This window comes from Dryobates pubescens, chromosome 34, assembly GCF_014839835.1.
Source record: "Dryobates pubescens isolate bDryPub1 chromosome 34, bDryPub1.pri, whole genome shotgun sequence".
Taxonomy (NCBI): domain Eukaryota; kingdom Metazoa; phylum Chordata; class Aves; order Piciformes; family Picidae; genus Dryobates; species Dryobates pubescens.
Genome location: NC_071645.1, coordinates 758,173 through 978,274, shown reverse-complemented (window position 1 = coordinate 978,274; position 220,102 = coordinate 758,173). Strand labels below are relative to the sequence as shown.

The following is a 220,102-nucleotide window of genomic DNA, read 5'->3' as shown; positions in this document are numbered from 1 at the left end:
CTTGGGCTGCACCTCCACACTAGGCTGAGCTCCTCCACAGCACCTGCACCAGCAGCAGCGCCCCAGCTGCCAGCCCTGCCGCCTGGCAGAGCCCTTGGAGGGCAGCAGGGGAGCTGCCATGGCACAGCCACACCGCCCAGGGCAGCAGGGAGGAGGAGAGCAGCTCCCTGGGGCAGAGCTGCTCCTGCCCCAGCGCCTCTTGCTTCCACCCTGCCAGAGAGCAACGCTTCCTGCGGGCCAGGCTCTGCCCTGTGCCCCCTGCTGACACCCAGGCCAGAGGCCTTGGCCCACCTGCAGTGAAGCATGTGCTGGGCACCAGCCTGGGCTCGTTTCCTGACACAGTCTCAGCTGGATTCACCTCCTCCCCGCTGCCCAGCTCCTCCATGGCTCTGCTGGTGAGCCCTGGCATACCAATGAGAGCTCTGTTGATTTACTGGAGCTCTGCTATTCCACCTCTGGCTTAAGCACTCTGGAAAGTCTATTTGGACATGTTAGAGGATTAGGAGAATCCACCTGGGAAGTTGGCTGCCTCCTCCCCCCAGCCCTCTCCTGTAGAGAGACCACTTCAAGGGCACAGCACAAAGCCAGAGCGGGGCTGGCCTGGCACCACCAGCACCTGAGGTATCTCTGGGGGGGGACTGGGCCCAGCTGTCAGTAATGGAACACTTTAATTTGTCTGTTGTCATCCAGTCCCAGCTGAAGCAGGCTGGGGGTGCTGGCAGGGGGCTTCTGTGCTCCTGGGAAGGGAGGTCTGGCAGCAGGGTGAAGGAAAAGCCCAGGAGGAGTGAGCCAGGCAGCAGCCAGGATGGGCACCGAGGGGCAGCAGCCAGCCTGGCAGCCCTGCTGGCCTCAGCCTGCTGCATGCCAGGGGACTCAGAGCAGCAGGGTGCTGGGGACAGCAGCACTGCTGCCAGCCTGTGCTGGGCAGGCAGCCCCAGCCCCACAGCACAGGCTGGAGGCAGCCCTGGCATGGCACAGAGGCCTCGCTCAGAGCCAGCACCTCAGGGCTTCCCGGGCTGCCCACAGCCACGTGGGGCTGGACCAAGGGCCCCAAAAGCAGGGGGCTGGATGCCCTCCTCCATGCTGCTCCCCAGGGCCCTGCAGAGCCTCCCAGCACAGCAGGAGCCGGGGGAGAGGCTCCTGGTCAAGCAGAGCTCCCAGGAGGTCCCTGCCGAGCACAGCTCCTCTGCAGGCACCGACACAGAGGCTCCCGAGCCTGAGGCACTCACCTGCTGCAGTGCCCTACCTGCTGCAGCAAGCTGGAGGCAATCAGAGCCCAGAGCCAGGCAAAGGATACACTTTGGAACCCCTCTGGAAGTCTTCCAACCACTTCTTGCTGGTCTCAATCATCCCTTGGATGCTCCTCTGCTCCGGCTCCCGGGCGCGCTGCAGCCTGCGGATCTGCTCCCTGCTGGCACGCCAGGGGGTGAGCAGGGGTCTGGGCAGCCCCCCAGGGGCAGCCCCAGCTAGCAGAAAGCTGCCTCCTCGAGCTCCTGCTGCAGCAGCCACCTGCTACCAGGCTGCTGTCGTCCTCCTCCAGCTGCACAGCAGCAGGAAGGTTCAAGCTCCCTCCCCTGCAGCCAGCACTGCCCAGCAGGGCAGAGCTCAGCCCCCGGTGGTGCTGGCACCGCCCCACAGCAACACTGCAAGAGCCTCACATACCCTGCAGGGATGTAGCCCAGCCTGGGGTCCAGAGGCCTGGGACTGCCACTGAGCACTGGGGACCCACCTGGGAAAGAGACATTAGCACAGACCCCCCCCCCCCCCCAGCACCACTCAGAGCTGGGGGCACTTCCATGCCCTGCCAGGGACACCCTGCCCCTGAGCCCCCTGCCAGCACACAGTGCCAAGGGAACAGGCCTGGGGACCCCCAGCTGCAGCTCACAGGAGGCTTCTGGAGGAGCAGGGCTGCCCCCCACCCCCTCCCTCCCTCAGCTGCCTCCCTGGGTGGAGAGGAGAGGCAGAACCGAGGCAGGATGCCCAGATCCGCCCTGGGCTGCCCCTGCCCAGGCCTCAGCTCCTTCCCAGCAGCAGCACTGGGAGGGGAGGCAGCTGCACCTTGCAGGGCTGGGGAATGCTGAGCAGAGGCAGGCAAGCAGCTGGGCTGAGGGCAGGAGGCTTACCTGGGTGACCCTGCTGCCATCTCCCTGCCGGGATGCTGTCCCCAGGCTGCCCAGCTGCCAGAGCAGAGCTCAGCCCATGGCTCCAGGCCCACTGGTCCACCAGAGACCCCCCAGCAGGGGGCTGAAGTCCTGCCAGGGAGGCATAGGTGGGCAGGGGGCCAGCAGGGCAGGGTGTGGAGGTGATGAGGGGAGAGTGGTGTTGGCTCAGGGAGTCCAGGAGGCCAAGGACCCCACTCAGCTCACTGCTGATGTGCTGCAGGGAGCCCCTCAGGCTCTGCACCTTCTCCAGCTGTGGGGCAGGGCACAAACCAGCTCTGAGCTCCACTGCCAGAGAGAGGGGAGGGAAGGGTCACTGGGAAGGCAAGGGAGGGCTGCTGACACCCCCAGCTCAGTGGGATCAGCAGCAGGATAGAGGCAGAAACCCTCCTGGGCAGCCCCTGACAAGGTTGGTGCCTTGGAGGCTGCCTGGGCACAAAGTGGAGGAGAACCAGGACAGGAAGGACAAGCCCCCCCCCAGTGCTGCAGGAGTGGGGCCTGGGGGGCAGGCCTGGGTGTGTGGCATCCACTGCCTCCCTCCTGTCCTGCTGCACCATGCAGCCACCAGGGGCCCTGGCAAAGTGCTGATCCCCACAGCACTGCAGGAGCTCCATGGGGGAGACCCTGGCACAGGACACCATGCCCTGGCTTCACCTCTGTGCTCCCATCCCTCTGCCCTGCCCCCACTGGCAGCAGATCAGATGTTCAACCCTGTCACAGGCAGCAGAGCTGCCCAAGGCACCCAGGAGCACCAGGGAGGAGCCCAGAAGGTGCACCAGAGGTGAGGGAAGGCAGGGCTTGGTGCAGGGCAGGAGCAGCAGTCAGGCACTCACAGCTTGGCTGAGGTAGGTTGGTGCTGGAGGAGCTGCTGCTGTCCTCAGAGCTGCTCAGGCCAAAGGTTACCTTCCTGCACACAGCACTCCTCAGGCTGTCTTCATCTGAAAGCTGCTCAGGAGGAGGAAGACAACACAACCAAACCCTGCTGCCAGCCCCCCAGCACAGGACAGCCACAGCAGCACTGGCCAGGCACAGCCAGGCTCAGCCTCAGCCCCCAACAGCTACAGCTGGAGGCCAGGAGGCTGCTTGGCTCCCTGGGGAGCAGCTGTGTGCAGCAGAGCCAGCAGCCAGGTGAATGGCAGCAGAGTGCTTTGTGCCTGAAGCAGGCCTCACAGCTCCTGCCTGGCCTGTGCCCTCCCCTCCAAGCCCTCCCTTCCCCTCCAGCCCCAGGGCCAAGCCCTCCCCTCCCACCACCCCCGGACACCCCAGGGAAGTGTTCCCTCACTCCAGCCAGGGGCTGTGTGCAGGCTGAGGCAGCAGTGCTGCTGGTGCTCACCTCCTCCAGCAGGGAGGCCTCCAGCTGGTTCAGCTTCTCCTCCTTCCTCCTCAGCAGCACCTGGCCCTTGTGCATAGCTGACCTCATCTGGTCCAACTGCTTTGCTTCCTGCAGGGCAGCAGCAGCCCAGCCAGGGGGAGGATGAGGCAGGGATGGCAGGGAGCAACCCCCAGGGGTGGCTGTGGGGTTGCCCCCAGGGGGGCTGCTCAGCCCAGGAGATGTGGGCTGGAGGGAGCCTGCTGCTGAGCCTCAGAGCGTGGGGAGGGCAGGGCAGGGGGCTGAGGCTGTGCCTCAGAGAGGGGGCAGCCCAAGGAGAAGGTTTCCCTTCTACCCCCCACATGCAGCAGCCCTGGTGCTGCCAGCATGGAGACTCTGAGCAGTGCAGGCAGTCACCAGCCCCTGCCCCTGGCCAGGGCAGTGCAGGGCCGGGCAGCCACGCCAGGGCTGCCACCACGCCTCAACACAGGCAGGCTCCAGGGCTCACCTGCTCCAGGTTCCTGTGGATGCCCTCCAGCAGCTGGGAGGTGTCAGGGTCCTGCACCACCTCCTGGGCCCTCTGCAGGTCCTGCTGCCACTGCTGCCTGGCAGCTCTGAGGGCCGAGCGCCGCCGGCGCACCGAGCGGGCCTGGCGCCGCAGGAACGCCTTGGCCCCCCTCAGGGAGGTGCCCTCAGCACTGATGAGGCTCCTGAGGCTGCAGAGGGACAGGGGGGGCTGGCAGGCTGCTGTGCCACCAGCCCCTGCCCAGCTGGGGGCTCCCAGCAGGCTGTGCGGAGCGGGCAGGAAGCCCGGGGCCGAGGGCACTCACTGTGCCAGCCGGGGGGCGCTGTCCTCGTGGCTGGGGCAGGATGGGGCAGGGACCTCTCTGGGGGAGTGCTGAGGAGGGGAAATGCTTCAACCACCAAGAACTCAACCCCAGGAACCCCCCACCAAGACCCCAGCTGGCAGCATGGCATTGCCCAGGTCCCAGGGCAGTGCCAGGGAGCTTCCTGGGCAGCACTGAGGCTGCTTCCAGCCCTGGCTCAGGCCCAGGGGCACTGCAGCAGCCCTCACTCCTTCCCCCCAGTGACAGCCACCACCAGGCATGGTGATGTCCCTGGCAGGGCCAAAGGCATCTCCAGGGAGGTCACTCAGCAGGAACAGAAGCTGGGAAGCTGCAGCCTCGGCTCCCTCAGCCAGAGACCTCCCCCCTGCTCCACTCACAGCTTCAGGAGCTTCCTGGAGGTCTTCAACACGGAGCTCAGCTTTCCCCCCGGCAGGTTCCACACCTTCTCTGGCCTCCAGGTCCCTCAGAGCCTCCTGCCTGCCCCTGACAGCTGCCTCCAGCTCGCTGCCACAAGAGAAGGCAGCGGTGGTGGCACTCCCCAGGACCCCCTGCCCAGGCAGCTGGCCCCAGGGGGGTCCAGAGTGGTCTCCCAGGCAGTGCAGGGCTGCGGGGTGAGGTCCAACACGAGCCCTGGCTGGGCAGGGCCACGTCCCTCCACCCCTGCCCCAGCAGCTCGGCTGCCTCAGGGCAGTCTCACCCCTGCAGCCCAGTGCCCTGCTCACAGCTTCTCATTAACCTCCCAGGACAGAGGAGGAGACAAAGGACCCTGAGGAGCAGGGACAAAGGGATTCACACAGCCAGGTCTGCAGGGGAGCCCAGGACCTCCGTGCCCTCAGCGGGCAGTGGAACCACGCAGGGACTGGGGAGGGAATGCAGCCCCAGGGAGCCCAGAGGAGAGGCTGAGGTGCTCTGCCAGGGGGCAGAGGCCTCACACACACCTGAGGTACTTCTGCAGCCGCTGGCTCCGTGCCTGCAGCAGATCCACCTGAGCCTCCAGCTCAGCCTTCTGCTCCTGCAGCTCCTGCAGGCTGCCGCGCAGCTGCCGCATGGACTCCAGGAGGCTGCAGTGCTCCTTCCTGCCCTCCTCCAGCCGCAGCTGAGAGGCTGCAGCAGCGTCCTAGGAGCGAGCCCAGCAATGCCTCACCCCCATTTCCCCAACACCAGAGCCCAGGAGCTTGCTGCTGCTTCCCTGGGGGCGCACAGCAGAGCCCAGCCCCGGGCAGAGCAGGGCTCCCTGCCCCTCGGGAAGGGGCTGGGGCAGCTGCCAGCAGGATGCCTCTGCAGCCTGAGCCCAGAGGGCAGCTCAGACCCCAGGCTGCCCTTCCAGAGCCACAGTGCTGCCCCCAGCCCAGCAGCTGCCCAGGGCTGAGGCACACAGACCTCTCTTTCCAGCTCAGCCCTCCTCTCCTCCTCCAGCAGCTGCTGCCTCTTCTTCCTCAGAGCCTCCTCCTGTGCAGAGAGGAGAGCAGGTGAGCAGCCCCAGGCCTCAACCCCCCCGAGGCCTGGTGTCAGTTCTGCTTTGTCCCCACCCCACACACACTCAGGTGAGGGCTGGCAGCATGGCATCCCCCTGGGCAGAGCCCTTCCTGCTCAGCTGGGGCAGCTCCCCAGGCACAGGCCCAGCCCCTGCTGCAGCCCTGCAGCCTCAGGCTGCCTCCAGCATTTCTCCACCTCTTCACTTGCTGACTCCAGTGCTGCTCAGGAAGGGCTGACAGGAGCAAGGGCACCTGCAGCCCCTGGCACAGGCAGGGGCAGCAGCCAGGGACCTCTGCCAGCTCCCCAGGAGTGTTTGGAGTGCTTCCCTCTCCTGCTCTGCTGCCCAGGAGCCAGAGCCCTCCTTCCCTTTTCAGAGCAGCAGGGAGAAGAGGAAGGGACTGACTGAAATCATCACTCAGAGGGATGCTGAGCAGGACACACCACCCTGAAAGGCCTTTCTGACCCTCCTGTCACTCCTACAGCCACTCCCTGCCCCCCAGAGCACCACCCCCACTGCAGCCATCAGCCACAGGGCTGCAGCAGCAGGGATGCTGCAGCAAATCCCTGCCTGAGCACCTCTGAGAGTGGCAGAGGGAAGCATGCAGAGGAGCAGCCCAGGCAGGGGAAGCCCTGTGGGCCCCAGGGCTGCCTCACCTGGCTCTGCAGCTGAGCTGCTCTGGCCTGGACGTTCCTCCTGCGAGCCTCAAGCTCAGCTTCTGAATCCTGCAGCTTCCTTTCCTGCACAGAGAGGCTGAGTGAGAGCAGCCCAAGTTCCTCACTCACCTGGCACAGCTCTGGCACCAGCTCTGCAGGTCAGTGTCTGAAGGGAGCTGCAGGCAGGCTGGGCAGGGACTGCTCAGGAGGGCTTGGGGTGGCAGCAGCAGGAGCAATGGTTTGAGACTGGAGCAGGGCAGGGTTAGGTTGGGCACCAGGTTGGGCAGAGCCTTCTCCTCACCTTCTCCTGGTGCTGGAGCTGCAGTGCAGTGAGCCTCTGGTCCAGCTGTGCCTGCAGAGCCTTCAGCTCTGCCTGCTGCAGCTGCCGGACGCGGGCGGCCTCGCTCCTCAGCCCCTCCAGCAGCTGCGCTCGCTGCAGCCGCTCCTGCCCGGGGCCAGACAGCCTCTGAGGCAGCCAGGGCCAGCCACAGAGCCCCCAGGGCCAGCCACAGAGCCCCCAGGGCCACCCACAGAGCCCCCCAGGGCCAGCCACAGAGCCCCCAGGGCCAGCCACAGAGCCCCCAGGGCCAGCCACAGAGCCCCCCCCCGGGGCCAGCCACAGAGCCCCCCAGGGCCACCCACAGAGCCCCCCCCCAGGGCCACCCACAGAGCCCCCCCCCAGGGCCACCCTGGGGACCTGAGAGAAAGCTGGGAAGGGGCTTCCAGCACAGGGCTTGGAGGGAGGGGATGAGAGGGAAGGGACTGGAGCTGGGAGAGGGCAGATGGAGCCTGGAGCTGAGGAAGAGACTCTTGGCAGTGAGGCTGGGGAGAGCCTGGCACAGGCTGCCCAGGGAGGCTGTGGCTGCCTCCTCCCTGGAGGTGTTCAGGGCCAGGCTGGATGAGGCCCTGAGCAGCCTGGGCTGGTGGGAGGGGTCCCCCCCCAAAGCCACTGCTGCCCCCCAGTACCTCCTCCTCATACAGCTGCTGAGCCTGGGCCAGGGCTGCCTGGTGCTCCCCTTTCAGCCTCTCCATCCTCCTCTCGTGCTCCCTCTCCACTTGCTGCCGTCGCTCCCTCATGAGCTCACTGAGCTGTGGGGGTGACACTGAGATGTCCCTCTGCACCCCAGCTCCCAGGGGGGGCCCTCTGCACCCCCAGCACCCAGGGGGGGAGGGCCCCCCCTCTGCACCCCCAGCACCCCTCCACAGCAGCCCCCCAGGAGAGGAACCTCTCAGACCAACAGGAGGGCTGCAGCCCAGAGAGCCTTGCCCAGGACCAGGCTGTGGCCTGTGCAGCACAGAGCCAGCAGCTGGCTGAGGGGAGAAGCTGCAGGGGGGTGCTGGCAGCCCCAGGCAGGGGCTGTGGCCCCTCAGAGCTGCCCAGGCAGGCTGAGCAGCCCAGCTGGGTACTTGCCTCTCGCTGGTACTCGGAGAGCTGGAAGGCCTTCCTCTGCACCTTCTGCTCTGCCCCCTGCAAGGCTTCCTGCAGCTGAGCTTCCTCCCTGCTCTGTGCCTCTGCCAGCTGGCTCTGCAGGCTGGCAGTGACCTGCCATGAAAGCCACCCACAGGGCTGTGTCACCCTCCTGAGGGGATGCAGCCAGCGCCCTCCCACGGGGAGCAAGGGCGCAGGCAGGAGCGGCACCTGCAGGCTCACCACCCCCTCCTGCCTGGAGCATGGCCCAGCAGCACATGCAGCAAGGGCAGAAAGAGGAATGGCAGCCTCCAGGCCAGCCCTGGGGACAGCAGCTGGGGGGAAACCTATTTCCATCCTGAGGGCAGCATCTCTTACCTTGTGGTGCTTCTCCTCTGCTGCAGATCTCAGCTGCTGCAGTTCAGCTGCAAACTCTTTCTCCAGCTCTGCTGCAGCCTGCAGGAGCATGAGGAAGAGAGGCTGCAGGGGCAGCTCTGTGTGCAGGGGCAGTGCTGCACAGGAGGAGCCTGCAGTCAGCCTCTGCACAACAGGGCAGTGCCTCTCAAACCACCCAAGATGCCTTTCCCCCCTCCCAGGGCAGCTGAATGGATCTCAGCCACCCTGTGCTGGCAGGGCCAGGAGCTGCCTGCACTCAGGAGCTCCCAGGAGGAGCAGGGCAGCAGCCAAGGAGCTGCTGTGATGCAGTCAGGGCTGTGGTGGTTTGGCTTGGCAGGGAGCTGGGCTCTGGCTCTCCCTTCAGCTGCAGTGTGGCCATTTCAGTGGTGGTTGTTTCACCAGCACTGGAGTGGACACTGGGGTGGAGTTCTCCTCCTCCCCAGCTCAGTGCCACCCCTGGCAGCATGCCCAGCACCCTCCCCTTGTGCCAGTCAGGTGCCAGGGATCTCAACAGCCCAGGCTGGCACAGACAGCCTGGGGCTGGCCCCAGGTGCCAGTGGAGGCCTCACCTCCTTCTTCTCCCTGTCTAGTCTCTCCTTCAGCTCCCTCAGGAACTGTTCCTTCTCTTGCTCCAGCTCAGCCATCTCCTTCTGCTGAGCTTCCTCCAAGGCCAGCTTCATCTTCTCCAAGGCAAGCTGCTGCTTCCTCTCCAGGCTCTCCCTCTCCACCACCTGCTGGGATTCCCACTGCTGCCTCAGCCTCTGCAGCATGGCCTCCTGCTCTGCCCTGCCAGGATTGCAACAAGAGGAGGCAGAAGCAGGTCAGAACGGCAGAGCCAAGAGGAGACTGCCCCAGGGTGGGACACAAGCCAGAGGAGCCTGAGAGCCACAGCACAGGGACTTAGCAGAGCATCAGCTGAGGCCCTGGCAGCCAGCAGCAAGGCAGTCAGGTGGGGAGCAAGCTCCAGCTGAGAGAGGGAACAGCAAGTGCAAGTGTTGCAGTGCCTGCTGCTCTGCCTCCCCCAGCTGCTGTCACAAGCCTGAAGAGACACCCAGCAGAACTGCCTCAGCTCTGCCTCCTGCACAGCCAGGCCCCTCTGAGGGTCTCCTGCCTGCCACCAAGGCAGGGCAGCAGCTGTGGGCAGCTCAGGAAGGGCACAGCCCCTGGTGCCATGCAAGAGGCTTCCCTCCCAGCCCAGCAGCCTGTGGCCCCAGGGGTGGCAGCAGAGCTTCTCTCACCTCATCCTCTCCTGCTCCTCCTGGGCCTCTGCAGCCAGTGTGGCTCTCAGCTCTGAGAGCCTCTTGGCTTCCTCCCTCCTGACACAGAGCTCCTCCTCCTCAGCAGCCTTTGCCAGATCTGCCCTCAGAGGCCTGAGGGAAGAGCAGCCAGGAAAGAAAGAGTTAAAGCAGGGTGAAGGAGGCTTCCATGTCCTCTAATGGCCTCCCCAGGGCCTGGAGCCCACTGCTGCTCACACAAGCTCTGCCTGCCCAGGGGGGCTCCACACCACCAGCTCTCCTCTGCACCCTCAGAGCCTGGCTGCTGCCACAGCAGATGCAGCCCCTGGGCACCAGGCCCCTGGGGCACTGGTTGTTAACGTGCCCTGTGCCAGCAGAGCTGGCAGCCACCTCCTCTGGAGGGAGAGCAGGCACCCAGCCAAGCTACCTGGGGGCCTTTGTGCCCCCCTGGGCTTCCTGCCTGCATGTGCCCTCTCTTCCCTTTGCCCTCAGCTGTGGCTCCTGGGCACCCCTGCCATGCCAGGCCACCACTGCTGGCTGCCTCAGTGTGCCAACAACAGAAGCCCCTGGGGTGGCTCTCAGATCCCTGTGCACACAGCCACCCCACTGCCTGAAGTGCTGCCTGGGAGCCCCCCTGGGAGCCACACAGCCCCAGGGGGCTCCCCTGGGGTAACCTCACCTCCTCCAGCCCCCTCCCCACCCCCTGCTGCTGCCACTGGGGCCAGGATCTGAGCAGCTGCCAGGCAGTGAAGCACTGCTCTGCAGACTCCTCCCAGGTCACCCACAAGAGACAGGGCCAGGGCTTGGGAAGCTGCAGGGCTCCAAGGCAGAGCTGGAGGAGGCTCTCTGGGCTGCACTGGAGAGCCCATGGGGGCTACACACAGCACCCACAGCAGGCCAGGACCACACAGGATTGTCTGTGTCAGGTCTGAGCCCTTCCCTCCTGCCCCCCAGCCTTGTTCCTGCCCCCTGGGCAAGGACCCCTCCAGCAGCAGCACCTCCAGGGGCTGCTCTGTGACAGCTCCAGCCTGTGGCCTCTGGCAGTGGCAACCCAGCCAGGAGAGGCTGCTGGGAGAGACAGGGGAGATGGAGGGGAGAGGGGAATGCACCTGAGGGATTCTTCTTTCTGCTGCTGAAGCTTCTCAGCCTCCTCCTCCTCCTCCTGCAGCTTCATCTCCTGCTGGAACTGCTGAACCCTCTCCTCCTTTGCCTGCAGCCAAGGCATTTCCTCTTGCTCCAGCCCCTTGGCTGCAGCCTCCAGGGACTCACTGGGCTGGGTCAAGGACTGCTCCTGCTTGGCTTCCTCCTCAGGCTGCCTGCCAAGAAGGGGAAGCTCCTTTGCAAAGGGCTGGCAGAGAGCTGAGTACCAGCAAAGGAAGAGCCACAGCCCCCCAGGCAGCACCAGGCCCTGGACAGCCTGGGGCTTGCCCCCCAGAGCTTGCCTTGGTGCCAGCCCTGAAGGTTCTGGCAGCTGCAGGCACCAGGGCTGATGCCAGCAGGGGCTGGCAGTGCCACTTGTGCCAGCCCAGGCCGTGAGTGCAGCCTGAAGTCTGCTGCCACTTTGCCAGCTGTGGCCAGCAGGAAGCCCCAAGAGCTGCACAGCTCCAAGCCCAGCCTGCCTCTGGCCTCTGCAGGCAGCACACAGCACAGTGCTGAGGTGTGAGGGAGGCTGAGGGGGAAAGCAGAGAGTGAAGAGCCAGAGGAACATCTGCCTGGGTCTGCACAGAGAGAAGCTGAAGCTCTGCTGGGCCCCCAGCCCCCACCTCCTGCTGTGCCAACACCAGCTCCAACCCCCCAGAGGGCACCAGGAGGGCAGAAGCTGCCATGATCACACCACCAGGACTCAGCCAAGCCCTTACATGTTCTGGGGGCTCTCCAGGGAGCCCTCTGCTCCCTCCTCTGGCTCCTGGGCCACCACCTCCTCCAGGCTGGGCTCCTCCACAGCAAAATGCTTCTCTCCTGGGGCTTCACAAGCACTCTGACCCCCCTCACTTTGCAGCATGGAAGAGGTGACAGAAGAAGAGATCAGCAGAGAGCAGAGGCCAGAGGCTGGCAGCCCAGGCAGGGAGTGTGCCATACCTCCCAGCTGCTGTTCCTTGGCTCTGCTCTTCCTCTGCTCTGGCTCTGCTGTGCCCTTTCTCCTCTCCTCCCAGCTCCTGGGCCTGCAGGTAGAAGCAAGCAGTGTGAGCCCTGCTGCCCCTGCCCCACCACAGCCTCTCAGCACCTCTCAGGCTCTGCTGGAGGGCAGCAGAGCTCCAGCCCAGTGCCTCAGCACCAAGCCTGAGGACCAGAGAGCCTCCTCAGGCTGCTGCAGAAGGCCCAGCTGGATGTGGCAGCCTCCCCTGCTGCAGGGAACCAAGGCCTGCAAGGGGCACAGGAAGCCCTCCAGCAGCACTGGGAGGCCTGCAGGCTGTGCCAGGGCTGCTGGGGTTGCTCTGCCAGCACAGGAGAGGAGCTCCCTGCCAGCACCAAGCACTCTGGGCACAGGCTGGGCTCTGCTGGAGGTCACTTTCCATAGCCAAGGATCACCACACTCCCTCAAAGGGGAAGCTAAACACCTGGAGGAGCAATGCCAGAGCCAGGAAAGCACAACAGAGCCTGGAAGGGCACAGCCTGGGAGCCAGCCCAGGGCAGCACTCCCCCCTGCCTGGTGCCCAGGTTGAGATGGGCAGGGCACAGGGTCCCTGCCCAGGCACTTGCCACTGCTCTCCCCAGCACACAGCAGGGAGGGGATGCTGAGGAAGCCCTTCCCCCTGGAACACCTCCTGAGCAGCCTCAGCTGCCTGCTCTGTGGCCTGGCCAGGACTTGAAACAGCAAACATCTGCCCCTGGAGCAGCCAGCAGCTCCTCAGCCCTCTGTCCCCACACTGCTGCTCAGGCTGCCAGCCCCACTGGGGGCTCAGGCTCCCTGCTGAGGTGCTGGAGCCCAGCAGAGCAGCTCCTCCACAGGCTCCTGGGGAGCAGAGCCCCTGCCCCACACCCAATTAAGGCAGAGTAATTTATGCAAATGCTCAGCAGAGCAAAGAGCAGAAGGATTCCCTGCAAGTGCTGTCAGCCTCCATCACATCAGCCTGGGCAGAGCTCTCCCAGGCCCCCTCCTGCCCTGCTGTACCTAATGGCTTCGACTCCAGAGAGCTCAGCAGCTCAGCAAACCCTCCCTGGCTGCAGGCAGCTTCTGCCTGGCAGGGGGAAGGAGGCAGAGGAGGGTTGGAGAGCTCCCTGGCAGCAGGGGAGGAGCTGCAGCCCTGCCCTTACACCAGCAGCAGCCTCAGGCCCTGCCTGGGAGGGCAGATCCCTGCCCTTGACCTGGGGACTCCAGCTGTGGCCTCAGCAGGGCAGAGCAGAGGGGGAGGCCAGGCTGTGCCCCACACAGGGCCCCCTCACCCTCAGGCCAGAGCCAGCCCCATGGGCACAGGATGGCAGGCAGCAGGGCCCCTCCTGCCCCTGCCCAGCACAGCTCCCAGGGAGCTCAGGAGCATCCCTGTGGCCTCCAGCACACAGCAGCCTGGAGGGCTCCTGGCCAGCATCCCCTGGGAGCAGCAGCAGGGCCAGCAGAGCAGGGGGCCAGCACCTCCACCCCCTGCTAGGTGCAGGGTGACAGGAGAAGGGACACCAGCAGCTTCCCCACACCTCTGCAAGCCACCTGAGGCAGAAGGCAGTGCCCCAGGAGCCCCTGGCAGCCTCCTGGGCAGATGCAGGGATGCTGCTGGGCATCTCCCTCTCCTCAGGGCTCCCTCTGGGAGCTCCAGGAGCTGCCAAGCCCCCTGAAGCAGGATTTGCCATCCCTGCAGCCCCAGCTGCCTCTGACCTACTTTCCCAGGGCTGTTCCCTCACCCCCAGCCTGCCCAGTGCAGGATGCCCCTCTGGCCTGTGCCCCAGCTGGCAGGTCCCAGCCTGGCACAGCCCCAGCTGGCTGCTGCTGCCCAGGGGCAGGGGAAGCCCAGGGAGCTCTCTGTGACTCACCAGAGGCTGCAGCAGCTCAGGGTCCTGGCTGGAGGCTGGCAGCTCCTCCCCCCCATGGCTGGTCTCAGAGGCCTGGGAGAGCTGAGAGACACAAGTCACAGCCTGCCCTGCTCTGCCCCCCAGCCAGCTGGGAGCCAGGGAAGCAGCAGGGACTGAACAGCACTGCACAGGAGGGCAGGGGATGGGCCTGGGCAGGACAAAGAAGAGCTGCTCAGGCAGCCCTGGCACAGGGCACTTGCTTCCTGTGCTCCTGCCAGGCTCTCTGCAGCCCCCCCAGATGTGTGCAGAGCAGCAGCAGCCTGGAAGGGCTCTGAGAGCCCACCCTGGCCTGGCTGAGTGCCAGGGGCTGCAGCACCAGGCAGCTCCCTTCCCCTCCAGCCCCCCAGGCAGGGGAGTGGGGGGCAGGCAGCAGCGAGGGCTCCAGAGCCAGGCCCCCACCGTGCCAAGCCTGGCAGCTGGCAGCTGCCTGCTGCCTTTACACCTCCAGCCCAGCCCTGCCCAAGCTGAGAGAAACAGCAGAAGGAGCAGAACAAAGCAGCAGGGGCAGCTGGGCTGGCTGTGAGCCCCCAGAACCTGCTCACTGGGTACAGATGGCAGCAGAGGCAGCTGAGCCTCCCTCCTCCCAACCTGCCACGGCTCAGGGCTCTGCCTGGCACCACCCTGGCCAGCACTCTGGGTGTGCAGGGGAGAGTGAGCTCCAAAGTGGGCCCTGGGAGCAGCTGTGCCCACCCAGGACACTGCCCTGGCTGGGAAAGCACTAAGAGCAGCTCAGGGTGGTGAGAGCTGGGGCTGGGCAGCCTGGAGAGGGCTGCAGGGAGAGCTCAGAGCACTCTGCCAGGACCTGAAGGGCTCCAGGAGAGCTGGGGAGAGACTTGTGCCAAGGGCTGGGAGTGCCAGGATGAGAGGGGATGGATTGGAGCTGGAGGAGGACAGACTGAGGCTGGAGATGAGGGAGAAATCCTGGCCAGTGAGGCTGGGCAGACCCTGGCACAGGCTGCCCAGGGAGGCTGTGGCTGTGCCCTCCCTGCAGGTGTTCAGGGCCAGGCTGGATGAGGCCCTGAGCAGCCTGGGCTGGTGGGAGGGGTCCCTGCCCCTGGCAGGGGGTTGGCACTGGCTGATCTTGAAGGTCCCTCCCAGCCCAACCTGTTCCATGACTCCCTGCCCCCAGCACAGAGCCAGGAGCCGCCCCAGGAGCCCTCCAGCCCCGGGGCCCTGCAGAGCCCTGCAGCAGCCCCTGCAGGTCTCTTACTTGGCCAGAGTCCAGCCTGCTGCCTGGCTGCAGATCAGCTGCTGCTGCTTCTTCCCTGGCTCCTTCCTCTCCCTCTTCACCCCCAGGCTCAGAGCCCAGGCTGCCGGCCAGGCCGCTCAGCTCGGGGGCTGCCCCCGGCCCCTGCCCGCCGGGCGGCTCCAGCCCCTCAGCTGCAGAGCTGGCAGCTTCCACCTCCACCTCTGCCTCTTCTTCAGCCAGGGCTTGGCTCCCAGCCTGCTTCCCAGGGGCTTCCTCCTCCTGCAGGCCAGACAGGCTGCTGTCAGCATCCCCAGGGAGGCCTTGGGCTGGCGTCGGGGGGCAGGCGGCAGCGGAGTCCGGGCGAGACTCTCTCCCTTCTCCAGGCTCTCTCGACCTCAGAGACTCCTTCTAGGCAGCAACCAAACAATTATGGCCACCACATCCCTGCCCCTCTGCCAGGAGGACACAGAGCACACACAGCCTGGGCTCTCCTGCAGCAAGCAGCAGAGCTTTGGGTGCTTCCAGCCCGGGCCGGTGCCCTCCCGAGGCAGAGGACTCCCTGCAGAGGGACACTCACTGCCAGCCTCAGCCTTGGCCTGGCCCTGCTGCCTCTGGAGCTCCCAGGGGCTCAGCAGATGAGAGGCAGCAGTGGCTGCAAGGGGAGGACCCTCCACCCTCTGCAGCAGACCCCTGCATGCTTCCACCTTGGAGAGCTGCCTGTGGCCCTCTCTGTCCCTGAGCCCAGCAGGTTTGGTTTGCCAGGGCTCGGCGCGGCAGCCCTCGGCCTTGCCTGGGGAGTTTGCTGCTCTCTCTCTCCCCATGCAACACTTCCACCAGCCACAGAGACACTGCCAGCTGCACACCACAGCCCCAGGAGCTGCCTGCTGCATGCAGAGCTCCAGTGACATCATGCAAGCAGGACCTTGATGCCATGATGCTCATCACCTCTGCCAGGCTGCCAGCCTCCTCCTCAGGGCTCCCCTGCTGCTGCAGATCAGCTCCAGCACCATCAGCCACGGGGCTGCTGTGGCTTCCCTCCTCTGCTCTGCTCTTCTCCTGCTGAGTGGGCAACATGCAGCAGCAGAGGCCCTCACAGCAGCTTCCCCAGCTGGCAGAGCCACCTGCCTGTGGCAGGACCCCCAGCCCTGGGGCAGGAGGCTCTCCAGGAGCAGAGCTGTGCCCACAGCAGCCCTCCCTGCCCTGGGCAGCAGCAGCAGGGCTCCAGCCCAGCCCCACAGGAGCTGTGGTGTGCAGAGTTTATCCCCCACAGCTCCAGCTGCTGAGGAGGCCTGGCAGGGTAAGTGCCCAGCACACAGGACCCCAGCTCAGCTCCCAGTGCTTGCCCAGAGACTGCCCTGTGCAGCAGGCACAGCCTGCACCTCCCAAGCTGCAGGCACCGCAGCAGGGCTTCCCCTCTGCTGCCACAGCACCCAGGGGTGCTGCCAGGGCCTCTGCCCTCCTCCTCCAGCAGTATCCCAAAGCCCTTCTGGACCTCACATGTCTGCAGGGACTATTGCACCACAGGAGCTCATGAGGCAAGAAAGCTGAGGCCAGGGGAGAGCTGAGGCCATGAGCAACCCAAGCTGCCCAGCAGCAGCACACAGCTCACACCAAGTCCTCCAGCACCTCACCCGGGGGCTGGGTCCAGCCTCTCTCCCCAGATAGCTCCAGCAGAGCCCTCTGAGGCAGGAGCCTTTCCTTCCCTCTCTCCCAGAGGCTCCTTCCCCACAGCCTGCCCTCTCCCCCAGCAGGTCACTGCAGCCACATCCTCCTCCCTTGCTTGGCTGGGGGAGCTCAGCCCTGGCCACTGCAACCCCTGCCCCCCATTACTGCTCGGATCTGCTCCCCAAACCCTCTGCTGCTGGAAGCTGGAGAGCAGCTCAGGCTTGCTCCTCCTGATGCCCTTCTGCTGCCCTCTCATGGAAGCACAGCAGAATTCCCTTCCCCAGCAGCAGGGCAGCTGCTGCCCAGCAGCCAGGCCCTGCTGCCCATTTCCAGGGCAGCTCCTGCTTCTGGGGGGCAAATTTGGGCCCCCAGCAGGCTGCTGCCTGCCTGGAGATGAGGGCTGGGGGCGGGGGGGGGGGGGGAAGCTTCCTTTCAGAGCCTCAGCAAAGCCTTTGCAGCTCTGCCATTGTGCCCAGGGCTGGCAGCTAAGTGCTTTACAGCTTAAGGACTGTAAGCTGCAGAGAGGATCAGGGAGGGCTGTAAAACACTTTAGAAAGAAATTAATTTGCCTTTCAGATGCTGGAGCAGAGCTCTCAGAGCAGGGAGGAAGGATTAATGTCAGCCCAGACAGCAGGGCCAGCCTGCAGGGCTGCTCAGAGCACTCCCACTGTGCCCCTGGCACCCCGAGCCCCACAGGCACAGAGGGAGCACCACAGGGCAGCCCCCCACGGGGCACATGCCCCCCCACAGGGCACCCCCCTGCTCGGGGGCCAGGGGCAGGGCCAGCTCCCCAGCAGCAGTGTCCTGAGCCAGGGGGCTGAGCAGCAGGGCAGGAAGCCCCAGGAAGCTCCCAGCTTGCCCACCAGCTGCAGGGCTGCAAGCTTCTCTCTTCACCCAGAAGGAAGCCAAGCTCCACCCTGCTCCTCAGGGCCTCAGCCTCCATCACCCTCCTGCCAGCACAGCCCTGCCTTGGGCACCACAGCTCTGTGCCCTGGGGAGGGCATCTGCACTCCCCCCACACCCCCCAGGGGGGTCCTGCTCAGAAGCCCCACAGCCCCTGGGCACCTCTGCTGTGCCCCTGGCTGGGCAGTGCCACAGCTCCTCCTGCCCTGTGCTCCTTACCTCTGACTCAAAGCTGCCTCCCAGGGCACTGACATCCACGTGCAGGTTCCTCAGCCACCTGGATGTCCCACGGAGGCTCTGCAGGTGTGGAGGAGCAGATGGCCAGCACTGAGTCCTGCCCCACAGGAGGGGCTGGGGGGGACCTGAGCAGTGAACTAAGGCAGCAGAGCCACAGCAAGGTGGAAGTATGGGGATGGAGCAAGTCCCAGCCAGAGCCTTTCTGCCCCCCAGGAGCTCTCCCCAGGAGCAGCCCCTGGCTGTGCCAGCCTGAGCAGAGACTGAGCTGGGAAGTGCCAGCACTGCCCAGAACCCATCCTGCTCCAGCCCACAGCAGCCCAGGGGAGCTCCAGGCAGCACAAGGAGAGCACATTAGGTGCTCTTTGGTGACCAAACACCACACAGAGGCAGTGCAGCACAAATCCAGGCCCAGGGGGAAATGCAGCAGCCAGGGGCAGGCAGCTGGCACCTGCAGAGCATCACCTGAGGCTCCACAGCCCGAGGTTACCCACACACAGAGCCAGGCCCACACACTACCTCCTCACTCTCCTCCTCTTCACTCCTCCCTTCCTGCAGGGCTGCTGTGTGCAGGGAGCTCAGCTCTTCACAGACCAGGCCCAGCAGCTTTGTGCTCTGGAGGCTGAGCTTGCAGGGCTCTGCAGGCTGAAGGCAAAGCAGAAGGGAAGTGAGAGGACAGAGGCAGAGAGAAGGGAGACACAAACACAAACCCTGGGGCCTGTGGGAGCAGCAGGGAGCTGCTGAGCTCCCAGGGGGTGCCCAGGATGCTGCTGCAGCCACAGCCATATTCCTTGAGGCCACTCTTCCCCTGGCACCTAAGGGGTTCCTGTCCCATGGGAGCACATCTGCCACACCTGCCTGTGCCTCACAGCACAGCCTCAGGAGCAGGAGGAGCCCAAAGCCCCACAGCCAGCTGGGGGGAGGCTGAAGCCAGCAAGGAGCAACCCCTCAGGTGCTGCTCTGTGATGTTTGCTGCTCACTGGTGGGTTTCCCTTCAAACAGATCCATTCCTGACCACTTAACCTCCTGGGTTGGATGACCCAAAGGTGACACTCACTAAATCAGCCCTCTGGCAGGGCTGCAAAGGTTGCATTCCTCCAGGAAGGGCAAACAAAGCCTCTGCTGCCTTCCTTTGTTCCTGGCCAGCAAGCAGAGAGGGAATGCTGCTGCTGGGGGCCAGCAGCTGTGCTGTCTCTCACCTTTCCTTTGGACACAAAGCAAAGCCCTGCCACAAGTAACAGACTTCTCAGCCACCCCCAGCAGCCAGGGCACCAACTCCCTCTGTCAGCCTGCGGGACGCAGCAGAGCTCCCCAGCAGCAGCCAGCGACAAGGAGCAGCGGGAGGCAGCAGGGAAGCAGAGGGTTAAGAGCCAACAGCAGTCTCAAATGCTGTCCTTGAAGCTTCTAGGTGCCCCAGGTCCCTGCAGTGTGCCCCCAGGGCTCGTTCCCAGCGAGGACAGAGCCTTACCTGCGCTCCTGCCGTGCCCACGGGGCTGGAGTCCACGGAGCTGCCCCGCTCCGAGTCCGCTGCCCCAGGCCGGGTGGGGGCCGGCGCTGCCCCGGGGCCTCGCAGCGGCGCCAGGGGGCCCCGGGGGGCTGGGATGGGTGCCAGCAGGCTGCCTAAGGGCTGGAGCATGCAGCAGGGACTCAGAGAGGAGAGCAGGGCTGCACAGCCCACCCTCCTTACTGCACGCTCCCCTGCTGGCTGCTGAGCCCACCCCTGACCAGCAAGGAGAGGCTGGGAGCTGGGTTTGTCCCTCGGGGAGACCTTATCACCAGGGAGCAGGGCACAAAGGGAGGCTGCCAGGAGGATGGAGGCTCCCTTCTGACCAGGAGCCCCCTGGAGAAGGGGTGATGGGGACAGGGAGGAGAGCAGTTGGGACACTGGAATCCTCTCCAAGGGCAGCAGTGGAGCTCCCTGCCCTGGACAGTTCTAACTCAGCTGACAGGGTGCTGAAGACACTCAATCCACCCCCAGGCTGAGGGATGGGGAGAGGGAGATGAATATGCAGCAATCCTTCTTCCACCCAGTCACTGCCACAGCAATGCTAACAGAATAAATCAGCCTCTGGGCTTCACTAATTCCTCTCTCCAGACACCATTAACTCCAGGGCTGGAGCAGGGGGTGCTGCTCACTGTCCTTCAGCAAAGATAAACTCATTTCCATCAGGCTCATTCAAACTTTGGAGATGATTTGCAGTTTGTCTGATATTTATAGCCAGAGCCCTCAGCAGCTACCCCACAGCTCCCTCACACTGCTCAGGAGAAACCTGAGCTAGCAATTTGCTGGAGCCACAGCTGGGCAGCAGCAGCAGCACCAGCAGAGCAATTCATTAACATCACACACAGCAAGCTCCCAGCTCAGTTTGGTCTTCAGAGCAGGAGATTTGCTGAGTTCTTATTAAATTGAGGCATTTGCTTATGGGCAGAGACAACAGAGCTGGGATGTCCTTCCCAGTGAAGGGCAGGATGCAGCAATAGGGACTGGAAAGGTTTGGGCAAGCCAGAGAACCACTGCAGAATGGAGGTGCACAGCATTCCCTCCCTTGCATCTCCCCTCTGGAAGCAGAGCTGTGATCTCCTGGGGGTCTGTGGAGTAGCTCCAGCAAACCTTTGCTGCTCTCTGGCTCCTGCCTCCATCAGCTCCCTCTGCTCTAAAGCCCTTCCCTCAGGCCTGCTGATGCTCTCCCTGCTTTGTGTGGATTGATGGCAGCACAACCCCAAGCCTCAGCTCCAACTTCTCTTCTTACTTCTTCCCCCAGGTCCCTTGCTGTGGGATCCCAGCTCCTCCTGAGCACATTAAGTGGCTCCTGCAAGCTCCAGTTATCTGTGAGGCTAGGATCAAAGGGAGCAGTTCCCATTGTTCCTGGGATAAAAGCTCTTTTCCTCTGGCTTGCAGCACACCTGGACTCCCCTCCACTGGAGCCCTTCCAGTCCTGCAGCTGCCTGGCTGCGAAGCACTGATCAGGCTCACGGACACTCAGCCCTCATGGCTTTCATCTTCCACTTCCCTTTCAGCCCTTCATCCTCAAAGAGCCTGGCTTTGTCCTCAAGGGCCTCTAGCAGACTACTGACAGCCTCAAAGCCTTGGGAAGAGGATTTCTTTGACACACAAAGGCCTAACCTCTACACCACGACAGCGAGGCAGAGGAGTCGAGACAAAGCTTGGCTCACGTTTCTGGAGGTGTTTTAGGCCCTGCTGGACATCAAGATCAAAGCTGCTAAGAGAGAGGCCTCCTCCTACCATCCTCTCCACACCAAAGGAGGTCTGGCAGGGTCAGCTGAGCCCTGGCACCAGCAGGGGGGGGGGCAGTCTGTTTGGCCACAGGCCTGCAAACAGCCTCCTGATGTCTGCTGCTCTCTCTTTGCCTTCTCCTCTAACCCATCTGGGTCTGGCTCAGGACTCTCCTGCCAGGGGGAGCAGAACAGCCGAGGGCATCTGAGCAGAGGACACTGAAGGGAGGAGAATCCCTGGCTGCATCTCCTGAGCAGATAAATATGAGCAGAAAGCTGCCCCAGGCCAGGTGCAACTCTGCCAACCCTCCTCTGCAGCAGGGACTCAGCCTCATTCCCTACCCAAAGCGTTCAGCCTCTGCCCAGCCTGCCCCGGGGGCGCCACAAGCAGAGTCCTACTCACTGGGGATCGCTTCAGGGACTGCTTCTCCTTCTTTTCCTTCTTCTCTTTTTTCTCTGTCTTCTCTCTCTTGTCTTTCTTCTTCTTCTTCTCTTTCCTCCTGAGGGGGCCCTGTGCCAGCAGCTTCTCTCGCTCCCGCAGGACGAGCTCTCGGTACTGAATGTCGCAGGGGTGGTCCCACATGGACTGCCCAGTGGCAAAGTTGAAGTAATAGAGGTCACCATTGGTGTCCTGGCTGGAGGGCAAAGGCAGTGTGAGGAGATGGAAGAGCAGACACAAGAGCAGCTGCACCTCCCACAACATTCTGGCTGGATCATGCCAGCCCCTTACGCCCCACGAAGGGGAGAGTGAGTGGGTTGGAGCTGGGGGAGGGCAGATTGAGCCTGGAGGTGAGGAAGGAATCCTTGCCAGTGAGGCTGGGGAGAGCCTGGCACAGGCTGCCCAGGGAGGCTGTGGCTGTCTCCTCCCTGGAGGTGTTCAGGGCCAGGCTGGATGAGGCCCTGAGCAGCCTGGGCTGGTGGGAGGTGTCCCTGCCCCTGGCAGGGGGCTGGAGCTGGATGATCTTGAAGGTCCCTTCCAACCCAACCCATTCTGTCAGTCTGTGAAGCAGCTCTCACAGGGGTTGCTCATCTCCTCTGCCAGCTTCTCAACCACTCTTCCCACCCCTCCAAAGGAGAGCTGAGCTCCCCCACCCACAGGAGGCACATCTGTGCTGGCACCAACCCCCCACCACCAGCCAGTACCCAGCTCTGCTGCCAGGACAGCTGCTGCCAGAGCTCTCACCAGGGCTTCCACTGAGGTGGCAGCGGGGCCATGATGCCTTCCCTTGCCAGCCAGATCAGCTCTGGCTCCTTCTCAGGGTTGATCCCAATCTCCCAAGCATAATTCCGGACTTCTAGGAGAAGAGAAGAGGAATGTGTGGAGATGGCCTCCAGCAGGCTCTGTGCAGCAAAGCCAACCCCCCCAGCTGGAGCAGTGGGCACCTGGGAAGCCTCAGTCCCCAAATGAGGGTGCTCAGAGCTGCAGTGAGCAGCCTGGCATCCACCTTCACAACCCAAACCCTGACTCTGCAGCTCTGCCTCCTCTGAAATCCCACTCGTCCCACCCCTCCCCCCAGGCTCTCCCTACCCCTGGGGGTGACTTGCATGCCCCAGCCCCTTGCCCCAGCCCCTGGCAGCACAGGGAGGAGTTACCTTGCTCACTGGGGATGTAGCTCTCATCATAGTTTTCCTCCAGGATGATCTGGTCCCCAATGCATATCGTGGCTTCTGCCATGGCCCCCTGCACAAGGAAGCAGGACATGGTCACAGGGAGCAGCTGTGCCCAGGAGCAGACCCTCTCCACCAGAGCCTGGTGACAAGAAACAGCTGTGCTCAGGAGCAGACCCTCTCCACCAGAGCATGCTCACAGGGAGCAGCTGTGCTCAGGAGCAGACCCTCTCCACCAGAGCATGCTCACAAGGAGCAGCTGTGCCCAGGAGCAGCTGTGCCCAGCAGCAGACCCTCTGCACCAGAGCATGCTCACAAGGAGCAGCTGTGCCCAGGAGCAGTCCCTCTCCATCACTCAGAGTGAGGAAGAGCCCCATGGGAGGCTTGGCACCAGGGAACAAGGGGCATTGGGGCTGCCAGGCCTGCTGCAGATGGGAAGGGCCAAGAAGTAGCCCAGGAGGTCTCCTCAGACCCCCTCCAGGCTTTCAAGATACTACAGAGAAGAGGAGTTCCTGCTTCAGGCTGTTCTTACCTGGCAAAAGCTGAGCTGAAAGGAGAGCAGGGAAGGAAGAGAGAGCAGTAAGAGGTTTGTCCCAGAGCAGAGCACAGCTCTTGGGCAGCAGTCCCTGGGCTTCAGCAGCACTGCTCAAGGGCAGGGCAGCTCCTCCACATCCTGCTCACCTTGCCCTCCCCAGGGGACACTTCAGAAGCTCCAAAAGGATCCCAGCTCCACCTGTCCCACCCCGGGAGCATTGCTGCCCTGCCTACCTCACAGGCAAGGACTCAGCCCTGCTTCTGCTGGGCCCTTGGCATCCCTTCAGCACAGCTTCAGAGCTCATTCCCTCCCCCTGCAGACAGTCCCAGCCAGGGCTCTGCGGGGCCAGCACTGGGCTCCAAACACCAACCCCAGCTGGAGCAGGCTCACCCCGGGCCGCCTGCCGCTGAGCCCTCACCACCCTCTTCACCTTCCCCTGTCCTTAGCCTGCTCCCTGCTTAGAGCTCTTATGCAAAGCAGGTCCCAAGCAGCAGCTAAGCCTGGCAGATTCTCAGGACACACCGAACCACACCGGCACCGGCCGCGCCGTTCCCCCCCGGCAGAGGCGCTCCGGTTGGAGGCCCGCGGGGAAGGAAGGAGGGAAGGAGAGAAACAAACCCAGAAAGGCTGGAGGGAGGGAAACAGGAACAGGAGGGAGGGAAACAGGAACAGAAGCGAGGGGCCCCTCGCTCCAGCCCTTCTGTTCTGGTTTCCCTCCCTCCTTCCCCGCGGGATTCCAGGCCGGATTCCCTGCCCCAGCAGCCCCTGGACAGGCAGAGAGGACCCGGGGGGGTGGGATTGGAGCCTCGGTGCAGCCGCGAGTGTCGCAGCCCGGCCGGGCTGGCAGGGCAGCAGCTCCAGCCCCAAACAGTTCCGACCGGGATCCAAAAAGGCTTTTCCCGCCCGCTTCAGGGCTGCGCGGCCCCGAGCGCCTGGGCGGGCTGTTTGGAAGCCACGGAGCACACGCACAGCCCGGAAGCGGGCACGTCCCCGTCCCGCCGGCAGACCCTGCCCCGCTCCCGCCGCACCATCTGCCCCCGGCGGGAACGGCGCCGGGACCGCGCAGTCCCGGCCAAGCGGCACATGGGACAGCGCGGCACCGGGCACCTCTCGTCCGGCCCCGCATAGCTCACCCCGGCCTGGAGGTCCAAGCCTGGCCCCGCTCAGCGGGGCCGCGGCCGGGCGCTCGCCGCCTCCACGGCTGCCCGGGGCCGGCCGCGGCTTCCGGATCCCGTTGCCCTGGCAACGGCAGCGCCCGCCCTCGCTCAAATACCATTGGGCAGCGAGCGGCCGCCCTGCTCGCGATTGGTTCTGGCCGCCTGACGTCAGCGGCGCGGCGGCGCCTGCCGGGGGCTGTAGTCCGTGCGGGCTGGGCGCCGCCGTTCGTTGCCATGGCGACGCGTCCCCTGCTCCCGCGGCCCGGCCCGGCCCGGCCCGGCGGCGGGGACACGGCGAGACCGGGCACGGCGGCGGGCACGGCACCGGGCACGGCACCGGGCACGGGCACCGGGAACCGCGCCGGGCCGGACCTCGCCGGGCGTCGGCCAGCAGCGCTTCCTGCGGCGGCGCGGCGGGCGCGGGCGGGCTTTCCGGGGCGGGGAGCGGCGCGCCGCCATGCCCGCCGCCCCGCTCGGCCCCGGCGCGGCCGCCCGGGCTAGGCGCGGGGCGCTGCGGGCCCGCTGAAGCGGCGGCGGAGGAGGAGGAGGTGCGGAGTCTTTCCGGGGCGGTGCGGCGGCGGCGGAGGGCTGCGGCGATGGCTGCCGCCGGGCCGTGGCTGCTGCTGTGGCTGTGGCTGGCCGCGGCCCTGCCCGCCCGCTCGGCCCCGCCGCGCATCCGCCTGCCGCTGCGGGGCGGCGCGGCCCTGCCACCCCCGGGACCCCGCGCTCGCCGGTCGTCTGCCCAGCCCCAGCCGCCGGGGAGCTTCCTGGAGATGATCGACAACCTGCGCGGCAAGTCCGGGCAGGGCTACTACGTGGAGATGACGGTGGGCAGCCCCCCGCAGAAGGTGAGGGGGCGCCGGGGGGTGCGGAGGGAGGGCTCTGCGGATGCCACCATGGCCGAGCACGCTGCCGTGTGGCTCCCGCCGCGCAGCTCGGGCAGCCTTCCCGTTCCCCCACCCCCCGCACACCGTTCCTGCGAGGCTCCGGTTGGGGCGGGGGGGAGGCTTTTGTGATGGGTTTGGGTGGCAGCCGGGCGCAGGCTCCCCGCAAAGGTGACTCGCAGGTGACCTGGGTGACACTGGGGTGCTGTGGGGTGAGCTGGGCTCTGTGCTGTGCCTGCGGATCGGGCCAGGCCGTCCGTCCGTCCATCCATCCTTCAAAGGTGACTCCCGGCTCAGGCGGGTGCCGCTGGGGTGCCCTGGCTGCTCGGGGGTGAGCTGCGCTGTGCGTGCAGAGGGGGCCAGGCTGCCCGTGTCCCTCCGTGCCCAGCTGGAGGATGCCTCCACGCAGGGGCTGGCGCGGTGTGTGGGCAGCGAGGGGGTGGGGATGCGCTGTGCCCGCCCGCAAGCGCTGCGTGCTGGCCTGGAGCGGGCATGTGCGGGCACGAAGCAAGCAGAGGCCGGCCGCGCTTGGCACGGTGCTGCCAGCGCAGTGCTGGCTCCGTGTGCCGCTCCCGACCCGGGCAGACCCGAACTCCGTGCGGCTTTCGTGCAGGCTGTCGCTGCAGAGGAGTCGGGGGACAGCGTGGGGAGGCAGTGTGCAGGACTGAGGGATCACAGCACAGGGAGCCCGCGGGGACCATGAATCGTCTGCCTCTGCCCCTCCTCCGGCTTTCTGTCCCTGTCCCTTGTGTGCCGGGGGCTGTGCTGCCCAGCTCACATGCCTGGCACTTGTGCCCTGGGGACAGGATGGGTGCTGAGGGCCGGGTGCTGGTCGCACAGCCCAGGATGGACCGGTTCCTCCTCTGCTTTAAGGGTGAGGTTGAGAGGTTCCTGCTGCCAGACCCTTTGTCACCCCTGCACAGGTCGGGGGGCAGGGTGGAGGGGGCCAGCTCGCTGCTGGAGACTCCAACGTCCCTTCCAGCGCAGGGCCTGCCACCCAGTGCCCACCCAGGCTCTGGGGCAAAGCTGCTTATCCCCCAGGCTGGCCCCATCCAGGGTGCCCCCCACACTGCACAGGTGGCAGGAGGGGCACAAACCACAGCCAGGGGAGCGGCACCCAAAACCGGGGGGCTGTGGGTGCCAGTCCGTGGTGCCCCTCTGTGCCTGGGCTGCAGTCTCTGCTCCAGCAGGGTAGGGTTGGGGGAAACCAAAGCAAAGCAAGGCAAAAGGGAGGAGATGGTTTCCAAAAGGCAGTTTCCAGGCTGATTTCATCATCCCCTGCCTGGGACGTGCCACGTGTCGCAGCTGCCAGCTCCTTTCCCCACGAGCCACCTGTTTCCAGGCGCCCGCGCTGCCAAGCACCCTTCTGGGCACCAGCTCCCAGCCCTGGACTCCTGCCAGCTGTCAGCGTGGTGCCTGCCTGCCTGCCTGCTGGAGCGAAATCCCTCCAGGCCCTGTAATGGCATTAAAGGATTCACGTGGAAGAGCCTGGCTGGGCACAGGGCTCGGTGCCAGGGTCCTCACCTCTGCTCCTTGGCACAGCGCTGCTGGCGGGGGGCAGAAACCCTGCCCCGGGGCCTCTCCTGCAGCCTCAGCTCAGCTGCTCTGCCCCCAGGGAAAGCCTTCTCCCCTGGGCACCCCAGGGAGTGGTGAGGATGAGCAGGAGGCCCCCAGTGACTGATCCACTTGGGAACAGCCTGGGCCCAGCGGCAGAGGCTGCTGGTGCCAGGTTGCCAGGAGAGGCTGAGCTGGCACAGCAGCTCTGGGAGCTAGCCTGTGGGGGATGTTTTGGGGTGAATGTGCCACTGAGCCTTACCCACAGCCTGAAATGTTCCCCTGAGCGAGCAGCCAGGCTGGGGCTGGGGGCACCTCTCCCCTGGTGCAGCATGGGGCCATGGGCAGGGTCTGAAGGTGCCCAGGACACGGTGCCCATCAGAGGGCCACCAGGAAAAGTGACTCAGGCAGCTGTGTCCTGGAGCTCCAGCGATTAGCAGAGCTCACGAGCCTCTGCCCTCTGACTCCGGGGATTAAGGGCCAAAGCCTTGGGCTTGCTGCTGGCTGGGGTGGCCTGGGGATGCAGCCCCCCAGGGCTGGGGGTCAGAGCTCATCCCACAGAGCCCTGCAGAGCCCAGCTCCCACCCCAGGCACCCCCTCTCCGCTGCTGGCAGGGCAGGGGGGCCGCAGGCAGGGGTCAGCTGGGGGCAGGGCGCAGGCAGCCTGCTCCTGGTGGGACGTTTGCCAGAGCTAATCCAGAGGTCAATCCTGAGCGAGCTCAGCCTGTGGATTAGTGCACCCAGCCCTGGCTGCTGTGCCATCCCTCCTTCCTTCACCAGCACTTTGGGGTCCTGGCAGGGGCAGCCGGGCACCTCGCCCTGCTGCTGCTCCCCCCACAGGCCCCCTGCCAGCTCGGGCTCTGTTTGTGTGCTGCTGGGCACCGCTTGCTCTTGCTGCAGCACCCTGCTGTCACTGACTGCTGCTCCTCCGCTCTGGCCTCCCCCTGGGCGAGGCAAAAGAGAGTCCCCGCTCCACACAGGGCTCTGCCCCCTTCAGCAGCCCTGCTGGGGGCACCCCAGCCGCCGTGTGCCCGGCGTGGGGGCCGGGAAGCGTCGCTCCCCTGCGGCACCTGGCAGAGGGTGCAGCAGGGTCCTGCGGCGCTGAGCTGCTCTCTCCCCGCTCCAGCTGAACATCCTGGTGGACACAGGGAGCAGTAACTTCGCCGTGGGAGCTGCACCTCACCCCTTCCTCCGGAGATACTACCAGCGGCAGCTGTGAGTGCGCGGGGGGCACGCGGCGGTGCCAGGGGGCACCACAGAGCGTGCCAGGGGCTCGGTCAGACCATGCCAGCTGCCAGCGGCCTCCCTCCAGCCTGCTTGGCACGCCCAGGGAAGGAGGATGGCAAAGAGCAGCCGGGCTGGTCCCCTGCACGCCCCGTGGCAGCCCGGGCACAGGCTGCACCGTCGCCCAGCGCGTGGGCGCCTGCCCCTCCGCCCCACCTGCCTCACCCTGGCTCTGATGCCGTGGCAGGTCCAGCACCTACCGAGACCTGCGGAAGGGAGTCTACGTGCCCTACACCCAGGGCAAGTGGGAGGGGGAGCTGGGCACCGACCTGGTCACCATCCCCCACGGCCCCAACGTCACCGTCAGAGCCAACATCGCTGCCATCACCGAGTCCGACAAGTTCTTCATCAACGGCTCCAACTGGGAGGGCATCCTGGGGCTGGCCTACGCCGAGATCGCCAGGGTGAGTCCTGCCAGGCCCTGCCAGCGGCCGTGGGCACCACGAGAAGGGCTCGGGCGCCTCTCGCCCTGGCCCTGCTCCGTCCCCTAGGGCCCAGCTTGCGGCTGTGCCGGCAGCCTCGGGCCCTGCAGCACGCGGCGCCAGGATGCCTGGGGGCAGTCGCTGGGCACGGAGAGGCTCTGGGGAAGGGAGAGCCCTGACACACCCCTGCCCTGCCTGTGCTTTCTCCCCTCCCAGCCCGACGACAGCCTGGAGCCCTTCTTCGACTCGCTGGTGAAGCAGACTCGGGTGCCCAACATCTTCTCCCTGCAGCTCTGCGGCGCAGGCTTCTCGCCCAACGAGACGGAGGCCCTGGCGGCAGTGGGGGGCAGCATGGTGAGTGCCCGGCTCTGCAGGCAGCGGGCAGGCCCGGGGGGATGCCCGGGGGGGGGCCCTTTCCGCAGCTGGAGCTGGCAGCAGGTGGTGGCAGCGCCCCTCTGTGCCCGCTGCAGATCATCGGTGGCATCGACCACTCGCTGTACCTGGGGGACATCTGGTACACCCCCATCCGGAAGGAGTGGTACTATGAGGTCATCATTGTCAAGCTGGAGGTCAACGGCCAGGACCTCAACATGGACTGCAAGGAGGTGAGGGGGCAGCAGGGGGAGCCTCCCTACTGCTGCCTGGGAGCCGAGGGGGCGTGGGGCAGGGCCTTCAGCCTGGGTCGCTCCTCTCGTGCCCTCAGTACAACTACGACAAGAGCATCGTGGACAGTGGCACCACCAACCTCAGGCTGCCCAAGAAGGTGTTTGAGGCTGCAGTGAAGTCCATCAAAACAGCTTCTTCGGTCAGTGGAGCCCACCCCTCCGCCCTGGGCACCAGCCTGGGCACCAGCCTGGGCACCGCTGCCGCCTGCCCAGGGTGATGCCACTCCTCTCCTCTCCCCCGGCAGACGGAGAAGTTCCCAGATGGCTTCTGGCTGGGGGAGCAGCTGGTTTGCTGGCAGGTGGGCACCACCCCCTGGCACATCTTCCCCGTCCTGTCCCTCTACCTGATGGGGGAGGTCACCAACCAGTCCTTCCGCATCACCATCCTGCCCCAGGTGAGCCCCCGGCCGGCGCCGCCGGCAGGAGCGCGCGGGGCGGGCACGGCCGCCCCCGGCCCCGCGCCCACGGCCTCCCTCCCCGCAGCAATACCTGCGCCCCGTGGAGGACGTGGCCACCTCGCAGGACGACTGCTACAAGTTTGCCATCTCCCAGTCCTCCACGGGCACCGTCATGGGCGCCGTCATCATGGAGGGCTTCTACGTGGTGTTCGACCGCGCCCGCAAGCGCATCGGCTTCGCCGTCAGCGCCTGCCACGGTGAGGGCTGCGGCGGGGCCGGCTGCTCCCCTGTGCAGCCAGGCTGGGGGGGCTGGGGCTGCACAGCCTGGAGGGCAGAAGGCTGCGGGGAGGCCTCAGAGCTGCAGGTCAGTGTCCGCAGGCAGGCTGGGCAGGGACTGCTCAGGAGGGCTTGGGGTGGCAGCAGCAGGAGCAATGGTTTGAGACTGGAGCAGGGCAGGGTTAGGTTGGGCACCAGGAGGAAGCTCTGCACAGGGAGGCTGGGGAGACACTGGCACAGGCTGCCCAGGGAGGGGGCTGAGGCTCCATCCCTGCAGCCATTCAGGCTCAGCCTGGCTGTGTCCCTGTGCAGCCTGCCCTGGCTGGAGCTGTCCCTGCTGTGGGCAGGATGCCCTTGGAGGCTCCCTTCCCGCCCAGTGCACTCTGTGCCTGTGGGAGAGGTGGAGGGGGCCCGGAGAGGGTGAGCACAGCCCTGCCTCCTGCCCGCAGTGCACGACGAGTTCCGGATGGCGGCGGTGGAGGGGCCCTACCTGCACCCCAACATGGAGGACTGTGGCTACAACATCCCCCAGACAGATGAGTCCACGCTGATGACCATTGCCTACGTGATGGCTGCCATCTGTGCCCTCTTCATGCTGCCCCTCTGCCTCATGGTGTTCCAGTGGCGCTGCTTCCGCTGCCTGCGCCGCCACCACGACGACTTCGCCGACGACATCTCCCTGCTGAAGTGACAGCAGAGCCCCGGGGCAGGGGCAGGGGCAGGGATGGCCTTGGCCTTCCTGCAGGGGCTGGAGGGTGAGGGCAGGGCAGCAGCGTGGGGAGCTCGGAGCCTCCCAGCCCCAGGACGTTCGGTGCCCCCGGGAGCGGCCTCGGGAGCCCCAGGCCTGGGCTGTGCCTGGCTGGGCTCCGCAGGAAGGGCAGGGGGGCTGGGCAGGGGGGCAGGAGGGCTCTGCCACCATCCTGGGGGCAGCTGCTCTGCTCTGGCACCAGGCTGGGCTGTCCCAGGCTCTCCTGCCCAGCCCTGCTGGGGTCACGCTGCCTGTGCCCTGCCCTGGCTCGCCCTGGGGGAGCTGTGTGAGTGAGCACCGTGGCTGTGCCTTCCCTCTGCGGCTCCCTGCCTGGAGCCCGACCCACAGCTCCCATCTCAGAGCCTCCCACCCCCGGGCTTCTTGGAGCCAGCCTGGGGCTGCTGGGGTGGGGGCAGCCAGAGGCAGGAGCTTCCCTCCCCTCCTCCTGCTGCACCCTGCCCCGCTCGCTCTCACCCTTCCCATGGCCTTTCCAAACCTCTCCACCAGCTCCAGGCCTCCTGCACCCACCCTGCCCTCCTGGCACAGGCAGAAGCAGGCCCCCAGCTTCTCCTCACCTCCCTTCCAGCAGCATCAGCATGCCCAGGAGGAGCCAAGCGCCTGCCCCCTGCCCACCTGCCCGTTGGAAAGCCATAGGGGAGCCCTCACTGGGCTCAGCCAGCCCCTGCCCTGCCTCACCCCCTCTGGGGGGCACAGGGAGCAGCCTCTCCTCTCTTGCTCCACAAGCCTCCTGCTGCAGAGGCAGGGGGCCAGGCTGGGAGGGTGGGGGCAGGTCTGGGGGCCCTGGGGGTTGTTGTTTTTTATCCACGTGGTTGTATTTATTTCCTTTGGGGGTTTTGTTTGGTTGTTTTTTTACTCCTTGGGCCCCAGGTGTGTACAGAGCCAGACCCCAGAGCTGCCTCCCTGTACAGAGCCAGACCCCAGAGCTGCCTCCCTGTACAGAGCCAGACCCCAGAGCTGCCTCCCTGTACAGAGCCAGACCCCCAGAGCTGCCTCCCTGTACAGAGCCAGACCCCCAGAGCTCCCCCCCTGTACAGACCATTCCTAGAGCTCTATTTTTAATCCTAGTGCTGGAAGCCACTGTCCCAGCCCCCCCCCCGGGGGCCTTGGGCCTGGTTTGGGCTTTTTGGGGTTGTTTTGGGGTTTTTTTTAAAGAATTTTTAGTCCTCTGCTCAAGTCCTGAGGCCTTGGCCACCACCCCAGGCCCAGCAGCAGCACTGCACGGCTGGCTGCTGGCCCTGCCTGCTGGCCCTGGCTGCTGGCAGAGGTGAGAGCGAGGGTGGGGGTGGGAGGGCAGGGCTGGAGCAGTGGTTCACAGGGCAGAAGGACCTCGCAGGGGGCAGTGCTGTGCTCAGCCTGTGCCGCAGCCAAGGGAGGGTGCGGGGACAGCCCTGCCCCTTCCCCTGCCGGCCAGCAGGGCAGGCAGCAGCTGCTCGGCTGTGGTGTCCTCGCTTCCCTGCCTCTGCGCCTCAGCTGCAGCGCTGGGGCCGAGCTGGGCGCTGCCCAGCCCTGGAGCCAAGCCACCAGCTCAGGGGGGACAGAGACTGAGGGCTGGAGCACTGCAGGACCCTCGGGGCAGGACCCTTCCTGCACTTCAGTGTGTGCTGAAATGGCAGTGAGGAGGAGGAGGATGAAGCCCTGGCACTGGGCACCACCACCACAACGTGCCCCCAAACCCCCCTCCCTCACCTGTGCACAGTCCCCACACTGTGCTCCAGCCCTTCCCCCTGGCACCAGGTGCCCACACCACGCAGATCCCCCCCTCCCTGCACCCCAGTGCCTACCCAGCACCTCCCCAGCACCCCCAGCCTCCGTTGTGGACCACTGCCTTAAGCCCCGCTGGCGAGGGTGGGGAGGGTCAGCCCCAGCGTGCTGGCACCCCCCGAGGGCCTGGGTGCCTCTGGAGGGGCCAGGTTTGACCCACAGACTGCAAAGGGTGGGGAGAAGATGCCCCAGAGTCAGGGCAAGAGCATCAGTGGTGCCCAGCACCTCGACCCCCACCAGAACCCACAGAGGAAGGCTTGAGGAGACAGCAGAGGAAGGGGGAAAGGGAACTGTGCCAGGTGAGTGATCCTGAGCTGCTCCCCAGGGCCCAGAGGTGGGGCAGGGAGCATGGGGAAAGGGTGGGCACAGAGCTGGGCCCCGTGGGGGGCAGGGGACAGGTGGCTGCTGTAGACTCAGTACTCTGTAACCTATTGTCTGTGTAAGAACAATGAATGTTACCACGGTAAATTATTATGGCATTAAAGAGACCACAAACGAGAGAGAGCTGCCTCCTGCTGCCTGGGCAGCTCCTGGGCACGGCCAGAGGGGTGAGCCAGCTGGGAACCAGGAGCTGTGGCCCTGCTGAGGCCACAGCTGGAGTCCTGTGCCCAGTTCAAGGACAGGGACTTGCTGCAGAGGGGACAGCAAAGGGCTGCAGAGATGCTGCGGGGCCTGGAAGAGCTCTGAGGAAAGGCTGAGCCCTGGGGCTGCTTAGTCTGGAGAGCAGCAGCCTGAGGGGGGATCTGATCAGTGCTGATCAATACTTCAAGGGTGGGGGTGAGGATGGGACCAGGCTTGGTTGAGTGGTGCCCAGGGACAGGACAAGGGGCAATGGGCACAGCCTGGGGCAGGAGTTCAGCTGAGCATGAGGAGCTCAGGGGTGAGGGAGCAGGGGAGCAGGCTGCCCAGGGAGCTGGTGGAGTCTCCAGCTCTGGAGACACTCAAAACCCACCTGGATGTGTTCCTGAGGGACCCTCCCTAGGTGCCCCTGCCCTGGCAGAGGGCTGGGGCTGGATGAGCTCCAGGGGCCCCTTCCAGCCCCTTCCCTTCTGTGCGTGGAGAGGCTCAGGGCAGCAGCAGGGTCCCTGCCACTGGCTTAGAATGGGTTGGGGTGGAAGGGACCTTAGAGACCATCCAGCTCCAGCCCCCTGCCACAGGCAGGGACCCCTCCCACCAGCCCAGGCTGCTCAGGGCCTCATCCAGCCTGGCTCTGAACACCTCCAGGGAGGGCACAGCCTCCCTGGGCAGCCTGTGCCAGAGTCTCCCCAGCCTCACTGGCAAGGATTCCTTCCTCATCTCCAGCCTCAATCTCTCCTCTCCCAGCTCCAATCCATTCCCTCTCACCCTGTCACTCCCAGCCCTTGTCAGAAGCCCCCCCCTAGCTCTCCTGCAGCGCCCCCCTCAGGCTGTTAGCCTTCCAAAGAGGCTGCAGGGGAGGCCAGCAGAGCTGCCCCCAGGAGCAGCCCCAGATCACTGCATAATATACACACTTTATTCCTGCCCTGGGCCCTGGCCAGGCTGCCTCTATACACACATCCCCTGGAGATAAAAATGTACATGGTGTATACATGGCTGTATAAATATAGACCTGTAGAAATCTCAGCCCCCACCCTGCCCCTCCACACACAGCTCCTCCTGCTCCACTCTGCTCCAGCTGCTGTCATTTCAGGCTGGGACAGAAGGGGCAGGTGTCGGTCGTGTTGGTCTGTGCCCAGAATTTGATGCACTGCAAGAGAGAGAATTGGTCACAGAAGCCACCAGCAGCACCTGGGTGACCTTCCCAGGCGGGCACCTGAGGGTTCTCTGCTCCTTACACAGCCTCCCATCAGGAGGGCACCAGCTGGAGGGAGCCTGCTCCACCTGGCAGCACCACCAGCCCCTCCTCAACACATCAGCAGAGAATGGTTTGGGCTGGAAGGGACCCCCAGAGGTCATGGAGTCCAACCCCCCTGCAGGGAGCAGGGGCAGCCTCCACTAGAGCAGGCTGCCCTGAGCCCTCTTGAGCCTCACCTTGGGGGCTTTCCATCTCAGCAGCTGCTGGAGGCCCCACAGGCACTTTGGGTTTGCCCTGGCAGCACTGCAGGGTGAATCCCTTCTGCCTGGCAGCTCCTGTGCCCTGAGCCACAGTGCCCAGGCAGCTCCCCCTCACCCTGTGCTCTAGGTCCTTCCAGGCTGCCCTGCTTCCAGAAGAGGCCAAGATCTGACCCTGGCTCAGGGGCAGGAGTAAGGGCAGCCTGTTCCTGAGGCCAGCACCAAATGGCCAGCAAGGGTGACCCAGCTAAGAGTATGGAGAGGGGAGGGAGGTGCCAGGATGCAGAGCTCTACTGGTCACACTCTCCTGGCAGGAGCTCAGGACAACAGGGACCCTCCACACCTGCCCAGGGACCCCAGGAAGGGATTGGAAGCATTAGGAGGCACCCAGGAGCAGGGAGGAGCTCCACACACTCACCTCCTTGTGCAGCACATGTGAGCAGGCCATGGGGTGGAGGTCCCCAGGCTGCACAAGCTTCTGGCACATCAGACACAGCTTACAGGCAGCTGGGGTCTGGCACAGGTGGTGAGAGAACAGGGAGCAGACAGGGACAGGAGTCAGGCACCCAGCACAGGTCACCTATTCCACATTCCAGCTCCTCCCTGCACCACCTGCAGCCAGGGGCCACAGCCTGCCCAGTTCCTCCCTCTGCCCACAGCCACCGGAGCCTCCGACCCCTCTCCTGCAGCCATTCCCACTCTCCCCCCGCCTCCCTCCCACCTCCCCAGCCCCAGCAGCTGCCTGAGGAGAGAGGAAAAGCTCCAGTGGCCCATCCTTGAGGCCACCCCTCCCTGGGGCCAGCCCAGGAGCCTTACATGTGAGGCTGCTGCAGGGTAGGCCACCTGTGCAGGGGGCAGGAACATCGGGGTGCTGATCTGCGGCAGCGGCGCCGAGAACATGGGAGCCCGGATCCGGCCCAGGGGCTGCAGCCAGCAGGAGAGGACAGCCAGTTACCCCCAGGGCACACAGCCCTGGCAGCTCCCCCTCCCCAGCAGCTCCCCTTCCCTCCTTCCCCAGCAGCTCCCCTTCCTTCCCTCCTCCCCTCCCCAGCAGCCCCCTGCCGCTCGCCCACCTGCGCCCCGGCCGCTGCCCGCTCCTGCTGCTCTGCCAGCTTGGCTGCCACCAGCTGGTTCAGCTCCTCCATGGTCAGCCCTGCCATGGTCCTCCTGGCAGTCTTGATCTGCTGCAGGATGTTGGTGAGCTGGGCCCTGCAGGGACAGCAGCCTGCTAGGAGCCCCCAGCGACCCCCACAGCTGGGACCCTGGGCCCCAGCAGAAGCCAAGCAGCGCTCTCAGCCACCCAACCTCCCTGAGCCCCCACCCCAAAACGCTGGGGAAGGGTTGGGGAGACCCCAGCTGGAGCAGAAGACAGCACAGGATGTGCTGGGAGGCTGCAGGAGCTGCCCCAGGGGTGCTGTGGAATGACAGAACTGCCTGGGTTGGAAAAGGCCTCCAGGGTGACCCAGGCCAAGCTCGCACCCAGCACCCCCACGGCACCAAACCCTGGCCCCCAGTGCCAGCTGCTGAACACCCCCAGGGGTGGGGACTCCACCACCCCCCTGGGCAGCCTCAGGTCCCACTGCTGCCCCTCAGACACAGCTCCAAACCTTCCTCCCTCCCCAGCACCCCTGAGAGCCCCCAGCCGCTGCTGCTCACCCCCAGGCTGCCCTCACTGCCCCTGCAGCCCCCCCGGAGGCGCTGCCCTCGCCCCCTGCCCCCTCTCACTTGTTGCACTGCGGGAACCGAGCCAGCAGCTTCTCCAGCAGCTTCTCCAGCTTGTCGGCAGGCTGCGGCCGCTGGAACTCGGGGGCCAGGCCGCCCAGCCCCGGCGGCGGCGGCAGGGAGCCGCCAGGGGGCATGTGGGGGCCGGGCGCGGCCAGCAGCGAGGCCAGCACCGGGCTGCTCCGGCCCTGCGAGGCCGGCAGCGGCGGCGACGGCTGGGCGGGCCGCGAGAGCGCCGGGTTCAGCAGGGGGAAGGAGAGCGCCCGGGGGTCGGCGCTGGGCATCACCATGGGCACGGGCACGGGGCCGATGGGGAAGGGCAGCCGCGGCGTGAGGGAGGGGCTGGGCTGGAATGCTGTCAGCATGAAATCTGTCTGAGAGAGAGAAACGGGGGGGGGGCAGGAGGCTGGTCAGGATTGGCAGAGCGCCCCCCGGCGGCCGGCACCAGGCCGGGCCCTCCCCCGTGCCCCAGGGGCAGCCCAGGCAGAGCGTGGGGCCGCAGGCAAGCGCCCCCCGCCGCCGCCTCCCTCCTTGGCACACAGCTGGCAGGCTGCCCCAGGGCCTGGCACTGCCCCCCATCACCTCCCTCCTTGGCACGCAGCTGGCAGGCTGCCCCCCGGGCCTGGCACCACCCCCCGCCGCCTCCCTCCTTGGCACACAGCTGGCAGGCTGCCCCCCATCACCTCCCTCCTTGGCACACAGCTGGCAGGCTGCCCCCAGGGCCTGGCACCGCCCCCCACCACCTCCCTCCTTGGCACACAGCTGGCAGGCTGCCCCCAGGGCCTGGCACTGCCCCCCACCACCTCCCTCCTTGGCACACAGCTGGCAGGCTGCCCCAGGGCCTGGCACCGCCCCCCATCACCTCCCTCCTTGGCACACAGCTGGCAGGCTGCCCCAGGGCCTGGCACTGCCCCCCATCACCTCCCTCCTTGGCACACAGCTGGCAGGCTGCCCCCAGGGCCTGGCACCGCCCCCCACCACCTCCCTCCTTGGCACACAGCTGGCAGGCTGCCCCAGGGCCTGGCACCGCCCCCCACCACCTCCCTCCTTGGCACACAGCTGGCAGGCTGCCCCCAGGGCCTGGCACCGCCCCCCACCACCTCCCTCCTTGGCACACAGCTGGCAGGCTGCCCCAGGGCCTGGCACCGCCCCCCACCACCTCCCTCCTTGGCACACAGCTGGCAGGCTGCCCCCAGGGCCTGGCACCGCCCCCCACCACCTCCCTCCTTGGCACACAGCTGGCAGGCTGCCCCAGGGCCTGGCACCGCCCCCCACCACCTCCCTCTTTGGCACACAGCTGGCAGGCTGCCCCAGGGCCTGGCACCGCCCCCCACCACCTCCCTCTTTGGCACACAGCTGGCAGGCTGCCCCAGGGCCTGGCCCCCAGCCCCCTGCCAGGCTCACCTCCGAGGGCGGCGGCGGCAGCGTCGGGGTCGGGATCTGGGGCAGGCTGCTCAGCTTCGTTCCGTTCCTCACCATCTGGATGTGGTCATTGAACTGGTCCTGGCGGGGGGCAAAGGGAAGGCACACGCTGCTCACAGCCCGGGCACGGCACCCCCAGCCTGGCAGCAGGCACTGTCTGCCCCCCAGGAGCCAAGAGGGGGGAAGCAGAGCAGCTGCCCTGCACCACCCCCAGCAGCAACTCACTCTGACGCTCTCCTTGGTCATTCGTATCCTGTTCAGCCTCATCTCCCACTCCTGCTTTGGCCTCATGGTCTCCAGCGTGGGTGGTGCAGACCTGCAAGCACAGCTGAACTTTCCCACTTGCAAACCCTGCTCTCAGCACTGGCAGCAGGCACCCCAAGCTCTCTGAGGGCTCCTCACCCCCCACCCGGCTGAGGAACCCCAGGAGAGGAGGGCAGAAGGGGCTCAGGGCAGGGGCTGGCCCTGGGTGAGCAGCAGGCTCCCAGCTGGCTGGGTGTGCACTGGTCTGGTGCACAGGGACAGCAGAGGCACAGCAGCAGGACCTGAGCACAGCCCCAGCTGCCCCTGGCTCGCTGCACCCCTGAGCTCCACCATGTGAAGAAGGAAGGCACAGCAAAACCCTGAGCTGCTCAGCCACCCCTCCAGGGCAAGCAGGGGAGCAGGAGAGGGGCCTGGGGGACACTGGGGCCGCCCTGCCCTCCCTGAGGCCACAGGGACTCACTTGAGGTAGGTGAGGTGCAGCTCTGCTTCCTTCTCTGCCTCTTCCAGCTTCAGCACCAGCAGCTCCTTTCGGCTTTCCAGGGACAGGATCTGGCAGGGAGGAGCCCACATGAAGAGTGCTCCTGGGAGTGAGCCTTGCTGCCTGCTGCCAGCCTCTCAACCCCTGCTGAGCACCAGGGCACGCTCCCAGCTGAAGCTGGCTGCACTGCTCCTGCTCCATCCCTTCCCTTGGCCCCCAGGGGCTGGGAGTCAGGCCCAAGCTGCTCCTGACTTCACAGCACCATGCACTCCAGCCCAGAACCTCCACAGCAGCCCTGAGAGCTGCCCTGGAGGGCAGGAGTCCCCTGCTGACCTCTGCCTTCCAGGCTCGTTCTGTCTCCTCCAGAATGTTCCTGTTGATTTCGTTGTGCTGGTTCTTGAGCTTGTCCAGCTCCATCTCCCACAGCTGCCTGCAGACACAACACAACCAGCTGGGCACTGGGAGGGTGTGGAACAAGAGAGCAGGGCAAGGCCATCGATCCTGGCAGCCTCCAGAGCATGGCAGCAGCCCTGGTCCCCACGCCTGAGCTGTGCCAGTGTGCCAAACACTGGGCAAAACCAGAGCTCCCCTTGGCAGGGAAGGGTGCCCAGGGCTGCACCTGAGGCACCCACAGGACTGAGCAGCCCTAACCCTGCAGAAGTCTAAAGCTGGCCCCTTGCACCTGCCCTGTGCCAGCATCCAAGCCTGCAGCTGGAGCCCCTCTGCCCGGCTGCACAACCCCCAGGGCATGCCAGGGCAGAGTCACTGGGCAGAGAAAGGGTTTGTGCCAACCCTGGGCAGCTGAGAGCCAAGCAGAGGTAGCAGTTACAAGCTGAGTCAATCCCCTCAGCTGAACTCTGAGCTTCTGGGATCTTTATGTCACAAGTCCCCAGGAGCCTGCTTGTGACCAGGACCAAAGAGGATTTGATCTGAGACTGGGGCAGCAGCCTGCTGGGAGAGCAGACAAAGGCTTCAGAGGTGGCACTGGGCAGCCCTGCTGGAGCTCTGTGCCCTGGTGGAGCACTCTGTGCCCTCCCCCAGCAGCAGAGTGGCTCCAAGGCAGGAGGGCTGGAAGGGAAGGAGCAGCACAGGCAGGGCCAGGTGGGAGCCTTACTTTTCGTCGGACTGCTCTGCAATCAGAGAGGCAATCTTGTTCTCCTTCTCCTCCTGCTCCTTCAGCAACCTGCCCAGGAGGAAGAGCACAGCTGGAGCCAGCCCTGCAGAGGCACTGGCACCCTGGCACAGCACCGTGCCCGTGGCACAGCTCACCCAGAGCCCACCGGCGCTGCGCGGCCGCTGCCAACACCCCACAGGGCAAAGCTGCTGCTGTGCCATGGCACTGCACGGGGGCATGGGCACAGGGGCAGGGGCACAGGGGCAGGGGCACAGGGGCAGGCAGCTCTGCTGCCCCCACAGCACACACATGGTGCCACCCACAGGGACCAAGCACTGGGGGGGGTCTGATGCTGTCCTCTTCTGCTCAAGCAGCCACAGCTGGGGGGGAGCAGCAGCTCCTCCTCCTCCTCCTCCTCCCCCTCCCCCTGCCCAGCATTTTCCTGCCCATGCTCTCACCTCCTGCCTTTCTCACACAGCTTCTCAATTTCTGCTTTCAGGTCCTGCTCCTTCTGCAGGAACTCCTTCTTCTCCTTCTCCATCTTCTTCTTGGTCTCCTCCCGCTTGATGGTGACGTCCTGGATGGCCTTCAGGATCTCCTGGAGGGGAAGCAGCAGAATCCCCAGAGCTGAATCCCTTACTCCCCCAGATTCAAGGCAGGGAGAGTCCAGGGCCACACAGGCCAGCAGCAGCCTGGCTTGCATCACATCCTGCTGAGATCCACAGTGGCTGCTGTGAGGAGTCCCAGCAGCCAGGGCACCTGCACCAGAGGCTCTCCTGCCCCTGCAGAAGGACTCCAAGGGGCAGAGTCCTGCTCTGGTCTAGGTGTAGCCAAGAGGGCACTGAGGGCTCCTTCTGTCTTCATGTGAGCTACCACAGGGCCAGCTGTGATTCACTGAGCCCTTGAGCAGCAGCCAGCTCCCATCAGGAACACAAGCTGGGCTTGCTGGAGACACTGCAAGATCCTCCTCTTGCAGGACACACACCCAGGATGCTGAGTCAGGAGCTAGCTCTGAGCTGCCCAGCAGCTCCATTTGGGCAGGGGCCAGTCCTCAGTGCTGTGAAACTGGCACACAGGGCTGTGCCACACAGGGATGTGCCAATTGTCATGGCAAAGCAGCCACCCCAGCAGTGTGAGCAGCAGCTGAGCAGAGAAAGGACAGCACCAAGTACCTGGTGGTTCTTCATCTCCTCTTCCCTCCGCTGCTGGAGCTGCTTAAGCTGCACCTGCAGCTGGTTCTCCACTTGCCTCTGTTTGTCCAGCACCTCCTGGTACCTCTCCTTCAGCAAAGCCCTCTCAGACATCATTTTGTCCTGCAATGGAGAGCAGAAATTCAGGGAGAGCCATCCCCTCCCCTCACAGGCCAGGGGAGGATCTCAGCAGCGTCTCACAGCAGCCACTGCCAGCAGCTGCAGCTCAAGGGCCTCCCCTTTCAAAGCTCTGGCTCTGGAGGTGGGAAAGGAGGAAGGAAGGCACTGCCTGGGGCTGCTGGGGGAGTGGGAGCACAGCAGCACCAGCAGCAGGGTCTGGAGCCCTCTGATACCTACCAAGTTCTTCTCAATGTCCTGATCTGTGTTCACATCCATGTCAGCTGTCTTGAAGTCTGTCTGCAAAGGAAGATGATTGCTGTCAGACCCCCACCAAGCCTCACCCCCCACCCCTGCAGCCTCACCTGACCCCCCTCAGCCAGCAGGCAGAGGCAGCCTGACCTGCCCCAGGCTCAGCCTGGCCACCCAACACCAGCCCTACCCCATCCCCCTGCAGGAAGCCTGCCAAAGGTGTGCACAGAGCAGCAGCTGCAAAGCAGCAGGCAGGGACACACTCTGCTACCCACCCGCAGCTATTCACTGCACCCCCTGCCCACTCCTGCACCCCCCAGAGTGCAGAGGAAGCCACAAACGTGACCAAGGGGCAGACAGGCTGAGAGGGTTGGGGCTGTTCAGCCTGGAGGAGAGATGGCTGCAGGGAGAGTTTGCTGCAGCCTTTCAGTACTGCAAGGGAGTCTTACAGGAAAGATGGGGACAGGCTTCTGAGCGAGGAGTGCAGCGACAGCACAAGCGGCACCGCCTTGGAACGGGGAGAGGGGAGGGCTGGGGGAGGCACTCGGAGGAAATTCTGCCCCAGGAGGGTGGTGAGACGCTGGCCCAGCTTGCCCAGGGAAGTTGTGGAGTGTTCAGGGCCAGGTCGCAGCCTGCTCTAGGGGGAGGAGTCCCTGCCCACGGCAGCGGAGCTGCCAACAGACCTCCGAGCTCCCTCCCAACCCAAACCATCCCCCGGTGCCCCGCTGCCTGCTGCCGGGGCGGCGCTCCCAAGCCCCGCACGGGCTGCTCCTGCTCACCCACCTGCACCGCGATGTTCTGCGAGGGCTTCGTGGGGGCCGCCTCCGGGTCGGGCTCCTCCGCCTCCCCGCCGCTCGACCCCCCGGCGTCCACGCCGCCGGGCCCGGGCTCCGCCGGCGCCGGGGCCTGGCCGGGGGCGGGCTCCGCCTCTCCGCCGGGGCCGGGCGCCGCCTCGGTGGGGCTCTCCGGGGCGGAAAGCGCGCTCCCACTATGCGAAACAAACACGCCGGTCACTCCCCCCGGTTCGGGCCCGGCCCCCGGGGCAGGCCCCAGCCCGCCGGCTCTACCCTACCTGCCGGGCGGCGCGGCGGGGCCGGGCTCGCAGAGGCGCGGCGGGGCCGGCGCGGCGGCGGGGCCGTCGGCCTGGGCCTGCTCCAGCGCCATGGGGCAGGCTGCGGGCGCGGCGGGGGCAGGGCCCGGCGGGGCGCGGCCCGGAGCGGCCCGGAGCGGGAGCGGAGCGGCACGGCGCGCGCCCCCGCCGCCCCGCCCCTTCCGGCGCCAGCGGCGGCCGCGGCGCCAGAGCCGCGCTCCGGCCGCACGCCGCCCCCTGGCGGAGGGGAGGGCGCAGCGCCGCCGCCGGCGGGCTGGAAGTGACGCCGCTGTCAGCGGCCGCGGGCTTCCGGCATCGGCGCCGGCCCATGCCCGGTGAGCGCCCGGCGGGACGGGGCCGGGACGGGGAGGGGACGGGGCCCGGGAACGGGGCAGCGGGGGTCGGGCGGGCTCCTGGGCAGCGCCGGCGTCCTGCCTGCCCCCGGCTCGGGCAGGGGTCAGCGGCTCACCGTTACCGACTCCCCGCTCCGGGGACCCCGCCGGGGCTGGAGGCGGTTGCCCAGCCCGGGGAGCTTTTCCTCGCCTGCCCCCAGGAACCGGGGGAGCCGCCGTGGGGAGCGGCTGCCCCGCAGCCCTGGATATGTGGCGGCCGGAGCCCGTGCCTGAGCTTTGACCTCCGGGACTCGGGCTCCTGCCCCCAGCCGTGTCCCTGTGCCCCGGCTCCCCGGCGCCGTCTGCCCGCTGGAGCGGCAGCGCCGCCTCTGCCCCAGGGCGCTGTGGGGCTGCAGAGGGTGCAGACACCCACTGGAGCTGCTGCTCTGGGAGCTTAGCAGCCGAAGTCATAGCCCAGCTTTTAGGGAGAGAAACTTGGACCTCGGTGTCCAGCAGGACCCGCAGCCGGTGAGTGGTGCCAGCGGCGTGGGAGGTGAGCAGGAGAGGAGAGCCGCAGGGGCAGTCCCCAGCGGCAGCCTGCTGAGGGGACGTGGAGCCCCGGGCGGCCTGAAGGCACTTCCATGGACGTGGGAAACGTGGCAGGGTCTTGGGAGGTGTTTCCCACCCGCGTGGAGCCGTGCATCAAGGAGTGGGGCTTGATGCGGGGCTGATTTCTGCCCATGCTGGGGGCAAGCAGGTTCCTCCCACCGGGGAGCAGGTGAGAAAGGAGCTCCGTGGACGTCCCCAGGAAGAGGAACCAGCTCCTGGTGGAGCGTGGTGTGCTCTGGCCCAGGGCCACCAAACTCAATGGCAGCGTGGCCTGATCCTTGTCCTGCCTGGGTGTGACCTCCCGGTGCCATGCAGCTGGGAAAGAGCTGCCTTGCCCGGGGGCTTTACCTGGCAGGGGATCGCTGCCGTGCCAGGGGGGGTGGTGACAAGCCCGTATGATGCCTGCCGGGAGCTGCGGGGCTCTGTAGGACCCCCGGGGGACCCCCGGGGGACTCCCGGGGGAGGCTGTGGCCGCCCGGTTACCGGTCCGCAGAAGTTCTCACCCCCGGGTTTCCCCTCCCCGCCGTCCGCAGCCCTCCTGTCTGATGCCGCATCGGGCGCGGGGGGCGCCGCTATGGAGCGCAGGGATGGAGGCAACGCTCCGCATCCACACCTGGCTCTGGCTGAGCGCTGCCTGCCTGCCCCTCGCCTGCCCGCACAGCCCTGCCCGCGGCGGGCAGCGCCCTGACGGCCAGCACCAGCACCACCTGAGCTGGGCGGTCAGCCTGGAGGCGCCCGACGAGGAGCTGGAGCAGCGAGCGGAGGAGCTGGCTCGGGCCGCGGGGCTGCGGAACATGGGCCGCGTCGGGGAGCTCCGCGGCCACTACCTCTTCAGCTACCGGCCCGAGGGCAGGGCGGGCGGCGAGCCCGAGGCCGTGCGGCGCTCGGTGGACTCTGTGTTTGCACAGCACGACAGCGTGCGGTGGCACTCGGAGCAGAAGCTGCTGAAGCGTTCCAAGCGCAGCCTGCACTTTAACGACCCCAAATACCCCCAGCAGTGGCATCTGGTGAGTGGGGAGGGTGGCTCCTGGCGCGGGCTGGCAGGGCTGGGGCCGGAGGCACGGCCAGGAGCGAGCTGTCGCCCCCCGGGGCACAAGGGCTGCTGTGTGTGCTTGGGGTGAGCCTGCCGGGAGCAAGCTCTGCTCCCTGCCATGATAACAACGGCAGGAGGCAGCTCCCCTGGCTGCCCCCAGGCTGGTGGTGCTGGGGTGGGCAGAGGGGTTGTGGGCACAGCACAGTGGGCAGGACTGGAGCATACGCCCCATGGGGAGAGGCTGAGAGCTTTTTAGCCCTGGAGCAGGCTGCCCAGAGAGGTTGTGGAGCCTCTTTCTCTGGAGGCTTCCCAGCCCCATCTGGCTGTGCTCCTGTGTGCCCTGTGCTGGATTCTGTGCTCCTGCTCTGGCAGGGGGGTTGGACTGGGTGATCTTCGAAGGTCCCTTCCAGCCCTGTGGCGATCCTGTGAGGAGCAGGGGCAGTGCCAGCCCCACAGCGCTGGCTGCTCTGCTCGGTGCCCACACCAAACCAGCCTCCTGTGATCCCCTTCCTGCGCTCCCAACCCCCGGGAGTCCCGGGAGGCCCTTTCCTCGGGCGCTGACCCCCAACCCCTCTGCTTCTCCCCCGCCCTGGGGCGCGCAGAACAACCGCAAGAGCCCTGGCAAGGACATCAACGTCACCGGCGTGTGGGAGCGGAACGTGACGGGGCGCGGCGTCACCGTGGTGGTGGTGGACGACGGCGTGGAGCACACCATCAAAGACATCCAGCCCAACTACGTGAGTGCCCCCCCCGGCACCATGCCAGGCTGCTTCCTCTCCTCCTGTCACCTCAGCCTAGGGAGCAGAGCCCAACCCCCCCCCTGGCTGCAGCCTCCTCTCAGGGAGCTGCAGAGAGCACTGAGGTCTCCCTCAGCCTCCTCCAGCCTCACCACCCCCAGCTCCCTCAGCTGCTCCTCACCAGCCCTGCTCTCCGGACCCTTCCCCAGCTTTGTTGCCCTTCTTTGGAGCTCCTCCAGCCTCTCGATGTCCTGCTGGGAGTGAGGAGCCCAAACCTGAGCCCAGTCCTGGAGGTGTGGGCTCACCGGTGCCCAGAACAGGGGCACGATCACTGCCCCGCTCCTGCTGGCCACACTGTTGCTGATCCAGGCCAGGATGCCGGTGGCATCTCCTCGGCCGCCTGGGCACACTGCTGGCTCACGTTCAGACAGCTGTGGAGCAGGAGGGTGGTTCCCAGCCTTTGTCCACGGGAGCTGGGCTCCCCCTGCCCGCCGGCAGCAGCCGAGGCTGCCTCTGTCGGTGCCCTTCCCGCAGCAGCAGGCAGCAGCGCTGAGCCGCAGCCCCGGCCGGGAGCAGCTCCTGCGGCTCCCCCCGCGCCGGTCCTGCTGGTCCTGCTCCCCCCGGGCCCTGAGCTCGGCTCCCTTTGCAGAGCCCAGAAGGCAGCTACGACTTGAACTCCAACGATCCCGACCCCATGCCGCACCCCGACGAGGAGAACGGCAACCACCACGGGACGCGCTGCGCCGGGGAGATCGCGGCCGTGCCCAACAACAGCTTCTGCACCGTGGGAGTGGCCTACGGCAGCCGCATCGCCGGTACGTGCCGGGGCTGGCCCGGGCTGCGCTGCCTGCCCCGGGCTGCGCTGCCTGCCCCGGGCTGCGCTGCCTGCCCCGGGCTGCGCTGCCTGCCCCGGGCTGCGCTGCCTGCCCCGGGCTGCGCTGCCTGCCCCGGGCTGCGCTGCCTGCCCCGGGCTGCGCTGCCTGCCCCGGGCTGCGCTGCCTGCCCCGGGCTGCGCTGCCTGCCCCGGGCTGCGCTGCCTGCCCCGGGCTGCGCTGCCTGCCCCGGGCTGCGCTGCCTGCCCCTGCCCGCCCCAGATCCCCACCCAGCGCAGCCGGTGGGGGTCTGCAGCCTGCCCCTGCCCTGGCAGCCCAGGGCACACACAACCAATGTGCCCTCTGCAGCACCGCAGCTGAGGCTGCGTCCAGAGGCAGCAGGAAGTATTTCATAGATGGGTAGAATGGCTTGGGTTGGAAGGGACCTTCCAGATCATCCAGCTCCAGCTCCCTGCCATGGGCAGGGACACCTCCCAGCAGCCCAGGTTGCTCAAGGCCTCATCCTGCCTGGCCCTGAACACCTCTAGGGAGGAGGCAGCCACAGCCTCCCTGGGCAGCCTGTGCCAGAGTCTCCCCACCCTCACTGGCAAGGATTCCTTCCTCATCTCCAGTCTCAATCTGCCCTCCTCCAGCTCCAATCCATTCCCTCCCATCCTGGCACTCCCAGCCCTTGTCCAAGTCCCTCCCCAGCTCTCCTGGAGGCTCTTCAGGTACTGGAAGGCTGCTCTGAGGTCTCCCTGCAGCCTTTTCCAGGGTGCACAGCCCCAGCTCTCCCAGCCTGTCCCCACAGGGGAGGTTCTCAGCTCTCTGATCACCTTTATGGCTTTCCTTTAGCCCAGCCCCTGTGCTCCCCCAGGCCTCAGCCTCAGCTCTGCCTGGTGGAGATGGACAGAGGGTGAGGGTCCAGAATCCTGGGAATGTGCCACTGTGGCCTCCTCACACTCAATCCCAGAGGGAGCCAGGAGCTCTGTGCCAGGCAGGCTGTGTCCCTGGCAGAGCAGAGGGCCCTGGGATGTGATTCTGTCCATACCAGCAGATGGTGCCACCTGCCCTGGCTGTGCTGGTGGGGATGGGGTTAGGGTTAGGGTGGGCATCAGGAGCTCACCCAGGGGCACTGGAGGTGGGCTCTGCACCCTGCCCTGCGCTCAGCTCCCTCTCTGTGCCCCCTGATGGCCCCCAGCCTGCTGTGCTGTCCCTCCCAAAGCCATGGCTGCCTCTTTGGTGACAGGAAGGGGAAGCAATGGCTCCAGACAGGGACCTGCCCTGAAACACAGCAGGATAACGGAGGGTGGGATGTGAGGGGGCCCCTGAGGAGCAGCACTGCAGGCAGGGGGCTCAGGGGTGCACAGGAGTGAGCCCAGGTGGTGCCCTGTTGTGCTGTCACCATCACCAGCCTGGTGCTGCTGGGACCAGGGCACTTGCTTGGCAGAGGAGCAGAGGACGTGGAGGTGGGGGTGAGACACAGCCCCTGACGCACCCCCAGCCCCTGCAGGCTGATCTGCAGGGCTGCAGCTCTGGGAGCTCTGGCTGCTGGGGCTGGGGCAGGGGCTGTGCCTGCACTGTGTCCCTGCCCTGTCTGCAGAGCTTGCTGTGACCTTGTGCCTGCCCCTGTGTCCCCGCAGGGATCCGGGTGCTGGACGGGCCCCTGACGGACAGCATGGAGGCCGTGGCCTTCAACAAGCACTATCAGATCAACGACATCTACAGCTGCAGGTGAGGCCCTGCCCTGCCCCCAGGGCTCCCAGCCCCAGCTCCTGGCCTCCTGAGGCACCCCCTTGGCTCCTGTGAGCTGCTCTCTGCTGGGAGGGACTCAAAGTCCCTGTTGCTGGCGAGCTGGCAGGGCTGGAGGGGCACTGTGCCCCCAGGCAGCAGGGATCCCCAGCTCAGCCCTGGGACAGGGACTGGCACGTGCAAGAAGCTGGCTCTTAGATAAAACCCAGAGATCATGTGCCCTGGAGTCTGCCCCAGGGGCACAGTGCCAGCAGGGCAGCAGCACAGTGCCCTCTGATGCCAGTGGTGGTGCTGGCAGCTCTCTGCCATGGGAGGAAGGGTCACTGCCTGTGACTCCTGGGGAGGTCACTTCTCTCTGTCCCTCTTTGCAGCTGGGGCCCAGATGATGATGGGAAGACTGTGGATGGCCCTCACCAGCTGGGCAAGGTAACAACAGCTGCCCCCAGCCTGGCACTCTGGTGCCCCTGGGGTCTCACCTGCCAGGACAGGCCGGGGGGGCTGTGGCTCAGCACAGGTTTGGTTGTGTGGCTGGCAGCAGAGGTGTGCTGGGCAGGGGGGAGGCTGCTGTGGGAGGGCAGCGCCGGCTGAGCCTGGCACGGGGAGGCCTCCCTGCTGCTGGGGAGCCAGCTGCAGAGTGAGCCCTGGCAAGGCTGGGGGGCTGGGCCTGCTCCCTGACCTCTGGAGGTCAAGTGCTGCCCCTTCTTCGTGCTCTCAGTGCCTGGGAGGCTGCTCTGCTGCCTTCTCTCCGTGTTTTCAGGGCAGAATCAGCTCCAGCCCGCAGTGAGCTGTCTGTGGGCCGGTCCCAGGCACTGTTGTTGCACCAGAGACCGGGGGCTGCACACACACAGCTGCCTGACGCTGCCAGCTGGGCGAAGCGCAGCCCGGGCACGCAGCCCTGCTGCCACCCTGAGCTCTTGGCAGGGCTGTGGGCACGGCCGGCTCGACGCGGGGCCTGCTGGTGACAGAAGTGCCGTGGGGGTGGGCTGGGGAAGGAGCCACCCGCCCAGGGAGGGCGGTCTGGGGGTGGAAAAGGCCCAGGCACTAAGGCCCGTGCCCCCTTGGCAGGCTGCCCTGCAGCACGGGGTGATCGCCGGCCGCAGAGGCTTCGGCAGCATCTTCGTGGTGGCCAGCGGCAACGGCGGGCAGCACAGCGACAACTGCAACTACGACGGCTATGCCAACTCCATCTACACGGTCACCATCGGTGAGCAGCTGCCTGCTGCCCCCTGCCTGCCCAGCCCTGCCCTGCCGGCGAGCCTGCCTGCAGCCCTCCTGCCTGCAGCTTGCCCCTGAGCTGCAGAGCGAGAGGAGCCCAAGGAGGTCCCTGCCCGCGGGCTGGCCTCCGTCTCGGGGCCTGTGACAGACGGCCCCTGGTGGGGGGTGACCTCACACAGGCACAGAGTGCTTTGGGTGGGAAGGGAGTCTCCAAGGGCACCTTGGCCAATGCCCCCCAGGCAGCAGGGACAGCTCCAGCCAGAGCAGGCTGCACAGGGACACAGCCAGGCTGAGCCTGAATGGCTGCAGGGATGGAGCCTCAGCCCCCTCCCTGGGCAGCCTGTGCCAGTGTCTCCCCAGCCTCCCTGTGCAGAGCTTCCTCCTGGTGCCCAACCTAACCCTGCCCTGCTCCAGTCTCAAACCATTGCTCCTGCTGCTGCCACCCCAAGCCCTTCTGAGCAGTCCCTGCCCAGCCTGCCTGCAGCTCCCTTCAGACACTGACCTGCAGCTCTGAGGCCTCCCTGCAGCCTTCTCCTCTCCAGGCTGCACAGCCCCAGCTCTCAGCCTGTCCCCACAGCAGAGCTGCTCCAGCTGACCTGTGTTGTGCCAAGCATGGGGAAAGGATCTTTCCTGTGGCTTCCCTTGCCCAGTGCCAGAGCACAGGCAGCAGGACAGTGCTCAGGGGCTTGCCCCCCTGTGAGCTGAGCAGCCCAAGCCCAGCAGGGCTCTCAGGCTGGGTGCCCCTTGCCCCTGGCAGGCGCAGTGGACGAGACAGGCTCGATGCCCTTCTACGCCGAGGAGTGTGCCTCCATGCTGGCTGTCACCTTCAGTGGTGGGGACAAGATGATGAGGAGCATTGTGAGTACCCCCCCAGCCTTCCCCTGCGCCCTGCTGGAGCTGTGCCCCTGCCCACAGCCCTGCAGCTTCGGCCCAGCTCCCTCTGTGCCTCCTGTGCAGCCAGGAGGGCTTCTGGAGCCAGACTCCTGCTGCTGTCCTGGGCAGGTGGGGGCCAGGGTGGCTGTGGCTCAGCTCCTTGGGGGGCTGCAGCACACCCTGCCCCCCCCAGCCCCTCAGCTGTGGCAGCAGAGGGGCTGGGAGCAGCATGGGGCTCTTTAAGCTGCTTGGCCCTGGCTGCTGCTGGCCTGGCAGGGAGGCCTCTCCCAGATGCATTTCTCAGAGTATTTTTATCAGCTTTTTCCCTTTTTCTGCCAAAAAATGACTTCTTGTCAACAGAATGTCCTTTCTGCCCGAGCCAAGCAGCCAGGCCTGCTCTCCCCAGCCCCAGCCCTGACCCAGTGTGTTCCTTCCCCAGTGCTGCTGCACCCAGGGGCTGCCAGGCCCCGGTGGCTGTGCCCTGTGCCTGACCCGGGATGCCGGTGGGGAGCCCCTGGGGCTAAAGCAGCAGTGGAGCCCAGGCCTGAATGCTTGGGGCTGCCTCTGGCTTGGCAGGCACTGGGAGCTCCCAGAGCCACCCTGCTGGCAGAGCATGAGGCAGTGGTGTCCCAGTGTGGCCCAGCAGCAGTGCAGGCTGAGGGGCAGTGCCGAGGGAGGTGCTGAGGGTGCCCCTGCAAGCAGGGACGTGCAGCTGTGCCTCTGCCAGGCAGGAGCTGCACCCAGGCTTGTCAGACAGGCTGCCCCACATGCTGGGGGAGCAGGGAGAGGCTCCTCAGCCACAGGGCTGGGGCTTGGCAGGCTGCTGGGGCTCTGCTCACGCAGCAGGGAAAGCCCAGGCCAGGGTTCTGAGTTCTCCTTTCAGAATCACTTCTCTGGTGCCAGGCTGGCACAGTGGCACTGGGAAGAAAGAAGCAGAGGCTCTGCTGCACCTTCAGCAGCAGGTCCAGGGCTTTGGGTTCATGTCCAGCTTCCCCCACAGCTGCTGCTGGTGAGAGCATGTCAGGAGTGTCAAACCCACCCTCACTTTGCTTGCTGGCCTTGTGGGGCCCTGAGGTGGGAGCTGGTATCCAGCAGGGGCTGTGAGGAGGTGCCCCGCACGGCCTGGGCACGGCGTGTGCCAGCCGGTGCCTTGGCAGTGCCATGCTGGCTCTCCAGTGTGCCCCTGGCACGTTAAAGCTCAGCCCCCTCCTCTTTCTGAATGCCCTCAGCTGTGCAGCAGTGCTGTCAGAGTTAACTTCTCAGCAGCCAGCTGGGTTCTCCTAGCAGACCATAAGCTCAGTCTGGTTTCCTTAATGGGAAGAACTTAATGCAGCTCCTGGCAGCAGCTGCATTTCCTACTGGGGGTTTCTGCTGCCAGGGTGTGCTGTGCAGGACATGCAGTGGCTGAGTGGGAGCTGGGCTGGGGAGCAGCTGCCAGGATGTGCTGGGCTGGGGCATAGAAGGCAAGAAGAGCTGCAGCTGCCGGCGGCCGCGGGCTGGCTGCCCGTGGGAGATGCCACCCAGCTGGCACCCTCCTGATGCTTCTTTTGAGGTTCCCTGTGCCCTCTGCCCTCCCAGAGGATCCCTGTGGGGATGCCTGGTTCTGCTGGAGTGAAGATGAGGAATGTCCCAAGCTGTGACTACCATGAGCTTCCCCTGGGGCTGCTTCGTTCCTCTCTCTGTCTCCCTTCATCTGCTCCCAAAGCAAAGCTGCCCTCGCCCTGGGGAGCCCCAGCCCCAGCCCCTCTGCTCAGCCCCAGCCCCTCTGCTCAGCCCCACACTGGGTGGCTTCATCCCAGCTCAGGGCTGGGGAGCTGTGGTCTTGTCCTTCCCAGTCTGTGCTGGTTTTTGCTGGGTGCCCATGTCCTGGTCAGGAAGTGCCTGGGAAGTGTCTCCAGGCTTTTCAGCAGCTGATCCCTGGCCCTCTCCTACTGCTGCCCTGCTCGTGCTGTTGTTGCCCTGCTCTGGCATCTCTGATCTCAGCAACCAGAGTGGAGGAGAGCTCCAGTGCTGCACATCCCTCCCCCCTGTCTGGGGGAAGCTGCCCCTGCCAGGGGGAGGCAGGCAGAGAGGTGTGGTTCGTGCAGGCCAGGGCTGCAGGACCGGAGGGCAGGCCGTGGGCACCCAGAGGTCTTCCTCCTTGCCTGAAAGCCTTGAGGAACAGCCTCTGGACAGTGCCCTTGGCATGCTGCATTTGGGCTGGGCACTGCCCCAGTGCCCCAGCAGGCCTTGCCCTGTGGTGGCAGAGGGGCAGGAGGGGTCCCTGAGCGAGGGACCAGGGGCACTCGGCCGCAGTCCCTCCTCTTCCTCCTGGCTCGCAGGAGGGGCTGGGAAGGAGCTGCGTGTCCCTGCGCCCCCGGAGCGGCTGCAGGGGGCTCAGGCTCTTTGCCAGGGCTCTCCCCTGCCACAGCTGGCAGGCTTACACCCCAGAGCTGTGTCCGGGGTGGCTCAGAACCCACACCAACCTGTGCCCACGGCACGGCTGCCCCGTGCCCCCCCGGCGTGCGCCAGGCTGCGCGGGGGCTGACGGCGAGGGCACGGCTCAGGGCCCGGGCTGCCCGCTCCAGCGCCGCCCCCAGCCAGCCCAGCACGGCACCCCGGGCTGACAGGAGGCTTCTGTCCCCCTCCTGGGAAGGTGACCACAGACTGGGACCTGCAGAAGGGCACGGGCTGCACGGAGGGGCACACCGGGACGTCGGCCGCTGCCCCGCTGGCGGCTGGCATGATCGCGCTGATGCTGCAGGTGCGGCCGTGCCTCACCTGGCGAGACGTGCAGCACATCATCGTCTTCACTGCCACCCAGGTGAGCGGCCCCGGCGGCCCCTGCCCCGCCGGCCCCTGCCCCGCCGGCCCCGCTGCCCCGCCGCCCCCCCGGCCCCGCTGCCCCGCCGGCCCCCTGCCCCCCCGGCCCCGCCGCCCCGCCGGCCCCTGCCCCGCCGGCCCCGCTGCCCCCCCGGCCCCGCTGCCCCGCCGGCCCCGCTGCCCCGCCGGCCCCTGCCCCCCCGGCCCCGCTGCCCCCCCGGCCCCGCTGCCCCCCCGGCCCCGCTGCCCCGAGGAGCTGCCCTGCACACCCCCGGTGCCCCCCGTGCCCCTCCCGCCGCTGCCTGGCTGCGCTCCCCCCCCCCCCCCCCAGCCCCGGTCCCCCAGGAATGTGGCTGAGGCTTTTCCCTCTGTCATGGAGAGAAATGGGGGATTTGCTCCAGGAATGCCTCTGTCTGCCAACCCCAGGGGCTGGCAGAGGCTCAGTGGGCACACGTGGGGTGCAGCTGCAGACGTCTGCACTGTGCCACCCCACAGCGGAGGGGCAGTGAGGAGCTGGCCTCTGGCTGGGGCTCCTGGGGGGCCAGCACAGCCCTTCCTGCCCCCCTCCAGCACAGCTTCTCTGCAGGGAGCACAGCTGGGAGCTGGCTGGAGCTGCCCAGTGCAGGCTGGGCACAGGGTTTCTCCTGCACCCCTCCGTGGAGCAGGACTTGGCCTCCTGCTGGCACAGGACAGGCTTTGCCACAGCCACAGCCAGGCTGCCATGGGGGCTCCAAGCTGAGAAGTGATGGGACCCAGATCTGTGCTGACCCAGCTCCTGCCTCCTTTCCTTGGTGCCCAGCCCCCCGTGCCCCAGGACACCTCCTCGCCGGTGTGCCAGGGGCAAGCAGGGCACCGCTGCTCTCTCTGCAGTACCAGGACCGCCATGCCCGCTGGGACACCAACCAGGCAGGCTTCAGCCACAGCCACCAGCACGGCTTCGGGCTGCTGAACGCCTGGAGGCTGGTGAACGCTGCCAAGGTAACTGCCCTGCCAGGCCTGGCACACCCCGGCGCGCTGGCAGTGCCCTGCTGGCGGCCGGCCTGGGGCGACGCCGCTGCCGCCCCTGGGCACGGCTGTGCCAGCCCCGGCCGGGAGGCTGCTTTTGGGATGAAGTCAGCAGGCTGGGAGCTGCCCCCAGCTGCTGCTCTCCCAGCACTATATATAGCCATGGTGAGAGCCTGCATGGGCACGACAGCCCTGATGGATGGCATGGCAGCGTCCTTGCCCCTCTGCAGGGCATCGTGCCCTGAGGAAGCGGTGCCCAGCTGGCAGCTCCCTGTCCTGGGGGCCGCAGGGAGCGGCAGGGGCAGCTCCATCTCCTCCTCCTTGTGCCTCCAGTGGCATGGGCACCAGGGCACAGCCCTTTAGCACTTGGTCCTCACTGACTGCATGGCCACTGTGGGTTGCCAGCAGTGCCCCTGCCTGTCCCATGGCTTCCAGGCTGCTCCTTTCCTCTGGCTGTTTCCTCTCCTTGTGGCTCTGGGGCTCAGGCTGGGCCCACGTCCACGGGGGCCAGGGCACAGGAGCAGCTTGGAAGAGCAGCAGGTGATGGAGAGATGGGTGGTGGAGAGAGGGGTGGCTGTGAGGTGGGCATGCAGGCAGGGCACAGCCTGTGCTGAACCCTCTTACCCTGTCCCTGACAGGTCTGGGAGTCTGTGCCCTACCTGGCCTCCTACGTGAGCCCCACGCTGAGGGAGGGTCGGAGCATCCCCCTGCTGCCACAGGAGCTGGAGGTGGCCTGGAATGGTGAGAGCAGCCCTGCCAGGCCTGAGGCCAGGGAGCCAGCCCCTTCCTGCTGCCAGGGGGCACAGCTGGGCATGCCACAGCCTGGCAGGGCAGCCCAGGGCTGCGTGGGGCCACGGAGGGGTTAAGTGTGGGGCTGCCTGCTGGGCTTCCTCCTGCTGCCATCCCCAGGGGACCTGTGCTGCTGTGGTCCCCTCCCCAAAGCTCTGTCCACAGCCTGCTGTCCCTGAGGAGCCAGACAGGCCCTGGTGAGCCTGGCCAGGCTGGGCAGCAGCCAGCTCTGCTCCTCTGCCTTTGACCATTTTAGGTAATGCTCCAGCTCCCGACTTGGCCAACCTCTGGCCACACAAACAAGGAGCTGCTCTGGCTGCTACCGGTGGGAAGGAGAGCTCAGCCCCAGGCCCTTCCCAGTCCTGCCCCCCTCTGCTGCCCCAGCTGCAGCTCCTGCAGAGGTGCTGGAGGGTGGCAGTGCCCAGAGGCAGTTGCTCAGGTTCCCCAGGTGCCCCTGGAGCTTGGCAGGACCCTCACAGCTGGTTCTGCCCCTTCCCTCCCTGCTGCAGGCCGAGGAGATGCTGGGCAGGTGCTGGGCTCTCCTGGGGAGGGACAGAGGGGTGACAGCCTGCTGCCTGGGTGAACCCCATTTGGCCCCTGGGGCAGGGGGAGCTCAGGCAGCTTCCTTGTGCCCTCGAAGGGGTCATGAGCAGAGAGCTGGGCAGAGAGCAGGGTTTGGAAGAGGCTGAGGAGCACCCCTGCCAGGGCTGCCAGGAGGAGGCTGAGCCACAGGCTGGGCTCTGCTCTGCAGCCTGCAGAGGTTCCTGCTGCTATAATTAGCCCTCAGGAGCTGCTCAGATGGCTGAGGATGGAGCAGGGAGCCTGGGCACCAGGCTCTGGCCAAACCTGGCTCCTGCCTACCTCTGGGGTCACAGCAGGAAGGGTTTGATGAAGAGCAAGGTTTTATTTCACTGGGTGCCCTGGGTGGGCTCCCGAGCCCTGAGTCAGGGCAGAGCTGGATGCCAGGGAGCTCAGGGGGCAGTGGCACAGGTTGTGCAGGCAGCAGCTGGGCCCTGCTTGTGAGATGAGGACTTAGCTGCTGGTGAGTGAGAGGGCAGGGAGTGGGCACAGCTGTGGGCAGAGGGCAGCCAGCACCACCTCCCTCCTGCATCTCTGCTCCAGCAGTACCTGGCAGCCCCTGGCCCAGGCCAGCAGCCCAAGCACGACGTGGGGTGCCTGGCAGGGAGCGTGCCAGGCTGGGCTGGCGTGTGGGTGGCTCAGCCTGGGCAGGCAAGGAGCAGGGAAGGGGCCAGGCCGCCGGGCACAGCGCGGCTTTGCTGCCGGGCGCTCAGCAGAGCCTGCCTGCTCCTGCCCCTTGCTCAGAGGCACAGCCATAGGGGGCAGCCAGGAGCAGGCAGAGAGAAGCCTTGGTGCCCCCTGTGGCACAGCAGCCTCTGAGCACCAGCTGGAAGAGGGGAGCCCAGGCATGGCCAACCCATCCTCTCCTTTCCCAGTCACCGCTGCCGACCTGGAGCTCTCTGGCATGAGGACCCTGGAGCACGTGGCAGTCACTGTCACCATCACCCACCCCCGCCGAGGCAACCTGGAGGTCCGGCTCCTGTGCCCCAGCGGCATGATGTCCCTGATAGGCACCACCAGGAGCATGGACTCGTAAGCCCCGGGGAGGGCAGGGGGCGTGGGGGTGCCCAGAGCCTCGGCCCCTGGCCTCTCAGTGGCTGTTTTGCTCCCCCCGGGCAGGGACCCCAACGGCTTTGCCGATTGGACCTTCTCCACCGTGCGCTGCTGGGGGGAGGAGGCACAGGGCACCTACAGGCTGGTCGTCAGGGACATCGGTGAGTCCTGCCCTCCCCCGGGGCCTGCCGGCCCAGGCAGCTGCCAGCTCAGCATCTGGGGGCTGTTCCCTGCTGGTCCAACCTGTTGCTTCCCCAGGAGATGGCAGCCTGAGGCCTGGGACCTTGAAGCAGTGGCAGCTGACCCTGTATGGCTCCTCCTGGTCCCCAGCAGAGATGAGGGAGCGGCAGAGGTAGGAGCCCACAAGCCCTCCCTGGTGGGCAGACAGGAGATGGGGGCTGGGGGAGATGCTCAGGAGTCTCTGAGCAGGTGCTGCTGGGCTGGAGCCGCTGCCCGGGGGAGCCCTGGGCTGTGGCAAACAGCTCTGTTGGCTGGGTCTGACCCCAGGGGGCAACAGTCAGTGCTGGAAGAGGCACTCGGGACCCTCTGTGAGTGTTTGGGGCCCTCTCTGGAGCATCTGTGCCCTGCCTGCGGGACCCTCACAGGGCGCCTCTGTCCCCCAGGCTGCTGGAGGAGGCCATGAGTGGGCAGTACCTGAGCAGTGACTTCTCCCTGCCCTGCCCTCCGGGGCTGGAGATCCCTGAGGAGCAGCACTACACAATCACAGCCAACACCCTCAAGGTGAGCTGCCTGGGGACCCCTCCTCTGCAGGAGGGACTGGGGGAGCAGGCACCTGCCCCCCTCCTGGCACCCTGGGCGACTGGGCAGGGCTCTGGGCTGCTCGAGGGCTCTGTTTCTCAAGGGCTTTCCTCCCCCCCAGACCCTCCTGCTGCTGGGCTGCTTCGCTGTGTTCTGGACTTTCTACTACATGCTGGAGGTTTGCCTGACCAGGAACAACGTGGGGCTGGAGCTGGCCTGCAACGGCTCCACCGCCTGCAGGTGGTACCAGCAGGGAGGGAAGCACCGGGCCCTGGAGAGCGGCCTGGAGATGGAGTCGGTGCCGCTGTACCGGGAGAAGGAGGTGGAGGAGGTGGAGCTGGAGTGTGAGCGCCCTGAGCCTGCCCAGGAGGGCGAAAGGGAGGAGGGGTCCTGGACCCCCACCCACCCCAAACTTGCCTGCGGCGGCAGAGCTGGGAGCTCGCAGGAGGCAGCCCCGGCCGGGTACCTGGGCCGGGAGGCGATGGCAGAGGACAGGGAGCACCAGGCCTGCTAGCTGGGGCGGGGGCCCTGGGCCGTGCCCCTGCCGAGCGGGGCAGCAGAGGCTTCCCGAGGCACCACGGAGCGTGGCCAGCCTGTGCTGTGGCAGGCCGTGCTGGAGAAAGGCTGCTGGCAGCGGGGGGGGACCAAAGCAAGCCTTAAACCCGTCCCTGGTGGAGGTGGCACTCGGGGCTTCCCTTCGTGCGTGGAACAGGACCCCAGGGTGGTGCCTCCTGCACGCGTGGCGGAGCCTTGCACAGAGCCCCATGGACGCCACAGCTGCAGCAACCTTGCAGCACGGGGCAGAAGTGACACTTTGTCCCCTGGAAAAGAGAGCAGGGCCCCTGGCAGCTGCCTCTGCCAGCAGGGACCCCTCAGCTCTGTCATTTGCCCACCCTGCTGGGCTGGGAGCTGGCCAGCCCCCAGCAGCTACACCCAGTTCAGAAGCAGGGATCCATTCTGCCCCTCTGCAGTGCTCGCTCCCTGGGCCCTGCTCTCTGACCCTGCCACCTCCTCCTCTTCCACAGGCAGGCAAGCAGCTGGGGAGGCAGAAAGCGGCAGGGCACTGCCACCCCTGCAGCTGTGGGGGGGCAGGGCAGGGCTGCCCCTGCTGGGCTGGCGTGGCAGCAGGGGTGGTGGCAGTGGGCACTTGCCCGGGTCCTGGTTTGTGCCGGGGAGGGCTGAGGCTGCAGGCAATGCCTGCCGCGGGCCGGGAGGGGGAGGCTGAGTTGCTCTGGCAGGGGCTCACCGGGAGCAGGGCTGGCTCCGTGGGGGCCCCTGGGGGGGTGGTTGGTTTTTCTAAAGCTGGGGTTTGTTTTTTAATCAGCAGAGCCCTTTTGTGTAGCTTTCCAAATAAAGCCTTGAAAACTCTCCTCTGCCCTGCCCGCCCCCTCTGCCCGCCCCCGGGGGCCGCGCTGGGCAAACCTCAGCCACCCCGCACCTCCAGGCTCGGGGGAGACCTTCTGGTGGTGCTGGGTTGGCAAAGACCTCCAAGGTCAAGTCCAACCATCACCCCCGTGCCACCCTGCCCACGGCCTGAGGGGCCACGGCCACGCGTCTCTTGGGCACCTCCAGGGGCTGCTCCGGGCAGGGGCCGGCTGGGGCTGTGCCAGCTGGAAGGAAGGAAGGGCAGGCGTGGGCCGGGCGCCGAGAGCAGCTTCGCTGCGGGCTGGCTTTGGCTTCCCTGGGGGCGAGGAACCCTCGTCAGGCCGCGCTAGATGAAGACCCTTTAATGTTGACAAAGACGAAGTACAAACCCGAGGCCAGTTCTCTTCTCTCCCCGTTGCAAGGATCTCGGCGGCGGTGGCGCGGGGCTCGTGTGGGGCTGCGGGCAGGGCAGAGCGGCTCCGGGGCCCGGGGCTCGCTCCCTTCCCGCCCGCCGGCCCCGGGGAGGGCAGCGGGGCACCCGTGGGTGCCAGCGAGCGCGGCGGGGACGGGACCGGCTGGCGGCGGGGGCTGGCGAGGGGGCGGCGGGGGCGTGCGAGGCCGGCGGGGAGCGGCTGCCCCGGCGCCCCCGGGGCTGGGCACATGCTGCCCTTGGCGCTGGAGGGTCGCTGGGGCTGGCTGGCGCTTTCCTTCCAATAAATACCAGCGGGTGAGGGGCGGCTCTGCGGCGCGCTGGGCCGGGGGAGCGGAGACGGAGGTCCCGGCCGGGGCTGCTCTCCCGGCGGCGGCGGGAGCGCTGGGGGCGGCGGGGAGCGGCTGCCTAGCTGATGATCTGCCGGGGCCGGCCGTAGCTCATCCCCGCCTGTGACGCGCCCTTGTTGCTGCCCATCTGTAGGCCGATGACGTTCTTGCCCTCCTTCAGCTGGCTCTCGGTGAACTCCCGCTTGTGCTCCTGCGCCTTCCTGCGGGGCGGGGGGAGAGGCACATCTGGCACCCCCGTGCCCACCCCGGTGCCCAGCCCCTTGGCTCTGGGGTGCCCCGGCAGCACCTGCTCCCCAGGGATGCCCTGTGCTCCAGGGCTCTGCTGGGTAGCGAGGGGGTGCCCACCCCCCGGGACCGCGCTCCCCACTTACTTCATGAACCAGCTGGGGTCCCCGTGGTAGTTGCCGTCGTTCTTGGTGACCGCCAGGCTCCCCAGGGCCATCAGCGTCCTCTGCACCGCCGCCATGTCCTTGGCTGCCAAGGGAAGGGACGGAAGGGCATGAGGGTGGGCACGGCGTGACAGCCCCGGACCCCTCCCCAGCCGCGGCTGCCCCCCAGCCGCCCGTCCACACCTTCAAAGAGGTCGACGGTCTGGAACACGTCCGTCTTGACCACGCCGTAGTCCTCAGCCGCCTTGAGGAACTGAGCGATCTGCTCCATCTGCTTGAACACCATGGTCGGGGGGGCGTCGGGGATCTTGACGGGCTTGGAGCCGGCAGGGTAGAGGCTGTTCACCAGCTGGCTGAGGACCTGCGAGCAGAGCGGAGGAGAGGCCGTGCTCGCTCTGCGCCCCCCGCACACCACCGAGCTGCGGAGCTGCTCACCCCGTGCCCACCCAGCCTCCTACTTACGACGCCGTTCTTCAGCCAGACCTGGAAGCCCAGGCGGCCCCGCTCGGGGCGGCCCACGGAGGAGCCGCACTGCGCCACGATCCACTCCACCAGCCGCTCCTCCAGCTCCTCGTCGTACTTCTTCTCGATCTTGGACTGCACGTCCCTGCTCATGCCATAGGCAGGGCCCTTGTTTGCCATCTCTGCGGTGGGTGGGAGCCCTGGCTGGGACAGGGACCGTCGGGCTGTGAAGACGCTGTCCCCTTGCCCAGGGACCCCGCAGACACCCCGGCGCTCCGGGGCATCCACCTGGTGCAGCAGGGACGTGCCCTGCTCCGGGCACTTCCCTTGGCACCGGCTCTATCTGGGCACATTTGGAGGTGAGTGCTCAGCTGTGCCCTGGGACAGGCAGTGCCCATGCCGGCAGAAGGACCTTGTCCCCACTTCCTGGGTCAGGCTGTGTGAGGGAGCAGCCTTGTCCCTGTCCCCTGCCCGCTCAGCTGCCTGTCATCTCTTGGCTGGCACAAATGACCCTGGCATGGCCATGTCCTCCAGCCACAGCAGCCGTGCTGCCCCATGGGCACTACAGGGCAGAGGGGTCTGGGTGGCAGGATGACCACAGTAGGTGACCATGGCAGGGTGGCCACACCATGCCAGGGTGGGGTGGCTGTGGCACCGTGGGGTGCTGGGGAGCTTAGGCAAGGCAGGATCGAGGTGGGAGCCGTGCCCATGCCCTTGTAAGGGCATGCTGTGGGCAGAGATGGCAGGTAGCTGGCTGCAGGCAGGGCTGGAGGATGCCAGGGAAGATGCCAGGAGGGAGAGGTACTGGGAGCCAGCAGCCAAATCCTCAGTGGAGATGACATCACTCCTCCCTTCACAGCTCCCTGCTTGGCATTCAGCCACCAAGTATCAGGGCTGTGCCCCCGAGGAGCCATGTGCCCAGTGCCCAGATCCATACCCTGCCCTGGGCTGGCTCACCCCAACTGCTGGGCACATCCTGGACAGGCCCTGCGCCCTGGCACAGCTCAGTGCCACAGAGGATGTTGCCAGCAGTGCCAGGGCTCCCCACAAGCCCCATGGTTTATGCAGGGGCACCCCAGAGGCACCACTAGGCACATCCAGCAGTGCCAGGTCTGCTCTGTGGCCCAGCTGCCCAGCAGGCTGTGCCCTGGGCCAGCACAGCACAGGGGGGATCACAGGCAGACCCCAGCCTCACCCCCTCACAGCTGCCTTGGCCACACAGCAGTGCCCACTGGCCACCAGCTTCCCCTGGACCTGCCAGCCCTGCAGCTCCTCCCGGTGGGCCTGACCCTCAGCCAGGGAGCAGTGGGGCAAGGCAAGGGGCAGCATCCCCAGTCCGGGAGCAGTGTCGCAGCCAGAGGAGTGGGAATCCCATCCTGGCCGTAGGAGCACAGCCTGGGAGCAGCGTCGCCATCCCCAGAGCAGGGTCTCCATCCCGGCCGTGGCATCCCCATGCCGGGCACGGGGCCATCCAGGAATCCCCACGCCCGGAGCGGCAGCACAGCCCCGGGAGCCGCGTTCCCAGTCCAGACTCGGGGTCCTCATGCCGGGCAGCAGCCCCCCGATGCCAGGCGCTGAGTTTTCTCCCCCGGGGTACCCTCCCCGATGCCCCCCCCGCCCCGCAGTGGGACTTACGGGCGCTGCTGCGGGAGGTGCGGGCGGTGCGGGACCGGGAGCCGGTGGAGTGCGCGGCGGGGCCGCCGACCCCGCGCTAAAAGGTTCGGGGCCGGACCGGTGATGTCAGCCCCCCCCGCCCCATTCTCCCTCCCCACCGGCTCCGTGACTCGGGCCCAGGCACCATATTTGGGGAAAGACTCCGAAAAGCTTCGTGGCTGCGCATTCCCTGCGCGCCTCCGCCCCCCGGGCCCGGGGGCAGCGGGCGGCGGGACGGGGCCGCCGGATCCGGTCCTTTTATAGCCAGGAGCTCGCCCGCCGCCGCCCCCCGCCGTTTTCCCCGGGGGGTTGCTACGGGGAGGGGGGTCGGCAGCCTGCGTGGTACCCACAGCCCGCGGTGTGCCCTGGGTGCTGGCATCCTGTGGGCATCGCACCTGGGCATCCCCTTCCTCCAAGGAACAGGCGATGAGGAGAGTGGAAATGGCCTCAAGTTGTGCCAGGGGAGGCTTGGGTTGGAGAGGAGGAAGAATTCCTTTGCTGCCAGAGTGGTCAGGGACTGGCAGAGGCTGCCCAGGGAGGTGGTGGAGTCCCCATGGCTGAAGGGGTTCCAGAAACCTGTGGCCATGGCACTTGGGGCCACAGTTGGTGCCATAGTCGGTGCCATGGTGGTGTTGGGTTGAAGGTTGGACTCAACGGCCTGGGAGCTCCTCTCCAACCCAAACAATTCTGATTCCATCCCACAGCCATCCCCAGGCTTCCCTCCACAGACCTCCCCCCAGCAGCCCCCACCAGGGCAGGAGGGGAGCAGCAGCCCTGCCTCTGCCACGGTGCCAGTGGGAAGCAGAAGCTGATGCCAGCGCAGAGCGTGGCTGGCACCGCAGGCAGGGCCGGCTGCTCCCGGTGCCCCCCAGCGCCCAGGCAGCAGGCAGCAGCAAAGTGCAGACACTTTAATGCGAGTCCCTTCCCCGCAGACCCGCGGGGAGCGGCCCTGGAGGGACAGCCAGCGGCCAGCGCCCCCCTGGGGACACCGAGGGTCGTGAGAGCGGCAGCTGCCCCCCCACCCCCATCGCCCCCGCGGCCGCACGCCCCCCACCTCCCACCCATACAACTCAGGCACTGAAGAGAGACCCACACCCGCGTGCCCGGGGGGGCACGGGGCTGCTGGCACCGCGCTGGCCCCCAGCCGCCAGGGGCACAGGGCCACAGAGCAGCAGCAGCACCTTGTCCAGTGTCACTTGTCACCCAGCACAGGCGCCCAGCGGCCCCCCCGCCCCGGCCCTCTTCTGGCTACAGCGAGCCTGGGGACGGACACACAGCGGCGGGGGGGAGGCACCGCCGGGACCCCCCCGGCGGCACGGGGAGGGGGACGGAGCGGCTGGCGGCACCCCCAGCGCGGGCATCCCTCCCCAGGGGCGGGGTCCCCCCTCCAGGGGCTGCAGCCAGGCGTTTGGCACGGTGCCAGGGCGGCGGGCGGCTGCGGGCCCCTAGAAGACGTAGATCTTGTCCCGCTGGACACAGTCCAGGTCATCGTCCAGCGTCAGCAGCACCTGCGGGGGAGGGCAGCCACGGTGAGCCAGGGCGGCGGGCAGAGGGCAGCAGGCAGCTGGGCAGCCGTGCCCACGGCAGCCGGCACCTACCAGGAAGGAGCCAAACATGGCGATGGAGGAGAGGAAGTGCCAGATGTCGTGGTCGTCGAAGAAGTCGAGCAGGATGCAGTCCCGGTTGTGCTCCCGGGACTCCGCCGGCGTTTTCTGCCGGGGACAGGCCCAGGCGGTCACCCTGCCAGCCCCTGCCCGCCCTGCCCGCCCTGCTGTGCCACCCTGCCACTCACCTGCCAGGTGCTGAGCCCCTGGAAGAAGAAGAAGAGGGCGAAGCCCCAGACCACCGAGGTGCTGACGATGCAGAGCAGGGGGATGAGCTTGATGCGCTCACCGCTGCGGAGCTGCGGGAGAGGCCGGGGTCAGCGGCAGGCAGGAGCTGGCAGGGGTGCCCGGCCCTGCCCCCCCCGCTGGGCACGCAGCCCCCCCCGCAGCCAGGCCTCGCACCTTCATGATGATGTAGAAGGCGAAGTAGAGGAGGAGGTTGCAGATGCCGATGGCCAGCAGGTAGGAAGCGAAGTCATTGGGGCGGACAATGAGGCCGTAGGCAGCGCTGGGGGGGGGGGCAGGGACAGGCAGCAGGGTCAGCGCAGCCCGCGGGTGCCCCCCGCCATGCCCCCTGCACCCTGATGTCCCCAGAGATGCCAGCAGCCCCCCGGGGACTGGGCAGTGCGTGGGACGCCGGGGCTGCCGCGGCTCCAGCAGGGACGCTCCGTGCTCGGCTCACAGCTGCCACGAGCTGGCTGTCCTCAGCCCAGCCCCAGCAGGGGGGCCGGGGGGGCCATGCTGCGGGAGCAGGACAGGGCTGGCAGCAGGGGCGGGGAGCGGGCTGGCAGGAGCGGCGCAGGGTCTGGCATGCAGCCGGCTCTGCACTTACAGCGACCAGTTGATGATGTTGCCCATGACCAGCAGCACCATGCGATCCTGCAAGGGCAGAGGGGGGCTGTGAGGGGCGGGGTGGGGGGAAGCAGCACTCCCAGCTGGGGTCTCTGCAGAGCTGGGGACCCCCCCGTGCCACCGGGCGCGGCGCCAGCACTCACCACGTACATGGGCCCGCTGCACTGCCGCACGCAGTCCGTGTACAGCACGTGCAGGATCCTGCGCAGGATGCCCGAGTCTGGGGGGGAGCAGAGAGGAGAGGTCATGCTGGGGGAGGGGAGGGGGAGGTCCACTGAGCTGCCCCCCCCCCTCCCCCTGCCCGCGGCCGTGCCCCCCACGCCTCACCCAGCTTCCAGCGCCCCATGTAGTAGAGCTGGGTGCTGAGCAGCAGGGTGGCCACGATGTGGATGACCGAGAAGATGATCCAGAAGGCTGTGTTGCCCTTGCCGAAGACCTGCGGGGGGGGCAGGCAGTCAGCGGCGGGGGGGCAGGCAGTCAGCGGCGGGGGGCAGGCAGTCAGCGGCGGGGGGCAGGCAGTCAGCGGCGGGGGGCCAGCGGCGGCAGCCCCCCGCGTGGGCAGCCGGCCCCGCACTCACCACGCCCACCACCGAGAAGAAGATGACGACGGCCAGGCAGGCGTAGGCGCTGTAGGCGCTGGCGTTGATGTCTGGGTGCCGCTTCTGGTAGAGCTTCAGCATGCAGAGCCCGGCGATCATGTACATGAAGGAGGTGTCTGCGGGGGCGGCCGGGGGGGTGGTGAGCCAGGCGAGGGCAGCCCCGGCCTGGGCAGCGGGGGCGCCGGGCGGGGGGGCGCTCACCGAACTGGAAGTTGGTGTAGTTGGGGCAGACGTGGTAGCAGGCGCTGAGCAGCCCTTCCATCATGAGAGCTGTGCCCATGGCGTAGAAGAGCCCGAAGTGCTTGGGGATGCCGCACTCCTGGGGGGTGGGAGGTTGAGGGAGGGGACGTGGGGGTGTTCCGGGCAGCTGAGGCACGCTCCCCGCCCCCACCCCCGCCCCGGGCATCCCCGGCCCGTACCAGGGCGTGGGCGTCGTTGCGCAGCAGCGCTCGGTTGTAGTTGATCTCCCTCTGCAGGATGATGAGCAGGAAGAGCAGACCCAGCAGGACGTAGCCCAGGTTGCTGAGGATGTTGTTGAAGGCGCTGCGAGGAGACAGTCCCGACGTGGGTGCTGGGGATCCCCCCCCGGGACCCCCAGTCACCGCTGTCCCCCCCACCCCGAACCCACCTGAGGTTCCCCAGCGGGTGGGCGCAGAGGAAGTTGTAGTAGCAGATGTCCTGGTTGCCGGTGACGTTGACCACCTGCAGGTGGGCACGGGGACAGCGGGTGGGGAGGGGGCGGGGGGACACCGAGGACATCCCCATGGCAGCTGGGGAGCAGCCCCGGAGTGCCCAGGAGCCCCATCTGCCCCCCCAGGACCCCCACTCACCGTCTGGTAGGTGATGACGAGCTGGATGACAGGGAGGGCGTAGAAGACGGCGATGGTGGCGATGTTCCTGCGAGAGGCAGCGGGGGGGAGGTCAGGGGGTCCCCGGGCACAGCGCTGTGGCCCCGATCCCTGCTGCCCCCCATCCCTGCTGCCCCCCACTCACCAGAAGTAGATCTGGTACTTCTTGCGCAGCACTCGCTTGTCCTTGCGCGCCAGGTCAGCCACGCAGAGGAATTGCTGCAAGGAGAAGGGGCAGGTGGAGGCGCTGGTCCCGGCCGCGGGCGGGGGGCGGGGGGCGGCGGGCAGCGGCACGCACCTTGGTGCGGATCACGTTCTTGTCGTAGTCGATGTCGGCCAGCGTGTCGTAGTCGTCCTCCTCCACCGAGCTGAGCGAGTCCAGGCGCGGCCGCCCGGCCACGTTCTCCAGCGACCGCTCCCCTGCGGCCGAGCCGGCGCCGTCAGCGCAGCCCCCTCCGCCCCGCCCGCCTCAGCCTCCCCCTCCCCGGCCCCAATCGCCCCCAATTAACCGCTCAGACACCTCCTTGCCAACAGGGTCCCGCTGCCCCCTGCCCCCTGCGCTGCCCTAGGCTGGGGACGCCTGCTGGCTGCGCCGGCGTGGGCAGCGCCCCGCGCCCTGGCTCCCCGGGGCTCTGCCAGGCTGGGGACAGCGTGAGGCCAGGAGGATGATGTCCTGCCCCGCAGCCCTGCCCACTGCGAGGCCTGTGGGCAGCTGCCCTCGCTCGGAGGGGGCGCAGGCGCCAGCGCCGCAGGCACGAGCCTGGGGCAGGGCAGATTTTGGCTTGATTGGCTCATCCCTGCCCAGCACCAGCATCTACCCATGGCAATGCTCAGCGGCCTCATCGGGGTGGAGGGTGTGCGCCGCTTGAACTGCTCCTGCCCTTCAAAGGAAAGCCAAAGTCACTGGGGCAGGGGTGGTGCCAGCCCCGGGGGGGGCGCCCCGCTGCCTGTCCATCTCCAGCACTAACTCAGACGCCCCCCCGCGGGCCTGCAGGAGGGGGCTGGCAACACAGGGACCCTGCCTGGGCGGTGGGAAGGTAGAGCGGGGACGCTGCCAGCAGCTCCACACTGTCAGGGAGCCTGGGCACTCCTCAGGCATGGCAGCTCTGCAGGGCTGCAGCGGTGCCAGCCTCCACGCCGCTGCCCCAGCACTCACCCACGTAGCTGTAGGTGACCTCCACGGAGCCCATGCTGTCCGTGACACCCTCGGCACTGCTGGAGGAACCATTCCCTGCAAGGATGGCCAGACTGGGTGGGCATGGCTGCAGCGGGCACGGCTGTGCTGGGCACAGCCGCCTGCTGCCAGGCTGGGAGGTGAGGGTCGGTGCCTGGCACTCACCGAAGGAGCCATAGCCGTAGCTGTCGTAGGGGGAATGGCCCAGGAAGGAGCTGGGGATGCTGCGGCTGTGCCCTGCACGACAGGAGGGTCCCTGTCAGCCTCCCCTGGCACCCCTGCCCAGCCACTTGGCACAAAGCAGCACCCCACGCCCCTGCCCTGGCACAGGAGGGAGCTGACAGGCAAGAACAGAGCCAGTGCTGGCACCTACCCAGTAGGGATGCTGGGAGTCCCCAGGAAGCCGTGGAAAGAAAGAGACAGACTTGGTGAGGTGGCCAAGCCCCGGCGCAGCCCTGCCAGCCCCAGAGCGGCAGAGTGGTGAAGCCCAAGCCCCAGGAGGACCCTGCCCCCCCGACACCAGGATTTGTCCCCAGGTTGCTGAGGGCCAAGCAGGCCCCAGGGGGACAGTGGGGAGCTCCTGGGAACGCCCCAGCAGCCTTCCTCAGCACGCTGCTGCCGCCAGCCCCTCACCCGTGTCCAGGCTGGGCGAGTCCATGGCTGCCAGGAGCCCCTTCCTCTTCTGCTGCCTGCCAAGGGAAACAGCCACAAGTGGCCAGGGGTGGGTGGCACAGCAAGGACAAGGACCCCCAAGGACCCTGCACGCAGGGGCTCAGCACCCCCGGGGATGGGGTGGCCGGAACTCACCGGCAGCTCTCCCAGCAGGCGATGAGCAGCGTGAGGACGTAGAAGGAGAGGAAGATGCCCAGGCAGAAGAGGACACTGCTGACGTAGGCCTCCGCTGTGCAGGGCCAACACAAGCTCTCAGCGGGGAGCAGCAGCCCCCAGGACCGGCTGTGGGGTCCCTGTGGGGCCCAGCACCCCGCTCCCAGCCCCAAAGAGCCCCTCCCAGGCTTACAGGTTATGGCAGGCGACACCATCACCTCCAGCAGCTTCTGCCGGTTGTGCTGGTCCACAGGTTCCTCTGCAGGGAGGCAGGGGCCAAGGGCTCAGCCCCCTGTGAGGCTGCTCCTCGCCCTGTCCCCAGCACACAGCTCACAGTGGCAGGGCCGTGCTGACCCCAGACCCCCCCTGGCATACCTGGGGAGGCATTTTTGGAGAGGGGGTAGTAGGGCAGAGCCCCCCCGCAGGCCTCGTCCTCGGTCTTCACCACCACCACCACGTAGAAGCTGTTGCTGGGGAAATCCTTCTTCTGGAGTGGGGGAGAGATGGGGGTCAGCCAGGCCTCTCTGGGGGGCATGAGTTCCACCCCCCAGAGTGGTAATCTCTGCATGCTCTGCCTGCCAGGGCTGGGCAGGGGCCGGGAGTGGCACAGCCCCGTGGCACAGCCCCGCGGCACAGCCCCGTGCCCACCTGCACCGTGATGGCTGCCTTCTTGGTCATGGTCTGGTACATGCCGATGAAGGCCACGTTGTTGTCCAGGTCATACACAGGGCACTGTGGGGGTGGAGGGGCTGTTAGCCCTGCTGGGCACCAGGGGCCACCTGGGCAGGGTCCCCACCCCCCAGACCCACCAGGATGTCCTGGATGGAGATGACAGAGCAGGGGAAGGCCATGGCCGAGGTCACCTTCACGATCACGGAGTCCACTCCCGTGGGGAACTCGTACTTGAAGTACTGGGGAGGGGAAAGAGCATCACTGGTGACCATGCTGCCCCCCCCGGGTGCTGCCCCCCCCCGGGTGCTGCCCCCCCCGGGTGCTGCCCCTCCCTCTCCCAGGCCGTGCCAGCTGCTCCTCACCTGCGGCTGGGCAGCTGTGGCATTGAAGCTGAACTTCTCATTGGTCCTGCAGAGAGCACAGGGGCAGATGAGGGCAGGGGAGGGGAGGCAGAGCCCCGGCGGGCAGCGGGGGGCAGGGCCGCGGGGGGCAGGGCCGCGGGGCTCTCCTCACCGCAGCACAAAGTTCTCCACGCGGGTGACCCGCAGCAGGTAGGAGGCGTTGGGGGACAGCGTGGAGACATCCACGTAGAAGTTCTGGGTCTCCACCTCCGCCTTGGTCTGAGGCTGGCAGAGCGTGCGGCTCACCTCCTGGTACGTGTACTTCCGCTGGTACCTGGGTGGGCAGAGGGGTGCTGTGCCCACCGCCCCCCAGCCCTGCCCCCTGCCGCCCACCGGCACCCTCCAGCCGGGCTGGCCAGGGGCTCGGCGCCTGCCCCGCTGCTACTCACAGCCCGCGGAGGATGAGCGGCACCTGGAAGGAGACCACAGCTTCCCTCTGCCTCACCACGAAGAGCACCGGCAAGTTCTTGGGGTCCGAGAGCACGTTGACCGAGACCCGCACGCCCTCGGTCTGCGGGCAGAGCGGGAGCCCCGGTGTCGGCAGGGCAGCTCCGGCCGCGGCGCCTGGACTTTGCTCGGCACTCGTGGCAGAGGATGCGAGCGAGGCGGGGACGGCGCTGGGGACGGCGGAGCCCGGGGGAAGGGGCAGGGGCGCGGGGCAGCGGCGGTGCGGCTCACCCGGTTCCTGCGGACGGTGTGGTCGAAGGCGTAGATGTGGAGCAGGCTGGCGTTGACGGAGTCGGTGTAGGAGGTGTCGAAGACGGCCTCGGTCTCCACCACATGCCGGGACTCACGGGGCTGCGACAGCGGCTGGGGCAGGGTGGGCGGCAGGGTCCAGAGCAGCAGAGCCCAGCCCAGCACTGCCGGGACCAGCAGCGCGGCCGCCCCGCTGGCCGGCATCCCGCCAGCATCCCCGGCCGCTCCCCGGCCGGCCAAGGTCCGCCGGGGCGGGACGGGACGGGACGGCTCAGCCGGGGCGCGTCCGGGCACCCAGCCCCATCGCTGGCCCCGCTGCCCGATCTCCGCTCCCCGGTGCCCGGGCCGGCGCTGCCCCTGCTGCCGCTGCGGACAGGAGCCGGAGGAAGATCTCGGTATCCAGCGTCCCGTGCCGGTGCCCGGCGGTGGCGGTGCCCGGCGGCGGTGCCCGGTGGCGCTGCCCGGTACTTTCTCTCTCCCCGGAACACAGCAGCAGTAAACACGGACCGGCGGTGACGTCACGCAGCGTCAGCCGGTGAAGGGCCAGACCGGGGAAGTGACGCGGCGGCGGCGGGCGGGGCCCGGGCGGGGCCCGGTGCCCGAGGGGAGTGGCCCCGGCGCAGCCCCGGCACAGCGGGGAGCCCCCGGTCCCGGCGGGCCCCGCGGGGGAAGCCTCCGCTCCCGAGGGACCCCTGGCCCCACACGGGATCTGATGGGGAAGCCACAGCCCTGCCCCATATGGGACCCCACAGGGGAGCCCCTGGCCCCTATAGGACCGCAGGGGGCACCCTGGATGGGAAGCACCAAGCCGTGGGTGAGCTCCTGCCCCATGCTGAACCCCACCCCGTATGAGACCCCACAAGCGAGCTCCAGCCCTGCAGGACAATGTCCAACCCCCCCACCCCTCTGATGGGACAAGGACCCATCCCCCCCAGCCCAAGGAGGGGCCTGGGTGTGAGCAAGGCCTCCCCCGTGCAGGCTCCACGTCCAGCCCTGCGGCCAGCAGCACTGGGAGGTGCTCACTGCGGCCAGTGGCCTCCACCTCGGCATAGTCACCTTCTGACGTGTGGCAGCAAGTACCTGCCCCTGGCTGGCCCCACCAGTGACCCAGCTGGCCTCACCAGTGACCCAGCTGGGCTGGGCAGGCACGGCCAGCCCAGCTGCTGGGTGTGCACCGACCCTGGCTCACCCAAGGACGGAATCCTGCTCCAGATCCCTCCTGGGAGCAGGCTCAGGGACTCCTCCCCAGCCAGGGCCTGCCCAAGCCAGCAGCCCAGCCAGCACCACCCTCGCTTGGGGGGCACGGGGAGGTCCCTTGCCATCTCCCAGGCTGCTCCTCAGGGTGCTGTTGCCGTGCCCAGGCTGCCCTGCCGTGTGGGGGGGAGGCAAAGAGACACAAGGCACTGCTGCTATTGTGCACTTTATTTCTACAGGTCCCCTCGGGGAGGGTCCCGAAGCGTTCCCAGACAGGCTGCAGGTTGTTTCCCGGTGGGGGGGGTGATGCTGCTGGCAGATGGAAGGACTTGCTGGGGGACAGACAGATGCCCATGCAGGAGCTGGAAGCACAACTCCACCTGGCCCCCGAGCAGCTGCTGGAGCTCCAGGGTGACTGTGAGTGGGGCTGCCTGGGGCTGTGCCCTCCCTGCTCGGGGCAGGGCCACCAGAAAGCAACCAGGCACAAGCGGGTGTCCTGCCCAGGGCCCAGATGCCAGCTCCCTTCAGCCACACAGCCTGGCTCCAGCCAGGGCCCAGGCTGTGCCCGGCCCCAGGAGAGGACAGAGCGAGCAGGGGGAGCCCTGCCGCGGCGCAGGGAGCAGAGCAGCTGGGCCAGGAGCCAGGCTCCAGCTGACCCCACGGAGGGAAGGCTGCGGCGGGAGGCGGCTTGGGTGGCTCCATGCAGGGCAGCACCTCCCCAGCACCCACAGACAGGTGAGGAGTCAGGACAGGGAGAGGGCAGGAGACACAGGCACAGACAGACTGCCACAGGCTGGGGTGAAACATCCACGTTTATATCGCGACACGCACGGCCAGGCAGCGCTCCCCGCGGCCTCCCGGCGGCGGGCTCACAGCCTCTGCCCCGCGGCGGGCGGGGGTGGGGGGCAGGCAGCAAGGGCAGGCTGCAGCCTCGCTTCACGCAGCGTCTGGGCTCCCCTCCTCAGCTCTGCAGTCATCCCCCCCCCGCCCCCGGCAAGCTCCAGGAGCCTCCTGCTGTCCCTCTGCTGCAGCAGGCGCGGCTGACACGGAGCGGCGCTGGGCTCAGAGCTGCCACATGCCCCCAGGGTCACCAGAGGGGAGAGGACCCCGGGGCTGGTTCTTCCCCAGCACACTTGGGTCCTGCTGGCCCAGGAGCCCAGCTCCAACCCTGAGGGACACTGGTCACCCAGGGCTGGAGCTAAGGGTGCTGGGTTGTCAGCACAAGGGCTGGGAGGAGGAAGAACCACAGAACCTCACAGCCCTGAGCTGGCTCTTACAAGGCAGCAACAACAGAGGCCGCGGGCCTCACCTCCCCTGGGCAGTGCCAGCAGTGCTGGAGGTGGGTGGAGGAGCAGAGGGGGTAGTGAGCACTGAACCAAGCACAAGTGTGGCACCTCAGCTCACCAAGCCCCAGCAGAGCTGGCCCTGCTCACGCTGCAGCAGGCTCTGAGCTGCCAAAGCTCCTGGGCCACTCGGTGCCCTGCCAAGAGAGGCTGACTCAGGGCCCAGGAGCTGGAAGTCAGGGCCTTTGCTGGAGAGCAGTTCCTGGGTAGCATCTCTTCAGCCAGAGGCAGCAGGGAGGGAAGCAGGGACACACAGATTAAGCTGGCACAGGACCTCTTCATGCAAGCCTGGGAGGCCAAGAGGCTCTCAGGAGACCTCGCTCTGCCTGCTCCCCTGGGGGGTGGGAGAAGCCCTGTCCCAAAGAATCCTCCACTGCAGCCTAGTGTAACACCTGTGTAACATTCCACTCCCCCTTGCCTCAACTTCTCCAGCAAGCATCTTTTTGGGGATTGCCTTCACTTGCCAAGGCAGCAGAGCCCCCGGGGGGCAGCAGAGCCCCCGGGGGGCAGCAGAGCCCCAGCCTGGCCTGCCCAAGCTGCCTGCCGCCGGCCCTGGCAGGGGGAGCGCTTCGCCTCGCCGTCAGCGGTGTGCAGATCACATACACTGGGAACAAAACACACACTACACATGCAATCCAGGCAGGAATCCTGCTGGGATCAAACCTACAGGAGCAGGGGGTGGGGAGTGTCATGGGGACATGAAAGGATTCCTTAATCCTAGCTTACAGAAGGCATGGAACAGCAGCACCCCGCGTGGCAACCAAGGGCAGACCGACCCCAGCCAGCACCTCTGCTCCTGGCTGGCTCCAGCAGGCACAGCAGGCAGCCTGCACACACAGCCCCCCCTGACAGGCAGCAGGGGGTGAAGAGCTTGCTAAACACTGACTGTTCCTCCCTGATCTACCTGCCAGGACGCAGATCCTGCTGGCACAGGGAGCCGCACCGGTGGCACCGGGCGAGCTACAGCAGAGGGAGGTCAGCATGGCAGTGCCCAGCTCCAGCTGCAGCAGGTAGGCCAAGGAGGAACAGCAGTGGCTCCCACCTGGGGCTCTGCCTTTCGGCTCCAAACCAATTCCCTTCTGGAGAAGCGAACCTTCTGCATTTCTGTGACCGTTAGTAGACTACGAGCAGCCTGGCAGCCAAACCAATCCACCTCAGCACCCCACCAGCCCCTCCACCTGCCTCAGCTGCAGGCAGGCAGCAGTGTCTGGGGCAGGAAAAGCTACACCTCGGCTGCACTGCTGACTGGGGGAGGCTGGAGCTGCTCCAAGACAATCTTGGTAAGACAGAAGCCATAAAGAAATGTACACCTTGGGAGCTGTGGAGCTTGGGAGTGATTTAGGCCTGGCAGAGAGGGGCTGCTGGGTAGGTGCCCTTGAAGAGAAAGAAAACCCAAACAAATCTAAGAGTCATACTTAAAACCCCAAAAAGGAGGAGGAAAAGCACTGCAAGAGGCTCTGTGGCACAGGCAGCTCGGTGGGATGAGAGCAGCGAGGAGGTGAGCCCTGGGCAGCTAAAATCCCAACCCCAGGCGCTGCTGGCGGCCAGCACCACCCCACACAGAGAGGAGCGGAGGAGAGGACAGCCAGCAGCAGCCAGGGCAGTGGGGAAGGCTGCATGGGAGGAGAGAGAAGCACAAGGAGAAGAGCCTGGGAGTGGGAGGGGAGCAGGGTTAACCCTCTGCTGCCTTACACTTCTGCATTCCAGTTTGATGCTGCCTGGCAGAGGAGCGAGAGAGCAACCTGGGGGCACTGCAACCCCCCTGGAGAACAAAGAACAAATGCAAAGTACCCCCCAAAAAACCCCAGCCCTGCAAAGGTGGGCCCAGGTCTGGAAGGATGCACCTGCTGTGGCCCCTGGCCAGTGGAATGTGATTCTTGTTGCCAGGCTAACAGAGCACAGCGCCTAGGAGCAGCGGGGAGGGGGCGGACAGGCTACAGGGGGGCTAAGGACAACCACAGAGCAACGAGACACAGGAGGGGGGTGGGCACAGAGCAACAGTCCTGTTCTGGGCTGAAATGAGGAATGGTTTAAAAGTAAAACTCTTCTCCTCCAGCTAATCCTCCTCCTGCAATAAAACCAAGCCAGCCAGGCCCGGGCAGGCCGGCCCAGGCGGAGGCCAGCCCTCCCCCTCGGCAGCAGGGACGAGCCCCCGGCCACCATCGACCATGGAAAGTGCTTTAAGAGAGAAGGACTCCGCGGCGCCGGTGACGGGGCCGGCCCGGGGGGCCGGGGGCGCCGCTCGGGCCGGGGCGGCCGCTCAGGCCAGGGCAGCTCTCTTCTCCTCGGGGGTCTCCTCCAGCAGCTGCATGATCAGTTCGTGGAGGGGCTTGCAGATCTTGGCGTAGCCCCCCCCGGTGAGGTGCAGGAAGTCGAACATGTCGTGGTAGGAGATGGTGCCGTCCGAGTGCACGAAGCCCGCGTCCACCTCCAGCAGCTGCACGTTGGGCAGCCTGGGCAGCGAGCCCTTCAGCAGCTGGTTCACCCTGGCGTTCTTCTGCCGCAGCGGGTTCGGCTTCTCGCCGCGAGGTAGCAAGCCCTGGGCGCGGGAGGGAGGCAGAGCGGAGCTGGCGCGCGGCTGGCACGGCGCGGCTGGCGCGGGGCTGGCGCAGCACAGCTGGCGCGGTGCAGGTGGCACAGCACAGCTGGCGCGGGGCTGGCGCAGCACAGCTGGCATGGTGCAGCACAGCTGGCACGGTGCAGCACAGCTGGCACGGTGCAGGTGGCACAGCACAGCTGGCGCGGGGCTGGCGCAGCACAGCACGGCTGGCACGGCGTGGCACAGCTGGCGCGGGGCTGGCACGGCGGGGCTGGCGCGGGGCTGGCGCAGCACAGCTGGCACGGTGCAGGTGGCACAGCACAGCTGGCACGGGGCTGGCGCGGCACAGCACGGCTGGCACGGCGTGGCACAGCTGGCACGGGGCTGGCGCAGCACAGCACGGCTGGCACGGCGCGGCACAGCTGGCGCGGGGCTGGCACGGCGCGGCACAGCTGGCGCGGGGCTGGCACGGCGCGGCACAGCTGGCACGGCATGGCACAGCTGGCGCGGGGCTGGCACGGCGCGGCACAGCTGGCGCGGGGCTGGTGCAGCACAGCACGGCTGGCACGGCATGGCACAGCTGGCGCGGGGCTGGCGCAGCACAGCACGGCTGGCACGGCATGGCACAGCTGGCGCAGGGCTGGCGCAGCACAGCACGGCTGGCACGGCATGGCACAGCTGGCGCGGGGCTGGTGCGGCGTGGCTGGCACAGCGCAGGTGGTATGGTGCAGCTGGCGCGGCTGGCACGGTGCTGCCCACCCCCCCCCCAGCTCACGGCCAAGCAGCTCCTCCCTGGGGTCGCTGGGGACCCCTGGGGTCGCTGAATCACGGAACCAGGTTGGAAGAGACCTCCAGGGTCCTCAGGTCCAACTGCTCACCCAGCCCTAACTGCTGAAGCAGACCGCGGCACCGAGTGCCTCATCCAGGCTCTGCCTCAACACCTCCAGGGATGCCAACCCCCCCGCCCCGGGCAGCACATCCCAAGGGCAATCTCTCTGTCTGGGAAGAGCTTCTTCCTGAGACCAAGCCTAAACTTCCCCCTGCACAGCTTGAGACTGCCTGGGAGATGAGACCAACCCCACCTGGCCACAGCCTCCCTTCAGGCAGTGGTAGGCAGCAAGAAGGTCTCCCCTGAGCCTCCTCTCCTCAGGGTCCCTTGGGTCCCTTTGTCCATTCTGACCTAAGCTGAGATGCAGCTGAGATGCAGCTGAGAGGGTCAGGAGAGCTGCAGGCACGACTGGCAAGGCTCCTGCCCTTCCTCACCCCTTGACATCTCCCACTTCCTGCCACCACCCAGCACCTCACTGACAGGCAGCAGCTCAGCTGCCACCAGAGGCCAGCCAGGACTCCCAGTGCCAGCTCTGCCCCCAGCAGGTGCTGTCCCCTGCCAGGACACCTTTAGGTGGGACAGCAGCAGCGCTAAGGGGATGACCCCTGCCAGGACAAGGGGTGCCAGAGGGGAAGCAGAGCTAGAGAGGCTGCTCTCCCCAGTCTGACCAGTCACTCCTGGGCACAGGCCCCCCTCAGAGGCCTCTCTGCCCCCCGAGGGACACCTACCAGCACAATGACTTTGGCCTGTGGCTGCTGGGTGTTTATCAGGTGCACGATGGCCTCGATCCCGCCTGCGACCTCCTCGGCTGTGTTCTCGTGGTTGTTGGTCCCAACCCACACCACAATGACCTGCCAGGAGAGAACAGGCCTCAGGCTTTCCCACAGGAGGGCAGGGTGGGTGTGCTGACCCTGAGAACCCTGCCTGGACATCATCTGCCCCCAGCCAGCTGCAGGAAGAGCCAGGCTGGAGGCTCAGCTCAGCCTGCAGGAGGGCTTCAGCTGTGCAAGCTGCTGATCTGGCCCTCAGGAGGGATGGAGAGCTGCTGCTGGAGCTTTGCTGGCCAGCCCAAGGGATGCCTGAGCCCACCCCATTCAGAGCCTCTTTGCCAACAGAGCTGCAGGAGCCTGCACGGCTCAGAGAGGGGAAGGCAGAGCTGTACAGCACAGCCTGAGCTGCTCCGGGGCAGGGCCAACCAAGCAGCTCTGCTGCCTGGCTGAAAGGACCCCCAGGGGTTTAACAGCAGGCTGGCAGAGGGAGGCTGACCCTCACCACACACTCAGCATCACACACTTCACCACCTCCTTCTGGAGGCCAAGAATGCATCCCAGGCTGGACAGGCTCTGCCACTCCACACTGCACCCAGCTCTGCTCAGCCAGAGGCCTGAGCAACGTTTTCACCAGGACAAGGAGGTCAGCTCCCTCTGTGGAGGGCATCCTCCCACCTGCACACTGAGCAGCACAGCCTCGTGCAGGGGGCATGCAGCTCTGTGCCCAAACAGGGCTGGTTTGGCCGTGGCGCCTGACGGGCACTCGGTGCCAAGGGCTGCTCAGAGGAAACCTTCCCTAAGGCTGCCAGCTGGTCCCACAGGAATGCATCCAGCTGGGTGCTGAAAGCCTCCAGAGGAGGAGGCTGCTCTCTGCTCTGCACTGGTGTCCCCTGAGCCAGCACAGGGCTGCCCACTTTGCTCTCCTGCTGGTACCTTGGGCTTGATGTTCTCCAGCTCCCCGTTCTTCAGCCGCCACAGCACGTGGCCTGTGGTGTCGCCCCCGATGCCGAAGTTCAGAGCGTGGAGGGGGGAGAAGAGCTCCCTCCAGATCTGCAGTCAGAAAGCAAGGTGCACCTCAGAGCAGCACCCTGCACAGCCAAGAGAGGGCCCCCAGGAAACCAAGAGCAGCAGCCAGGAGTTTCCTCTCCAAGCTCCCCTCCACAGAGGGCATGTACACCAGGGTGAGGCTTTCCTGGGGGTGCAGGGGTGAAGCTGCACTCAGCCCTGGCCCCAGGGGAGGGAACGTTCCCCCCAGCAGCTCTTTGCCCAGCTCATCACACAGAGTGCTGCACCTGCAGCAGACCCCCAAGTCCTGAGCTGCCAAAGGGATCTCTGATCTGAAGGGATCCTCTTCATCACCAAGCAACCAAAGCAGGAGAGAAGAGCAGCTCTTGCCAAAGCAACCTGCCCAGCTGCCCCCAGGCTGGAGCAGCAGAGCTCTTTGCTGCCTCAAGAGAGCTTCAGAGGGAAGCCAATGTGCCACTGCCTGCTGCACCCCCAGTGCCAGGGGGTCAGATGTGTTCTGGCCACACAAGACACCCCCAGAGAATTCAGGGGGAGTCTGGAAGCTGAGATTCAGGGAAGCAGCAAGGGGCTGTGTTCGTGTGCTGGGATGGAGGAGGGCAGCCAAGGCCTCAGGGAGGGACAGCAAATGGCTTACAAAGGGGCAAGCCCTGGGCAGGCAAAGCAGCAGCAGAACAGACCTGAAGGGCTGGCAGCAAAATTGGAGCAGCAGAAACTGTCCTCAGTCCACGTGAGCACAGATACTGGGTCAGAGCAGGGCTGCTCCAGTCCCCAGGGCCCTCCCATCCTCCTGCCCCAGCCATACCTCATACTGCTGCAGCAGCTGCACCATGGAGTCCCCCACGAACAGCACGTCAGGCTCCTTGTCCTTGCAGTCCAAGACAAACCTGTTGTGCTGTGAGAAGCAGGCAGCAAGGTTAGCCCCTGCTGACCAGCCCTATCTCTGCTGCAGGACAGAAAGGGACAGCTGCCCAACCAGTTTCCCCTGCTGCCATATCCCCTCCACCACTCTCCTCTGGGTTAACCCATGAGCTGCTGGGCACTCCTCCCAGCCACACAACCCCAGCAGCCACCTGGCTGGTGGTGAGAGGAGCATCTGGTCTGCTCCACAGGCTGGCCAAGTGTGAGCCTGTTGGGCACCCATCAGCTCCAGCACTTACAGAACAGGAGCCACCAGCAATCAGTCACTGCAGCCAGAGTCCTCTGGCTGCTTCTGTCCACAGCAGCAGGGGACAGGCAGCCCCAGCACCTCCCCCCTGCTCTGTGACTCCCTCAGGCCTGCTGGGAAGCCCTGCTCTGCACCTAACAAAGGGGCTGGCAGTTTCCCCTGCCTCACAGGCAACCGACTGCAGCGGCCTCTGCAACGGCCTCACAGGGCAGCCTTCCGCTCACGCCGCCTCGCTGCTGTGCCACCACCAGGCACACAGCCAGCCCTGGGGCAGCAGAGCTCCTGGGGGCAGCCAGCCAGGGCCTGTGCAGCCCCCTAACCTCCTATGCCCCCTGCCCAGCCTTACCTGTGACATCCACCTGTCGTCTCCTTGGATGTCTTCGGCGGCGTGCGGCACCGCGGCCGGGTTGGAGCTCCCCTGGCTCATCCTGCTCCTGCGGAGAGAGCAGGGCAGAGAGGCCACTTCCAGCGGCTCTCCAGGCGCCACCACACTTCCTGCCGCTCACAGGGCACAGCCCACGCCCGCTCCTGTGTGGGCTGACCTCTGGCTGGCGACTGAAGGGCTGTTAGTGCGCGCACGGCTGCCGGGGTGACTCTGCAGCCTGTCCTCCGGGAGCCATCGACCCGCTGGAGGCCCCAGAACCCGAACCCGACGCCACAAGAGGCAAAGCCCAGCTGGTTTCCGAGGATGCTCTGCAGGAGCAGCCCTCAGCCACCCGCGGCTTTACCGCCGCGATAATAAATGCTAACAGCCTGAAGATTAGCCGCTATTAGTATGCAGATACCCAGCTTACAACCACTGAGCTCCGCCGTGCAGGTGGATTAGCTGGCTGCCGGGGCCAGCGCATCACAGCGGCAGTGATCCCAAGGGATCTCAACCGGGAAGAGCATCGGACAGCGATCGCTGCTCCCCCTCCCAGCTCCCGCTCCCGCCCCGGGCCGGCGCAAAGCGCGGCGCTTCTCCCGAAGGCCAAACACGCCCAAGTGGCAGCCCCGGGCTGCCGTGACATCGGGGGGAAGGCGCCGTGCTCCGGGCTGAAGGGGAGCTCCCCCTCGCTGGGCGGGGAGGTGACAGCCGCGGGCCTCCTCCCCCGGCCCCAGGTGCGGCTCATCGCGGGCAGGGTTTACAAGGGCGGCTTCCCGCCGCCGCGCCCGCCCCGCCAGAGCGGCTCTTCATCCTACGCCGCCGTTACGGCGAGACCGCCGCCCGGGGCGGTGCCGGAGGCAGCCTGGTTGCCTCCTACCGGGCCTCCCGCGCCCGGCCCTCCCTGCAATGGGGGGAAGCAGCCCTCTCGCAGGGCGGGGACCCCCGCGGAGCTCCGCCGCGCGGTGCGGCGCGGGCCCGCGCTCCGGGGGGGGCCGGTAGATGACGGCAGCAGAGCGGTGGCTGCCCCGGCGGGGCTGGGCCCGTCCCGGCGGACTCACGGCGGCTGCGGCTCCCCCCGCGACTCCATGGCGCTCTCGGGCGGGCGCCTCCCTCCCCTCGGCCCGGGCTCGCTCCGCGCCTGCGCCGCCAGCGCTTCCGCTTCCGCCGCCGCCAGCAGCCAATGGCCGCTCGCCTCCTCCGAGCCGCTTCCGGCCGCGCTGCCGGAAGACCCGCCCACCGCTCCCCTGCCGCTGCCCGCTAGGCGGCGCCGGCCGCGGCGGCCTCGCGATGACGTCATTCTCCCGGCCGTGACGTCAGAGCCGTCATTCGCCCGCCGGCGAGGTGGGCTCAGGCGCGCCCGGGGGCCTCGGGACCCGCTCTGCCGGGCGGCCCCTTCCCCCGCCACCCCTTCGAGGCCGGGCGGCCCCGCTGGCTCGGGGGGGGGCCCTTTGGGTGACGTCAGCGCCGAGCCGTGACGCCGGGCGGGCGGGCCGGGGCTCGGCCGCGCCCCCTTCGCCTTTTCTCGCCAACTTTACCTCGGAGCCGCAGTGCTGCTCTCCCTCCCCGCCGCGCGGGGGCGCCCCGCCCGGCCCCGCCCCGCTCGGCAGCCAACGGGCAGCGGCGGCGGGCGGTGACGCGCGGGGGCCGCGTCACGGCGGCGCTGGCGTCAGGGCGCCGCCCCGCGGGGTTGCCATGGCAGCCGCCCGCCCCCTGCCCCCCCGCGGATGAGCTCACGCGGTGCCGCAGCCCCGAGGGGGGGGGTTTGCTCCTCGCAACAAGATGGCGGCGGCGGCTGCAGCGGCGGCGAGCGGCGCGGGGGGGGCCCGCTCCGGCCCCGCGGCTGCCCCCGGCCCCGCCGCCCCCGCGGCCCCCCGGGCCCGCCCGCATCGGCTACTACGAGATCGAGCGGACCATCGGCAAGGGCAACTTCGCGGTGGTGAAGCTGGCCACGCACCTGGTGACCCGCGCCAAGGTGAGCGGCCCGCCGCGGCCCGCCGCGCGTGGGGCCTCTTTCCACCCGCGGCGTGGGCTGCCGGGGCCGGGGCGCCGCCGCGGGGGCTGCCGCCGAGCGCTGCCCGCCCCGCGGGGCGTGGGGGCCGGCCCCCGGCCCGCCGGCGGCTCGTCCGGGGCCCGCCGGAGCTCCCCGGGGCCTGCCGGGCTGCCCGCCGTGCGCCCGGGCCCGGCCGCGGAAATGCGGTGCGCGGCGGCGGCGCCGAGCCGGGGCGCAGCCGGGGGGCGGCTGTCACGGGCCCCGGGCCGGGCCGCCCTCGCTGACACCGCGGCGGGGGGGAGCTCTCCGCCGCCCTCCGCGCCGTTTTGTCACGGGCGGTCCCGCGCCTGGTCCGGGCCCCGTTCGGCCGCTTCGCCGCGGGGGAGCCGGCGCCGGGGGGTCGGGGGGATGCCGCCCGACGCGAAGGGCAGCTCCGGCAGCCTGCCGCCCGGGAGGGCTCGGGGGAGCGGTTCCCGGCCGCCGCGGGCCGGGCGAGCGGGGGGCTTCCCGGGCAGGGCCGTGCCGTGCCGGCGGCTGCAGGCGCGGGCTCCGGTGCCGGTGGGCAGCCCGGGCAGGAGCAGGGCAGGGCGCGGGGAGCGGTCGGACCCTCGCCGCCGCAGCCGCTGTCATCGCTGCTGCCGGGGGGGTGGGCTCGCTGCGCGCCCCAGCGCCCGGCCGGGAGCCGCTGCGGGGGGGGCGGGGAAGCCCCGGCCGAAGCCCCCCTGGCCCCCCGCACCTCCCCTGCCCCCGGCTCCCGCGGTCGCCCCTCGGAAGCGCTGCGGCGGGGCCGCTGTCAGCGGCGGCAGCCGGGTCGCGGCGGGGGCTCGGTGTGGGTCCGGCTGCTTCGGCGTGGTGCAGCTCTGGCTCCCTGCCCGGGGTGGAAGCAGAACTGCTCTCGGGGGGCAGTGGGAACCCTGCTGCCTTGCCCCTCCTGGGCAGTGCCGTTCAGCACCGGGCTGCTGCGGTGCCTTCAGGTGCCACCTGGGACAGCTCAGCCTGCAGCCCAGCTGCCGCTCTGCTCGCCCCAGCCCCAAGCCGCTGCTGGGAGCCGGGGTGGGGACTCCGCCGCTCCCAGGCGGGAGGCTGAGCCTCCGGAGCGGAGGCTGCTCCCTGGCTCCCGTTTCAGCCTCCCTGCTTGAGTCGGGGCCGCTGCTGAGCCTGGGGCTCGGCAGGCGCCGAGGCAGAGACCACCCTGGGGTGGGGGAGAGTTGGCTCTGTGGAGGTCAGCACCGCGCAGGAGCGCCCGGGGGTGCCCCGGCCGGGGGCTGGGGGGCGGCAGAGGACGCTGAGCTCCACAGGCTCCTGCTCTGCCAGCCAGCAGCTTGCAGCCTCTGCTGCCATGAAGCGGCTGCGGGAGGCTTGCTGGCTGCAGGGAGCTCTCTCCCGGTGGGATGGGAGCCGTGGGTTGTGTGAGGCTGCGGCCCCGGGCTGGGGGAAGGCCTGGGCTGGGGGAGCTGCCCTCCGTTGGGCTGCGCCGGTGCCTGCGGGGCTGAGCCGGGGGCTGCAAGCCGCCTGGGCTCTCAGCTCAGGTTCCCCCCAGCCCCCGGGCGGCAGAGGGGCAGTGTGTGGTGTGTGCCTCGCCGGGGCCTCTGCTCCGCCCCGGGAGCGAGGGGAGGCAGCGAGGGGCTGGGGGTGCCAGGGAGGGCAGCGAGGGGCTGGGGGTGCCAGGGAGGGCAGCGAGGGGCTGGGGGTGCCAGGGGAGGGCAGCGAGGGGCTGGGGGTGCCAGGGAGGGCAGCGAGGGGCTGGGGGTGCCAGGGGAGGCAGCGAGGGGCTGGGGGTGCCAGGGTGGGCAGCGAGGGGCTGGGGGTGCCAGGGGAGGCAGCGAGGGGCTGGGGGTGCCAGGGAGGGCAGCGAGGGGCTGGGGGTGCGAGGGGAGGCAGCGAGGGGCTGGGGGTGCCAGGGAGGGCAGCGAGGGGCTGGGGGTGCGAGGGGAGGCAGCGAGGGGCTGGGGGTGCCAGGGAGGGCAGCGAGGGGCTGGGGGTGCCAGGGGAGGCAGCGAGGGGCTGGGGGTGCCAGGGAGGGCAGCGAGGGGCTGGGGGTGCCAGGGGAGGGCAGTGAGGGGCTGGGGGTGCCAGGGGAGGGCAGCGAGGGGCTGGGGGTGCCAGGGGAGGCAGCGAGGGGCTGGGGGTGCCAGGGGAGGGCAGCGAGGGGCTGGGGGTGCCAGGGGAGGCAGCGAGGGGCTGGGGGTGCCAGGGAGGGCAGCGAGGGGCTGGGGGTGCGAGGGGAGGCAGCGAGGGGCTGGGGGTGCCAGGGGAGGCAGCGAGGGGCTGGGGGTGCCAGGGAGGGCAGCGAGGGGCTGGGGGTGTCAGGGGAGGGCAGCGAGGGGCTGGGGGTGCCAGGGGAGGGCAGCGAGGGGCTGGGGGTGCCAGGGGAGGCAGCGGTGGAGAGCGGCCGGGGCAGGGCTCTGGGCAGCGCTGGGGACGGAGCAGGGCTGCCGAGCGCCGGCTGCCGCCCCGGCGGCGCCGCTGGCGGCTCCCCTGCCCGGCACCGGCCCGGGACGAGCGGAGCTTCGGCCGGCAGGGTCCCTGCCGAGCCTGCCGCCAGCCCTGCCCGGGGCAGCCCTGCCCGGGTGGTCCCTGCCGTGCGCAGGAGCCCCCCGCACCTTCCCGGGGAGCTGAGCTGCGCTGGGCCCTGCTGGGGAGCAGGAACGGAGCCCCAGGGAGCCTCTGGGCGAGCCTGGAGCTGTCCTGTGGCTCCTGGGAGCTTCTGAGGCTGCAGCAGCAGCAGCAGCGGTGCAGGCTGGCGCTGGCCACAGCTGGGGAGCTGCTGCAGGGCTGCTGCAGGCTGCAGGGGAGCTGCTGCAGGCTGCAGGGGAGCTGCTGCAGGCTGCTGGGGAGCTGCTGCTGGGAGGCTGCTGCAGGCTGCTGGGGAGCTGCTGCTGGGAGGCTGCTGCAGGCTGCTGGGGAGCTGCTGCTGGGAGGCTGCTGCAGGCTGCTGGGGAGCTGCTGCTGGGAGGCTGCTGCAGCTGCTGCAGGCTGCTCTCCTCGCCTGGGGACACTTCCAGGCCGAGTGGACTTCGGCACAGGCACTGCAGGCAGAGCCCCTGGCACTGCAGGCAGAGCCCCTGGCACTGGAGGCAGAGCCCCTGGCACTGCAGGCAGAGCCCCTGGCACTGCAGGCAGAGCCCCTGGCACTGCAGGCAGAGCCCCTGGCACTGCAGGCAGAGCCCCTGGCACTGCAGCCCGGCCTGCCCTGCGCCGCTGCGGCTCTCCCGCTGGAGGCCTCCGGCCCCGGGGTGCCCCTGGCCCCGGGGTGCCCCTGGCAGGGGGCTGGGGGGGCTGAGCCTGGCCCCAGCAGCCTGGCACACACTGCTGGCTCAGGGCATGTGGGGCAGGGGGGTGCAGCAGCCCTCCTCTGGCCCTGTGCCTGCCACAGGGGGCCCAGGGGGCAGCTGCTGCCCTGCCCAGCCCAGCAGCCCTGCCCTTGCTCCCTCAGCCTGCTGCTGCTGTGACAGATGTGCACACAGCTGGGCCAGAGCTGGGGCTGCCCCTCTGCCCAGGGCTCAGGGCACCTGCAGGGCACCTCCCTGCCTGCCTCCTCCTCCTTCCTTCGCCTCCTCTCCTCCCCCCCAGGGGATCCTTTGCTCTGTGCTCTCAAGGCCTCCCTGCTGCCCTGAGCACCCCCCCCAGTGCCTGCAGCCCTCCCCAGCCCCTGCAGTGGCTTCTGATGCCCTTGCACCCCAGGGTGCAGGCTGGCAGGGAGGGCTCTGGGGGCCCTGTGGAGCTCCCCTCTGTCCCTCTGCTCCTCAGATGTTGGTTTGGGCTCCAGGAGCTGTTGGGGGTGAGGAGGGGCAGAGGGGCTGCAGCTGGAAGCTCTCTGCTCTTGCTGCTCCCTGCCCAGCTGTGCCCAGCTGTGCCCAGCTCTGGAGGGGTGCCCTGTGCTGAGCCCTCTCCAAGGAGCAGTCTGGGGGTTAATTAGCAGCTCCTCCCGTGCTGCCTTGCTTAATTAGCCTAATTGGAGCTGAGGCCATGCCCTGGGCCTCTCCACCCGGGCTGCCTCCCACCTCTCCTGCCTCCCGTCCCAAGGGCTGGCTGTGCTGGGGGGGAGCTGGCAGCAGGGTGCCAGGGGGGCAGGCTGTGGGCAGCAGGGTGCCAGGGGGGCTCTGGGAGGACAAGCAGCTGCTGGTGCCCAGGAGCAGGAAGGGGGATGGCTGTGTGAGGAGCTGGTGCCCCTCTGGGTGCCCCTCTGGGTGCCCCTTGGTGCCTTGCAGGGGCTTGGTGGGTGCTGGGGAGGCCTGGCAGGGTGCTGCAGCCTGTGCTGGGAGGGGGCAGCACCCTGGAGGGGATGAGGAAGCAGCAGCCTGGTGCTGGGGCCTGGGCTGGGGGTGCTGGGGCCTGGGCTGGGGGTGCTGGGGGGGAGGCAGCAGCCCTGTGCTGCAGCCCTGCTGGCTCTCAGCTCCCCTCTCCTGCCTGCTGCCCTGCCCCTGCAGGGGAAGCTGCCTGCAGAGCAGGGCCTGCAGCTGCTGGGGGAGGCTGTCCCTGGCTGAGCAGGCTCTGGGGCTGCCCTGTGTGCCCAGGGAGAGGCTGCTGCCAGGGGGGCAGGAGCAGGGCCTGACTTCTTCCTCAGCCCCAGCCTCAGTCTCCCCTCTCCCAGCTCAGAGCCACTGTCCTCATCCTGCACTCCCAGCGCTGGTGCCCAGCCCCTCCCCAGCTCTCCTGGAGCCCTTCAGGCACTGCAAGGCTGCTCTGAGGTCTCCCTGCAGCCTTCTCTGCTCCCAGCCTGGCCCCACAGGGGAGGTTCTGCAGCCCTCTGATCAGCTTGGCCTCCTCCAGAGCCTCTCCAGCAGCTCCAGCTCCTGCTGTGGGCCCTGGGGCTGGCTCAGGGCTCTGTGGTGCCTCAGTGCCTCTCCCCTGCTGCTCTCAGCCATGGCTTGGCAGCAGGAAGCTCTTCCACTCCTGGAGCAGGCAGGGCAGTTGTGGTGCATTAATTAGTGAGGCTTGAAGAGCATTTAGAAGCAGAGCAGTCTCTGGGGGGCATCAGCTGCCCCTGGGGGCTGGAGGCTGCAGTGGTTTGACACAGAGCCAGCACAGGGCAAGGGCAGAGCTGCAGGGGAGCACAGCCCCTGGCTGCCCCCAGCCTGCCCTGCTGCTGCCCCCCAGGAGCACAGCCCCTGCTGCCCCCCAGGAGCACAGCCCTGCTGCTGCCCCCCAGGAGCACAGCCCTGCTGCTGCCCCCCAGGAGCACAGCCCCTGCTGCCCCCCAGCCTGCCCTGCTGCTGCCCCCCAGGAGCACAGCCCCTGCTGCCCCCCAGCCTGCCCTGCTGCTCTGCCCCCCAGGAGCACAGCCCCTGGCTGCCCCCCAGCCTGCCCTGCTGCTGCCCCCCAGGAGCACAGCCCCTGCTGCCCCCCAGCCTGCCCTGCTGCTCTGCCCCCCAGGAGCACAGCCCCTGCTGCCCCCCAGGAGCACAGCCCCTGCTGCCCCCCAGCCTGCCCTGCTGCTCTGCCCCCCAGGAGCACAGCCCCTGCTGCCCCCCAGCCTGCCCTGCTGCTCTGCCCCCCAGGAGCACAGCCCCTGCTGCCCCCCAGCCTGCCCTGCTGCTCTGCCCCCCAGGAGCACAGCCCCTGGCTGCCCCCCAGCCTGCCCTGCTGCTCTGCCCCCCAGGAGCACAGCCCCTGGCTGCCCCCCAGCCTGCCCTGCTGCTGCCCCCCAGGAGCACAGCCCCTGCTGCCCCCCAGCCCCTGCCCTGCTGCTCTGCCCCCAGGGGCACAGAGCTGCCTCCTGCCTCCTCCCAGAGGCCTTCAGGACAGGGTTGGTGCTGCTGGGCCCAGGGCAGTGCTGCAGGGGCAGTGCTGCAGGGGGAGGCTCTGGGGGTCCTCCCAGCCTGCCCTTGGCCTGAGCTGTGCTGCTCCCTGGGCAGCCTCCTGCCCTGCAGGGCTGCTGAGGCCCTGTGCCACCCCCTGGGCAGGGCTGGGAGAGTTGCCCTCCCTGCTGCCCCCCCAGTGCCCCCCCAGGCCTGCCCCTGGGGGCTGGGGCTGCTGCCCAGGGGGGCAGGAGAGCCTCAGCTGTGCTGCTGCAGCCTGGGGGCCCTGCCCTGCCCCCCAGGGGCTCTGGGCTCCAGCCCTGCCCCCCTGATCCCTTGGCTCTGAGCAGGGAGAGCTGCAGAGGGCCCTGGGCAGGGGGCCCTGGGGTGCTGAGCCTGCAGGGCAGCAGCCTGAGGGGGGCCCTGGGCACGGTGGGGGTCAGGGGCAGTGCTCAGGGGCAGCACAAGGGGCACCAGAAGCTGATCTGAGCACGGGGAGGAGCCTGAGGCTGGGGGAGGCCTGGGGCAGGCTGGCTGGGGGGAGGTGGAGTCTCCATCTCTGCCTTGTCCCTGGGTGACCTCCCCTGGGGCTGGGCTCCAGGGTGGCCCTTGGGCTCCCTGCACTGCCCCTGGCCAGCCCCTGCAGCCCTCTGCTGCCTGGCTGGGGGCAGCACTGCCTCACCTGCCCCTGCAGGGGCAGCTCTGCAGCTGCAGAGCCTGGGGGCTCCAGCTGCCCTCTCTGGCTGCCCCCAGCCTGGCACCACAGCTGGGGCCTGGGCACAGGGGAGGCTGCTGCAGGAGGGAGCTGTGCAGCTGGGAGCTGTGCAGGGCTGCAGCTGGGAGCTGTGCAGCTGGGAGCTGTGCAGGGCTGCAGCTGGGAGCTGTGCAGCTGGGAGCTGTGCAGCTGGGAGCTGTGCAGGGCTGCAGCTGGGAGCTGTGCAGCTGGGAGCTGTGCAGCTGGGAGCTGTGCAGCTGGGAGCTGTGCAGCTGGGAGCTGGGCAGGGCTGCAGCTGGGAGCTGTGCAGCTAGGAGCTGTGCAGGGCTGCAGCTGGGAGCTGTGCAGCTGGGAGCTGTGCAGCTGGGAGCTGTGCAGCTGGGAGCTGGGCAGGGCTGCAGCTGGGAGCTGTGCAGCTAGGAGCTGTGCAGGGCTGCAGCTGGGAGCTGTGCAGCTGGGAGCTGTGCAGTTGGGAGCTGTGCAGGGCTGCAGCTGGGAGCTGTGCAGGGCTGCAGCTGGGAGCTGTGCAGCTGGGAGCTGTGCAGGGCTGCAGCTGGGAGCTGTGCAGCTGGGAGCTGTGCAGGGCTGCAGCTGGGAGCTGTGCAGCTGGGAGCTGTGCAGGGCTGCAGCTGGGAGCTGTGCAGCTGGGAGCTGTGCAGCTGGGAGCTGTGCAGCTGGGAGCTGGGCAGCTGGGAGCTGTGCAGCTGGGAGCTGTGCAGCTGGGAGCTGGGCAGCTGGGAGCTGTGCAGCTGGGAGCTGGGCAGGGCTGCAGCTGGGAGCTGTGCAGCTGGGAGCTGGGCAGGGCTGCAGCAGGCTGAGCAGCAGGAGGCCTCTGTGGCTGTGGCAGCAGCAGGGCTGGGCAGCAGCTGGGGGCACTTCTCTCCCCTGGAGCACCTTCCCCAGGGCCTGGGAGGCTGCTGGGCACTGGCACCCTGCAGGGGAGGGCATCACTCTCCCTGGCAGCCCCAGCTCTGGGCTCAGGGTGCCCTGCTCAGCAGGCTGGGCAGGGAGGGGTGCTGCACCTCTCCCTTGCTGCTGGCCCTGTGTGTAGGAAGCAGCTGGCAGGTTGGCAGCAAGAGGCAGCAGGAGCCTGGCAGGGAGCTGCCCCGGGCAGGAGCTGCCCTGCAGGGGCTGTGCTGTGCTCCGTGCTGGGCAAGCTGCTCCGGAGCAGGGAGCCCGGGGGGGAGGCCGGGGGGAGCCCGGGGGGGAGGCCGGGGGGAGGCCGGGGGCTGCCCGGGGGGGAGGCCGGGGGCTGCCGGCCGTGCTCCGGAGCGGGGCTGCCTGCTGCTGCCTGCTGCTGCCTGCTGCTCCCTGCTGCTGCCTGCTGCTGCCTGCTGCTGCCTGCTGCTCCCTGCTGCTCCCTGCTGCTCCCTGCTGCTGCCTGCTGCTCCCTGCTGCTGCCTGCTGCTGCCTGCTGCTCCCTGCTGCTGCCTGCTGCTCCCTGCTGCTCCCTGCTGCTCCCTGCTGCTGCCTGCTGCTCCCTGCTCCCCCTGCAGAGGGCTGCAGGCTGCAGGCTGCGCAGCGCTGAGCTCCCCCCGGCCGTGAGGCTGCGGCGCTGGGCAGCTGCTCCCGGGGGGGCTGAGGGCAGAGGCTGGCAGGGGCTGAGGGCATCAGGAGCTGGGCAGGGCTGGGGGCAGAGCAGCTTCCCCTCTGCAGGCAGGGGCTGGGGAAGGGGCAGGGCAGCAGCCCCAGGGCCTGCCCCTGCCCAGGTAAAGCAGCAGCAGCCTGAGGAGCCCCTGCTCAGCCAGCTGGGCTGTGCCAGGCAGTGCCATGCTGCCCTGCTGGGCACGGGGGGCAGGCAGGGGGTGCTGTGAGGGTGCTGCAGGGAGTGGAACATCTGTGGGGCTGAGCCCTGGGGCTGAGGGCCTGCAGAGGAGGCTGGGAGGGGGTCTGAGAGCTGTGGGTAGCTGGGGCTGGGGGCAGGAGGAGGGGGCAGGCTCTGGGCACTGCTGCCCTGTGCCAGCACCAGGGGCAGGCTCTGGGCACTGCTGCCCTGTACAGCAGCAGGGGCAGGCTCTGGGCACTGCTGCCCTGTACAGCACCAGGGGCAGGCTCTGGGCACTGCTGCCCTGTACAGCACCAGGGGCAGGCTCTGGGCACTGCTGCCCTGTGCCAGCCCCAGGGGCAGGCTCTGGGCACTGCTGCCCTGTGCCAGCCCCAGGGGCAGGCTCTGGGCACTGCTGCCCTGTGCCAGCCCCAGGGGCAGGCTCTGGGCACTGCTGCCCTGTGCCAGCCCCAGGGGCAGGCTCTGGGCACTGCTGCCCTGTGCCAGCACCAGGGGCAGGCTCTGGGCACTGCTGCCCTGTGCCAGCACCAGGGGCAGGCTCTGGGCACTGCTGCCCTGTACAGCACCAGGGGCAGGCTCTGGGCACTGCTGCCCTGTACAGCAGCAGGGGCAGGCTCTGGGCACTGCTGCCCTGTGCCAGCACCAGGGGCAGGCTCTGGGCACTGCTGCCCTGTACAGCACCAGGGGCAGGCTCTGGGCACTGCTGCCCTGTGCCAGCAGCAGGGGCAGGCTCTGGGCACTGCTGCCCTGTACAGCACCAGGGGCAGGCTCTGGGCACTGCTGCCCTGTACAGCACCAGGGGCAGGCTCTGGGCACTGCTGCCCTGTACAGCACCAGGGGCAGGCTGGCAGCCAGCAGGCTGCACCTCAGCAGCAGCAGAAAGCTCTCTGGGGTGAGGCTGCTGCAGCCTGGGGCAGGCTGCCCACAGAGGCTCTGGAGCCTCCCCTGGAGCCTCTGCAGCCCCCCCAGGCTGTGTGCTGTGTGCCCTGCCCTGGGTGCTGCTGCTCTGGCAGGGGCTGGGCTCCATCCCCTGCCCCCTCTGATCCCCCCAGGGCTGTGCTCAGGCAGTGCTGCTCTGGCTCCTGCCAGCCCCTGCACAGAGCCCAGGGGCCCTGGCTGCTGCCCCTGGCCTCTCCCAGCCAGGCCTCTCCTGCTGCTGGGGCTGGGCACTGGCTGCTGGTGCCAGCCCTGGCAAGGGCACAGGGAGGCTGCCTGGGCTGGAGGCATCTGTGCAGGGCCCAGGTTTGCCTGGCAGGCAGCAGGCAGGCAGCAGGCAGGCAGCAGGCAGGCAGCAGGCAGGGCTCTGAGCCTCGGGCAGCTCCTGTGCCTGGGCTGCAGGCTGCTGGCAGCAATGGCTGCTGGCTCTGGGGGGCCTTGGAGCCAGCCCCTGGGGCAAGTGTGTGGCACAGGAGGGCTGCCAGGGTCACCTGCTGGGGGTGAGCCCAGGGCCTGGCAGCCAGGAGAGAAGGCTCCAGGGCCCCCAGAGCCTGCCAGTAGCTGCAGGGAGGCTGCAGAGGGACTCTGCCCAGGGTGCCCAGCGCCAGGGCAGGGCTTGGAGCTGAGGCAGAGCAGGGGCAGAGTGGAGCTGAGGAAGAAGTGGCTCAGTGTGAGGCTGGGGAGAGCCTGGCACAGGCTGCCCAGGGAGGCTGGCACTGTGCCTTTCCAGGCTGGCTCCCTGCAGGCTTTGGAGGGCCCTCAGGCTGTGCTCCCCCAGCCCCTGGGCAGCAGGGCTCTGCCTGGGGGCTGTGGGGGGCAGCTTGGCCTCCTGTGTGCCCTGGCAGCAGGGAGGGTGCAGCCTGTGGCAGCCCTGCTCCCTGCCTGCCTGGGGCTGGCATCCTCCTGCCCCCTGCTCTGGGCTGAGTGCCTCAGCCTGGAGGGGCCCAGGGCCTGTCCCAGCTCTGCCTCTGCCCCTTGGCTGCTCAGGGCCTGGGCAGGGTGGGCTGCAGCCCCCTGGGGCCTGCCTGCAGCACAGAGCCCAGCTGCTCCCCAGGGAAGGGACTCTGCTGGGGAGGCTCTGGGGGAGCAGGGAGGTGCAGCCAGCTGCCTCCCAGGGCTCCCTGGCCTGGGATGCCCCTGGGGCTGTGTCTGGCTCCCCAGGGCAGGGGCTGCAGCTGAGGTGCAAACCCTGAGCCTTACCTGGGGCCTGGCACTGCAGGGGAACCAACTGCAGAGCACTGCACCTCTGGGGCAGAGCAAACCCTCAGCCCTCTGCTGCTGGGGCTGAGCTCAACAGGAGCCTCATTTATCTCCTGCTGGTTAGTCAGGGCCCTGCAGAGCAAGGTCAGCAGCAGGGAGAGAAGTGAATGGATCAGGGAGCCAGGAAATGTGAGCTGCCCCTGCTGCAGGCTGCCAGGGAGCCTCCCCTGACGTCAGTGCCCCTTACATAAGCATCTGGAATGTGCTGGCTGCTGGGGGCTGCTGCAGGAGGTGCTCAGCACTGCCCTGGGGCCCTGCAGCCCCTCTGCAGGGGGCAGGGGGCTGGGAGCCCCTCTGCAGGGGGCTGGGTGCTGGGAGCCCCTCTGCAGGGGGCTGGGTGCTGGGAGCCCCTCTGCAGCCCCTCTGCAGGGGGCTGGGTGCTGGGAGCCCCTCTGCAGGGGGCTGGGTGCTGGGAGCCCCTCTGCAGCCCCTCTGCAGGGGGCTGGGTGCTGGGAGCCCCTCTGCAGCCCCTCTGCAGGGGGCAGGGGGCTGGGAGCCCCTCTGCAGGGGGCTGGGTGCTGGGAGCCCCTCTGCAGCCCCTCTGCAGGGGGCTGGGTGCTGGGAGCCCCTCTGCAGCCCCTCTGCAGGGGGCTGGGTGCTGGGAGCCCCTCTGCAGGGGGCTGGGGGCTAGGAGCCCCTCTGCAGGGGGCTGGGGGCTAGGAGCCCCTCTGCAGGGGGCAGGGGGCTGGGAGCCCCTCTGCAGGGGGCTGGGGGCTGGGAGCCCCTCTGCAGGGGGCTGGGGGCTGAGGCTTCCCAGGCTGGTTGGACCCCTGGGCCATAAGGTGCAGAAGCTGCTTCCAGCAGAGGCTGCTGCTGGCTGCTTGGCCCAGGGGCTGCTGCTGGGCTCTGCTCTGCTGCTGGCATCCCTGGGCAAGCCAGCAGTGCCAGCCCAGGGGCTGCACAGGGCAGCTCTGGCATTTCCCTGCTGCTCTGGGGATGCTGCCAGTTTGGAAGCCAGCAGCTTGCCTTACTGCCCTGCCACTGGCTCCTGGGCAGGCTGAGCTGCTGGCTGAGCCCCCCCAGCTGCCTGGCACGCAGCTGCCTGGCACACAGCTGCCTGGCACACAGCTGCAGGGCCTGGCAGGCTGGGGCAGCCCAGGGCCCCAGGAGGCTGTGCTGGAGGAGCTCTCCTGCCTGCTGCTTGGGGCCCATCCTGCTCAGGTGCTGAGCCCCTGGGGCATGAGGGGCTGCCTGTGGCAGGAGCTGTGAGGGTGGGTGGCCATGGGGGCTGTGAGCCAGCAGTGTGCCCTGGCAGCCCAGCTGGCCCCTGGGGCACCAGGCCCAGCGCTGAGCGCTGCAGCAGGGCCCTGTGCAGCTGTGAGCACATCTGGGGGGCACCCAGCTGGTGGGAGGCCTCAAGGGCCTCAGGCAGGAGTGCAGCTGGGAGCAGAGCAGGCTGAGGGGTGCCCAGCTGCTGCTGCAGGGGGGCCCTGGGCTGCCTCAGGCTGGCCATGGGAGCAGGGAGCTGGACCTGGAGGCCCCTGGGGGCAGCTTCCAGCTCAGGATGCTCTGGGAGAGCCTCTTGCCCTCGGGGTGTCCCTGTGGTGCTCAGCAAGGGAGCCTGCCCCAGGCTGGGGGGAGGCTGCACTTCTGCCCTGCAGCCTGGGCTGTGCAGGGGGCGAGGGACAGAGCTCTCTCTGTCTGTCTGTCTGGGGGGGCTGCCTGTGCCACAGGTGGTGCCCCTCTGGGTGGCCATTTGCAGCTCAGGGCAGAGGGCTGGGGAGGGCAGGCAGAGCCTGGCACAGATCGCTGCTGGCAGTGCTCAGGGCTGCCAGAGCCACTGTGGGGTCCCACAGCTGGAGCAGGGCCTGGCCCTGAGGAGCTCCCCCAGGCCATCCCCTCGGCCTCTGCCTGCTCTGTGCAGGGGCTGCAGGGCTCAGCCCAGGCCTGCCCCTGGCTGCTGGCTGGGAGGCAGCCCTGGGAGGCAGAGGCTTGCCCAGGTGCTGAGAGGAGCTCTGGAGCTGTGCTCTGCCCAGCTGCTGCAGGGAGGGAGCTGTGCCTCAGCCTGCACTGCAGGGTGGGTCGTGGGCAGGAGCTGCTGTGGGGCCAGGCTGGGAGCTGGGCAGGAGCTGCTGTGGGGCCAGGCTGGGAGCTGGGCAGGAGCTGCTGTGGGGCCAGGCTGGGAGCTGGGCAGGAGCTGCTGTGGGGCCAGGCTGGGAGCTGGGCAGGAGCTGCTGTGGGCCAGGCTGGGAGCTGGGCAGGAGGAGGCTGCAGGGACAGCCTAGAGCTGCCTTCCAGGGGCTGCAGGGGAGCTGCAGGCGGGCTGGGGGTGGCAGGCTGAGCTCTGGCCCTTAGGGCCCCCCTGCCCTCTCTGCAGGCCAAGGCTCTCCAGCTGCTGGAGGCTTCCTTGCCCCAGCCTGCAGCAGGGGCAGCACCTGAAGGGCTCTCCCTGGCTGTGGTGCAGGGCTGAGGGCTGCACTCCCCCTGGCTGGGGCTGAGGCCAGTTCTGCCTGCCCTGGGGGCTGCCCCTCGCCAGAGGCTTCCTGATGCCCCAGCAGCTGGCAGCCTCCCCCCAGCTGCTGCAGCCTCTGCTGGGGGCAGCCAGGGCCTCTCCCAGCCAGCTGGGGAAGGTCTCAGAACCATCAAGGCCGGGAAGGACCTTGAGCCCAACCCTCACCCAGCTGCCCTGGCCCCTGCCTACGCCCTGGGGTGCCACATCAGCAGAGGTGGTGACCCCCCAGCCCCTCCCCCCCCCTCCCTGAAGAGCTTAGTGCCCAGTGTAAGCCTCCCCTGGCACAGCCTGGGCCCGAGCTGAGCTCCAGCTTTGCCCAGAGCCTCCTGCTTGCAGCGGTGTCCTGTGAGGGTCTCTTGCAGGGCAGAGGGAGCCAGGGTGGGATCCCAGCCTGGCTGAGCTGCCAGGGGAGCCAGGGAAGGGCCTTGGGGGTGGTGTCTGCAGCAAGGAGCGGCTGGGGGGGGGCAGGCGGCCTCTGACATCTGTGCTGCTGCTGGCACAGCTGCTTTGGCTCTGCTGCGGGCAGGGGGCAGGGCAGGGGCTGTGCCTGCTCTTGGCTGCTGAGGGTTAACCTCCTGAGCACCACATTCCTTCCTTTCCCTCCTGGCTTCCCTTCCCCAGGCTCTCCACCGCTGGCTGGCAGCCTGGGAGGGCTCTGAGCCTGGGGGGCGCTGGAGCCAGCCCTGCTCAGCCCCCCCGGGCAGCCGGTGCCATGGCAGGTGCCAGCGGTGCCAGCGGTGCCAGCTGCCTGGGAGGGCTCTGCAGTGTGCCTGGGGGGCGCTGGAGCCAGCCCTGCTCAGCCCCCCCCGGGCAGCCGGTGCCATGGCAACTGCCAGCGGTGCCAGCGGTGCCAGCTGCCTGGGAGGGCTCTGCAGTGTGCCTGGGGGGCGCTGGAGCCGGCCCTGCTCAGCCCCCCCCGGCAGCCGGTGCCATGGCAGGTGCCAGCGGTGCCAGCGGTGCCAGCGGTGCCAGCTGCCTGGGAGGCCGTGCAGGAGAGGCAGTGCCCAGGCAGCTGGCTGCAGCCTCCAGAGCCAGCCTGGGCTTGCTGCTCCCCGGCCCTGCCGAGGCCCCGGCGCCGGTGCCTGCAGGGGGGGCCCAGGGCAGCGTTTTGTCCGCAGCCTTCAGCCCTGGCCCCCAGGGGCTGCCCCGGGGCCGTGAGCAGGCTCTGCAGGGGGGGCAGGGGGTGACCCTGCCTGGCAGGTGCCCGGCGTGGGGAGGTGCTGCAGGGCCCGGGGCGTTGCTCGGCAGCCTGCTGCTGTCCGCAGCGTGGGAGCCGAGGCAGCAGGGTTCAGACCTTCCAGAAGCCCTCTCTGAAAGCCCTGCGCGGCCTCGGCAGCGGCTGGGAGCCGTGCGAGGGCTCCCCGCGGCCCCGGGAGCCTGCCGGCCGCTGGCCCTGGCTGCCGCTGTGGGCAGCAGGGGGCCTGGGGAGGCGGAGCCGAGCTGCTGCCGGGCACCGGGCTGCTGCCGGGCACCGGGCTGCTGTGGCAGTGGTGCTGGGCACAGGGCTGCTGCCGGGCACAGGGCTGCTGCCGGGCACAGGGCTGCTGTGGCAGTGGTGCTGGGCACAGGGCTGCTGCCGGGCACAGGGCTGCTGCCGGGCACAGGGCTGCTGTGGCAGTGGTGCTGGGCACAGGGCTGCTGCCGGGCACAGGGCTGCTGGGCACAGGGCTGCTGTGGCAGTGGTGCTGGGCACAGGGCTGCTGCCGGGCACAGGGCTGCTGCCGGGCACAGGGCTGCTGCCGGGCACAGAGCTGCTGCTGGCACAGGGCTGCTGCCGGGCACAGAGCTGCTGCCGGGCACAGAGCTGCTGCTGGCACAGAGCTGCTGCCGGGCACAGGGCTGCTGCCGGGCACAGAGCTGCTGCCGGGCACAGGGCTGCTGCCGGGCACAGAGCTGCTGCTGGCACAGAGCTGCTGCTGGCACAGGGCTGCTGCCGGGCACAGAGCTGCTGCCGGGCACAGGGCTGCTGCCGGGCACAGGGCTGCTGCCGGGCACAGGGCTGCTGCCGGGCACAGGGCTGCTGCCGGGCACAGGGCTGCTGCTGGCACAGAGCTGCTGCCGGGCACAGGGCTGCTGCCGGGCACAGGGCTGCTGCCGGGCACAGGGCTGCTGCCGGCACAGGGCTGCTGCCGGGCACAGAGCTGCTGCCGGGCACAGGGCTGCTGCCGGGCACAGGGCTGCTGCCGGGCACAGAGCTGCTGCTGGCACAGGGCTGCTGCCGGGCACAGAGCTGCTGCCGGGCACAGGGCTGCTGCCGGGCACAGGGCTGCTGCCGGGCACAGAGCTGCTGCCGGGCACAGGGCTGCTGCTGGCACAGAGCTGCTGCCGGGCACAGGGCTGCTGCTGGCACAGAGCTGCTGCCGGGCACAGGGCTGCTGCTGGCACAGAGCTGCTGCCGGGCACAGGGCTGCTGCCGGGCACAGGGCTGCTGCTGGGCACAGGGCTGCTGCCGGGCACAGGGCTGCTGCCAGGCACAGGGCTGCTGCCGGGCACAGGGCTGCTGCTGGGCACAGGGCTGCTGGCACAGGGCTGCCGGGCACAGGGCTGCTGCCGGGCGCAGGGCTGCTGCCGGCACAGGGCTGCTGCCGGGCACAGAGCTGCTGCCGGGCACAGGGCTGCTGCTGGCACAGGGCTGCTGCTGGGCACAGGGCTGCTGGCACAGGGCTGCCGGGCACAGAGCTGCTGCCGGGCACAGGGCTGCTGCCGGCACAGGGCTGCTGCCGGGCACAGAGCTGCTGCCGGGCACAGGGCTGCTGCCGGGCACAGGGCTGCTGGCACAGAGCTGCTGCCGGGCACAGGGCTGCTGCCGGGCACAGGGCTGCTGCCGGGCACAGGGCTGCTGGCACAGAGCTGCTGCCGGGCACAGGGCTGCTGCTGGCACAGAGCTGCTGCCGGGCACAGGGCTGCTGCCGGGCACAGGGCTGCTGCCGGGCACAGGGCTGCTGCTGGCACAGGGCTGCTGCTGGCACAGAGCTGCTGCCGGGCACAGAGCTGCTGCCGGGCACAGGGCTGCTGCTGGCACAGAGCTGCTGCCGGGCACAGGGCTGCTGCCGGGCACAGGGCTGCTGCTGGGCACAGGGCTGCTGCCGGGCACAGGGCTGCTGCTGGGCACAGGGCTGCTGCCGGGCACAGGGCTGCTGGCACAGAGCTGCTGCCGGGCACAGGGCTGCTGCCGGCACAGGGCTGCTGCCGGGCACAGAGCTGCTGCCGGGCACAGAGCTGCTGCCGGGCACAGGGCTGCTGCTGGCACAGGGCTGCTGCCGGGCACAGGGCTGCTGCCGGGCACAGAGCTGCTGCTGGGCACAGGGCTGCTGTGGCAGTGGTGCCGGGCACAGGGCTGCTGTGGCAGTGGTGCCGGGCACAGGGCTGCTGTGGCAGTGGTGCCGGGCACAGGGCTGCTGTGGCAGTGGTGCCGGGCACAGGGCTGCTGGCTGCCCAGGGCAGGTCTCTGGCGGCAGGGAGGTGGAGCTGGGTCCCAGCAGTGCTCTCTGGGGCTGCAGTTCTCCCCCCCAGGGGCCAGCAGAGCTCTGGACGCTTCCCCTGCCCCAGGCTCTGCCTGCCCTTGCTGCTGAGCTGCTGGGGTGGCTGCAGGCTGCTCCTGGCGGTGCCTGCCAGTCCCTGCCAGCAGAGCCTGGGGCAGCCGAGCTCCCCTCTGGCTGCAGCACTTCCAGCTGCTGCTGAAGTGATTGTGTTTCCTCTCCTGGAGTGCTCTTCCCCTCCTGGCTGGGGCTGAGCTGTGGAGGTCACTGCTGGGGCTGAGCTGTGGGGCTGAGCTCTGGGGCCATGCTGTGGGGCTGTGCTGCTGTCTCAAAGCCCAGTGCTGTCCCCAGGGCACAGCAGAGGCTGCAGCAGGGCACAGGCAGCTCAGGGGGCTGGCAGGCTGCAGCAGGGCACAGGCAGCTCAGGGGGCTGGCAGGCTGCAGCAGGGCACAGGCAGCTCAGGGGGCTGCAGCAGGGCACAGGCAGCTCAGGGGGCTGGCAGGCTGCAGCAGGGCACAGGCAGCTCAGGGGGCTGGCAGGCTGCAGCAGGGCACAGGCAGCCAGGGGGCTGGCAGGCTGCAGCAGGGCACAGGCTGGAGCTCATCACCCTGTTAATCACTGCCTGTTAGTGCTTGGCAGCCTCCTGCTGCAGCTTCACCTCGGGCCTGGGCTCCAGCCCTGCTCCTGCCAGCAGCTCCTGGTGCCCAGTGCCAGGCCTGGCTGCCTGTCAGCTCCCAGGGCTGCTGCAGGAAGCCTGCTCAGGGGCTCAGGAGGCCTGGAACCGTTCCTGTGCTCTGAGGTGAAGGCTGCCAAGGACAGCAGCAGCCTCTTGTGCTTGGTGTGCTGGGCTGCTGCCTCCCTGTGGGGCAGGGATTTGATCAGAGGACTCCAAGGGGAAGCTGGATGGAGGAGAAAGGAACTCCCTGAGGCTGTGGGGAGCAGCTGGCTGGGAGCTCCTGGTGGAGCACTGCAGAGCTCCCTCTGGAAACAAAGGAGGTCCTGGGTGGGGAGCAGCCCCAGCCCCAGCCCTGCTGGGGGCTGAGCTTTGGTCCCTGGGAGCTGCTGTCCCTGGGGAGGCTCTGGGGCAGGGGCTGTGCTCTGCTCAGCACTGCAGGCTCTCAGGTGCAGGGTTTGGGGTTCAAAGGGATCCCCAGGTGCAGCCTGGTCAGCAGCCTCTGCTCTGCCCTCCCCAGGTGGCCATAAAGATCATTGACAAGACCCAGCTGGATGAGGAGAACCTGAAGAAGATATTCAGGGAGGTTCAGATCATGAAGATGCTTTGCCACCCACACATCATCAGGCTGTACCAGGTAGGAGCCTGGCACTGGGGCCCCCAGCCCTCCACACAGCAGCCTTGCACCCTCCTGCAGTGCTTTCTGCAGGGCTCTGCCTCCACTTCTCCTGCCTGGAACACTGGGCAGGTCCTGCTGGGCAAAGCCTGGGCAATCCTGCTGGCCTCTGGGGGAGGCAGGGGCAGGGGAACATCATTCTGTTGCAGCCCCTGTGCTGAGGTTTGCTGCTTGGTTGCCCCTGTTGCCATCCATCCATAGGGCCTGGGGAGGGCTCTGGGCTGGGGGCTGCCTCAGAAGCAGTGGAAGTTGCCCACTGGTGAAAGCTCCTTCCTCAGGCCTCAGCCTCCTCACCTGTCCCCTTGCTGTCCTTGTGTGCAGGTGATGGAGACAGAGAGGATGATCTATCTGGTGACAGAGTATGCCAGTGGAGGGGAGATCTTTGGTGAGTAGCTGCTGCACTCTGATCAGGCAGTGCACTGCAGCAGCCTGGAAGGAGCTGCCAGGCTCTCTTCCTTCAGCTGAGAACTTCCCATGGGCAGGAGGGGTGAAGCAAAGAGGGAGAGCAGCTGGATGGCCAAACGACTTCCTGAGCTCTGCTCCTGCCCTGGCTGTCACTGGCAGCTGCTGCTGCCTCTGGGCCTGGAGCTGGGGGCAGCAGCCATGCCCTGGGCTTCCCAAGCCCTGCTGGATGCTTTGGCTTCCCAGCAGGTCACCTGCAGCTGCTTGCCAGTGGCAGCAGTGTTTGGGCTGTGTTGGTAGCTCACCAACAGCCCTGAGGCTCTGGGGCCTCTGATCCCCCTGGGAGCTGTTAACCAGCATGGAGTCCTGGCATGGGCTGGCTGGAAGGGAGCTCCAGAGGGCATCCAGCCCCAACCCCCTGCAGGGACATCCTCCCCTGGAGCAGGCAGCCCAGAGCCCTGCTGAGCCTCCCCTGGGACATCTCCAGGGCTGGAGCCTCAACCTCCTCCCTGGGCAGCCTGCTGCAGGGCTCCAGCAGCCTCCTGGGGCAGGACTTGTTCCTCACATCCAATCTCAACCTGCTCTGCTCTCATCCCAAACCACTGCTCTCTCTGGCACTTGGCAGAGCTGAGCTGCTCTGCCTTGCAGTGCAGAGCTGTGTGCAGGCTCCTGCTCCAGCTTGGAGCCCATTCCCTTGGTTACCAAACCAGCCTCCCACACCAGTGGCAGAGGAGCTCTGACTGCTCTCTGCAGCCTCTGGGGCTGCAGCACATCCAGCTCCTTAGCATGGCTGACTGCCAGCCCTCTGCCCAGCACCTCAGCCCTGCTCACAGCTGGGAGCAGCCACTCCTGCACCAGCCACCATGGCTTTGCAGGCCCCAGGCAGAGCCCTGCTGCCCAGCTCTGGGCTGTGCCAGGCACTGCAGCAGGTGTCAGAGGGGAGAGCCTCAGGCCCCTGTGCCTCCCCACAGTCATTGACATCTCCAGGGTGTCCTCATGGTGTGGAGAGAGAGGCTTCAGCCCTGGGCTGGCCTCAGCCCCACACTGACTCTGCCCTGGGTGGAAGATGTCCTTGACTAAGGGCAAACCACTGCTGCAGCTCAGCCTCATCCCCTGCAGCAGGCTGGGTGGGGATCACAGCTTCACAGCTGGCATCAGGCTGGAAGGAAGCCTCCAAGGGCATCCTGCCCAACCCCCTGCCCACAGCAGGGACAGCTCCAGCCAGGGCAGGCTGCACAGGGACACAGCCAGGCTGAGCCTGAATGGCTGCAGGGATGGAGCCTCAGCCCCCTCCCTGGGCAGCCTGTGCCAGTGTCTCCCCAGCCTCCCTGTGCAGAGCTTCCTCCTGGTGCCCAACCTAACCCTGCCCTGCTCCAGTCTCAAACCATTGCTCCTGCTGCTGCCACCCCAAGCCCTCCTGAGCAGTCCCTGCCCAGCCTGCCTGCAGCTCCCTTCAGACACTGACCTGCAGCTCTGAGGCCTCCCTGCAGCCTTCTCCTCCCCAGGCTGAGCAGCCCCAGCTCTTCCAGGCTGCTCTCAGTGCAGGGCCAGCCCATGGGGGTGTGTGGCCTGTCCCTGAGGCTGGCACTGGCTTCCCTCAGTGCTGGCCTGGTGTCTGCCTTGTCCCTGCTCCCTGCCAGCTCTGCAGGCTCTGCTGCCTGAGCACCTCCAGAGCTTTCCAACCTGTTTGTCTGCATTTCCAGTGTCAGGGCTGACAGCTCCTTCAGTGGCTGAGCTGTGCTGCAGCTGCCTTGGCTTCCTCCCCTCCTGGCAGCCTTCAGACACCTCCTTGTTTGTGGAGCAGCCTTGTCCTGGCTGTGGGCTTGAGGGCGACACCAAATCGCTGCTGCTGTGCCCTGCCTGGGCTGGGCCCTGCTGCTGTGCCCTCAGCCAGGGATGGAGCTCTGCCCTGCAGCACAGGCTGCTCTTTGTCCCAGGGCCCTGCAGTGTCCTGGCTTTGAGGTCACACAGAATGTGCTGTGAGAGTGTTTTGCTGTCAGCTGTTTGCTCTGAACCTGCAGGCCTCAGGGACACCCCCAGGGCTGCTGGCCTGAGCTCCCAGCTGAGCTGAGCCAGCAGCTGCTTCCTGTGCTGGGCACACTGCTGCCCCTGCCCTGCCCCCCACCTCCTGCCTGCCTGTCCTCAGCTTTCCCACCAAGAGCTGCACAGATCATGGATTGGGCTGGGTTGGAAGGGGCCTCAGTGATCCTCAGCTCCACCACCCCTGCCCTGGGACACCTCCCACCAGCCCAGCCTGCCCCAGGCCTCATCCAGCCTGGCCTTGGACAGCCCCAGGCAGGAGGCAGCCACAGCCTCCCTGGGCAGCCTGTGCCAGAGCCTCAGCTCCCTCAGACTGAAGAGCTTCTTCCTCAGCCCCAGCCTAACCCTGCTCTGCCTCAGCTTCAGACCATTCCCCCTTGGTCTGCCTCCAGACACCCTCAGGGGTCACCTCCCCAACCTCTGCTGCCTGGGAGCTTTGTGCAGACCAAGCTTGCAAGAGTTAAATTTGGCCCCCAGCTGCCCTGGGTGGTATGTGAAGTATTCTGCAGCTCCATTGTTCCTCTCCTTCCTCTGGAGCTGCTGCCCCCCCGGGCTGCCAGGGCTGCCCCCCCCGGGCTGCCAGTGCTGCCCCCCCCGGGCTGCCAGTGCTGCCCCCCCTGGGCTGCCAGTGCTGCCCCCCCTGGGCTGCCAGTGCTGCCCCCCCTGGGCTGCCAGTGCTGCCCCCCCTGGGCTGCCAGTGCTGCCCCCCCTGGGCTGCCAGTGCTGCCCCCCCTGGGCTGCCAGTGCTGTGCCTGTGTGCAGAGCCTGGGGCCTGGCCTCTGCTGGCCTTCCTCCAGCTGAAGTGAAGCTTCACCCCTAAGCTGCAGGGGTTTTGGTCCCAGCCTGAGCAGGGCTGGCCCAAGGGGCAGCAGAGTTTTGTGTCTGGCAGGGCTCTGGAGTGGCCAGGGTGGAGTGGCCCTGGCTGAGCAGGGGCACAGGGGAGCCTGGCTTGGGCAGAGACCTGCTGAGGAAAGCCTTGCAGGAAGACCTCTGCTGCAGTGGCTGGGTTTGATTTGCTGCCTGCAGGAGAGCTGTGAGGATGATGCAGGGGTTGGAACATCTCTGCTGAGAGCCCTGGGGCTGCTCAGTCTGGAGAGGGGAAGGCTGAGAGGGATCTGAGGGGTAGGGGCCAGGCTCTTTTTGTTGGTCCCCAGTAGCAGGACAAGGAGCAGCAGGGACAAGCTGGAACCCAGCAGGCTCCACCTCAGCAGGAGCAGAAACCTCTCTGGTGTGAGGCTGCTGGAGCCTGGAGCAGGCTGCCCACAGAGGCTGTGCAGTCTCCTGCTCTGGAGCCTTTCCACCCCCTCCTGGATGTGCTCTGTGTGCCCTGCCCTGGGTGCTGCTGCTCTGGCAGGGGCTGGGCTGGGTGAGCTCTGGAGGTCCCTTCCCACCCCTGTGATGCTGTCAGGAGAGTCCCCAAAGCACTGCCAGAGACCCTGGGGGGCTGCAGCCTGGCTCTGCGCTTCGGCAGCACCCCACAGGCTGCACTCCAAGCCCAGGGCAAGGCTGAGGCTGACTTTGAGTTGTTCAGAGCTGAGGAGTGGCAGTTCCAGAGCTGGCCCTGGCCCTTGGCTCTGCCTCTCAGTCTCCCAGCTCCTTGGAGTCAACAGTTTCTGGGCATGCAAGGGCTTAGTGCAAGGAGACAGAGCTGCGGTGCTGGGAGGCCCTGCTGCTGCCAGCAGGCTCTGGAGGGGGCCCTGCTGCACCTGGTGCTGAGCCCCCTGCCCAGGACACTGAACAGAAGCAGAGTGACAGGGGCCCAGCAGAGCAGCTTGGCTCTCTTGCACCACAGCAGCAGCCAAGGTGGGGAAGGAGGCTGCTGTGCAGCCAGGAGCCGGCAGGATGGCTTTGATGGGGCCTGGTAATTAGTGCTTAGTGCACTGCAGGTATTTTAATCGCTGGGGGAGTGGGGAGCATGCAGCCCCCCGGGGAGAGGCCTGCAGAGGCTTCTGTGTGCACTGCAAGAGCAGAGAGCTCTGGCAAGGCCTCCCCTCCAGGGAGCCTGTGGAGAGCAGGGAGCCACAGCAGCCTGTGCTGGGCAGGAGGCTTTGAGCTCGGCTGAGCAGCAGCAGCCCCTGCAGAGGGGCAAGGAGAAGGCAGCCCCCCGGGGCCTGCCTCAGCACCGCCTCTGCCAGCCGTGGGCTGTGCTGGAGCAGAGGCCTTGGGCTCAGCCTCCCCAGGGACTGCCATGGGCTGGGGGAGCCTGGGAGCCCTGCTGCTCCCTCCTGCACTGCTCCAGCTGCACCCTGCACCATCCTGCACTGCTCCAGCTGCACCCTGCACCATCCTGCACTGCTCCAGCTGCACCCAGCACCATCCTGCACTGCTCCAGCTGCACCCAGCACCATCCTGCACTGCTCCAGCTGCACCCAGCACCATCCTGCACTGCTCCAGCTGCACCCTGCACCATCCTGCACTGCTCCAGCTGCACCCAGCACCATCCTGCACTGCTCCAGCTGCACCCAGCACCATCCTGCACTGCTCCAGCTGCACCCAGCACCATCCTGCACTGCTCCAGCTGCACCCAGCACCATCCTGCACTGCTCCAGCTGCACCCAGCACCATCCTGCACTGCTCCAGCTGCACCCAGCACCATCCTGCACTGCTCCAGCTGCACCCAGCACCATCCTGCACTGCTCCAGCTGCACCCTGCACCATCCTGCGCTGCTCCAGCTACACCCAGCACCATCCTGCACTGCTCCAGCTGCTCCAGCTGCACCCTGCACTGCTCCAGCTGCACCCAGCACCATCCTGCACTGCTCCAGCTGCACCCTGCACCATCCTGCACTGCTCCAGCTGCACCCAGCACCATCCTGCACTGCTCCAGCTGCACCCTGCACCATCCTGCACTGCTCCAGCTGCACCCAGCACCATCCTGCACTGCTCCAGCTGCACCCAGCACCATCCTGCACTGCTCCAGCTGCACCCTGCACCATCCTGCACTGCTCCAGCTGCACCCAGCACCATCCTGCACTGCTCCAGCTGCACCCAGCACCATCCTGCACTGCTCCAGCTGCACCCAGCACCATCCTGCACTGCTCTAGCTGCACTCAGCACCATCCTGCACTGCTCTCAGCTCCATCCTGCAAGCTGCCCTTGCTGCCTGCATCTCTGTGCCTCATCAGCTCCTGCTCCTGCTTGTAGGGTGGAGAGATTACAGAAGGGGGAGAGTTGTGTTTCCTAACTCCACTGCCACTTCCTTTGGGTGTTTCTTTCCCTGGCAGAGTTTTGTTGCCTGCTGCCTTTTCTTCTCCTCTCTCTGCCATCTCTGCTGCCTGTCTCCTGTCTGCTCATCCTCCCTTGCAGGACAGTCTGAGGAGAGGTTTCTCTGAGCCTGGTGCTTGAGGTTTTGAGTGGGTTGATGAGAGCCAGGGTGCTGCTGTGTGCCTGCCCTGGAGGTCTCTGAGAGAGACTTCTGTCCTAGTGTGCAGTGCTGGCCTCCAGGGAGAGCCTGCCTGGCTCTGCCTGTGGGGCAGAGAGAGGCTGTCAGCCAGAGCTGTTGGAGTGCCCAGGTCTCTGTGGCAGAAGCAGGCTCCACGTTTGCAGTGAGCTGCAGCTCTGACTTGCCAGCCAGCCCCAGCAGCTGCTGGAGGGGCAGGACAGGGAGCAGCAGGCTGGAGCTGGAAGCTTTGGAGCAGAGATTAGGAAGACATTCAGCAGAGTGAGGCTGGGGAGCCCCTGGCACAGGCTGCCCAGCGAGGCTGGGGATGCCCCCAGCCTGGAGGTGCTCAGGGCCAGGCTGGATGAGGCCTTGAGCAGCCTGGGCTGGGGGGAGGGGTCCCTGCCCCCGGCAGGGGGTTGGCACCGGGTGGCCTCTAAGGTCCCTTCCGTCCCTGGCTTCGAAGCCTTCCGCTCGGAGCCGGCCCAGGCGAGAGCTGCCGCGGCCGGCGGCGGTGCCCTCACCCTGCCCCACCTCCATCCTGTGCCCCCTGGCCACGAGCTGTGAGGAGCCCCTGGGTGGGTGCTGAGCCCCCTGCTCCCCCCTGTGCCCTGCAGACCACCTGGTGGCCCACGGGCGCATGGCCGAGAAGGAGGCGCGCAGGAAGTTCAAGCAGATCGTCGCCGCCGTCCACTTCTGCCACTGCCGCAACATCGTCCACAGGGACCTCAAGGCGGAGAACCTCCTCCTGGATGCCAACCTCAACATCAAGATAGCAGGTGAGAGGGGAGGAGCAGCGGGGGAGGAAGGCTGCTGGCCTCCCAGGGCAGCGAGTGGAGGCTCTGGCTGCTTCCAGGCATTCAGGGAGGAGGAAGCGCAGAGGAAGCCTGGGATCGCTGTGGCCTCCTGCCCAGAGCTCAGCCAGGCTGCAGCCAGGAGACCTCTGTCTCCCCTCCAGCAGTGCAGCATGGAGGGAGGAGGAGGAGGCAAGAAGGCAGGTTTGACTTCACAGGCAGATTGGAGGCTCTGGCTGTGGCAGGGAGGGAGGGGGAGGAGACAACTCCAAGCATCCAGAGGAAGTTCCATCATGGTGTGCCCCATGTCCTGCTTGGCACAGGGCTGCTGCCCTGCTCCTGGCTGCTGGGGGAGCACAGCAGCAGCAGGAGGAGGGCTCTGTGAGCAGCACTCTCTGCAGCCAGATGCACTGAAATGGGCTGAGGCCATCTTGTGTTTGTGCTGCAAAACCTGAGCTGTGTGCAGGGGCCAGGGGTGCAGAGCAGAGCCAGGGGCTGCAGAGCAGAGCCAGGGGTGCAGAGCAAAGCCAGGGGTGCCCAGCAGAGCCAGGGGTGCCCAGCAGAGCCAGGGGCTGCAGAGCAGAGCCAGGGGTGCCCAGCAGAGCCAGGGGTGCAGAGCAAAGCCAGGGGTGCCCAGCAGAGCCAGGGCTGCAGAGCAGAGCCAGGGGTGCCCAGCAGAGCCAGGGGTGCAGAGCAGGCTGGGCTCCAGCTGGATGCCCTGCAGCATGCCCTCAGGAGCCTGTTGCCAGCCTCTGCCACTCTGACACTTGTGGAAACTTTGCTTTGCCTTTTTCTTTGCTGTACTCTCAGGGAGCTGGAAACTATTTTCCTCCTCAGTGTCTGCTCCCAGAATGGACTCTGCAGACAGCTCCCACCCTGGGGTGTTTGTGTTTGGCTTGGCAGCACCACGGGGCACTGATGGGAAAAGTAGCCTGGAAAAGCTGATTTATGCTATAGGATTTTCCAGGCATTGAGTTTGGTCTCTGTACCTCCTCCTGACAGCAGCTCCTCCATTCCTGCAAGAGCAGGAGGTGACAGCAGCTGATCTCCTCACAGCAGGCCTCCCAGGAAGGCTCAGAGCCCTGCTGCACAGGGTGGAGAGATCAGGGAAGCATGGAAGGGCTTGGGTTGGAAGGGACCTTAGAGACCATCCAGTGCCAACCCCTTGCCAGGGGCAGGGACACCTCCCAGCAGCCCAGGCTGCTCAGGGCCTCATCCAGCCTGGCCCTGAACACCTCCAGGGAGGAGGCAGCCACAGCCTCCCTGGGCAGCCTGTGCCAGGCTCTCCCCAGCCACACTGGCAAGGATCTCTTCCTCCTCTCCACTCTCAGTCTCCCCTCTCCCAGCTCAGAGCCATTGTCCCTCATCCTGGCACTCTCAGCCCTTGTCCAAAGTCCCTCCCCAGCTGTGCACTGCTGCCCTGGAGCAGTCCTGCTAGGGCTGACTGCTCTGCTGGTTTGGAACTTCAGGTGACTTCACTCCCAGCAGTGCAGACCCAAAGGGTGCTTAGCTGCCTGCCTTTGCTGCTGCCTTTGAAGAGCTTTCACCCTCCCTGTGCTCTGCTTTGAGGCAGGGTGGGAGCAGCCTTGTCTGTGCTGCAGGTGTTCCCCAGGAACACTGCACTGGGTGTTCCTCACAGGCATCAAACCATCTCTGCACTGAGAGTCTTGCCCCTGAGGAGGGCTGGCAAGGAGGAGATCAGCTGTGCCCCTCTGGAGCTGAGCTAGCAGGAGCCATGCTGAGCTCTGCTGGGTGCTCTGCTGAGTTCTGCAGGAGCTCTTTGAAGGAGAGCAGAGAAGAATCACCTGGAATTAGGTCATGGGCAATGCTGGGAGGGAAGCAGCAACAGCAGGCAGGAGCAGGGACTCACCAGGCAGTGGATTGTCTGTGCAGTGCTGCTGGGCACTGCCCCTGCCCCAGGCACCCTGCAGCTCTGAGCAGGGCCAGGCTCAGGCTCGGCCTCTTTACAGGAGCTCTGCTCTGCTGCCTCTGCCTCCATGCTTGTAGGTCAGACCTTGCAGGCTGAGTGTTTCTGGCCCTCCTTGGGTTTTCCCACACTGCTCCCAGGAGCCTGCTGGGAGGCTCTGCTGCCGGTGCCAGTGCCCTGCCAAAGGTCCTGGCCGCCCTGGCTGCCTGTCTGTGCACATCAGTGTCACTCTCCCTCCTGCTGGCACTCCTCTGGCACAGCCACAGTGTGCAGCTCACCTCCATGGCACTGCTCCTCCTGGCACAGCCTGCCCCAGAGGACACCTTCAGAGGGCATGGAGAAGCCTCTCTGTGGCTCCAGATCTGCTCTTACTCAGGTGGAAAAGCAGCAGCCAAGGTGTGCTGAGTGCTGCTTGCAGTGGCTCCTGCTCCTCTAATAGGTTCTCCTCCTTCTTCCAGATTTTGGCTTCAGTAACATCTTCACACCTGGCCAGCTGCTGAAGACCTGGTGTGGGAGCCCCCCCTACGCCGCCCCCGAGCTCTTCGAGGGGAAGGAGTACGATGGGCCCAAGGTGGACATCTGGGTAGGTGCTCAGCCTCCTGCTCCTCCTCTCATCCACTTCTTGCTCTCTGTGCTTGGGCTTTGCTCCCTGAATCCTCAGGCCTGGAGCAAAGGCTGGATGAGGCCCTGAGCCACCTGAGCTAGTGCAAGGTGTCCCTGCCCATGGCAGGGGGTTGGAGCTGGGTGAGATCTTCAAGGTCCCTTCCAACCCAAACCATTCTATGACTCCAGTGAGGCTTGAAGGTGGAAGGAGCAGTTAAGCTGGCCTGGGACTGAGATGCTGAGGAGGCTGCTCCTGCCGGGGCCTCGCCCCTGCCGGGGCCTCGCTCCTTCTTTGCTGCTCTCTCTTGTCTCTGAAGGAGGTTTGCTGGGGCTGTGCCGCCCTGGCCGGGCCGGGGCTCCCCTGCTGGGGGGTGGCCAGGCTCTCCTGGTGGCCAGAGGGGGCTGTCCTGCCTGCAGCTGACCCTGTGCCCCCTGCCCACAGAGCCTGGGGGTGGTGCTGTACGTGCTGGTGTGCGGAGCGCTGCCCTTCGACGGCAGCACGCTGCAGAACCTGCGCGCCAGGGTGCTGAGCGGCAAGTTCCGCATCCCCTTCTTCATGTCCACAGGTGAGGCCGGGGGGCTCCCGGGCTGCAGGGGGTGGTGTGCCCAGGGCTGAGCTGCTGGCAGGGGCTGGGGGCCTAAGCTGAGATCCCACTCTGAGCACTGATGGGGAAGCTCAGCTGCGCAAACCGCAGCTAAGCGTTGCCCGGGGGCTGGCACGGGCCGGCCTGGGAGGCGGCGGAGTCCTCGCCCCTGGAGGTGTTCAGGAGCCCTGTGGCCCTGGCACGTGGGGACAGGGCTCAGTGGCCCTGGTGGGGCTGGGTTGGTGGCTGGGCTAAGAGCCTTGGAGGGCTTGTCCAGCCCAGGCGGTTCCACGAGTCTGTGCTGGCGGCACCGCGGCGCACCGCCCACAGTGAGCCGCTCGGCGGGGCACGGCCAGAGGATGCTGTGCCCTCCAGCCCCCCACAGGCAGCCCTGCTGGGGAGGGACTGGGTGGCAGTGTGCCACCCATGGGCTCTGGCCAGCAGCACAGGGCAGGGGGTGGCCCAGGCGGCTTCCTTCCTGCCTAGCCCGGGGGAGTCACGGGGCGCACCGGGCAGTGCCAGGGGCGAGGTGGCAGCGCTGCAGGTGCCCAGCCCCTCTCTCCCTGTGCAGAATGTGAGCACCTGATCCGCCACATGCTGGTCCTGGACCCCAGCAAGAGGCTCTCCATGGAGCAGATCTGCAAACACAAGTGGATGAAGCTGGGGGAGGCTGACGCCGAGTTCGACAGGGTGAGGAGCGGGGTGGGGGGCAGGAGGAGGGGGCCAGGCTCTCCTTGGTGGTGCCAGGGACAGGAACACTGGGTACCAGCTGGAGCCCAGGAAGCTCCACCTCAGTATGAGGAGAAACTCCCTTGGTGTGAGGCTGCTGGAGGCCTGGAGCAGGCTGCCCACAGAGGCTGTGCAGTCTCCTGCTCTGGAGCCTTTCCAGCCCCTCCTGGATGTGTTCTGTGTGCCCTGCCCTGGGTGCTGCTGCTCTGGCAGGGGCTGGGCTGGGTGAGCTCTGGAGGTCCCTTCCCACCCTCTAACATTCTGTGGTTCTGAGCACTGCCTCTCCATGCCCCTGGTCTTGCTTTCCCCACCGCTGCTCATCTGGAGGTGTTTGTCTTTCCCCTCGGCACCGAGCCCCCAGGGCACCGGCTCCTGCCTGGCTGTGCCACGCTGCCGGCTCGTGCCCACAGCCACTGCTCCGTGACTCAGGGGGGCCCCTGGGGATGCCAGCTCTGAGCTTGTGTCTGTGCCCTTGCAGCTGATAGCTGAGTGCCAGCACCTGAAGACCGAGAGGCAGCTGGAGCCCCTCAACGAGGAGGTGCTGCTGGCCATGGCGGACATGGGGCTGGACAAGGAGCGCACGGTGCAGGTGAGGCTCCAAACGGCCTCCATTGCTATGGCACCGACCCAGGCTTTGAGGGAGGGTCTCCTGCCCCTCTGCTCTGCCCTGCTGAGGCCTCACCTGCAGCACTGTATCCAGTTCAAGAAGGACGAAACTGCTGGAGAGAGTCCAGCACAGGGCTGCTGAGGGGACTGGAACAGCTCTCCTGTGAGGAGAGGCTGAGAGCTGGGGCTGGGCAGGATGGAGCAGAGGAGGCTGAGGTGAGGCCCTGGGAATGCTTACAAGTATCTAAGGGGTGGTGTCAGGAAGGTGGAACCAGGCTCTTCCCAGTGGCAGGACAAGAGGCACTGGGCATCAGCTTGAACAGAGGAGGTTCCTCCTGAACACGAGGAGGAACTTCCTTGCCTTGAGGGTGGCAGAGCCCTGGAGCAGGCTGCCCAGGGGTGGTGGAGTCTCCAGCTCTGGAGACTTTCAAGCCCTGTCTGGATGCATTCCTGTGTGACCTGCCCTGGGGGCCCCTGCTCTGCCAGGGGGTTTGGCCTCGATCTCCAGAGATCCTTCCCAGCCCCTACCCTTCCCTGACCCTTGTTTATCGCTGCGGGCACCCGAGTGGCCTCAGCACAGCACGGAGCACGTTTTGGTGCTTGTCAGGAGGTGACCACTGCTGCTCTTCCCTTGCAGTCGCTGAGGGCCGACGCCTACGACCACTACAGCGCCATCTACAGTCTGCTCTGCGACCGCCTGCGGCGCCACAAGAACCTGCGCATCGCCTCCTCGCCCAGCATCCCCCGCACCATCGCCTTCCCCGCCGCTGCCGGCATCCAGGTGCGCCCTGCCCCCCTGCTCCCCTGCTGCTCCTCCAGCCCCGCAGGCCAGCAGCTGCTCCTGCCTCTCCCCAGCCCATCGAGAGGGCCAAGTGCTGCTCAGCTGAGCAGTCTGGGGGTGCTGAGCTGAGGAGTGGGTGGTTCGTGGGCTGTGGGCTCAGCAGAAGCCCTGCAGAGCAAGCCTTGTGTTGGCTTAGTGCCACAGCAGAAGGCAGTGTGAGAGTTACTGGGTGGCAGCTGGACTGTGTGCAGTGCCTCCTCCTCCTCACTCTGTGCTGCTGGCTGAGCAATGAGGGTTTGCCCTGAGAGGGAAGCAGAAGAGCTGCTGACCCTGCCTGAGCAGCAGGGAGGTGAGGAAAGGAGGCAATACCTTGAGCATTAGGAGTGAACAGGTCTGCAGTGGCCCCAGGGTGACCTCCCTGTTCTGCCATGCTTTGGTCTGGGCACTGGCTTGCAGAGGGCTTGTGAGAGGTGGCAGCTTCCCCTCCTGTGACTGTGCTCTCTGTGCCAGCAGGCAGAGCAGCCAGGCAATGCCATCAGCATCAACGTGCCACAGGTCCAGCTCATCAACCCCGAAAACCAGATCGTGGAGGTGAGCTGCACCCCTCCATGGCCCTGGGCTGCCACCAGAGCCTCTCACTTGACCCTCATGATGCATTTCACCATCTCTGCTCTTCTTCCTGCCCAGACTGATGGAACGATGAACCTGGACAGCGATGAAGGGGAAGAGCCTTCACCGGAAGCCCTGGTCCGCTACCTCTCCATGCGGAGGCACACAGTGGGAGTGGCTGACCCACGGTTGGTGTCAGGCTCAGCCTGCCTGCAGGAGGGCCAGGGGCACCTCAGGAGCTGCTCCTAGCACCCAGCTCTGGCCCTGCTGAGGTGGCACAGCTTTAGTCACGTGCTGCAGGGGCAGGAGCCCTGCAAGCCTGAGCTAAGTGCAGAAAGAGGCTGAAGAGGTCTCCTTAGCAAAAGTGTTCCTGCAGGTGTCCCAGTCCCAGGGCTGCCCTTGCTCAGTTCTTCAGCTGAGGATGAGGTGGTTTCCTCCTTCCTCTCTGTAAGCCATGGGGCTGGCCATTGGTGTGCCACTCCTCAGCCAAGCTGCACTGCTGGCACGGCCCAGTTCTGGCAGATCTCAGCTTGGAGGGGAGGAAGGGCCAAATAAAACCCCCAGAGAGTGGCTTGGCCTCTCTCTGTGAGCATGCCCAGAGCAGTGAGAGGGACTTTGGGTGCACTGGGGCCCTGGGGGGTTCTCTTCACACCATTGCTAATCCTCTGAACGTGATCACACAGGACTGAAGTCATGGAAGACCTGCAGAAGCTGCTGCCTGGCTTCCCCAGGGTCACTCCCCAGGCTCCCTTCCTGCAGGTGACCCCCAACGTGAACTTCATGCACAGCGTGCTGCCTCGGCAGAACCTGCAGCCCACAGGGCAGCTGGAGTACAAGGTACTGCCCCCAGCTCTGCTCTGCCCACTGCCACTCTCTGGGGCTGCTCCTGCTCACTGCCTTTGTTTGCCAGCTCCTGGGGCTCCATAAGCTTCAGGGTTTATCCTCTGCTGTCCCTGTGGGGGTGATTCCAGGTGAAGCTGACAAATGAAAGAACAGTGCAGCAGGGAATGAATCCATGGGCTGGGGAGGGCTGGGACTGGGCTGCCTGGGCTTTGGGGCTGCAGCCTGCCTGGCAGCTGGAGCAGGGTGCAGGGAAACGGAGAGTTAAAGGCTGCTGCTGCACTGGCACTGCCTCTCCCTGCCCCACCAGCCTCTGAGCTGTTGGTGATGTTCCTCATCCCTTGCTGGGAGATGTTGCTGATGTTCCTCATCCCTTGTTCCTCGTGTTCCTTTGGGTGCTTGGTTGCATGGTTTAGTGGATTAGGTGGTGTTGGATGATGGGTTGGACACAATGATCTTGAAGGGCTCTTCCAACCTGGTCTGGTCCTGTCCTATTCTATTCTATTCTATTCTATTCTATTCTATTCTATTCTATTCTATTCTATTCTATTCTATTCTATTCCATCCCATCCCATCCCATCCCATCCCATCCCATCCCATCCCATCCCATCCCATCCCATCCCATCCCATCCCATCCCATCCCATCCCATCCCATCCCATCCCATCCCATCCCATCCCATCCCCTTGCTGGGCCCTGCTGTTGATGCTCTCTCATCCCTTGCTGGGCCCTGCTGGTGATGCTCTCTCATCTCTGGGTTGGTGCCCTTGGGGCTGGGGTGCCAGAGGGTCATGTGCAGGGTCAGTAATGGCTGTGTGCCCCCCAGGAGCAGTCCCTGCTGCAGCCCCCCACGCTGCAGCTGCTGAATGGCATGGGCCCCCTGGGCCGGCGGGCGTCGGACGGCGGCGCCAACATCCAGCTGCATGCACAGCAGCTGCTGAAGCGGCCGCGGGGACCCTCCCCGCTCGTCACCATGACCCCAGTAAGTAGCAGGAGGGAAGAGGAGAACTGGGGGCCTGCTTAGAAACATCTTCTGCAGGCAGAGGTGACTGCTCCAGCTGGCAGCTTGCTCCTGAGGGCTGCCCTGCTCTGCCCCCCTGGGGGAGAGCTGCTGTGCTCAGGGCCTGCTGCACAGAGGGCACCGTGCGGGCTGCTCTCTGGAGCCTGTGGCTTCTCTTCTCTCTGCAGGCCGTCCCAGCCGTCACCCCTGTGGATGAGGAGAGCTCTGATGGGGAGCCAGATCAGGAAGCTGTGCAGAGGTAACTGCCAGTCTGTTCACATTTGCCCTTGCTGCCTCCAAGAGGCTCGCCCTGTGGCGTCCCACAGCTGCGTTAACACAGGAGCAGCCTCCCCACAGGCTGCAGCGTGGATCACAGCGAGGGCTCAGCGGTCTCTGGGTGTTGGTTACTGTAGGCAATTACTCCTCTGACACTCCCAGGTGCTTCCCGAGCTGGAATCCCCCTCAGATGTTAGCTAACTGAGCAGCAGGCTCTCCAGGAACTCTGCTGAATTCCTTTGCTTGGTGTGCACCAGCATGCAGCCCACACTAACCTCCCTGCTGAGCAGCAGAGGTGGGAGCTCTGCTCTGTGGCCTTGGGTGTCCATGCAGCTTTGGTGTCAAGACATGCAGTAAACATCCAACTCTGATGCCTTCAACTAAGTGAGCTCACTGGAGATGTGGGTACCTCTAGCTTCTGATTTTAGCAGTAGGCCTGAAGTAGTCTGCTCCAGGGAGGAAAGGGTTGTCAGGTGTTGGGCTGGAAACTTCTCTTTGCTCCAGGCAGATGCTGGGAAGCAGGGAGGCTGTGCCTGCCCCTTCCCAGCCCAGCAGAGCACTAACTGTGTCCTTCCTAACATTGCCTCAGTAGCTTCTGCGTAGTTTCCTCTCTGCTAACCTGGTGTCCTGCCTGTGGTGGCTGTGGGTGTGGAGTGCTCCTGCCTCTAACTTCCAACTCAAAAAGCTTTCTGGATCCCCCAGTTTGTCGAGGCCACCAGCTCCAGTAAGGTGGTGTTTGCTCAGGGGTGCACTGGGGAGCAGGATTCACACTGGGGGTTGGCTGCAGGCAGAGAGGCAGGGGGGTAGGTGGAGGGGGTGCTGCAGAGCCTTTGGCAGCTCTTCTGCTCTCGGTGCTCCAGAGGGGATTTGAGCAGTGGTTGTGTGCAGTGACAGACTGTGCAGAGTGTGCTGAGGCTCCTGCTGCCTGCCCCAGCTCAGGACACGTCCCAGGGCTCGCTCCCAGCCCAGGCTTGGAACTGACACCGAGCACTTTGTGTGTCCTCTGCGTGGCCTTCTCAGCCCTGGGCTCTGGGCTGAGTGTCTGCAGCGTCAGCTCAGCTGGAAGTGCTCTGGGAGCCCTGTGCGGCGTTTTGTCAGCTGCCAGCCAGGGGATGAATGTTCAGACCCCCCAGAAAGCCAAATCTCCTTGGGCCCCACAGGTCACCTTGCTGCTCTCCACGCTGCTGCCCTTAGTCCTCTCCTGCCACATGTTCTTCTTCCACCAGATGGCCCAGAGAAACCCCATCCAGGGCGGGTGTTCGGTCGCTCTCCACCCCCTTGTGTTGCAACACTGCAGCAGTCACCAGGGCAGGGTAAACAGCAGCAGCACCAGGGACAGATGCAAATATTTAGCTTCTCAGGACCCTGTTCTGAACACTCTGTATGCAGCCTCCAGCTCTTGTCCTCCTTAGTCTGACCTCGACAGCAGAGCGTGGGCTCTGCTGCGCTGCAGGGAGCGGTGCAGCGCCTGGGAGCTGCGGGGAACTCCGCGCAGCCGAAGCGCCGCTGGAGCTGCCGCTGGGATTGCTCCCTGGAGGGCTGGAATCAAATGATCTGAGCAAACCACAGCTTGCAAAGCTCTTTGGGAAACCTTCCCCCATCTGCATCAAACGATTCTTAACCAGCTAATGGCTCAGACTTTGGCAAGTCCCCACCACGCTGAGCGCTCTTCATCCTCCTCTGAGCTTGCTGCCCTCTGCTTGAGCTGCTGCGGTAGTTAGCAAAGAGAGCCTGGGGCTGGAGCAGGCAACGACTCTGCGGCTTGCTGCTCTTCTCTGCTTCGCCAGCGCTGGGGAGGCTTAGCAGGGGAGGAGAGCCAAAGTCAGGAGGCCCTGTTGGTGGCCTCTGTGTCCTTGGCCAGGTGATCTTTGTCACTGTTACCACAGCTGCCTGGCTGCTGCTGGTTCGCAGGGGTAGGTACAGCTGAGTTCATCAGGGGGCGTTCATCCTGCCCGGCCTTGAGCGGGTGAGCATCAGCACCCCGCGCTCTGCGGGGGCCAGGGCAGCCTGGGTGAGCCCTCCCCTCCTTATCTCTTCTGGGCCCAGGCCCCCAGCTGCCCTCAGCAGGAGCTGGCACCTCAGGGCAGTGGCTCTCGGGGCTGTGCCCTTATGTTGCATCCTTCCCGAGCAGGGGCTCCCAGTTTTGCCCCACACTCCCCCAGGCCTTGGAGGGTTTGCAAGAGAGCTGCAGACCCTTAGTCCCAGTGCAGAGGGTGCTGGAGTCTAAACCGGCGTAAGAGGCAGGCCCAGCCTTAGCACTGCTGGCTCTGGCTGCAGGGGACACCTGCTGCTGGCTTGCCCTGGCTGGGTTGTGCCCTGGCCGGGTGGCTGCAGGCTCTGGGGAGCACAGCAGGGACTAGGTGGCGCACTTGGCCCGGGCCGGCCACCGGCCCTGCTGCTGCTCCTCGGCCTCTGCTCGCCCGACTGAGGCTCTGCTGGGGTGGCCTCCCCGCACCCTTCACTGCTCTGACCAGTTGGCCACTGCTGATGGCTCAGCCTGGGGCGTCCCAGGACTGGTCTGAAGCTGAGAGGCCACCCTGCAAGGCTTCAGCTGAGCAGCAGCTCAGCTCTGTGTCCGTTGCCTGGCCAGCTCTCCTAGGGTGATCTGTCACCCCTCTTGGCCCCACGCACGCAGAGGACTTCCCCGTGGCTCAGAGGGGCCTTGGGAGGGGGAGGCAGAGCTGCTGCAGCGGGGTGAGCCCACCCCGAGGGCAGGAGGTCACCCAAGCGTTCCCGAAGGGGAACAGCAGCGTTCCCCCGGAGAGGAAAGGCCTTCCTGCTGGGAAGAGCTAAGAGCTGCTCTTTCCTTCTGAGGCTGGCAGCAGCACAAAGCAGCTGGAGCTGCCCTTGTCTCCTGAGCACTGGAGCCCCAGAGAGGAGCTGGGCCTGGGCAGGCTGGCCCAGCCCTGCAGCAAGCACTCTTCCTTCCCGTGTGCTCCGCCGCTCCTGCTCGCGGAGTGCTCCCATCGCTCGCTCATCAAATGTGCTCCTGCTTGTTGCAGATACTTGGCAAATAGGTCAAAAAGGCACACTCTGGCAATGACCAACCCTACAGCTGAAATCCCTCCAGACTTGCAGAGGCAGCTAGGACAGCAGTCCTTCCGACCCCGGGCTTGGGCTCCACACCTGGTCCCCGATCAGCACCGGTGAGTAACGGCACCGGCCGCTCGGGCAGCTCCGCGCCAGGACACCGCTCCGATGTCAGCTGGAGTGCAGCACTGAGGACACCCTGCTTGGCAGGGAGGGGTGAGGAGGAGGAAGGAGCACACAGAGCAGGCCCACGGAGCGCAGACCGTGCTGGGACACGGCAGCTCTGCGCCGGCCTGGGCTCCGCGCCTACAGCTCCAGGGCAGGATTCGGCCAGCTCTGCCCCTCCAGGCCCGCTGAGGATGGAGGTGATTTGCCATCACAGAATCCCAGCCTGCTGGGGTTTGGAAGGGACCTCTGAGCATCATCTTGCCCAACCCCCCTGCTAAAGCAGGGTCACCCACAGCAGGTCGCCCAGGATTGTGTCCAGGTGGCTTTGGACTCTCTCCAGAGAAGGAGGCTCCACAGCCTTGCTGGGCAGCTTGGTCCAGGCCTCTGCCACCCTTTGTGATCCGGCACGAACCATCTCCCTGCTCACAGGGCTTGGGAACGAGCTGCTCGCTCCGGAGGAAAGCTTCTCTCTGTCATGCTGGCAGGGGTCAGGCTAGCAGCAGGCAGCAGGTTTTCTACAGACCATTTGGGAAGTAGATGCAGGCAGAAAACTGCAGCACCAAGAGTCACCCACAGCAGAGCTTCTAGGCCTCACTGTCCTGCACCAGAGTTGTGTGTTCTGACTGCAGAGTCTCCTTGCAGAGCTCCTCAAGAGTCATTCTGATCTGAACCTCTGCTGGCAACCACGTGGGGAAGGGAAGCTGGGCTGGGCAGAGTCCCCAGTGTCTGGGGAGAAGGGAAGCCATGCAGGTGGGATCTAAACACCCTGGGGCAGTGCTGCTGGTTTGACAGGGGCCCTGGGCACAGCAGCAAACCAGAGCTGATGCCACAGAGGGAGCTGAAAACCTGCACTCGGAGTGCAAAGCATCAGAGCTGCTGCCCGCTGGTGTCACTGCTGGCCAAGCAGGCACCTCCCAGCCTGGGCTGCTGCTGCTGTTCCCTCTCTCAGCCAGCTCACACTGGCAGGCTTGACAAAGTGCTTTTTATTGGAGCCAGCTACCTGCTGAGCTGAGCACTGATGTAATCAGCAGAGACAGGTGAACTCTGAGCAGACCGAGACAGCGCTGGTGCCACGCTGGAACTCCAGAGAAACCAAGATAAGCTCCTCTGGCCCCTGCAGTTACTCCTCAGAGCTGCCTGGGGGATGGGAGGAGCAGGAGGGGAAAGATTTCTAGGGTCACAGAAAAGCTTGAGAGGAGGAGGAGTGCAGCTTGCCAAACAAGCAGAATGTGCTGTGTCCTGCTGTCAGGACTGCTTCCAGCCCTCCGGGGAAGCTCTGGGTCGCTCAGGCAGCGCAGGAGCTGCTGTGTCCCCAGCTGGCTGAAGCACAGGTACCCTGTGAACACCCTGGTGTCACCTCTGCCTCTTGGCTCTGGAGTCCTGAGGCCACACTGCTGTGTCATGCACAGGGTGGTGTCTGCTCGTTGTGCCACTGTGCTGTGAGCCTGCCTCGGGTGTTGTGGTGAAATCAGGGGAACTGCATCTGACCATGGCCTAAACAAACTGTCCCACGCTGTGTCCAAGGCACACATGGCACAGAAACCCTTGGCAGGGTTGTGTCATCACAGCAGTAGAGCTCAGCTGTTGGCTGGCAGCTGGGTTTTGTTGCAACACGTAGCAGGTTTTTAACCCACTTCCATGTGTAGCACCTGGGTCTGGTCACCGTGAGGCAGTGTCTGCAGCAGGACTGGATACAACAGCTGTGTGAGGCCTTTCTGCCATGGCCACCTGGGTTGGGGAACCTCAGTACAGCTTTGTCTGTAGCTCCTGCTTTCCATCAGAGCCCCAGGAACACAAGTGGATGGGAGGCATCAGGAGGCAGGGCACAGCTCTGGCCTTGGAAGGAAGCTGTTTGTAAGCTATCGAAACCAAAGGCCGTGCTGCCAAGGCAGGCAGGGTGACAAGAGCTGGACCCAGCCTGCTGGAAGCACTCCAGCATCAGCCACCTTCTGATAAGGGAGAGCTGCTCCAGGAGAAACTGCTTCACTTGGTGGGGCAGGCTGCAGTGCAGGGCTGTGCTCAGAGCAGCCACAGCAGTAACCTGCTCCAGGACCACCCCAGCATGCAGCCAGCTGGGTTCCTGCTGGGCTCAGTGCCTGCAGGTCAGGGGGGGTGTGAGGAGCAGGTCCCCAGGACCTCCTCACGGACAGAGGCTGCTCCTGGAACCTGCACTGGGAGCATTGTTTGGGGTTTGTGGAACAATCCAAGCCCCAGCAGCCATCGGGGCAGGCAGAGGGAGCTGGGGCTGGGTGCTGTAAGGCACACGGTTACAAAGGACAGTCCCAGCTGCACCTCACCCTGGGCAGCACTGAGGGCTTCACGGTGGGGGTGGGGGAGGAAACAGCTCCTGGGAAAAACCTGGCTCCCTCTGATGGTGGAGAGACCTTGTGTAGGGAAAGTGCTTGTGGTGCCCTGGGCACAGTTGCCTCGGTACTGGCTGTGCCCCTCCTGCTCGCCCGGTGCCAGGCACCCAGGCAGCTGGGAGCCTCTGTGCTGAGCTGGCAGCTTGGTTAATGCAGAGCCACCCTTCTGCCTTCCTCTTTGATCTCCAAGCACAGCTGCCAGCCCCCTTCCTCCTGGGGGGCTGCAGAGCAGGGCTGGCTCCTTCCTCCATGTGTGTTCCCATCTTCTCCTGGCACTGGATGTAGTCAGGAGCCCTGGGGAGCTGGAAGGCCCAGGGAGGGAGCTCTGAACTGGTGAATCTGAGAGCTGCAGGGTACTGAATGGTTTCTGTAAGCCTTTTCCAGCTGAAGGATAGGTGGATCTGTGGGGATGGAGGAGGAGTTGCTGCCCAGCTGGAATCTGGTGTGTAGCTGAGTTGCCTCCCACCCTAAAGGCCATCTGTGTGCCCAGGCACCGAGGGGAATCCTCCCTGCCTGCACAGTGCCGCTGGCACTTGGCTTCTTGAGCTAAAGCATGGTTAATTCTGGGTGAGTGGGCAGCAGATCTTGGCCTGGCTGGTGGGCACTGGGTGTCTCTGCAGCAGTTTGGCTGCAGCTGGCCTCACTGATGCCCTTCCCCCTCTGTTCAGTTCTATTTACAAGGACTCCAACACCCTGCACCTCCCCACCGAGCGCTTCTCCCCCGTTCGCCGCTTCTCCGACGGCGCCGCCAGCATCCAGGCTTTCAAAGCCCACCTGGAGAAGATGGGCAACAACAGCAGCATCAAACAGCTGCAGCAGGTGAGAGGGGAGTGAGGGTCCTGCAAAAGAGCCTCTGCAGGGGCTTCTTACTGTCTCAGCCTTGCTGCTTCAGGAAGCAGAAGGCCAAATCTGTACCACTGATGGTTGAGGACATGCAGCAGAGGCTTTCCGGCTGAGGAGCTCTTCCACCTCTCTGTGGCAACCCTGCTGAGTCTCCTCTGGGCATGCACATTGCTACCCTGCAGTCTGGGAACCCGGGGGGGGGGGCTTCCACCCCCTTTTTCTGGGGGCAAAGCACAGCCAGGAGTGGCTGCAGGGAGGGGTCACTGCAGGGCTGCCTTGCAGGAGTGCGAGCAGCTGCAGAAGATGTACGGCGGGCACATGGATGAGAGGACGCTGGAGAAGACCCAGCAGCAGCACATGCTGTACCAGCAGGAGCAGCACCACCAGATCCTTCATCAGCAGATCCAGGTATGGAGCCCTGGCTGCCCTCAGGGAGCCTTAGCTGTGTGTTCTGCAGGGCAGCCTCCGAGCAGGGAGGGTGGGTTCCCTGGCTGGGGTGCTGAGAAGCAAGCCTGAAGGACCTCTAAGAGATGTTTGCACAGCTGCTGAGAGAGCTGCAGTCAGGGACTGAGTATTTGCTGAGTCTGGAGGTGTCCTGCTCCAGCAGGCAGTGGTCTGTGGATGTGCTGCTGCAGGCACTGATTGCAAACACTTCTTGTTTTCTTCTCGTGCCGGCCTCAGGACTGCATCCGGCCCCCCCAGCCATCTCCACCCTTGCAAGCTCCATGTGAAAACCAGCCAGCTCTGCTCACTCACCAGCTTCAGAGGTAAAGAGAGGGCTTTAGGGGAGCTCTGGGGAATGGGGTTTGCTCTTGCTCAAGCCCAGGGATGAGCTAACACGCCGAGAGCCCCGGGCCAGGTCGGAAGTGTGCGCAGTGAGAACAGCAGAGGCAGTTCCCAGGGGGCTGTGCCTGATCTCTTCAGCTGGACTCTGAGACTTCTGGCAGCAGAGGAGCTTGGTTCAAAGGCACAGCTCTGCTTTGGGTTGGCACCTCTGCCTTTGCCCTCAGAATGTGGCACCTTCTCCAGCTGGCTTCTCTGATGCTTCCTACTCAGAGCTGCTGCTGGACACCTCACAGCTTCTCAGGCTGTGGGTTAAGTGTCTGCACTCTGCTGCTGTACCCTGCCCTGGAGATGAGGCAGGCTGAGTGATGAGGAAGGGCAAAGGAAGGCTTCTGCCTGGCCACAGTGAGTCAGGAGGTGAACCACCAGTGGTGAGCCACAAGTGTCCTTGTCCCCAGATTTCAGGTGTAGCCACCACGTCACAGTCACTGCCTGTGTGACTCAGGTGGCTCTTGGAAGAGAAGCCAGGCTGGGAAGAGCTTGGGATCCCAAGCCAGGGCTTTATGGTGTCCCTTCAAAGACGAGAAGGGCAGCACGTGGAGCCTGTGGTGTCACAAAGGCCTCCTGAGGAGGAGCAGACTGATGGAAGCTGCTTGTTCCCCTGCCCAGGTTACGGATCCAGCCCTCCAGCCCACCCCCAAACCACCCCAACAACCACCTCTTCAGGCAGCCCAACAGCAGCCCACCCCCCGTCAGCAGCAGCGTGCTCCAGCCCCACGGTAAGCACCGGCGGTGTGGCAGCGCTGGGCACTGCTCTGGGCAGGCACAGCCCCGGGGTGCCCCCGAGCCTGGGGCCAGCAGAGCAGGGAGGGGCTGGGGCTTCGTTTCCCCCCCCAGCCTCATCCCCATGTGTTTTGCTGAGGATGTGGAGGCCTTTCCATCTGGCAGGGAGGGCTGGGGTTATCCAGGGCTCGGGAGGCTGCCAGCTGGAATGTGCTGCTGGCTTTCTGGTCATGAGATCCCTGCGGATCGCCGCCGGGGGCGGGGAGGCAGGGCCGGAGCCCATCGCTCTCGGCTCTGCTTTGTTTCTCCCCCTGAGCGAGGGGCTGCAGCTGTGACCTTTGCCCCCTGCCAGAGAGCACACAGGCCTCAGAGCAGTGCTCCTCACCACCCACAGACACCCACTGGGGTGCCCAGCGTGGGTCCAGAGCGGCAGCTGCTGAGCCATGCCGCGGCCTGGCGCGGGTGCTGAGGGTCTTTGCTCCTTGCAGGTGCCAGCTCCCAGTCCCAGTTCCAGGGGATGCCATCCCACAACACAATCTTCCCGCAGTCTGGTAACTGTTCCCCTCCCCCAGCCATGGGGCTGACGTGCCTGGGCCTGCAGCAGCAGTCACAGCCTCAGCAGGTCACCATCCAAGTGCAGGAGCCTGGCGACATGGTCAGCAGCAGCCTCCTGCCAGGGGCCTCGGTGGCCGGGCAGGGGATGTCCTCCCACGCACGGGGAATGCCCCTCAGCCCCAGTGCCAACCAGCTCCAGATGCAGCACCGTGCCAACCTGATGGCCTCCCTCTCCTACGGCCACAGGCAGCTGTCCAAGCAGCTCAGCGCCGACAGCGCCGAGTCGCACAGGTAAGGCCCCCGGGCAGCCCTGCCTGGCAGCAGCAGCAGGAGCAGGAGGAGGCAGGGGGACAGATACCTTGGGCTGAGATGTGGCTCTCTGGAGCTGCACCTCACTGGTTTTGGGGATGAAGCGGTCTTCTTCCTTGCTGGAGAAGAGGAGGCTCCAGGGGGACCTTAGAGCTGCCTTCCAACAGCTGAAAGGATCCTGCAGGAAGGCTGCAGAGGGACTTTCCATCAGGGTGTCTGGAGAGAGGGCAAAGGGGAAAGGTTTGAAGCTGAGGCAGAGCAGGGTTAGATTGGAGCTGAGGAAGAAGTTCTTCAGTCTGAGGGTGGTGAGACTCTGGCACAGGCTGCCCAGGGAGGCTGTGGCTGCCTCCTGCCTGGAGGTGTTCAGGGCTAGGCTGGATGAGGCCTCGAGCAGCCTGGGCTGGTGGGAGGCCTGGGAGGTTGGAGCAGATGATCTCTTGGGCCCCTTCCAATCTAAGCCATTCTGTGGCTCTGTGTGGCCCTGGCTGGGAGAGTCCCTCCCGGCAGGCACAGGCAGTGACTGCTCCCTCTGTGTCCTCTGCAGCCTGAGCGTCAGCAGGTACCCCCCTGCCAACTACGAGCAGGTGCACTTACACCCCCACCTCTTCCCGGAGCAGCCTCGCGTCTCCCCCGGCAGCTACAGCCCCGCGGGCGGCGTCGGCTTCGCCCCGGCGCAGCAGGCTCTGAAGGTCCCCCAGCTGGAGCAGTACCCCGGCTTCCCCCCCGGCCCGCAGCCGCAGCAGCAGCAGCAGCAGCAGCACTACACCACCTCGGCACTACAGCAGGCGCTGCTGTCCCCCACGCCCCCCGACTACAGCCGGCACCAGCAGGTGCCCCACATCCTGCAGGGACTGCTGTCGCCCCGGCACTCGCTGAGCGGCCACTCGGACATGCGGCTGCCGCAGGCGGAGTTTGCGCAGCTCCTCAAGCGGCGCCAGCAGCAGCAGCAGCAGCAGCAGCAGCAGCAGGAGCTGCAGGAGCTGTTCAGGCACATGAGCCAAGGGGACGCGGGCAGCATGGGCGCCGGCGTGGCGCAGAGCCTCTCGGAGCGCCAGGCGCTGTCCTTGCCTTACCAGAGCGCCGACAGCTACCACCCCCAGAGCAGCCCCCAGCACCTGCTCAAAATCCGGGCGCAGGAATGTATCCAGCAGGCGCCCCCCGGCCCCGCGCCGCACGGCTACGGCCCCCAGCCGGCCCTGTTCCACTCGGAGAGCATGGAGGAGGACTGCGCGGGCGAGGGCGCCCGGGACAGCTTTGCAGACACTAAGAGCTCAAACACATTGACCAAAGGTTGCCACGAGACCCCCCTGCTGGTGAGCGCAGCGGGGCACGGCGACCCCGACCCCGTGCTGGGCGCCGGCAACCAGGAGCTGGGGACCCACCCGTACCGGCACCAGCCCCCCGCCGCCGCCTTCAGCAGGAGTAAGGTGCCCAGCAGAGGTAAGGCTCCCCGGGCCGCAGGAGCCCGTCTGTGCCCGGCACGGCGCCGGCACGGGGCGCGATGCCCTGCGGCCTTCGGGCTTCCGCCGCCTGGGGCGATCGCAGGCAGAGCCTAATAAACTCTGGGTGAGGGGGACCCAGCCAGCTGCCTGCTGCAGGCAGGTAAAGACCAGCTCCCAGCCTGCTGGTGCTGCCTGCTGCCGGTGCGTTCGGTCCTGGTGCTGTCCCCCATCCCGTGTAAAGAACGAGCTAGGAACAGCCCAGGGCCTGCTCTGTGTTCCTCCTCCTAGGAACAGCTCCCTGTGCCCAGGCCTTGCCAAAGCTCTCACAGATGTGTTGGGTAAGAGCAGTGGTAAACAGCTCATAGCTCAGGCCCCCTTGCAGCAGCTCCTCTGGCCCTTTGGACGCAGCAGCAAGACTCCAGCCCTGCTTGAGCCGCAAGGGGTTGGCTCTGGAGGAGGGGAGCTGGAACTTGCTGTTAGCATCTGAAGACCTTTCCTGCTGGTTGGAAGCTGCTGTGCCTCTGCTCCTCAGTGGCTCTGCTGGCAGCGGGGTGAGCTGCAAGAGAAATTGCTGCCTGGGCTGGAGCTGCAGGCCCTGTGTCAGCAAAACAGCCTCCGAGCCCCTGCCCAGGAGGGCTCTGAAGAGAGGCCTGCAGGCTGCACCAGATCGGTATTCATGGCAGCACCGAGCTGTGCCCTTGGCACGGAGGGCAGCGTCCGGGCACGGCAGGCAGGGCTTTGTGTGGGCACACAGCGTGGGTTTGTTGGGAAAGTACTGGGTTGGAAGAGGCTGGCTCCCAGGGCAGAGGGGCTGGCCAGCCCCTGCCCCCCCAGGCTGCGGGTGGGGGGTGGGGACGAGGCACAGGGACTCCTGCAGGCAGCTTCAGTCTGGGGCTACCAAGGTGTTTGCTCTTGGACCTCGCTCCCCTGCCCTGCTTGGAGCAGGGAGGAAGGGCCCCAGGTTAGGCAGAGCTTGGAGAGCAGAGGTGGATTTGGTACCCAGTTTGCATGGTGCCAGCACAGCCTCCTTAGGAGAACCCCAAAGGTGGAGGAGGCAGCAGGCAGCTTCTGCCCCTGCCCTGAGGGTGCTGGAAGCAGTTACACAAGGGAGAGGACTTTAGACTGCAAGGCTTTGGAAATGAGTACAGGCAAGTAAATGTTTACAAATAGTGTTGTGTAAGCCCCTCTGACAGGGGCCTGCAGGCCTCCTCTAGTGACTCCTCTGCTGGGATGCAGCCTCCTGCTCTGCTTCCCTCCTGCCTCCAGTAACCCACTTGGAATGCAGCCTGTGCTGCCTCGGGCCCGGGCAGAGCCAGCAGCCTGGGTACCCTCCCCTGCCCTGCAGTGCTCCACAACTCCCCCTGCACAGCAGCAGCACTCTGCTGCTTCCCTCCCACACCCAGGGCAGGTCCAGCGTTCCCAAGCCACCAAAGGGGAGCAGGGAGAGGGCTGAGCAGGGAGCCCAAGCGTGGCTCCTGACCCTGAGTGCTGGGAGCCAACCTCCCTCAGCCACCCCCTTGGCTGTGCCATGACTGCTGCCCCTGGGACAGGAGCATCTTCTCTGCTGCCCAGCTCCCCAGGCCTGCTGTCCCTGGGGCAGGGCAAGGCTCTGCAGTGGCTCAGGAGCACCTGAGTCTCCAGAGGGAGTGTGGTGACCCAAAAAGCTGTGGCTTGTGTGAGGAACATCTGCTGGAGACCGTGAGAGTACTGCCCAGGTCTGTGTTTGGAATGTGACTGAGCTGCCTCTCAGCAGCTCCCCTCCAGCCCAGCCGTCCCAGGGCTGGGAATGCTGCCCGTGGGAAACCTGGGCACTGAAGGAGCTGAGCTGGCAGCACTTGCCCTGCCTGCTGCCAGCATCACATGCCACAGTGTCACATGCCACACTGACACAAAGACAGCTGGCACAGGAGCCCTGGTCCCTATGGCTGTGGGATGAAAGGCTGCCCTGCTGGGGCTGTTCAGCCTGGAGAAGGCTCCAGGGAGACCTCAGAGCAGCCTTGCAGTACCTGAAGGGCTCCAGGAGAGCTGGGGAGGGACTTGTGACAAGGGCTGGGAGTGCCAGGATGAGGAACAATGGCTTTGAGCTGGGAGAGGGGAGACTGAGAGTGGAGATGAGGAAGAGATCCTTGCCAGTGAGGCTGGGGAGAGCCTGGCACAGGATGCCCAGGGAGGCTGTGGAGACTCCAACCCTGGCAGTGTTCAGGGCCAGGCTGGATGAGGCTTTGAGCAGCCTGGGCTGGTGGGAGGTGTCCCTGCCCCTGGCAGGGGCTTGGCACTGGATGGTCTTGAAGGTCCCTTCCAAGCCAACCCATTCCATGACTCCAGCCCTCAGCCCGAGCTGCCTCCTCAGGGGCACTGCCCTGGCAGCAGTTCTGTGCCAGGGCTGCTCCAGGCCAGGGGGGGCTCAATCCCTGGGAGCCTCAGCCCCCGAGGCAGCATCAGGGCCGTCTGTGGGGCTGGAGCAGCAGCCAGCGGCAGGCTGCCTGCCCGCAGCCCCCTCCCCGCAGCTGCAGCAGAGTCCGAGCCGTGCGTGGGTGGCACGGCCCCGGCCCCGGCCCCGGCCCCGGCCCCGGCCGCGGCGGCAGCCAGCAGCTGCTCCCCCGTGCTTGCCTTTCCGGGAAGGGGCCGGTAACCGCGGGTAACCCCGCCGCGGGCAGCGCACCGGCAGCCTGCCTGCTCCTGCTGCCGCCCCGGCCCGGGGATCCTGCGGCACTGCCGCGCCTGAGGGGGGCAGGGCACTGGCCGCGGGGTGCCGGCCCTGCCCCGGTGCCCGGTGGTGGTGTGCAGGGCTCGGCTGGCACAGTGCCCGGGGCAGGGCAGCTTTGCAGATGTGTCCCCTGGGCCGTGTCTGATGCACAGATTCACAGCATGGGGTGGGTGGGAAGCTGGAAGATCCTGCAGTGCCACCCCCCTGCCAGGGGCAGGGACAGCTCCCACCAGCACAGGCTGCTCAGGGCCTCATCCAGCCTGGCCCTGAGCACCTCCAGGCAGGAGGCAGCCACAGCCTCCCTGGGCAGCCTGTGCCAGAGTCTTCCCCAGCCTCACTGGCAAGGATTTCTTCCTCCTCTCCAGTCTCAATCTGTCCTCAGGCTTCAAACCATTGTCCCTCATCCTGGCACTCCCAGCCCTTGTCACAAGTCCCTCCCCAGCTCTCCTGGAGCCTCTTCAGGTACTGGAAGGCTGCTCTGAGGTCTCCCTGGAGCCTTCTCTTCTCCAGGGTGAGCAGCCCCAGCTCTCCCAGCCTGGCCCCATAGGGCAGGAGCCCTCTGACCATCTTGCTGCTCTCTCAGGGCTGTGTTCCCAGCACGGATTGCTCCCTGCTGGCCAGAGCCCTCCGAAAGCCACCAGCTGGCCAGCACAGGGCATCCACCTGTGTCCCCGAGGGCAGCCCCCCGCTGCTGGTGGCCACGTTGGCCTCTTTGTGCTCCCCAGGAGTGCTCCCTGCCAGAGAGCTGTCTGCAGCTGCGGCAGGGCCCGGGGCTCTCTTGCCCGCGGGGTGCACAGGACGCTGGGCTGCACAGGAATGCAGCCTTTACCCTCCCCCGCTGGAGCCTGCCGTGCAGATGGACTTTGCCAGCAGGGCTCTTGTGTACTCCTGCAGCCAGATTGCAGGAGGGCAGGCAGAAGTCATCTGATAACAGTGAACATCCTGGCCAGCACTTCCAGCAGCACTGTGTTGTGCTTGGGATCACCAAGGGGCCCTGCTACGGCATCCCGTGGTGGAGGCCGGGGAGGCTCTTGTGTAACGGTGTGGGCAGGGCAGGCAGGAGGCCAGCTGGGGCTGCCGGGGAGGTGGCAGTGCTGCGGGGACAGGCAGCAAGGGTCTGGTTGCTAGGCTGTGGTGCCCCTGGGGCAGCCCCTCCAGGGCTGCTTTTACAGCCCTGAATCAAGGCAGCTGGAAGGGCCCTGGTGCTGCATCCCTTGGCCAAAAGCAGCTGGGGGGATCCCTTTCCACCCCCCGGCAGCGCTCCTGCCGCCGCAGCTCCGCACCCCCGAGCGGTGCTGCGCGTCCCCGGGGCTGCAGGCCCCTCCTGCTGACCTCTAATGTCCTGCCTTTTGCCAGAGTCCATCGTTGGGAATTGCCTGGACAGGAGCTCCCCTGGCCAGGCCATGCAGGTGCCTGACCACAACGGGCTGGGGTACCCGGCACGGCCCCCCTCCAGCGAGCACCCGCGGCCCCGCAGCCTGCAGAGGCACCACACCATCCAGAACAGCGACGATGCCTACGTAGGTCTGGGGAGGCCTCTGCGGGGGGCTTGGGGCAGCCTGGAGCCGCCCTGGGTGATGGGGGAGGGGAGGGTGTGAAGCCCTGGGGGTGCTTCCCCTTTGCTTAACGCTTAGCAGAGACCCAGGTGCAAGTGTTCCTCCTTCACTTGTGGTTGTCTGCCCTCACCCTGGCATCTCTTCCCTGCCCTCACCCTGGCATCTCTTCCCTGCCCTCACCCTGGCATCTCTTCCCTGTCCCCCAGGGTCCCTCTGATGAAACCTCCTGGGCATCCCCAGGCCTGGCCCTGGCCATGGAGGGCCTCACAGGCACAGTGCAGCTTCAGTTCTGCAGTGCTTGCAGGGCTGGCCGTGCAGCCCAGACCCTGAGCAAGAACAGAGGGCAGCTGCCCTGCTCCCCTCGTGCTCTGGGCTGCTGGGAGCTGCCCTGCCCAGGCCTTGATGCAATCCAGCTCCCTGCCCCAGTGAGCTCCATGTGGGTCAGGAGGGGACTTGGACTCTGCAGTCCTGTGTTGCACTGAGTGCCGCTGGTGGCACCCAGGCTGTACCTGACAGACAGCTTGCACTCAGCAGCCCTTCCTGAAGGGCTTGTGGCCAGGGGGCTGTGAGGTGACCACCTGTGGCCAGGGGGCTGTGAGGTGACCACTTGTGGCCAGGGGGGCTGTGAGGTGACCACCTGTGGCCGGGGGGCTGTGAGGTGACCACCTGTGGCCAGGGGGCTGTGAGGTGACCACCTGTGGCCGGGGGGGCTGTGAGGTGACCACCTGTGGCCGGGGGGCTGTGAGGTGACCACCTGTGGCCGGGGTGCTGCCGTCCCTGCAGGTGCAGTTGGACAACCTGCCCGGGATGAGCTTGATGGCAGGGAAGGCCCTGAGCTCTGCGCGCATGGCCGACGCCGTGCTCAGCCAGTCGTCGCTGATGGCCAGCCAGCAGCTGCGGGACAGGGACAGCCAGGGTAAGGCAGAGCCAGGGCAAGGCCCTGCCCGGCTTGCTGAGCCCCCCCGGGGGGCTGGGAGCCAGCCTGTGCCCAGCAAAGCCTGCGGGGGCAGCGCTGGTGGAGGGGAGCGCCGCGGGTGCTGGTGGGGGCAGGGTCAGGATTGCTGCGGCGGCACAGAGCCTGCAGTGCTGTCACCCTGCCTGCAGTGCTGTCACCCTGAGGCCATCCCAGCCTCAGCCCCGTGCTGCAGCTGTCTGCTTGGTGCTCCTCCTGCTAACTGCTGCTGTTCTTTGACCTCACAGAGTGTGGGGAGAGCTTGGACGGCCAGGAGCATCCCAGCCTGGGTGATGGCAGCCAGCACCTGAACACCTCCTGCTACCCCTCCACGTGCATCACAGACGTCCTGCTGAGCTACAAGCACCCAGAGGTGCCCTTTGGGATGGAGCAGGCAGGGGTGTAACCAGGAGGGAGTGAGTATTGCAGCCTCCTGCTCTTCCCAGCTGCACATCTTGGGGTCCTTCTGTGCCAGACCCAAAGGCCTGGCCCCTGTGTGCATCTCCTTCCTCTGCCCTTGATGCAAGGGAGAGGCCTCAGCTTCAGCTGGGCTTGCAGAATGGGTTGGGTTGGAAGGGACCTTAGAGATCATCCAGCTCCAACCCCCTGCCACAGGCAGGGACACCTCCCACCAGCCCAGGCTGCTCAAAGCCTCATGCAGCCTGGCCCTGAACACCTCCAGGGAGGGCACAGCCACAGCCTCCCTGGGCAGCCTGTGCCAGAGTCTCCCCAGCCTCACTGGCAAGGATTCCTTCCTCCTCTCCAATCTCAATCTGCCCTCCTCGAGCTTCAAACCATTGTCCTCATCCTGTCACTCCCAGCCCTTGTCACAAGTCCCTCCCCAGCTCTCCTGGAGGCCCTTCAGGTACTGGAAGGCTGCTCTGAGGTCTCTCTGGAGCCTTCTCCAGGGTGCACAGCCCCAGCTCTCCCAGCCCGTCCCACAGGGGAGCTTCCCCAGCCCTCTGCTCGTCCCTCCCAGGGTGTGGTGTGTGGGTTTGGGTGGGAAGGCAGCGCCGGGCTGTGGGAGCAGGCTGGCCAGGCCTCCCCAGGTGCCTTCCTAAGGGCTCTGCCTCCTCTCCTGCAGGTTTTCTGTACAGCTCTGACTCGAGAAGGTCCATTTGAAACCAACAGTATCTAGCAGCACCGCGCCAAATCGCCGTCGTATTTCTGACTAACTGGAATACCATGGCCCCCCCTCGGCCCCCCGGCTCCTGCCTTTGCTCTCTCCGCCTCCCTCCGCCTCTGCCTGTAGCTCCAGCTGCCACCCGGCCGACCGGAGAGCCCCGCGGCAGGCAGGGGGCCCCGGGCCCGGCGCCGGGCTGGGCGGCTGGGAGCTGCCCCGCGGGGGAAGGGAGCAGGGTGCCCGGAGCCTGGCACCGGCCGTGCTGCCCTCCCAGCCTTCACCCTTTGCACTGGGGAGGGGCCCGGCGCGGCCCCGGCGGGGGCGAGGAGGGTGCCAGCCCCCCGTGGGTGGCACCCACCCCTGGTGCAATATGCTTCTGTCTCATCCCTGTCTGCTGTTGTTCCTCCTCTCTCCTGTTGGTCAGTGTGCTGAAAGGATCCCTGCTCCCCGCCTCTGCTCCCCGGCCCTGCTCCCTGCCGCTCTCCCCCCACCTCTCAAACCCACAAACGACCCTGGGGGAGGGGAAGTTTCTTTTCCTGGCTTCACGTAGGGCAGGTGGGATTTTTCCTTTGTTTTCTTGGCTTCTCCTTCCTCCCCCTCCTCCCCCTCCTCCCCCTCCCCCTCCCCCTCCTCTCCCTGCTGCCGTAGGAGTCGTTTTTTTGGTAAATGTTTTATTATTATTGTTGTTAATAAAAGGCAAAAGGAACTGCTGTGGGAGAGACCTTTTTAAGTAGCTTCTGTTCTGTATGGATTGTGACTTGCACCTTCTCCTCCAGGCATTTGATTTCCTCTGATGCCATTGTACTTGTGACTGGTTCTCTCTCTCGTGCCAGTGGCCACAGTGCTGTCCTCCTTCAGCCTGCAGAGATCCTTCCTCCTCCTCCTCCTCCTCCCCACCCTTTCCTCGAGGGATAGAGCACGGAGTCCCCCCCCCCCGCCGGGGCTCAGGAGCACTGGGGGTCGTCGTTTGCCTTTGGGACTTCACAAGCTGCAGCTCCACTTCTCAGTGACACTTTTCTGGAGTATTTTATAAAACAGTTTAAAAAAAAATAAATAAAAAGAACAAAAAAAAAAAAAAACAACCACCACCAAACCACAAAACAAAGGAAAAAAAAAGGAACAACTGCCCCGGGCCTGGGGACCTCGGAAGGAGAAAGCTGAACCCAGCGCAGCCGCTGCGCCGCCCTGCCCCCTCCCCGCGCCTCTGCCCGCCGAGGAGAAGCCCTCCTGCAGCCGCCGAGCCCCCGGGGCTGGGTCCTGCCGTGCTGGGGGGGGGGGGGGGGCTGGGGGCAGCCTGGCAGGGCCGCCCCCGGGGGGGGGTCCTCGTTTTGTTTACACTGAGCACCGGCGGGCGCGGGAGCAGGGCCTGGCCCCCCCCAGCTGTGCCATTTCCGCAGCCTCTCACCTTTTTTACCATGGCTTTGTCTGGCAGCAGCCAATCCTCGCAGTGTGTGGTGAATGTATGCCCATAGCCTCTGCTGTTCTCTCGGGGGGTTGGAAATGTCACAGGTTGGGGTGGGGCTTTTTCTTGGGGGGGGGGGGAGAGAAGTTGTTTTGGTTCGGTTTGGGTTGGTTTGGGTTGGTTTTGTTTCGGTTTGGTTTGGGTTTGGTTTTCCCCCCCCCCCCCCCCCGCCTTTCCTGGTTTCTGTTGGACTAAAACAACAACCAAAAGGTTTCAGTAACTCTTCAGTCCTCTTTATTTTTTGTGGGTCACTTGCAACTAGTCGGTTAGTTGGACAGTGGGATCATGACAAATAAAACCATGATGATGATGATGATGATGATCTTCCCCCCCTCCCTCCGGTCTCCTGTTTGCCTTTGTTGTTGCTCAATGCTCCGGGCGGGGGCGGAAGGGTTTTGGCACTGGGTGGGGGGAGGCTCGAGGTGAGATGGTCACAGGGGGGTAGGAGTGGGAAGGGACCTCCAGAGCTCACCCAGCCCAAGCCCCTGCCAGAGCCGCAGCACCCAGGGCAGGGCACACATCCAGGAGGGGCTGGAAAGGCTCCAGAGCAGGAGACTGCACAGCCTCCGTGGGCAGCCTGCTCCAGGCTCCAGCAAGCCTCACACCAGAGAGGTTTCTGCTCCTGCTGAGGTGGAGCCTGCTGGGTTCCAGCTTGTCCCTGCTGCTCCTTGTCCTGTCACAGGACAGCACTGACCAGAGCCTGGCCCCTTCCTCCTGCCCCCACCCCTCAGATATTTATAGGCATTAATAAGGTTCCTTCTCAGCCAATAAACAGCCCCAGGGCTCTCAGCCGTTCTTCACAGGAGGGGCTCTCAGCCCGGGTGGTCCCTGCGACAGTGGCAGGGGGACAAGGTAGAGCACCCTGGAGCAGCTTCAGGCTGAGGGGCAGTCCTGGGGTGGCTGTGGCAGGGTACTGGGCTGGGCTGGTCTCTGCTGCAGGCTCAGCCTTTGCTGCCCAGATCCCCCAGGGAGGGCTGGGGTGAGGGTGCAGGGGAGCACCCCCAAACAGGGGCAACACGAGCAGTGAGGGGGGGGTCACCGGCCCGGGGGTAGATGGGGCAGAGACCCAGAGTGGTCATGGGCAGAGGATGAGGGCTCTGGACACGGGGCAGAGACCCGAAGTGGTCGTGGGCAGAGGATGAGGGGTCTGGGTGCGGCAGGCCAAATCCCTGCGGGGGTAAGCCTTGTCCCCGGGCCGCTGGCCAATCCCCAGGGGCTGCCGAGGGGCCCCGGCGAGGCGAGGCGGCCGCGGTGAGCAGGAATCTGGGTCAGCAGGAGCGTAAACAGCGCCTTGGCCGGGCAGCGGCGGCCCGCGGGGAGCTCCTGTTTGCTCGACGGCCTTGCCAAGCCGGCGCTCCGCGGCTGGCCCGGGCTCCGCAGCGATCCTTGAACTCTCCTCGTCACATCGTGACTGCTTGGGCTGCAGCCTTGGCTTATCTCCGCCGGGAACTGCCCCCTCCTGCATAAATAGCGGCGGTGGGGAAGCGGCCGGCTCAGACGGGACAACCGGCAGCACGGCAGCGGCAGGAGAGAGCTGGTAAGAGCTTGGGCTGCTCCGGGGGCTCCCGAGCCCCCGAGTCCTGGGGCAGGGAACGCGGGACGGGCTTCACGCACGATGCCACCCGCGGGGAGCCGTAGTGGTGGGGCCGGGGGCTCCGTCCCCGCTGGGGCTGGCTGTGCACGCAGCTCCCTGCATCCAACTCTCTTGCTCTGCCCCCAGGTTCAGCGTCAAGATGAGAGCCGTGGTGGTGGTCCTCGCCCTCTTCTGCCTGACAGGTAGGTCACCGGCACGGGGCTGGGACAGCAGCAAACCCCCGCGGGACGGAGCAGGACAGGGTGGCCGAGCCTGGCACGAGTGCTGCTGGAAATGCCAAGGAGCTCTGCACGCCAGGCTGCGGCTGAGCGGCTCCCTGGTCCCTGCGCGGAGCCGGGCAGCTTCCTGGGACAGCGACAGGCAGGAGCTGTCCCCACCGCGGTGCCTCCACGTCCTGAACCCTTCGGGCTCTCCCCGCAGGCACCCAGTCGCGCTCCTTGTGGCAGCAGGATGATCCCCAGGCGCCCCTGGACCGCATCAAGGACATGCTGGAGGTGTACCTGGAGACTGTGAAGGCCAGCGGCAAGGATGCCATCGCCCAGTTCGAGTCCTCTGCCGTGGGCAAACAGCTGGAGTAAGTGGGGGGACGTGTGGCAGGGGACTGGCGGGGGGCTCCCGGGCACCGTGCGTGACCTCCCTCCACTCCCCGCAGCCTGAAGCTGACTGACAACCTGGACACGCTGGGCGCGGCCGCCGCCAAGCTGCGGGAGGACATGGCCCCCTACTACAAGGAGGTGAGGGAGATGTGGCTGAAGGACACAGAAGCTCTGCGCCAGGAGCTGAGCAAGGACCTGGAGGAGGTGAAGGAGAAGATCCGTCCCTTCCTGGACCAGTTCTCCGCCAAGTGGACGGAGGAGCTGGAGCAGTACCGCCAGCGCCTGGCCCCCGTGGCCCAGGAGCTGAAGGAGCTCACCAAGCAGAAGGTGCAGCTGATGCAGGAGAAGCTGACCCCGGTGGCCGAGGAGGCTCGGGACCGCCTGCGCGGCCACGTGGAGGAGCTGCGCAAGAACCTGGCCCCCTACAGCGATGAGCTGCGGCAGAAGCTGAGCCAGAAGCTGGAAGAGATCCGCGAGAAGGGCATCCCCCAGGCCGCCGAGTACCAGGCCAAGGCCGTGCAGCAGCTGAGCAACCTGCGTGAGAAGGTGACCCCCCTGCTGCAGGAGTTCAAGGAGCGCCTCACCCCCTACGCCGACAACCTCAAGGCTCGCTTCATCTCCCTGCTGGACGACCTCCAGAAGAGCGTGGCCTGAGCCGCCGCGGCCAGGGACTGACCCCGGCCCCACTCCTGCAGCCGCCCCGGGGCCGCTCCCTGCCCTGCCCGGGGTGCTTCCCCCCGGGGGGGCTCTGGGGACGGGCTGCAGAACATCCTCCCTGAGGACCCCCGCTCCTCTCCCACCGCCTCCCCTCGCTGAAGTGGCGTCGCTCTCAGCTTTGCCTCCTTCCTTTTGTCAAATAAAGGTGACTTAAGTTATTGGAGCTCGCTCAGTCTTTGCAGTGGATGCTGGCGGGGGGGGCGGGGGCAGCCTGCACGCAGCGCTGGGGGTGCCGCAGGGGCTCCGGTGGGACTGGGAGGACAGGGACCTGGCACTGAGCTCAGCTCTGCCTTGGAGGCATCCAGGCTCAACCCCACACGGAGCTCTCCCAGCACCCAGGGCAGTGCCGGGGTGGTGGAGAGCGGTGGGAGGTGCTTGGGCAGAACCTGGACACCCCCCCCCCAGGCTGCGGGAGCAGTGCCTGGCTCCTGCCACCCTCTCACGCGGTGCTTGCCCCACGGCACGGGGTCCCGAGGAGGTCCCCCCTGTCTGTCCCAGCCCTTCCTCACCCCACACAGTGCACGCACCCAAGTGATGCTGCCACAGCCGCTGCTTCAGCGCCACTTTATTGAAGGAAACACAACCAAGGGTGGGGATCCAGGGTGCCCCCAGCCCTGCCAGGTCCCCGCCAGCCCCCGGCGGGGCTACGCAGCCGGCGTCCGCTTCCAGAGCTCGGCCAGCTGCTGCTTCATCCACGCCAGCTGCTGCTTCGCCAGCTCCGCGTTGTCCGACAGCCAGCGCCTGCGAGGGGAGGGAAGGCTCAGCACGGGGCGCCCGCCGGGCTCCCCTGCTGGCAGCGGGGTGGCAGGGAGGGGCGCCCGGGCTGGCAGGGGCGTGTGGGGGCACCTGGCCTGCTGAGCCACCTCCGACTCCTGCAGGGTGGTGAAGGCGTGTTTGACCATGGCGGTGGCTTTCTGGGTGTACTCCTGCACCTTCCTCACCAGCTCCTTGGGCTGCTCGCCCGTGTCGGCCCCTGCGAGCACAAACCTTGTGGGAGCAGGGGGCGAGGCCAGGGGGCTGTGCCCCCCGCCCCCTACATGCACCCCCTGCCCCCCGGCCGCACCGTCCTCCTGCTCGCCCAGCCCTTACTTGCTGCCGCTGCCAGGGCGGCCACGCAGACGAAGAGGAGCAGGATCGATCCCTTCATGGCTGGGGAGAGAGCAGAGCAGAGCAGATGGCACGGGTGGCAGGCAGGGACCCGGGTGCCCACGGGGGTCCCGTCCCTGTCCCCTTCCCATCGCGACCCTCGCGGGGGCCCTCCCCACTCACCTGTGCCAGACTCTGCGCAGGGGCAGTCCCTGGCTCCCACTTTATAGCCTGTCCCCGGGGGCGATTGTGCAAAGGTCAGGGGCGGTGGGGGCTGGCCGGGGGGGAGGCAAATCTGCAGAGCCCTTCTGCTGCCAGCGCTGCTGCCGAGTGGCCTCCCTCCCGGCCAGGGGTTGGTAAATGGCCCAGCACCACGGCTGCCCGTGCCTGGCCCGTGGCTCTGCCTGCCCCTGCAAGCTTCTGCCTGCGTGCCAGGCGAGGGCATGCATGGGCACGGGCATGCCGGTGAGGGCAGCCAGCCCGGTGCCCACTGCGGGCTACAGGTCGGTGAGTGAAGCTGCGGGGACAGCCCCGGAGCTGGCGTGGGCACGCAGAGCACAAGGGTGACATCCAGTGGCATCAGCCCCGGGCATGATGCTGCCGGGCTGGCTGTGCCTGGGAGCACCCTCAGCTGGGGGTTGTGTGCCCAAGCTGTGCCCCACAGGGGCTGGGCACAGCGATGGCTCTTTGGACCTTGTCATTGCCAGTGCCTGGCTGATCCTCGTCCCTGCCAGCTGTGCCCTTTGCCCCAGCCATGACACATCGGCAGCAGGCTACAGCCCGGGGTGGGTGCACCAGGGCGTGTGTCAGCTGAACCAGGGCTGCGTCCCGGGGGGGTAATCAAGGGCCTGATGCCCACGGGCAGGGACATGCAGTGGTCCTGGCACTGTGCAGCATCCCACAGCTGCAGGGTCCTGGCCATTCTCTGTGGCAGGAAGCCCTGCACACACACAGCCTCGTGTGCCCCCCTGCATCCAGCACAGCCCCCCCAGCCCGTGTCCTGGTACCACACAGCTGGCAGCAGCAGAGCCATGGCTACACCTCACTGAGCTGCAGAGCTCTCTCCGCGGCGCTGCCCTGCTCCCTCTGCTCCAGGGTCTCTGCCCCTCCGGAGGGTGCTCAGCCGCGGGGGTGCTGACGTGTAGCCTCATCCCCTCTCTGCCCCCTCCTTGGCACCCTGCTGGGAGCTGGCAGGGCCGAGGGTGATGTCAGGGCTGAGCGCACGTCAGGCGCTTCCACGTCGCGACCTTGCTAAAGTCCAAGCCCAGAGCCTGTGCCCCAGGCGTGCGTGGAAGGCGCGGGGGACGCCCGGGCTGCATAAATAGCTGCGGCTGCTCCCCGACCCCGCAGGGATCCGAGCGGCTGTGCGCGGAGGTGAGGAGAGCTGCCGCCGGCGGCGCCTCGGCTGGGGCCGCTCAGCCCAGGGCGGTCTCTTCACCTCTGCTCTCTGCTCCCGCAGGCACCACCTGGCACTCAGGATGTTTCTGAAGGTTCCAGCTCTCGCCCTGGTGCTCCTGGCGGTCGCAGGTGAGGTGGTCTGCGGGTACCCAGTGCCGGGAGGGCAGGATGGGAACCTGCTGTGCTGTCCCTTGTGGGGGGATGCTGGGCAGGATTGTGCCCGCGCTGATCGTGGCATCTGCTTGCAGGGACACAGGCTGATGTCAGCCCAGATGATGTGGCCAGCGTGATCTGGAAGTACTTCACCGAGCTGGGCAACAATGCCAAGGAGACGGTGGAAGGGCTGCAGCAGTCCGAGATCACCAAGCAGATAGAGTGAGCAGGAGGGGGGACAGGAAGGCGCCGGGCGGGGGGGGGGGGCTGCGGGCACGCTGGGGCACTGACGCGTCCCCCTCCTCCAGCACCCTGCTGCAGAGCAACCTGCGCAGCGCCAGCCTGTACGCCGAGGACCTGCAGCAGCGGCTGGTGCCCTTCGCCACCGAGCTGCAGGCGCGGCTGGTGCAGGACTCGCAGCGGCTGAAGGAGCAGATCCAGCGGGAGCTGAAGGAGCTGCAGGCCAAGATGGCACCGTACGCCGACGAGGTGCACCAGCAGATCGGCACCAACATCCGCGAGCTGCAGGCCAAGATCAGCCCCTACGCCGAGGAGCTGCGCTCCCGCGTGGACAGCGGCGCCGGGGAGCTGCGCCGGGCGCTGGAGCCCTACGCCACCGAGCTGCGGAGCCGGCTGCAGGACAACGCTCAGAGCGTCCAGGCCTCCCTCAGCCCCTACGCCGACCGTCTGCAGCAGCAGATCGACGGAGGGGTGGAGAGCCTGAAGCAGCGCCTGGCGCCCCTGGCCGACGAGCTGAAGACTCAGGTGGAGCAGAGCGTGGGGGAGCTGCGCCGCGGGCTCAGCCCCTACGCGGGGCAGGTGCAGGAGGGACTCAACCGGCAGCTGGACAGCCTGACGGCGCAGATGGACAAGGTGGCAGAGGAGCTGCGCGCCCGCCTGGCCGCCAGCTCGGAGGAGCTGCGTGCCCAGCTCAGCCCCCTGGCCGAGGAGCTGCGGCAGGCGGCCAGCGGCGACGCCGAGAGCCTGCGGCAGCGCCTGGCGCCCCTGGCCCAGCAGCTGGACCAGCGAGTGGGGCAGACGCTGGAGGCTTTCCGGCAGCAGGCAGCCCCCTTCGGAGAGGCCTTCGGGCAGCAGCTGGTGCAGAGGCTGCAGGAGATGAAGGACAAGCTGGACTCAGGCACTGCTGGCGTGGAGGACCACCTGGGGCTGCTGGAGAAGGAGGTGCGGGAGAAGGTCGCTGCCTTCCTCAACACTGCTCAGCCAGCAGGGGAGAACTGAGCCCCCCCCTGGCACTGCGTGGAGGGGGTGTGGGGTGCCCAGCCTTGCCCCCGCACCACGAGCATTGTGGGCACTGCCCCTGGCAGAAATAAACTGTCCCTAGTGAAGCACCTGCTGCTCTGTGTCTGTCCTGCTGGTCTGTGTCTGTCCTTCTCCTCAGCAGCCTGCTCTCCTGCCCTGGGGCACCCAGCCAGCTGCTCCAAGGGCAGAGCATCACCCTGAATTTAGGTCCCAGGGCACCAGGGAGAGGGAACGCAGGGGGGGCTGGGTGGGTGCAGGGTCTCCATGCCCAGGACAGGGCTGGAGGGTGGCTCAGAGGTGAACCATTGGCCAGGGTGGGGTCAGGGCCCAGGATGTCACCGCACCAGGGTGCTGCAGCAACTCAGTATCACCTGGGTGGCTCCAGGGGGGCCAGAGCCCTGGCACAGGGCCTAGCATCCCAGCTGCAGCAGGAGCAGCTGGGGAAGGGGCTGTGCAGGCTGTGCAGGGTGGGTGACAGCCACTAACCACCACCCCCACCCCCACCCCTTGCAGGGTCTGTGGCCAGGCACAGTGGGGCTCAGGCAGGCAGGAGGCAAGCCCCAGGAGATTGCCAGCTCAGGGGGAAGGAAAAGGCACCAGAGCTGTGGGCACAGCGAGCACCCTGAGCTGCCCTGCTGGGGGCATGCCCCTGCGGACGGGTGAGGAGGCTCCCTGGGGGCTGCAGTGGCAGGAGCTGCGGGATGGGAGCGTGGCCAGGGCTGCCTGGGGCAACCCTGAGCGTCCCCAGGGTGAGGGAGCAGAGCAGACTTTGGTGCCAGAGGAGTGCTGGTGCCTGCTCGGAGCTTCACCCCTGCAGCTCGCAGGACTTTGCCCTCCACCACAGGGTGCCCCCTTTCCAGCCCCTTCCTGGCACAGCTGGAGCCGTGCTCATCCTCCTGCACCCACCTGGGCCCCGTCCCCAGGCTCTGGGCTCCCAGTCCCCTCCTTGGGCTGTGACCCCTTGCAGCGGAAGCTGCCGGTGGGGGAGTTTCAGCTGCTGTCCCTGTCCCTGCCCTGCCACTCCGCACCCCCCTCGCCACCGTGGCAGCTCCCATGCGCTGTTTACTCCGCGATGCAAAGGTCAGCGGCGGGGGCAGGGGCAGGGGCAGGGGCAGGGGCAGGGGCAGGCTCGTCCCCAGCAAGCTGCAGAGCCAGCAGCGAGGGCTCCCTTATCGCTGGGAAAACAAAGAACTGCTCGGGCGGGCGGCGGCCTTCGGGCAGCCCTGCCCGGGGGATGCTCGGGAAGGGGCAGGCGAGGGGGCAGTCAGATGACCGACCCCCCCCGCCCCCCACGTCACCTCTCAGGAACGTCCGCGGGGCTCCACGTTGTGTTTACAGGGAGTGAGGTCCAAAAAGCCTTCCCCTGCCGGCGCGCTCCTCAGCCTCTCGCCGCGGGGAGCATATAAAGGGAGCCGCGGGGCAGCACCCGGCAGGAGGGATGCGGGAGGTGACCCGGAGCCAGGTGAGGGGGACGTGCCCAGAGCCAGGGTGGGCACCTCCTGCCCGCTTGAACTTTGCCTGGCTGCAGGAGCTGGGCGTCCCCCCCCGGCGTGTGCTGGGTGCAGAAGGCAGGGAAGGGGGCGTGAGGAGCAGGGACCCCTGACCTGCGAGGGCTCAGAGAGGAGCCCTGCCCCGCGGCGTGACCTAATGTGCTGCTCTTCTCCTCCCCACAGGGCGGTGGCCTGCTGGCCCGGCACACCATGCCTCTGAAGTTTGCACTGCTGCTCACCCTCCTGGGCTCCTTGCCAGGTGGGTGCTGAGCAGAGGAACTTGCTCCAGGACAGCTGGTGGCAGCGGGCTGGGGGGGGTCAGCATCCCTGGAGGTGGTTAAGAAAGGACTGGATGAGGCACTGGGTGCCACGGTCCAGCTGATCAGGCAGGGTTGGGTGGTTGGTTGGACTCGATGGTCTCGGAGGTCTCCTCCCATCTGGGTGATTCTGAGACGGTTCTGTGACTGATTCTGGGTGTGGGCAGCACCTCACGAGCCGCTGCCCTCCTGCCCACAGTGTCGCTGGCAGAGCCGGCACAAAGCGGCCTCTGGGAGTACCTCAGCCAGCTGACCAGTGACAAGGATGGCACAGAGCACAGCCAGGGCAGCAAGCTGGGCAGGGACAGCACGTGAGTACCCCCTGCCAGGGGCTTGCCCCGTGGCACCCCGCCTGGGCCACCGCCCGCGGTCCCTCCACCAGCTCCCCCCAGCTGCCACCCTCACACAGGGTCCCTCTTCCTCTGGGGGCAGAAGAGCCCAAGGGCAGCAGCCCTCATGGTTGTCAACAGCTTTACTGAGGGTGCCGTGGGTAAGCTGGGGGTGCTCAGTAACCACTCTGCTGTCTGGCACAGAAACCTGAAGGAGAACGTTCAGGATGGGGGCAGCTCCATGGGGAACCTCCTGGAGAAGCTGGCACCCCCGGGCGGCAGAGGCCCCCAGCCCTACCAGGACTCGGACAGCCTGCGCAAGGTCCTCAGGAAAGAGCTGGAGAGCCTGAGGGTGAAGCTGTCTCCCTACGTGGATGATGTGCACCACAAAGTGGGCAGGCACCTGGAGGAGCTGCGCTACCAGCTGCAGCCCTTCACCGAGGAGCTGCTGGAGCAGCTGTCGCTGAACGCCCGCGAGCTGCGGCGGCAGCTCCTGCCCAGCCGGCAGCTGGCCGCTCAGCTGCTGCAGGGGGCAGATGAGGTGCAGAGGTTCATGGCTCACTACGCCGACAAGATTGCCTTCCACACCGACCAGGTGAAGGACATTTTCCACCCCTATGCGGACAGGCTGGTGACCGAGATCCACCGCAACGTGGAGGAGCTGCACAGAAACGTCAGCCCCCACGCCCAGGCCAGCCCCGAGAAGCTCAACCGCTACATCCAGCAGCTCTCCACCAAGCTGACCCAGAACGCCAAGGACCTCCACCAGAAGATCCAGAGAAACCTGGAGCAGCTCAAGGCGAAGCTCAGCCTCTACCCCGGCAGACTGCGGGAGCAGCCGGCCCCCGCGGAGGAGCTGGCCCGGGAGGTGCAGCGGCGGGTGGAGGAGTTCCGGAGGGACACGTACGTCCAGATCCAGGCCTTCACCCGGGCGCTGGACCAGGAGACGGAGGAAATGCGGCTGAAGCTCTCCTCCGGGCCGCCCACCCTAGGGGATTCCCAGGAGGGGCCGCCCGCCGTGGAGGACCTGCGGGCTCGCCTGGACGCGCTCTGGAGGGACCTGGCGCGCAGCCTGGGCGAGCGCTGAGGGCCGGGGGGCGGCGGGGGGCGGCCGGGGGCGGCCATCGCGGGGCCGGGCCGTGCCGTGCCAGCCCACACGCAATAAAGGCGCAGCCATGGCGCTCCTGCCTCACGTGGCCGCCCCGCGTCACGTGACCCCCCTCCCGCGCCACGTGACCCCCTCCCGCGCCACGTGACCCCCCTCCCGCGCCACGTGACCCCCCTCCCGCGCCACGTGACGCCACGCGGCGGCCCCGCGCCGGCCCCGCGCGCGGCGGCGGTTTCAAGATGGCGGCGCCGGGGGCGGCGGCGGCCGCCGGGGGGGGGTCGCTGTTCCAGCCGCTCAGCGCCGAGGACGGCGAGCAGCGGCCGGCCGAGATCGAGTCGCTGTGCATGAACTGCTTCCGCAACGTGAGCGGCCGCCGGGACGGCGCCGCCGCGGCCTCTGGGCGCAGGGTCCTGCTGCAGTGGCTTGAGCGAAGCCAGCCACGGCAGCCTGCGCGGCTGGGGGCTGCGGGGGTGGCGGGGCCGGGGCGAGGAGCCGGGGAGGGGAGGAGACAGCGGCCTGCCGGGGAGGGCTGAGCAGGAGGTGAGCCCAGGCCAAGCACGCAGGAGGTCAGGATCCGGCAGGGGTTAGGACGGAGGCCTGCCGGGGGTGGAGGTGGGCTCAAGCTAGAGCCACCGTGGTCTCCTAGTCGGGGTACAGGGCCTGCCGGGGTCTGTGTGCCCGGTTCAGGGCTGCAGGCGCCTCTGGGCCCAGGGGCCTGTCGGGGCAAGGGGTCGGCTCCACGTACAGGGGTCTGGGAGCTGAGCGAGGGGCAGGACCCGGGAAAGAGCTGCTGGTGATCACAGCTTGGCCTGGAGCTGAGGGGCCGTGGTAGGAGCTGCTGGGCTGGGGTCCACGAGGCAGCCAGGGAGCCTGTGGTGGGCAAGAGAGGGGAGGGAAGGCCTGCTGGGGGGGGGGTGGGCGTTCTGTGGGGGTGCCAGGGCTCAGGGATGGAGACCTCCCCGGGGCAGCCCTAGCAGGAGCAGCCCTGCGGGGAGCGGTGCCCTGAGCAGCCCCTCGCCGCTGCAGGGCGTGACACGGCTCCTGCTCACCAGGATCCCCTTCTTCAAAGAGGTCATCGTCAGCTCCTTCAGCTGCAGCAGCTGCTGCTGGTCCAACACAGAGATCCACTCTGCAGGCAGGATCCAGGAGCAGGGCGTGCGCTACAGCCTGACCGTCACCTCCCGCCAGGTCAGCCGCGCCGGGGGCTGCCCCTGCGCGCCTCGGTCCCTCAGAGACAGAGCAGGGGTGCCCCTGCTGTGCTGCCTGAGCCCTCAGGCTGCCCCTCAGAGACAGAGCAGGGGTGCCCCTGCTGTGCTGCCTGAGCCCTCGGGCTGTCCCTCAGAGACAGAGCAGGGGTGCCCCTGCTGTGCTGCCTGAGCCCTCAGGCTGTCCCTCAGAGACAGAGCAGGGGTGCCCCTGCTGTGCTGCCTGAGCCCTCAGGCTGTCCCTCAGAGACAGAGCAGGGGTGCCCCTGCTGTGCTGCCTGAGCCCTCAGGCTGTCCCTCAGAGACAGAGCAGGGGTGCCCCTGCTGTGCTGCCTGAGCCCTCAGGCTGTCTCTCAGAGACAGAGCAGGGGTGCCCCTGCTGTGCTGCCTGAGCCCTCAGGCTGTCTCTCAGAGACAGAGCAGGGGTGCCCCTGCTGTGCTGCCTGAGCCCTCAGGCTGTCCCTCAGAGACAGAGCAGGGGTGCCCCTGCTGTGCTGCCTGAGCCCTCAGGCTGCCCCTCAGAGACAGAGCAGGGGTGCCCCTGCTGTGCTGCCTGAGCCCTCGGGCTGTCCCTCAGAGACAGAGCAGGGGTGCCCCTGCTGTGCTGCCTGAGCCCTCAGGCTGTGTGTTCAGCAGTAACCTTTTTAAGCCCAAGATGTGGATGCTGCTGGCTGGGAGAGGCTGCTGAGCTGGCCTGGGGCTGGCACTGCTGCTTTGGGCGGTGCTGGGGGCCTGAGCATCCTCACACTGCTCCTCACCTGTCCTCTGCAGGACATGAACAGGCAGGTGGTGAAGACTGACTGTGCCACGGCCCAGATTCCAGAGCTGGACTTCGAGATCCCAGCTTTCAGCCAGAAGGGAGGTGGGTGAGCGCTGGTGCACGGTGGGCACCAGTTGAGGCCCTGACCTCCTCTCCCTGGGGCTGAATAAGCTCCACAAGGCTGAGGTGTGGAGGCTGGCAGGGTGGGCAGCACTGCTGGGGTGCATCCAGTGGTGATGTCCCTCCTGCTTTCATGCCCAGCTCTGACCACCATTGAAGGCCTCATTGACAGAGCTGTGGCAGGCCTGGAGCAGGACCAGCCCACACGCAAGGTGAGGATCCTCCAAGTACCTGAAAGGGCCTGCAAGGAAGCTGGGCAGGGCCTTGGACAAGGGCTTGGAGGGATGGGATGAGAGGGAATGGACTGAAGCTGGAGGAGGACAGACTGAGACTGGATGAGGAAGAGATTCTTGTCAGTGAGGGTGAGGAGACTCTGGCACAGGCTGCCCAGGGAGGCTGTGGCTGTGCCCTCCCTAGGGGTATTCAGGGCCAGGCTGGATGAGGCCCTGAGCAGCCTGGGCTGGTGGGAGCTGTCCCTGCCCCTGGCAGGGGCTTGGAGCTGGATGAGCTTTGAAGTCCTTTCCAACCCATTCTGTGAATCTGAAAGGGGAAGCTTCTCAGGGCCTCCTGCCTGGGACGTGCTTCCTTTGCTGGTGCTCTGCCTGTGCTGTGATGGGAGGGGTGCTGCAGGCTCTCTGGCCTGTGCTGCTGTCAGATGCCTTCAGCTCTGGGCTGCCTCTGGTTCCACCTCAGGCCTGTGCTGTTTGGCAGGCCCAGGATGAGGAGGTGGCAGCCAAGCTGGAGGAGTTCATCGCTAAACTGAAGCAGCTGAAAGAAGTCCCTTCCCCTTTCACCTTTGTGAGTAAGCTGGAGCAGGACCCCTTCCTGAGCAGGGAGGTGTGGGCTGGCTCTCTGAGGCTTCCCTCTCCCCCAGGTGATCGATGACCCCTCAGGGAACAGCTTTGTGGAGAACCCCCTGGCTCCGCGGAGGGACGATGCGCTGCTGGTCACTCGCTACAGGAGGACTCCCCAGCAGGCTGCCATGCTGGGGCTGGAGGTAACAGGGAGCTGCTGCTCCTGCCCTGCTCCCCTCACCCTCTGGGAGATCCTGCCTTCAAGAGCAGGGCTTAATGCTGCTGCTGCTTCCCCCCCCAACACCCCACACAGGGAGAGGAGCAGGATGAGACCCCAGCAGGCTCTGCAGAGGACCTGAGGAACGAGGTGGGAGCCTTTGCAGGGTGCTGGCAGCTGTGCCTGGGGGGCTGGTGCCCAGGACAGGCTTTCTGGGCTGGCCTGCACTTGCTGATTCTCCTTGCCTGTGAGCCAGGTGCTGCAGTTCAACACCAACTGCCCCGAGTGCAACGCCCCAGCCAGCACCAACATGAAGCTAGTTCGTATCCTTGGAGCAGGGGTGTGCTGCCCCTTGGTGCCCTCTGCAAGGCTGGGGGCAGTCACCTGTTTGCTGAGCCTGCTGCAGCATTCAGTGGCTCCCAGCAGGCTGCAGATGTCTCACAGCTCAGCAGTGAGGTCCTGCAGTGCCTGGGGAAGGGCTGGGGCTGTGCAGAGCGTGCAGGCTTTGAGGCTTCCCCGGCCCTGAGTTTTCTTTGACTGTCTGCTCCAGAGATCCCACACTTCAAGGAAGTGATTATCATGGCCACCAACTGTGACTCCTGTGGGCACAGGACGAATGAGGTGAGCTGGGGAATACTGAGCCCTTCCTGAGAGGCTGGGGGGAGGTGGGGGCTGGTGCTCTGTGCTCTCATGCGTGGCTGTGCTGTGTGGCACAGCCTCGTTGGGTGCAGATCAGCCATCCCCACACCTGCTCAAGCCTGCTGGGCACTGTGCTCAGATGCAGAGCAGCCTCTCAGCTCTCAGGGCAAGCCCTCCTAGGACATCATGGCAGGGTTTTGGTGTCAGAGTCCCTGAAGCTGGCTGCTGGGTGTCCCCAGGTGAAGTCTGGAGGAGCAATCGAAGCCCAGGGCACCAGGATAACCCTTCGGATTACAGACCCCTCTGACATGACCAGGGACATCCTAAAGGTACAGTGCCCTGGGGCCCCTGCCCTCCTTTGGTGGGTGCCCAGGGCCTGGCTGTCCCCCTGTGGGCGCTCACCAGCTGCTCCCCCTCACAGTCAGAGACCTGCAGCGTGGAGATCCCAGAGCTGGAGTTCGAGCTGGGGATGGGAGCCCTGGGAGGGAAATTCACCACACTGGAGGGGCTGCTGAAGGACATCAGAGACCTGGTGAGAGAGGCTGCACTGCTGGGCCTGGCTGTGGGGCCAGGTGCCTGTCACAGCTGGCTGAGTGAGTGGCTCTGCTCTCCCAGGTTGAGAGGAACCCCTTCACCCTGGGGGACAGCTCTGTGCCTGGCAAGGCTGAAAAGCTGCAGGAGTTTGTTGGGAAGCTGCAAGAGGTGAGGGCATGGCTGACTTCCCACCCCCTCCTCATAACTCCCTGGCAAGCATTTTTCTGGCTGCTCCACACTTCTCCTCCTGTGTCCTCAGCCATTTATGGAGCTGTTAGTGGCTTTTAACTGGTGACAGTGTGGGAACTGTAAAGCATGCTGTGTGCATCTTGCTGCCAGAAGTGCTGGAGGTTTAGGAGGAGCCTTAATGCCTGGATCTGATCTTTCTGCAGATCATAGAGGGGAAGACAAAGGCTCACTTCATCATGGATGATCCTGCAGGCAACAGCTACCTTCAGGTATGGCATTGGGCAGTGGTAAGGTAGAATCGTAGAATGGTCTGGGTTGGAAGGGACCTCCAAAGGTCATTGAGTCCAATCCCCTCTGCACTAAGCAGCAGCATCCTCAACTAGCTCAGGTTGCCCAGAGCCCAGCTGAGCTCCTTGAAGTCTCCTGAGCAGCCTGGGTGGATTTTCCTCTGGTGTTGGCAGGGAGGATTCCCTTTGGGGCTTTGTTAGTGAGTGACTTGTCCAAGGAAGTGGAAGTGGCTTGGCACAAAGCTGGGAGCAGTGTCTGCTCCCTGGGAATAGTGGCCAGGAATGGTCTGTCCTAAGCCATGCTCTGTGGTGTGAGGGACATGCCTTGCCTAAGTGCTGTCCAAAGCCCCTCTCTGGTGTGCAGCTGGGGGCTGCTGGTGCCTGGGGCTCTGAGCAGGGGCGTGAAGGGGGTCCCCATCTCCCCCTGCAGAACGTGTACGCCCCGGAAGAGGACCCAGAGCTGAGAGTGGAGCGCTACGAGCGAACCTTTGAGCAGAACGAAGAGCTGGGCCTCAACGACATGAAGACAGAGGGCTACGAGGCAGAGGGAGCCCCGGGCCGGTAGCCGGTGCAGCCGGACCCTTCAACCCGGTGGCTCTGGGGACCAGGACTTGTTTGGGGCGAAGATCCTTTTCCCTGCCCCGGGGGCAGCAGGGACGGGCGCTGAGGCCTTGCTCTGGGAGTGTACGGGAGGGAGATGTCGTTTGGGTGCCGCACTGGGTGGCCCTCGGGGCCGCGACCCCCAAATAAAAGCGTTGACGGAGGCGCCGCGCTGGCTGCTGCTGCTCGCCCCGCCCACGGGCGCCGTGGCCCCGCCCACAGGCGCCATGGCCCCGCCCACGGCCCGCCCGCCGCCGTGGCGCGCGCGTCTGCCCCTCGCTGCGGCGTCACTTCCGGCCGGCGGCACAATGGCGGCGCAGGGCCTGTCCAAGGCCGAGTACCTGCGGCGGTACCTGAGCGGGCCGCCCGCCGCCGAGGCCGCCCAGCCCCGCCGCCGGCGCAAGAAGAAGCCTCCGGGCGCTGCCGGGAGGACCGGGTGAGTCGCGGGGAAGGCCGCGGCCTGCGCCAGCTGCCGCCGCGCGCGGCAGGCCCGGCCCGCCGCGGTGCGTGCCTGTGGGCCTCTGCCTGCGAGCTGCCGTCGGGACCCTCCTCCGACTCCCTTAGCCTCGTCCTGAGCGGTTGGGGCTCTCTCTAGGGGTGCTAGAAATACCCGGGGTACCCCTTCGGGCCGGGCATCTTCTCCCCCGCTCCCCGGGCCAGAAATCTCCACCTCCCCTGGCGAGAAATTCCACCCCTTGCTCAGAATTCCTCCCGCTGCCATCCCCACCTTCGGGCCCGCTGGCAGGAATCGGGCTGTGCCCTTCCTTGCTGGCGACCTGATGGCAGGGCACCTTCTCCCCGCTCCTAGGATGCGGATTGTGGATGATGATGTCAGCTGGAGTAGCATCGCTGCTGTCCAGGAGAAGGAGGAGGAGGAGGATGAAGCAGACATGCCTGTGGTGAGCAGGGAGTTACGGTCAGAAGCGGTTTCACAGGCTTTATGTGCTGTTGCCATGCTCCCCCTCGTGTCTCTCTTTGGGAAGGGCTTGCTGAGACTCATCCTCACCTACCCCTTTTGGAAGGTTCTGTGATAGGGCTGGCTGAGATTCCTGATTGAAGCACAAAGTGGTTGGATTAGCTCCCTGCAGATTAAAGCAGTCAGCAGCAGCAGGGTAGAGCCAGGACTGTGGTTCTTACAGCTGCTTGGGGGAGGCAGAAGGTAGCTGTGGGTTGCTGGAGCCTGCTGACCACTGCAGTGTGAGCACTGGGAGTGAGAGCTTCAGGAAGCTGCTTTGAGACCCCCTCCTGCAGGAAGGCAGCTGAGTGATGGTCACCCATTGGAGCAGTTAGGTGTAATGGTTGGTGCTGGAGGGCAGAAATCCCTTCCTTCTCTCCCCAAAGCCACATTGCTCCCTCTGCTGTGTGTGGTCAGGTGGCAGAGTTCATTGATGAGCGTCCTGACGAGGTGAAGCTGATGGAGGAGTTCCGGACGAACGCTAAGTGGAAGCTTCTGGGAGGTGAGAGCAGAGCAGAGCCTTCCTCCCTCCCCTCCTGCTCTAGACAAGGTCCTGGCCAGTTAAACACAGTGCTGGCTGAAAGGAAGTAAATCCTTCAGCTGCTGAAGGGCTGCTGAGCTGTGGAACCCTGTGGGTGGTGACCTCCTGCTTGTTTTCCTTCAGACCAGAACGAGGACTCCCAGAGCTCAGATGTTTCAGTGCCTGCCAAAGCCACCGTGAGGTATGGAGCTCCCGCTGGAGCCTCTCCTGGTGCTTCACTTGGGTGCTGAGGGTGACTCAGTGGAGATCTGCAGCGTGCTGAGGGTGGTGGTACCACCCCCCCCGGTCTGAAAGCACCAGGGGATGTTCTGTGCTTGCACAGCACCCAGGCTGGATGGGAGCATGGTGGGGTCCCTCCATGTGAGATCCTGCTGATACAAAGGCAGGATGTGGAGGGGCAGCTGCAGCCTGGATGTCAGGAGCGTCCCTAGGGACTTACAGTTGGAGCCAGGCTGCCTCAGAGGGGGTCTGGGATCTGCTTTGGGAATTCTGTGGCTCAGGGCACTCCACAAAGCTGAATTTTGGCTCGGGAGTTTTCCTCCTGCACCAGCACTGCTGGCTTCTGGGGTCTGTGTCCAGGCTGGGGACAGCGAAACCTGACTCTGATTGCCTCCTTCTGCTGCCCTGCCAGGCGCCAGCGCCACGACTCTCCGGACAGCTCCCAGCTGGGGCAGCTGCGGCAGCAGGCCGACGCCTCCCCCCCCCGGAGGCAGCGCCACGACTCCCCGGACCTGTCCCACCCTGGGCAGGATGGAAACCACTCTGCCAAGCCCCTGCCTGCCAGGCGCCAGCGCCACGACTCCCCGGACCTGTCCCCCCCCAGGAGGCAGCGCCACGACTCCCCGGACCTGTCCCCCCCTAGGCAGGATGGAAACCACTCTGCCAAGCCCCTGCCTGCCAGGCGCCAGCGCCACGACTCCCCGGACCTGTCCCCCCCCAGGAGGCAGCGCCACGACTCCCCGGACCTGTCCCCCCCTAGGCAGGATGGAAACCACTCTGCCAAGCCCCTGCCTGCCAGGCGCCAGCGCCACGACTCCCCGGACCTGTCCCCACCAAGAAGGCAGCGCCATGACTCTCCAGACTTGTCACCTCCTAGGAGGAAGCACCAGGACTCCCCAGAGCTGTCCCCCGCCAGGCGAGATGGAAGCAGCTCTGCCAAGCCCCTGCCTGCCAGGCGCCAGCGCCACGACTCTCCAGACTTGTCCCCCCCCAGGAGGAAGCGCCACGACTCCCCGGATCTGTGCCCTCCCAGGCGCCAGCGCCACGATTCCCCAGACCTGTCCCCCCCCAGAAGGAAGCACAATGGCTCTCTGGACCTCTCTCCCCCGAGACGGAAGCGCCAGGACTCCCCTGACCTGTCCCCTCCTAGGAGGCAGCGCCACGACTCCCCTGACCTGTCCCCTCCCAGGCGAGGTGGAAGCAACTCTGCCAAGCCCCTGCCTGCCAGGCGCCAGCGCCAGGACTCCCCAGAGCTGTCCCCTCCTAGGAGGCAGCGCCATGACTCTCCGGACCTGTCCCCTCCCAGGCGGGATGGAAACCACTCTGCCAAGCCCCTGCCCTCCAGGCGCCAGCGCCACGACTCCCCGGATCTGTCCCCCCCGAGACGGAAGCGCCAGGACTCCCCGGAGCTGTCCCCTCCTAGGAGGAAACGCCATGACTCCCCAGAGCTGTCCCCACCAAGAAGGCAGCGCCAGGACTCCCCAGAGCTGTCCCCACCAAGAAGGCAGCGCCATGACTCCCCTGACCTGTCCCCACCAAGAAGGCAGCGCCATGACTCCCCTGACCTGTCCCCTCCTAGGAGGCAGCGCCATGACTCCCCGCCCCGGCGCCAGCGCCACGACTCCCCGGAGGTCTCTCCCCCAAGGGTCAGCTCCGCAGGGGGGAGGAAGGGCGGCAGGAGCAGCGAGAAGCCGCAGCCTGGGGGCGGCCAGGGGGAGCAGCCCCGGCTCAGACGCGGTGCCTCGGCCAAGCCCTCCTCGCACCACAAGCGTGAGGCCACCCCGGACCTGTCCCCTCCCCGGAGGCCGAGGCGTGACCCTGACCCGGAGACGTCCCCACCCCGGAGGAGGAGGAGCAGGAGCAGGTCACCTGGGGTGAGACAGCAGAGCAGGACTAAAGGTGAGTGAGTGGCAGAGCTGCTGCTGGCTGCCTGCTCTCTGATCTCCTTTGCTCACTGCCGGCAGGTGAGAGGCGTGGAGCTGGCAGCCTGCAGCCCGGCAGTGCCAGGGAGTTGGTTGGCACTGCTGTTGGAGCAGCAGCTTCTTGTCAGCCTGGTGTTCATCAGCTGCTGCAGAGCTGCCCCAGGAGTTACCTGGCCAAGGCTTAACCCTGCCCAAGAGGCTGAGAGCCTTTCCAGCCTGGCTCCAGGCAGTGACACCTCCAGAAGCAGGAGAAGTCAGACTCTTGTCTTCTCCCTGCACCTTTGGCATCTCAAGCCCTGGATTTTTCTAGCCTTAACCTCCTTCCCCACCATTTTCAGTCCTTTTGCAGGTCTCATTCTGCCAAGTGCTGTGAGCTTTGGGTTGTGTCTCCCCTGCAGGTGCTTCTCCAGCCACCAAGAAGCTGAGGCATGACTCTGAGTCTCCACCCCCACGGAGGGGTGCACCCCGGGGGCTCAGCTCCCCCAAGCGTGGTGCACTCAAGAGGAGTCCCAGCAGGTCTCCAGACTCTGATTTATCTCCTCCACGACGGACCCTGCCTGCTGGGAAGGAGCAGCACAGGTCCAGGAGTCCCCATGAGCCCTCTCCTCATCAGCACCATGACCCCAAGGCCTCTCCCAGGAAGGTAAGGGTGGCAGCTGTGTGGTCAAGCTGTGGGTCTCTCCCCATGGACAGACAACTGTATGAGCACAGCCAGGCCAAGCTGGATGAGGCCTTGAGCAGCCTGGGTTAGGGAGAGGTCCCATGGCAGGGGGGGGTGGGAATGGATGATCTTTGAGGTCCTTTCCAGCCTAAACCATTCTATGAAGCTATGAACTTCCACCTTGTGGAGTGGAGCTTTGGTCTGCAGCCATGCCAGAGCCTCTGCTGGCATTAGGAGCAGGCTGAGCAGCTCTGCCTCAGCCCTCGCTGCTCCAGGAGCTCTGGGAAGGTGTTCCTGAGGGTGCCAGCCAAGTGGCTGTCTGCTGATCTCTGGGCAGCTCTCAGCTGGCAGTCACTGGGGTGGGCTTTGTTTGCTTGGCAGCTCCAGGCTGGCCTGGTGACAGCTGATGTGCTGAGGAGGGAGCAGCAGGAGCTCAGGAGGCAGGAGAGGAGTAACCAGCACCTGGAAGGTAGGGGCTGCAAGCGCTGTGTGGGCGCCCGAGGAGAAGGGATACTGTGGAGCTGCAGCTTGAGCTGGTGCTGGATTGCAGCAGGCCTGAGCTGAGGCCTCTCCCCTCCAGAGGAATCCAGGCACTCCCAGACGGTGTTCCGGGACAAGTCCGGGCGCAGGAGGGACCTGGCGCAGGAGCAGCTGCAGCAGCGGCAGAGGGCGGCGGCGGAGGCGGAGCGGGACGCGCTCTATGCCAAGTGGGGCAAAGGGTGAGCTGCCCCCCGGCCCCCTGGGGCCTGGCTGCGGCCTGGGACCCCTCACTCCCTGCTTTGGAGCCCGGCTGTGCTACCCCTGCCAGCAGGGGCTGGGTGCTGTGCCGCTGCTCTCAGTTTGAGGCCCCTTGAGGAACTGCTTTAAGGCTGCTGGAGCCCTGGAGCGGGCTGCCTGGAGAGGTGGTGGAGTCTGTTCCCTGGAGACATTCCAAACCCACCTGGGTGTGTCCCTGTGTGACTCCCTTACCAGGGGGCCTGGATTCAGGGAACTCCAGAGGTCCCTTCCAATCCTCACCACTCTGTGACCCCCTGTTTGTGCCCTCGTGGCTGGATGCCTGTTGAGGGCAGCAAGCCAGAAGCTGCTCGGTGGCTGTGGGGTGAGCCCTTGAGTGTGTTTGCAGGTTGGCCCAGGACAGGCAGCAGCAGCAGAACGTGGAAGATGCTATCAAAGAGATGCAGAAGCCCTTGGCCAGGTACATCGATGACCAGGACCTGGACCAGATGCTGCGGGAGCAGGAGAGGGAAGGAGACCCCATGGCTGACTTCATCAAGAAGAGGAAGGCCAAGGAGAACAAGGAGAAGAAAGGTTTGGATGCTGTCAGGTGATGTGTGGCCCCTGGCAGCCTGTGCACACCTCTGAGGCTGGGCACACAGGGACCATGCCAGGGCAGCCAGCCAGGGTTGCTCTTTCTGTCCCTAGAGAAGCCAAGGTACAAGGGACCAGCACCACCCCTCAACAGGTTCAACATCTGGCCTGGGCACCGCTGGGATGGTGTGGACAGGTAGGTGCTGGGCCAGGGGGGGACAGTGACAGCAGAGCACACCAGGGGTGGCTGCAGGGCTTTGAGCCTGAGGATTCTCAGCTGGCAGAGGGCTGAGGTGGTTGGCATTAGAATCGTGATGCAGTCCTGTGGAAAAGGTCTCTAAACCCAACCAGCAACCCAAGACCTCCATGGCCACAGGCTTCTGGAGCACCTCCAGGCACAGGGACTCCACCACCTCCCTGGGCAGCCTGTGCCAGTCCCTGACCACTCTGGCAGCAAAGACACTTTTCCTCCCCATCTGTGCTCACTGGAGTGCAGCTTGAAGGAGCTTCTGGCTTCCAGCTCAGTGCTCCAGCACTGAAGCCACACCGTTCATCCTTTGGACCTGATTGTTTTGCCTCCTCAATCCCCAGCCTCTCAACCAGACCTTCACTGGTGCTGGATGTGTTCACTTCATAGATTGCCAGAGTGGTTTGGGTGGGGGGGATCTAGTTCCACCCCCACTGGCACGGGCAGGGACCACCCCCCTAGCCCAGGCTGCTCAGTGGGTGATGCTCTGTGCCTGCTTGGGGCAGGAGGCAGCAGGGTTGGTGCTGTCAGCCTGCTCCGTGCTGTTGCTTGCCACAGATGGAGGTGGAAGCTGGGTCAAAGTGGTGGAGGGCTCCTGAAGCCTCTGCAAGGTGTCCTTGCCTCGGGGCAGCTTCTCCACAGCAGCCCTGGGTGCTCTTGGTGTCCCTGGCAGGTCCAACGGCTTCGAGCAGCAGCGCTTCGCCAGGATGGCCAACAGGAAGGCAGTGCAGGAGCTGGCCTACAAGTGGAGTGTGGAGGACATGTAGAGGAGCCATGGGCTGCTGCTGGGGCAGGTACCCTGCTGCCAGAGCTGCCAGGAAGGGATGGCTCTGCCTGGACCAAGCTCTACCCTTGGTGCTCAGCATCCTTGTGGACCATCTCCAAAGAGGCAAAGCTGAATGGAGAGCAACCAGTGAGGAGCCAGAGGGGACAGTGGTGCTGCCTGGAGCAGGGCAGGGGCTGTGGTGTGAGGTGACCTCTGCTCTCTGTTCCCCTCTGAGGGGCTGCAGTTGCCTTTCTGGTTCCTTTCCTTGTGTTTGGCAAACTGCAGGAGCTCTCTCCTTGGCTGTTGTCCTCTGAGGGCACTTCAAGCCTTCAGCTGTCCTACATCTCAGGTTTCTTCCTCGTGGTGAAAGTGCTGAGCTCCTGGTTCCTGGAGAAGTGAAGCACATCCAGCCTGGTCCAGAGCTTCAGCTGTGCTTGAGCTGTTCCAGAGAGCAGCTGTGCCCCCAAACTGCTGTTTTTGTTGGGGGGTTTGGTGCTCCCCAGTTCATCCTGTCACCAGCTTGCTGTGGAGTCAGTAAAGCTCAGCTGCTCCAGCTGGAATGCTGCATTTGACAGGAGAGGCTGGGGGCTTCCTGCCCTGGTTTTGTTCCCCCTGTTGCTCAGCTGGCAGTGCTGGGGCTGTTTGTACTCCTGTCAATAACAGCTTGAGGGTTTTTTCACTGCATTTGGTGTGCTGCTGTTCTTTCCCTGCTGGGGAGGAGGAGGGTCAGGGGTTGTGATGCCCTCCAGCCCTGGGGAGGGCTTTGCCCATGTGGGCTCTGGGGCAGCTTGGAGGGCTGGAAGGTGGTTTGGGGGTGGGAGGAATTGTGTGGGGCTGTGGTGGGAGCTCAGAGCTCCTCACTCCTCAGCCAGGAGTGTTCTCCATCTGGGCTCTCCCCTTCTGGGAGGCTGTTCAAGGCCAGGTTGTATGAGGCCTGGAGCAGCTGAGGCTAGTTGAGAGGTGTCCCTGCCATGGCAGGGGGGTTGGAGTGGATGATCTCTGAGGTCCCTTCCCACCTGAGCCCCTCTGTGATTCTCTGACTCTTCACCCTGGCTGGGTCAGTGCCCTTGGTCTGCATCCCACATCAGCACAGCTGCCCTGGCTGTGGCCTTGTCTGAGCTGCTCTGGCAGCAGTGTTGGGGAAAGCAGGTGGGAGGCTTGGGCTGGGGGAGGGCCGGAGCCAAGGCTGTGGCACCCTGAGGCAGATCTCTCCATTAGCTCTCTGGGCAGGGCTGTGGCCTCGCTCGGCAGGGAGCAGCAACTTTGATGAGCTGCAACTACCCAGGGGAAAAGAAACCCAAACCCAAACAAACCTCACAACGACAGAGCCGAGCTGAGGGCTCAGGTCTTCACTGAATTCAAAGCAGCGCCAGGCGAGCGGCGAGCAGGGTAATTGTTATGCAAATGAGGCAGATGGAAAAACGATTAATAATTGCACAAATTAAACCCGATTGTAAACATCCTGCGGCTGCTGATAAGGGAGGGAGGGAGGGGCGGGGGCTGGCGCCTGCGCCCCGCCCCCCGGAGCCTGCGCCCCGCCCCCCGGCGCCTGCGCCCCGCCCCCCGGCGCCTGCGCCCCTCATTAGTGCTCTTTAATCAGCAGGTCGAGGGCTGGCACGGGACAGTGCCTGGTTCAGGTGATGCCACCTGGGTGCTGTGGCTGCTGGCACCGAGCTCAGGCTTTGGGCCCAGCTCCTGGCTTGGGACTCCAGGAGTTTGCTGAATGGATGTTCAGGGCTGGTTTGCTCCTCCAGGAGGGGCCAGGCTGTGGTGCTGCACCCACTTCTGGTGCCCTCAGCCCAAGAAGGACATAAACTGCAAGAGCAGCTCTAGAGGAGGCCAGGAAGATGATCAGAGGCTGGAGAATCTCCCCTGTGGGGACAGGCTGGCAGAGTGGGGGCTGAGTGGAGAAGAGAAGGCTCCAGGAAGACCTTAGAGCAGCTTTCCAGTACCTGAAGGGCTCCAGGAGAGCTGGGGAGGGACTTGTGACAAAAGCTTGGAGTGCCAGGACGAGGGCCAATGGCTTTGGGTTAGAGCAGGGCAGATTGAGACTGGAGATGAGGAAGAGATTCCTGGCAGTGAGGGTGTGGAGACTCTGGCACAGGCTGCCCAGGGAGGCTGTGGCTGCCCCCTCCCTGGAGGTGTTCAGGGCCAGGCTGGATGAGGCCCTGAGCAGCCTGGGCTGGTGGGAGGTGTCCCTGCCCATGGCCAGGGGTCAGAACTGGATGATCTTGAAGGTCCCTTCCAGCCCGACCCAGTACCTAAGCTCCTGCGGCCTGTCCCTCCTGGTGCCACCTTGTCTCCTACACCCCAGCAGGCAGTGCCAGGCTTCACCCCGGGCAGCTGGCTCTCAGCAGCAGCAGCCAGGCTGCTTTGTCAGGCACTCTGCAGCTCATTGCCCCACACCAGTTTTTCCCCTCCCCCTTTGCCAGTTTCGCTCTCCTGCCTCTGCCAGCAGCTCATCAGCCTAAAGGGCTTACAGCAGCTAATGGCCTTACAGGGCCTTCCCCTCTCAAGGACAGGCAATTAAGCTTGGCCCTGGCACATCCTAATTAGATTGGTGGTGATGAGCTGCTGGGGAATGTGTTTAGTGCAGCTCAGGTGTAAATCCCCCTGCCCGCCCTCCCCCCTCAGCCCCCTGCCCGCCCGGGTGCCGCTGGTGCCGGCCGGGGAGAGCAGCGATGCCAACCGGCTGCAGGTGCCAGCTGCCCCCTGCCTGTGGGGTGCTGGTTGTGGCAGCTCCAGCACAGCAGGCTGAGGCTCTGGCAGGTGCCTGGGTTTGTGCCACGCTGCTGCTGTGCTCTCCTAGGATTGTTTAATTAGAGAAGCTCAAGGTGTCTCAGTTGTGGCTGTGTTTTCCCTCCTCCATCCCGCAGCAGCCCCAGGTCGCAGGTGCCCAGGGCAGAGCCCAGCAGCTCTCTCCCTCCTCCTGGGGCTTGGCTGGGGGGGAGGGCAGGGTGGTGACAGCCTGCAGCCACCCCCAGTGGGGCCCGGGGGCGTGAAAAGCTCTTCCCTTGATGTCTCCATCCCCCAGATCCCCAGGCCTGGCAGGTTGGTGATTGCCTATGCAGATGTGCACTTCCCCTAATTAGGCCTTAATTAGGGACACGCAGGGATAAAAATTACCAAAAATATTTACTCCAGACTCTGATTTTCTTCTTCTTCTTTTTTTTAATCACCTCCTAGTCTCTGATTTTTAGTTCAGTTTGGTTATTTTCTGTCCTCAAACCATTCCTCTCTGCTGCTCCTCCACCCAGCCTGCCTGGAAATAACTTTTGCAGCTGCCAGGTAATGAATAGTTGTAAGTGTGAGAGCATTCCAGGCCAGAATATCCAGGGGCCACCCTCCCTCTCCCTCTGCCTTCTCTCTATTTTTTCCCCTCCCTGGTTCAGGAGATGTTTAATATTTATGGCTCCACAGCCTGGTGAAGCACAGAGCCGCCCCCAAGCCCCCAGGAGCTCGGGGGGCTGGGGGAGATGGATGGTGCTGCTGCTTTTCCTTTTCAATTACAAAGGCACCTCGCGTAATTAAGTGCTAATAACCTTGTTAATCTCAAATTGATACTCTCTCTTACTCCTGGCCGTCCCTTAATAGAATTAGAAACAGATTAATAAGGAAGGGTTGGAGACGGCGGCCAAGAGGGGGCCGCGCTCCGGCCCCTCGCCCTGCTCGCCGCTGGGGCCGGCAGGGGCCGGGCCGGGGGCAGGGCTCTGCAGCCCCGGCTGCCTTTCCCCCTCCGCTCCTCGCACGCCTTCGATTTTTTTTTCCTCGCAGACAAGCAGCCGCGGAGCAGCCTCTCCTAATGAAACTGTTTTATGTTAATTAATTACGGAGCAGGGCTCATTTTCATGCAGGGCCCAGCGCTGCTTCCCCTCCGCAGAGCCTTTGATCTGTCAAAGGCTAAATGGGAGATAAATAATCAAATTAAAAAGCAGCCTGGATGGAAATAAACACATTTGCCGTGTGTTATCTGCCGCGCAGGGCACGGCACCCGCGCAGGGGGCGCCTGGGCTGGGCACCCCGCCCCCGGGGGTGTGCCCAGGCGTGGGAAGTTTGCCCTGCCTCGGTTGCTCCCTCAGGGCCAGCGCCGAGTGCCGATGCTTGGAGAGGGCTCTCGGGGCAGCTTCTGCCTCCTGGAGCACGGAGCAGGAGGTTGGGAGGGCTCTTGTCTACACAACACTGTTGAAAGGGCTTTGGAGTGAGAGGAGGAGGGGGAATGGATTGAAGCTTGAGGAGGGCAGATTGCAACTGGAGAGGAGGAAGAAAGTCTTGCTGGGGCAGGGGGGAGTCACTGGCACGGGTTGTCCAGGGAGGCTGTGGATGCCTCCTCCCTGGAGGTGTTCCAGGCCGGGCTGGATGAGGCCCTGAGCAGCCTGGGAGCAGACAGTGGCAGAAGGGAGTCCTGCAGGGGTGAACAGAGGCTCTTTGCTGCTCACACTGCGACCTTCCTCATCCTGCTCAGCATGGAGCTCATCGCCCCTGGCTGTGCTCCTGTTGGGATGCCAGGGAGCATCATGCCCTGGAGCTTGTTCAGTCAGCAGATTAGGAGGGAGTTGAATCTGTTGCTCTGCCTCCCCTTCGGGGTGCTTTGATGGTGATGGTGATGTTTCCCCCCCGGGTGCACTCACGTGTGCTGCAGCCCTGGCTTCCCTGCCAGCAGAGCTGGGCCAGTGCTGTGCTGGGACCTTGGCCAACCCCAGCCCTGCTGGAGAGCCACACAAACCCGGAGCAGGAGAGACCCATTCTGGGCAGGGGAGGTGGGGATGCCGCGTCCCTTCCTCAGCTGCTGCAGGGGAGCCTCTGTGAGCTTCCCCTGTGCCACCCTTGGGAGGGAGGAAGAGGAAGGCAGCCACAAGCGTGGAAGCAGCTTTGGGTGGCTCCAACCCACAGCACCCCAAGTCCTGCCTGTGTTTATGCTGGTTGGTTGTGCCGCTGCCCCCCGGCCCCGCCGAGCCGCTGCCCCCCGGCCCGGCGCCGCTGCCTCTCCTGGGCGCAGAGCAATCAAAGGCAGCGCGCAGCCGGCGCCGGCCCCTCCAGTCTCGCCCCGGGCCCTGCCTTTGGGCTTCTGAAGGCTTTGCTGCAGCGATGTCAGTTCTCATTAATCCCCACATCAAAGCTGGAGCTGCCAAACATCCTGAAGGGATCGCGGCAGCTTCCTGAGCGGTGTGGCAGGCAGGGGAGGCTGAGGGGCAAGCTGTGTGGCATGCTCGGGGCATGGAGTGGTCCCTGGGGAGGGAGAAAGGAGGCTGTTGCACATGAAGCCATCAGGGAGGTGGCCAGTGGGGCTGGGAAGGGAAGGTGTGAGATGTCCTCTGGGCAAGGGAAGGGATGCCTCCTCCCTGGAGGTGTTCAGGGCCAGGCTGGGTGAGGCCTTGAGCAACCCGGGCTGGTGGGAGGTGTCCCTGCCCCTGGCAGGGGGTTGGGACTGGATGGTATTTGAAGGTCACTTCCATCCCAACCCATCCCATGAACCTGTGAGTCTATGTCCCCTGGCCAAGGGGATGTCCTTTGGCAGCTCAGCCTCCCCTGTGCCAGGTTTTGTGGGAGCAAGAAAACACAAAGAGAGCTGCGGGCTGGGAGCTCTCTGCCACACCGAGGTCCTCTCAGCTCTGCTCTCACTGCCAGCCTGGGCTTCCCTGCTTGGCTCAGCAGCTCTCCCCTGAGCTAATCAGGTCAATGCCTTTGCAACCTGCCATAGGAAATCTTGATGGGAGCTTTTGGTCAGAGTCATCTCTCTGCTGCTCTCTCTGTAGGAGGCTGAATCGTTTAATGCTGCATGGTCAGCAGCGATGCTCTCCCTGGGCCAGGCTGCTGAGGGTGCACTCCAGGGCTGGGGAGGTGGCAGGTGGCTGCTTGCCCAGGTGGCTGCTTGCCCAGCTGGCTGGAAGAGAACTGAATTGCTCACAGGCAGCCAGATGGATGGGACAGCTCAGGTCCCACTTCCAGGCATTGAAGGGTTTGGGATGGAAGGGACCTTAAAGATCATCCAGTTCCACCCCCCTGCCAGGGGCAGGGACACCTCCCACCAGCCCAGGCTGCTCAGGGCCTCATCCAGCCTGGCCTTGAACAGTGCCAGGGTTGGAGCCTCCACAGCCTCCCTGGGCAGCCTGTGCCAGAGTCTCCCCACCCTCACTGGCAAGAATTTCATCTTCATCTCCAGTCTCAATCTGCCTTTCTCCAGCTCCAATCCATTCCCTCTCATCCTGGCACTCCCAGCCCTTGTCACAAGTCCCTCCCCAGCTCTCCTGGAACCTCTTCAGCTACTGGAAGGCTGCTCTGAGGTCTCCCTGGAGCCTTCTCCAGGCTGAAGAGCCCCAGCTCTCCCAGCCTGTCTCCACAGAGGAGGTTGTCCAGCCTCTGATCATCTTCATGGTGAAGTGCTGAGTGCTCAGCACCTCTGCCAAGCTGCTGCCAAGTCCCAGCACTGGCAAAGGAGGCAGCTCCCTGGCTCCATGAGAAAGCTGCTGGAGTCTGGGTGTTGTTTTTTTCCACCCTGGCAAAGGGCTGGGTGAGTGGGGCTGGAGGGCCTGGATGGAGCAGAGCAGAGGATCCTGGAGGAGCAGCCAGCCTTCTGCCAGCAGCTCCCTGCTGGTTGGTGCCACTGGAGGAGCAGGTTGGGTGGTGTGTGGCCTGCAGTGAGGTGTGAGGCTGGGCAGGGTGCAGGTTGTGATGCCAGGGGACAAAAGGCAAAGGGCTGGCTTGTGTGTCAGGGTTTATCTTCCCCCTTTAATGGCTTTCTAAATTGGTGGCAGTGGAGCAAAAAAACCCAATCTGAACTGGGAGCATGCATGATTACTATTGTAATAACCTTGGCTAATAAGAATATGATGTGGTGTTAGGCTGGGAAAGAAAACACATTTCTCATTAGCTTTTTGATTAATTACTCCACATAATTTCCTAGGGGGACTTGCCTGCCACTGATTGCCTCTGCCTGGGATGTGTGCAAGTGCTTTACCTTAACTTAATAATTTTCTCAGTGACATTTTAATGGCAGCCCTCAATTAATCTCCCCTCAGCTGGAGGCAGCATTGCCTCACCAGGGCAGGGGGCAAGCCCTCCCCCTCCCTCTGACCCTGCCCTCCTTCTTCTGGGGGCTCTGGCAGGTCCCCTTTGCCCACCCTCCTGCCACGGGGCGAGAGGGGCACTCGAGGGCTGCCCTGGGGATGCTGCTTGGCTGAGGCAGTGGAGTCAGAGATTCACAGAGGGGTGTGGGTTGTGGAAGGCTCCTTCTCTGGAGACTTTCAAGACCCACCTGGGCACTGGGATCCTGGGCAGCTCAGCTAGGTGACTCTGTTAGCTGGCAAAGCTCTGCCTGTGCCACTGCTGCAGGAGGGAGGGTTAGGGTTAGGGTGGGTAACGGGTCCCCAGGAGCAGGGATGCAGCCCCAGACAGCTGAGCAGAGGTAAAGCTCTGCTGTGGCTGCTCCTAGCCCTGCCTGACAGCTCAGTGCCAGCAGGATTTGCTCTGCCAGCTGGGCTGAGAGGCATGAAGGCTGTGGTCAGCTGAGCATGCAGGAGGCTGGGCAGGGTTACCACCCAAATCCTGCTCCTCCTCTTGCTCCATGGCCTGGCCACTGCCTCCCACACAGCTCCAACCTCCGGAGCCCCACAGGGGGCTGCCAAAGGAGAGGGCAGGTGGTCCCTGCAGCCCCCTCAGCATGCCAGCCTGGAGCCAGGGGCAGTGGGAGGACAAGCAGTGTGTGTTTGCACCCAGGGCATGGATCAGAGGCGGCACTTTAATCTGTTCAACAATATCTCAAGGATTAAAAAGTTGCAGGCACCCCACAGCCCTAAATTGGTAATACATTTTCACTTGGCACTTGACAGATCACTTTACAAACCCCTTCTGCATCTTCCTGCAGGCCCCTGGCTGCGCTGCTGGGCAGTGTGCCAGCTCTCAGCCCCCTCTGCCTTGTGCCATGCTCCTCCTCGGGGACCCCGCTGCAGCCGTTGTGCTTGCTGGGAGCAGGGCTGGGCAGCAGGAGCTGGGTGCTCCTGGGTGTTGGCATTTTCTCCCTGGCCCAAGCAAGGGTCAGAGTCATTAATTAATTAGTGAGGAGCTTCGTTTCTCAGCCTGGGAGAAATCCTCAGGGGGGCCTGGCCGTGCCCACGGGCACAAGTGCTCTGTGGCTGCTCCTCCTGGTGCCCGCAGCCCAGGGCAGGTGCCCGGTGTGGGCAGCAGGGAGCTGCTGATGGCTGCAGCCCTGACCCCCTGCCTCTCCTCACTGCTGGAGCCTCTGGTGCTCAGCCTGTGCTGCTCTGCCCAGGATCTCATCCTTCCTGAGGCTCTGCTCACAGCCAGCCACAGGCACTGGGTGAAGGGAGAGGCTGCCCTGTGCCAGCTGCAGCCTTAAAATGCAGCAGGGCAGGCGAGGAGGCCCTGCCAGGCATGGCTGGGGGGCAGCACTCAGTGCCAAGGGGTTTCCTGCACTCTCTTTATTGTGATGCCTCTTTCCTCCTCTCTCTTTCTCTTCACCTTTCTCCTCTATTTTCCTCTTCCTCTTTCTCCTCTATTTTCCTCTTCCTCCTTTTTCTTCCTCTTCCTCTTTCTCCTCTTTCTTCCTCTTCCTCCTCTCTCTCTTCCTCTTTCTCCTCTCTCTTCTGGCCAGTGCCAGGAGAGTTGATGGATGATCCCAATACCTGCTGTCTGGAAAGCAAACACCTATCATACATATCTTTGACAAGTTATTATTCTTCCTTATCAGGGTCTGTCTGCACCCAGCCACTCCACAGCTCTGCCCTCGCATCTCTTGTAGCCAGGCAGGAGGAACATGGTGGCTTCGTGTCACTCCTGTGGCTGTCACACCCCGGCCAGGCTGTGTTCCGCCGCTGCCAGCCAGCCGGGGAGGGGCCCCGGGAGGAGGGGACAGCAGCCTGCGGAGCTAATTTGGCTCCTGCCTCACTCCAGCTGATTGCTGCAAATTAAATTTCACGCCGAGGAGCCGGGGGAGCCTGCGTGCGGCACGGCGAGGGGGGAAGGAGCAGCCTGTGGTGAGCTGGTGCCCGGGCAGCCTCCCCGCCCCACCTCGATGGGCACAGATGGTGCCTGGCCATGGCTGCCTCCTTCCCGGGCTCCCTGAGCCGGGGTCTGTCCTCATCCTGAGCTCCCCTGCAGCAGGCCACAGGTGCTGCTGGGTGCCCTGTGCCCTCCTCCTCCCCCGGGCAGGGGGGATGTGCGTTGGGGTGGGATGCAAAGGGGAGCACAGATGAGCGAGCAGACGCTTCGGGCTTCGGTGTTTCCTTTTTCTCTCCTCATAATCACAGCCTCAGACTCTGAAATGAAGCCCAGCGGGGGACCAGCTCTGCCTGGGCTTCAGGAGCCGGAGAGACCTGCACCGTGGCATGGAGTCGGCCTCCAGGGTATTTGGGGCACAGGGTGGGCTCGCCAGAGGTGCAGGGGTCCCTGCTATGCCGTGGCCGTGAGCAGGCAGCGCCCTGCCCGCCCCCGGCGCCGTGCCTGTGCCATTGACGTCGTTCAGATAACAGCAGCTCCATCTCCGGCGCTTTGAAACGCGATCTAAGAGGGAGCTCCCCACAAAAGTTGCTAAGCAGCTAGGACACGAGTGACTAACAGAGGCTGAGCGTGCGGGAGCTGAGATGGAAATGAGCGCAGCGATGAGGAGATTAATGTGTGGCGCCTGGCACATCGGTGCCCGCGAAGGAGGAGCTGCCGGGATGAGGCGCTCCAGGGATGCCCTGATGCAAGGTGTTAAAGCTGCTTCCTCTCGATGCCCTCTCCCAGCCTCGGGGTGAGGCTGCAGGACAGGGAGGTGCTGCCTCCTCCTCCCCGTGTCCTCCCCGGGGTGTTTGGTGGTGGTGTTCTGTTTTCCCAAGCGCCTGAGCCTGCTTTTGGGGGAGAAAAATCCCAATCCGCCCTCCCTTCCTCTCCCCCTCCTGCCCCCCGACTGCAGGAGCGAGGCGGCGCTGGGATGGCAGCGCTGGGATGGCAGCGCTGGGATGGCAGCGCTGGGATGGCAGCGCTGGGATGGCACCGTGGGAGGTGGTAGCAGGGCTCGCAGCTGAGCCCTTCCTGCTGCTGTTGGTTCTCCAGCGGCAGCTCTGCGTCCACGGTTATCCAGGGGCAGGCAAGAGAAGCCGAGGGGAATCCCAGGGACGTGGAACATCTTGTAATGATCTGGGAAGCTCGGCTGGAGCACGCAGGCTCCCGGGAGCACAGGCTGACCGGGAAGCTCTGCTCCAGCTTCCCAGCTCTGGGCCACCGGGGAGGGCAGGCAGCAGAGAGTGGATGTTAAACATGCTCTGAACATGGCAGGGAGAAGAGGAGCTGGTGGAGCTCATCACCTCCTGTTCAGCAGCTCCCCTGGGCATGGGGCAAAAGCTGCCAGAGCTGCAGTCACCTGCTCTGCCTGCTTCCCTTTGCCGAGGCCAGCAGCACGGCAGAGTGGGGAACATGGAGCAGTGAGCACCCCAAAATCTGCCTGGAGAGGGGCAGGGGAGCAGAGAGCTTTGTGCTGCCTGGATGCACGTTTCTCTGCCATGGGAACCAGTGTGGGGGTGGCACAGGAGCACGGCTCCAATGCCAGCATGCTCACGGGACCCACCACGGGTGGGACTGAAAGCTGGGGTGGGAGGTGGGCAGCCAAAGAGAATAATATTGAACCCCCAGACCCAGCAGCACTCGGAGCAGGGGGAAGGAGTGGGCAAGGCAGGCGTGAGGAGGGGGCTGCAAACAGCTGCTCTCCAGGGTCAGGGCTGTTTGCCAGCTGGCGACCAGGTCCCTGTGGACACCCCTCTGGGGGTGGAGGACAGGACCCCAGACCTTGCCTGAGCCAGCAGCTTCTCTCTTCCTTCAGCTGGTGAGGGAGGTGATGTTTGCAGGCGGTGGAACGTGCTGTGCTAAAGATGCTGATAAGATTCCTGACAGAGGGCAGGAGTGCGAGATGAAGAGGAGCAAGATGAAGAGCAGCCTGTGCCTGCCTTTCTTCTCCTGGGCCTTTTTCTCCCCCAGCTATCTCCCGTGCAGCCTTGCAAGAAGAAAAGCCTGTGGGCATCTGTGCTCGGCTCCTGCCTTCCCCAGGGGCCATCAATATGCAGGGCTCGTTACTCTGCACCGGCAAGGTTACAGCAGGATCCTGCTCCTGCCCGACGGGGACGGGGGGCAGCTGGGCAGCTGCCCTGCCCTGGGAGAGGAGGATGATGAGGATGGGCTCCCCTTCGGCTAGAGTCAGTGCTGGTGGCGTTGCAGGGTGCAGCCAGGCTGTAGGAGCCGCTCCCAAGCCCGGGGTGCAGTTTTTCCTAGCTGGAATCGCACCAAGCCTGCTCTGGAGGAGCTGTGAGCGCAGGCAGGCAGCCCTGCTGATGCCCCTGCCCCCAGCAGCCGATGCCACCCTGCGGCCCTGCTGCTCTGGCTCCTGGCGCTGGCACGAAGGCAAACGTTTGGCAAAAGGCAGAGCTGGGCTCGGTGGTGTTTCGGTCGGAGCCGGCAGCCTTCCGGCGAGGCTGGGATTAATCCGGAGGAGCCTGCCGGGGGGGCTGGTGGCAGAGAGAGCAGTTTGCTTATTTCACACTTGTGTGGCCACCTGCTGCGAACTGTTTGTTCAGTTTCAAATTCTTTAATTAAAATCAACATAAAACAGATTGAAAACATCCCAAGGAGGGGACGCTTGATTTGCTGGAGGATATTGCGGCAGACGAGCCAGGGCTCTTCAGAGACGCCGAACCATTGGGAGCCCTCCACGGGCAGGTGCCTGGCGCAGCGGCTTGGCACAAGCCCTGGCCACCGGACCGACGCCGAGGGCAGAGTGCCCCGGGGCAGCTCCTCCTCGCCAAAGAGGGGCTCCCGTGCGCCTCCACCTCTTTATTTGGCTGCCCTCCCCGGTGCGACCATCCTGGCGCGGCCGGCCGAGCCCGGCGGTGCCCGGCGCGGGTGGGTGCGGGCGCGGCGCAGCTTCTCAGCCCTTTGCGGAGCTGATTAGAAGCCTCCTCCAACAAACATCAAAGCTTCAATTAACAGGGGCTGCTCGCGACCCTCTTGCAGAGCCCAGATAAGAATAGAAATTTCCCTTAGAAAATGGATTTGTGTAGAGCTGCCTGCGCCGGGCGGGAAATGACCTGCGCCGGTCGGTGCCGGAGAGGGGCCGGCGACAATTAGGGTGCTCATTGGGAGCTGGTTATCAGAAGGCAGCAGGCTCGCTGCTATTTAGCTGCTGAACAGCCCAGCGGGAGGGGACGTGGAATTCAAACCCATCTCTTTTCAGAGCCATTTGAGTCTGAAGGAGGATTCTGCCTTTATGTGCAGCCTTTTCAGCTGCTGTGGCTTCTGCCTCCTCTCCCAGCCCCTTTCTCTGCGTGTGGCCGCCGGCAACTGAGATGGACGGAGGGAGGAAGGAGGGCTGGGGGGTCAGGAAGGCTGGAGGAGGGAGAAGGGCTGCGTGGGGGGGGTGAGGAAGGCTGGAGGGATGAGGAAGGCTGGAGGGATGAGGAAGGCTGGAGGGATCAGGAAGACTGGAGGAAGGCTGGAGGGGTGAGGAAGGCTAGGGGAGTGAGGATGGATGGAAGGGTGAGGAAGGCTGGAGGGATGAGGATGGATGGAGGGATGAAGATGGATGAAGAGATGAGGAAGGCTGGTGGGGTGAGGAAGGCTGGAGGGGTGAGGAAGGCTGGAGGAATGGGGATGGATGAAGGGGTAAGGCAGGCTGCTGGACCAGGAGGGCTGGAGGAGTGAGGAGGGCTGGCAGGCTGAGGAAGGCTGGCTGGGTCCCCGCGCTGCCACGCAGCCCTGCTGCCGCTGCGGGCTGCCGGGAGCAGGCAGCAGCCTCTCGCTGCCTTCAGCACCTCGCAGCCCAGCCGGCGGCAGCGGCGCGGGGAGTTCCTGTTTTGCCAGAGGAGCGTTTTAATGACTGGGAAAGGTTAAACACCCCCCGCGCAGGCTGGGCATGGGGCTCCTGCCAGCTCCTGCTCCTGCGAGCCGGGGAGGCCCAGAGCACCACGACTGTATTGATTCAATTATTCCCTACAATGTAATACTCTGCATTTGTGTGATAGCAACAAACAGAGTTGAAAGACGAACAAAAATAAATGATCTGAAAGTTAATATGGCTGAACGAGCAGCGCTGAATGAGAGGGGAGCTCGCCTTGGTTCTGCATTGTAAAATCAATGGCGTGCAGAACAATGTCCTGGCTGCCTCCGGGGACCCGCCGGGGACCCGCCTGAATCGATCACTATGCAAATTAATTGAATTCATGAAACCCACATCGCTGGGTAATTGATGCTTCTTATAATTACCTCCGAGTTATGAGCTTTTAGAGGATTTCATTGATTCCTGCTCGGGGAGAGGGCGAGGGCAGGTTCCTGGCAGTGCTGACTCGGTGCAGCAGGGTGATGGATGCGATGCCAGGGGCTGCCCCATGACCTGTGATGGGAGCCCGGCCTGGTGGAAGGTGGTTAAGGTGGCCTGGGGCTCGGCCCTGACACAGCAGAGCAGAGGCACAGGGCTGCTCCCTGGGCTGGGGTCAGGGTGAGGAGGGATGGAGGGGTGAGGAAGGCACAGGTGAGGTTCAGCAGGGATGTAGCCAGCACTGACCAGCTCCTGGCCCTCTGGCTCCGCAGCAGCACCCAGGGAAAGTGCTTTCCACAGTGCCTGGGGACAGGGGGGCCATGGGAGTGCCCATGGCAGGGCTGGCCATGCCCAGTGCCAGGGACAAGAGGCTTCCATAGTGCATCACTGAAGGAAAAAGGGACAAGCAACTGAGCTCTGCAGACTAATTAGATTAAGCTGATGAGCTCATCAGTTAATGTGTGTAATCAAGATCAAGAGCTAATTGTGGGCTGTTTGATGCCCTACCTTGTCCCTGGTGTGGTTGGCCTGGTGGGGAAGTGACCCTGGGCTCATCTCCCTCCAGAGCTGGGCAGGGGACCTGTGGCTAGCCCCAAACCCACTCCTGGTGCTGGGCAGGGCACCACACCTGGACCTGGTTGCCAGTGCTGTCTCCTGCCCCTGCCATGGTATCTTCTCCCTGCTCTGCCCTGCTGGGAGGGTGGAAATAGCTCTGCCTCAGCTCACAGCCCTAAGCAGTCCCAGCTGTCAAGGGCATTGTTAGCACCTGGGATGCTCCAGCTCTGAACCACTTCTGCCTTTTAAACATCCTTTGAAAAAATCCCTGCCCCAGGTGAGCCCAGAGGAGCCAGGAGCTCCCCAGGAGCCATGGGGAGGTCTGAGCAGGCCTTTGCTAGCTCCATCCCTTCTCAGGCTTGCTCTGGTGCTGCCTGGGAGCAGCATCCATCAGAAGCTGGAGGATGGTGCACAGGGGGTTGTGCCAAACAGGAAGATCAAAGAAGGAGCAGGATGGGGTGGGTGGAAAGCACAACCAGGAGCCAGCCCAGGCGGTGAGGGATGTCAGGCATGGATTGCTCTGGTTGGGATGATGGCTGGGAGCTGTCAGAACAGAGGCAGCTCTTAACGAGACAGTTCTGGCTGTGGTGGCTGCAGTGCTGGTGCAGCCCCTTCCCAGCTTTCATCCCTGCTCTCTGTCTTTCATATCTGATCTTTCTGCTTCTCTCCTGCATCTCCTTTCTGCTTTGCTCCCTTTATTCTCCCACCTTGCTTCTGCCTTCCTCTGCCATCTCATCTGCCTAACCCTCCTGCTGCCTCTCCACCGAATGGCTTCTCTGCAGGACCACTTTGTGCTGCTCCAGCCCTTCCACGGGCTCCATTCCTGGGCCCTCTGCCCAGGGGCTGCTTTGGGAAGGGGCCCACACCCCTCCTCACTGTCACCACCATCCCCAGGGCTCCTGGCACTGTGCTTCCTCCACTTGAGGCTCCTTGGCTCCGTCTCCAAGGTGACACAAAGTGCTTCCCTCTCCTTCCCGGAGCTCCCAGGGGGATTCCTGGCAGTGCTCACTCCTTAGGTTTTGTTCCTTGTGTGGGGGCTGGCTGCATGCTCCTCTTGCAGAGCATCCCTCACTCCTGGCTGAGGTGGGGCAGGCCTTGGTGTTGCCTTTTGCTGGATGACCTCCCTCTAGCTCAAGGCTGAGCAAATGGGACCACCCCGGGTCTGGTGGCTCTTGGGGAGGCCCCAGGCTGCTCCCCTGAGCCCTGAGGTGTGTGTATGCCTCTCCCCCTTGCTGAGAGGTGCTTCCATGGGGGGCTGGAAAGGGGCTCCAGACACCTGTCAGACCTATCCCACTTCAAGGCAGGGATTTAGGGACCTTACCTGGGAATAACAGCAGGGAGATGGGAAGCTCTGACCCTTTCCTTGGGGCCTTTCAGCCTGGAAAGTGATTGTGGTGGGGAAAAAAAAGCAAACCAAGCCCAGCTCCCTTCCCAGATGTGTGAGGAGCCTGAGATATCTTTGGCTTCTCTCTCTGCAATAACTGGAGGGGAACGTGAGCAGATGTTTATAGGTCACAGTCTGCAGAGGTTTTTCCCTGGCTTCTCACAAAGAGTTTATTTTCCTCTGCTTTGCTGATTGAGAGCTGTGCTGCTGTTCCCCTTCCTCTGCCTGCTGAGAGCAGCAGCTCCCCATGGGGAGCAGCACTGATGGTCCTGGGGTGCCTGCAGCCCCCTGCACTGGAGGGATCCAGGCCTGGGATGCCCCTGGGCTGGGGGCCGGTGTGGGTGCCAGGGCAGCAACCCCCGAGTGGGCAGGGAGGAGCTGGGGGTGCAGCCCTGCCCGGGGATGCCCTGGCCAAGGGGTGCTGTGTGGGTTGGCACCGCGGGCGAGCCCCGGGCCGTCCCCACGGCAGCGTGGACAGGAGGTGGCAGTGCTGCACCGGCGCTGGGGCCGCGTCCCAGCCGCAGCCGCTCGCCCTGCCCGCTGCGGTTAGCTGCTGCTCCGAGGAGCCTCTGGGTAAGGACTTGATGCCCCGAAGTGGCAGCGGGCACCTGGCACCGCAGCCCGGCGCCTGCCTGCTGCGGCCCCGCGGCCTGTCCCGCACCCACGGCTGAGACGTGGGTCTGGGAGAAGCCTGGCCGCAGGGTGGGGAGGCTGCGGGGGGTGCTGCAGTCCTCTTCTCCCGGCGGTGAGGTGCTGGGCAGGGCTGTGTGCCGCTGGGCAGGTCCCTGGGGAGCTGCAGGAGCAGCCCTGCTGCAAGGTTCTTTGCTCCCTTTAGAAATAAATGAAGGCTCTTTGGCGCTCCTGGGCGCTCAGCCTGGGAGCACAGCAGGTCACCACGGCTTCCAGCATGCTCTGAGTGCCTCTGGGCATTCGGCATCCAGCCCCAAACACCCTGAGCTGGGAAGGGCCCTGCCCTGCCTCGGCTCCCAGGGGCAATGCTGGTTCCATCCCTCCCAGTGGCCCTGGCAGAAGGGCTGCTCCTCAGGGCACACCTGCATGAAGGAAAGGGCTTGGAACAGGAGAGATTTCTCTCTCAAGCTGTTCTTGTTCTGAAAGCTCTGCTGAAGGGGGGTGGGGGTGGAGGGGGGGAGCTTGGAGTAGAGCAGAGTTTAGACAGATCTGATTCCCCTATCTCAGACAAACACTTGCCTCTCCCTGACTGCAAATCAACAGGACATGTTCCAGGGAGAGATCATCTCGAAAGAAATGGATTTTCCCCCTACTGCTTTGCCATTTTTGCTTGTGCTCCTGCGAGCTGGAGTGATGGCTTGTGAACTTTAAGCAGCCATTTCTCTTCTTCTCCCTTGCCTGACGTGTGGGCAGAGGGCTTGGGAGCTCAAACAGCACTGAGATACCTCTGAGGGGGATGCTGGGGCTGAGGCAGCACCTCCCTGCCCCTCCAAAACACCTTGGAACTTCGGGGTGAGAGGGGGCTGTGGGGAGGGGCAGGGCTTGGGGGCTGCCTTTGCACCCCCCAGCTCAGGGCAGCAGTGTGGCTGCAGAGCAGAGCTCCTCTGCTAATTGCAGAGAGCAATAAACACAGAGCAATCCCAGTTATATAATGGAGGTGCTTAATTAATGCCAAATGACTCTGGAGTGTGTATGGATTTCTACATTAGGTCCACATTAACAGGAGATGCTGAGCAGCAGCAGCACCAAGGCAGCAAAAGCCTGAGGAGCAGCACAGGAGGGTGGCTCTGTGCCCTGTGCCAGCCCTGCCCATCACCTGGAGTGGGGATGGCCCTGCAGGTATGTTGAGATGGTACCTGCTGAGGCCACATCTGGAGTCCTGTGCCCAGTCCTGCAGAGGTGCTGAGGGGCCTGGAACAGCTCTGAGCTGAGGAAAGGCTGAGCCCTGGGGCTGCTTAGTCTGGAGAGCAGCAGCCTGAGGGGGGATCTGATCATTGCTGATCAATACTTCAAGAGTTGGGGTCGGGAGGATGGGGCCAGTGGTGCCCAGTGACAGGACAAGGGGTAAGAGGCACAAAGTTGAACATCAGAAGTTCCTCCTGAGCATGAGGAGGAACTTCTTTAATTTAAGGGTGAGGGAGCCCAGGAGGAGGCTGCCCAGAGAGGTCTCCATCCCTGGAGGCATCCCAAACCCTCCTGGAGGACCACATCCTGTGCAGCCTGCTCCAAGTGCCCCTGCCTTGGCTTTTCTTTTGGGCATTCCCTGCCTGCTGGGCTGTGTCCACAAAAAACCTGGAGCAATGGAGACAAAGTCTCTGAGCTCCACCCAAACTCAGCATCCTCCACCTTAAAGCAGAGCCCCCAGCCCAGCCCAGAGGCAGCCTTTGGAGCTGTATTTTGGTTTGACAAATGATTGAAAAGTGTAATTTGAGAGCTCAGCTCCCCCATCATGCTCTTCCCTATTGTTTACTTGCCAGCTCCAAACGGGTTGGCTGCCAAGGAAAGTAATCAGAAGGTAATAGCCTGATATGGGATGAATCCCCAGAGCTGCCAGCAAGCTGGAATACCACAGCCCTGGTGCTGCCTGTGGAATTCACACGCTGGAAATGATTGTGTGCAGCAGCACGGCTGGGACCAGACCTGGGCTGCTCTTTGGCCTTGCAAGGCTGGCACAGAGTGGGCCAGGGCAGTGCTGAGTGAGTGGCTGCAGGGTCTCAGGGAGGGATGTTGTGAGTAGGGATAGGAGAGGGGATGGATTTAAGATGGAAAAGGGGAGACTAAGAGTGGAGATTAGGAGGAAATTCCTCGCAGAGAGGGTGGTGAGACCCTGGAACAGGCTGCCCAGGGAGGTTGTGGATGCTCCCTCCCTGGAGGAGGAGTCCTTGAGCAACCTGCTCTGGGTGTCCCTGCCCGTGGCAGGGGGTTGGGACTGGACGATCTTCAAGGTCCCTTCCAACCCAACCCGCTCTGTCCGTGCCCGATCTGCACCCTCCCGAGGCAAGGCTGTGCCCTGCCCGGCGCTGCCCCGCTGGCTGCGGTCCTCGGGCGGCGCTGATGTTATTGAGTGTGGCAAGTGGCAGTTCATTAAAAAGTGGGAGCAGATGGGGAAGGGATTGTAGCAGAAGATTAATGATGCGCACCGACAAGTAAAGCGGCCCCGGTTTGCAGTAAACACAATCAGGGCGGCTCGCCGGGCGCCGGTAATCCTGCGCTGTCAGCTCGGCTCTCGTTAACCGGCCCCGGCTAACGAGCAGGGATGCGGCGCCTGCGGAGCCCGGCGGCAGGCAGCTCTCGGCGCGGCCCTCGGCCCTGCTCGCCGTGCTGGCGGGGGGCTGCGAGGCAGGGCTGGCAGCAGACGCCGTCCTCGGAGGTGGCAGGGCTGGTGCCGGGTGCTGGAGGTCCCGGTGGCCGCCGCCCTGCCCGGGGAACGGCGGTGCAGGTGGAGCCGGGGGGTCGTGGGGGGCTCCGTTGCAGCCTCGCCAGGGCAGGATTTCTCCATCCCCCTCTGCCAGCTCCGCTCAGCCTCGCTCCCGGCAGCGAGCTGGGCTGTGCCCGGTATGCCTGGCAGCACCGGCACTGGGCTCGGGAAGCCGGCTGGCAATGGCACAGGTGATGGATGCCCAGGGTGAGGTGGAGCCTGGCTGCCCCTCCGTGGGCTGCCCAGGTGCTGCTGCCCTGCCCCACAGGGTGCTCCTGGCTGGAGCAATGCACTGTGCCTGGGTGAGGAGCTGGAGGAAGGCAGATTGAGACTGGAGAGGAGGAAGAAATCCTTGCCAGTGAGGCTGGGGAGACACTGGCACAGGCTGCCCAGGGAGGCTGTGGCTGCCTCCTCCCTGGAGGTGTTCAGGGCCAGGCTGGATGAGGCCCTGAGCAGCCTGGGCTGGTGGGAGGTGTCCCTGCCCATGGCAGGGGGTTGGCACTGGATGGGCTTCAAGGTCCCTTCCAGCCCAAACCATGCTATGAATCTGTGAAGAGTGATGTCAGAGCTGACCTGGAGGGCAAACTTCACCTTCCCCTACCCACTCTGCTCACCCCTCCTCACCCCTCCTCTCCTGGCAGCCTTGACCTCTGTGCCAGGCTTTGCCATGCACCGGGAGCGAAGCCGCACGGCCGGAGCTGCTGTGCCAGGGGGTTTAAATCCAGGGCACATTCGTCTTGCAGCAGGACAGCAGGCTCCTGCCAGCCTCCCCTCAGGGGGCCAAGCCTCTCCTTATTGATGGGGCTGTAATTTCAGCGCCATTTACAGCAAAGTGCCCACCAGCTCAGTTCCATGCCAAGCAGGGAGGGCAGAGGCGCGGGGCTTGGCTGCGCGGGGTCTTGAGCGGCAGCTGGGGAGCTCCCTGGGGGCTGCCACCCCTTGCTGATGCCCCTTGGAGGCCGCAGAGCAGGGCGGCGGCTCCCCTGCGGATCCATCCCGGCCGCCAGGAGGCGACGGCTCGGCCCCGGCCGCCAGCTCTGCCCTGCCCGCCTCGCCCACCGCCGCGGCCAGCCGGCGCAGGGGGCCGCTCCCGGGGAGGGCTGCTGCCCAGCCCCAGCCTCTGCCGAGGGCATAAATAATTTAATAAAGGGCTGCCTGAGGTTCCAGCGTCCTAAATAATATAATAAAGCCTAATTTACTCACATTTATCTCCCGGAGTTTTTCCTGAAAGCAGTAATCTTGCATCTTCTACAGTGATGGATTAGCAGGAAGGAAACTCCACTGGGGAATAAAAACCCACATCGTGTAGTTTTTGACATGTTATTATTCAGTTTTATCTTGGGCTGCTCATTCCTGGGCCATTACTCATGCTCACAGGGATTCTTCTCCCCCCCACCCCCACCCCCCCTTATTTATTTATTTTTATCATGACCAGAAGGAAAGAGGCCAAGAAATGAGCCCCACTGCCTCCAGAGAGTGCTGGGAGCTGAGGCCTGCTCTGGTCAGGCTGCTTTGGAAGGCAGCCGCTGCTGAAGCACAGGCAGGTGAGGAGGCTTCCTCGGGGCAGGGAATCCAGAGCAGCCTGGGGCTCGTTTGTGCTTGCTCCCAAGCATTTGGATGGAGGGAGGGAGGGAGGGGAGGATGGATGGATGGGTGAGTGGGTGAATGGATGGATGGATGGATGGATGGATGGATGGATGGATGAAAGGGTAGATGGGTGGATGGATGGATGGATGGATGGATGGATGGATGGATGGAAGGGTAGATAGGTGGATGGATGGATGGATGGATGGATGGAAGGGTAGATGGGTGGATGGATGGATGGATGGATGGATGGATGGACGGATGGAAGGGTAGATAGGTGGATGGATGGATGGATGGATGGATGGATGGATGGAAGGGTAGATAGGTGGATGGATGGATGGATGGATGGATGGATGGATGGATGGATGGATGGATGAAAGGGTAGATGGGTGGATGGATGGATGGATGGATGGATGGATGGATGGAAGGGTAGATGGGTGGATGGATGGATGGATGGATGGATGGATGGAAGGGTAGATGGGTGGATGGATGGATGGATGGATGGATGGATGGATGGATGGAAGGGTAGATAGGTGGATGGATGGATGGATGGATGGATGGATGGATGGAAGGGTAGATGGGTGGATGGGTGGGTGGATGGGTGGATGGATGGATGGATGGAAGGGTAGATGGGTGGGTGGATGGGTGGATATACATTCTGCACAAGGGGTGGGCTGGGAAGTGTGCAGCTCTGGGTGGAGAGGGGCAGAGCAGCAAGCCCTGGAAGGCATCCAAAGCACACAAGTGATGATGATAACAAGCTAAAGCTCAAGTGGAAACAAGCCCCTGGGCTGGTGGTAGCAGGGTGGGGATCTGCTTTCCCTGCTCCCCCAGGCCTCGCAGCCACCGTGGCCCCGCTGCTGCAGGCACCACCCTGGGGTCTGCAGGGGTTTGGCCCAGCTGGTGTCACTGCCATGAGCCTGGCCAGCTGGGCAAGCAGCTCCCTGTTTGCCCATCCCTCTCCAAGTCCTCCTGGTCCAGCTGGAAGCGGTGCTAAGCAAACTGCTCTGTTTGCAGGGGCTGTGAGTGCTGCCCGGGGGTGACTCCAGGGACACACAGAGTTTGCAGAGGGCCTGTGGACAGCCTGTGATGTTTGCTGGGCACTGCCAGCCCCCACCACTGACTTCCCTACCAGCACAGGCTCTTGGTTGCTCTGGTGTCTGCTTTCCTCCAGCAGGAACTCCTCCGTGCCAGGCAGGTGAGGGTGGGAGGTCTGTCCCTGGGGATGGGGATGCTGCTTGCTGCTTCATCCCAGTACTGCTGAGGGCTTCTCCCTTGCCAGGTCCCACCACAGCCTTCTGCTTGTCCTGCATTGCCAAAACCCTCCCCCCAGAGCTGGCAGTGCCTGCTGAGCCTGCAGCAGCTCCCAGCCACCTGTCCTTGCAGGGAGCACAAGCAAGTCATTTTTGCCTTCAACTGGGGATCCTCTTGAGCCAAATGAGGGAGACCCTTAGGGGCCAGAGAAGGTTTAGGCTGGAGATCAGGAATAATGTCTTTGCTGCAAGAGTGGTCAGGGATTGGAACAGGCTGCCCAGGGAGGTGGTGGAGTCACCAGGTGGAGGTATTCAAGCAAGGTGTGGCCCTGGCACCTGGGGCCATGGTTTGGTGGCTGTGCTGGTGCTGGGCTGGTGGTTGGCTCAATGATCTCTGAGGTCTCTTCCAGCCTCAGTGATTCTCTGATTCTCACCATCACTCTGCCTCTGCTTCTGCTCTCAGGCTCCATCCCCTCAGGCTTCCCTGCCCGGAGGAGGCTCTCTCCACGGCTCCCTCCTCCAGGCTCTCAAGGTTAGCAGGGTGGGGGTCAGCACCTCCCGACGCTGGCTGCAGAGCCGGCAGGAGCTGCTGAGATTTCTAATTAAGATTAAAGCCTGCACACAGCTCATAAAGGCTGCTCAGGAATGGGTAATTTGATTAGCTTGTTTGCCTGCACCTCTGGGGCTCCCCACTTGGCTCAGATGGCCCTGAGCCGCGGGCTCCCTGCTGCAGCTGCCCCTTGTCCTGCTGCCAGCTCCAGGGATGCCAACTGGAGTCTCCCACGGCATCCTGAGTGCAGGTGGCCCTGCAAAGCATCCTGGTGACACTTTGTCACACCAGGCAGGGTCCCACGGCCCCGTGTGCTGCTTCAGGGGTGGCTCAGTGAGTGCAGAGCGCCTGGGCTGGTGCTCGAGAGGGAGCTTGGGCTTCATTCCTCGCACCGGGAGGGCACCGGCAGGTGCCAGTGCCCCCCAGCTCCAGCCCACCCAGCAATGCCAGGCAAGCCCGGAGCCAGCAGGGAGCTCTCCACCCAGGTAGCTGAGCAGGGGGACAGCTGCACATCAATATTTATCCCCAAGTCCCAGGAAAGCTGCAGGCAGTGCAATTATCTCGGCTCAGTCAGCCCAGAGCAGCTCAGCACCAGCTCTCCCTCCAGACAGGGGCTTGATCACTGGGATCAAAGCCACCCTGCAGCTGCTGCTGAGGAGGGTGCAGGGCGGGCAGGAGGAGGGAGCCACGGCCCTGGCCGCATTCCCGGTCCCACCGCTGCCAGGTGAGCTTCCTCCTGCCAAGCTCCCTCAGGAGCAGCAGGTCCCCGACCTGCTCAGCGCCCTCCCAGCGCCCCTGGCTGCGCCGGATCGCTCCCCGCGCAGCATCTCGCCCTGGGCTCCGCTCCCCTTAATTAAGAGCCAAATATAGATCTTAATTAAGGCGCTGATGAATTTAATTTAGAGTGGCATCACTCCCTTAACTTCCCCAGCCCGACGCCTTGTTTGTATAGTGTATAATATGAGCTAAATGAGTGCTTACTTGTTAGCACCATCAATAATTCCCTTGCAAATCCCCTCTGATACATCTCAGCCACTAATCCATCTCCTCCTACGGAATATTCATGGGCACCAAGCCTCCTCCTCCTCCTCCTCCTCCTTCTTACCCTGCAGATTTTAACATCAAACCTCCAAGCAGCTTGCAGATTCCTCCCCCCCCCTTCTATAGGCAGTGGCTGGCAGGGAGGGGAAGGAGAGAGGCAGTGAGTTTGGGTTAAGAGCCCTGGTGGCTCTCAGGCTGCTGCTCCAGGGTGCTCCCGGGGCACCACCCTGTCCTGGTGGCAGGGCTGGGATAGGACAGCTCAGCCTGGCTTGGCTGGTGGGACACTTGGCTTGAGAACATCTCCTCCCTCTGAGCTGGGGGAAAAGGAGGAGCAAGCAAAGCAGGAAGCCCTTGGCTGGCATGTTCTGACCCAGCAGAGCCCACCTGGCCTCTCTCCCCGGGGCTAGGGCATCCCTGCATGCACCCACCCTCTTCCTCCTCATCTCCATCACCCACGCAGGGATGTGGAAGCTGCATGATGCTGTCCAGCAGCTCCCACCCACCATGGGTCCATCCAGTACCCCTCACAGGTGGCTCCGTGTGTGAATCGCCTTTCTACCCTGAGCTGACAGGGCTGGGGCTCGTCCCTGGCATTGCCTGCACTGGGAGCTGGTCCTGCAGCCCCCAGCCCCACAGCATGCTGGCGGTCCAGGCATGGAGGAGCAGAGCAGGGAGGGTCTGGCAGGGCAGTGGGACCCCTCGTGGGTGCCTGGATTAGGGTCGGTGGGAGGCTTGGCTGCGGGATGCAGAGGGAGGGCAGGGAGCCGGGAGCCGCTCCTGCCTTTGATTAACCAACATCCAACAATCAATTTCCTCTGCAGAGCAGGAGCAGGGGAGCGGTGCTGGGAGGGGAGAGGGAGCAGCCTGATTCGCTCTGCCCTCGCCACGAGCCACGGCTGTGTCTTGCTTGCTCAAAGGATTTCTGCTAAAGCTCCACCACTTTTGTTCCTTCAACATATAGCAAACTAATCAATGAGCTGTTTGATACAGCCTAAGCCGCGGGAACCTTTCCGAGGGGAGAGCTGCCGAGGGGATAGAGCTGGCATTAAGGGCTGAAAGGAAACACTCACAGCAAAAGCCACAGCTCAGAGTCCCCAGGACTCCAGAGGTGCCTGGGGACCTTCCCAAGGGAAGCGCCCGGGGCTCTGCCGGCAGCTGCGTGGCCACTTGTTGCGCGCTGGCTACAGCCCAGGCTCTCCATGGGGCAGTTCGGTTTGGTGTCTCCACCCAGGCGCCCTTTTAAGGACCACTGCTGAGCCACCCGGGCTCGCAGCCCCGAGAAGGCTCTGTTGGAGCTGGCAGAGGAGATCTGTTTGGTCTGGAGAAGAGAAGGCTGAGAGGAGACCTTATCAGTGTCTACAAACAGCTGCGGGGTGGCTGTCAGGAGGACGGAGCCAGGCTCTTCGCGGCCAGGCTCTTGTCCAAGCCTCTGCAGGCAGCAGGGCCAGCTCCAGCCAGAGCAGGCTGCACAGGGACACAGCCAGGCTGAGCCTGAATGGCTGCAGGGATGGAGCCTCAGCCCCCTCCCTGGGCAGCCTGTGCCAGTGTCTCCCCAGCCTCCCTGTGCAGAGCTTCCTCCTGGTGTCCAACCTAAGCCTCCCCAGCCCGCGGCAGGGCTGACCGCGGCGCTGTGCCCATGCCAGGTAAGACCTGGGGCACAGGCAGGGACTGGGCTGGGCTGAGCTCTGCTCCTGCCCAGCTCTGCCTGTCTGCTCCCTGCTGTCCTGGTGCAAATCACTTGCCCAGGCAGCAGCTGAGTGTTCATCCCCAGGGGCAGGAGTGGAGATGAGGCTGGCAGAGCCGGGAGCGTTCGCAGTGCTCTCCAGGGGCAAACAGAAAGGGAGTCGCAGCTATTTAGTTTGGTGCCAGTGTGGGCGGGGGGGAGCTGGGGGCAGGCTCTGGCTGGGCAGAGCTGAGGCTGGAGGCTGGAGTCTGGACCCCCCCTGGCATGAGGGGTGCAGGGTGGAGGTGTCAGTGCCAGGGGAGGTGCCACACAGCTGGGCAGGGGGCATGCCCGCAGCTCATCCATCCCTGCCAGGGGAATTTGTGCCTTTAAAGAGTGTGCTGGGGGCGGGGGGGGAAGGAGGAAAAAAAGGCAAGGGTTTTGAAGACAAACATCCTGGCTCCTTGGGGAAGGCTCTGAGTTTGCAGAATACCAATTAAAAGTATAAAAGGGCTTTAAAAAAACCCAAATCTGTGAAGCCAGGTTCAGAGCTGAGCAGAGGGGCTGGGGAGGGGCTGGGGAGGGGGTGACACATTTTGTCCTTTGGCAAGAACAAGGGGAGGGGAGGGGAGAGCAGAGCTGAGGTGCCACAGCAGGACCTGCTGCAAATCAAAGGCAGTTTATTCATCCAGGTGTCTCTCCCCCTGGCTGCTGTGCCTGGAGTGCTCCTCCCGGGCTGGGAGCTGCTGGGCGCCTGGGGGGGAGAAAGGAAGCAGCAATTTGTCATGAGGTGGCAGCTGCCAACTAAAGCATGGACCCCCCCCCCAGTCCCCCTCACTGAGAGCCTGCTGGCTGAGCACCACAGCTCCTGAGGGACAAGGGGCAGGCCCCAAGCCCCCTGGGGCTGGGGGGTGGTGGTTTGGAAGGGGAGCAGAGCAGGATGCAGGTTGGGCACCAGGAGGAATTCTGCACCGTGAATGTTTCTGGAGTTAGAGCTCACCCAGCACTGCTGGGGGCTGTGGGGAACAAGGGAGGTGATGGAGCTTTGCCAGGGCACACAGGGACTGTAATCAATCAATCAATCAATCAATCAGTGCCCACAGAGCTGCCTGCCAAAGGTCTGATTTCCTGCTGCAGGACAGAGTGCCAGTGTGTGAGCCCCTGGCCAAAGGAGCCAAAGCTGGAGGGCCTCTCAATGCCCTCCCCATCCCCTGTGCCCCCAGGGGTCCTTTCCATGGCCCTTCCTGCCCAGCCAAACCATCTTCCTGCCAGGTCATGCACCAGGCCCGAGGGAGCAGCTGCAGGAGCCTGGGCATGGCTGGGTGTGGGGACAGCAGCCACCTCCTGCCCATGTTTCACCCCAGCAGAGCAGCTGCATGGCAATGCCTGCACTTGCCCCCTCTCTGAGGAGCCCCTGGCACCCTCATGCTGGGTGGCAGTGGGGTGGGGGCTGCTCAGCCTCCTTTGGCTGAGGGTGTGATGAGTGAGAGCCTGGTGGGGACTGCAGGCTCCCTGCTGATGCTGAGGTAATGCCCTGGGTAATGGCTCTGGACAGATTGCACTGGAATCTAACAAAATATTTGCATAGCTTCAGGAGATAAATGGGAGCTGGCTGGAGGCAGAGCTGGTGGGGCAGGGAGAGGAGGCAACGAAGGAAGCTCGAGTTCAGGGCCGCAGAGTGGTGGCAGGGAGCAGCTGATGCCTCCCAACAGACAGAGCCTGTCCACCCCGGCCCTGCGTGGGTCTGTGCCGCCCCAGGGGCAGGGACACCGCTTTGAGAGGCTGCTGAGGGGCTGAGCAAGTTCCCCAAAGCCCAGCAAAGGCAGAGGATGGCTGCTGTGAGAGGCTTCCAGGGGCTGTGTGGTGTGGGACCAAGGCTGGTGCAGGAGGTGCCTCGGCTCCAGCTGGGTGTCTGCGCTTCCGCCGAGCGGCTCCTCTGGAGCTGCAGGTGGCTGTGGGAGGTGAAGCTCTGCAGCAGGAGCAGGGGGAAGAGGCCAAGCAGACAGGCAGCTGCTCCCTGCATCCTCCCAGCCCTCTGCCTGCTGCTGTCTCAAGGGTTTGCAGAGGGGAAAGTTTGTGGGGTGCTGAGTTCTGGGTCACAGCAGCCTCTGGGCAGCCTTTGCCCAGCGCTGTGCCGCTGCTGCTCCTGTCCCTAATTGCCTCTGTCCTCATTAACCACTTCCCCCTGAGGAGTGGCTCCTCCTCCACGTACCAGATGGAAGCACTCAAGTTATCTATCTCCACTGGTGGCACCTGCACCAGTGTGCCCCCCCCTCCCCTGCTGCTGAGCACCTTCTGCCAGCTCCCCCTTACCACGGTAGAGACTTTGGAGCTGCTTTAAGTGCCCAGAAATCAATTTTCAGCTTATTTTGTGCTACAAAACTTGCCATGCCTGCATCTCTGATACTAATTGAACAAGAGCAATTGATGTTTTAGCAGTAATTAAAGATGGTAATTATTACCACATCTCCCCCCTGGCCCTGGGTGTTTGCTTTGGACTTGTCAAAACCAGAGGCAGGAGGAATCAATCTTAATGGAGTTGTTGCTTGAGAGCTCTTCCTGGCAATGGTTGCCCACCCCAAGGCTGGTGATGATGAGCAGGGATGGTGGGAAGAGAGGATCAAGCCTGGTGGAGGGTGGGACAGCAATGGATGCTCCCTAGTTAAGAGAAATAACTACCTGACTATGAAATCTTTGTCCCAGATGAAAAGTTCTCTCTGATCAGAGAGTCCCAGGAAGGGGCTTTGGAAACCATGGTGCTGCCCTCAGCCCCGGCAGTGCCCAGCCCAGCCCCGGCAGTGCCCAGCCCAGCCCCGGCAGTGCCCAGCCCAGCCCTGGCTGCTGGGCCATCATCTCCCCTTTGGAGAGGGCTTTTCATTTCCTGCCCTGCCTGCCAGGCTTCAGCAAACTGTGCAGTGACCTCTTGGTCACCTGAGTTTGTGCCTGCTGATGCCAGACCTGAGAACCCCTTGGGAGGTGCAGGAGGTGGCTTTGGCTGTCCCATGGGGATGGACAGCAGGCAGGAGAAGGCTCTGTGCAGGGAAGCTGGTGGTGGCCCAAGGGTGAGCCCCTGGGTGTGGGGCTGCTCCTGCTGGCAGCCCGAAGGGGACTGTGCCAGGACAGCAGCCTGTGTCCTGCTGGGGGCTCCTGCCCAGGTTCAGCCCTTCCTGTGCCAGGCAGTGGTTCCTGGCTGGAATTTCTGGAGGTGAGAGCAGGATCAGGCCTCCCAGTTGCTGCCTCTCTGTCCCCATGGAAACAGATGCAGGATGCTGCAGAGCAGAGCTCCTGGCAGGTCCAACTCTGGAAGCAGGTCCTCATCCCTGCTCCCCTGGCAGAAGAGCCCTCGAGCAGGAGGCCACAGGAGGGCCAAGCCTGAGCTCCTTTTTGTCTTAGGAGAGAGAGACCTTTGCTGCTGCTGGTGGGGATGGTGTGAGGCAGCCTCCCCTCTGAGGACAAACTGCTGTGGGTGGAGAGGGTGCCAGGGAGGTAGAGAGGGTGCCAGGGAGGTGGGCAGCCCTGGGCTCCCTCCTGCTCTTTGCTGAGGTCCTGGGTGGTACAGGAGCAGCCTTTGCAGGTGGGAATGGCTCCAGAGTTAGCATCTGTGCAGCAGCATCCCCTGCAATGAGCTGGGGCAGGGACCGAGGGGCTCCAGCTCCCCTGTGCCCCTGCCCCAGAGGTTCCTTTGGAGGGGGAAGGGCTCCTGCCAGCTCTGAGCTGCTTAATTATAGCTCAGAGGAGGCACTTTGGCTTTATTGCTCTCATTTATTACCCAGAGCCTGGTCCTGTGTCTGCAGCAGCTATCTGGTCACATCGGGGCTGATAAGCGATGCTGGGCTGTCTGCTGCAGACAGCCCAAATTTATCACCTCTCACTTATTTATTTTGCCAGGCACTGGGGGTGGCCCTGGGGATTTTTCTTCCAGTGATGTCTTGCAGAAGGCTTCATTTTCCTCTTCTGCCCTGAAAAAACCCACAAACCCAAACAGCCAGAGGGCAGCTCTGTGCAGGACCCTGCTGGAAGGTGCAGGAGAAGACTTTGTGCTGGGGTCCAGCAGAGGTTTTGCTGCCAGGTCCCTCAGACGTTGGTCCAGGTGGTGTGGGGGAGAGAGGTGAGGCTGTGCCTGGCACTGCCAGGTCTTTAAACCTCTCCCCACTCTAGCAGTGAGGCACCACTGAAAGGCCTCACAGAGAGTAAAACAAGGAGGAGTTTATTGTGGGGAACCTTTGCCAGAGCCCTGAGGATGCTGCTCCCTTAAAGCTTCCCACTGGGCTGATGGAGCTCAGGTCTGGCTGGGGGCAGCTGGTGGTGGGGAGCTGTGTGAGGATGGCTCAGCCCTGGGGGCTGTGGCTCTGCAGTGTGGCTGTGTGGTCCTCTTGGGCCACTGTGCTCAGATCATGGCCTCCATCCTCCAGATCTCCCTCCGTGGCAGCCTCTTGAAACCCTTGGGGAGGTGTCCTGCAAGACTGGGCTCAAGTGTCTGCCATTGCTGCTCCAGAGCCACCTCTGGGGTGCTGAGGCTGGAGCACACCCTGGGCATCCTGGGGCTGCTCCTCGCCCAGGGTGGTGCCTGGCAGCTGGATGCATCCCAGCACAGCCAGCTCAGGGAGGGGAAAGCCTGCTGTGAGGAGCCACAAGCCCCAGGTACTGCTGGGAACCGGCAGCTGACACCCCCCACCCCTTCTTCTGCCCCCTCTGCTGCCCGGTGGGTGTGAGGTGTTCCAGGGACAGCCCAGGGCCGGCTCCCCAGTGCCCTGCCAGTCCTCCAGGGGCAGGAAGGAGCTGGGTGTGGGGAGAGGAGGGGGGGACCGCGAGGCTGTAATTCCATAACTCACCTCTGCGAGACACAATGAAATTAAAAGAGTTTGGATTCCCGAGGGGAATGATCATCAATTAAATGCTGCCGGGGCCGAGCTCCCCTCTCATTTGAATTTTATTGTATTATTGTTACTTCTCGGCGCTGATTGCGAGGGGGAAGGAAAACAAAAGCTGCTGCTGGAGGTTGGGGTTGGAGGGGGGGAATTAGAGGCACCAATTACCGCTGGGTGACAGGGAAGAGGCAGGGGAGGGAGGGCTGCTGCGCCGGCGCCGCTCACCACTGGCGGGCAGGGGAATCCATCATCCTGAGCCTAATCAGTTAATGCTGATAAACTGCCAGCAATAACTGACAATGGAGCCGGGGGCTCGGGGCTGGGACTTCATTCGTTTTGAAAGAGCCAGAACTAACCCATTAAACCCCAGAGCAGCACAAAAGCAGAGTCCTGGCCCCTGCCTGGGTGCCCTAATGAAGGCTGCTGTTGATTCCTTTAAGTGTGGATGATGATGTGTTTAGCAGCTATTGATGCTGGAGCTTTAGCCCGGGCTGGAAAAGCTGCTTGGAGCTCTGAAGAAAGGAGTTTGAGCTGATCCCTGGCAGCTCTCGCCCTGGGTGCCAGCTCCTGCCATAATCCCAGGGGAGATGGAGGTGGGGTGGCCCCAGCAGACCAGGGGCTTGGTCTGTGTGTGGCCCGGTGGCACTGGGCTGTGTCTTGGGTGTCTGCAGGATGTGGCTGGTAAAAGATGTTGTAGTGGAGGACACCGAGGGGCTGGAGTGTGCCCAGAGAGGGGCAGTGAAGCTGGTGCAAGGTGTGGAGAGCAGAGCTGGTGAGCAGAGCTTTCCCAGCCCAAAGTGTGCTGTGATGCTGCTGCTGTCAGAAGCCCCTGGGGCAGTTGCCTCCCATGGGCTGGGTCTCTATCCCTCTCTGTCTCAAATTACTGATTGAGAGGAGCCAGGCTGTGCTTGCTCTGCTCACAGGCTGCTCTCCAGCAGCAAACCTCACTCAGGACTGCAGTGGATTTGCTACCACTCGCGGTGGCCGAAGGTGCATCCATGAACACGCAGCCGAGGTTGCTGCAGGGAGCCATGGGCTGGGCAAAGTGCTGACCTAAGCTTGATGGTGGTGGCTTCCCATCCTGGGCTGCTCCTCTGCCTCCTGTCTCCCCTGGCATCACCTGAGGAACGTGTGGTGGAGAGTTTGCATCACAGCGACTGATCTCTGCAGAGAGGCTGGAGGAGGGCTGAGGCTCTCCTGGGGCTGTCTGGGCTCATTCACTGCCCCAGGGGCTGGGGTCACTTCCAGCCCCTCGGGCTGGCCTGGCTTTTGATGTGGTTCCCATCACCCTTTGAAGCTCTGTGGGCAGAGGGCTGCAGGTTTATTGAGCCAGGGGTCTGCCTGCTCCCCTTGCCCGGGAGGATTCTCCTCTGCGGGCTCCCCGGCCGGGCTCCCACTGCTCTGCGTGGGGGTGGCAGAACTTCCCTGGCCTTCAGCAGGGGAATTTCCCACCCACACACCCAGCTGGGGTTCTGCCATTCCAGGTGCCCAGGCTCCTGTGCCAGCTTGCCCGTGTTTCCTTGCCCTGCCCAGCAGCCTGCAGCCTGCTCCACTGCCTCGCCTGCAGCCGCCGGCGTTTGCCGCCTTTGTTGTTAGGCTGCAGAGCTGCTCTATTATCAACTTTTTTTGTTCTCTCTGTAGGTATTTAAGGACTTTGATCAGGTCACCTCATCACCTTCCCTTTGTTAGTCTGGAGAGACTGAACTCCTTGAGACTTTTGCAATGAGGCAGGAATTGTGCTTCTCTGTCCCTAGGCTGCTTTGAAATTCCCAGCCAGAGAGCGGAAGGTTGGGCACCTGAAAGGCAGAGGGTATCTGGAGAGCTCACCCTGATGTGGCTCCAGCTTCTCCCCCTCTGCAGAGGGCTCTGACACTGCCAGCATTGTGCTACAGACTCTGCTGGAAAGTTTCTGGCAGGTTTTTGTCCTTTTTTTCTCCTGCCATGGGTAATGACTCCTGCTCAGGAGCAGATTTCCCAGGGAAATGTTGGCTCTTCTCTGAGCCTTTTCCCCTGGCTGCTTTCTCTGCCCTGTGCCAGGGGCTGCAGGGGGCTGGGGGAGATGGGGGCAGCTCCTTGCTGCTCCTGTGTTTGCCCTCTGCAGAGAGGTGCAGACTCTCCACCAGCATCAGAGACTGACAGAGTGGGTTGGGTTGGAAGGGACCTTAAAGCTCATCCAGCTCCAACCCCCTGCCGTGGGCAGGGACCACTCCCACCAGCCCAGCTTGCTCAAGGCCTGGCCTTGAACACCTCCAGGGAGGAGGCAGTCATGCTCTGAATGCTTTGGTGAACCAGTCCAGGACTAACTTTAACCTAGAGGCAGCAGCCTCTTCTGCACAGCTGTTTGGAAGGCTGCAGGAGGGAGCTGCAGGAAGCCCTGCTGGCAGCCCAGGGGTTCAGTGTGGCTTTGGCAAGGGGAATTGCTGGGGACCGTGGGGATCGATCTCTGGGCTGATTGGTTGGCCGTGGTCTGCGTTGTGTGGGGTTCGATCCTTGTGTATCAGGAGAGAAAGGCGAGGCGCCGACACGGCTGAAGTGCAGGTTTTGTCCCAGCCCCGATGGAGAGGGGTGGGAGGTGCTGGGGAAGGGTATGGATGTGTCTGTCTGAGTCTCTAGCAGCTCAGCTGCGTTGCTGTGATGCCTCCAGCAGCCCTGCTCTGCCCCAGCGCTGCTTTGCTGTGATTTTATGACAAGCTGGTTGTGTTCAAAGTCCAGCAGCGAGCTGGTTTCTCACCAGTGTTTGCAGGGAGCAGGGCTGTGGAAGGACTCAACGAGCTGCAAAGGATCCTCCCGGCTCCAAGGGCTCTGATTTCCACCCTGGCTCTGAAGTTCAGACTCCTCACCATGCTGTGGGCCCAGTTTGGTCTCCCAAAGTGTAACAGCTTGGTGTCAAGACTGGGATTGCCTGGGCAGGTAGCTTGGGCAGCCCCAGAGCAGCTGGGCACGAGGAGCAGCAGCAGGGCAGCTCAAGGGTCTGTGCCAGCTCATTGCCAATTCCCTTAACCCCCCTCAGCTCACCAGGGCAGAGCTCCTCAGGGCTGCTGGAGGACGCTCTGCCCACGCTGGGTGGCAGAGCTGCTCCGCCTGGCAGGGAGCAGGCACCCAGAGCCCTCATGGTGCCAGGCTTGGCCCCGTTCCAGTGCATGGGGAGGAAGCTTCCTCCTCCTCTTCCTCCTCCTCCTCCCCAGCTGCCCCAGAGTGCTGTGCTGGCAGGGGGGTGGGGGGTGGCTGGGGTGTGCTGGGTCCTGATGAGATGATCCAGCAACGATTCCATTTCATCTCGAATTTGACATTAAACTTTAATAGTCTCAAGGACAAGAAGCCAAGAGATATCAGATGTAATGAGATAAAGCAAAGTTTCTCTGACAGCAAATTTGATCACAAATGGGCTCTGAGATTGCTTCTTTGATATAAATGAAACATAATTCATCTTCCAGTGCCTTGAATGGGCTGTGAGGCCCTGTGTAATAACAGTGTCGCCACTGCCTGCCGCTGACAAGTGCCAGCGTGGCACCAGCAGGAAGGGCCCAGAGACCCCACTGGATGCCTGCTGTGGCCCTGGATGGGACATCAAAGGTGGCAGAAGCTGCCAGGAGGTGCTGAGCAGGTAGAGGGACAGGCAGCTCAGCTCTCAGGTGGCTCTGCAGCTCAGGTGGTGATGCCAGCCCTCCTCTTTGGGGTCCTGCCTCCTTCCATGGGCAGCCCCTGGGCTGCTGGTCCCTCTTTGGCATCTGCAGGCAGGTACCTGGGCAAGCCTCAGTGCCTTCAGCAGCAGCAGTGCCAACTCCTTTCTGTGCTCCAGGGAGCTGTGTGAGCTTATTCCTGCCCAGAAGGAGTCGGCAGGCACAGCCTTGGCACATGTGAGTGTGGCACGGGGCAGAGGACAGAGGGCTCCAGCCACCTTTCCAAGCAGCAAGGTGAGGTGCAGCTGCTCCTCTGGAGGTGCCAGCTCCAGGGCTCTTAGTGAGGCGCAGCAGAGGAGCACAGGAGGGAAGCAAATGGTTCTGAGCAGCCTGCAGTGGACTCACCTGGGTGGATCACTGAGCTCAAACCTATCTGAGGGCAACTCAGCCAAGGAAGGGCTGAGCACAGCAGGCAAAGACTGGCCAAGCTCTGGCTGCAAAGGTTAATTAGTGTTTGAAGGGATCAAGAGGAGGTGAAAGATTGCCCAGTGCTACCAGTTAATGCTTTGGAAGGTGGCACTGGAGGGACAGGCACCTGCATTGTGCCAGGTCACCAGGACAAGCTCATGGCCCAGCACTGCTGACCTTTGGGAGCCAAGAGCCAGAGCCCTGCACTGCATCTGGACCAGGCCACAGCCCAGGCTCAGTAGGGTTGGGGGCCAGGATGTGCCTTGGTGGCTGGAGGAGGAGGCTCTGAGGGGTGGGATCTGGACACAAGTCCAGCTCTTGTGCTGATGTTGTGCTGCATGTTCCCTCCTGAGCCCTCTTTCTTCACAAGAACCCACGAGGAGGATCTTCTGCCAGCTGGCAGGGTTTGTCCCACCAGTGTTTTGTGCTGACCCCCACAGCGTGCCCAGCACCCTCTGCAGCAGCCCTGGGCTGGTTCTGGTGCCCACAGCCCCGGGGGAAGAGCTCTGGGCTGTCGGTGCTGCTGCTGTAATTGCAGCGGATTCATTTGGCAGCACTTCCTGCTCTTGTTGTTATCTTTGTCATCAGGATTAATTTCACTCCATGTTTTCCTGTCCCCTTTCATGTTACAAGTGCCTGGGAGAGGATCTGACAGCATCTTAATAGCCAATGTGCTAGGAGAGACAGGGATGCTCTCCAGCAGTGTGACCTTTACTGGTGCCTCTTGGCACAGCCTCTGTGGCAGCAGCAATGGGGCCACGCTCCTGGCCCCCAGACTGGCAGCCCCCAAGCCCTGGCTTTGTCTCTTCCCTTGTGATACTCCTGATGCTTCCATAGCACTGTGCTGGGTGGGTCTGGGGTCTCCATGGGGCTCTCTGGGTGTTTTGCCCACAGATGTCTCTGTGGAACATTTCCAGAGTGCCTGGCACTGGGCTGTACGACCGAGGCTGAGGGGCTGCTGCTGCTGGAGCCCTTCCCCTGCCCATGCAGCACATCTGGTGGCAAACACCAGCAGTCTGCTGGGGAGGGGGAGAGGCACCCTGTGAGGAGCCCAACACTGCTACCTTCCCTTAATTGGCAATACAGGTGTGATTAATTTGTTAATTACCAAACACTTATATGTGGTTGTGTGGCTTGTTCCAGGTGCTGGTTCCCTTGGGGAACCCTGGAGAAGGGTGGAGACAGTGATGGTGTGGGGCATCAGGAGGTGGACAGAGAGCAAGAGGGCTGTGAGCATCCCCTCGGTGCTTCCCGAGGTGCAGGTATGTTGGAGGGAAAAGCATCCCTGGGCAGGATGTTGGAGGGAAAGGCTGTCCCTGCTCCTGCCCCCCGAGAGCAGGGCTGGGAAACCAGGGAGCTGATCCTGAATGGCTGCAGGGATGGAGCCTCAGCCCCCTCCCTGGGCAGCCTGTGCCAGTGTCTCCCCAGCCTCCCTGTGCAGAGCTTCCTCCTGGTGCCCAACCTAACCCTGCCCTGCTCCAGTCTCAAACCATTGCTCCTGCTGCTGCCACCCCAAGCCCTCCTGAGCAGTCCCTGCCCAGCCTGCCTGCAGCTCCCTTCAGACACTGACCTGCAGCTCTGAGGTCTCCTTGCAGCCTTCTCCTCTCCAGGCTGCACAGCCCCAGCTCTCTCAGCCTGGATTCACAGGAGAGGGGCTGCAGAGCCCTCTGATCTCTCTGTGTCATTGATGAAGACATTGAGCAGCACTGTTCCCAATATACTCTTCTCATCCTCCTCTTCATCCTCCTCCTGGCTGCCCCCCCTCGGCCAGCCTGGCAGCACAGCAGGGGTGTTTTGCAGGCATGCTCTGCAGGAGGACATTTCTCCCTCCCTCCCTCCCCCCCGAGCGGCGCACGGAGCCGGAGCGCAGGGCCGAGTGCCGGCTGCTGATGGGGTCCTTCCTGCCTGCAACTCCTGGTGAATATGAAAAGTCGAATTGATTCCCTCTAATAAATGAAGCAGTTGGATGTCTCATTTGTAACTTGACATCCACGCCAGCGCTTCAGCTGCTGCTTCTCACCCCTGGCTGGGAGCTGCACTTATTAAGCTGGCATTCTGCACAGCGATTGCCATTTCCCGGGAGCCAATCTATCCGCAATTGGCTGCGGGTGCCGGCGGGGGCAGGGCGGGCTGGGGGTGGGAGAGGGGCCGGGGGTGCCTCGGGGTGTCTGCTTCCTGCCCATGGATCACTGTCTCGTTTGTCTGACGCCAAAGGAGGTGGCTCGCTGAGCTGGCAGTGGCTCTGTGCCGTTCGTGTGGGTTGGCAGCCGGCGTGGCACGGCTGGCACGCAGCGGGGCCGGCTGGTGCTCGGCGAGGGGTGGCTGGGCGCAAGGGTCAGGGGTTGGCAGGGCCGCGTGGCTGCCGTGCGTGTGGCAGCGGCAACTTGTCAGGCGGTCCCCCGGTGCCCATCGCTGATGGTTTCTTTGCTGCCAAGCCGATGATGGAGGTCAGGAGTTCTGCCCTTTGGAGGGCGCGGGGGGGGTGCAGGGGCACCGTGCGGCGCCCGCGTTCTGCCAGGGCCGCATGATGGAAGCAGCTCTGCCTGCTTCCCCTCCCCTCCACAGGGCAGAAACCAATCAGGATGAATCGGGAGCCCTCCCCCGGTGCCGGCGAGGCGCTGGGAGCCGGGGATCGGAGTTTATCCATCCTGCAGGATAATGCACTGGAGCTGCCAGCTCCCCGCTGCCTGCATTTGCATGAGGCTAAAAATCATTGACCCGGGCAGCTCCTGGATGCCTGAGGAGAGGGTCCAGGGGACTCGGCGCCGGACTATGCAGGGCTCGTGGGATGCTGGAAGCTATTAACAGTGAGGATGTTGTCAGGGGCCAGCCCTGCCCCGGATTTCACACCAATCTAGCAGAGGGAGCGAGCTGCTGCCAGCGCCGAGCCTGGGCTGATTAAATCTTTGTTTAAGAGCTCCAGAGCTCCATTACCTACCTCGGGAGGGAGTTAATTAAACAAGGAAGGTGGGAGGTGGGAGCTGATGTGGCTGAGGGCATCTCCACAGCAGCACAGCTCCTGTGTGGCACGTGTTGCATCCCTGGACAGCGTGCCAGACGAGTGCCAGCCTCCGGCAGCCCTGTCTGCTCACGTCGGTGCCATGTGGCGCCACTGCCAGCCCCGGGGTCCCAGCAGCTCCTCCCTGCCCCTTGGTGTGATCTCTCCTTGAATCACCCCAGCACGAGTGGGGTGGAAATGGGGCATGGAGCTGGCGTCCTCCTGGGCACGCTGGTGTGTGCAGGCACACACTGGCACGGGCACTGCCGTGCTTGCACCCCAGAGCAGGAGCAGGGTTTCAGTGGGCAGGGTGCTCCGTTGGCAGGGTACAGGCGGTGGGCACTCGTGGGGGCTGCCTCCCATGCCAGCCCAGGACCGGGCAGGCCCTGCAGGCCCTGTTTGTTATTTGGATATCAGGCTGCCCGTAATCGGTTTCCACTTCCATTAGGAGCGTCCCTGTCAGGAGCTGGAGGCTCGGTGGCAGCCACCCTGCTGCTTCCATTTGGCTGTACGAGGCAATAGATTAGATTCCTGTTTGCTTCATGGAAGATCCCTGGTGATATCAATTAGATATGTCAGAGGGACCCAGGGGAATGTTTCTGCCTTTATTTATTTATTGGAGTCGCAGGCAGTGCAGGGCTCTCACAGCCAGACACATAATGTCTCTCTCTTTCCCTCCTTCTCCCACGCTCAGCCCTTCCTTTTTTATCTGCTCCTGATAAAGCCCAGCAAAGGTTCTCTGCCAGATCACCCTGAAGGTCCTTTCCAACCCAAATCGATGCTGGGGTGACACAGGATCACCACCCCACCCCCATACCCCACCTCTACCAAAAGCTCCTGCATGAGGGACCCCAACCAGAGGTAGATAACTAAAGCAGGGACACCTCCCCCCCCAATCCACCCTAGAGCTCCATTGCTTTGGAATACCCCTGCCCAGCCAGCATGGGGATGTCCCCAGGGGGGATAAGCAGAGCTGTGCCCAGGCACCTCGCTGGGCAGCCTCCCGGGAGGGATTCATTAGCTCATGCTCATCAAGCTTGCTTTATGAGCTGCCCTGCTCCTGGGGATGGATGGCAGGGCTGCACTTGACCTCGGAGGGAGCAGGAGATGGCTGATGACAGCAGGCAGCAGTATTTCACAGCAGGCAGATTAAAGAGCCCTGTAAGGCAGCCAGGCTGCTGCAGGACGGACAGAGGCTGGGGCTGGACTCGCGTCCAGCTAACGCTGAGCACAGCACAGCAGCTTCATGGCAGCCAGGAGAGCCTCACCTTCTGCTGGGGCATTTCAGGGGGGTTGGCACGGAGGCACCTGCCCTGCAGACAGCCCTGGTGGGGGCAGCAGCCCAGCTGGGCACTGAGCAATGCTCTGCAGGGCCCTCATGCTGGGGGCTTCCCTCCCCAGGACAGGCAGTAAGGACAAAGAGTTCCAGGCTGGCTCAACTTTTCTTTCTCCAACACCAGGCAACATTTTGCCAAGCCCTGAGTCCCTGCAGGAGAGAAGGAGTTTGGGCTGCTCTGGGGTGCCAAGAGGAGCCCAGGATGCTGAGGTGCCAGTCCCCTGCCCGTCCCTGCTGTGATGAAGTGCCTGCTGCAGCTGATCTATGGAGGATGTCAGGCATCACCGGGGCTCCTTTCATTACCCTCACCTCTGCCTGTCTCTGCTGCTGACAGATGTAAATTATCTGCCTGCTTCCTCGCATACCTCATTAGATCTGCTCGGGTGGTGCCTCTCTGGGGCACCTGTGGCAGGAGCCAGCAGAGCTCAGGAGCTGCCAGGGCTGCAGCAAGGAGCTAGGGACAGCTGGAGAGGCACCAAGCTGGCAGCTGGGCTGGGAAGCCAGCATGGGGTGGAGTGAGCAGTGACACGCAGGGGGCTCAGAGATGCCACAGGGGACAGTGGGTCATAGAATCATGGAATGGGTTGAGGTTGGAAGGGAACTTAAAGCTCATCCAGTTCCAACCCCCTGCCACATGCAGGGACAGCTCCCATCAGCCCAGGTTGCTCAAGGCCTCATCCAGCCTGGCCTTGAACACCTCCAGGGAGGGCACATCCACAGCCTCCCTGGGCAACCTGTGCCAGAGTCTCCCCATCTTCCCTGGCAAGAATTTCTTCCTCATCTCCAGTCTCAGTCTGCCCTCCTCAAGCTTCAAATCATTGCCCTTTGTCCTATCACTCCCAGCCCTTGTCAAAGGTCCCTCCCCAGCTCTCCTGGAGCCTCTTCAGGTACTGGAAGGCTGCTTTGAGGTTTCCCTGGAGCCTTCTCCAGGCTGTACGACCCCAACTCTCTCAGCCTGTCCCCACAGGGGAGCTTCTCCAGCCCTCTGCTCATCTTCATGGCCTCCTCTGGACCTGCTCCAACCTGCTCCACATCTTCCTCGTGCCGGGATCCTTCTCGTGGTGGTTTTACCCCTTGCCACCCCTCATAGCCTGGCTGCAGGCTCTCCACGGAGGGTTCCCGTGTGGCTGAGCCGTGCAGGAGTGGCTGCTCCTGGCTCCCCCCCGGCGCGGCTCGGGGAGTGAGTCCCATTTGAATGTTAATGGCTCCAAGATGAAACCTGCCTGATTAAATTTTAGACTTGCAAATGGGTTTGGTAAATAGACGTTAGAGGGGGGCGGGACAGGGCTGCCTGCCTCGATAGCGGGCAGGGTAAATAGCAGCACTTGGTGATTAGGTGAGAGATTCACTCCGGGAAAATGGGAGTCTCCAGGGGCTGTTTTCTGGTGAGAAACCCTTTAAGTAAATACATTGATGGCAGGGTTTTTTTTTTCTTCTCCCCAACAACACACACACACAAAATAAAAGGTCCCTGGGCTGCTTCTCCCAGGCTGCCTGCAGGTGCCTGGGTGGGAAGTGAAGAGAGGAGCAGCCAGGAAGGACCGGAGCCCTGCTCGCTACCAGGGCAGTCTGTGGGTGGGGTAGCAAAGGTAGGGGGCAGGGATGCAGCCTGGAACAGAAATCTCTCCTTCCTTCCCTTCTTCCTTTTCCTTTGCCCTCAGAGCTTCTGTGCTCCCTGTCCCAGCTCTCTGCTGAGCATCTCCTGGGGCTTCCCATTCCTCGGGCCCTGCCCTTCCGCCCGAGGGGCTGGGGCTGGTCGATATCCACGGAGAGTTATGCTCCTGCTGGGCCAGCCCGGGCTCTCCTCGGCTCCTCGTGTGGCCTCTATCGGCGCATACATCATCTGCTCATTAGAGCCTAATCTCCAAATTACAGCCGCCCCGAGCGAGCCAGGTCACGCTGGCTGCTCGCCTCGGCCGCGATCGATAGCGCCGCTGCCTGCCGCAGCGCCTGGACAGCGCCCGGGGCTCCAGCCCTCTCCCGTCCCGGCGAGTGGGAGGCTGCCGGCCGGCCAGGGAGGGGAGCGCTGCGTTTGCATCGGTGGGCGAGGAAGGAGCGCCTTGTGAGCTGGGGCTGGTGCGGCTGCCGCGGGGGTGAGCACCTGGATGTTGCAGGAAGCTGGCCTGGTGAGGTTAGTAAACACCTCTGGAGATCATTCAGTCCAAGCAGGGTGCCCACAGCAGCTTGCCCAGGGTCACAATGGCCGGGGTGGGTTGGAAGCTCTCCAGAGCAGGAGACTCCACAACCTCTCTGGGCAGCCTGCTCCAGGCCTCCAGCAGCCTCACACCAAAGGAGTTTTTCCTTAAGTTGTACTGTGACCTTCTCTGGGTGATCCTGCCTTGGCAGGGGGTTGGGCTTGGTCTCCAGAGGTCCCTTCCAGCCCCTACCACTCTATAATTCTGTCTCAGGGCTCTTGGCTAGAGAGAGCATGAGGACCCCACACACTCATTGACCCTCGGTGCTTGCTGAGCAGGAAGGGGCAGCAGGGACGTGCAGGAGCTGCTGAGGGCATCCTGGGTGTGCCAGGAAGAGGGAAGGAGGGGCTGTGGTCTTCCAAAGGCACCGAGAAACTCTGATTTCAGGCAGGTGGCAAAAGGGAACTAATTAAAACCAAACAAGCAGGCAAGTTTGTCCACCCCTGTAAAGGTCACAGGAGCTCTGCAAGCTGTGCCAGGCAGCAGGCTCCGGGGGGTGGATGGAAAAGAGCAGAGCTGGGTCCCTGCGAGGAGCACAGCCTGGGCTCAGACCTGGCCTCCCGCTGCCGCAGGTGCCAGAGCGCCAGGACGGCGGCGTCCCAGCGGGAGGGGGATTGGAAAGGCTTCCTGACCTTTAGGGGGAGATCAGCTCACAGCCTGAAGCATGAAATCCTCTTATCCCGGGGCTGGCTGGCTCCGCTGTTCCCTGCTGCCCAAACCCCCGTGCTGGGAGCAAAGGGCACCCACCCGGCAGCAGCAGGGACGTGGAGGAGGAGGAAGCTGTTTAGGGCTTGTTTTCCTCTCAGGCTTTTCAGAACACCGAAGCAAACACTTCCTACATCCTACAGTGAATATTCAGGCTCAGATTTAATCTGCTTTTTCTTCACATGCTGATGAGCTCCTCGGCATCCCTCTCCAGGAACTGTTGTTTGAGCTTCCCCAGCCCCTTGCTCAGCTGAAGAAAGCCTAAAGGCTAAAAGCAGCCTCGGCTGCCTCCCTGCCCAACCAGCAGACACCTGGGGCAGGGAGCTGGGGCTCGGTGTCCCAGTTTGCTGATCCCCATCGCTTCAGACTTCAGTGCCTGTCTGTGCTTTGGGGGAGCCAGGCAGCTCCTTAATGAGACACCCCCCGGCTCTCGCCTTGCTGGGCAGCTAATTGCGGCGCGGAGCTGCTCTGCTGTGGGGCAATCAGCGGCAGTTTGTCTGCAGCAATCGCTGAGCCCCCGCCGGATCAAAGGGCCGGCGCTGCTCAGCCTGCCAGTGCCCTGGCTGCTGACACTGCCTTCTGCCCGCTTCCCTGAGTGACTGGTTGACAAAATAAATCTGTGGGAGAAGGAGGTGGTTCTGATCTGCTGTCATCTTCCCCAAACGCTCCTGATGCATTTTCTTTCCTCATTACACGCAGGATGTCAAGTCCTCACCTGTGAGAGTGCAGCTCAACAGCTCTCCTGCATGCCAGCCCCCTCTGAAAGGCTTCAGTCTCCAGCAGCAGCTGCCTGACAGGGTCCTCACCAAGGTACTGGCCTCAGGGGAGCTTCCACCTACCTTCCCAAGGGCTCTGGCACTCTTTGAGATGGTTTCCATTCTGTGCCCTGCCTGACAGGGTCCTCACCAAGGTGCTGGCCTCAGGGGAGCTTCCACCTACCTTCCCAAGGGCTCTGGCACTCTTTGAGATGGTTTCCATCCTGTGCCCTGCCTGACAGGGTCATTGCCAAGGTTCTAGCCTTAGGGAAGCTTCCATGCACCTTCCCAAGGGCTCTGACACCCTCTGGGGCTGTTCCTACCCCCTGCCCCACAACCTTGCTGAGGAAGAACCATGTTTAGTGAGATGGAGAGGTCCCTTCAGCCAGGGGCAGGCTGCCAGCTTGCTCATCCTCCTCCCAGGCTGGGCTGGTGGCTCCTGCAGGTGATGAGCCGGTCTGAGGGTGTCCCATGGCTGGGAAGAGCCAGGAGCCCAGATCCCCCCTGGTGGGAAAGGAGTTGGGGGCCTGGGGAAGGGCGGTGGAGCCAATTCACCTCCAGTTTGCCTTTGTGGAGGAGAAGGAGCAATTAGCAGTCTGATAGCAAGATTAATAGCAGATGCTCATAATTAACTCACTGTGCATGTAAGCAGCTATTGTCTCCATTTTCTCCTGCACAGATTGATATTCAGGAGTGACTCATTATAGACACAGAGCCTCTTTTGCCTGCAGAGCGCAGCCACCAGAATGGAAATTGCAATTAGAGTTGGCTGTGTCCCTGCCAAAAGCTCTGGGAGGAGGAGCTGGAGGGGTGGCACCGGCACCCCCCGCCCGCGGGCAGCAGGGGCACTGCAGCCGCTCCCTCCCTGCCACCCCCGGCCCGGGCTGGGTGCTCTCCCCCCTGCTCCCTGCCAGGGTTATTGCATCAGAGCTGCTGCTGCTGCCTGGCTGCCCCCAGCCCACCTCAGGAAGGAGAGGTGGAAAATGGTTGGAGAAGCTGGAGGGTGGCCAAAAACTGCAGCGAGGTGCAAAGAGAAGCAGAACAAAGCGAGGTCAGACGCTGCAGCTCTCTCCAGCCAGCAGCACCTTGGGCCCTGCCTAGAAACCCAGCCTGGGCCCCTCCTTCCCTTGCTGGTGTGCTTGGTGCCCTGTGCCACCAGGCTCTGTGGTGTGGGCACCTCCTGAGGCAGGCTTTGGGTGCCCATCAAGGGATGCAAGGGCTGTGCCCACCACCCTGACAGATCTGAGTGCAGCTTCCCCGTGCTGGGCAGTGGTACCAGAGTAGGGAGTGCAGTGTGGGCACCCTGGGGTACAGCATCCACCCCCTCAGCATGTGTCAGAGGTCCCTGCTGTGGCTGGCAGCCTGTGGTCCTGCAGGTTCCCCCCAGCCCTGTAGCTGATGAAGTATTTGCACTGTCCATGCAGCTTTGGGGGGCACCTGGGGGAAAGAATCTCCCTGTAGATATTTGGTGGGGGGACCTCAGGAGGCATCCCTGTAGTGCAGCCACCTGCCCAGCAGGCTTTGGGGGAAGAACTGAGTCTTTTGGTAACCCAATTTTTGTGTCCAAGAGGACCTGAGCAGTGTTGGAGAGGTGCAGTGGAGCTGGAGGGATGGTTCTGGGCTCTTGGCTGGTCTGGAGAGCATCACTGCCCTGTGCTTGGGGCACCAGCAAAACTTTGCTGTGGGCTTCAAGTTCACATGGCTCTGGTGACCCTTTGGAGACCTTTGGTGACCCTTCCCCCAGCCTAATTTGGGGTGCTGAGCTCTCCCAGAGCCCATCCCAGCTCCTGTGAGCATACCTGTGGAGCAGGGGCAGGATGTGAGGAGCTCAGCTGCTGCCCTGAGGGCCTTGCAGAGGGGCTGAGCGCTGGTGGTGCTGCCCTGGGGAAGGGGAACCTCTAATTCTGGCTGTGCCAAACACCTGTGGCTGAGTCAGAGGCCTTCACTGTGGCTTTTGTGGTGCTTGCTGTGCTCTTAACACTTCAGATGTAACATAAAATGAACTGGAAGGGAGTTTTAGTGGCAGGGAAGCTGAGAAGGTGCCTCTGGAGAATCCTTGAGCAGAAGCCAGGGGGAAAAACCACCAGAAGCAGCACAGCAGTTTTGCAGCCCCTGCAGTGCCAGCCTGGGACAGCATTTCCCTTTTTCTCCCTTCTTTGCTGAATTTCTTTGCTCTCTCTTGTCAAGCAGCAGGGTTAGAGAGAAGGAGCCTGGAAAAGGAAAACTCTCTGAGGAACACATGTGAGAGATGGCACTGCCACAGCTCAGGTCCCCTGGGTGAGTGTGCTGGGGCTGTGCCCCCCTGCAGGAGCCTGCTCTGGCAGCACCACACCTGCTAAAATGCTGCTTCCATCTGCTAAGTGCCTGTTGAAATCTGACACATGCCCATTAAAATAGCATTAAATGGTTGTTCATTAGCCCTTTGCCCTCACAGCCTCGCTGATGGGCACTGACTCCAGGGCTGAAGCTCCCTTCTGTGGCAGCCAGACCCCCCCCAGCCCCAGCTCGTGTGCTGCCAGCGCTGCCCAGCTGCCCCTGCCCTTCTGCAGGGCATTTCAGTGCCTGTTGAACTTCCAGGGCCGCGTGTTTGATGTGTTTCCAGTCAAGCAGAGCACTCGAGGGGGCGGCGGGACTCAAGCAGGCAGATAATTGCGTGCTGGGACCGGCGGCGCCGCCGGGGCTGGGCTGTACCTGCTGGCGCCCTGCGGGGGCCCTGCTGGTGCCGCTGGAGCTGGGAGGGTGTCTGTGCCTCCCTGTGCCGTGGCTCTTGAGGGCTCCATCAGCTGCACACGCTGTGGGAGGCAGAGGGCATTTCTGCTGCCCAGACCTTGGCAGGGGAAGGCTTCCAGCGCTGCTCAGATGGCTCTGGTGTGCGGTGAGGATGTGGGCACCCACGGGATGTGGGTCAGGGCAGTTGGTGAGGGAGGGTCTGGGGCTTAGTGGGCTTGGTTTGGGTTCTGTCTGTCCTTTATAACTTCTCAGAAGGGATTGGTGAATGCTCAGACTGCTCCCTGCTCCCCTAAAAGTCCTCTTGTGCTTGGGCATAGGTGAGCAAAGCCAGGGAGAGGATGAGTGCAGGGGAACTGCTGCATCCCCTTCCTGCTGGCAGAGGCTCCCTCACCGGGGGTGCTGCAGACCCCTGCTCTGTGGGGCAGCCCCTCCTGGGCTGACAGCATCCATGGCTTTGGGTGGGTGCAGCCACGCTGCTGCTGCCCCTCTCCTCTGCAGAGCTTTCTGTCCCAGTCCTGTTGGGCTGCCCTCAGAATCACAGAATGGGAGTGGCTGGAAGGGGCCTCTGGAGGTCATTCTGGGATCCGAAGCAGGATCACCCAGGGCAGGTCACCCAGGGACAATCCAAGTGGGATTTGGATGTCTCCAGAGATGGAGACTCTGCCAGCTCTCTGGGCAGCCTCAGTGGAGAGCAGAGCAGGAGCAGATCCTCAGCTGCTCATTTCAACAAGTGGTGGCTCTGGCACAGGCTGGGGGTGCCAGGCTGGGGGTGCCAGGCTGGCAGGGAAGAGCAGTGTGCTCTTCTGAGCTTCCAGCTCTTTGCTCCTGCATCTTCCCACTGGCTTGAGTCGGCTCCCAGCAGCCCGGGGAGGCGCAGGCATATGGTGATGCATATTTAACTGGTATTTACATTCAACATTGTGTCTCTGTAGCTCTGTTTTCCTTCCCAAACCCTCTGATTCCTCCAGGCTCCCGGCTGGTGCAGCTGGGGAGGTGTGGGAGCCCTTGGCAGGGGACAGAGGGGGCTGTGCTGGGGTGATGCTGTCCGTGTGCTCCTGCTCAGCACCAGCCCCAGAGCCTGCCGGGGCAGCCTTGGTGGCTGGGAGCCAAAATGCAGGGACCTGGGTGCCTGCTCCGGGGCTGGGGGCTCAGATTGCTCTGTAAGATGAAACAAATCATCACCAAGCCATGCTTGGGGTGGTGCAAGAGAGGACTGGGGGGAGGGCTGCTCAGAAGGGCTTGCAGCAGCAGGATGAGGAGCAATGGTTTGAGACTGGAGCAGGGCAGGGTTAGGTTGGGCACCAGGAGGAAGCTCTGCACAGGGAGGCTGGGGAGACACTGGCACAGGCTGCCCAGGGAGGGGGCTGAGGCTCCATCCCTGCAGCCATTCAGGCTCAGCCTGGTTGTGTCCCTGTGCAGCCTGCTCTGGCTGGAGCTGTCCCTGCTGCCTGCAGCGGGGAGGACAAGATGACCTGTTTAAGCATCCCTTCCAATCCAGTGCAATCTGTGACTCTCTGCTGGGGTCTGCAAAGAGCCAAGGTGTGAGGCACCTGGCCTCTCACACCTCCCCCCGGGCTCCCACCCTGCTCTCCTGCCCCATCCTCTTGTGCTGGGAAAGCTCCAACCCTTCCCCTCCTGCCAGTGATGCCCAGGCTGGGAGAGGCCACTCCGGGGGGGCAGGACCCCTCAGCCCAGGCTGCCTGCAGCAAGGTCTCTCTTGCTGGCTCTTAGTGATGGCTGAGAAACACAAAAAGCAATTAAGAGCAGAGGGGAACTGTTAAGGCAAGGGGAAAAAAAACCCCAACAGCTCCTGTTGCAATTGACTCCAGTCCTTAATCTGGGTGCTCAGGAGCTGTCTGATGCCAAACAGAGCAGCAGAATAATTAAACATAATTACTTGTAGGTTCTGGGCTGGTGACTGTCTGTGCCTAATGCTCCTAAGGAAAGTTCTATTAAGAAACACCCTGACTGCTTAATAAATAACAGCAGCACCTCGGTGCCTGGGCATCGGGGGGGGGGGCTGGCATGTTTGGGGCACGCGGTAGGGAGGGAGATGTGAGCCCCAAGAGCATCCCCAGACCCAGCCTTGTGCCCCTTCCAGTGCTGCCAGGATGTTTTGAGTCTCCAAACCACCAGGGCAGAAGCTGGTTCCTGCATCCTGGGGAAGAAATCTTTGCCAGTGAGGGTGGTGAGAGACTGGCACAGGTTGCCCAAGGAGGATGTGTCTGTCCCCTCCCTGGAGGTGTTCAGGGCCAGGCTGGATGAGCAGCCTGGGCTGGTGGGAGGTGTCCCTGCCCCTGGCAGGGGGTTGGAGCTGGATGATCCTTGAGGTCCCTTCCAACCCAAACCATTCCATGATTCTGTCCCAACCAGCCCTGGGGGGTGGGAGGGGATGGGTGTCCCACAAGCCCCAGGCTCCCCACCAGCCCTCGACCTCCATCCCCTCCTTAAAACAGCCATGAAGGGTGCTTCAGGGTCTTCCACCCTTACACATCAGCGCTCACAAGCAGAGGATTCTTTTGGTAAGGAGGGTGGAGCTGGAGCTCCAGAGAGAGAGAGAGAAAACACCTGTTTGGCTCAGACCCTTTTCCTTGCGAATTCATCCCAATTTAGGCTGCGATTATGAACGTGGAGGGTGATACAACGTCCCAGAGCCATCAGCCGAGGCAAATTCCCTAATGGAAGGCTGCTAGCATGGAGCAGTTTGCAAACGAGGATGCATTTTGTTTGGAAACCTTCCCTCCTTCCCCCTCCTCCGTGAGCTCTGCCGGCTCGGGAGCACTTCAAGAGAACAAAGCCCCTTTGAAAGCTGCTTTCCCCCCTTTCAGCGCTTATCTGAAAGGACATCTTTCTCCCCTTAGTCGCTGTAATCATGAAAGCACAGGTGACAAACAGCTTCCTAGCAGGCGCCCGCGATGCCAGGCTGCGGGTTTATAGATACAGAGAGGCTTCTGCGGAGGCGCAGCCGAGGTGGCAGTGGCACCACCAGGGCTCACGACTGCCAGCAGCTCACCGGGGGCACAACAAGCCCCACAGATTTCCAGGGACGCTTCGGTCTCCGTGTCCCCTGTGCCAGGTGCCATGCAGTGTTCCTGGGGCAGGGGGCATGGTGACACCTGAGAATCACAGAGTGGGAGGGGTTGGAAGGGACCTCTGAAGATCATCGAGTCCAAGCCCCCTGCCAGAGCAGCAGCACCCAGGGCAGGGCACACAGAACACATCCAGGTGGGGCCTGAAAGTCTCCAGAGCAGGAGACTCCACAGCCTCTCTGGGCAGCCTGCTCCAGGGCTCTGCCACCCTCACACCAAGGAAGTTTTTCCCCTTGTTGAGAACTTCCTGGGTTCCAGTTCGTGTCCATTGCCTCTTGTCCTGTCACAGGACACTGCAAAGAGCCTGGCCCAGCTTGGCTCTTCCTGACCCCCACCCTTCAGCATGAGCCCAGGAGCAACACCTCTGTGCACAGAGCTGGGTGAGGGATCTGCAACCTCTGTCTTTAAGGCAAAGGGGAGGGGGCAATGGGAGTGCATCACCCAGAGACCACCACCCACCTGTGTGAGTTCCTTCCTCCAGCTGGGGGTGGGAAGTGATTTCATGAAGACCACACAAGGCTCAGAAGCCTGAGGCTGCTGCTGGAGCAGCCGCGCTGGGGAGATGCCTGCCTGTCCCTGCCTGCCGTCGGGGCGTCCCCGCTCTGAGCAGCACCCTGCCGGGAGCCAGCAGTCCGCCTCACGGGGCGGGGGTCTCAGCCAGTCTCGGCACGGCTCTGGTCTCCTGGGTGACTATCTGCTCCGGCAGCCTTTGAACTCCGAGGTGATTTCTTGTCGCCGCACACCGGGACAGGTCTGCCGGCGCCTCCCCGCGCCGCGGGGGCTCCGCTGCCCGGGCAGCGGCTCGCAGCCTGCTCGACAGAGTGCTGCGGTCAGATAAGGCTGGCTGGGGCTGTCACTCGCTCGCAGAAATGAGTGTCTGTCTCTCCAGCAGACGTGCTCAGCGCTGCTGAGAGGCCTCTGGGGGCTTTTCTGCCCAGTGTTCTCCTCTGGCCCAGCCCCAGGTGGGCAGAGGTAGGAGCCACATCAAATAGAGCCCTTTGGTGAGTCGGGGGGCTTGGGAAGAGGGTTGGGAGCTCTTGGCAGGGCTGGATGGATCAGAAAGGTGATGATGGACCTGCCTGGGTTGTTGAGTTGAACACCTTGGAGCCTGGGAGGCACAGTGGGGTTGTGGGGACTTGCTGTAGGGGATGGGGGTGCTGAGTCAGAGCTCCATCAGCCTTGCTGGGTGAGAAGGGGCTGGGGGAACTCCTTCAGCCTCCATCCTCTGCCACGAAGCCCCCCTCCTAGAGGTTAATTCAGCCTTAATCTTGGGCTCAGCGAGTCAGGGGTCGGCGCTGCTCTGCCAGGCAGGACAAGATAATCTGCTTATCCCGGAGCCCATCGCCTGCCACAGCCCTTCCTGCCCGCAGGGAATTAGTGCAGCACTATTAGGGATTACAACTGTCCCCCCCTGACCCGTGTCCCCCCCTGACCTCCCGTAAATCCCTGGAGCTTCGGAGCCCCAGTGATGTGCTGAGGGAAGTGGGGCCAGGGCCATAAATCCCTCCCCCTGCACGGAGGAGCCTGCAGCTTCTGGGTCTCCCTGGGCCCTCCCTGCCGTCACGGGGATGTCTCTCCCTGCCGACCATGCAGGTGGAGAGGAGGAGCTGCCTGGCTCAGGGATGGACCTGCTGAGAGCCCTTTCCACCCCGTGCCTGGGAAAAGTGCAGCTCCAAGCTGTCTCTGCCTCTCTCTGCTTAGTGAAGGAGGCCAAGAGATCCACGAGGGAGGCTTTTGGCTCAGGCTCTGCCATGTCAGGAGCTCCAGCTAATCCAGTGAAGCATCCAAACACATTGCCCACGGTTCCAGCCAGCACCAGGCTGCAGATCTCCCACTGCATCTTCCTCTTTCTGAATATTCCTCAGGAAGGGGCAGCTTGTGGGGAGGATGCTTGGAAAAAACCTCCCCCTGCAGCTGTGTGGAGCCTGGGGCAGAGGCACAGCTGAAGGAGGGGTGGGAAGGGTGCAGGCAGGGGCTGCTGCTGCTCATGGTGTTCTCTTGCTTTGCTCACCCTGCAAGGGGATCTGCTGGAGCTTTGCTCAATGGATGGAGATGTTGAGTTGGTTGCTGCTGTGGCTTCCCTGGGCAGTCAGACCCAGCAGAGCCAGGTGCTGTGCAGGGGGATGTGGAATGGGGTCTTGGGTCTTTGAGGAGCAGTGTGGGAGGTGGCAGCACCCAGCCTGCCCCTCTGTGGGACTGTCCCACAGCTGAGCATCACCTTCCCTCCTGGCCTCCCACCCAGGGCTGCTCCTGAGTGCTGGCCATGGCATGGCATCCAGTGGGCAGGGGCAGCACTGCCCCAGGGTCCCCACTGGAGATGTAATCCAATCACTGTGCAGATGAAAGGGAGCTGGGGGAGCGAGGAGGGGACATGGGTGGCAGAAAGCATCCCCTGCAGCATCTGCTTCCCCAGAAGCAGCACAGAGCCTGGATTCTCTTCCTTTGATGTTGGTGACCGGGGCTGGATCCCCCCAGGTTCTTTGGCTGGGGCATCCTGTCAGTGCCCTCTGAAAGCAGCCTGCTGGGCACTGCTGGGAGCCAAAGGCACGGCGAGTGGTCCTGGGGCATCTCCTGGGTCTCCTTCCCTTGGCTGTGGCATCAGGGTGGGGGACTGGTCCCTGGGGTGCATCCAGGCTCGGTGCCACCACAGCAGGGAGCCAGCAGGAATGGGAAGGTTTGCAGAAGCTGTCAGAAGGAGCTGGGGGAGAAGGAGCTGCCGACCGAGAAAGCAATTTGGGGAGGCAAATGCAATCTGTGGATGTGAATATCCACAAGTGAGATAGGAGAGAAGATAAAAGGAGCAAAAAGTCAGGGGATGCAAGCAGCCGCGGCTGCACTTCAAAGGGGCCGGGAGCTGGCTCCGAGATTGAGCGGCGGCTGCGGCCGTGCCGGCTGGGAGCAGGGAGGCAGCGCGGAGCCAGCCGGGCACGCCGCGGAGAGGGACTCTGCAAAGCAGCATCTCAGAAGCCTCTTCCCTCCTGGGTGAAATTACACACAGAAACATCCTGGCAAAATACGAAAGGGACCGAGATGAAAGCGCAGCCAGGAATGTGCATTGCAAATGACTTCTGTCCGGGAGGGACAGCAGAGCTGCTCCGGCGTCCCGGGGGGGGGGTACACGGCCGGGGGGCCCACAGCCCACACTGCCACTGCTGGCTGGAGGGGCAGGGGGACAGGCTGGGTGTCGTCTGCTGGACGCTGGGAGAGCTGGGCACTGCCAGTCAGGCCCCCAGCTTGAGGGGCAGTGATGATAGTGTGCCAGGGGAGGGGTAAGTTGGAGATGAGGAACAATCTCTTTGCTGCAGGGGTTGGCACAGGCTGCCCAGGGAGGTGATGGAGTCCCCACCCCTGGAGGGGCTCAAGAACTGTGTGGCCACGGCACTGGGGGACGTGGTTTGGTGGCCATGGTGGGCTGCTGGTTGGGCTGGGGGATCTCAGAGGGCTTTCCCAACCCAAGCAGTTTTGTGGTTCTATGATCAGAGCTGGGCAAACAGCGTGGAACCGCTGTGGGGCTGCCCATGTGATGAAGCCATGGGTGCAGGAGGCTTGGCTGGGGAATGCCAGGAGTCTGGCAAAAGCTCTCCTGGGAGTCGGTGCCCTGCGAGGGGCAGGCAGTGGGGACAAAGGAGCCGGTGGCTGGGGAGGGTTTGCCTGCGCTCGGGGTTGGGAGCGCTGGGCAATGATCGTCAGGAGTGATCGCTCAGCAATCACCATGGCAACACCAAAACACAAGTGGGAGGGAGATGCTTTCCTGCAGAGGGCCCAGAGCCCCTCCCTGCAGTCACTCGACCCAGGACAAGGCAGAGCCTGGTGGGCAGGGAAGCTGGGTTTGAACGGTGCAGCAGGGAGCTCTCCCAGCACCGTCCAGCCCCCTCCTGCTGCTGAAAGGGTGGAGACAAAGGTGGCTCCTGGCTTGGCCACATGCATGGTGCTTGCTCCCATCCCCTCCGAGGGTGCTGGCTGCTCAGCTCAGTGGCTCTCTGGGTCACACTGTCCCTGGCTGGGTGCAAACAACGCTTGGAAAGCAGAAAATGCTTCATTTCAGGGGCTGGAACAGGCTGCCCAGGGAGGTGGTGGAGTCACCATCCCCAGAGAGCTCTACAAGGCTTAGGCACATGGTCTGACAGCTGTGTGCAGGGAGATGTTAGGTCTTGGCTGGACTGGAAGATCTGAAGGTGTTGTCCAAGCAGGGCACTCTGCACTGGCTCAAGCCAGAGGTCACTGGGGTGGGTGGCTCCTTGGACTGCTCCAGAGGGACGTGAGCTCTTCCCCTGGAGCTGCCACTTGGGCAGAGGAGCACTCTCCTTGCTGGCACTGCCTGCAGCCACGTCCCTGCTACCAGAGCTGCTAAGCCTCCATAAATATGCTTTTAATAATCAAGCAGTGTTTGTTTAGCATAAACCAACTCCCCTGCCAGATCGATGCAGGAGCTGGGAGCAGTCTGTAGTTCAGAGGCATAACTCAGGGGCTGCCTGGCACGCTCTGTGCAGGGCATCCATCTCTGCTCCTCACCACCATCCTCCTCCTCCCAGCCCCAGGGCAGGGCTGGCACAGTCCCAGCTGCTGCTTTTGGGTTTGGGTTTAGGGTGGCTGCAGTGTGGATCTGGGAGGTGGAATCCACGGTGGGAACCCAAGGGGCTGTGCTGGGGGTGAGATCCATGCTGTGAACTCATCCCTGCGAGTGTGAAGGTGGTGACTGACCCCTCCCCAACCAGCAGGGACCCCTGGGGGTGCTGACCCCAGAATGGATGGAAAAAGTTCACACCTTGTGCAGGGCTCAGAGCATCTGCAGGGAGCAGTAGAGCATCCCCTGGCAGAGTCAGGGCTGGTGGTGTGCTCACACTTCTGGGAGGCAACTCAGCACGGGGGTGAGTGGGGGGCCTCGGCCTCCCGAGGGGCTGCCTGCTGAGAGCAGCTCTGCTCTGCCGAGCCTGATGCTCTCTGACCGTGCATTGGCAGCGGCTGCTGAGCCCTGAGCTTCCTCTCCCTGCTGCTGGTGTTTGTGTGTGGATGGTGAGGGGCAGGAGGCCAGCCCAGATCTTCACACCTCTGCATTCCCTGTGGGGAGTCCTGCTGCCTGCCTCGGGGTGGGAAGGAAATGACAGCCTCCTGTTCCCCCGGTGTGGAGGGGAGAGCAGCTGAGAGCAGGCAAAGCTCTTCAGCCATCTCTTGGTGTTTGTGGTGCAAGGCAGGCAGCCAGCAGGGAGGTGAAAGGTCACCAAAGCTCCTTAAATACATCAGGAGGTGGGGAAGGGGCAGAGAGAGGGAGAGTGGTTTGGGTGATTTACAGCACTGGAGGGTGAGGGATGAAGGAGAAGCTTTCTGCAGGGGTTGCACACCTGGGGCAGCAGCTGTGGGGACCCTGCCAGGGCTGGAGCTCCTCTTTCCAGCAGGGAGGGTTAAAAATGTCACCACTGTAGGCTGTGTCTGCTGCAGGGGACTGCAGCTGCACAACGCAGGACAGGTTGGCCTTGGTCATGGAGGGCTGAGCTGGGGTTTTGAAGGTGCTCAGCACATGGAGAGCCTGGACCCCATCCTGTCCCCAAAGGGTGCTGGGTTGCATCTGAGCAGAGACACTGAGCCTGGGGCTGCTCCAAACAGCCCTGGGCTGGAGTCTCCCACATGTGGAGAGCCCCATGGCGGGGAGAGGTCCTCAGCAGCAGCTCTTTCTCTTACCCCACGTAGGGGCTTCTGGAGGGATGGGAATCAGGAGGAGCTTTTCAGGAGCAGAAGCTGAGAATGCAGCTTCTGCCTTTGATGGGGCAGTGGAGAGGAGCTAGGGGCTGCCAGCTCACTGCCTGCTGATCTGGTGCCAGGCTGCAGGGGCTGGAGCAGCCCGTGGAGCTAGCAAAAGCCTTTCTTTTACATTTGATATCTTGTTCAGATCGATATGGATTCCTTGAGCGATTCGGGGGCTCGCAGGCTGCTGCTTAGCTGTCCCTTTATCCAGGTAGATTTTTTCTTATCTGGAGTAATTGTTGTTGCAGAGAACATCTACGGCTGCGACATGACCTTACCCGCAAGGGTAGGGCGAGGCGGTGCTGGAACAGCTCCCCGCGCTGACCCCTCCCCACCACCCCCTCCGCCTTATCTCCCTGCAAATTGGTCCTGAAAGCTCCGCTTGCCTTCCCAAGGTGACACAGGGCGATCTGGGAGGCCAGTGCATAAATCCAACCCGCTCAAAGGGCCCGGTGGTGGCCGTGGGGGGGAGGAGGAGGAGGCGGCGGCGGCGGGGGGATGTTTACTGCTCGGCTCTCCTGCCCGAGGTGCTTTGATGGGAGCTTCTATCAAGCAGCCTATCCACAGCCCCGGCGTCTCCGGCCAGCTTGTGTGAGATGCTCCAGCCTGAGATTAATCAAATTGGAAATAAATTGATGGTTAAAATAAAAACCCTCTCCAGAAGTGACAGTGATGAATGAGGGAGGCCAAGGGGACGCGGGGAGGTTGCTCCTTTCTTGAGATGCCAGGGAGCATCCTGGCTCTTTCCTCGGCCGAGGGAGGCTGCCTGGGAAGCTCCTGCTGGAGCAGGAATGTTTTGCCTCGGGTGGCTGTGCCTGTGCTGCCCTGGGACTCCATCCCCTCCCTGCTCCTTCCCTTGGGATGGGATCGCTCCATTTCCTTAATGAGCTCATGGAAACAACCCCGGGGCTGAGCATAAAGGAGAGGCTCCGGGGGTCAGGCTCAGCACCAGTCCCTCCAGTGCCTCCCAGCGCTGCACCTGGCAGGCGAAGAGCTCCGTTCAGCTCCGTGCATGCGTGAGGCTCTCGGCAGCGGCCGCCCCGGCGGAGCACCTGCCTGCTCCTCCTCTTTGTTTCACCGCAAAAGCCAGAGCCACAGGTTGCTGGGCTGTTGGCTTCTGGGTTGCTTTCGTTTTTCAGGTGGGATGCCCGGCTCCAATGCACCCTGCTGCTGCTAACATCACCGGAGGTGTAGCTGGGCAGCTCTTCCCAGAATAACTGACAAGAAGCCGGGGACAGGGACAGGGACAGGGACGAGGCGTGCTCTTGAAGGCAGCTGGTGGCTGAAGGTAGGAGGCTGGGTGTTTTTCCTGACACCTGGCAAATTAGCTCCCCACTGACGCCGGGAAGGGCCGGTGCTGCCAAGCAGCTGAGGCTGAATTTGGCAGAGAGCTCTGCCTGGGGTGATGTGGAAGGAGGGGGAAAAAAGGATCAACCCCACCAAAAGAAACCAATCCAGCTGCCTCGTGGCTCTGACACCACTCCAGTGCCACCCTCTGCTCCCGGCAGCTGGGGGGTGAGGGGTGCACAAGGATGCTTGTGGGGCAGGATGGTCTGGGACCGCCGAGTGCTCACAGCGTCCCAGCGGGGCTGGAGCGCCCCGGGAGCAGCAGCGTCCCGGGACCGGCGCATCCCGGGCTGCAGCGTGCAGGATCCGCACCGCTGCCGCGGAGCCATGAGGGGGAGCTCAGCCCTTTGCCTTCTCCTCGGCTCTGCGGAGCCCGGGGAGCGGCCGAGGTTTGTGCCTGGCTGAGGGAAAGAAGTGGCACAAGAGAATCCTCCTCGCTCTGCCTCTGCCCCGTGCTGGGGCTGCCAGGCTCGGGTGTGGTACCCGGAGCAGCAGCAGCATTGTGATGCAGGAGCTGCACTGCTCCTGCCCTGCATCCTCACCCTCACCTCCCAGGTTCTCCCACTCCTTTTGTTGTCCCAGCTCTGTGGGTGCCCTGTGGTGGGCACTCCTGCCACCAGCACAAGCATGCTGCAAGGAGAGCCCTGAGCAGGGGCATGGCTGGGAGTGGGGGAACCTCTTCAGCCTCCCACTAGGCAAAGAGGAAGGTCCTTGCCTGGCAGGGGGTCTGAACCTTCTCCCTGCTGGCTCCTGGCCCACCTCTGGATGTGCTTCCTCGCAGCACAGCTCTCTGGGGGGAAAAAAGGCAAATTCCATCCTGTGTCTGCAATTCTTTTATTATGCAGCACTAATGAAAAATGCACTTGAAGATCTCCAAAAGGCCCATGGTAAAGAGTTACCTAATGGAATAAATCACTTTAAATTAAGCAATTAGCCCCTTGATGTGTTTCTTTAGGATACCAAGGGGCTGAAGGTGCTCCAGTGCTGTGTTCCACCACTGCAGTCAGAGAGAGGAGCAGCTCCTGCTGCTTGCTGCGGCACAGGCAGGGCAGCAGCGGTGGAGGTTGATCCTCCAGGTCAGGGCTGGGCTTGCTGGGAGCTGTGTGAGACACTGTGGGTACCTGGACATGGCTCCTTTGGGGAGCTCCAGACCTGGGTTGGACAGGGTCACCCTTGAGGGTCCCTTCCAACCTGCTGCAGCCTGTGGTGGTCAGGAGGGCTTGCACAGGGGTGACAGGGACTGCCCTTGGCCTTGCAGCAAGCAAACCCTGTGCAGAGGTGCCCAGAGGAGGGGGTGAGGCTCTGCTGCAGCCCCCTGGAGAGGGGTGAAGCCAGAGCACAGTGGTTTAAGTGAGCAGGTGAGATGTGCACCAAGCTCTCTTTGCCATCAGCTTGGAGCTGAGGGGCAAGCAGGGTTTGTGCAGGAAGGCTCTGGAGCTGCCTCAGCTCCTTTCCTAAGACACATCCACTCCTGCTGCTGCCACCTCGCTGGCCAGGGGCTTGCTGGTGGCAGCAAGTGGTTGGTTTGAGCAGAGCTGACAGCACAGTGCCCTGGTCCTGCACAGAGGATGGGAGCTGGGATGCAGAGTGATGTCCATCCAGGTCCTTGCTGGCAGCTCTTGCTGAAGCACAGGTTGGTGGAGCTTCTTCCCTGGGAGCGTGCAGGAAGCTGCCCAGGCAGGGAAGGGAGGGGGAGAGGTAATAAACTAATTAGCTAAATAAATAGCTGGGGTCTTTGAGGGGGAAGTCACAGATCATGGAATCATTAAGGTTGGAAAAGACCTCTAAGATCATCAAGCCCAACCCACCCAACAGCTCCATGAGCAGTCCCAAAGTGCCACAGAGCTGCAAGTTGGGCAGAGATCACCTTCTGAGCCTGGGAGCTGAGCCTCATCAATATGAAGAGGCTAACACCCCAGGGCGAGGGCACAGCTCTGCAGAGGACACTTGATGGGCCAGGGTGGGGGTCACTGGCATCCCCTCCTCGTGTCACCAGCACCCCTTCTCCCCCCCAGCCTTCCCATCCGTGTAGACATCAACACGGCAGCCCCCGGCCCCCTCCTGCTGCCGACCCCACCCCTCCCCGGCTTATTTGTTAAATACCCTGTAATTACAGAGGAATCAAAGGCTCCCTCGGATGAGGGGGTAATTACCCTTAATAGGAACAAAATGAATATTCCTGGGTAACCGTTTGGGTTTGGGAGACAGATGGCTCACAGCCCCCTCTTTACCTCCTGACGTGGCGGCGGCGGCAGCAGCTCACTAATTAACCAGTTGCTCTCTGGCTCCTAACCAGAGGAGTTAATTGGTTAACCCTGCCTCATCCTGGAGGCTGCTGCTTCGGGTGGGGCCTGTGGGCATCCTCCACCCTGCCCAGCCTCCCTGGCTGGCACCGCGGCCACCTCGTGCTGGCCACCATAAATACCGCTGGCGGCGCCCCACGGGCAGCCCCAGGAGGTGGCTGCCACCGGCAGCCTGACAAGCAATATCCATAACTGCCTGCAATCTCCTGCAGACATCCAGCTCTGTCAGAGATGAAGAGGCCTCTATTATCTGGAGATTCTTCTGCCACGGGTGTCACACGGTGATGGTGACACACGGCCGGGGCAGGCGCTGCTGCCCGTCCCTACTTTGTCATCCCGGGCAGGGTGATGGAGCCCGGGGAGAGGAACGGCTGTGTGGGAGGGAGCTGATGGCTGTCCTGTCCCAGGCAGGCTGTGAAGGAGAGCTCTCCCCCAGCCCTCGGGCTTGGAGGCCCTGAGGGCTTCAGCAGGTGGCCGAGGATGGCAGGCTGCTGTGGGGGGCTGCTGGGGGGGCCCTGTGGGTGCAGCTCTGCACTCAGCTGATGCCAATAAACAGAGCAGCAGCAGCTTCTCCCCGTGGCTGTAGATGCAGCATCTGCACAGAGACATCATTTTGTCTGCTGCAGTTTAACACCATTCATAATTCTGCCTTTTAACAGCTCTCCCCTGGGGGCCCCAAGATGCCTTTTTCATGTGAGGCTATTCCCAGTTACCCACTGGGCCTCTCCAGAGCCTCTCCAGGGCCTCTCCAGAGCCTCTCCTGCTTCAGCCTGGGCAGGACTCCCTATCTGAAATGAACGTGGCTCATGGGCTGCTTGGCCTCCCAGGGCCATTCCCTGGCTCTTGCTTCCCTCACCCTTTTGGAGAGGCACTGGCACAGGTTGCCAGGGAGGTGCTGGAAGCCTCACCCCTGGAGGTGTTTGCAGCCAGGCTGGAGGTGGCTGTGAGCAACCTGCTGCGGTGTGAGGTGACCCTGCCCATGGCAGGGGGTTGGGACTGGAGGATCCTTGAGGTCCCTTCCAGCCCTGAGGATTCTATGATTTTTTCCCTTTCCCTGTGAACACCTGGGGGGGCCCCCACGGGCCCCCACCTCCCCCCACCCCTCAGGCCAGCAGCTGTGGGGCTGTGTGTGGGCAAGGAGTGGTGCTGAGGCACCTAATGAATTTAGATTTAATTTGCCAGGGAGGGAGATGGTTTCCTTTTGTCGCTGACGCTGCAGCCCGAGTGTCTAAGCTGCTGGGGTTTAAGTCTAATTAACTGCATTTCACAGCTTATTTAAAGAAAAGAATGGAGGCATTAAAATTGTAAAATCTAATTTTTAAGTAAATCTTTCAGCACCAAAAATGAATGTCGCAGCCTCCCAGCCGCCTTGACAATAGAGCTCTTGTCTTCAAGTTTCAAAATGAGCTTTTTGCAAACATGAAATTATTCATTAGGGCTGTCTGGGGGGGGGGGGGGGGGGGGGAAGAAAAAAGGATAAATAAGTGGCTCTCCACAGCCAAGATCTCCTGAGTCGTCCCAGTTAGCCAAGGATGGGCTCCTCACGGCCGGGGGCTGAGGGTCAGGCTGGAGGGGACGGGCTCTGCGCAGTCGCACCCTGTGATAGGGCAAGGGGCAATGATCACAGCCCAGAGGATGGGAGGGACCTCTGGAGATCATCAAATCCAGCCCCCTGCCAGAGCAGGAGCATAGCATCCAGCACAGGTCACACAGGAACACATCCAGACAGGGCTGGAAAAGCTCCAGAGAAGGAGACTCCACAACCTCTTTGGGCAGCCTCACAGTGCAGAAGTTCCTCCTCATGCTGAGCTGCAGCCTCCTGTGCTGGAGTTGATATCCACTGCCCCTTGTCCTCAGGGTGCAGCTGGGCAGAGCCTGTCCCTGTCCCCTCCCTCCTGACCCCCAGCCCTCAGATATTTATAGACACCTCACACTACAGCAGGTTGCTCACAGCCACCTCCAGCCTGGCCTTCAACATCTCCAGGGATGAGGCTTCCACCACCTCCCTGGGCAGCCTGTGCCAGGCTCTCACCACCCTCATGGGGAAGAGCTTCTTCCTACCATCCAATATGAGTCTACCCACTTCTCCAGCTCCAAAGCTGCAGGGCTCTCAGCCTCTCCTCAGTGGAGAATCCCTCCAGGATTTGGTGCCCTGAATGTTGCCTGCTTTGCTAAACCTTGGCATTGCTGAGGCACAGCCCTGCCCGGGGTGAGACCACGGCTGAGCCACAGCCCTGCCCGGGGTGAGACCACGGCTGAGCCACAGCCCTGCCCGGGGTGAGACCACGGCTGAGGCACAGCCCTGCCCGGGGAGGCACCATGGCTCTCACCCCCAGGGCAGCCAGGAAGCAGCTCTGAAACACAGAATCACAGAACTGTTCCTGTTGCAATCACTGAGTCCAACCTTCAGCCCAACCCCACCGTGCCCACTAAAGCATCTCCCCAAGGGCCACAGCCACAGGGATGAGGACTCCACCTGGGCAGCCTGTGCCAGTTTGCATCCGGTCTGGGATACAAATGGGAGGCTGCTCCCAGAGCTTTCAATGAGGAATTCTACAGCTGAATGTCTTCCTCAGAGCCCTGCCTCTGTGCTGGGCATCTCCAAACAGCTCTCCCAGCCCTTCTCCAAGGTCTTTTCCTCCCTGCCCTGGGTGGGTGCCCTGCCCACCCCCTCGGGGCACCCACCCCCTGCCCCCAGCCCTGCTGCTCAGGCCAGCCCCGGGGCCTCGTTTATGGCCTCGTTAAAAGGGAATAGATTTGGAGGGACCAAAAACTGTTATTTTAACAACTCCATTTTTATATCACTCTTTAAGGCCCCGGTGATTTCTCTTTTTCGTGATTAAAGGCAGATAATTAATGGTAGGCGCGACAAGCTTAATACTAATTAGATAATTAGCGCTGAGCTGATGGCTCCAAGCGGGGCGCTCCGACCTTGAATGGGCTCTGACCTCCCTGCCGGGGGGTGGGGATGGGAGTGCCCTGACTTGGGCTCTTTGGAAGGGTTTTTCCCCCGGGGGTTTCAGCCCAGGCAACTGCAGAGCCTCCCTCCCGGCTCCTGCGTGCCCAGAGCACTGCAGACTGGGGACTTCTAGGGGACAAAGCCATCAGAGGGCTGCCTCCAAGAGCTGGCACTGGAGCTCCCTGAGGGCCACCAGCAGCCCCTGTGCAGGGAGAGGCTTCCTGCCTCCTTTCCCAACAAAGAAAGCACAACCCCAAATATTTAGAGGAGGCTCAAAGGCAAAACACAAACAAGCCCAGGGCTGTCTCTGCTGGTTGTTGGAGCCCTGTGTGGGAGAGCTGATGCCTCGGTGTGAGAAATCAGACTGTGGAGGCTCTGCCCCTGGGGCATTCCAGGGCATAACAACCCACAGGGGGCTGCCCCAGGGAGGAGGCCCTGAGCAGGACCCTCCATTTCTGTTTGGGTTTTGCACAAATGAGAAGTGAGGAGAGGCCAAAACCCCACTGCAAGCCGGGCCCTGGAGTCAGGGAGAGTGCAGGAACCTCCCTGCAAGCTGCAGGGGTCCCAGACCCAACACATTCCCCCTCCTGGGTGCTGCCTGCTCCCTGCTGGGATGGGTGCCACTGGTGTGAGGGCCAGAGGGATGCTTCCCTCCAGCAGCACAGGATCCAGGCTGATCCTGGGGAGCAGCAGCTGGTTTTTGCTCAGCCCAGCAGCAGCAGCAGCACTTGCCTGGGGCTGAGCTCCTGCCTGTGAGCTTGGCCCAGCCCTGCTCAGGCCGGGGAAGGCAGAGCAGGAGCAGTGTCAGATCAATCCTTGCAGTGCTGCTGCTCCTTGTGATGTGGGGGTTTTTTTTTTGGAAGCCACTCTGAATTACAATGCAGCTCCTTGGGCTCTACTGTACTGCTCTGTGCTAAATCAGTCCCTGGCAATCAATGCTTCCCTAATGAATCCTGAATTCCTAATGGCAGGACATTGCAGTGCCTGTTTATTTTCCCTCTGCCCCTGCCTTATTCCTGTAAGCTGCAGAAAGTACATTAGATCTCTCTGTGTATATTTCTATACATTTAATTTTTTCCCCTCCTTCTCCCCTCTGCAGACCTCATTGGAAGAGTTAATGGTGTGTTTCTGGAGTAATTAGAGTGATTTAAATGGCCTCCTAGCAAAGTTCTGCTGCAGAAGTGGCTGCTCCTCACCCTCTGTATCTGTCACATCCTGGCTGGAAGGGGCAGTGGTGGGAAAAGGTGATGGGGAAGGAGGGGAGCAGGCCCCACAGCAGGGCTGGGATGTGGGGATCAATTATTCATGGCCAGAGGTCGGGCAGGGTTTGCTCCTGCATCTGACAAGCAGCTGGAGCAAGGGAGGGCTGCTTTGGGGGCATGCTGCTGTGACCCCTGTGTCCCTCCACAGCTCTGGAGGCAGAGCAGGCACGGGCAGGGGGGGATGTGTTTGGGTTCCTCTTTCCAGAGCCAGCCAGGAGTCCACAGGGCAGGAGAAGCTTCTCCAGCAGCAGAACCTTCAGGAATATCTGCAGGCTGGGAGTTGTGGCTGCAGGCAGATGCTGGCTCCTCAGGCAGCTCTGCCCTTTGAAGCCACTGCTGCCTCCAGCTCTTGGTGCTCCCCAGGACCCCTGGAGCAAGCCCAGTCCTGCCCTGGCCAAAGTGAGCCCAGGCCACCCAAGCTGGTGTCCACACCCATGTTCCACAGCCCTTGCCCACTCAGCATCTGTGTTTTGGCCCCAAGCAATGGGCTCACCATGGCAACTCCTCCCTGGTCCAGCAGCCCTGGTGCCAGCCAAAGGAGTCTGAAGGAGAAGCTGTGGCAACAAGGTCTGGGCAGTGATGCCAGCCCCGGGCCCCTGGTGATGGGGAGAGCTGTGCAGCTAGGACAGAGCCATGTCCAGCCCCAAGTGACAGTGCCAGCTGTGGTGGGGAAATGCCTTCTGGCTGCTGGCCTTAGCATTGTCACCTGTCCTCAGAGGAAGTGACTTCCCCTGTGGCTTTGTTCCAGGAGCTGTGGACTTCCATGCCAGTCTTTGTCCCTGCCTTAAGGACACGGATGCCCAGAGCATGGCAGGAACAGCCCTGGGGCCCATCCTTGCTCACTTCAGGTTGCTGGCTTGGTTCCTGAAGTGGAGAGGACCAGATCCTAATCCTTCCCCTCACCCCACAAAGCTGGCTGGACTCGTTGGGATGGAGCCTGGCTTTGGAGTCTCCTCTTGCGCTCCCAGCAGTGCCCTAGAAATTAAGAATCAATCTGATTATTCAAGGCCATAAACAACATCATAAAAATAACATCAATTTGCACAGAAAGGCTCTGCATTAATGTGCTGAAATAATGATGCACTTTTACAACATAAATTTACAATCAATCTTGCTTTTAACACCGTGAAACAACAGTTGGAGGAGGATCAATCCTTCGCCCGGATTAGATGGCTGGAGTCAGGGCTGCTCCCTGGGGGGGGATGGTTTTGGAGGGGATTCTCAGAGGGGCCCTGGCAGGGCTTTTGCTGATGGATCCACCAGGTCTGAGTGCAGCAGGAAGGTCCACACCCAGAGCCCCCATGGCTGGGGGCAGAGGCTGTCTCAGCTCTGCAGGCTTTGCTGAGCAGGGCAGAGGAGCAGTGGGTGCTCGTGGAAGGGAACAGGCAGCTGCAGAAAGCAGGTTGGGCTGGCAGCCTCCCCCAGCCCCGAGGCTCCAGGCCCAGCTGGGAGCCTGTCCAGCTCTCCCTGTCCCTCAGAGCTGCCCCAGAATGGGAGTTGTACATCCTGGGAAAGGGTAACTGCCCAGAGAGCTGCAACTGCCCGTGCCAGCCTTGCCAAGGCTCATCCCTCCTGTCCTTCCCACTTCCCTCCACCCTGGAAAACTCGAGGGTGCTGCTGGTGGCTGCTGTGTCCTGGTCCCCAGAGCTGCATCCCATCCATCCATTTTCCAGTGCTGGCTCTGACCTTGTTTCCTGCAGCATGCCCAGGCCCTGTCCTACCCCTTCTCAGCCTGCCAGCTCTCTCTGTGTATTATTTTCTCTTGTAAACGGGCACCAGAATGAAATCTGTGCTTATGGAGAGATTGATTAGTTAACCAACTCAATTATCTCTTTAGCCGAGAGCTATATTAAGTAATGCAGCACAATTATTGCTCTGTGCAGATCCATTTTGTTCAACAGCTGTTCACCAGCCCAAGGAGGAGAAGATGGAGGTTAAAAAAGGCCTTTGTGGGCCCAGAGCCACAGACACACCAAAGCTGTGAGGTGCAGCTGGTCCTGTGGGCACCCCCAGCATGGCTGGGGTGGTGTGAGCTGGGCTCCCTTCTTGATGGACCCCCAGGCTCCAGGAAGGAAGCACAGAACAGTGGGGGTTGGAAGGGACCTCTAGAGGTCATTGGGTCCAACCCCACTGCTCCTGCAGGTCTGCCCAGATCTGCTTGCCTGGGATCAGTGTCCAGGTGGGCTTTGGAAGCCCCCAGAGGAGACTCCACACCCTCTCTGGCAGGCTCAGAGGGATAACGAGCCTTCATTGCCATGCCATAAACTTTATGGAAGTGATAAAAGACAACGAAGCTCCACAGCGATCTCGGCAGGAACCTGGGGAAGCGTGGAGAGGGGCTGGAGGGGAGGGGGCTGCTCCCGGCTCCAGGCCAGGCTGATCAGTGGGAACCCGCCCTGAGCAGCGTCCCCACCCCGGCCAGGTGCGAGGGGAGGGCTGGCTGCGGTCCGGGTGGCTGATCCTTCACCTGGAACCCATCCCTGGCTGGGAGGATTTAAGGCTTCTGATTCGCACGGGCCGGGGCCCGAGGGGCGGCTGCGGCAGCAGCCTGCTCCCCGCAGCGTGCCGGGGTGGGACAGCAGGGGCGGGCGGTGCTCAGCAGCTGCAGCGCTGCCTGCTTGATGCTGACCTGGGCTTCAGCAGCTCGGTAGGGCTGGTGCTCGGTGAGGGCAGGCGTGGGGCTCGCTCCTGCCCGCCCCGATTAACAAAGCGCCCGGCCAGCAGCGATCTGCTGATCCAGGCAGCCGCGGCCGCGCTCCTCGGCGCTCGATGCCGCCAGCATTAACTGGGAGGCATCGATCGGGACATTAGGAGGCTTTTACATTCGAAAGCAGACGAGGCAAGGACCTTCAATTATCTTCAAAGCAACTGAAGGGAAGGAAATTGGTCTTAGATGTGGTAAATAGACTCCACAAACTCTACTGAAGCATGCAAAGATGCACACAAGGGAATTGCGGATTCGGGTGTAACTGGTTGGAGTTTGCTCAAAGAAGTGATTGGAATTCTCCAGATTTCACGCTGGGTCGTTTTGGCCCTAATCTGATTTGGGGGTTGGTTAATCTGCTCGAGATTATCGCTTTGAGAAGCAATCTCCGCTCAGCATTTCCCAACGGGTCTGGCCCCGCTGAGGAGCGCCTGGCAAGAGAGATTTGCCCTCCTAATGGCTCTGCAGGGCAGTGCCACCCAGCTCCCCCCGGGGCGGAGAGCCTGAGCCAGCGCTCCGTCGGCAGAGCGAGGGCTGAGAGCTCGCAGTGCCAAGGGGGCAGCTCGCAGCCGCGCCTGGCACTTCCCTCAGCCTGTCGCTGAGGGTGTCAGCGGGGGCCGGGTGTTGTCTTTGGGCTTGTTTGGGCTTGTTTTGGGGGGAGTCGTTCTGCTGTTTGTCTGATCTCGTGTTAATTGCCTGTGTCTGTTGGACCAGATTTTCCCAAGAGCATCTGAGCAGCGAGGGAATGTTGCCGTGGCTCCGGAATAATCTGTCTGTCCCTGCAGATGCTCTGCACACAGATTTCAGTCCTAGATTCTCCTGAGGCTGGCAGCCCCCGGGGCTCCCCCAGTGCTGGCTGAGGCTCTTCTCCCTGGTGCTTTGGGGCAGCACTCCCTGCTCCCATGGGAACCATCCCATCCTGTCCTGTGGGAATGATCCTGTCCTGCCCCATGGGATGCTGCATCCCTGAGCTCCCAGGCCTCTTGCTGGCTGCCTTCCCACGCTGGGCATGGCGAGGATCCCCGGCACAGCTCCCCAGCCCCTTGGCAAAGCAAGAGGAGAGGGGGGAGCAAGAGTCCCTTGGCTGGGTGAGAAAGGTCTGACCTGGTGGCAGAGGTAGGACAGGAGCCCAGGAGCATCTTGCTGGCCCCAGCCTCCTTCTTGTCTTGTCTTGGAGCAGGGACTTGGAGCAGCATTTTCTGGTGAGTCACTCAGCTCTCTGCAGGTGTCAGGATCCCATCTGTGCCCACATCATCTGCACAGTCAGGACAGTGTGTAAAGACCAGGAGCAGTAGTTCTGCACTCACTGCCACCTTCTGCATGTGAGGTGAGGCTGTGCCCGGCTCCCCCCTACCTCTTTGTGCCAAGAATGGCTCCGAAGTGTCTCATTGGGAGGGGGAGGGAGACCTCATTGCTCTCTACAACTACCCAAAAGGAGGCTGGAGTGAGGTGGGAGTTGGCCTGAGATTGGAACTGGCCTGAAATTGTGCCAGGGGTGGCCTAGGTTGGAGACTAGAAAAAAACTCTTTGCTGTCAGTGTGGTCAGGGACTGGCACAGGCTGCCCAGGGGGGAGGTGGAGTCCCTATGCCTGGAGGGGTTCCAGAAACCTGTGGCAAGGGCACAGTTGGTGGTGTTGGGCTGCTGGTTGGACTTGGATGCTCTTGGAGATCTTTTCCAACACAAACAATTCCATGACTCTGTCATTAGTGCTGGTGGGGCAGGGCTGCTCCCTGCCAGCCAGTCCCCCCCCACCCCTCCCCAGGGAACAGCAGCAGGAAAACATCTCCCTTATTGAGCTGTGGCTTAAACACCGGAGCCCTGCTCAGAGCAGCTGTCCCCAGCCCCGGTGGTTCCCAGCCCCAGGGGCTGGATCAGCAGCTGGGGCAGGTAGTTCTGACAAGGGTTATTGACTGGGAGTCAGGCAGTGTGTAGCTGGGGTGGGGCAGGTTTGATCTGCAGCGGCTCTGTCGATACCTGATTGATCCACAGGGAGGGAGTGGAGGGAGCCGGAAGGAAATGGGGCTGGGGCTGGCTCGATGGAGGATCCCCTTCCTCGTGGGGATAGAGGGATGTGAGCCACGGGTCCGAGGGGTGCAGGGAGATCTGGGGACCCCACAGGCTGTGGGCTAGCACTCTCAGCCCAGTGGGGATTGCTCTGCCTCTGCAGGGCAGGCTGGGCTGGGTAAGCTCTCCCATTGCTAAGCAACACCACAGCGCAGAGGGAAGGGGAAACCACACGTGGCTGAATCCAGCTTTGTCTGAACAGCCTTCAGAACCCTCTCCCTTGGCACCCTCCCTGCTACCAGGGGGAGGTGATGGAGCAGGGGCTGCTCTGCAGGAGTCTCAAACCCTGCTGATTCCATTTCCTTTGATGCTTATGAAGAGGGGTGGGGGGGGGGGGGTGTGCCACAGCTGGTGGTGTGTGGGTACCTCCAGAAGCAGGCTGGGACATCTGGAGTTGTCTGCTCGGTTAGGGCAGAGTGCTCAGGGTGTGGAACCTCCCTCCAGAGCCACAAGAGCACAGAATCCCAGAACCCTGTTGGCTGAAGACCAGCTTTGAGGTCATCAAGTCCAAGCCTTAACCCAACCCTGCCAAGGTCATCCCTAAACCATGCCCCCTCCAACATCTGCCAGCAGCTCAGGGCTGTGATTCCAGGAGCCTATCAAGGAAACTTTCCTGGAAGCCCTTCCTCTCATTTGCTGTTTGAAAGGAGGAATCTCCGGGAGCCTGAGCCAGGCTGCGTCAGACACCGGCAGGATCTGCCAGAGGAGACTCAGCACTGCCACTCTGCAGGGGGATGGGAGGGGAAGAGCTGCTGGCTGTGTGGCATGGCTGGGGCCAGGGGGCTTCGTGGTGGGCAGTGGGGAGCTGGGCAGGCAGGTGGGCACGTTGCAGGGGGTACAAAATCTCTCCTCTGCTGGGGTTCAAGGCAGAGCTCGCTGGGGATGGAAAAGCCAAAACACAACCTGCAGGCACTTGGAGATCCAAGAGCCTTGCTGAGTGTTTTACCCTCTCCTTGCTGCTGTGCAATGGAGCAGGGGAGAGCTGGAGCCATCAGTGCCCCAGCAGCACTCCCAGCCCAGCTCTCCCATGGCACCCCAAGAGCAACCCTGGGCAGCGGTGGGGGTCTCAGGGGGCTCCCCATAATTCTCAGGGCATTTTATGTTCCCCCCCAACAATCCCACCTCCCTCTGTGGCTACCCTTCCCTCGCTGTGCTCTGCACTCTCTGGTAGTTAAATCAGGCAGCACAAGTGCAGGAGCACCTGGTGAGATCAGCTCTGGTGTTCCAGCCACACCACAGAGCTGCCAGCCTCCAGCCCCCTGGGTGGGGGCTGCCAGGACCCTCTGCCCAGGCCATGGGGCTGGAGGAGGAGGGGTGCTGACCCTGGGAGCAGAGGCCCAGCTCTGCCCAGGGATTCCCCAGCATCTCTGGTGTTAGCAGGAGCATCAAGCACGGTGCCAAAGGACAGGGCTGGGGCCTCGGGGCTGTCCCTTCACCCTGACCTGCAGCACCTGTGCCAGGTGGCCAGTGGGTCGTGACGTGCAAGCTGGCAGTGCCAAGCAGCCTGTGCCATGAGAGCCTGGCCCAGGTTCTGCTCTGTTTGCCTGGGATGTCCTCCAAGCCAGGTCCAGTCAGAGGGAATTTTCAGCCTGAACGGTGATCTGGCTTCGTCTTGGAGGCAGCAGAAGGTTTCCTGCGATGCCGAGGGACTCCAGCAGCTCAGGCAGCCATGGCATCGCCTGCCCTTTGCCACCGACGGTGCCCACAGGGCAGCGGCCGCCACGGTGAGCAGGCAGGCACCAGAGCCAGCGAAGAGGGTGAGGAGAGGCTGGGAGAGCCAAGGACATGGCATGGGCACCCTCTGCATGGGGTGTGCCTGGCACCACCGTGCTGGGGCAGGGCCGGTGCTGGGGCCGGGTGGTGCATGCAGAGCGCCGGCTGGTGAGGCAGCAGCACGGTGGGTGCCCCTCACTCCCCAGGAGCTATTTATCTCGGGAGGAGCAGAGGGATGTTTTGTATCTGTGACAGAGCAGCACTTTGCAGGCGCTTGACACTTTATTAACTAATCTCTGGTACTTGAGTAATTTATTATGTTTAAGCTGGTGCCATCAAGTCTCTCAGCAGTGTCCGCCTGCGCCGGGAAATAAATTAAAGACTGTCCAGAGCTACTTGGCTCTCGGCTGTGATTGCTGGGCCAGGCTGCTGCAGGGCTAAGGGTCTCTCCTCCCGCAAATTGGAAATTAGGAATTAATAAGATGCAGGACAGAGAGCCCTGCAGCCCGGCGGGGAGCCCTGCAGCCCGGCGGGGAGCCCTGCAGCCGATGGGAGCCCT

At 64.4% G+C, this 220,102-nt stretch overlaps 14 protein-coding genes across 18 annotated transcripts; 8 read left to right on the top strand and 6 right to left on the bottom strand.

Annotated features, from left to right (window-relative positions):
* Nucleotides 1–636: 636 nt before the first annotated feature.
* CEP164 (centrosomal protein 164) lies at nucleotides 637–24,073 on the bottom strand. The gene is made up of 32 exons (XM_054175997.1): nucleotides 23,989–24,073; nucleotides 22,306–22,393; nucleotides 21,896–22,007; nucleotides 21,116–21,347; nucleotides 18,947–19,105; nucleotides 17,998–18,123; nucleotides 17,464–17,541; nucleotides 15,622–15,735; nucleotides 14,983–15,081; nucleotides 14,698–14,754; nucleotides 13,449–13,529; nucleotides 11,565–11,647; nucleotides 11,345–11,476; nucleotides 10,595–10,801; nucleotides 9,489–9,620; nucleotides 8,820–9,036; nucleotides 8,233–8,310; nucleotides 7,858–7,989; nucleotides 7,413–7,535; nucleotides 6,748–6,891; nucleotides 6,447–6,530; nucleotides 5,697–5,765; nucleotides 5,255–5,433; nucleotides 4,694–4,820; nucleotides 4,299–4,366; nucleotides 3,977–4,145; nucleotides 3,493–3,600; nucleotides 2,993–3,104; nucleotides 2,124–2,447; nucleotides 1,663–1,729; nucleotides 1,298–1,408; nucleotides 637–751 (listed from the first exon to the last, which is right to left on the bottom strand). Exons 2-32 carry the CDS (start codon nucleotides 22,385–22,387, stop codon nucleotides 652–654), a joined length of 3,906 nt encoding a protein of 1,301 aa, XP_054031972.1. The 5' UTR covers nucleotides 22,388–22,393; nucleotides 23,989–24,073; the 3' UTR covers nucleotides 637–651.
* Nucleotides 24,074–24,524: 451 nt separating this feature from the next.
* Nucleotides 24,525–30,325, top strand: BACE1 (beta-secretase 1). Its single transcript, XM_054176061.1, has 9 exons — nucleotides 24,525–24,860; nucleotides 27,576–27,664; nucleotides 27,921–28,137; nucleotides 28,372–28,509; nucleotides 28,626–28,760; nucleotides 28,859–28,960; nucleotides 29,066–29,215; nucleotides 29,304–29,475; nucleotides 29,944–30,325. The coding sequence occupies exons 1-9, from the start codon at nucleotides 24,609–24,611 to the stop codon at nucleotides 30,183–30,185; spliced, it is 1,497 nt and encodes a 498-aa protein (XP_054032036.1). The 5' UTR covers nucleotides 24,525–24,608; the 3' UTR covers nucleotides 30,186–30,325.
* A 3,154-nt stretch (nucleotides 30,326–33,479) lies between these two features.
* Nucleotides 33,480–41,840, bottom strand: RNF214 (ring finger protein 214). The gene is made up of 15 exons (XM_054176179.1): nucleotides 41,687–41,840; nucleotides 41,398–41,602; nucleotides 40,603–40,662; nucleotides 40,228–40,368; nucleotides 39,514–39,653; nucleotides 39,056–39,124; nucleotides 38,275–38,371; nucleotides 37,924–38,012; nucleotides 37,425–37,515; nucleotides 37,182–37,280; nucleotides 35,781–36,151; nucleotides 35,129–35,264; nucleotides 34,872–34,979; nucleotides 34,474–34,569; nucleotides 33,480–33,750 (listed from the first exon to the last, which is right to left on the bottom strand). Exons 1-15 carry the CDS (start codon nucleotides 41,776–41,778, stop codon nucleotides 33,685–33,687), a joined length of 1,860 nt encoding a protein of 619 aa, XP_054032154.1. The 5' UTR covers nucleotides 41,779–41,840; the 3' UTR covers nucleotides 33,480–33,684.
* Nucleotides 41,841–43,089: 1,249 nt separating this feature from the next.
* Nucleotides 43,090–56,569, top strand: PCSK7 (proprotein convertase subtilisin/kexin type 7). Its single transcript, XM_054176044.1, has 15 exons — nucleotides 43,090–43,652; nucleotides 44,281–44,415; nucleotides 45,065–45,230; nucleotides 46,871–46,961; nucleotides 47,351–47,405; nucleotides 48,045–48,183; nucleotides 48,952–49,052; nucleotides 51,703–51,870; nucleotides 52,740–52,847; nucleotides 53,513–53,615; nucleotides 55,118–55,274; nucleotides 55,362–55,456; nucleotides 55,554–55,647; nucleotides 55,919–56,036; nucleotides 56,176–56,569. The coding sequence occupies exons 1-15, from the start codon at nucleotides 43,191–43,193 to the stop codon at nucleotides 56,566–56,568; spliced, it is 2,385 nt and encodes a 794-aa protein (XP_054032019.1). The 5' UTR covers nucleotides 43,090–43,190; the 3' UTR covers nucleotide 56,569.
* A 1,576-nt stretch (nucleotides 56,570–58,145) lies between these two features.
* On the bottom strand, nucleotides 58,146–60,803 carry TAGLN (transgelin). 2 transcript variants are annotated; one of them, XM_054176043.1, is made up of 5 exons: nucleotides 60,686–60,803; nucleotides 59,051–59,254; nucleotides 58,772–58,949; nucleotides 58,571–58,673; nucleotides 58,146–58,399 (listed from the first exon to the last, which is right to left on the bottom strand). In XM_054176043.1, the coding sequence occupies exons 2-5, from the start codon at nucleotides 59,228–59,230 to the stop codon at nucleotides 58,258–58,260; spliced, it is 603 nt and encodes a 200-aa protein (XP_054032018.1). In that variant the 5' UTR covers nucleotides 59,231–59,254; nucleotides 60,686–60,803; the 3' UTR covers nucleotides 58,146–58,257. The 2 variants fall into 2 exon arrangements, with proteins under 2 accessions (XP_054032018.1, XP_054032017.1); XM_054176042.1 differs by having other exon boundaries at nucleotides 59,051–59,250; nucleotides 60,686–60,796.
* Nucleotides 60,804–62,061: 1,258 nt separating this feature from the next.
* Nucleotides 62,062–68,756, bottom strand: SIDT2 (SID1 transmembrane family member 2). 2 transcript variants are annotated; one of them, XM_054176040.1, is made up of 28 exons: nucleotides 68,357–68,756; nucleotides 68,068–68,189; nucleotides 67,791–67,952; nucleotides 67,640–67,685; nucleotides 67,415–67,516; nucleotides 67,254–67,337; nucleotides 66,981–67,092; nucleotides 66,799–66,864; nucleotides 66,588–66,681; nucleotides 66,414–66,469; nucleotides 66,154–66,165; nucleotides 65,946–66,017; nucleotides 65,763–65,837; nucleotides 65,425–65,487; nucleotides 64,905–65,026; nucleotides 64,752–64,825; nucleotides 64,589–64,655; nucleotides 64,387–64,460; nucleotides 64,178–64,301; nucleotides 63,960–64,077; nucleotides 63,738–63,874; nucleotides 63,487–63,595; nucleotides 63,303–63,379; nucleotides 63,140–63,186; nucleotides 62,710–62,815; nucleotides 62,496–62,606; nucleotides 62,302–62,415; nucleotides 62,062–62,211 (listed from the first exon to the last, which is right to left on the bottom strand). In XM_054176040.1, the coding sequence occupies exons 1-28, from the start codon at nucleotides 68,576–68,578 to the stop codon at nucleotides 62,149–62,151; spliced, it is 2,631 nt and encodes an 876-aa protein (XP_054032015.1). In that variant the 5' UTR covers nucleotides 68,579–68,756; the 3' UTR covers nucleotides 62,062–62,148. The 2 variants fall into 2 exon arrangements, with proteins under 2 accessions (XP_054032015.1, XP_054032014.1); XM_054176039.1 differs by lacking the exons at nucleotides 65,425–65,487; nucleotides 67,791–67,952; nucleotides 68,068–68,189; nucleotides 68,357–68,756 and having other exon boundaries at nucleotides 62,064–62,211; nucleotides 67,640–67,694.
* Nucleotides 68,757–73,148: 4,392 nt separating this feature from the next.
* On the bottom strand, nucleotides 73,149–78,793 carry PAFAH1B2 (platelet activating factor acetylhydrolase 1b catalytic subunit 2). Its single transcript, XM_054176045.1, has 6 exons — nucleotides 78,666–78,793; nucleotides 77,587–77,674; nucleotides 76,878–76,967; nucleotides 75,983–76,099; nucleotides 75,008–75,130; nucleotides 73,149–73,450 (listed from the first exon to the last, which is right to left on the bottom strand). Exons 1-6 carry the CDS (start codon nucleotides 78,692–78,694, stop codon nucleotides 73,172–73,174), a joined length of 726 nt encoding a protein of 241 aa, XP_054032020.1. The 5' UTR covers nucleotides 78,695–78,793; the 3' UTR covers nucleotides 73,149–73,171.
* Nucleotides 78,794–79,396: 603 nt separating this feature from the next.
* SIK3 (SIK family kinase 3) lies at nucleotides 79,397–128,673 on the top strand. Of its 3 annotated transcripts, XM_054176036.1 has the most exons (25): nucleotides 79,397–79,579; nucleotides 97,161–97,277; nucleotides 97,638–97,701; nucleotides 103,755–103,916; nucleotides 106,317–106,441; nucleotides 106,904–107,027; nucleotides 107,617–107,735; nucleotides 108,253–108,363; nucleotides 109,018–109,161; nucleotides 109,675–109,752; nucleotides 109,849–109,958; nucleotides 110,454–110,607; nucleotides 111,435–111,590; nucleotides 111,797–111,867; nucleotides 114,887–115,030; nucleotides 118,114–118,264; nucleotides 118,571–118,696; nucleotides 118,970–119,055; nucleotides 119,741–119,850; nucleotides 120,343–120,700; nucleotides 121,263–122,158; nucleotides 126,224–126,387; nucleotides 127,207–127,339; nucleotides 127,624–127,791; nucleotides 128,460–128,673. In XM_054176036.1, the coding sequence occupies exons 2-24, from the start codon at nucleotides 97,236–97,238 to the stop codon at nucleotides 127,779–127,781; spliced, it is 3,786 nt and encodes a 1,261-aa protein (XP_054032011.1). In that variant the 5' UTR covers nucleotides 79,397–79,579; nucleotides 97,161–97,235; the 3' UTR covers nucleotides 127,782–127,791; nucleotides 128,460–128,673. The 3 variants fall into 3 exon arrangements, with proteins under 3 accessions (XP_054032011.1, XP_054032012.1, XP_054032013.1); XM_054176037.1 differs by lacking the exon at nucleotides 114,887–115,030; XM_054176038.1 differs by lacking the exons at nucleotides 79,397–79,579; nucleotides 97,161–97,277; nucleotides 97,638–97,701; ... (1 more) ...; nucleotides 106,317–106,441; nucleotides 107,617–107,735 and having other exon boundaries at nucleotides 106,940–107,027; nucleotides 128,460–128,671.
* Nucleotides 128,674–131,382: 2,709 nt separating this feature from the next.
* Nucleotides 131,383–133,030, top strand: APOA1 (apolipoprotein A1). Its single transcript, XM_054176051.1, has 4 exons — nucleotides 131,383–131,497; nucleotides 131,681–131,736; nucleotides 131,975–132,128; nucleotides 132,207–133,030. Exons 2-4 carry the CDS (start codon nucleotides 131,694–131,696, stop codon nucleotides 132,802–132,804), a joined length of 795 nt encoding a protein of 264 aa, XP_054032026.1. The 5' UTR covers nucleotides 131,383–131,497; nucleotides 131,681–131,693; the 3' UTR covers nucleotides 132,805–133,030.
* A 407-nt stretch (nucleotides 133,031–133,437) lies between these two features.
* Nucleotides 133,438–134,014, bottom strand: APOC3 (apolipoprotein C3). The gene is made up of 3 exons (XM_054176182.1): nucleotides 133,957–134,014; nucleotides 133,714–133,840; nucleotides 133,438–133,608 (listed from the first exon to the last, which is right to left on the bottom strand). Exons 1-3 carry the CDS (start codon nucleotides 134,012–134,014, stop codon nucleotides 133,512–133,514), a joined length of 282 nt encoding a protein of 93 aa, XP_054032157.1. The 3' UTR covers nucleotides 133,438–133,511.
* Nucleotides 134,015–135,181: 1,167 nt separating this feature from the next.
* On the top strand, nucleotides 135,182–136,847 carry APOA4 (apolipoprotein A4). The gene is made up of 4 exons (XM_054176120.1): nucleotides 135,182–135,327; nucleotides 135,413–135,480; nucleotides 135,600–135,726; nucleotides 135,813–136,847. The coding sequence occupies exons 2-4, from the start codon at nucleotides 135,432–135,434 to the stop codon at nucleotides 136,741–136,743; spliced, it is 1,107 nt and encodes a 368-aa protein (XP_054032095.1). The 5' UTR covers nucleotides 135,182–135,327; nucleotides 135,413–135,431; the 3' UTR covers nucleotides 136,744–136,847.
* A 560-nt stretch (nucleotides 136,848–137,407) lies between these two features.
* APOA5 (apolipoprotein A5) lies at nucleotides 137,408–139,987 on the top strand. The gene is made up of 5 exons (XM_054175996.1): nucleotides 137,408–137,513; nucleotides 137,732–137,844; nucleotides 138,438–138,513; nucleotides 138,729–138,882; nucleotides 139,105–139,987. Exons 1-5 carry the CDS (start codon nucleotides 137,408–137,410, stop codon nucleotides 139,985–139,987), a joined length of 1,332 nt encoding a protein of 443 aa, XP_054031971.1.
* Nucleotides 139,988–140,247: 260 nt separating this feature from the next.
* On the top strand, nucleotides 140,248–145,551 carry ZPR1 (ZPR1 zinc finger). The gene is made up of 14 exons (XM_054176055.1): nucleotides 140,248–140,370; nucleotides 141,035–141,196; nucleotides 141,985–142,075; nucleotides 142,235–142,305; nucleotides 142,805–142,891; nucleotides 142,968–143,090; nucleotides 143,201–143,254; nucleotides 143,361–143,427; nucleotides 143,655–143,725; nucleotides 143,983–144,072; nucleotides 144,165–144,275; nucleotides 144,359–144,445; nucleotides 144,670–144,735; nucleotides 145,184–145,551. Exons 1-14 carry the CDS (start codon nucleotides 140,248–140,250, stop codon nucleotides 145,316–145,318), a joined length of 1,338 nt encoding a protein of 445 aa, XP_054032030.1. The 3' UTR covers nucleotides 145,319–145,551.
* A 70-nt stretch (nucleotides 145,552–145,621) lies between these two features.
* On the top strand, nucleotides 145,622–152,648 carry BUD13 (BUD13 homolog). Its single transcript, XM_054176165.1, has 13 exons — nucleotides 145,622–145,789; nucleotides 146,162–146,252; nucleotides 146,726–146,810; nucleotides 146,973–147,030; nucleotides 147,634–147,828; nucleotides 147,868–147,951; nucleotides 148,024–148,967; nucleotides 149,389–149,633; nucleotides 150,033–150,120; nucleotides 150,232–150,370; nucleotides 150,775–150,959; nucleotides 151,074–151,155; nucleotides 151,880–152,648. The coding sequence occupies exons 1-13, from the start codon at nucleotides 145,662–145,664 to the stop codon at nucleotides 151,971–151,973; spliced, it is 2,418 nt and encodes an 805-aa protein (XP_054032140.1). The 5' UTR covers nucleotides 145,622–145,661; the 3' UTR covers nucleotides 151,974–152,648.
* The last annotated feature ends 67,454 nt before the right edge of the window (nucleotides 152,649–220,102 follow it).

What these genes read in the sequence shown, in the direction of transcription:
- CEP164 (XM_054175997.1), bottom strand. Translation starts at nt 22,387, where the DNA reads ATGGCAGAAGCCACGATATGCATTGGGGACCAGATCATCCTGGAGGAA. An exon ending in AGGCTGGCAGCCTGGCAGAG is followed by an intron (nt 15,082 to 15,621) that starts GTGATGAGCATC and finishes GCTGCCTAGAAG; the next exon opens with GAGTCTCTGAGGTCGAGAGA. An exon ending in AGGCCTCCCTGCTGGAGGAG is followed by an intron (nt 3,105 to 3,492) that starts GTGAGCACCAGC and finishes CCTCCTGAGCAG; the next exon opens with CTTTCAGATGAAGACAGCCT.
- BACE1 (XM_054176061.1), top strand. Translation starts at nt 24,609, where the DNA reads ATGGCTGCCGCCGGGCCGTGGCTGCTGCTGTGGCTGTGGCTGGCCGCG. An exon ending in TGGGCAGCCCCCCGCAGAAG is followed by an intron (nt 24,861 to 27,575) that starts GTGAGGGGGCGC and finishes TCCCCGCTCCAG; the next exon opens with CTGAACATCCTGGTGGACAC. An exon ending in CGCCGTCAGCGCCTGCCACG is followed by an intron (nt 29,476 to 29,943) that starts GTGAGGGCTGCG and finishes TCCTGCCCGCAG; the next exon opens with TGCACGACGAGTTCCGGATG.
- RNF214 (XM_054176179.1), bottom strand. Translation starts at nt 41,778, where the DNA reads ATGGCGCTGGAGCAGGCCCAGGCCGACGGCCCCGCCGCCGCGCCGGCC. An exon ending in GGGCAGCGGCCGGGGCGCAG is followed by an intron (nt 34,980 to 35,128) that starts GTGGGCGAGCGG and finishes TGCTGGCTGCAG; the next exon opens with CCCCTGGGCCGGATCCGGGC. An exon ending in CACATGTGCTGCACAAGGAG is followed by an intron (nt 33,751 to 34,473) that starts GTGAGTGTGTGG and finishes TCTCTCTTGCAG; the next exon opens with TGCATCAAATTCTGGGCACA.
- PCSK7 (XM_054176044.1), top strand. Translation starts at nt 43,191, where the DNA reads ATGCCGCATCGGGCGCGGGGGGCGCCGCTATGGAGCGCAGGGATGGAG. An exon ending in ACCACCAGGAGCATGGACTC is followed by an intron (nt 55,275 to 55,361) that starts GTAAGCCCCGGG and finishes CCCCCCGGGCAG; the next exon opens with GGACCCCAACGGCTTTGCCG. An exon ending in GCTGGTCGTCAGGGACATCG is followed by an intron (nt 55,457 to 55,553) that starts GTGAGTCCTGCC and finishes TTGCTTCCCCAG; the next exon opens with GAGATGGCAGCCTGAGGCCT.
- TAGLN (XM_054176043.1), bottom strand. Translation starts at nt 59,230, where the DNA reads ATGGCAAACAAGGGCCCTGCCTATGGCATGAGCAGGGACGTGCAGTCC. An exon ending in GACCGTCGACCTCTTTGAAG is followed by an intron (nt 58,674 to 58,771) that starts GTGTGGACGGGC and finishes TTCCCTTGGCAG; the next exon opens with CCAAGGACATGGCGGCGGTG. An exon ending in GACCCCAGCTGGTTCATGAA is followed by an intron (nt 58,400 to 58,570) that starts GTAAGTGGGGAG and finishes CCCGCCCCGCAG; the next exon opens with GAAGGCGCAGGAGCACAAGC.
- SIDT2 (XM_054176040.1), bottom strand. Translation starts at nt 68,578, where the DNA reads ATGCCGGCCAGCGGGGCGGCCGCGCTGCTGGTCCCGGCAGTGCTGGGC. An exon ending in CCGCTCATCCTCCGCGGGCT is followed by an intron (nt 67,953 to 68,067) that starts GTGAGTAGCAGC and finishes CTGCCCACCCAG; the next exon opens with GTACCAGCGGAAGTACACGT. An exon ending in GTGGAGAACTTTGTGCTGCG is followed by an intron (nt 67,686 to 67,790) that starts GTGAGGAGAGCC and finishes TGCTCTCTGCAG; the next exon opens with GACCAATGAGAAGTTCAGCT.
- PAFAH1B2 (XM_054176045.1), bottom strand. Translation starts at nt 78,694, where the DNA reads ATGGAGTCGCGGGGGGAGCCGCAGCCGCC. An exon ending in CGGGGGGAGCCGCAGCCGCC is followed by an intron (nt 77,675 to 78,665) that starts GTGAGTCCGCCG and finishes CTCTCTCCGCAG; the next exon opens with GAGCAGGATGAGCCAGGGGA. An exon ending in AGCTGCTGCAGCAGTATGAG is followed by an intron (nt 76,100 to 76,877) that starts GTATGGCTGGGG and finishes TTCTGACTGCAG; the next exon opens with ATCTGGAGGGAGCTCTTCTC.
- SIK3 (XM_054176036.1), top strand. Translation starts at nt 97,236, where the DNA reads ATGAAGATGCTTTGCCACCCACACATCATCAGGCTGTACCAG. An exon ending in CGCTCGTCACCATGACCCCA is followed by an intron (nt 111,591 to 111,796) that starts GTAAGTAGCAGG and finishes TTCTCTCTGCAG; the next exon opens with GCCGTCCCAGCCGTCACCCC. An exon ending in GACAGCGCCGAGTCGCACAG is followed by an intron (nt 120,701 to 121,262) that starts GTAAGGCCCCCG and finishes TGTCCTCTGCAG; the next exon opens with CCTGAGCGTCAGCAGGTACC.
- APOA1 (XM_054176051.1), top strand. Translation starts at nt 131,694, where the DNA reads ATGAGAGCCGTGGTGGTGGTCCTCGCCCTCTTCTGCCTGACAG. An exon ending in CGCCCTCTTCTGCCTGACAG is followed by an intron (nt 131,737 to 131,974) that starts GTAGGTCACCGG and finishes CTCTCCCCGCAG; the next exon opens with GCACCCAGTCGCGCTCCTTG. An exon ending in GCCGTGGGCAAACAGCTGGA is followed by an intron (nt 132,129 to 132,206) that starts GTAAGTGGGGGG and finishes CACTCCCCGCAG; the next exon opens with CCTGAAGCTGACTGACAACC.
- APOC3 (XM_054176182.1), bottom strand. Translation starts at nt 134,014, where the DNA reads ATGAAGGGATCGATCCTGCTCCTCTTCGTCTGCGTGGCCGCCCTGGCA. An exon ending in CGCCCTGGCAGCGGCAGCAA is followed by an intron (nt 133,841 to 133,956) that starts GTAAGGGCTGGG and finishes TTGTGCTCGCAG; the next exon opens with GGGCCGACACGGGCGAGCAG. An exon ending in GAGGTGGCTCAGCAGGCCAG is followed by an intron (nt 133,609 to 133,713) that starts GTGCCCCCACAC and finishes CTCCCCTCGCAG; the next exon opens with GCGCTGGCTGTCGGACAACG.
- APOA4 (XM_054176120.1), top strand. Translation starts at nt 135,432, where the DNA reads ATGTTTCTGAAGGTTCCAGCTCTCGCCCTGGTGCTCCTGGCGGTCGCA. An exon ending in GGTGCTCCTGGCGGTCGCAG is followed by an intron (nt 135,481 to 135,599) that starts GTGAGGTGGTCT and finishes ATCTGCTTGCAG; the next exon opens with GGACACAGGCTGATGTCAGC. An exon ending in GAGATCACCAAGCAGATAGA is followed by an intron (nt 135,727 to 135,812) that starts GTGAGCAGGAGG and finishes CCCCTCCTCCAG; the next exon opens with CACCCTGCTGCAGAGCAACC.
- APOA5 (XM_054175996.1), top strand. Translation starts at nt 137,408, where the DNA reads ATGCCCCTGCGGACGGGTGAGGAGGCTCCCTGGGGGCTGCAGTGGCAG. An exon ending in GTTTACTCCGCGATGCAAAG is followed by an intron (nt 137,845 to 138,437) that starts GTCAGCGGCGGG and finishes TCCTCCCCACAG; the next exon opens with GGCGGTGGCCTGCTGGCCCG. An exon ending in CCTCCTGGGCTCCTTGCCAG is followed by an intron (nt 138,514 to 138,728) that starts GTGGGTGCTGAG and finishes GACTGATTCTGG; the next exon opens with GTGTGGGCAGCACCTCACGA.
- ZPR1 (XM_054176055.1), top strand. Translation starts at nt 140,248, where the DNA reads ATGGCGGCGCCGGGGGCGGCGGCGGCCGCCGGGGGGGGGTCGCTGTTC. An exon ending in TCCCTTCCCCTTTCACCTTT is followed by an intron (nt 142,892 to 142,967) that starts GTGAGTAAGCTG and finishes CCTCTCCCCCAG; the next exon opens with GTGATCGATGACCCCTCAGG. An exon ending in CAGAGGACCTGAGGAACGAG is followed by an intron (nt 143,255 to 143,360) that starts GTGGGAGCCTTT and finishes CCTGTGAGCCAG; the next exon opens with GTGCTGCAGTTCAACACCAA.
- BUD13 (XM_054176165.1), top strand. Translation starts at nt 145,662, where the DNA reads ATGGCGGCGCAGGGCCTGTCCAAGGCCGAGTACCTGCGGCGGTACCTG. An exon ending in TAAGTGGAAGCTTCTGGGAG is followed by an intron (nt 146,811 to 146,972) that starts GTGAGAGCAGAG and finishes GTTTTCCTTCAG; the next exon opens with ACCAGAACGAGGACTCCCAG. An exon ending in CCGGACCTGTCCCCCCCTAG is followed by an intron (nt 147,829 to 147,867) that starts GCAGGATGGAAA and finishes CCTGCCTGCCAG; the next exon opens with GCGCCAGCGCCACGACTCCC.